This window comes from Notamacropus eugenii, chromosome 1, assembly GCF_028372415.1.
Source record: "Notamacropus eugenii isolate mMacEug1 chromosome 1, mMacEug1.pri_v2, whole genome shotgun sequence".
Lineage (NCBI taxonomy): Eukaryota > Metazoa > Chordata > Mammalia > Diprotodontia > Macropodidae > Notamacropus > Notamacropus eugenii.
The window spans coordinates 727,229,393-727,517,750 of NC_092872.1; the positions used below are offsets into that span (position 1 = coordinate 727,229,393).

Sequence of the window (288,358 nt, forward strand, 5' to 3'; positions counted from 1 at the left end):
TCTGTAGACCTTTAGTGTTGCAGGCAGCCTAATATCTCTTCTCTCCACATTTTCTTTCAGAACATGCTATAACTACAATGTAAATGGAATGTAATCTCAGAGGGTGGGCCAGAATGGGTTGGGGAGAGAACACGAAAATCCTCTTGAAGAAGGTAAGTTTTGATTTGAGTCTTGAAGAAAATCCAGGAAACTAAGGCAGCAGTAAAGGGGGGAGGAATTCCAGGCATGAGGGATAACCAATGCAAAGGCATGGAGGGAATAGATAGAGGCTCATATTCCAAGACATGCAAGGAGTTCCAGTGGAGACTCAGCGGTCAAGGTCTTTCCTAAATCATAATTCTAGTCATGTTATTGCCCCACTCGATAAACTTGAATGGGTCCTTATTACCTCTTTTATCAAATATAAAGCGTTCTGGAATTGAAAGTTCTTCACAGTCCGGTCCCTTCTGAACTTTCTAGCATTGCTACACTTTTACAATCTCCCACACACTCTACAATTCAGCTTCACTGGCATTCCTTGCAAATCTCAGGCATGAGAATGAAATACCTTAATATGAAGCACAAAGAGAAAAGACTGTGAGCTCAGTTAGTTGTTTGAGAGTAAAATCTATCCTTATCCAATTTGGTTAGACCACAGAGTACATTGTTAGGTACATTGTATTTAAGCTGGTGGTAGTTTGGTTACCCAAAAGGACAGAAAATGAACTGTGGCATACATAACAAGGTTTAAGGGGACAGCTTGGCGGGACAGTGGATAGGGCACTGGGCCAGGAGTAAGGAAGACCTGAGTTTGAACCCCATCTCAGATTACTTACTAGTTATGTGATTCTGAGCAAGTGACTTAATCTGCCTCAGTTTCCTCATCTATAAAATAGGAGTGATAATAGCACCTACCTCCCAAGGAGATTATGACGATCAAGCGAGATAATATTTGTAAATCACTTGGCATAGAGCCTGTCACACAGGTGCTATATAAATGTAAGCTATTATCGTTATTATCAAATCACTTTGTAAAGGATGTAAGGGATTCCTCTTTTTATGTAGACAGTTTGGTGGTTGAAAAGGGTAGAGAAATAACTTTCATGTACTAAAAACTTATAAAATATAAGTAGGGAGAAATATACTTTTCACGGACAGGTGAAGAAGAAACATACTTTTTAGAGACATGGATAGATGAGGAGGACCATCTGGAGGAATTTAGAATCACTAGAGCTCCATGGGATTGGGCTTTTCTAGCTTTTTTGCATGCAACTTTTGTTAAGGATTAAGAGGTTAAAACTCAGGAGATGATCACTCAAATACAGTTTGAGGTGATAAAATAGGGAACGTACGTTTCTAAAGGGGAACTTGGAGAGTTTTTCCAACATAGTAAAAGATGAATTGTTGAGTGTCAGGAGACTGATCTGAGCAAGAGAAAACAGGAAAGAATCTGGCTAAAGTAAAAAGGGAAGATTCTGGCAATGGAAGAATCTACAGGAGAGTGAAGAACTCAGCAGAGACTTGGTACCTTTCCTCTGAGACTATTTTCGCCTTATCTTTTACATATCTTGTTGGTACATACTTATTTGCATGCGGTCTCTCCATTAGATGTGGGCTCCTTAATAGGAGGAACTTTTTTTCTGGTAATGAACTGTCTGGCACATGGTAGGTGCTTAATAAAGGACTGTTAAATTGACTTGACTATTGAAGCTGTGTGAAGAAACTGGAAGCAGAAACTTCCAGTTGACAATAAATCAGTTGGCAAAAAGCCTTCAATTTCTGAAGACTAAAAGCTCATTAGAAAAGAACTGAATTGGAGCAGCCATGCCTGGAGTCAGAAAGATTCATCTTCCTGAGTTCAAATCTGTCTTCAGACACTTAGTAGCTGCATGACTCCAGGTATGTCACTCAATCTTGTTTGCCTTAGTTTCCTCATCTATAAAACAAGCTGGAGAAGGAAAGGCAAAAGTGACTGAGTAACAACACAGAGATGACCTCCAAACTAGCCTGTCTATATCTTGTTTGTATATAGCTGTTCATTTTTCTCCCTCTGCATTAAAAAGTGAGCTCTTTGAAAGCAGGGACTGTCTTTTATTCCTCTTTGTATCCTGAGGGCTTAGCACAGTGCCTGGCACATAGTAGGTACTTAATAAATGTTTGACTGACTCCATATTTCCCATGGTTTGGCTGCCCAGAATTGGCCCAGGGCTGGTGCTGCTGGTAAGATGCAAGTGAGAAGTTGTCTACATCCAGAGGGTGGCTACTACAAGTGGGGGCTGCTCAGTCACATCATAGGATTATAAATGTAGGTGTAGAATGGACCTGAGAGTTCATCTGCTCCAAACCTCTCACTTTACAAATGAGAAAACTCAGGTTGAGACATGTTTAGCGACTTACTTGTCTCCAGTCACACAGTCAGGGTTTGAGGTAGGCCTTGGACTCTAGTCTTCCTGATGAAGGTCTAGTATTCCATGGATGCTTCTATGCTGCCACCTCCTTTCAGAGACCTGATGAAAAAGTTAGGTAACAGAGAGCTGAAGACTATGCATAAGCAAGAGAAGAGTCTGAATCCATTTTGGGGAGGGTGGGTTGCACCAGATGTGTGTGGGGATGCCACTTCAGGCTAAAGATGAGGTTGGACTGTGGCTATGGTCTGCAGAGACTCCTGGGGTCAGGGAATGGGTGGGGGGTTCACCCTGCCTGGCTAATTTGTAATTTAGGGAACTTGGCTAGTGGTCAGCCTTCTAACTAATAGAAGTGCATTTGTCCTTAAGCAAAGATAACTTAGGGATCCCATCCTGCCCCACAAGCCCTAGTTTTTTCCCCACCCTTGAAGCTACCCTATAGCCAGGACCAGTTCAGGGGGAAGGGAAGGCATTCGACTGGCATTATAGATCCCATCTAGCTAATGCTCTTTTTCTAAAAGAGTAGTTAGGTGTCATTTAGGCGAATGTGTTACCAGTTTCCTCAATGGAGACTCCTAGTATGGGAACTTGTTTTATCAGCAGCAAGTTTATTATTTACAATTGATTTCCCTCTCTCCCTCTATCTCTCTCTCTATCCCTGCCCCCCTCATATACACATATAGATGAAGAGCTAAAGTGGTCAGCCCCCACTCACTCAAGTACCAAAGAGCCAGGATTCAAACCCAGGTCTTTGACTGACTCTGATGAACTCTTTCCAATGCCCCACATGACCCAGCTCCCTGGATACAGGGATTCTGAATTTTCACATTGCTGTCCACAGAATTTAGAACGCCATCAGGCCCATGCTAGGTACTTAAAGCTGCCTGATTGGTCTGAGCAAGCTTGGTAGATATTCAGTGGTGTGTCCTGACTCATACAACTGGTACCAGAGGCCTGACTTGAACCCAGCCTCCTTGCTTCACCTAGCAGTATATCCATTGGACGTTTTTCTCCACTTTTCACTCATCTTAAACCTTTCAGGTATTGGACAGATTCCAGGCCAAACCGCCTGGGGGAGCCGTTGCCTCACTGGATCAGATCCTAAGGGCCAGAAGAAAGCAAACAGTGGCCCCAAGGATATGTACAGATAATAAAATCATTCCAATTGACTTGAAAAGTAGACTTCTTTTAGTCCAGAGCCCTGTAGCTTCTGGGGCTCTTGCCTGCACTTTGGACACAGCCTGGCTGCCAGGCTCTGGGTGGGTCAGCCTCTGGAACCTTCTCCCCTCATCTCTGCCACTCTCCCCAACAGGAGGGGACGTGTTTTTGGTTATAACTCAGAGAACACAGCGCACAGTAGACTCTCGGGGTATATTAATTGGCCCATTAAATTAATGATTGAATGGAAGACACGCATACCGAGGAGGCATCTTGCAATTGCAATTTTATTTTCTTTTGTGAAAATAATGTGACAATGGGGAGTTCAAATTGCTCCAAAGACATAACAACAAAACAGAAATACACACAAAAAAAGAAGCATGGTAGGGGATAGGAAGGTGAGGGGGGGGGGTGTCTCAAAACTTTGGCAGACTGTTAACCTGGCCCTCGCCAAGGGGTCAGGCCCTGGGGTCCAATCCTCTCCCTGGGACTATGAGAATGAGGTTTGGACTGGTCATGGAGACAAAGAAAATACAGACATCTTTGTGGAAAAGGTGGCTCACATCTGATACACCCCCAAATGTTGAGGGGTAGGGCCAAACTGCTCCAAAGGAGCCCTTCTGTCATCAGAGAAGAGATTCATGTCATAGGCATTGAGTCTGGGGATAGAGGAAGAAAGGAGGTGGCAGGGTAGGGGTAGGAGCAGGTAGGTAATCCCACTGGGGACAGGGGGAGGCTAGTGGAGTCATCAGAAGACAGCTTCTTGGTGGACGGCTTAGCACCAGGCAGAGGACCAAGGTTGAGGTGGGGAGGCATGTTGGATACTGAGAGCTGAGGCTGGGGAGGGATGAATACTTAAGGGAAGAGGTACCAAGTAGGGAATCACAGGGATTCCAGACATGCAGACCAGAGAGAAGAGGCAGGGATAGAGGTTGAGGAGGGGTGGGATTAAGGAGAAGAGAAGTGTCTCTTCTGCACAGGTCAGTCCACCATAGCACAGAGAGGATAACAAACTACTTTTCAGGGGTTTTTTCCTTGTCTTCTTTTTTTTTTAATTTTTAAATGTTTTTTATTTAAAAAAAAAAAGCTCTTGAAATCAGCTACCGTTTACATCTACAAAGTGTAAAGTGCTGCTGTTACCAGACACTTTACCAAACAGTCCAGAGTGGTCAAATATTGACCAATAAAGTTTCCTTTTTATTTTTTCTGAATCACTACTTCTGGAGGAGCCCCTTGGCAGCAAGGAGAAGATGGGGCAGGGTTGGCTTTAGTGAGCAGATTTAGTAACCAAGGAAAGAGGCTGGGCCTGCAGCCCAGGCAGGGCGTGATGGGCATGGAGGGGAGCCTGGAAAGAAGGGGGTGAAGTCAATAGAGCTGTGGGTACGGAGCTGAGGGGGAGGGGCCGGGAGAGGAGAGGAGGTTGGCTGCCCAGGGGGCTAGAGGAGGCGGCTGCAGCCGCCTTGGCAGAGAGGAAGGCAGCTGAGTGGAGGGCCAGCTGGGCCCGGGCCTCTGGCTTGGTGGTGAGGGAGAGGGGCTGGGCTTGTTCCGAGTGAGTGGCTGCCGGGGCAGCTGGCGAGGCCAGGGCAGCAGAAGGGGTGGCTGGGGAGTCCAGCATGCTTCCATGGGAGGAGGCAGGGCTGTCACAAGGCTTCTCAGGTGGTGGGTAGTGTAGACACGGCTTCTTGTTCCTGGAGGTCAGGGCACCTGGGAAAAAATCAGAGGGAGTCTTAGAGGGTTAGAAGAGGTGCAGACTTGGGGTGTAAGCTAGAGGATGGAAAGTAGGGATTGGAGTATTCGCAATGCTGAATCTATGCAGCAGTGTAGAATGGTGACATAGCTGGAGGCCCAGGGAGCAGAGTGTTGGGCCTGGAGGCAGAAAGGGCAGAGATCAACTCTGACCTCAGGCCATTATTAGCTATGTGACCCTGGATAAGTCACTTGACCCTTTTCTGCCTCAGTTTCCTCAACTGTGAAATGGAGATAGTAATAGCACCCATCTACTACGGGTGTTGTGGGGACCAAAGGACATAATATTTTAAAGCATTTAGCACAGTGCCTGGCACGTAGGTGCTTAACAGATGTTCAGTATTTTCCCCAAGTAGATAGAAGGTTAGATAGAGCCAGAAGACCAGATATTTATTTTATTTTAGCTGTGTGACTTTGGGCAAGTTTTTTAACCAATGAGTCTCAGTTTCCTCATCTATAAGATGGGCATAATAAGAAACACCTTAGATTCTTAGAATCCAGTGAAGCGAATGCATGTAAAATACTTTGGAATCCTTCAAGCTTGATGAAACTACCAGCTACAATGAAAATGATGATTTTTATCATCATTTTAAAAATTTAAAATTTAAAAATTTAAAATTTGTCATCATCGTCCTCTGAAATGCAGGGATCTCTGGGGAGGGCAACGAGCCTCTAATCTAAGAGGAGAAAGCAGCTCAGTTCAAAAGCACTGTAGATAGCAATGAAGGCAGCTTTAAAGCCCCATGTAAATGTCAGTCTTTAACATGATTATCATCCAGTTGCCTGGAGTCTGAGAAATGAGGCATCCCAAACATCCTTGGATACAGGGAAGGAGAAAAGTCATTGCCATTGACTGATGGGAAGGAGAGAGCCAGCCTCAGAGGTGGGAAGTCGAGAGCTCTGACGCACATTGGCTTTGTGACTCTGGCCATGTTGGTCATGTAACCTCTCAGTGAGCCAGGCTACTCTGCAGAGAAGGGATTGACCTGCAGTGGGGAAGGAGTTTCCTCACTGGGAGTTTTCTATGCCAGTGAAATTGTACAACAATTTCAGAACATAAAATTCCTAACAACCTTGAAAGGAGGTAGAATACTTATCATCACGCCCATTTTACAGAGAAGGAGTCAGTGACCTTCCAAGCATCACACCAGAACTAAATATTGCCAACAAGCCTTCCTTCACAGTAGGGGACAGAGGACCCAGCTCCTCCTTCCGTCTCTTTGACCCAGGCCCCCCGCCCTGCCCATCCCTGAAGCTCTAGAACACCAGGGAATCTTTTCCTTCTCCACATTCCATGTGGCCCCAGTTCTCATCAAGTGGGGGATGAGAGTGTGCTGTGTCTGGAGAAATGGGGAATGGGTCAGCAGTATAAGGAGGGGCTCACTCTCAGCCTCTTGAACTTGGGGCTGTGGCTGTGGTGGAGGCTGTGACAGCTGCTTCTCACGTTTTCTCTTCTTCTTCTTGCCCTGAAAAAGGAAGGCCATGGAAGGATGATGGCATTAGAGACATGGCAGCCACAGGCTAGTCTGGAAAAGCCCACAAAAAGAGAAGGTAGGGAGGAGGGTGTCCCCATGCTAGGGTTTCCATGCTAACAATGGGATCTCTGCTTTTCCTAGCGGACCCCAGACTCTTAATCCTTCCCTCTATAGTGACTTCCCTTCTACTCTGTATCTTGTTGGGCTTAGAATGAGGGAGACCTAGGTTCTAATGGTGCCTTAGACACATATAAGCTGTGTGATTCTGGGCAACTACAAGGTGGCCAGTTTCCTCTTCTCTAAGATGAAAGGGTTGATCAGACCCTGCCTTCAAAGAACTTACATTCTAATGGGTGTGGGGAGGGGAGAACTCATCTGTTCGTACGATCTTTTTCCTATACCTAGGATTACAGGATCACAGATGTAGAGAAGGAAAGTACCTTAGAGAGAATTTAGTTCAATCTTCTTATTTTATAACTGAGGAAACTATGGACCCTGAGAGGTTAAGCATCTTGTCTAATGAAGGTCATATAGGTCAGTTAGGTGGTGCAGTGGATGGTGCTTGGCCTGGACTCAGGAAGACCTGAGTTCAAATTTGGCCTCAGACACTTACTAGCTGTGTGACCCTGCGCAAGTCACTTAACCCTGTTTGCCTCAGTTTCCTCATCTGTAAAATGAACTAGAGAAGGAAATGGCAAACCACTCCAGTATCTTTGCCAAGAAACCCACAAATGGGATCACAAAGAGTCAAACATGGCTGAAAAAAGAGTGAACAACAGATGGGATTAGACTCAAGCTGTCTCCACAGTCTAAAGGGACCACAGGCTTCTAAAGGCAGCACATGGCTCTGACTTCCTCATGGCCACAGCTTCTCTCGGAAACCTCTAAGCCAAGAAGACATGACAGTTGGAGTGGACCATAAGTGCAGTGTGAAGCTGGTTGGTTGGTTTGGTTCTTGTACTTTGTCTTTGAAGAGGACCAAAATGGCATCACTATGATAAAGTGAAATTTCAGTGTGTCTGACTGTGGCTGATCAGACCAATATGAGCTCGGAATGCTTTACCTCAGGTTGGGTACAGATAGTCCATGTGAATATTTGGAGTGGATATCCCAAATTTGCGCATCCTGTGTTTACTCTGTGCTGTCTCAATTCTACTTTGCTCATGGAGCACAGCACCCTTTCTGATATGGGCACACGATGCTGAGCAGTCCTGTGCCAGTGTCTCCCATGGGCACAGTCAAATCCAAAGTTCTTGAGAGAGACCTTGAGAGTGTCCTTGTATCACTTCTGCTGGCCACCACGTGATCGCCTGCCCCATGCGAGTTCTCCATAAAATAGTCTTTTTGGCAAGTGTACATTTTAGATTTGAATGTGGTCAGCCCATCAGAGATGCGCTCTCTAAAGCAGAGTTTTGCTCTCTAAAGCAGAGTTTCGCTCTCTGAAGCAGAGTTTGAATACTTGGCAGTTCAGCTCAAGCAAGGACTTCAGTGTCTGGTACCTTATCCTGCCAGGTGATCCTCAGAATCTTCCTAAGACAGTTCAAATGAAAGTGATTCAGTTTTCTGGCATGGCTCTGGTAGACTGTCCATGTTTCACAGTCATGCAACAAGGAGGTCAGCACAACAGCTCTGTAGACCTTCAGCTTGGTAGTCAGTCTAATACGTCTTCTCTCCCACACTTTCCTTCAGAGTCTCCCAAACACTGAGCTACGTCTGGCAATGCATGAGTCAACCTCATTATCAATGTGTACATCCCTGGAAAGTATACTACCAAGGTAAGTGAACCTATCCATAGCATTCAAAACTTCTCCATTTGCTGCAACTGATGGTTCCACGTATGGATGGTGTGGTGGTGACTGATGGAGCACCTATGTTTTCTTGATGTTGATTATTAGGCTAAAATTAGCACAGAAAGCAGAGAATTGATCTGTACTTTGTTGCATCTCAGTTTCAAAGGCTGCATTGAGTGCACAATCATCTGCAAACAGAAAATCATGCACCAACACTCCCTCCACTTTGGTCTTGGTTTGTAGGCTTTTCAAATTGAAGAGCTTACCATCAGTATGGTAGTTGACCTTGATGCCTCTCATTGAAAGCATTTGTCAACATGACTGAAAACATCATGCTAAAAAGCATGGGAGCAAGCACACAGCCCTGTTTCACTCCAATGGTGACTGGGAAGGCAGAAGAGCTTTGTCCATTATCCAGAACCCAGGCAAACATGCCATCATGAAATTGACATACAATATTGATGAACTTCTCCAGGCAACCAAATTTTGACATAATTTTCCATAAACCCTCACGACTAACAGTGTCAAATGCCTTGGTCAAATCTACAAACGTTGTGTACAGACCTCTGTTCTGCTCCTGGCATTTCTCCTGGAGTTATTGGGCAGCAAACATCATATCAACTGTTCCATGGTCCTTTCTGAAGCCACACTGGCTCTCAGGTATATGATCATTTTCCAGGTGAAGGATCAGCCTATTAAGAAGGACTCTAGCAAGAATTTTGCCAGCAATGACTAAGAGAAAGATCACCCTGTGACTGTCGCAGGGCAATCTATTCCCTTTACCTTTACAGAGATGGACAATGGAGGCAGCCTTGAACTCCTGGGGGATAACCTCCTCTTGCCATATAATCTGGAAAATTTCAGTCACCTTTTGTATGAACAATGGTTCTCCTACCTTGTAAATCTCAGCTGGAATAGAATCAGCACCAGGTGCTTTGCCACATGGAAGGAGCCTAATGGCCCTCAAAACCTCTTCTTCAGTTGGAAGTTTAGCTAAGGAGGGATTGACTTCAGCCTGAGGTAAATGGTCAGTGGCCTCAGGATTGATTGATGATGGTCTGTTGAGAACACTATGGAAGTGTTCAGCCCATCTCTCTAGGATCATGTCCTTATCACTAATCAATGTGGCTCCATCAGCACTGAGTAGTTGTGATGCACCATAAGTTTTTGGTCCATAAATAGCTTTCAGGGAATCATAAAAGTGCTTTGGATTATTACTATCAGCAAAAAACTGAATTTCATTTGCCTTCTTACTGAGCCAGGAATCCTGCATCTCTCTAAGCTTTGCCTGTATTTTGCTTTTGATGGAATTAAATGCTTCCTTCTTAGAGGTGGATGAACTATCCTGCTGGTACATCCTGTGGAGCTCTTATTTTTCATTGAGAAGTTTCTGGATTTCCCCATCATTTTCATCAAACCAGTCCTGGTGTTTGCGAGTGTTCTGACCCAGATGAGCAAATGTAATGCTGTACCCCAAATCTCTGAAAGCTGCCCACTCCTTTTCTGCTCTACTGTTGCCAACTGTGTGTTGGCTCAACTTTCCCTCCAAGTCAGCAGCAAACTGTTCATGCTCAGAGAAGAACTCTAATTTTTTGACATTAATTCTTCTGGTAGTCATTTTGCCTTGGGGGTAGCACTTTTGATGAATGTGAATACTTAGCTTAGAAAGGATAAGTCTATGATCAGTCCAGCACTCTGCACCACACATTGCCTCTGCCACTCTCACATCTTCTCTGTCTCTTCTCCTTACAATGACATAGTCTATTAGATACCAATGTCTGCTGCGAGGGTGCATCCATGAAGTTTTATTGCATTTAGGTAAATGGAAGACAGTGTTGGTGATGAGAAGGTCATGCAATGCATAAGTCTTCAGCAGTAAATGACCATTTCTGTTGCTGTTTCCAACTCCATTCCTCCCTAGGACTTCCTGCCAAGCCTGGTAATCTGAGCCTACTCTAGCATTAAAGTCACCCAGAATTATAAGCTTGTCCTCTTTTGGCTCATTGATGATAAGGGTCTCTAGGTCTTCATAAAATTTTTCTTTGACCTCATCAGGGTTTTTCATGGTGGAAGTATAGGCACTGATGATGGTGGCATGGCATTTTCCTGTGAGTGGCAATCGTGTTGTCATGAGCCTGTCATTCACTCCTTTTGGCAGGCATACCAGCTTGCTGATTAGATTAGTTATGATTGCAAAACCAATGCCAGCCTCATGGTGCTCCCCTTCACTGTGCCCACTCCAGAAAAAGGAGTATCTAGCTCCAACTTCAGTAAGCTGGCCTTCATTTGCCAACCTTGTTTCACTCAGGGCTGCTATTTGGGTGTGATACCTATTGAGTTCTCTTGCAACAAGAGCAGATCTTATTTCAGGTCTACTGGATTTTGTGTTGTTTATTAGTGTGTGCAAGTTCCATGTGCTGATGGTGAGTAGAAACATCTTTGCAGATGTTTTCATACATTTTGTACATTTTTTTGTGTTTTGACTGCATAGTGGGATTCCCCACCTGCCGCGGTACTCAGGCCAGGGTTGGGTAAGCAGGCAATGTTTAGGGCACCTTTTCTAGCCCCCTTCTTCACACCAGGAGGTGAGCAGTGTGATCCTTAAAAGGCTGCTCAGACACCCAGGGTGCTGCTGAGTCCCACTGCTGCTTCCAGTGAGAAATGACCCAATAGCATGGGCTACCTGTGTGTAGGGCTGTGATTATAGCTCCCAGTGTATCTGCACCTGCTGCTTCATCACTTGCCTGTTGCCACAGGACTTTGAGGCATAATAGTGAAATGGTATGGGTGATGTCCAGTATGAATCTACAGTGTAATTCAGCCACCAAGAAATCTACTATAATCTTGGGTTCAGGTCCAGGGAGGAGATGTTCACATTTTATTCTGCTCGGGTCAGACACATTCAAGGAAGAATACTGATGACTTGGGGCTTGTCCTGAGAAGGACGAGTATAGTGAAGTGTCTTGAGTTTAGGTCATGGGACCTAGTAGTATCTGGAGAAGGGAACACTCAGGAAAGAAGCAAGATATCTCTTCCAAGAATCTGAAGCATTGTTACTCATAAGAGGGATTTGTCTTGTGCTGATTGGGCCTTAGCAGGGCAGACCCAGAAGCAATGGTGGAAATCACAGAGAGGCAAATTTAATCTGAGGTTTCATGTCTTGGGATAAGCTGCCTGAGAATGAACAGCCTTGAAAAGTGATCATTGAGGTCACCCACAATGGAGGTCATCCATCAAAGGCTGGTTGGATGAAGCCTTGCCCACTGTTACTACATAGAGCAGATTCTTATTCAGGTGGGTATTGGGCTAATTATTCCCCAGGTCCCTTCTAACTCTGGGATTCTGAGAATGTAAATCCAAGTTCAACGCTGGGATTTAGGACCCCCCAACCTAATTTAGACTTTTTTTCCCCCTCTCTCTAGACCTGTGCTTTCAGGGGCACAGGGAACTCCATCTACCTTTGCAGAGAGGCCCCTTGTCCTACAACTTAAATCTTATTCCGTTATTCAGAGCAATGAGAGGCTAAATCACTTGTCTAGAATCACACAGCAAATATGTGTCAGAGGAAGGACTCTAGTCCAAGTATTTCTGGCTGCAAGCTGACCATCTACCTGTTGAGTAATCCTTGTAATTCTCAGAGACTGCCTAAAGCTTCCCAGTTCCCTCTCTAGTGAGTCTTCCAGAGCTCCTTCTAGCCAGGGTGTACACTTACATAGTTGTCCCGTGCTGACCAGGTGGGATAGAGCTGAGAGTGAAGCTGCCTCTCTTTTCGGGCCAACTCATAGTACTTGGCCTGCTCTTCCCTTGAGAGTGAATGCCACTGTGGGAGGAAAGTAAAAACCGGGAGTGACAAGCTGAAAGAGAAGAGATTTCTTCCCAGCAGTCAGTCAACAATCATTTATTTATCACTTTCTATATGGCAGAAACTGTATCAAATATAGAGGATACAAAGTGTCAGGTACACAATCAATCCCTGCCCTGAGGGAGCTTACCTTCTAATGTGGGAGCTAACGTGTAAGTAACTTGATACATACACAATGCAGAGAGGGGAGATGAAAGCAGAAGGCACTAGGAGCTGGCAGAAGCCAGAAAGGCATTTTACAGCAGGTCATATTTGAGGTGAATCTTAAAGGAAGCCAGGAGGTAGAGGAAGAGGAAAGCATGAGGGGCAGATGATGAACAGTCCTGGAGTCAAGGGATGGACGTAGGTTTGGAATGGCAAGCAGGCCACTGTTGTAGTATGTGAATGGGAGAAAAGTGTATTAGGACTAGGGAAGGAGAAAGAGGCCAGTTTAAGAGGAGTTTTAGATACTAAATAGAAGTTTTGCTATTTGATCTTGGAGGCGATAGGGAGTTCCTGAAACTCCTTAAATGAGGGAAGGGGTTTATATTGTCAGACCCACACTTTAGAAAGACCACCTTGGCAGTTCAGCTGAGTAGAGGAGGGAGTGGACAGGCCAAGAACAAGATTCCACCTTTGTATAAGAACCCTACCAGGGAGAAAGGTCATCTTTGGGAGTGGGAAGCCATAGAGGAGAAGGCTGTCTTTGGTAGAGACCTTTCCTTCCTCTGGGCATAGTGACAATATGAGTCATGTCCATCAACAGAAGTTTATTTAGGATTTACTATGTGTCAATTACGTTTCTAATACAAATATTTAATATTTACTACTAAATAATATAACTAAAACACTAAAATAATGCTACAAATACCAAAACAGATACAAAAAAAGAATCTGCTCTCATTACATTCTAATGGACAAGGACCTCAGTGTTCACCTGGATGATGAGTAGAAAGACCAAGGAAAAAGTGATTCAACTGTTCCCACTCTTTGACCCAGAGATCTCACTGCTAGGTATTGAGACCCCAAGGAGGTCAAAGATAGGAAAGTCATATGTTTGCCAAAATATTCATAACAACATTTTATGTGGTAGCCAAAAAAAAGAAAGTACAGTGGCTGGGGGATGGAAGACCAAATAATGGCAGAGAAATACAACAGCATATTATTGAGCTGTAAGGAATGGTGACTGTGAAAGATTCAGAAAACCTTGAAAAGACTTGGATAAACTGATGCAAAGCAGACAAGCAGAAACAGGAACCTAACACACACATTGACTCTCACGCTGCAAACAAACAAATAAAACAAAGCTACACATAATTACAATGACCAGTCTTGGCACCAGAGAGTGATATAATATGGGCTATGATGGAATATAAAAATAAGATATGACAAAAGAGAATTAAAATGACCAATTGCCACTTGTCATTGGGGAGGTGGGGGGCTATGGATGTGGAAAGCTGCAGATGCTGTTAGGCATATTCAGGTATATTTTGATTAACTTATTTGTTTTTTTTTACCCCACGGGAAGGCTCCTTAGGGTAGAACTGAATGGGGCATATTCATAAATGACTGTGATATCAAAACGAAAGCCTTCAAGAGACTTTAATGATAAGAAATGACAAAATAGCCATTTGGGATTCAAAGTGATAATGATGATAACGATGGTGATAAAAAAAAGATGACAGTGGAACCTTTCATCTGCTTTAAGTGACACTATGATTAGGCCTGCTTAATCGACTTGACAATAGGAGAGGTGGGAGAATCCTACCCTTCTTCCCAGGATCTGGTTGATGGCTGCACTCTCTTTCAGCGTACACTCGGCGACCACCTTGGCCCTCATCTCCTTCATATACAACATGAAGGCATTAAGAGGCTTTTTCACATGGGGCTTCTTTTCTTCTTCTTTTTTCACCGTCACTGGGGATTTCCTGAGAATAGATGGGATTGGACAATATTTGGTAATCATCCCTGACCCATCCTTGCTCCATCACCTGTTTACTCCTCTGCCTTTACGTCTACAGAGACGCTAGGAATGGGGAAGTGAAGAGAAAGCTGGGGGCCCTGCTTCTACCACTTCCCAATGGCTATTGTAACCCCCATCAATGGGATATATAACATTCTACCAAGTATGGCAATGGAAAGAGGAATGAATTTACAATCACTGGGCATGATTGTCTCTATAACTTGCTACCTATGTTACTTTTGGCAAGTCATTTAAATTATCTGGGCCTGTCTGTTGAGTAAAGATGTCAGGTGACATCATCTGGTAGGTTCCTTCTAGCTCCCACACTTTATGGTACCAAAACACTGTTTACTTTACTGAAGTAGAGTCTTCTGATATCTCTGGGAAAAGGTCCAGAATGGAGGGGATGGAACATAAAGAGTTCAAGTAAACTGTTTCCAAGGGAGGAAAAGTTACCTGTATTGTCTTGGCCTCTCAAGCTCCCTTCCTATGTGACATCATAGTTAATGCAATAGGGGTGGGGAAAAAACCAAAACCCCACCACTCCTTTCTGGTACAAGGGTTACTTACGCGCTCACAGATGGGCTCATGCTGGGAGGTGTGGGTTCCTGTTTGACGATGGGTGAAACGATGGCTGGATGGGGGATCCCTGATGTGGGCAGACCATGGTGGGAAGGGGCCACCATGTGTGGGGAAAACCGACTTGAAACCAAGCTGCCAGGAGAGGGAAACAAAGGTAATAAAAGATATAAGGGTTAAACCTCAGAAACTGTTCTGTTCCAAGTCTTCAACCAGAAACCACCCTTAGCCTTAGAGCATGAAAAAATAGCACTGCTAGGACAGAGTAGAGGAATGGGAAGCTGATCCATTTCCATCTACACAACATACTCTAGCTCAGCTCTGGACACAGAAGGGTAAGAGAACATTGGGAAGGAAAACTAGGAAGGTCAGAAAAAGGGAGAAAGGAAGGGTGAAAAGAAGGTAGTCAGTCACTGAAGCAACAAGCATTTATTAAGTACTTACTGCGTACCAGGCACCCAGTGAGGTCAAAGAGATACAAAGAAATGCAACAAAATGATCTCTGCCTTCAAGAAGAAAGGATGATGGGAGGGACACAAGGAGAGGTGTGACCATACATGGAGGGGGAGATCCATGAATTGCTATGAAGAGACTATGGAGACCATCAGGAAGGAAGCAGGAGGGTGAGAAGGGAAAGAAGGAAGGAGATGTGAGAGTGAGAGGTCAGGAAGGAAGCAAAGTCTAAGGGTTAGGGGGGAGTGCTAATCACAGGAGGGAAGCCAGAGAGTTAGAAGGAAGGGGATATAAGGGTCAAGATTCCTGGGGTCACTCAACATGGACTTCCAGCTATATTTCCTTCGCTGTTGAGAGAAACATTGGCAGAGAGAATGATTCCTAAAGCCATGGAAAGAATTCTAGATAGGGAGGCAGAGGATGTGAGTTCTAATTCTGGTACTTTCATGACATTGGGGCAGGTCACTTAATCTTTCAATTGTCCTAGGTGACTTTCAGTGCCTATAAGCTGAGAGAAGGTATTGATGTGCATTGGCATAGGTTGTTCTCTATATCAGTTATACCAGGGTCTGTTCCTATCATCATTTTTCTCACTGGAGCCAGGTATGTTGGCAAAGAGGAGCAGGAGGGAGAAGAGAGCCTCATGTTTCTATTCTGACTGACAAGAGAAAGGCCAATCTGTACTCAAGGAGAGGAGAGTAACTTGGAAGGGGATAATCCTCCTTCTCTGGCTGCCAGCCCAGCCTGAAAACTTACCTGGACATTGAGGCATTCATGGCAAGGGCTGGGTATGGGTGCCGGAAGCCACCAGGAGGGATGGAGTACATTGGCTGTCCTTGCCTAAATGTTAAAAGCAAGAAAATCTTATCAGTGTATTAAGAAAAGGGGAGGCTGGTGGGAGAAGGGAGGGGGAGAGAGAATAAAGAGAACTAGATTCTGGGGAGGTGGGTCTTCAAAGATAGAAGAGAGGAGTGGCATCTCATCAACGCTTACAGATGCAGATTGGCAGAAACGGTCACTGGACTATACTTTGGGGTAGCCCTCCCTGGGCTGTCTGCTCCTGAGGTAGGTTAGAAAATAAAAAGCCCAGTACAGGTGACCATACTATTGAGGGACTGGGGGAAGAGAGAAGGGAGAGGCTGCATTCTTCCTTACTGTGGGACGAGCCAGCCCAATGGATGAGGGATCTGTCCAACGGCTCCAGGAGACAGTGGGTAATAAGGTGAGAGCTCAGCAGGGTGAGGTGGCCTGGGGATTCCTGCTTCAAAAGAAAGACCCATTACACAGTGCCCTGGATCATCTCCTAAATCTGTGAGACCCCACCAGATTTCCTGGCATCCCCTTTCATTTTTATCATAATAAATAACCATAAAAGCTAGCATTCATATGGTTGGTTGTTTTCCTTCATTCTCAAAGAGGACCAAAATGACATTACTACACTAGAGTCAAGTTTCGGTGTGTCCGACTGTGGCTGATCAGACCAACAGGAGCTTGGAATGCTCTACCATAGGTTGGGCACAAACAGTCCGTGTGAACACTTGAGGTGGATACTCTAAATCTGAGCATCTCCTGTTTCTTTTGAGCTACTTTAATTCTGATGAGGGAACACCACGCTGGGTGGGTCCTGTGCCAGTGTCTCCCATGTCCCACAATCAACCCCAAGGCATTTATATAGCGTACAAAGTGCTTTACAGGCTATCTCATTTGATTCCCAAAACAATCTTCTGAGGTAGGTGCTATTATTATTTCAATTTTACAGATGCATCTGAAGTGGGATTTGAACTCAGGTCTTGGGGACTCTAAGCCCAGCACTGGATCCACTGTTGGACCTAAGCACCTCATCCCTTGCCACATTTTCTCACTCCCTAGAATTGCTGCCATGTTGAGGCTGATACCTGAGCATGGGCAAGGCTGGGTACTGGTGTTAAGGCCGATGTTGCTGCAGAGTTGGAATCAATCAACAAGCATTTATTGAATACCTACTGTGTGGTGGACTGTGGGTATACAGTGAAAAATGACACAGTTCTTGCCTTCAAGGGGCTTACATTAACTCTGTCAGCTGCAGTGCTGGAATGGCGGGGGGAGCCTCCCTCCACTGTGACAGGATAAAGGGGACCTAGATTGAGAGAAACACTATACTGCCTCTGTGGGCTGGTTCTAATTACCCTAGAAAGAATGGGGGAGAGAAAGGAGCTAGGCTGTATGAAAGAACATGAATGTTGGAGTTCAAGGACCTGAGTTCAGATCCTGTCTGTGATGCTTACTGCCTTGGGCAAGTTATAGAATTGAGATGTGCCTCAGTTTCCCATCTATAAAATAAGGGGGCTGGACTAGATGACTTCTGAGGTCCCTTTCAGATTCCTCTAGGATCCTATTTATGGCTGTGAGTATAAAATAATGATGATATTAATAATAGTCATTACAGAGCCCTTTAAAGGTAGCAAAGTATTTTATGTAGCATGTTTCTATTGAGGCACACAAGCCAAAGAAATTGTTAGCATGGATTTGTTTATCCTCATTTAGGATTGGAAAGAAAAGTTAAGTGACTGGCCCCGGGTCCTACAACTAGGAAATATCTGAGGTAGGACTGAAATTGCTTTTCCCTGACTCCAAGAACAGTGCTCTATCCACTATACCAATCAGTCAATAACAGATTATAAAGCATTTATTATGTGCTAGGCACTGTGCTAAGTGCTAGGGATACAAAGAAAGGCAAAAGACAACCCTGCACTCAGAGAGTTCATAACCCAATGTGGGAGACAACACGAAAACAATTATGTAGAAATGCCACACGGAGCCAGCATGGGCAGAAGGGTTTCCTCAGTGGGAATTCATGACTAATGAAATCATAGATCCACATTAAACAATGGTGTAATGTCACTGCATGAATCAGAAAATCGATTTGGGGGGCAAAACAATTTCTAAAAACTGCCTGCCTCCTCCCAAGCAGAGGGACTATTTATCCCCTTTTCCTCAAAGCCAAGGGTAATTCTGAATTAAAAGAAAGGGCCATTTTATCATAGGCAGGGTCACTGTTGCCAGAAAGGCAGACCAACCCCAGCTGAATGGAAGGGACAAGTGCTGGAAGGCAAAAGTTTACTGGCCTCCACATCTAGGAGGTCACACAGTGGAAAAGGCATCAGTGCTGGCCTCACTCACCTGTCTTTGGATCCATCTCTGGGGAGAGGTGTGCAGGTGGGGAGCCAGGGGAAAAGTGGTCGTTGCTGTAGGTGATGAGGGGAGTCAGTGGGTGCATATGGTGAGGATGCTGGACCACAGGAACTTTGTTGGACTGAAAGATAAAACAAAGAACAGGTGAACTCCAGGCAAGGGAGAAGGGAAAGTGAGCTATATGAAACCTTCCTTCCTTCCTTCCTCCTTCCTTCTTTCCATCCCTCTCCCCAGCAGCAAGCATTTATTGAGTGCTTGCTAAGTGCCAAGCTTTGAGGTAAGCACCAGTAACACAAAACCAAAAATAAAACAGTCTCTGAGCTCAAAGAGATCACATTGGCTTCATTCTAGTAGGAAAAGGCTTTGGTCCCAGGCTCATCTCCACCATCCAACCAGCCCACCAGCAGCATTTTCAGGATGCCTACTGTGTACTTTATCCTGTATAGGGGTCATGGGGTTGGGTGGAGCAGATCCAGAAGGAAAAGGAAATGAAGCATAAGAGCTTCCAGTCTTGTTGGGTAGACACAATTCACACAAATGGAACAATCAGAGGACACCTAAGACCTTTGCACACAAACTCTCATATAAGTACAGACTTGTGAAATATCCAGTTGGGGTGGGTGCAAGAGATGGAAAGGAGAAGAGTAAGAAACTGTAATGTTAGCTCCTCACAGCACCGAGTACGCTGTGGCCAAGAATCACAGGGCAAGGTTTCACAGAAAAAAAAGTCGAGTTGTCTCAAAGCCCAGTACACTTCAACTTTCTTGGGACAGCATAAAGGGCTTTTAGAATTGGGGGATGACTTTCTGCTGTAGTAGTGGGCAGCTAGGTGGCTCAGTGGATAGTGATTTGGGTCTGGAGTCAGGAAGACTCATCTTCCTGAGGTCAAATCTGGCCTCAGGCACTTCCTCGATGTGTGACCTTGGTCAGGTCACTTAACTCTGCTTAACCCCAGTTTCCTCATTTGTAAAATGAGCTGGAGGAGGAAATGGCAAATCACTCCAGTATCTCTGCCAGAGTTGGACGCAACTGAAAGCCAGCTAAGCAACAACAACAATGTATCCTGTCACCCGCACTCACATTTCCCTTCTCCCCTCTCTGCCCTGCTTCTCTTCAGAGAGAAGGAGATTTCTGCTCTCTGTTCTTCATCCTCTTATTAGTTTTTCAACTGCCCATAAATCAGTTTCCTTTTAGGCATCATCCCTCTTAGGTTATTGTCAGTTCTTTGAAGGCAGGGACTGACTTTTGCCTCTTTTTGTATCCGTAGCACTTAGCACGGTGCCTGGCCCTTAGTAAGTGCTTAAGAAATGTTTATCAATTGATTGTATTATTCTAATGGACCCTGCTTATTTCTGATACCCTGAATCAGTTCATATAAATCTTCAGATGTTTTTTAACTTAAATCACAATAACAATTGTGTTTCTTAAATCACAATAATTTTTCAAGCTAATTCTTTATTATAAACCCCCAAACATTTGAGTAAATGAATAAAATAAAAAGAAAACCATGCATTTAACCACATACTCCAAAGTATTTAGAGTTTGATGGGAAAAAAAAGTATGTGTCTAAGCTTGGTCCCAATAAAGAAATAAGAAAAGGTAGAGACTTCTTTCTTCTTTAAAGAGGTGGAGGGCAATGGGACACTGTATACATTAGAATTTTTCAATATGTAAGTTGGTTAGTTTCACTGAGCTGTTTTTTTCTTTTTTAAAAAATTCTTGGTTATAAGGGAGTGGAAAGGAGAAAGGTTACACTGGAAAATGTAAGTAATGGAAAAGCAAAAGACAACAAAATAATTTTTAAAAATATATGTAAACTTTAGAAAGTAAGACCAACACATCTTCTTTCCTTCGGTTCCCCATTCGTCTCTGCATCACATACCTACCTACGTGATATTGCAAAAACAGGCATCTAACCAAGTTGCTCCCCTACTCCAGAACATCACTAGTGCTAAGATAAAAAACCCAGATCTCTTTGGCTTTGAAAGTCCCTCACCGTTATCTTTCTAAACTGACTCTAGATGACATGGAATGCTTTAAATTTATCGGTCCATTTGTTCTTCCCTATATGAAATTCTACCTTCCATCTTCAGGCTTTTGTATAGGTTTTCTGTCTGTAATGCTTTGGAAGGTTCCCTTTCTTTACCTGTGCTTTGTGGAATCCCTAGATACACCTTTAAGTCTTAGATTAAATGCCACCTGTGACACAGGGCAGTTAGGTGGCTCATTGGATAGATTGCTTGGGCCTGGAGTCAGGAAGACCTGAATTCAAATCCAGCATCAGATACGAAGTAACATATGACCTTAGGCAAATCATTTAATTTCTGCCTTTCTCAGTTTATTCATCTGTAAGATGGAGATAACAATAGTACCTACCTCCCAGGATTGTTGTGAGGACAGAATGAAATTATATTTATAAAGCACTCAGCACAAAACCTGAAACACAGTAGGTGCTTAATGAAGGCTTCTTTCCTTACTTCCTTGTCTGATCTCCACTAAGGCAGCATTATTTTGTATAGACCTTGTATTTACTTGTCAGTATAACTGATCAATCAATCAATCAATTAAAAAGCATGTATTAAGCCCGTACTATGTGCCAGGTGGGCAGCTGGGTGGCACAGTGGTGCTGGGTCTGAAGTCAGAAAGACTCATCTTCCTAAATTCAAATCTGACCTCAGATACTTCCTAGTTGTGTGATCCTGGGCAAGTCACTTAACCCTGTTTGCCTCAGTTTCCTCATCTGTAAAATGAGCAGGAGATGGAAAATGGCAAACGACTTTAGTATCTCTGCCAAGAAACCCCTAAATGGAGTCATAGGGAGTCAGACATGACTGAACAAATGTTCCAGGAACCATACTAAGCCCTTTATAAATATTATTTAATTTGATCCTCACAACAAACCTGTGACGTAGATAACTTGCCTAGGGTCAAGTGGAAGGTAGTGATTACGGCTGGATTCAGTTTCAGACCCAATATTCTAAGGCCTAGCTGCCTGGTGTGAACTGCTTCGTTTTTTTCTTTCTCTATCCTCGGTTTCTAGCACAGCGTCTAGTATGTAACTGGTGCTTAATAAATGCTTGCTGGTGAAATGAACAGGAATTTTTGTTGGTCCAAGGAACTGTCCTAGATGCTGGATCGCAAAGATTAAAATTGAGGGACAGTTTCTGCCCTCAAAGAGGGCATAAACTTAACTTACATTCTTTGTAGATAGATGTTAGATGCCTGTTAGTATAGTTTCAGAGTTAGGATTTTACCTTATATGGCATTAGGTTTTAAGATATTCTTTTCTGGAAAGCCTTGTATGACATAGTGACTAGAGTGAGCGACCTGGAGTCAGTAAGATCTAGGTTTAATTAAATCTGACCTCAGATTCTGGGCACATCACTTAATCTGCATGCCTCACTTTTCCCCATCTGAAAAAAGGGAATCACTGTGATGAAAAAATAATACAGTGCCTGACAAACCATAAAGTGCTCTATAAATGTTAGCTATCATTATTTAAAATACGTTTTTTAAGAAAAAGTTTTCCCAACTTCCCCATTTGCAAAGATACTACGCACTCCACTTTAAAGTGAGCCATCACTTGCTAAAAAAGATAAAAGAAGACAGGAACAACGGAAGGGTTTAGTAGAACTAGCCAGAAACTCCACTGAGTCCCCAGGATCCCTGGAGAGGCTCCACACCCATAATCTGCTCCCCAGGCCAAGAAATCAGGGAGGGAAATGCATTATATTTACAATGAAAAGAATGTCTCAGGGGACGGTTCTAAGGAGCAACCTGAACCTCAGATGTGTTGTCTTTGGGATTGTTTGTACAGCGTAAGCAATGAGAACTGATGAATGATTGACTAAGGGTGTGCTGCCTGGCCTGGGGCCAGAAAAGTGAGTGGAAGGATAGAATGGAAGAAGGAAAGTGGGGTCTTAAGAGATGAAGTGATGGGTGCCTAGAATTACAGAGCCCAAACAGCCAATGTACAAAGCCGCAGCAGAATTCTTGCCCAATTCCATGTTGGCTCTCATCTAAAAGATGAATCAGGGGCTGATTCCTTCACTGTGAAGGTGACTTGGAAGATTTGGTGGAAGAAAAATCCCAATGGGTCCCTTTAGGATGATTTCCAAAAGGCAAAAAATTTGACTTAATGCCACTTCCAGAACTTTAGGAGTTCAGTAGTTCAGAAGTGGTTGATTGTAGGGATTTCAGCCTCCACTAGATGGTGACAACGACCAGTGAATTCAAGGTACTGTAAGGAAATTTGACAAGGGTTTAAGTGCCTGCTAGATATATTTAAGGCACCGAGGCGCAGAGGACAATACCAGGCTGGATAAGCCATGATCCCTGCTGTCAGGGAGCTTATGATCTAGCAGGGTTATAGGGTCATTGGTGTAGAGTTGGAAGAGTTAGACTCATCAGGTAGGAGGTGAAAACAAAGGATCCCCAAGACATCTAAATTCAGATTACTGAACATTAAATAAGTATAAGGAACAAACTTGGCCAAGGAACCAAGAAGAGCCAATTCGTTTTCCTTCCTGCCTTGAAGAGGTTGATGGGTTATTTTCTTAAACTTTATTCCCCTTCATAATTTTATTTTTTATCATATCATCCATCCAATCTTCAATCATTCTCCATTCATTCATTTACGTACTGGTGGCTGAGGAAGCTAGATGATGCAGTGGATGGTGTTGGACTTGCAAGTCAGGAAGTGCCTCAGACACTTACTAGCTGTGTAATCCTAGGCAAGTCACTTACCCTCTGCTTGCCTTAGTTTCCTCAACTGTAAAATGGGGATAATAATAGCACCTGCCTCCTAAGGTTGTCGTGAGGTTCATGTTTCCTTCCCTGTTTAGTATCCTTTCTGCCAGACTAATGGAGAAGCTACATTTTACCTAGTTCCATCCTGTTTCTGCCCTTCAGCCCAAGCTAGAGCTCCGGCTCTAAAATTCCCTGATCCCAGAGTAAGCAAAGTATCTTGTCTCTGGTTCTCCAGGTCTCACCTTTGAGTTCAGGACGGACAATCCTGAAAGACCCCAAGATAACCTGAATAGCAGGAGTCTACAGGTCATTTCTAGGGAAACGGGGAGGAACAAGCATTTGGTAAGCACTTACTACATATCAGGCACTGTGCTTTGCAAATAGGTCATTTGGTCTGCATAATAACCCTGACACATAGGTGCTATCATTCCCAGTTGAAGAAACTGAGGCAGAAGGAGGCTAAGTATGCTCAGGGTCACACAGCTAGTAAGTGTCTGAGGCCAGATTTGAACTCAAATTTCCCTGAGTCCAGGCCCAGCGCCTTAACCACTGTGCTACCCAAGTGTCTTCTGGCAGAAGCTACTACCCTTTTCCAATGAATCCTCTTAACTATTTGTTTAATATCAATCCTCAACATGTCTTTTGACTTTCCTCACTGGTCACCTTCCCAGTCTACTGGCTGATTACTACTAGCAAGTAATTCAATACTTCCAAACATTAATTTATGTGGAAGACTCCGACAGCAACATTCTGTCTACAGAATTTCCTGGAAAGACAAATGCCATGGAGAAGAACTATCTGTCACATGAGGTCACTTGAGTATTTATTACATATGTTGATGCAGGTGACTTTTAAAAAAAGACTTCTATTCATGGCCAACGTATCCTACGCAAGTAGACAGGCCAGTTTATTAAAATCCCTTTTGGCCTGAGCTAGGGCAAAATCTCAAGAATTAGAGAAGCCCCCAGGGGTTATCTAGTCTAACCGATATCTAGAAAAGAACCCCCATTAACCCAAGTCTTCTGCTTTGAAGACCTTAAACGAGGGGGAGTCCACCACTAATGAGAATGGCCTAATCCATTAATGGACAACTCTAAATAGTTAGGCAATGTTGTATGATGTCATGCCTAAATTGAAACTTTTTCCCTGCCCTTGCTTCCACCCTCTGGACAGGACAGTGAAAGTTCTTCAAATACTTGAAGATGCGATTATGACCCACCAAGTCTTTTTTTCTAACTACCTTTATTTCTTTGGTGAATCATCATAGAGCATGGAGGCTGCCCTCCTCAGAATGCTCTTCAGTGTATCAATGTCCTAAAATCCAGGGCTCAGAACTCTCCCTGTTGGGGTTCAGGATGAAGAAGAATCGTAGAATCTTGGATTTTGACCATTCCTTCAGGGTCTTCCAGTGCAACACTCATTCCTTAATGTAGGGATCCTTCCGTAAGAACAACATCTGCAAAAGACATTCTTGTAGCCAGTGCCTGACTGTCTCTAGTGTGCACAGGCTTACAACTTTGAGGGATCAGCCTGTTTTATTGTTAGAATAAAGCTCTGTTGGCTGAGCCAAGATCTGCCTTCCTTGAACTTGTAGCCCCTGGTCCTAGGCAGAATATTTTTGGTCTCTTTTCCAAAGGACAGAACATTAAATATCTGGAGGTAGCTATCATGGCCCTCCAACTCCCAAGTTTTCTCTTGTCTAGGCTAAACAAACACCCCCAATTCAGTACAATTCAATAATGAAGCTAGTACTTATATAGTATATCTAATATAGTATTTCATATAATGTACCCCACTCTCCCCCCAAAATACACCCCAACCCTGTAAGGTAGATATTGTTATTATCCCCATTTTACTGTTAAGGAAACTGAGTTTGAGAGAGATGAAGTGATTTGCCCAGGATCACACAGCTAGTAAGTATCTGAGGTTAGATTTGATCTCAGGTATTCCTGATTCCAAGCCCAGCACTCTAGTCACATACTTAGCCCTATACAAACTCAACACATGATAAATGGAAGGAGAGCATGAGCAGCTGTTGCTGTTTGCCCTTCATAAAGAGGACTGAGGACATCCGCAGGGTGATGTCTTGACTTGTAGGTGAATTGGATTTAAGTGTGGCAGAGCTATGCAAAGTCATCAGCCTCACTGCAGGAAAAAAAACCTGATGTACAAATGGTGTACATCACCATTTGAAGGAATTTCACCATTTCCTTTTGAAGGAAAAAGAGATTCTAAGAATTCTGTGGATGTGAGGAAAGGGTGAATTTCATGAATGGCAGGCAGAAAATACAAAAGCCAGGGAGATTGAAGATCTAGTTTATGTGTGGGACAGCAAAAATGCAACTTTGGGTGGGTCAGAGTATTATAGAAAAGGGAGTGATAAATAATAAGAGTAGAAAGATAGGTTGGAGACAGGTCATAAAAGGCTTAAACAGAGGTACTAACGAAGAAGATCACACCCCAACCCAAGCCAACAAAACACACAAATCCGGTGCACAGATACAAGCCCTGAAAAGACACGCATGAGCGGTCACCATTGCTGCCAAAATAACTCTCAGACTATCCTGGGGAGCAGGGCCTTACTTCTTACACCACACCTGATGAAACTAGATGATCTAGGGCATTTGCCACTTGGAATCCTAGAATTTCAATGCTGGCTGGGAGAGATCATTGGGTTTAATGCCCTCATTACATAGAAGAAACAAACCAGGAGTAAGTGGTGAGCTGACAGGTCTCTGGTCACATATGTAGATCATGGCTGAAGCAGCACCCCCAAGAAACTGATAGGCCTATTGGTTCAACAGGCATTCTGCCAACCTCCAAAGAAGTTAAGGATGGAAAACCTTTCCCAAATACCATTTGGGTAGTGCCAACCAGACTTAACAGGACACCTAATTCCTTAAATGTTACTTACCAATGTGATGGTTTAGCTGAAAGGACAATTTAAAAGTAATTAGGCATTGGAGGAGAGAGTGGGGTACTATGGAAAGAACATTGGATTTGGGTTCATAACCCATCCCCATTACTCATTAGATGGGTGACTTTGAGCAAATCACTTCACTAGTTTCCTTATCTGCAAAATGAGGGTAGTGGGGTTGGACTATATGGCCCCTGCAGTCCCTTTGAGCTCTCAAACTAAGTTTCCATGACCCTCTGTAATCACTACATTATGCACCATTAACATACCCAATTTGCACAAGCAGGTTTCAAGGTGGAGTTGCCAAGGACAACAAATGGAGTACTCCTAGATCCATCGTTCTGGATAGCTGGAGGATGCAACAGCAGGTGTGACCTTGGCAGTCAATTGCTTGTTGCAGAAAGGCATTAGTGACTCTCAGAGGCAGCTCAATGGATGGAGCTTAAATTGTTATATGAATGCTAGTTATATTGTGGTTGACTCATTTTCCCAAACTTGCCCAATTCTTCCTGACTCCATTTGGGGTTTTCTTGGCAAAGATACTAGAATGGTTTACCATTTCTTTCTCCAGCTTATTTTACAGATGAGGAAACTGAGGCAAAAAGAATTAAGTGACTTGCCCAGGGTCACACAGCTAGTAAGTGTCTGATACCAGATTTGAACTCAGGGAGAAGAGTCTTCCTGTTTCCAGTCCCAACACTATCCACTGTGCCACTTAGCTGCCCCATACAATCCCAGCAACCCTGGGAGGTGAATATTATTAACCCAATTTCACAGATTGTCTGTCAGCAAGAGGTTAAGTGACTTGTCCAGGGCCACATTTACAGCACAAATATCTGAGGCAGGACTGGAACCCAGGTTCTCTCGTCAACCAATCTAGCATTTACCACGACACTGCTTAAAACCAGCTCCCATTTCTATGGTACTATTAAGGGTTACAAAATGCGTACAACCACCCTGAGAGGTAGGCGCATCAATTATTGTGGGGGCTGCCCCAGTCACTGAAAACCACCCATCTTCTACTAGGTACTAACCAGTTTTTCTAGGAAGAGACCCAGTCATAGGTCAGGTAAGGAGCTATCCTTTGTCTTAAGGAGAAGATGTCAAGGGGCCACGTATCCCATAGAGGGCAGAGGTTTGGACACACAACATTTCCAAACAAAAGACAACTTTCCAATAAACTAAGCTCATTTAAGGGAGCTGGGCAGGTGGAATGCCACTGAGTAAAGCCATTTAGATTGTCTTGAAAATAAGCAATGGGAAGTCAGGAGTAACCCATGTTCCATGCAGTGGATGTTACAGCTAATAGGCACTGTGTTCTTAAAACAGGTTTTCTATTTTCTTCTTAACTAATCAGATTCTTCACCGAGGACTCTGGAATCCTGGATGCTCATCTAAAAATGGACAATTGTTTGAGAATGTAGGTTCAGTGGTAAATAGAGTGCTGGACTTGAAGTCCGGCATACCTGCAACCCAGCAGTAGAAACTTAATGGCTATATGACCCTGGGAAGTAATTTCTTTTTGCCTCAGTGACCTCATCTATAAAATGGGAATAATAAGAGTACCTGCTTCCCAGGGTAAATTGTTAAGATAAAAATAATAATAAATAGCCAACATTTAGATAGGGCCTGTTACATGCCACGCATTCTGCTGAGTACTTTAGAAATTATCTTATGTGACCCTTGCAACAAAACCTGGGGAAGTAGGTGGTCCTATAATGCCCATTTTACAAATGGGGAAATTGAAGCAAACTGAGGTTAAGTGGATTGCTCAGGGTCACACAGCTAGTATTAAATAACACATATAAAAGTGCTATGCAACCTTAACAGCAATATAAATGCTAGCTCACTTCCTATTTGTCAAAATCAAACACTCAATGAGCAGCTAGGTGGTGCAGTAGAGTGCTACACCTGGAGTTAGGAGGACCTGAGTTCAAATGTGATCTCAGACACTTACCAGCTGTGTGACTCTGGGCAAGTCACTCACTCCTGATTGCCTCCAAAAATGAAAATAAAAAATAACATGAAACGAAAAATAAAACACTCAAGAGACACAAAGAAATTCTAACCATTTCCATGAGATTTGGAAAATTAATCCTGAGGTTATCATTTAATAGTCCCAATTCTGGGGGGTCTCTTGACCCCATCTAGTCAAGGCTTTGAATGTTATCTGGAAGTGTCCACTGGACAAGTGTAGGGAGTACTGACCATGGATCAAGGAATGCCTAGATTGGAGTCTAGCTATGGGACCCTGGGCACATCATCTCACCATTCTCAAGTTCCTCCTCTGTAAAATGCAGATAATAATATTCATAGCAGCCATTCTCAAAGGGCTAGGCTGAGACTCAGAGGAGCTCATGGGACAGCTAGGTGACACCGTGTGTTGTATCATCAAGGTGTACCACTAGGGGAGTAGAATCCTGGGCTTGGAATCAGGAAGACCTGAGTTCAAATCCTGCCCTAGACTCTTACTAGCCGTGTGATCCTTTGCAAACACTTAATTGTCTCACTCTCAGTTCCCACATATATATATGGGGATAATAATAGTATAATAATAGCATCTATTTTCCAGGGTGGGAGTAAGGATAAAAATGAGATATTTATAAAATGCCTCACAAATCTGAAAGTGCTATGTAAATGCTTATTATTAATGTAAACACATAAACAAAATACTGACTGATTAAGTAAAATATATAACGTTCTATATTATAACTCTTCAGTTGCGATTAAGTTTTCTTTCAGCCTTGTCTGACTTTTTATGACTCTTTTTGGGGTTTTCTTGGCAGACGTACTGGAATGAATGGTTTGCCATCTCCTCTCCAGCTCATTTTATAGATGAGAAAACTGAGACAAATAGTGTAAAATGACTTGCCCAGAGTCACATAGCTGGCAAGTGTCTAAAGCTAGATTTGAACTCAAGTCCTCCTGAATCCAGGCCTGGCACTCTATCCATTGTGCCATCTATCTGCCCCAGTGATTATATAAATAGAAATAATCCTATATAAAATATAATATAAGCTCTGCAAGGACAGGGACAATTACATTTCTGTCTTTGGAGTCATAGCTCTAGATCATCCACCAGCCCCAAAACATACACATACACACACACACACACACACACACACACACACACAAACACTTCAGATTTAATTGTTATACAGCTTCTGATGAAGAGATTCCTTCCACCAAGGGCAGATGAAGAATTTAGAATCTTTTAGTGTTCCGGGTTGGGGGGGGGGGGAGGAGGAGGGGCAGGCAATGCAATGAGGAGCTGACATGTCTCGGATTATCTAAGTACCATGTGTTTGAATGGGACTTGGAACAAGGTCTTGAGGAAGTCAGATGGTTATCTAATAAGCTTTGCTGCCCATCACAGAGCAGATAGTTAATAAATATTTCTTGAATTAAGTTTTATGTATGTATATGTGTATGTATATATGTGTGTATGTGTACATATACATATATGCATACATGTATATGTATATATATATATATATATATATATATATATATATATATATATATATATATATATATATATATATATATATATACACACACACATAAAGCATGTTGGGAACTTGGGAGCATTCCACCAATTTCATCTATGATTGTTACCTTTGTTTTCGGCACAGCTAGGTAGCATTTTACAAAATGCAAACACAGATTTACCAACAGCAACCAAAAGCTTTAGCCCCTTATGAGCTGACAACGAAAAGCACCAAGCTGCCCCATGAGCTGAATGCTCCGGGATGCCCTTTACAATGATACTAAAACATAAGGGAGAAGGGGGAGTGGACTGGAAAAATTGTGTGGAAAAGCACGAGTAGCTGACTTTATGGCCTTCCGAATTATTTTGTATGAGCATTCTTGTGTTACAGGGAAGACCTGGGAGACGGCCTTAGCCTGAGACAACGATCTCAAGAGTTATGCCCTCATCTCAGCCGATTCTGCACCCGTGGCAAAGCTGAGCCCCCTTCACTCAGAGCCCAGGGCAGTTTCCTTGTTTCATTCAAGGGGAAAGAAGGCAGTAAAATCCAGCCTTGGCAGAGAGACCCAGTGGACAGGGAGAGAATGACCCCACACTCAGTGCCATGAATTCTCTGGGACTTGGCACAGGATGGGAATGAGGTATCCTGCTCCACTCCAGAGGGAGATTAGGGGAAGGACCCTAAACGTGTTCATTGAGTTTCAAAAACTGAATTTGGCACTAGTGACAACCAGTGTAATTAGGTCCTATCAGGGCAGTTAGGTAGTAGAATAAACTTGACATTACAAAGACAGGAGTTCAGACACTTGCTGGTTCAGTGACTATGGTCAAGTGGCTTAACCTCTTCCAGTCTCAGTTTCCCCATCTGCAAAAAGGCAGTAATAAGAACAGCTCTCTCACAGGGCAATATATGCATCAAATTAAATGACACACATGAAGTGCTTTGTAAATCTTCAGTGCTTTATGAGTGTTAATTGTTATTAGTCCTGGCCAATCATTGGCCTTCTTGGTTCCTTTCATGTTGGGTCCCAGTCCTGCTCCTCAATAATCCTCTCTCCTCAGGCTTTTTATGGACTTTTACAATCTGGTCCTAACCCACTTTTTCAGCCTTATTACTCCCTACTCGCTCACTCTTAGGCAAATTGCCCTTCCTCTTCCTCACACTCACCACTCCATTTCCCACCTATGCACCTTTGTACATGCTGTTTCCCACACCTGGAACTTCCTCCTTACCTCCATCTCTTAGGGTTCTTAATCTTTAGCTTCCTTCGTGCCGTCTTCTACAAGAAGCCTTTCTTCATCCTTCTTCTCTTCTTCAGTAGTACCTTTCTCCCAGAAACTATCTATAACTTTACATCCATACTGATGCTAACCTCCCTAACCACTCAACTCTATGGTCTCCTTAAATTCTATGATGTACTCTGTCATTCCTCCTTAGCCACACAGAGGGATGGTCACACCCAGGATATCTGCCCGTCAGTCTTTTCATTCTCTTTATGACTCCAATTGGGGTTTTCTTGGCAATGATGCTGGAGTAGTTTGTCATTTTCATTTCCAGCTCATTTGACAGACAAGGAAACTGAGGCACACAGGGTTATGTGACCTGCCCAGGGTCACATAGCTAGTAAGTGAGACTGGACTTAAACTCAGGAACATGAGTTTTCCTTGATTCCAAGTCCTGTGCTCTGTGTACTATGGCGTCACCTAGCCGCCCACCTAGGATATCAAATACAAGTGTCATTTCCTTAATCAAAAACTGACATTTCCCATATCTTACCATCATCTCCTGTGACTCTGTCTTTGGATCTTTCACTCCTCCTAAACCCATTGTTCAGGCTCATGGAGACCTCCAATCCAATGTTCTCAGAACATTACTCCTGCTCTCCCTTCCTTTTCCCTCCCTTTCGATCCTAATGAAGTAATTCAACTCTACACTTCCTCTTTTCCCTAGGCATCTTATCTGATCACTACTCTCCTCTTACCAGCTTGAATTATTCCCATTATCTGCCTCCTCTGAACTGGAGGAAGTAACACAATGGGATGATGATTGGATACATGATCAATTCATGCCATCCAACCTTAACTGGTCCCTCACTACGGCAAGGCAATCCTATTATTCCTGTCTAACTGATTCCCTATCTCATTCTCTACAAAAGTTCTTCCAAGACTTCTCTCCTTAAGCCTTCCATGCCTTTCCATCTCCCCTCTCTCCACTGAGGACCTCACCTCTTTACTGAGAAAATTGAGAGCATTCACTCTCTTCTCTTTTCTCTAGTTTTCTGACAAGGAGGAGCATATCTCTTCATCAAGGCCAACCTCTCTCCATAAGCTTTTGATCTCAGCCACTCCTGTCTTGGCCAACAGATTGCAAACTCAATTAGGCCTATCCATCTATTCTAATATTCAACCTCTTATCTACTGCCCTCAAAAATGTCCAACTATTTCCCAATGCTCTAAATATATTTTATAGACCGTGCAATCCCCTTGAGCTACCATACCATATCTTTCCTACCTCTCTCACTCAAACTTGTAGGAAAAATTTTTTTCTACACTTTCTACTTCCTCTCATCTTACTTACTCTTCAACCTTCTGTAAAATGGCTTTCAACATCATCATCCAATTGAAATTACTCTCACCAAAGTTCTCAATGGTCAGATCAGATGGTCTTTCTCAGGCCTCATCCTTCTTGACCTATCTCTGCATTTGAAAATTCACATTTCTCTCCATCTGCTGGAGATTCTCTCTCCTCTGAGTTTTTCTGATACTACTTTCTCTTGGTTTTCCTGCATAATTAAATGTTTCTTTTCAATCTTATTGGAAAGTGCATCCATTCCATGCTCCATAACTGTGGTTATTCCCCAAAGAGACTGTCCTGAGCCTTCTATACTAGGGGTGGGGAACCTGAGGCCTTAAAGTCACATGTGGCCTTCTAAATCCTTAAGTGTGGCCTTTGGATGGAATCCAGATTTTATGGAACAAATTCTTTTTTTGTTTTGTATTTTTTGTTTTGATTTGTTCCATTAAATCTGGATTCTGTCAAAAGGTCAAAAGAGGGTCACATGTGGCTTTAAGGCTGCAGGTTCCCACCCTTGCTCTATACCTTCTCTTGGTGCCCTCCTCAGCTCTCACCTCTGCCCACAGATCAATAACCAGCCCCAGTCTCTCTCTTGCATCATTAATTAAATAGTGGACATTTCAAGGTGAATATTTTGGAGACAGTTTTTTTCAAAAAAACTTTAATTTTTTTCAATTATTTTTTTCTTCCTCCTACCCTTAATTGCAAGAAAATCTCATAGATACCTTAAATTCATTATACAGAAAACTGAACTCATAATCTTTTCTTCTATCCCCACGTCTCTGATAATTTGCCTATTTCTGTTGAAAGAACTGTTCTTCTTTCAGTAATTCTGATTCTTACCCTTAGTATTATCTCAGAATTCTTATTCTCTTTTATCTCAGAGATCTAATCATTTGCCATAGCCTGTTGTTTCTACCTCACCAACATCTCCTGCATCAATTCTCTTTCTTCACATTGCTACCAAGTGAGCTGAGGCCCTTGGCACCTCTAACCTAGATCACAGCAATGACCTCCGTGGGCTCTCTGCCTCAATTCACTTCCCAATCCAAACCATCTTATACACCACTGCCAACAGGTGTATCTCATATGTGATCATGTCACTCCTCATTCAATTTCCCTGTTGCCTTTTGAATAAAACATAACATTCACTGCTTACTTTTAAAGCCCTTATAGCCTGACCCCATCTGATATTTTTAGCCTGACTATATAATTCAGCCTTCTGCACTGTGCAATCCAGTCAACTTGACCTTCTCTTTATTTCTTATAAAAGACTCTTCATCTCCCACCTCTGTGATCTTGCACAGTCCCGAAATGCACTCCATGCTCACTTCTACCTAACACAATCCCTCTTTTACTTCAGGACTCAACATTAAGACCGCTTTCTCTACAAGGCCTTTGCTGATCCCACCTTCTAGTGCCTTCCTTCCCAAAGGAAGGCTGTTGTCATTTAGTTGTGTCCAACTTTTTGTGACACTATGTGGGGTTTTCTTGGCAAAGATACTAAAGTAGTTTGCCATCTCCTCCAGCTCATTTTAAAGATGAGGTAACTGAGGCAAACAAGGTTAAGTGACTCACAGTAAATATCTGAGGTCAGATTTGAACTAGGTCTTTCTGATTCCAGGGAAGCTAGGTGGTAAAGTGGATTGAGTCCTGGGTCTGGAGTCAGAAAGACTTATTTTTATTAGTTCAAATCTGGCCTCAGACACTTACTGGCTGTGTGACCTTGGGCAAGTCACTTAAACCTGTTTGCCTTAGTTTTCTCATCAGGCAAATGTGTTCATCCTTCGTTGCCAAAGAAGACTACTCCATCAGAGAAATAATGACATGACTTGCACTTGACTTTGTTTTTGAGTGAGGGAGGGCTGTGCAGGTCACCAGCCTCACTTCTCCTCCAGAGCCATCTGAATCCAGTGACCAGATATTCATCAGGATGACTAGAGATGGCCCAGGAGGAGGCAATTGGGGTTAAGTGACTTGTCCAAGGTCACACAGCTAGTGAGTATCAAGTGTCTGAGGTGAGATTTGAACTCAGGTCCTCCTGACTCCTGCACTGATGCTCTATCTGCTGCACCACCTAGCTGCTCCTCTCATCGGGAAAATGAGCTGCAGAAGGAAAATGGCAAACCACTCCGAAATCTATGCCAAGAAAATCCCAAATGGGGTCACCAAGAGTCAGACATGACTGAGAAACAACTGAACCACAACATTTATCTGTAGCTTTATTTTCAATGTACTCACACACACACACACACACACACACACACACATATATGTATATGCATATATATACATATTTCTCTTTCTTGATATAATATAAGCTCCTTGAAAACAAGAACTATTTCATCCTTTTGTCTCTAACACTTGGTATGGTCCCTGGGACATGGTTGGTACTTAGTAAAAGCTGGTTGATTGATTACTGACTAAATTAACTTCCAATATTTACTCTTTCACTAAGTTTTGCTGATTTTTCTCCTGAGGGGGTTGGTCTAAGGGTGGGAGAAAGACAGCTGGGGGAGATGAGTACAAGGAAAAGCAAGAACTCTTTCCTCCTGTGTTTTCTACAGGACAGGACAATCTGGAATTTCTCGTGACCTACAGATCATCACTTCCATCAGCGGATCCAGTAGGGAGGACTGGCCACCACACATTCTTCTTTTTGTATACATCCAACCTCATTAGGAAAGGCCCATCAAGTCCTAGCTCTTGCTCCATGAAGCTTTCCCTGTGACTACTTTAGGCCTTAATGATTTCTCATCTCTGAAAACCAATGGCCCTTAAGAATATAAGCCACGAACTTCAAGACTTTCCTCTGTAATACATTCACCACATTTCTGTCCAAGACCACTAGAGGGCACTCATGTGACAGCTGAAGGGGGTGATATCAATGGGAACCCAAGGAGGGGACAAAAACCAGAAATGGTCCTTGACCACTGAATCCCACTTCTGCATTCATTCAGGTTGGACCCAAGCCTAGATTCACGCTGGGAAAACGAGGTCTATTCTCTGAACTAATGCTCACGACATTCTTTCTCTGTTTACCTTGCATGAGCTATTGTACAGAATCATAGACTGAGGCCAGGATGAGACCATCTAGTCCTTCCCCTACATTTTAGCAGTATGGAAACTGGAGTAGAGCTGAATGAAGGGACTTGCCCAGCACATGGCTAGCAAGAAAGAAGCTGGACCTGAATCCAGGCATTGCAGAATTCATGTCCAGTGCTCTCTTTACTACATTATCTCGCTGCCTCAATCTAAATTCTATGTATCTTTCAAGGTGGAGAAAAGATCTTACACTTCCAAGCCCAGCACTTTATCCAGTGTATTATCTAGTTCCCTTGGGGCAGCTAGGTAGCACCATAGTGCACTAGTCAGGAAGACTCATCTTTCTGAGTTCAAATCCAGCCTCAGACTTTTACTGGCTGTGTGACCCTAGACAAGTCACTTATTCCTGTTTACCTCAGTTCCTCATCTGTAAAATGGGCTGGAGAAGGAAATGGCAAACCACTCCAGTATCTTTGCCAAAAAACAAAAAAACCTAAATGAGATCACAAAGAGTCAGACATGACGGCAAAACAAGTTTATGTCCCTTAAGGTCCTTCCTGATGCCACAGCAGTAGACCTCTCTCTTTCCACAATATTTCTCCGTGAGGTAGCTGTATGCTATTTTTTAATACCCGTGCCCAGTCTCTGTTAGCATAGGGATGAGGAAAACACAAGAGAGGCAGAGAAGTGAGGGGAACAGCTGAAGGGTTGTTGTTGTAATTCCAGGCTTTACATTTATTCCGATCAAATTTCATCTTATTAAATTTAGCCCACGGTTCTTGACCATCAAGACTTTTTCTGTTCCTTTTCCTTTCTCCCCAGTAGAAGGGCAGGACAGGAAGAGTCAGACTAGGCTGGGATGGCCTCTACTCATTGATTCTAGATTTTAGCCTTTTCTCCATTCTGAAGAGAGAGAGAAGCAACCTCCTGGGTCCTGCCATGCCAGGTTCTGCCATGCCCACTTCTACCAAGCTGAACATGACACCATTATTTTGTTCTTTGGTTAGGAAGGGAAACTCACTATCAAAACAGATCATAGGATTGTAGATGGGGAGTTGGAAGGGACATCAGAGGTCACATCATCAGAACCATTCACTTTACCCATGAGGAAATAGAAGTCAAGAGATTAAGGGATTTGCCCAAAGTCATACTAATGCTAAGTGTTCAAGGAGGGATTCATTTGAATAGCTTTTCACCTTGAGCTCCTAGTTCCATTTTTGGGGGGTCAAACAGAAAAAGTCTAGTCCTTTCCCCAAATATCATTCCTCCAAATACTTTAACACAGCACCTTACGCCCCAGAATGACAAAATTTTAGATAGGAAGAGATCTCAGTAGACATTTTGTCCAACCCATACACCAAAGGAATCCCCATTATAACGCACTCAAAGAATGGTTGGTCAGACATTCCTTGAAAATTTCCATGCATGGGGAAGTCATTACCTCCCAATGTAGACCATAGTACTTTTGGACAGCTCTAACTAATAGGACTTTTTCCCCCCACCCAACATGGAGCCTCAGATGGTCTCCTTGCAGTTTCTACCCACTGCTCCTGCTTCTTCCCTCAAGGTCCAACAGAACAAGCTCAGTCCTTCCCGACTCTTGGCATTTTCACTAGCTGGCCCCACTTCCTGGCACTCTCTCTCTCTCTCTCTCCCTCCTCCCTTCCCTGGCTTCCCTGAAGCCTCAGCTGAAGGTTCCCCTTCTGTAAGAAGCCTGGTTTAGTCCTCTTTGATCTTAATGCTCTGATGCTTTAATACTTAATACCCTGAGATGATCTCCAGCATATCCAGTATAAATCTTCTTTTTACCCAGGTGTTGGCAGATTGTTTCCCTTCAGCTCCTCGAGAGTGAGGACTGTTTTTGCCCTTGTTGTGTAGTCAACACTCAACACATTGCTGTTGTCATTCAGTCTCATCTCATTCTTCATGACCCCTGAGGACCACCGTACACCAATAGTGTCCATAGGGTTTTCTTGGCAAAGATACTGGAGTGGTTTGCCATTTCCTTCTCCAGTGAATTAAAGCAAATAGAGGTTAAGTGACTTGCCCAAGGTCACACAGCTAGTAAGTGTCTAAAGTCAAATTTGAACTAAGGACATCCTGACTCCAGGAACAATGTTCTATCTACTGAGTCACCAAGCTGCCTCCATGGCACATTAGTAGGCCCTTATTAAAGGCTTAATGACTGACTTCCTCCAAACAACAACCCCTCAGATCCTTAAAGACAACTCTCATGTCTCTGCTGAGCCCTCTTTCCCCAAGGATACCATACTCATTTCCTTGACCTAAACCTCAGACAACATGTACTCAAGACCTTTGCCCATCCAGTTTGGCCTCTTCTTTGATCAGCTCACTGGGTTTACATCTATCTGTCTTCCTCCTTTCTCTGTGGCACATATTTCCACGATTTAACTTTTCAGGTTCAGTAATTTAGGATTTTGAATTCTCCAGTTATAAAATTTTCAAATACTCTTTTTTGCCTCTCATTGGGCCTATAAAGAAGAAATGGAACCATAGAAAGAATGGGTCTAAAGTGCTCTGGGGAGTTGTGGACTTACCAAGTGTGCAGGGGATGGTGATCGTGTGTCCTTCACTGTAGTGCTTGATGGGACATCGATGAGGGGCCATTTCATCTGCAGGTACTGAATAAAAAACAATCAGGTTAGAGGGGAAAGATCATCAAAGAAACAGAAGCCATTGTTCAGGGAGAACACATTTCCTACCTGAGCCACTTGGAAGCTGAGGACACACTGGGCTAAACAGTCCAGATGCCAAATTATGAATGGCCTATAAAAATTAGTGAACACACTGGTCACCATTCTTCTGTCCTTGTTACCACCATTATCATCACGGCCATCGCCTTTGCACACCTTACTTTCATTCCAACTTGAATCACCCCCTATTACTTGATCTGATCTTCTACCTTTAAACATTTATCCAGACCCACAATAACTTCCTCTTATAAAAGACTGAGTGATGGACCTGGAGCCTGGAAGACCTGGGTTCAAATCCTTCTTCCAACGCTACAAGCTCTATGACCAAAGGTTAAATTCTTTAATCCCTCTGAGTCCCACTTTCCTCACCCATAAAATGGGGATATTAAAACTCCTAGTGGTTACTTTACAGGGTTGCTCTGTATAAACCTTTAAGCAAAGCATATATATCAGTAATCATTATTGATCTGCCATCTTATTCCACAAATCACATCTTTCCCATTTAGGGTCCCCTAAAATTCTCACTTTCTCATATACTAAACAGGAAATCAGAAGGCTCAGCTGTCAATTAATGAACTGTGTGTCCGATCATTTAGCCACCCCATGCCCAAGTTTCCTTATTTATGCAAGGGCAGTAGACCAGATGGATATGTAAGGATGTTTAATCTCTAAGATTCTATCATTTCAAAAGCTCTCATGGGAATTAAGGAGACCATGGTAGCCTGCTTACTTAATGTCTAAGTCCGATCAGCTTTAGGAGAAAGGAACACTTTTGGGGGTTGGGATAGTTGGGATGAAAGAGAGAGAGCTTGCTAGATTGGCACAAAGTACCCTGCCTCAAGCTGTGTGACTTTGGGTAAGTGACTTTCTCTCTGAGCCTTAGTTTTCTTACCTGTAAAATGGATCAGCTGGGCCCTCCCTACTACTCTATTTTTATTTTCTCCCCATCTCAATTTCTAGGAAGCTAGATGGCTCAGGGTACTGCGAATAAAGGTAGGAAGATTCATCTTCCTGAGCTCAAATCTGGCCTCAGACACTTACTAGTTGTGTGACCCTGGACAAGTCACTAACTCCTATTTGCCTCAGTTTCCTCATCTGTGAAAGGACCTAGAGAAGGCAATGGCAAAACACTCCAGTGTGTTTGCCCAAAAAAACCCTAAATGGGGTCACAGAGAGTTGGAAACAATTGAAATGACTAAACAACATCTCATTTCCCATTTTTTCTCCTCTCAACTGCTCTCTTTTCTCCCACACTCAGAGCTGATGATTTAGTCTCCTACTTCACCGAGGATAATAAAAATAATGAACAGCTACTATTTACATAACACTTTAAAATTTGATCCTCGCAACAATCCTGTGAGGTAGGAGCAACCGGTGTGTCAGTTTTATAGCTAAGTAAAAACTGAGGTTAAGTGATAGAATAAAAATTGTGGGGAGTTGATATTTAAGACAGGAAGACATTGAGAGTAATTGCACAGTCACTTTTGAGGAATTCAAGTCAATTTCCCTGGGTGGACTGTATTTTTGCATCCTGAAAGAGCTGGCAGAAGTGATTTCTGAGTCACCCTCATGATCTTTGAAAGGACACGGGGAACAGGAGAAATGTCACAAGATCACAGAAGGGCAAAGGACTTGGTTTTCAGAAAAGGGAAGAGAAGAGAGCTTGCAAAAGATAGGTTGGTCTTTGATTCCTGGGAAATGGATCTAGAATGGTCTAGACTGGGTCTAGAATGGGTCATTGAACCAATGGATGGTGAACATGTGGGGGAAAAAAAGCCTGCCCAGATATACTTTATGAATTCGATTCGTCCTGTTGTTACTTATGACTTTGTTATAGCCTCTATTATGAAGCACAATCTCCAGAGGGCAGGGACCATCATGGTAAGGTCAAAGACTGCTCTAAATTTGTGAGTTTGAATGTCAAGGTGTTTGTTAGTCCTGCACCCCACCCTCATCCCATTCTCTACGTGACATGGGTTAGTTGATTCATTCCACTGGCCTTGATTTTTTCATCCAGAAAACAGCCAGAGGGCTGGCTGCGACATGTGGTGTGCTAGAAAGGGCACTTGATTTGGGGTCAGAAGACTTTCCTGCTTAATACCTAAATGATCAAACCATTCCCTTTCTGCAGATCTGTTTGGCCATCTATAACGTGATGACTTGGAAGATTCATTCCAGCCGCAAATCTATGATTTGACTGTCATCTGAGACCCAAGGTCTCCTAAAATGGTAAGTTTCTCTCTTTCACTCATTATACCTACCTGGAATTGATCCAGGAAAATCTCTGAATATACTCAGGGTATATGCAGGTTCATGCCTATGTTTCTCCAAATAGGGGTAACGGGATCCCCAAGTTTTGAAAAAGCAATTTAGTTATCAAATATACAATAGAACAGATATTTCATACTTAGAAAATACGTAAGATAACAAAGAACTCAATATCCCAACTACAGATATAGAAACACCTATAGTAGCCAACAGTGAAAATGAACTTGGAAATGAACTTGGAACTTTTGGCACTTCAGTGAGTTTTCTTTTTCCATAGTACTATATAATCCCCCCAAGAATTTCACTACCAACCTGTGGCTTAGCCAACAAGCAATCTCTTTCCAATATTCCCATATCCTTCAATCAAAGAAGTTTTTTCTTTCCAATCAATAAATCTTTATTAAGAATCTACTACGTGCCAGGCACTGTGTTAAATATTGGGGATATAAAAAGAGGCAAAAGATAGTTACTGCCATCAAGGAACTTACCATCGAATGGAGGTGCTTAGAATCTAATGGAACATGGGAACTTTTCATTTGAGATTCCCTACGAGGCACCCAAATGCCTTTGGCTAGAAGGCTGCTTGTAAATTCAAAATTTCACCTATTCAGTGCAGGAGTTGTATTATATAGCATTGCATATACGAGTTACCCTTGAAGGCCAAGTTGGTACATACAGGTAGTATGCCTTGGTCATTGGTTCTACAGGAAATCAATCAGTGTGGTGGTTGCTATCACTTTCTTGGGGCTGGAAATGTCCACCCTTGGGAGTTTTCCTCTCTGGTTCAACGTCAGCATACGTCTATCTTTGCCATGTGCTTCTGCTAACAAGTCACCATCAGTTATTTCTCTAGGGTAAGGTGTGAGAGGAAACCACATGGAAATATGCTTCCCATCTCTAGAATTCAGGTCTGCTCTGCTGTTCAGTCTTCTGAAGAGTAGAAATCCAAAGAAGAGAGGGAGTGAGATGGTCTGGTTGCTTGACTAGCTGCTTGAACAAGTCGGCCTTCCAGAGTCACAATCAGCCAGCCATCTTGGAGGCTGGCCCAGTGTCTGAAGGTGAGTCTGTAAGGAGCCATTGTACATGCCTACACTTCATGGGGAAGGCAAAGGATCATAGATTTGCAGATGGAACCCAGGAGGCATCTAGTCCTAAAAAAGAATCCTTGTTAAAGTATATCCAAAAAATGGTTATCCACTTGAGGACCTCCAATGAACGGGAGCCCAGCACCTCCCAAAGGGTTCCAGTCCCCTTTGGATAGCTTTATTGTTAAGAAGCTTTTCCTGACACAAAACCTAAACCATCTATCACTCCCAGCTCTGCCTTCTGAGACCAAATAGCAATTTAATTCCTCCTTCTCATAACAGGCACTCGAATACACAAAGATATCATGTCCCCTCTACATCTTCTCTCTTCCAAGCTCAACATCCCCAGTTCCTTCACTGACTTTCACATGACAGCAACTCCAGGATTATTGACCTGTCATCTGGTCACTCTTCAACTTATCTGTATAAATGTGATTTATGTATTTATCACTTAATAATCTTATACAGCCTACCTGAGTGAAGGCTCTGTGAGGACAGGGGTGATAATGATGATGCATCAATATCACAGCTAGCATTTATACAGCATCTACTATATACCAGAGAGGGCAGTGTATACAGAATGCCAGTTTTAGAGTCAGGAAAACTCATCTTCCTGAGTTCAAATTTCGCCTCAGTTACTTAATAGCTGTGGGACCCTGGGCAAGTCACTTAACTTTGTTTGCCTCAGTTTCCTCATCTATAAAATAAGCTGAGAAGGAAATGGAAAACCACTCCACTGTCTCTGCCAAGAAAACCCCAAAGGAGTCACAAAGAGTTGGATCCAACTGAACAGCAAGCACGTTACAAATCTTATCTCATTTGATTCTCCTACAACTGTGGCAAGTAGGTGCTATTATTAACGTTATTTCATAACTGAGGAAACTGAAGCAAACAGAGGTTAAGTGACTTGCCAAGGATCACACAGCTAGTGTCTGAGTCCAGATCTAGTTAGTCTTTACCCTCAGAAATCACAACTTAATGAAACCACCCCTTTCCCACAATGTCCACTCTGTATAAAACAAGGATTTGAGAGTCAGCGTGGCATACTGGAGAGAGTACTGGACCCAAGAGTCAGGAAGATGAGATCAGATCCTACTATAGACACTAGTTATTACGACCATGGTGAAGTCCCTTTATCCCAGTGAGGTTCAATTTGTCACCTTTAAAATGAGAATAATGATCCCTGCAGTATTATCTACCTCACAGGGTTGGTGTGAGAAGCCAATGAGGCAACATAAAATAAAGCTATTTGGGAACTTTAAAAGTGCTATGCAAATACCAGCCATTATTAATATTAACGATCCATTTTTGTATTGTCTCTGTCTCATAGGGCTGTTGCAAGGGGAGAAATCTACAAACTGTAAAGTGCCATTGGGAGCTGAGGAATCCATCTTACCAAGCTCTCTACAGTGAGCTCTTCCTGCCAACTGTGAGAACTGCTTGGAAAACAATACCACCAGGGTGTTGGAGGGCTGGGGGAGGGGCGGTTAATTTGCTTCCAAGTGATTTAGATTAACCCTGGTGTTAAGGCTCACATATGGAGAGGATAGGAGGGGCTCCCCTTTCAAATCAATTTGTGCCTGTGTTTTGCACCCAGACACCATGGTCCCTGTACAATGCAGGCGCCTATCCTGGGAGTTTGGAGAGCAAAACCTCATGACATCACCACTTCTTAGGTTCCCATATCAAGAGCTGAAAAGGAACCTTAGTGGTCACCAAGGGCACCTCATTTCATTTTGCAGATGAGGAAACTGAGGCACAGGGGTTTGAAGTGACTTGAATACTCATGGATAGGATTTGAACCCAGGTCCTCTGACTCTAGACCCAGTGTTCTTTCTGCTATACCACACTGCTGTTCTTTCCTCAGAAAGTCCCTACCCCATTTAAAGCAATGGATTCTTTAAAACCCAATTGCTAGTCCGGGGGTGCCCCCTTGTTTTTGCCCCCCCCCCAGCTCTCTGGGGCTCCCTATCTCCATGTAAATTGCCAGATAGATTGGCTGCCCTTTGGCTCTTGGTCCTTTCACTCAGGCTCTCAGATGAAGGGTGAGATTCTTCTCTGGGACAGCTCAGAACCCCATCCTGTGGGATGGCAGCCCTGTGGGATGGCAGCCGGGGAGAATGTGCAGCCGATTAACTGCAGCTGTGCCCTGGAATTTCCCCAACATACAAATCTTCGTGATGTAAAACAGCTGGGAGGAAATCCCAGCATGCCCTGGATCGAGGCAGAGCTGCCAATAAGCTCAGGAGATTAACCCTCTGACTTCCAGAAGTTAGAAGTTTCCTCTATCCCTCCCAGCAAGGCCTTTCTCCTTCTCACACAAGGCTCCTCTTGCTGTGAGAGAGACGGGGGACCTTGGGTGGGAGGGTCAGCAGATGGGCTAGGCGGGAGAAATTCCCACACTCCCCATGCTCACGTGAGGACCCTTTCAGGAACACAGCTCAAGCCAGAAGCAGGGAAACTAAGTCTCAAGTTACAGAGTCAACAGCAGTTCCTCCAAGAGATACACATTCCAGCCAGAATCAAGGAAAACACTAGTCTGAAGGAAGGTAACGCACCCTGACTAGGTCCCAGGTGAGACAGCTCCATTGAACAGAAGGGCTCCCCACAAGACAATGAGCTCCAGCACAGTAGAGAGAACGCAGACAGGAAGTGGAGGCAAGGGAGCCTTGCCACCATCTGGGTTCTACTCTTTTGTGCCTTACTCTCCTCACCTGTCAAATGCTGGATTTGATCTTGGAGGTACATTTGGGCTATAAATCCTACTTGATACGTTCTTGTCTGGACCCATGATTTTATTGGTGTGGAACCTTTTCCCACCAACACGAGTGGGCAATGCCAATGGAATGGAGAACCCATGAAGTATCTAGATTCATAAGAGTTGAATTTAAAAATGTGCCTATCTTCTCACTACCATGTTACATTGGGCCTCAGTTTCCTTATCTGTAGAATGAGAGGCTTAGATTTAAAGCCCTTTCTAGCTTTAACTCTAAAATCTCTATGATCTCCTACTTAGGGGTACTGAGTGGAGAAGTGATTTGCTGAAGGACACCCAGTTTGTTTGTTACAAATAGGATTTGAACCAGTGGGGTTGCTGAAAGAGTGTTGGATTTGGAGTGCAGGGAGGGACCTGGGTTCAGACCTTAGTTTTGTCACCTACTGCTTGGATGACTAGAAGCAAACCAGTCATTTCATTTCTCTGGGCCTCACTTTCCTCATCTGTAAAATCGGAATAACGACTACTCTGAGGATCAAATGAGATGTTTGTAAAGCATTTTGCAAACTTCCACGTGCTACATAAATGTTAGCTATAATTCTAATTAGATTGTTATTAATTAATAGTAGTCGTAATCATCTCTAGCTACTCTGTCCTTCTATGGGATATACAACATAAGGCAGACCGTGGCTGCTCTGAAGGATGCTACCAGGCCAGGGATCCTGTTACGCTGCTTCTTCCCAAGCCTATCTAATCCGATGCCTCTGGGTCTGTCTGCTCCAGGACCCACAGAACTTTGTGAGCCAGGGCAGGGGAATGGGCACCCCAGCTCTTTTGACCTCTTATGGTAGACTCGGACCGCTGGGGCGCAGAGACAGGGATCCTTTTGAAAGAGGAGCAAGACTTTCTTTTCTTTCAGCAGAGGAACAAAACTACCCTGCTTGTGTCCCCTTCTTTCTCCTCTGGGTATTAAAAAAAAATGTTTTACTGATGTTCCTTTTCGGGGAGATGCTCTCTGGCTTCCCACTCCTCACAACAGATGCCTTGCCTTACAAAATGATGCCACTCAAGAACCTACCAACCCATGGGCAACATCTGGGAATCAGGCACCCGTAGATCCTCCCTGGAGAAGGGCTGTCTGACCAGATCGGCCAGCACCTCCCCACTGAATATCCGAGGGGCCAAGAGACTGCTGAACAACAAAGCCAGCTCCCTGCCATGTACTGCTTATTAACTGTGGAGATAATCAACCAGAGACGGTGACATTGCTGAGAGGAAAACAAAAATGACTATTCTTGTCCCTGGCGAAAAAGGTCATTTTAGAACACTTAGAGCATCTTCTCCAGCGATTGATTACCAAGACCCAGAATGGGGGCAGCAGCACCCAGAGCAGAGATGTACAGCCTGAAGGGAACTCAAAGGCCTTTACCAAAAGGGAAACCAAGGCCCACGGAGGCTAAATGAGGGAAAGTCACCCAAAGAAGCGTTGAGGACAAAACACCCACTGTGGTCAGAGGACCTAAGTTAAAATGGGTGACCAAGGGTGCATCACTTACTAGTTGTTTACCTGATGCATATATTCACACATACCCATGTAAGCTCCTGCTGGGCAGGGGCTACTTATGAGTTTGTATTTCTCTTTCATGTGCTTTGCCTATGCCTTGAATACAACAGGCAATTAATAGTCACTCAGTAAACATCTATTAAGTACCTACTATGTGCCTACTGTGGTTGAACTGGTTTAGATTGGCTCTCACACCTCTGGTTAAGGAATCACCTTTGCTGCTTCATGCTTCCGGTTTGCTCTACACCCTCATGAGGCTCAGTATGGTCAGATTTAAAATGAGGGAGGGGGGCGTTGTACTCCACAGCCTCTGAGATCCCTTCCATTTCTGCCTCTATGATTTTATAAAAACTGCTTGATAGAAAAAAAAAAACAAGACAGATTAGCCAAGAGACCAAGGTGGGCCACATCCCATAGTAGAGAGAGGCTTGTACTTGGAGTCAGAAAGAATGAAATCAGAATACTGCCTCAGATAATGTCTAGCTATGAGACTCTGGATAAGTCACTTCACTAGCCTGAGGGATGGTTTGTTCATCCATAAAATGGGAATAACATTCCTTACAGCATCCACCTTGACATTGTTGCCAGGGTGAATGGAGAGAATATACGTCCAAAACTTTGAAAACCTTCAAATGCTTCATGAAAATAAACTATTACTCTTACCCTGTGTTATTTTTGCCAATGAGGAAGTGATGGCTTTGCCCCAGTTACTCAACAGAGAATAGAAAAGTCATCTTTGTTCATCTTTGTGACTATTTGTCAGGGATGATGGGATATCTCCCATCTGGCTTCTTTTCTCTACTCACCTGGCCATCATCTTGGTCCAGGACCTCCTCACCACTCCCCTGTTCTATCATCTCCTTATAGGTCTCCAGCTAGGTAGACAGCAGGTGACACCACAGTGCACAGAGCACTGAGCCTGGAGTCAGGAAGACTCATCTTCATGAGTTCAAATCTGGCCTCAGATACTTCCTAACTGGATGACCCTGGGCAAGTTACTTCACCTTGTTTGCATCAATTTCCTCATCTGTAAAATGAGCTGGAGAAGGAAATGGCAAACAACTTCAAAATCTCTGCCAAGAAAAACCCCAAATAGGGGCATGAAGAGTTGGACACAAATGAAATATCCGAACAAGAAGAACAAGGCCTCCATGTCTCCAGTCTCTCCTTCCCGTTGCTGCCAAAGTGACTTCCCTCTGAAGTACTCATTGGATTTCGCACCCCTTCTCAAAAGCTTTCAAGGCTCAGGCAGCAGCAGGCTTTTCTGAACCCCTAACTGCTGGTTTCCATCCTAACTGCCCTCAATTTATTTTGTGTAGATTATATACTCTTTGTACTTATTGTCTGTGCTGATAAAATGTAAGCATGGCAACAGAAGGGATAGTTGCAATTTTTGGTCTTTATCCCAAGCAACTAGTTCGGTTCCTGGCATTTACTAGGCACATAGTCAGTGCTTGGAGATTGATAGATTGGTTGCATCTAGGATAAAATACAAACTTCACTGTTTGACTTTTAAAGCCCCTTCTCAATCTGGCTCCAACCTATCTTTTCAGACTTAGTGAACACTAATCTCCTTTACACACTCCAAATTCCAGCCAAATTGGCCCTCCTTCTTTCTCTTTCTCACGGGACATTCCATCTTCCATCTTCAGGTCTGTGCCCAGTATGTCCTCCCATGTCTCTCCCTTCTCATCTCCTCCTGTTCCTGTCACTGGAATCGCCAGTCACTTTGATCTTTGCCCTGCCACTGGACCTCGGTGACTCTGGAGAAGATAGTGAGGCTGGCGGGACTTTGCAGAGCTCTGCCTCACTTAAATCCATTCCATGCGCAAGTCATGACATCACTCATGAACTCAGAACAACAAGGATCCCTAGCTTCCTTCCAGGCTTAGCCCAAGTTCCAGCTCCTACAAGATAGGTCTCTTCCAATCTCCTCAGGTGCTAGGACAGTTTTCAAATCACTTTGCATCTACTTTATATAAATTCTATGTTGAATTATCCGTGAACATATTCCCCCCCCCCCCCAAAATGTGAAAAGAATATTAGCCCTCTGAGGGCAGGATGTTTTTCATTTTTGGTTTTGTTAATATCAGCTTCTGGTTTGGAAGAATGAATGAATAGAGTTGCACTTGGAAGGAACTGCAGCACAGAACTGACTTGCCTGAGATCCTAGGCCATGAGGTAAGTAGCACAAGATGTTTCTTTAGGTCCAGTTGGGCCTCTCTGAGGTTCTAGGGAAGCAGATCTACAGCCCATGACCCCTTTCACCCCAACCAAAGTGGAGAGGATAGGTAAACTTGTATGTAGGAGAAAATTAGCTAGGATCAGATTTCTCTTTAATGATTCAGCCAAAGTTGATTTTTGGTATGGTTTTTGCCTTAAACTACCTAGGTTTCTCCGGTTGTATAGACAGTCAAGAAACATATCACATTCTACCCCATTCATCCTCAGCAGAAGATCTACATGCTCTGTTCCAGCCAAATTGGGACTTACTGTTCCCCAAACTTGGCATTCCATCTCTGACCTTGGTGCCTTGGCATCACCCCCCCCCCCATGCCTGGAATGCATTACATTCTCATGCGTGCCTCTTAGAAATCCAGAGCTCACCTCCTGCGGGAAGTCTTGTCTGAATCCCCCCTAGTTTTACCTCCTCAGCAAGTTCTTACGGAGATATTGATCTCTCTTTGTTTGTTTCATGGGTTGTAAAACTGTTTAAATGATCCCAAGCTTCCCATGAAAAGGAAAGACTCATATTTTTAATAACAACATTCCACTGCTGTGTTGGCATTAGGACAGTGAGACTTTGTATACAACAAGCACAGAATAAATGAGGCTATCACACAGAGGGCAGTTGTGAACTGCAACATTTAACCCATGAGAAACTTTCAAGAAAATTGACATGCTATCCAGAAACTGAATGAGACAAAAAAGAAGATGGGCCGGGCACTCGCTAAGGGGGAGGGGATGATAGGTGGATACTGGTACCCTCAAGGTGGCGTCAGAAATTGAGGAAGGCTACCAGCATGGTGGGGTGGACTCTTTGTGATGATCAGCAGCTGCTGCCCTGCCTAGTTTCAACTCCAAAGAATAGGTTATCCCTCTCAGGTTAAGCTCATCACCTCAAAAACTCAAGCCTTGATTGACACCACCTGCTTCAGCCTCTTCTCCTCTTTGATTGGAGGGTAGACTGCCAAGCTCCTCCCAATGTCCTTCTTTATAAAGAGGAAAAACTGGCATCTCAGCTCTTTCCACTTTGTGACTCCTATCCTGCCTGGTTTCAACTCCATGGAAAAAGATGGCTCTTGTTCTAGGTACTCCCTGGTTTCCTTTCCCCCCTATCCTCATTCCCTTCCCTGAATCCTTTTGTATATTGTCTCTCCCATTAGATTATAAATGCCTTGAGGGCAGGGACTGTCTTTTTAAACAATATTATTATTAACTGTATCCCTATTACTGAGTAGAATGCCTGGCACATAGTATTGGCTTAAGAAGTGTTTATTGGATTGGATTTATTTGATCTGTACAAGACTAGTACAGGATGGGTGGCAATCTACATTATGGGAAGGCAATTCTAAAATATGATCACTATCTATTTACCTGTTATATATTCTCCTCTCCCTCTCCCTCCCTCTCTCTTTCCCTCTCCCTCTCTCCCCCTCCCTCCCTCCCTCCCTCTCTCCCTCTCTCTCTCCCTCCCTCTCTCTCCCCCTTCCTCTCTCTCTCCCCCTTCCTCTCTCTCTCCCCCTCCCTCTCTCCTTCCCCCTTGCTCCCAAAGAATTTAAACTTCTTGTGGGCAGGGGCTATCTATGAGTTTATATTTCTATTCCCTGTGCTTTGCATAGTGCCTTGAATATACTACAAGCACTTAATGGTCATCCAGTCACTAAACATTTATTAAGTACCTACTATGCACCTCCAACAGTCAGGCTGGCTAAGAATGGCTCTCACTTCTCTAGTTAAGGAGTCTCCCTTGCTGTTCATGTTTCAGATTTGTTCTGGGTCCAGATTTTAGCTGCCCATCTGGATACACTGCATTTGGAAAAGAGTCCTGTCCCAGCTCTTGTGTTTCACTTAATGGACTCGTTCAACACCTCCATGAACGTCCAAGGCTCATTAAGCTCAGCCTGCATCTAGAAGAGTGAAGATTCCAGAAAACAATCCAGGGAAAAGTCACTATTCTGACCCAACCCAACCTGCAAATTTGATGTCCTTGAAAATTTGAAAATTCTTGGCTTATGACATTAAAACAAGACCTGAATAGAAGCTCTAAAACATAAGGCACATTGTTATGTAAAGGGTTCTAGGTTTGGATTCAGAAGACATGCCACCTTTCCTACCTATTAGTGTGTGATTCTGGCCAAGACACCAGACCTCTTTGAAACTCCTGTTTCTGCTTCCAGACAATGGACTGACTCATCGTACCTGGCTGGTCCACCTCACGGGCATATGAAAGTACTCTGAACAGCTATGACAGACTCTCAGAATAAGGCATAACTACCTATTATTACTGGGCCTTGACTTTAAATTATTTGTGAAAAAATCATCATGGGAAATTATTATAATTGCTGCACATTAAAGATGTGAGGACATATGACAGATATCATTTGCTGCTTCTATTTGTAAGTTTCCTCTTACTGATTTTTGATGAATGAAAGAATGAATATGGATTTATTAAGTGCTTACTATGTGTAAAACAATGGGGACACATACAAAAGATGGACCCTTTATTCCTTTTACTAACAAGGAGAACAACACATATAGATATAGGACAAGGGAGAGGTAGGCATCCATGGATTGTTTCAAGGGGCCCATGAATCTGGATGGGAATATGATTGGTATCTTCTATAATCCAATATATTTTAATTTTTTGCATTTAAAAATATTATTCTGAGAAGAGACTACTTGCTGGTAGCAGACACTATGCTGGTGTGATGTTGATACAAAGACAAAAATGAAATGTCCCTTCCCTCAAAAAGCTGACATTCAGTTAGTTCTGGTATGATGATAAAGGTCAAACTCATTGGAATCAGGCATATAAGGACTCTACAATCCGGCCTCAAGGAAGGTTAATGGAAAGATCCCTAAATGCCATGTCAAAGACCTGGGCTCAAATCCTTGTTCTGCCACAGTGCATGTATAAACTTCTATATCACTTAACACCTTCATGCCTCAGTTTCCTCCTCTGTAAAATGTGTTGGTCTAGATGGCCTCTATGGTTCTTTTCTGGGGGGGAACTCTGCCAATTATTTACATTTCTGAATCCTCCATCTCAGTTAAATTGGTTTACTCACTGTCTCATAAACATATCTTGCTTCTTTGTAGCTCCATGGTTTGGCTCATACTGTTTTCCTCCACCATGGACTACCCTACCCTTATTCATTGCCTGTCTATCCTTTGAGATTTGAGCTTAATGCTCTATTTCCTGTGAAATCTCCGAGCCAACCAAGGAGCTCCAATAACATTTTTGATATGTATTATACTTCTGCCACATAAACATTTAATGCTTTGTACAATTTCTTGTACCTAATAGAACGGAAGCTTAATGAGGGTAGGGAACGTTTCATTTTTGCCTTCCTATTCTTGATGTCTAGGTCATGTCTTCTTGATTCTTGAGTTCAACACTCTTTCAACAACAACACCTGGTAGCCAGTAAGACTTGCTAGTAAACAGGTACTTTTCAGAGGTTGCACAACACATAGCACAGTCAGGTTCACAGTACAGCCTGAGATTCTCTCTCAAATAGTTCTCCTTCCTGCAAGGCAGTTGTGAGGCCCCTGAATAATACAAAACAACCCCTACTAATTTCTCTTTTTTCAGATGACCATGTTCTGCAAGATGTGAAAAGGTCAGAAAAGTCCACTAGGATACAGGCAATATTTCAGCTGTAAGAAGATTATAAAAATGAGCTATCAGAAGAAGCAGAAATGACTTATAAGGATGGTTCAGAAAATGAGCCCTGTTAGATATGTGGGTAGTAAATTTTTTTCAAGGAGTTTCTTTTTCCTTTCTCCCTTATGCTCCTTTTCTAAAAAGGAGTGCTTTATCTTCTGGATGATATAAAGGACACCAAGACTAGTAAACATAATGATTTTCCCTGTTTTGTTTTTTTTTTTATACATGCAAGATTCACTTGCAGTTAGTTCACTGACTGTCCAGTCAGCAGATCAAAAAAAGTTTCTGTCTCAGGATCAGATATCTAACCTGCTTGATGACTTCTAGGATTGTGGACCCGACTGATGAATTTGAGACTTTCATTCATCCAATGAATATTTATAGGGTCATGGGACTGATAACTAGATGGGGCTTTAGAGATCAAATCTAACACCATCATTTGATGGATGAGAAAAATGAGACCAGAGAAGTGAAGGGAAAATAGGTCAAGATGGCACTGCTAAGTCAGCAGCAGAGGTGATGTTGATGCCTAAGAAGCCTCACTGTAAAGCCAGCCTTCTTTTGACTATTCCACATGAGGTTTCCTGAGTGTCTACTGTACACAAGTTCTATGTTAGGGTCTGTGAAAGATCATAAAGACTTACAAAATATTGGTCCCTCAAGGAATTTACAATCTAACTCTTAAATGCTCAATTCAATGGCCTTTCTCACTCAGTAGTCTCATTTGTAGGTTTTGACACCATTGACCATATTTTCCTTCTGGATACTCTCCCACTCAATTTCAGGGAAATTGCTCTTTGTTGGATCTCCTTCTACCAGTCTTAATATATTTTTTTGAGTCTCTTTTGCTAGCTCATTACTCATTGGTTACTCGTTGGGTGGGTATGTCCCATTGCTCTATCTTAGATACTCGTTCCTATTTTCTCTATTGGGGATATCATTTGCTTCTGTGAGTTCATTTATAATCTTTGGAGATAACAATAAAATTATCTTTTCCAGCTCTAATCTTTCTCGAGAAATCCAAATCTTCAACTGACTGTGATAGCATCAGTTGGACATTCTATTGACATCTTAAATTCAATATCAGTTTAATGGAAATTGTCCATTCTGTCAGACTTCCATGTTTAATGCATTGTCACATCACGTCTTTCTGCTTTTCTTGATTTTTTGTGACCAAAAGTTAATTATAGTTACTTATAATTAATAACCTCTTATTTACTAGTTGAGTCCTATTCTACAATACCTCTCCCATCTGCTTCTTTCTTTCCTCTAAATGCCCATCAACCCAGTTAAAGACTCCACAACCACTTGCTTACCTAGACTATTTTATAGTCACCCAACTGGTCCCTTGACTTCCATAGTCTTTCCTTTCTACAACCTATTCTCTACATGGGAACCAACAACATCTCACTAAAACACAAGTGACATACTTCTGATCTCCAAACTTTCAATGGCTCTGGCTCCCTATGATCTACAATATAAAATATAAATTCTCTAGCACATAATTCAAGGTGCTTTACAATCTAGCTCCAATCCACCAATTCGGCCTCATTTCATGCATTCTACATTCCAGCCAAATTGACTATTAGCTGTTCCATGAACATGATTTGATGCTTCACTTCCTGCCTTCTTGGGCTCACAAAAAACATCTTCCCCTGCTAAGACTGCACCCTTTTCTCATCACTGCCTGTCACCATCCTGATCTTCCTAGAAAGCTCAATTTGGAAATCCCCATTGTAGCCACTTTTGGGATCTCTGTAGTTGTTAGTGCTTTCTGACTTCCTAAATTATCTTGGATTTACTCATCTACATGCATTTTGTATCCCTTTATATAGCACTTTAAGGTTGGCAAAGTGCTATGCAAATATTTCATTTGATCTTCCCAACAATCCTGGGAGGGAGATATTGTTATTTCCCCTCTTACACAAATGAGGAAACTGAGGTTGCCAAAGGATAGGTAACTTGCTCATTATTGTACAACTAGTGAGTGTATTACTCAAGATTTGAATTCAGGTCTTGCTGTCTCCAAGGCCAGATCTACCCACTGTCCTACCTAGGGGCTTCTACCTGAAGAGTAGGATGTAGTTCCTTCTCCTTAAGGTGAGAGACTAATTTGTTTCCCCTCAGAGCTACTGTGCCTTGAATATAATAAGTGCTCAATCAATCAAACCAACCAGCTAAGAAGCAAGAGGAAGGGGCAAGTAGTCCTAGTTCTGACATTTGAGTCGGGAGGCATAGAAATGACTGAGAAGGTCAAGCACCAGACCTTCAGTCAGTCATTTATTAAACAGTTCCAAATGCCAGACACTCTGCTCAGGATGACTGGAGATGGCCCTGGATTCTTAAAGGCATATACAACTCCTGCTCTTCAAGAGGCTCACATTCTACTGTTGGAGGAAAGATGTAAATACTTCGGGGTATATATAATATATAGAGAGCAGAAGGAAGACTGGAGTGGATGAAGAAAAGGGATGAAAGAACTAGAAGCAACCAGGAGCATCAGGAAAAGTCTTCTGCATAAGGGAAATTTGAGCTGAGCCTTGAGATAGAAGTAAGGGGGCAGAACATTCCAGGCATGGTGGCAATCAGGGGCAAAGATATGGAGGGAGGAGATGGTGATTTCTGGGCAAAGAACTGCAAGTAAGTCAGGCCAGCTAGATTACAGGATAGATGGAGGGGAGTAAGGTATAAGAAGGCTGGTGACAGCGATAAAAAACCAAGAGTTCTTGACCTCAAGAAGGTTATACACTATATGTGGGAGAAATAAATATCTCTCTTTCTCTCTCTCTCCCCCACCCCCCAAGAAAGACAAATTGATTTTGTTTTTTAATATAATTAACTTATTTTTAGTTTTCAACTTTCACTTCCAATAGATTTTGAGTTTTAAATTTTCTCCCCTTCTTCTCCCTCCTCCCTAAGACAGTATGCAATCTGATATAGGTTCATTCATATTAAACATATTTTCACATTGGTCATGATGTAAAGAAAAATTAGAACTAATGGGAGGAACCATGAAGAAGAAGAAATAAAAGAAAAGGAGAGCAATAGTGTGCTTCCATCTACATTCAGACTCCAAAGTTCTTTCTCTGAATGTTCATAGCATTTTTGGTAGTGTACTTTCTAGGGATGTACACACAGATAATGAGGCTGATACACCCATTGCCAGAGCTAACTCAGTGTTTGGGAGTCTGAAGGAAAGCATGGGAGGGAAGAGGTATTAGACTGACTACCAAACTGAAGGTCTACAGAGCCATTGCGCTGACCTTGTTGTTATAAGCCCGTGAAACCTGGACAGTCTACCAGTGCCATGCCAGGAAACTGAATTGCTTCCATTTGAATTGTCCTAAGAAGATTCTGAAGATTACCTGAAGTCTTTGCTTGAGCTGAACTGCCAAGTATTCAAACTATGCTTCAGAGAGCGCAACTCTGATGGGCTGGCCAATTTCGAATGCAAAATGTGTGCTTGTCAGCAATACTATTTTATGGAGAACTCACATGGGGCAAGCGTTCACATGTTGGTCATGTGAAGAAGAAGCAATTCAAGGGCACTCTCAAGGTCTCACTTAAGAACTTTGGAATTGATTGTATGACATAGGATACACTGGCACAGGACCGCTCAGCATGGTGTGCCCACATCAGAGAAGGTGCTGTGCTCTGTGAGCAAAGCAGAATTGAAACAGCACAAAGGAAACATAGGATGTGAAAATTTAGAGTATCCACCCCAAATGTTCCCATGGACTATTTGTCCCCGACCTGTGGTAGAGCATTCCAAGCTCATACGGGTCTGATCAGCCATAGTTGGATACGCATGGAAACTTGACTCTAGTATAGAGATGTCATTTTGGTCCTCTTTCAGAAGGAAGGACAACAACCAACCATTTTCCATTGTGAGTCTTTTGGTTGTCTTAGATTCTTGCATTGCTGAGAAGAGCTAAGTCTATCAAAGTCAATCATCGCACATTGTGGCTGTTACTGAGTACAGTGTTCCCCTGGTTCTCCTCATTTCACTGGTTTTTCTGACCCTGCCTGCTCATCCTTTCTTATAGCACAGTAGTATTCCATTACATTCATATATCACTTGTTCAGCTGTTCCAATTGATGGACATCCCCACAATTTCCAATTCTTTGCCAGCACAAAAAGAGCTGCTATAAACACTTTTTATACAGATAGGTTCTCCCCCCCCCCCCCCCCTTTTTTCTGAAAGTCTTTGGGATATAAACCTAGCAGTGGTATTGCTGGCTCAAAGGTATGCACATTTTTATAGCCCTTTGGCCATAGCTCCAAATTGTTCTCCAGACCGTTTGGATGAGTTCACAACCCCACCAACAACAAATTAGTATTCCAGCTTCCCACATCTTCTCCAACATTTATCATTTTTCTGTTTTGTCACGTTAGCCAATCTGATAGGTGTGATGTGGCACTTTAGACTTGTTTTGATTCCCATTTCTCTAATCAACAGTGATTAAGAGCATTTTTTCATATGACTATAGATAGCTTTAATTTCACAAATTGATTTTGTGAGGAAGGCACTAGCAATTGGGGGGGCTCAGGAATGAATTTTGAGCTGAGCTCTTAAGGAAACTAGGGACCACAAGCGACAGATACTCTTAATAAATGTTTGTTGAACTCAATAGTATGTAAGCTTCCGGGGAACGGGAAGATAGTTTCCTTTTTTTTTCTCTCCTGTATCCCAGTACCCAGCACTTAGCCTGGAACATGACTTGTGCTTAATACTTTTCCATTTAATTGCACAGATTATAAGGTTCTAAAGGTTTAGTTTGCTATTTTTTTAAATAAACAAAATTATTAACAAATTGTAAACAATTGTTGAATGGACACAATCTTTTGGCCATTCCAGACCCCCTTCACTGAATCACTTACTGGTCTTGTCTAGGTCTCAACCTGTCCCTCCAGTGAGAAAGTAAACTTCTGTGAGAACACAGACCCTGTGTCAAATATTTCTTACATGCCCCATTGTACCCAACAAAAGAAAGGCAGTAGAAAGTCCTTACTGAACTGAGTTAAAATAGTAATGAAGAAGTTTCTATGGCTAGATACCCCCAAATTCAAGTAATCTATTAGACTTATTGAAGACTAGATGTCTGGCTTCCGCCATTTTGTGTTTAACTCCTGGGGCTGGAATGGTCTATTCTTTGCTGGAATGAATATCCAAATAATGTCAAATAGGGCCCAAGGCATGCCTATGCCTCCAAGAAGACAACCTGGTTTGTGTTGGTGACTCATCCACCTCCTCCTCTTTTCCTGATTTGGGAGCCAAGCTAATTAATGGAGCTGTGGTAAAGGTATCGTGCTGGGCTAACTAACCCTCAATGTAAGGGAATGACAGGAGCTAACAGAGCTTTCCTTCAGGCTCCAGCACATTCTTTAATTAATTAGGAGTGATTATCACACTGCATAATGCTGTCTGATCTTGTATGCAGTGTTCTTGCCTCTAGGTTATCTTTTCATTCAATAACGTCATATTCCATAACATGAGTTCAACCAAGACTATTCAGTGGGGCTGTCCTTGAGAATGGCTCTGGAGATAGAAAGCCAAGTATAGAGAAGGGCCCAGACAAGCCAGGGCTAGAAATGTTATAGTGAAAGTGGGAGTGGTATGCCTCACTTGTGATTCTGTTTGGGGTCCAGAGAAAAAATTAATATTTACGTTTAGTTGAGGGCTCAGCCACTTGGTGAGATGGATTAATCAATTGAATTCACATGCTTTTACGCCAGCTCATACTGGCCTGACAGCTGATTGTTCAAATTTCAGTGGGAGTATTTACACCTTGGAAATTAGCTAACATTACAAATCAGGACTTGACTTATTGTTTTGTTAACTGTCTAGACTTCATAAAATGACAGAAAAAATGTTCATAATAGAGATTAAAGTAAAAAAGTATGTTGTGAATACATTTTCCCCTCTAGAGAGGCAGTGGTTAAACATTTACAATCCTATCCCTGCCAGGTATTGTGATAGATTTTGGTGGCACAAGGACAAAAATAATACAGTCCATGCCCTCAAGGAGCTTATATTCTAACTGGAGAAACAACATATACACATATACTTGGGTAGAGAATAAATAGAAGGTAATGGAGAGTTGAATTAGCTATACTAGCAGCTTTAGTGATTAACAATTTCCTCATTTAGGGGGTGGTGTCTTATTTGAGCTTTGAAGGACACTAGGAATTCCACGAGGCAGATAGAAGAGATCTGCCCTTTATTCCAGGCATGGAGGGGGTCAACCTGTGCACAGGCACAGAGAGATTGCAGATAGACTATCATGAGATCTGTCTGTGTTCGTCCTTTGTTTTTGAAGAAGACCATGACATCAGAGAAATGATGACATGATTTGCATTTGACTTTGTTTTGAGGGAGGGCTGTGCAAGGTCACCAGCCTCACTTTCCCCTCCTGAGCCATCTGGATCCAGTGACCAGATAGTTATCAGGATGACTGGAGAAGGCCTAAGAGGCAATGGGAGACTGGGAATAAACAGTAAGATAACCAATCTGGCTAGACCACATAGTGTCAGAGTGAGGGTAATGTACAATAAAGCTGAACCTGGACTGTGAAGTTCCTTAAATGTCAAGCAGAGTATTTGATGTTATGGATAATGGGAGGAGGTCAGGACTGGGAGTAATACAGTCCAGCTTGAGCTGGAGAAGTGTTACTTCAGCACCTCCGTATCTGGCTGAAGGAAGAAGGGCAAAAAAAACCCCATAATCTGAAGGTAAAAGCTTGAAACTCTCCAGCAAATAGCAAAACTTTGCAGGAGATTTCATTGACAAAAATGGCCCTGGGAATTTCTAAGTATATGGATATTTTTTCCCCAGTGGGAGGAGAAGCTGGAATGCATCCCAGGTATTGAGGAGACAGGAAGCAGGATCTGTGTGTAATCAGAGGGAACAGGAAGGGGGCTTATCTCAGGTCTGTAAAATACAAACACAAAGGAATGGCTTTGAGCTGCTGAGGTCTCAGTCTTCAGCAGAGATTCCAAAGCTTTTGGCTGCTGGGATCTGCAAGACCCGTCCCTGCAGAGCACTTACAGCCTGTCCAAAGTAAACAACTCCTGGGCATGAGGAAATGGGAAGTATTTGGACAGCCTCCCTTTGTAGTTCCGGGGAGAAATATTCTTGCAGGAGGGAAGCTATGTAGGGCAGGCCAAAGGGAAGACGCTGTCCCAGACTCTGCTGAATCTTGTGATCTGCAACTAGGAACCGTGTTCAAATCCTAATTCTCTCTTGTAGGAGCATGAGCAAACCATTGAAGAGTCTCTGGGTGCCAGTTTCCCCAGCTGCAAAAACCCGATGACTTGGTCTTTTCTGATAAGCTTACCTTCTAGGCCTTCTCTCATTCCCCTAGAACTGTTTGTTTGTTTTTTAACATATTTAGATGAGCACACGTTGATTTTGATCATGCAGAAATGGCCTTCATAGCAACCCAGTTTCTCCAACAATGAAAAGCAGCAAGTGATGGTGGATAAAAAACTGTTGGGTTCAGGGAGGACAATAATAGCTACATTTATATAAGGCCTACTATGTGTCAGGCACTGTGTTAAGCACTTTACAGTTATTGTCTCATTTAACCCCCACACCAACCCTGAGAGGTAGGTGCTATTATTTACAAACTTTATATTCCATTTATTATGTCACATTAATTATTAATTCCATTATAGTAATATTACATTTTACAGATGAGGAAACTGAGGCAACAAGATCAAGAGACTTGCCTAGAGTCACACAGCTAAAATAAGGTCAGAGGCTGTATTTGACCCTAGGTTTTTTCGACTCCATACCCCACACTTTACCCTCTGCACCTTTTAGCTGTCTCTAAGATGACTTGGTTTCAAATTCTTTTATCCATAGTGAGCCACAGACCATGCTCTAAGATCAACAGAATCACAGGCTGCCATGCCAATAATGCCTTGAAAGAACTGACAAAAAGAAAGAACCCTTTATTTATAGTGTCAAAAATATTTATAGAAACATTATATGTTTATTCTTAGTCATTTTTCAATTGTTTCCAACTCTTTGTGACCCCACTTGGGATTGTCTTGGCCAAGATAGTGGAGTGGTTTGCCCTTTCCTTCTCCAGCTCATTTTACAGATGAGGAAACTGAGGCAAATGGGGTTAAGTGACTTGCTTTGGGTCACACAGTTAGTAAGTGTCCAAGGTCAAATTTGACCTCAGGAACTTCAGACTCCAGGCCTGGCATTCTATCCACTGCACCACCCAGCTCTCATTTGCCTCCCACCCCCAACCCCCTGCAATCAGTACAAGAACTGGAAATAGTCAAAATTCCCAGCAATGAGGGGATGGCATAATGAATTGTGATATATCCAGAATGACATAGTAGAATGTTATTAAGACTGAAAAGTATGGTGTTATAAGACAAAAAAAAATCACTAGATTTGGGGTGTTCAAACCCGTTCTCTGTCTTTCTAACTGAATGACCTTGGGTAAGTGTTTTAACTTCTAGGCCTCTGTTTTCTTCTCTATAAAATGAATGGGTCAGATTAGATGACCACTAAGATGGACTTCAATCTTCATAAATGATGAAATCTGGGAAGTTTTATGAAATCCTGTAAAGGGAAGAAAAGTGAGCCAAGATGTCTAATCATTATGGAGACAGAACTGACCAAGAAGCTAGTGAAAATGGAACACAAACCTTTGTGGTTGACGAGGGGATGTCAGAGGACAGAGCTGTACCCAAGGTCACACAAGTTAGTAGTAACTACAGAGCTGAGGATTTGAACCCAGGTCTTCTTAACTCCAAATCTCATGGTGTACAAAGATCAGGATGACTTTACTTTCGCTTCACAAATGTCAGATTGATGCCATTGTCTAAACCCAGTGGGGGCTCAGAGTAGTGTCTCATACTCTACAGAAGCCTTCTGCTGGACCATTTATATCTGGACCCGAGGCTACGTCTGGAACACAAGACCCATCCACCTAAAGAGCAACCCATCCTCAAACCTCCTCCGTGTTCTCCTGCTTCTGTCTTGGCTTTCTTTGGTTGGGACACCTTGGAGTGGTCTCAGCTCCTTAAAAATTTAGCTCTTCCCCTACTCACAGATGCCCTAGGATGGGCAGGATCTCACTCACATTATATCTATTAGATTGAAAACTCCTCAAAGGCAGAGACAATGTCTTATTTACCTTTGGGTCTCTCCTAACACCTAGCTGGGGGCCTTGCATGGAAAGCCATAAGAAAACTGACCGATCACTTAGTATGGGGAACTCCAAGACAAGGAAATTACCAAGGCAGGTTGGAACCTTCTCTGAAGAGATGTGGAAGGAGCCCTAGGACTGGGATCAGAAATACCTGAGTTGAAATCTAGCCTCAGTTACTACTTGTATTCTCTGGGTAAGTCACTTAACCATTACTGGCCTTGGTTTCCCTTTCTGTAAAATGGGGATAATAGACTGTCCACTTCCTAGGGTTGTTGTGGAGTGGTTTGCAAACCTTCACATGCTACACAAATATTTGCTCCCTATTATTACTGCTGTTCTTGGCAAAGTACCTGGCATACAGTTGGCACTTAATAAATGTTTATTGATTGACTGAGTTGATTATCCAGAATCACTGAATCCATGACTTCTTGGCTCAACGAGCTGCTGACTCTCCACTATAACACACCAGAAGAGGTGATTCATCAGTTGGCTAAATTGACTTGAATCTACTACAAAGTGCTTGGGGATATTCTCCATTGGTCTAAGCTAAGACGACTTCATAATATCTTATTCAAAACAGTTGGGAAAGCGTCAGCTAAGTGATGAAGTGGATACAGCACTGGCCCTGGGGTCAGGAGGCCCTGAGTTCAAATATGGTGGCAGACACTAGCGGTGTGACCTTGGGCAAATCACTTAACCTTATTTGCCTTAGTTTCTTCATCTGTAAAATGGGCTTGAGAGGAAATGGCAAACCGCTTCAATATCTTGGCCAAGAAAACCCCAAATGAAATCATTGAGTTTGACATGATTGAAATAACAGAAAAACAACAAAATCAACAGAGAAGGCATTAGTATTTGAGGGGGACTGTCTACATGACAGACAATTATACGTAGTGGATAGAGAACTGACTGGTGAAGCTGGAAAGAGTTAGATTCAAGTCCTGTTTCTGACACATGATGGCTCTTGTCAATACTCTAGTCAAATCTAAGATGATAAATTGTAAAGAAGGTGCCAATCTACAATTCCTGACACAAGGAAATCTTTAGTCTAGCATCTGCCCAAAGTTCTTAGGACAGAGACTGTAGGCTTTTAGGATTTATGGGGAATTTTATTATAACATTATTGGGAGAAAGCTAGTGTAAGTGCTATTACTAAAATTTTACAAATGAGGGAAACTGAGGCTTAGAAGGGGCAAAGGGATCTGCAAATGGTTATATAAAGGGAATAAGGATTGAGTCTGAGATTTAAACCCATGTTTATTGGCCCCTTTTCTACTACAGAATAGCAACTCTGAAGTAAAACAGGCTGAGGTGTAGGCAAAGATACCACTTTGAGACTGGAGATGAAGAGGACTGATCTTCTTACACTGGGTACAGGGTAGCTTTTGGTTTTCCTAGGACAGATGTAACAGTTTAGGAATTGTAGAAGCTGGATGGTTTTCATGACAGAATTTTGGGTGATCTTCAGAAGGAAGTAGATGTGAGTAAATAAGAGAATGACAAAGAAAGCAACCTTATAGGGCATCTTATCTGAAATTTATATGACAGACTAACACGGAATAATTTAGGTGTGGCCAAACCTTCCCTGGCTTCATGGGCAATCTCTGAGAGGTGCAGTTTGGAACAAGGATTGTACGGTTCATATTCTCTGCTTGGAAGTTCCACAGATTAAAGGTGATCCTATCTCGGGATCGTAACAGCGATTGGAGAATTGCAAAGTACAATCTCCTCAGAAAAGTTTTAATTCTATTGTTTTCCTGATAGAAAATCTATAGTAGTTGGAGGTGTTTTGTACAATGACCAAGAGAAGTCCCTATGTATGTCTCTCAGAGCTAGTCCAAAGTGGCGTTAATTATTAGGTCAAGGGTAACGAGTGGCATTCTGTTCTATTACAAATGTTTAATCAGTGTGTTGGGTGAAGATACAGAAGACAATAAATTTACTAATAATATGAGACTGAGATGGAGAGAAAACTAATACATTTAGTTGAGTGAAATGAGAAACAGAAGGATTCAGGTAAATTTTTAGGGTTAAATCTTAAAAGAGGAAATTTAAGAGGAATAAATGTGAAATCCTACAACAAGATTAAAAACAATAATATAAGTCCAACATGGACACAACTCCCCAGCTTCAAAGTCCACATGGAAAAAAATGAGAGTTTCTATTAAGTGTAATGATAATATACGCCAATAGTATAATGTTGCTCGCAAAAAATGCAAAGAAATTCCCCTTATGGACGGAGGGCAAGGCTAGATAACTTCTCATGGACTTCCTAACTCTGGCATTCAGTGACTGTAAATCATTATGAGAAAGAAAAATGGTCATAAAAATACACGGTGAAGGGAAAGCCATTCCCTAGACTTTAAACAATCTATATTCCAGTCAAATTAGACTATTCAATTGGACATTCCACCTCTTTTCTCCATATATTGCACACATGCCTCCCAGAATCCTTTGTCTTCTAAGACTTGGTTCAGATGCTACCTTTGCTACAAAGTCCTCCTGGATCCCCTTTCCATACTGTTAAGAGCCCTTTCTCCCCCTACTGAGATTACTTTGTATAGACTTCATACCTCTTCCAGTAGAACAAAAGCTTAAGAGTCAGAACTGAACCTATGCTTAGTGCTGGAGCTAAAAAGATAAAAACTAAACAGTCTCAGCCTTTAAGGAGGTTCCTTTCTGATGGAATGGAAGTGATGGGTACCCAATAATAAAAAAGGAAATCAGAAATTATTCATATGTTTGTAGAGGATCATGGGATTCAAGGCTACATCTGACCTTGGAGGTTACCTTGTACAATCTCCTCATTTTACAGAGAGGAAAACTGAGGCTCAGACCTCTTAGGTGACCAGCCTTAGGTCCAAAAGGTAGTATGTGGTACAGCCCAAACTTGAACTCAGATCATCTGTCAAAAATCCAATGTATCTCCTGAGCAGCTATGGTGAACTGAATCCTGGCTCTGAAGTCGGAGGGTTTGGATTCACATTCCATTTATTACCTGTGGGACTATAGGGAAGCCATTTCACTTTTGTGGGTCTGAGTTTCTTCATTTCTAAAATTAGGAAGTTGGGCTATGGCATCTGTGAGGGTGCATCGACATCTATGATCCTATGATGATCCCAGTATTTATATAAAGCTGTTGATCATCACAACAAATCTACAAGGTAGCTGTCCAATTTACAGATGAGGAAACTGAGACTATGATCTTTGTGTGAGGCCTTTAGTCACAGAAAGGGAAAGGACCCAGGTGAGGTTTACACAGCTAATATTAGTATCAGAAGCAGTCCTGAAATAGAAAAAGGGTTCTATTACACCATGAGGAGAGCTATATAAATTAGATATACTTTGAAACTATGCAAAATATGGGTTTCTAAAAAATAAATAGAGAAGAGTGGATTAGCCAGAGACAAACAGGAAATTTGCCTGAGGAGAACAAATTCAGAGCTTAGATATTCATGCAACCAACCAACATCCTCTCATAGCAACTTTGCTAAGACATTACCACTAGTCTCTGATTCAGCTGTAACACTGTGAGAAAAAGCAGCTGAGATGCGGCCAGCTCAGCGCCAGCTCCTCTCCATGACAGAGTTTTAACTGGGACTTTTTTTTACCACCGAGAAAAGGAACTTAGAGTTAGAGGAAAAGAAGTCAAGGTAGAGCTGGAAGGGAGAACTCTGATTCTCAGGTATGCCAGAAGAGGGGTGGTATGCCATAGTACCAAGGCCCTGGGGTGGGAGGTAGGGAAGGGGTCCCTGAAGATATTTGTTTGTTTTACCGGAAGGTGCTCAGTGATGGAAAAAAATGTGCCCTCATCAGTGCTGGGACCCTATGGCAAGGCCTTATGACCTATGCCAAGTTGCTTCCCTGGAACCTGGTAACATTAGGGGCCAATTATGTGCAAGTCAGGGCTTTTTTTAAAAAAAATTTATTAGAACTATTAATGACATTAATATTGGGCAACTACATGCCAAAGTAGATAGAGTGCTGAGCCTGGAGTCAGGGAGACTCATATTCCTGAGTTCAAATCTGGTCTCCAATAATTACTAGCTGTGTGACCCTGGGCAAGTACTTAACCCTGTTTGTCTCAGTTTCCTCATCTGTAAAATGAGCTAGAGAAGGAAATCTCTGACAAGAAATGGGATCAGGAAGTCAGACATGACTGAAAAACAACTTAAGAACAGCGGTGGCTTTCGTCACGGCATATCTATAATATGCTTCCAAGCCACGTACGGTAAAAGCCTCCGGGAGATGGGTGTGGTGCTGCCAGACTATAAGCCCTGCTCCAAGTGGAGATCTTGGGCATTTTGAGCCGTAGTGGCCTAGTTTGATTGGGCATCCACCGTAATTCTCACACCAATGTGGGGAGCCCCTACGGGTAGGAAGCCAAGAGGTGGCCGATCTAGCCCAGGCTGGAAACAGAGCAGTGGCAGGGCTGGGCTCATGAAAAGTTGTTCTACCTTCTGCCTGAGAGATAGATGGCAACCCAGCCTTGGAACCAAAACAAAACCCCAAAAACTCAAGGAACAAGAAATTCAGAACACTCAGCTGATCAGAATTGTTCTCCACTCTTCTTAAGAATAAATGCCTGCACGGTAAAACTGATTATCAACTGAATTCATCAAGTATTCTTAAGCACTATGTACCAAAGACAACAATGCTGGTTCCCATCATCTACAAGATTACATTCTGCTAAAGATTTAGATTTTAATAAAAAAACAAATCTCCATGATCTCTATATGCAATATTTCTTCCAGTTCATACATATAAAACTGAAGGGACTTCTTCAGAGAAGCTAAGGGACTTAACCAAGGTCACACTTAATAAAAGACAGATGGAGGATTTGAACTGAAGTCCTCTGACTCCAAATGTAGCATTTTTTTCTTTCCATTAGACTATGCTTCCTGCATAGTCAAGGAGAGCATTTTTGGTCTCAAAGCACAGGAAAACCTTTTAAATATGAATAAGGCAGGGCAGGTAGGTGGCACAGTGCATTCCTGGCCCAGCAATCAGGAGGACCTGAATTCAAATTTGGCCTGAGACCGTGGTGTGTGACCCTGGCAAGTCACTTAACCCCAATTGTCTCCAAAAAAGGAAAGCAAGGGGAAAATAAATAAATAATAAGAATGACAGTGGAAAAAGGCATGGACCTGAGTTCAAACCCTGACTCTGGGGTCACACCTCCAATGTTCCTTAGAAAAGTCATTCCTATCTTATCTGTAAAATGAGGGGCCAGGGGAACAAGGTTCTTCCCCAAGGTTCTTCTAGTTAAAAATCTCAGATCATATAAAATACTAGAAGACAGTCACTATATACCTCCCCTAAATCACTTTTCCAGACTAAACATCCACCATTCCTAGAAGTCTGTTGGTTCTTTGATTGAATGAGCTAGGAGCAAAAAGTGAAAGGAGCAATGAGGCTTACCGGGGCCTGGCATAAGGACAACAAAAATTGCCTAAGTCTCCTCAGAAGGTAGTGAGCACCCACTCCCTGGAGGTTCTTGAATCAAAGCTGAATGATCACTTGTAGAGAAGCTTATTGCAACAAAGTTCTACAACACGACCATCTCTGAAGTTCCTTTTGGGAACCTCAAGCAAGGTCCCTTTCCCCAGCTCTCAATCCCATGACAAAGCTCACGATGATGGGGATACCATAGAGTCTTGGCTAGGCAAAAGAACGGCTCCACACTGCCATCTGGTGGCAGCCTTCTCCCCCACAATCTTCCTACACTAATCATTCCTTACAGTCAAGAGGAAACAGCCTCGTTCCCCTATACTGCACAGTTAGAAGTCATTCATCTTAGAGATTCTTTGGATTGGACAGCATAGATTTAGAGCAGGAAGGGACCTCAAAGCTCACTTTTCTAGTTTGAAGTAGGAAAGCGAAACCCAGAGGACGGTTAAGTGACTTGACCAAGGTCACACGGGCAGAATTCAGGTCATCTGCCTCCAAACCCAGTATTCCTTCTGCTATACCCCACTGAAAATAAATCTAGCCACCCAGAAGTTCTCTGTGGATGATGCCAAGCTTATATGTGGGTGGGGGGACAAGCTGACAATCTGCCATAGCCAAGCTCACTGAGATCCCCATGACTATAGTTCTTTCTGCCCTCCTTCAGCCCCTTCTGAATGATCTTGACAACTCCCTTCAGGAGCCTCCTGATCCTCCCTAACACCGCCCCTCCCCCCATGGAAACAGGAAAGGATCCGATAGCAGGTATTCACACTTATCTTAGGCATCCTCATCCTCCCAGAGCTGTGCCTGCCCTGGTTGGGGGAGGACAAGACCTTAGCTGGGTTGGCTGCAGCTGTTAGGTTTCTATTCCTGGGAGATTCTGGAGGAAGCTGGGAGGAGACAGTTCAAGCCAGAGGAGCCAGAGGAGCCTGCCTGCCTGTCCCACATGTAGCCAAGGGGTACTCAGCAGCTTAAACTCGCCAAGCAGAGTCCCTTGAATTCCTACCTGAAGCCAGGTTACACTGCCTCTGTATATGCCTCCCACCCCCACCCCCCAAAAAATCAAAACAAGCTCCTTCGTCTCTGCCCTGAGAATCCCAGATGTATAATTTTCTAGTTTTTCTCATATTGGTTGGCTAGAACTGATCAGAGACTGCAATTTGAAATTAAGAAGTCATGAGTTCAAATCCTACATCAGATATTTACTATTTGATTAACTCTAAGTAAGTCACGTAATTTTTCTCTGCCTCATTTCCTCATCTGTAAAACAGGGATAGTAATAGCAACCACCTCACAGAGGACATTTTGAGGATCAAATGTGATAACATGGAAAGTGCTTCACAGTCATCTGATTCAACAGAGTGAGTTAAGTGTCTGTGACAGACACAGCAAATGTAACTGACAAGGCGTAGTTAGTCCTCTATCCCCACCCCATCCCCATTCTGGAAGGGGGAATTGTGTTTCGTCACCAAACAGCATTTGTTAGAGGATCAGGGATTTGGGGGCTGAAAGACATATTAAAAGTCATTTAGTTAAACTCCATTTTCCACATATAAGGAAACTGAGGCTGAAGATTACTTAGCACCTAAATGGCAGATAAGGATATGACCACAGCTTCTGACTCCCCATCCAAATCCAGAGCTCTTTCCACCACAATAAGCTCCCTTCAAGTTCCATATACAAATATAAGAAGCAGCTGAGAGTTCTCAGCCTGGAGAACACCCTGGATGGGAAATCCCTCCACCAGTACAGATCACAACTAAACCAAGACAATTCTAGGGAGTTCCTTGTAGCTTGTAGTGGTTATCCATGGTCATAGAACTTCTCAAGATCAAAAGCCAAATGTGAACCCAAAACGTCCTGATTCCAAGCCCAGCACGCTACCTGCTATATCATAGTGTTGGCAAACAATGACATATTGTTCTCATATTCTGTCAACTTCAACTCTAGATCACTTCTTTCAAATCTAGTACTACCCAGAATTCTTCAAGCTTACTCATCATTTCTTTCAGCAAGCTAACATTCCACTCTATTCATGTCCAACAGTCTCTTTAGCTATTCCCCAAATTGATGGGCATATTTCCAGTTCATTGGGAAACACTAGGTCAGTGTGAGTCATTTTTACTTTGGATGCACCTTTGTGTTTGGGTTCTGGGGAGTGTCAAGGACTATAAAATCAGCTCCTAGAACACAACCAGGGGGGAGAACTACCCACTGACCCTGACTAGTGTTAAATTGCAGTAAGAGGTGACAAAGCAAAAGGAAATCAAAGGTAGGTGAAAATGGAAATGCCATTTTTTCCCATCAAAGTTCACAGACCCCCCTGAAATCTACCCAAGATCCAGGGTCCATGAAACTCAGGGTTAAGAACCCCTGCTCTAGGTATGGGGAAGGAAGGAAGGAAAAGGCAGGAGGATGGTTGGGGTACAAAGAGTAGCTCAGTGAAATGAGGAATTGGAGGATCTCTCAGGTTCCTTCTGGCTCCAGGCCTTTGATCTCACGATCCAATTTGGTCATGGAAAACATAGAAAGAAGCAGGACGAGTCCAGTATCAATGTAATGCTTTAGTTTGGCTCTTCTAACAACTCTGTATGTTCCGAGTGGTGGTGGTAGAAGTCTCCTTGGCTCACTTTACATCTAAATCTTAAAGTCAACAAATTTTCAGAGCTGAAAGGGGCTTTCAAGGTCATAGGGTCAAAGATTTAGAATTGGAGGGGAGTTCAGACCCCCAAGAAACTGAGGCACAGGAAGGACTGGTGACTCATTCAGGACCATACACTGTCTGAGGTAGCATTTGAACTCAGGTTTTCCTGACTCCACGTCTAGAGTTCTGTTCATTTTATGATCCTGTCTCTTCAGTTTAAATTTGTACTCAGTGAAGGAAACCCTTGTTTCAGTATCTTGAAAAGTTGGTCATGAATGGATGAGTGGATAATAAAGCCCTTACTATGTGCCAGGAAGATACAAGTAGAAGCAAGTAAGACAGACCTTGCCCCAAGGAGGTGACATCCTAATTGGGGGGAGGGGATACATATAAGGAAGCTAGAGAGCAGAGGAGTGTATGAAAACCCAGATTGAGAAATGGCCCAGAAGTGGCATAGAGGTCAAGTATGGGGCAAGCACTAGGGCTCCAGGGGTGCAGTCGGTGACATCTGGAGGGAGGGCACAGAGAATAAGGGCAGAGCAGGGGGACCAGCAGGCCCTGCTCATCTACCTCCTTCTTAGGTACTTCTGAGGTCAACAAGAGGACTTCTTTGCAGAGTAGTCTGTTTCATTGCTATGCTGAGTTACTGGAAAGTTTTTCTTCATACTGCCAACCTGTATTTTTTTTAAAATAAATGTTCATTTTTCTTTTGGGAAGAAGGAAGGAAGCAGGGGAGACAGAGGTGGGAGAAGGGAGAGAGGAGACAGGGAGAAAGAAGAGACAGACAGAAAGAAATGGGGAGACAGATAAAAAGAGAGAGGGAGATGGAGTGAAAGAGACACAAAGAGAATGTGACAGAAAGTGAGTTAAAGACAAACATATACAGACAAAGGAGGGGGGCAAAAGAGAGAGAGAGACAGAGAGAGAGAGAGACAGAGACAGAGAGAGAGGAGACAGAGAGAGACAGAGAGAGAGAGGAGAGAGACAGAGAGAGAGAGACAGAGAGACAGAGAGAGACAGAGAGACAGAGAGACAGAGAGACAGAGAGAGAGAGAGAGAGAGAGAGAGAGAGAGAGAGAGAGAGAGAGAGAGCAAGCGAGATTTCCTTCATCAGTCAATGCTCTAGAGAATTACAACAGACACAAATTCCTATAAAAATGCAACCAAAAGCACATGCCACCAAGAGCCTGTACATATCAGAGTTGGTCCTGGGCGCTCTCAGTTCCATGGAGTTCTGTTACAGGCCCTAAATGAATGGGCAGAGCTGGGCATGGGCCCCTGGCAAATTACAGCTGTAAGAAAATGAACAAAGGCATGAGCTGACCCAGAGCTGGCTGATCTGCCATGACCTGGACCCAAAGCGGCAGGACAAGAATGAAAAATAAAGGGAAGGGATGGCTTTCTCCATATGAAAAACTGACCTCCACTTGTTGTGAATACTGTAGCTCAGTAGCTTCTCTGCATGAGAGTGTGTTGGACAGGAGAGGACCCCCGAGACCCTGGGAGGGTGAAGGGACTTGCCCGAGGTAAGTGTCCATGGTAGGATTCAAAGCCAGATCCCTTCCCTATAAATCCCTAAAAACACCTTCTCCCAAAGTAGAAGTTAGATTCAAAGCTGGTTCTAACCAGGGCTGGACATCTGAAAATCCAATGGCTGTTAACCTTGACCTTCTGTCTGGATCTCAGTTTCCTTATCTGTAAAATGAAGGGATTGACCAAGATGGTTTCTAAAAATTCCTTCCTGGGTTAAATCCTCAGGTCTATGATCTTTTAAATGGGACAAATTTGTAGACTTCCTGACAGCTTTGCTTAGCCTGAGTTAGGGAGTTTCGTAGCATCATTAGCTGGCTGAGACATGAGGGACCTAAGAGAACATCAGGTAGAAAAGTTCCAGTACCATGATGGATAAGGCCACGAGATCTGGGAGGTCTGAGGTCAGGGAGCTAAGCTGGTGGCAGGGCTGAGAACCTAGAACCTAGCATGTCCTGCTTGCTGTTCCCTCCCCCCCCCAGTATCACAGTCACTGGTGAATCAAGGGGACCTCCAAGCAGGCTCTCGAAAGGGCCCCTTTTACTAGATGACTCCGATAGCACAGGTGAGATCTCAGCATCTAAGGGCATCCTCCTCAGAACTGCCCAAAGAGCAAAATGGCTCAGGAGGATCAATCTCCTCCTCCTAGAATGAGGTGGGAGAGCTGAGAGGAGCCTGCAAAATCCCAGGCGAGAGGAAAAGTCATGGGCAGCTGGGGCAAGATGCCAAGGCCGTCCCGGGAGGAATGACTGCTTGGTATGCATTCTGCTGGCCCTATGACCCTTTTCTAGCTGCAGCTTTGCTGGGTGACCTCACTGGGAGCCCAGCGAGGAGGAGTTCCTAGGCGGGCTGTCTTTGATGCTTGCTCCAGCTCCATTATCAAAGTGGCTGGGCTAGAGAGGGGAAGTCCCAGGATCTGGCTTCAGGACAACTCACTCCATTCTGAACATGGTGGGGCAGGGCTGGGGGCACTAGGACACCCACAATGCACAAAGATACTAGGAACACAGGAGCAAGGAGTGAGAGCTGGGGAGGATCTCCAACCTCATCATTTTAAAGAGGATAAAATCTGAGCTCAGAAAAGGTCAGTGATGACTCCAGGGTCACACAACTGGTAGAGCGAGGAAGGGGCACAATCAGGATTCAAAATTAGGACTTTGGACTACAAATCAATGGCATCAATGAATTCTCCACATTTTAGAGTCACATGTTTTTACACCTTTTGTTCCTTCTAACCTTACAAATTCTACTCGAATTAGCCGATCAGGCTGGTGGATAAATAAACAGTTTATGGTGGACAACCATGACTCAGGAACACCTGAGTTCAAATCCAGCATCAGACACTTATTAGCTGTGTAACCCTGGGCAAGCTTTTTTTTTTTTTTAAATCTCTTTGCCTTAGTTTCTTCATCTATAAAAAGCAGTTTACAATAGCACATACTTCTCAGAGCTGTGGTGAGGATCAGACGTGACAAGTGCTTCATTTCAAAGACCTTAAAGTACTATACAAAAATGTTTGTTCAGTTGTATTTGACTCTTAGTGACTCTATTTGGGGTTTTCCTGGCAGAGATACTGGAGTGGTTTGCATTTCCTTCTCCATCACATTTTACAGATGAGGAAAATGAGGCAAACAGAGTTAGGTGACTTGCCCAGGGTCACACAGGTAGTAATAAGTGTCTGAAGCTAGATTTGAACTCAGGCCATCCTGACTCCAGGCCTAGCACTCTTAGCTGTCCCTTGGCACATAGTAGGCACATAAATGTTAATCCACTTTCCTACCTTAGATACTGGTCAAGGGTCCCCCAAGTCCTATTCCTTGATCCCACCCAATTCCTTTTACCTTCAAACAGTGGCTAATATGATTAGAGTTAATTTTTCCCACTGGGCAAAGGGACAAAGAGGAAGTAACTATCTTCCAAACTTGCTCTAAGATTTTGATCTGGGAAAGGCTTGGGCATTTATTTGGTGAAACTTCTTCATGTTACATACAGAACAGGAAACTGAGTCCTGGAGAGGTGGACAGACTTGCCCAAAGTCACATAAATAATACATTTGAACGCAGAACCCCTAGGTGGCAGCCTAGTACAAAGGAACAAACACTGGCTCTGGGTTCAGATTCCTCCTTTTACACTGGCCATGGGCAATCATAATAACCTTATATTGTACTTTTCAAGATTCAGAGCATTTACAAATATTTTATCATTTGATCCTCTAAACATCCCTGGGAGGTAGGTGCTTTATTATTCCCCTTTTACAGATGAGAAAACTGAGCCTGGAGAGACTGACTTGTCAAGGGTCACGATCTTCTGGGCTCCAAGTCCAGTCCCCTACGTACTATGGTATCAGCTCCATATCACTTAAGCTCAGTGGGCCTCAGTTTCCTCATGTGTAAAATGGGGAGGGTGGATCTGATGACTTCTAAGATCCCTTTCACTCCTAGAACTAGATTCTTCAATGGAGCCCCCTCCCCCTCAGATGAGAGTTTAGCTCACAGACCATCTCCTAAATAAGGCTCTTCCTGAGTCTTCCAATTCCTAGGGCTTTGTCTTGCCTCCCCTGCCTGAAATCACTTTGTATTTACTTTTCTGTATGCATGTATTTTGCAGAAGGAAATGGCAAACCACTCCAGGGTCTTTGCCAAAGAAACTCCAAATGGGTTTCTGATTGCCCGACTGTAGCACGGCAGACAATGTAGTCATACGTGTGTAGAGTCGGTCATGGCTCTACAACATTCATGTTTTCTCCTTTTGGTAGAATATAGGCTTCCTGAGGACAGGGACTCTTCCCCACCCCAAGCACAGGGTCTGGCACACAGCTGGTGTTTAATAAATGCTTGTGGCATTGAGTGGAGTTTTTGTAGGGCCCACAACTAAAGCAACGGCAGTGTCGATGCTACACAATTTAGGAGCAAGGAAAGAAAAGCTTAGAAAAGGAGTTTCTGAAAAGTGAGGGGAGACTGGTGCCAGGGACCAGAAAGGTGAGTCGAAAATGAAAAAAAAAAACTAGAAAGCCTTCTGAAACATGGCTCCCACTGCCACCCAGGCCATGGGTACACACTCCTCACCCACATATTGAGGCCATAAAGTTTTCCAACTGGGCACATTCCAGGGAGATTAGCACAAGCCCTGGGCTGGCTACTGCCTCCTCTCTCTCTCCCTAGCTCCTTCCCTTCCTCCCTTCCTCCCATCCTCCCGCCTTCCTTTCCACCCAGAGCAGGCAGGCAGGCAGGCTAGGCCATGAATGGGACTTTTAACTCTCTCTCTCCTCCCCACTGAAGCGCCTCACACACAGTACAATGCTCCCTTGCTGTTTACCCATTAACCTCTCATTTGCCAGACAGCTTCTCCCCAGCTAGGGATTAGCGCCCCTCATCTCCCCCGCCCCAACTCAAACAATAATCCCCGGGCTCCTCCAGAGGAATTCCAAAAGGCTTAGGGACAATAGGCCGGGGACAACTGGCCCGAGGCTGCCCTCCCCTGTATTAATCACTATACAGGGGCCATTTCTGGAGAAGCCAACAGAGTCGTAGACATTCTATCAGGAATCATAGTAACGCCTTGTTTCTGGCCCCTTTCCTTCCAAGGGGAAGAATGATGGATAAAGGCTTTCCCTCTAAACAATGAGGTGACAGAAACACCCAACTCCTCCCCCCACTGCTGACATTCATGCTGACTCTACTTTGCAACTGAACTTGGGACCTGAACCCCTCCCTACCAGCCCTTAAAAAGCAAAAATGGCAGACATGGAGAAATGAGAGATGGGGGTGGAGGGGTAGGGAGTGCGGGCTCTGAGATATGTCAACCTGAGAGAGACAGGGGACAAAAAACCACCCCGACTACTGTGATCTTCTCTTTTTACAAAGAAGTAAACTGAGTTCCCAGAAGAACCTAGGATCACAGATATATAGCTCTTAAATTTGGAGGTAGAAAGTGCCTTAGAAAACATCCAGTCCAATCCCTAATACCCTCAAGTGGCATCTCTTATGTAAAATGAACTAACATTTCCTAACTCTACACAGTTTACAAAATATATTACATCTATGATCTCAATTGATCTCATTCTACATGAAACCCTCCCTGATAACTCCCCCCCCAACTGCTACCACTTCCCCTCACTTCATTTCTGTTCATTTACTTACATTTGTGTACTTTCCTGGATGCCCCAGCTGTTAAACATGCCCTCTCCATTTTATTATATACTTATCTTGTGTGTATTTATCTGAGAACATGTACCCTTCTAGGGGAGTCTAAAATTCTTCAAAACAGGGGCTGCGTCTGTCTTTTTATCTCCAGCACACAGCACAATTCAGTGCAACTGAGACTCATGAGAACGAGCGACTGCCCCAGTCACCTACCTAAGGAAATGGCCAAGCAGGACCCAAAGCCAGGTCCCCTGCGTCTAGGCCACTTGCCCACTAGGTCATAATGTTTAATATCTCACACCTCTGGGATGGGAGAGAAGGCAGGCAAAGGTCGTACTTGGAACCACTGGTTCTCCCCATATGCTCAAAAACTTACCATTAGACTCTGCACAAAAACATGTATATAACCAATACTGGAGCAGCTACTCATGCTTCTTGAATTCAGACATTGACTCCCTTGTCATTCGCTCAACAAACAGTACAGAACACTGTGTTAGGCCAAAGGAAATAAGAAGCTTGGATAAGACACATTCCCTGCTTGTGTGGAATTTATAATCAAGTAGTAAGACAAGACACAAACACAGATAGTTATGCTTTCCAGTAATAGATCATCAATGTGTTCAGTTACCAAACAATGAATAGACAAATACTGATTATGGACCGACTAGATACCACCACACTAGGTGCTACAGATGGACAAATACAAAAGTGAAGCCATCATCCTCCAGGACTCCCAGGATACAGCATGACAAGTGTTGGGGACACAGTAGGTGCTTAATTTATAAGTGCCATAATACACCCACACATTATATATACATACGTAAAGTATACATAAGAATTATCTAACTACTGAGGGAATGAAGAAAATGCCCTTGAAAGAGGGGACAGGAAATGGGACTTCAAGGGAGCAGAGGGTTCTAGAAATTAGTCATTCATTCAACAAACACTCTAAGAAAGAACTGAAGTGGTACGTGAGGTCCAAGAAAGAAGGTTGCTACTGACTGGGCAAGGCATGATGAGAATTTCTGTTGACTTTAATGGGTAGGTAGGAAATCAGAAAGCAAAGGTGGGAGAGAGTGGATGATATTCCAGAAATAGCCTGAGCAAAGACACCTAGACAGGTCACTGTCCTTCACAACCTGCTCTCCTCCTCCCCAATAGAAGCATTTCTCCATTGTCCACGTGGCCACCTATTGTGACTTATCCTGGTGAAGAGGTTAGAGGAAAGGCAAACTTACAAACTCTAACTTATTACCTGGGGAAGTGTTTCCCTAGATCCAAATGGTACTTCCATATGATTCCTGCTCATCTGATCAGGAGCAAGGGATGGGGAATGGGAGGGTATGTCTTAGGAAACTATCTTTTAATTTTATTTATTCCTTTAAACATGAAGTGATCTTCTAAAGACACTGTTCCTTCCTTGCCTTACCATTCACTGCCTCGTCAAGAGACATGTACTGGGTGTGTAGAACAGGGAAAGGTGGTAGGATCTCTTGTGGCATCTGGACAGAAACGCTATTCTCTTCATATTCACTCCCATTGGTAGGCTGAGTCACCAGAGTTCTGTTGCTCTGTTTTCCTACTTCACATCTAGGGTTATAGTCTTGGTGATCTGGGATCTTGGTGCTATAGATCTTAAGTCCCCACTAATATGCTTCCCACAATGATTGGTAGTTGATACCAATTAGTAATCCAAACATAATTAACCTTAAGAAAGAGACTTTTACTAAGGTGATGTGGGAAGCATAGTTAGCATAGAACATCTCCGCACCCCCAAAAGAAAGCTATAGCCCCTGGAAGACACGGGTTCTAGCCATGCTGCTGATATCATGAAACATGGAACCTCACTTTACTGGTGGGAATGGTACATAAGGATTAGATATGCTCTGTGGTGATGCCAATGGCAGAACCAAGGCCAAAGTAACTTGAGGGCAAGGACTCCTTTCCTTCTATTTAAATTCTCAGAGCTTAGCATAGTGTCTAGCATAGAGTAAGCCCTTAAGAAACAATCCATCTATTTCATCCCATCCCATCCTATCCTTTCTTATCACAAGAATCTATCTACCTTCCCATCTACCCTCTTAACTACTCACTATTACAGGGAAGCAGATTTGGAATTGAAACAATAAGAAATCTGACATTTAAAGAACCCTTTAAAGCTGGTATACACTACCTGATTTGATCCTCAAAACCACTCTGTGAGGTAGATATGTTGGGGATAATAAATCCCAATTCAAAGAAAAGCAAACAGGCTCAGAGGTGAACCAACTTGTCCATGGTCACATAGTCAGTGACTATGGAAGGTGAACTTTGAACCCTGTTCTTTTTTTACTTCAGATCCAGTCCTCTCCATACTACGGTCTGTTACCCCCTGGAAGTTTAAAAACACTCCACTTAATGAGGAGCCTTAATATAGATTATTAAAAAGGAGCAGCTCCTAATTACACAGTATACACAGCAAAATCTCATTAATACTGGCTGAAGTTGACACAGGAGAGGTTAGCTCTTCCCTCATTGATGGTACAAGTTCATAGCAGACAGGTCTTGAGAAGTATGTTTAAAGTTGGAGGGTCTACACCCCCTTCAAAACAAAGGCTAGAGAACCTGTTTGTTTACAACTGCCCCACAAGTTAGGTCACTACCCATCCACCTTCATTATCTTACACATTGTCAAATCCCACTCAACTCAACAAGTGTTGTATAAGCACCTACAATGGGCCAGGTACTATACTAGGGGTGTGGGTGCCAAAGACAAAAATGCCACAGTCCGTGCTCTTTACTCTCTATTGGACAGAGAATAAGCACCTCTGGTCCATTAGATTTTTTTCTTGTCTTTTTGCTTTCCTCTGTCCTTTCCTTGACTGAACAGTCCAAGGGCTCCCTGAAAGTTTCTGGGACAGGCTGTGGGAGCCATGATGACACAGATGAGAAGGGAAAGAGTCTCACATGAGATATATGTCAAGAATTATACTAATTGGATGACATGAGCTACCATACATATGGAAAAGCATTAAGGAATTGGCTGAGTCATGGGCTGGCTATCTATCTATCTATCTATCTATCTATCTATCTATCTATCTATCTATCTATCTATCCATCCATCCATCCATCCATCCATCCATCCATCCACCCATTTATCCGTCTGTCTGCCTGTTTCTCTACATCCCCAGCACTTAGAACATACCTACATAGCATATGCTTAATAAATGCTTCTTGGCTTACCTGTCTGCCATTCAGGTCAGAGATTTTTGATGGGAGCACTTGAAAACTATGACAGGACTTATCGTAAGAAGATCTACGTATGGGCCAGTTGGGCATTTCCTGTTCCAACTGTGGATAGTCAGGGGCAGCTCGGTGACATAGTAGAGTGAAGAAGACTGAAGTTTGAATCACACCTCAGGTGCTGAACAGTCAATTTCCTTAGGTGTCAGTTTCTTTATCTCTAAAATGGGGATATTAATAGCACTTCTCTCCCAGGGCTATTGTGCCGATAAAATGAGATAATCACATAATCAATGTGCTTTGAAAACAAAGTGCTCCATAAATGCTGGCTATTGTCACAGAAGTCCAGGACCCCTTTAAATTCTTAAGAATTGTTGAGGATCCTCCAAAGAGTTATGGGTTATATAAAAATAAGACCTTGGTATTATTACAAAAAAATTCTTGACTTCATAAACCTCCTGAAAGGGCCTCAGGGACTTCCAAGGGTGTCTGAATCAAACTAGGGAGAATCTCAATTTTAGTCCAGCCTTCTTATTTCACAGGCGAGAATGAAGGCTCAGAAAGGTCTGGTAATTTGCCCAAAGGCACACACAGTCATGCCTAGAACTTGGTCTGAGTGCAGGGCTCTTTTCACAGGCCTGTTTCCCCCTCAACATGAGAAGGGAAATTTCTGGGAATCAATCAAGCTTATCAGGGAGATTGCTTCAGCTTTGGCACTCAACACCTCCTTGGTACCCTGAGGTGCCTGCCCCCTGTGGAGTGCGCCAGGGTCAGATATCCTTTGGCAACCCTCTCCTCCTTTGTCTTCACTGATTAGATTGTAAGCTCTTTGTGATCAGAGACTTTGTTTTTCTAATTTGTATCCTCAGCACTGAGGCCAATGCCTGGGACACTGTGAGTGTTTCATAAATGCTATTGACTACTGATGGACTAAGGAATCAACCACCAAGTACTTATAAGTGCTTACTGTGTGCCAGGCACCATGCCAGGTGCTAGCGATACCAGTTCAAAGTAAGACACAATCCCTGTTTAGAAGGCTCTTATCATTAAGAATAGATACAACATAAAGTTAGAGTGAGGACACTAGAAATTGAGGGAATCAGTCAATATAGAAGATGCTGGATGACTTTATGCCTTATGGAAAGCAGAAATCTCTTAAAGAAATCTATGAAGGTGCAGTGAAAATCCCACAGACGTCATTTAGTGGAGGAGGGCACCCCATATAAGTATCTGATACCAGGTGGTGTCTGATTAGTGAAATTTAGGCAGAGGGGATGGAGAGTCATCCAGTAGGATTACAGATTTAGAGGTTCAAGGGACTTCCAAAGCCAGCCAGTCCAGGCACCCTCAACTCTAAGATAATGAAACTCAGACCCAGAGAAGGCAGATGGCTTCCTCATGGTCACCCAGGTAAAAAGCCATAATCCTGTGATTTCAATTCAGGTCCTCTGACTGAAAATCTCCCACTCCTTTCACATACCATGTTGCTTCTCCTTGTAGACAGCAAGAGAAATACTCACCCATGAATTAAAAATAATTTATCCTCATAATAATTTATTATAATATAATATTAAAATATTTGCTCACAATGTTATATAACTATATGTTATGATATACTATCATATAATTACCTTATTATTAAAAATTATTATAATTATTGCAAATAAAAAAGGAGGTAGAGGACGAACCCTGGTCCTCCTACATATCACTAAGTTTTAAAACAACAACTTGATTTTTAAAGGCCTCTTAACTGAAATGTTGGTTCCTTTTAACTTTCCCTCTGTCACCCAATACTTATTTCAGACCATTTTCAAACTTCCAAGGATCTGTCATCTTTGATCTGGGTGACCACTCCCTCCAATGGTGCAGGTAGCAAATCAATCTCCACTTTCTCTTTCTATGTGACTCTTCTTCATGTCCTCCAATAAAGCTTCTGTTGGGGGTCAACTCAAAGAATGAGGAGGCTTCCTCTTTCCCAATTGGGTACCAATGAAACACATGGACATTCTATTGTGCTTCATTTTCTAGACACACATACACACACACACAGACACACACACACCCCTGAGGATATCCTTGAGAATCTACTGAATTATTCTTTCATGGTCTATCAAAGACTTCACAACGAACATGGATCTCTCCACTGTCCTTTGGGTAAGCCAAAAAAAATCAGTCCTTTTGAGACCATGATATTCTATGATTTGTCACGTATATCACCACAGGAAAAGTGGGGATGTTAAAAAACTTCAGCAAGAAGCTTGTCAGGAAAAGTTCTGTAGGATCCTCCCTATATCCCCAAAGAAACAATCTAGCCCACTTCTCTCTTCCTTTGTCAATTGTGAGTCCAGCTGATTGGTCATCTTCTGTAACTGCTCAAGTTATATGGACTATTGGACCGGTCCTATGAGCTATCCTTTCAACTAAATATAATGGTCTGAACAATAGGCAAGCCTCATCCACTTGGTTTTTCCTGACTGGATAGTTGTGCTGAATTCTTCTGAGGAAGAATGGACCTCATTTAGGAGGCTCAAAAACATTTTGGGGCTCGATGGAATTAACATGAACTTATCAAAAATCAAGAGAATGAGGAGGATTTCACCCTCTATAAGAAACCTGTCTTTCCTGTTGGCTAACGCTGGATGGCCTCCAAGATATGAGGAGCTTTCCCTTTGGCAAGCTCACACATCTCCACCTCACTGGAAGTTAATAATCAGAAAGTCTCCAAGCAAAGCTGACTTTATTGTTTCATTGTTCTGATACATGGGATAATCTTGTTGGAAAATACACTTTAAGGCTGAATTTCAGGATACCGCTACTAAATATTTTTTTCATATTTATCTGCTATTTGTATAGAAAATGCCTCTAGTTTCTCCTTTTCCTTTCCTAGGTGGCTCCAAATAGTTTTTTAAAGGGTCTGTCCATAATTATCTCGCATCCAGCTGTTCCTAATTTATTCATTCAAGGCTACTCCCTCTGTGTGAAAGATATATACCAGATTCTTAAAGGGGTCAGACACATTGAACCCTTCCAACAAAACAAAATGTGGTTTAAACAAAATTAAACAGGTTTCTTCACAACCTCACTTAAGGAATTGTGACATGTTTAATATTTCATAATTGATTTCAATACAAGTATAAATACAGGAGAATTCAATTCTTGTGTATGTGCAGATGTAGAACTGGGGGAGGGAAGGCTGGTTTCTGTGTCATAAAAACTTTCTGAGTCACCTGTCATTATGAAGGAGTCTCTAAATAGCTGCAAGTGTGTGAGTTATTCAAGAGTTCCTCCCCCTAAGTTGCTTCCAAAAGATCCCTAGAGTTCAGGGGTTTATTCCATAGGTAGGGAGGGTAGTTTTAAAAATTTTTTATTGATGACTTCTGTTTTTACATCAAAGTCATTTCTGGATATACCTCACCCAGTGAACAAAGAAAAACAATTAAACAAAAATAAAGATACAGTAATCCTGTCTGATTATAATATGTAGTATTCCTCACCCATAATCCTCCATCCCTCTAAGGAAAATGTAGGGTCTTATAACCAATGTACTTTTGAAAGATAATTACATTCCTAAATACTGCCCTTTATGGAAAGCAAGCATATAGAAACTAAACAATGAAAAACCGTTAACAGAAGAATTACTCTGTAAAGCATACAGGGCAAGAGAGTGATTCTGAAAACAAAGCTTTCTGTTGATCCTTCTATGACTCAGTTTCCCTTTCTGTATTTAAAAGAATCCTACTTGTAATGGTTCTTGAAGAGAGAAGAACCAGTGGAAATCAAGAATTCCTTTAGATTTTCAGAAGAAAGTCAATATGGAGTGTGATAACTAAACCACAGTAAGAGAGATGGTGTTTGGAGGCCCCCAGAGGGGCTGGGCTGGGGAAGGGAAGTGAAGGTATGATTCTTTGATTCTCCTGCTTGTCTCTCTAACCATGTCCCACCCCACCCTTTACTCATTCCTACAGTTTTCTAAGAAGTAACTCAAAGGTAGCATCATGGCCTGCCCCTGCTCCACCCCTCCCTCCAAATTGATGCCAACCCCTCCCCCCTCACCAGCTTGGGTACTAGGCAAGCAATGTGGAAGGAAGGCATGACCTGGCTATAGGCCAACACGTAAAAACTAGGAGAGAAGATGTGCTCCGCCCTGGGCTGGGCTATGAGAGGAAATGACTTTTGCTAGGGCTTCGTGCCCAGGAGCCCTGGAGGTGACACAGATCTCTCAGGCTCCAGAAAAGATTGCAGAGCCCCTGAGGAAATAGAGTTCACCTGGTTGCTTTGCCAAGAGGAGAAGACACGCTTGGCATGCACATGGGGCCTTGGAGCAAACTCGCCTTTTTCTGGCACATGTCAACAGTATGGAGAAGAAGCCCTGGGGACAAGAGAAGAGGGGAAAGAAGGGGGGAGAAAGAGGGGTGGAGAGAGGAGGGAATGGGGAGAGAAAGAGAAACAGGAAAAGAGAGAGGGAAACAGAGGAGAGAGATATGGAGAGAGTGAGAAAAGGAGAGAGAGAAAGAGACGGGGAAAAACAGGAAAAGAGAGAGACAGAGAGGTATTAGAGAGAGAGACAGAAAGAGAGAGAGAGAGAGAGAGAGAGAGAGAAAGGAAAAAGGGAGAGGGGAAGGAATGAGAAGAAGCCCTATGATGCTGATGTCTAGAGGTATGAGGGAGGTGGAGGACAGAGATCTTTCAAAGATTCTGATTGTCTGGAGAAGTCCCTACTTGAGGCCCTTTACTCTGCTTTCAAAGGTATCACAGAATAAATCAATTTTAAACCATGGGTCATTATCAAGATGGATTCCATCCTTCAGCAGCTGCCCTTCCTGATGGGCATCCCAAAGAGAACTCACAATGAGTGAACAACCAAAATCTAATTTTCCAACTGAGCTAAAAACGCCTTGCCTTGCAAATGATTCGAAGCCAGGCTGGGCGCTGCTTCCCTCTGCTTAGGGAGAGAAACAAAAGGGAAGCAAACCAAAGCCTGGGGTTCCCTTTTCCCTACTCAGTTATCTCTGGATTTCTCAGCAGGAAAGGAGGCAAATCAGTCAACAAGCATTCATGAAGCGCCCACAGGATCATAGATTGGAGAGGATACACATGGCTGCTGGACCAGCCCCAGAGCAGCTCTCATTCTTGGCAGTTAGAGGAAAATGAATCCTGCAGCCAGATCTGTTAAGAAAGAGGAGGGAATTCACATGGTGCAGGCCAAAGATCACTGGATTTGGGGTTCAGATCATACCCCTGAAAGAAAGCTGTACTGGGACTGCAGGAAGATCTATGTTAAAAATTCTTTCTTAGATGCTTGGTCCTGGACAAATCATTTCACCTCTGTGTGCCTCAGTTTCCTTTTCTATTAAATGGAGATAAATAACAGGGTCTATCTGAGAGGGCTGTTGTGAGGATCCAATGAGATAACAAATTTATCTGTCGGGGTACATAGAGGGCTGGAACTGGAATCAGGAAAAGCTGGGTTTGGAATCTTCCTGAGATGCTTATAAACTTGTAAACCCTGGTGAGGGAGTTACTGAATCTCCCTTAGCCTCAGTTTTCTGATCTGGCAAATGGAAATAATCATAGCACTGATCTTTCACAAGGTTGTTATGAGGATGAAATGAGTTAATACATATAAGCCATTCTGTAAACCTTAAAGTACCACGTGAATGCTAGCTACAACGAGGATTATTGCCAAAGTGTTTAGCAAATCTTAAAGTGCCGTATAAATATTAACTATTATCACCACTAGCACTAGCGGGGTTACTTTGGGGAGGTCACTTCAACTCTCTGACCCTGTACCCTAACATGTGAAGCCCAAGGGTTAGATCTGATGTCCTCGCAGGGCCCTTGCAAACCCTGCTTTTCAGCTCTGGGGTTTGATGATATCACTTATGTTGGGGTCTACACTGGAGCCAAGAATTCCCTTGGCTTTGTGCCCCAGGCTGACTTGCTCAGCTCTGCTGTGTTAGCCATTTGTGGGCAGTTCGAGGGTACCTAGGAGTACTGGGGTAATCAAAACAAAGAGTGTTAAACCACCCTGATACAGGAATCTCAAGTGGTAGGTGAGGGGTAATGACACTTCCGGAAAACACTATTAACAGTCTCTATGATTAGAGAAAATATACACAAGGCATACTTTCTTTTCTGGGGATAAAGCTCTTGCCCACTTACTATATTTCCATTGACTTATGTTTGTGACGTTTTGATTAAGGGAATGGATTCATGCTGAAATTCAAAAAGGAACTTAATGCATCCACTCCATGAGAACTGGATAAAGCCTTGTCATACTTGTAATACATACGAGTGTAGAGTCTAAAAATGGCTGGCAAAGGCTTTTCTCTTCTTTCAGGTTCATCCTTTTTGAGCTATCAGATATCACTCTTCATGGAGTCCAAAAGCTGCTTTATAAAAATTTTTGGTCCATACTAGAGAACAATAAAGCAGTTTCTTTTTGTGCAATCTTGAGAGGTGGGGCAGCTAGGTGGTGCAGTGGATACAGCACCAGTGCAGGAGTCAGGAGGACCTGAGTTCAAATCTCACCTCAGACACTTGCCACTCACTAGCTGTGTGACCTTGGGCAAGTCACTTAACCCCAATTGCCTCATCCTGGGTCATCTCCAGTCACCCTGATGAATATCTGATCACTGGATTGGATGGCTCAGATGGCTCTGGAAAAGAAGTGAGGCTGGTGACCTGCACAGCCCTTCCTCACTCAAAAAAACAAAAGTCAAGTGCAAGTCATGCCATTATTTCTCTGATGGCATGGTGTTCTTCAGCAATGAAGGATGAACACACATTAACAATCTAGATGTCTGCCCCCTCCCAAAACTAATATGCATGGTAATGAAGCGGGGTGGGGGGGGTGGGGGGGTGTATGCGCAGTGACCTGGGGAAAAGAACTCTGGGTTTTGATGAAGTCAAAGGACCTTTATGACTCATTAGCTATGTGACCAATGGCATGGCAAGGAACATCTCTGTGTCCCGCCTTCTATTTCTGTATACGTGAGTGATTGAACTAGTCAGGCCTCTGAGATTTCCTTCAGCTCTAAGTTAATGATGACCCCTAGTGGGATCCTAACCCAACTCACCCACTCCAACACAGTCTGGGTGACGGCAGAGCAATTTAGGAATACGGTCGATCCATCTAAGGATTGGAAACCCAGACCCTCTGAACTTCTGGGCTGCGTCCACTCCATGCCTACTCTGGACCACCACCTTCCCCAAGATAAGATGGATTCAACCACTGGCTCCCTAGGCTTTGACAGGTGAGCTTTTGTGGCATTTGGCCAGGCCCAGACCTGTAAGTCTCTTGAATATTTCCCTCAGCCCTTTACAGCTTCCCCTTATGTGTTGCTGTTTCCCCTCATGAGAATGTAAGCTGCATCAGGCAGGAACTGTCTAGTTTTTTTTCTCTGTGCATCCTTAGTCTGGGGCCTAACACATAGTCAATGCTATTTCTCTTCATCATCCTTCCTCTCTCTCTCTCTCCTTCCTCCCTCTCTCCTTCCCCCAATTAATGAAAGAAAGAGTAAAAGAAGGAAGGAAGGAAGGAAGGAAGGAAGGAAGGAAGGAAGGAAGGAAGGAAGGAAGGAAGGAAGGGAGGGAGGGAGGGAGGGAGGGAGGAAGAAGGAAGGAAGGAAGGAAGGAAGGAAGGAAGGAAGGAAGGAAGGAAGGAAGGAAGGAGAAGAAAGAAAGAAAGAAAGAAAGAAAGAAAGAAAGAAAGAAAGAAAGAAAGAAAGAAAGAAAGAAAGAAAGAAAGAAGAGCTGGGCTCTCGTCCTGCCTATGCCACATCCTGCTGGAGTGGCCATGGTGACTCTCACCTTGTAGGACCACCAGCCTAGATGGATACATGGGGTTAAGTAACAACAGAGATACTGAGCTAGAACTGGGGGAGGGGGCCTCTGCACTGGCAGTTAATTCCCTGTACTTGCAATCCATCACAGTTCTGCACCAAAACAAAGAAACAAATCCTAAACTCCAAGAACAGCCATCTTTTAGAACATGCTCACACTGGCCAAGAGCTCTGTATTCCTCATGTCACTGGAGTCTTTCAACAACTTGCTGACTCCCTCATTAGCCTGTGAGCTCTTTGACAGAAGGCACTTTTTTCCCCCTTTTTTTGTATCTGTAGTGCTGACATACAGTAGGTGCTTAATAAATGCTGGCTGACTATAGGATTATGATCCTCAATGAACAGATCAGGGATTTGAGGCTCAAGTCAAGTAACTTGCTGTGTTCACACAAGAAGCAAAGAATCTAAAGAGCTAGTCCACATAAAGGGATCTGTCAACTTTAAGAGGAAGCAGCGTTTATAGAGTGCCCACAAAGTGCCAGGCACTGCGCTGAGTGTTATTTACAAATATTTTCTCCTTGAATCTTCTCAACAACCATAGGAGGCCTCTTGGCCACGACACTAGAATGGTTTGCTATTTCCTTCTCCAGCTCATTTTACAGATGAAGAAACAGAGGCAGACCAGGGCTAATTAACTTGCCCAGGGTCAAATAGCTAGAAGTATCTGATGCCACATTTGAACTCAGGTCTTCCTAACTTCAGGCCTAGCAATCTATCCATAGCACCACCTAGCTGTGTAATAACCTGAAAGTGCTAGAAAATGTGAGACAGGATTATGGAACTGGAGCACTATAGGACCTCAGAAGCCATCAAATGTGGCCCCCTATTTTACATATTGGAAAACTGAGGCCTTACAGGCAATAAGCAAGATGTACAGGAATAGAACCCAGGTGTTTCAGAATTTAGTCTAAAACTCTACCCACTAAATCCATGCTATGCCCCATTGAGGAAAGGAAAGGATCATAAGACCATTCTAATTTGAAAATATTGAGAAATATGTTTGGAGTTCATTAACAATCAGCGTTTTGGAAGTCCTATTTTTGTCTAGCTCCAATTTTTAAAGCAATGTATTTTAGGTAATGTCATTGAGGGGACAGATCCCCTTTTGTACCCCTTTAAATACATTGATATCTCAATATTAGAGCAGACCAGAGAATAATAGGTTCCGTGGCCAGTGTTTAGAGATAGATTCTAATCTCATTATATTTACTGAGGAACAACTGACCTCAGAGCCTTTTCTGCATTTAAAATGTCTGTGCCTGGCTAGAATGACCTGTATGGTTGCAATTAGGGTCAATGCATCTGGGGAATTCATAACACCACCCCATCCCACCCTGGCCCCCCACAATATGGCAGCTTTTGTAACAAATAACACATTTGGGAAATGCCATCCAAGCATGCCACATGAGGGATCAACCAATGTGGATTTGCATGTTCACAAAGGAATGCTATTCAGCAGCAGCTCAAATGCCTGATTCCACAGAACTCTAGGAAAGAGAGACAAGAGACAGTCATGCTATAGCGAGGCCCCATTTTCAAATTCTCATAACTTCAGCAGGAGGTTAAATTTGGCCATTTGGAGGATGATGACAATATTTGTCTGGACCCCCTCAAAAATGCACAAAGACAGGGAAGGGGGAGGGCACAAACATTTAAGTGCCTGCTGTGTTTCAAAGACAATGTGCTAAGCACTTTATAAATATGATCTGATTTAACTGAAGAGGGTTGGCCCACTGTCTAGGTTTTTCTAACCTTCCTAATATTAGGGACTTTATTACTCCTTATGTCAAGTGCCACATGTAGAAAATGGGAGAGGGATAAAATGACCTTGAGCTGTTTTGGTTTTTTTTTAAACCATGGATAGATTTCAGCGGTATGGGGGAGGGGGTGAAGGAGGGTGTCTGTATACTTAGATAGGAAAAAAAATTACATTTTTGTTTTTGTTAACCTTTAATGGAAATTTAGCATTTCCTTCAATTGCAAATGTAAGTAGCAAAATATTATTCTGAGGTGTCTATAATCTTCTGTTGGTTCTTTGATGTCAAAGAGGACCATGACATTAGGAAGGTAATGCCATGACATGCCAGTGAATTGGATTGAAGTGAGGCAGGGCTGTGCAAAGTCACCAGCTTCGCTTTCTCCTCTGGAGCCATCTGAGTCCAGTGGCCAGATATGGATGACTAGAGATGGCCCAGAATGCAGTGGGGGACCTTGGCCTTTTCAAGCTAAGGTCTTTAACAGGTCTCAGTTTGACTGAGGCAATGCCTCTCTAGGTGTTACCAGGCCACTATAGAGGTTCATGACCCATGGTCTCTTCACAATCAGTGATCGACTCTGATGGCCAAATAGTCAGAGAACCTGGGTTCAAATCATGTCTTTGATACCTTACCTGAGTAACCAGGCACAAGATACTTTACCTTTCTCGGTCTGAATTTCCTGTTTGTAAAATGAGTATTGGACTAGATCAGCTCTAGAATTTCACCTAGATCTGAATATACTGGGGAAAAGAATGGAAGACAGGGAAAAATCCTAGCTTTAACAATCATTTCTTCTAATAGGACATGGGAAATTTACTTTTGGGTTCTAGTTCAGAATAATTATACTGGTTTTATCATGGGAAGAAGGCCATAAAACATTCTTCTACTTATGTGTCATCCTTTAAGAAGATAACCAGTAATATCAAGGGAAAGAAATGGAACAAGAAGAACAGTTACTATAAAAAATTGAAAACATTTGGGTGCGTCCTCATAAGGAAACTTTATTCTTCACAGACAGTATTTTTCCATGAATTTGGAGTCTATTAAATAGCTCATAAAATGACACTACATTTAAAAAGATTCAGTCATACTGGGGAGAAAATGGAAGGGACAAATAAAGGGTCATTGCCATCTTTTGGTCATGACACCACCAATGAATGAATTGCTTTGGTAACAAAAGAAACTTTTAGAATCACGTCCTTAAAAAATTTTTTAAAGAATTTTTAAAAATCATATCCTTAAAAGGTAGTCATTAATTCTGTCTAAAGATACTACCATGAATTGGGCAAGAATGGTAGTGTTTCTATTTGGGAACCAGCCATGATTTGGTTCCATATAATGGCAGCCTGGCCATTCCATTAGAAAAGCAAAGGAAAAGCAATTCTCTTGCTGAGTTTTTTTTATCTCCCACCCATCAAATTGCCAAGATGTTTCTTTTTAAAAATGGAAACAGTTAATGCTGGAGTTCCAGTGGGAAGACAGATACATTTTTGGTACAGCTGTCAATTGGTCCAACCACTCTGGAAATCAATTTGGAATTATGCAATTAAATTCACCAAAACTATTCCCACTATTTGATTCAGAGACCCTCACTACTTGCCACATACAACAAAGCAATCAGGAAAACAAGAATGGTCCTGTGTATAGCAATGTTAAGAGCAGTGTTTTTGGAAAGTGCTGGGTTCCCCTTCATCAAAGATTTTCCAGTCAAACATATTACCATGTGAATTTCTTTTGTGCATGGGTTGGGCTAGATGGCTACTAAGGCATCTTCTAATCTGAAAATTCAGTAATTCTGTAATGTGTTACATAAACAAATTAAGTCATCAAAGTGAAGGATCAAATCATGGAACAGATGATTAAAATTATTAGCATGGTACCTGGCACACAGTCATTGCCTAATAAATGCTTGTTTATTTACCTAAGTTGGTAACAGCCAAAAAAAGTGGAAGTAAAATGAGAAAATCATTGATCAGAAAAGGATGAACAAAATGTGGCATGTGAAAGTCACAGAAGGCTATTACATGATAAGAATAAATGAATGTAGGGAATTCAGAGAAAAATGGGAAGACATAACAGCTGGCACTTTAAAGGTTGCTAAGCACTTCACGTGGCACACCTCATTTGACTTGTATGAAGTGATGGAAAAAGCAAGAACAGAATAGACAACAAACAATTGCAATAACCGAAATAACAACACTAAAAAGCAGAAAATCAATGAATTGTGATGGAGAACTGATAAAGAACTTTACATTCTTCCACTCAGAAAGCTGTGTGTATGTATGGGAGATTATAGATTTGTATCTGTCTAAGGGAAGCCCAAGATGGATTTGCTTTTTTAGTTATCAAATCATACCATTGACTTGCAATCCATTAAAAAGCAAGCAAGCAAATATAAACCAGTCAGATAAGAACTGTTCATTGACAGGATTTGATCAATTTTTAAAAATTTTTCTTTGCTGGGTAGAGGCAGTACAGTGGAGAGAACATCTAATCTGAAATCAAGAAGAGCTGGGTTTGAATCCTGCCTCAAACACCTAGTAGTCATGTGTCCCTGCACAACTCACCTAAGGAAGGGGATAGATGCAAGAGATGGCAGCTGATTGGACATGGGGAGGGAGATAAGAAAAGTCTTAACAGATTGGGTATGGGTAAGGAGAGAAGAAGGTCTTGATAATTGATTGGACATGGGGAAGGAGATAAGAAAAGTCTTAACAGATTGGTTACGGGAAGAGAGGCAGGCAGGTACTTGACAATTGATTGGGCATGGGGAAGGAGATAAAAGTCTTAACAACAGATTGCTTATGGGTAGAAAGGAAGAAGGGTCTTGAAAACTGATTGGATATGGGGAGGGAGGTAAGAAAGGTCTTGACAATTGATTGGACACAGCAAGGAAGAATGACTAGGAGATTGTGAAGCTTGGTGATTGGGAGAATAGTTGTAATCTCAACTCTTCATCTACCTAGAACCAATATTAAAAAGGATAGTTCCTGAACCTTTGATTTTACTGGCATAGGGATGTCCCAAATGAGGGAACCTTTCTTTGCAGATCAGTACCTTCCCTGAAACTTACAAACTAAGGTAACTGCTTTTAATTAATTTTTAAAAAATCATTGCTTTCAAATCTGGCTCATCCTGAAAGACAGCTTAGGGTACCACTTAACTTTGAAAAGCCCAGGAGCAGCTAGTGGCTGAAATTTCACTCTGCCCACATGTGTGAAAACATCTGTCATCTCCCTATCCCATAGGCAGACCCAAAGCTTCCTCCATGGACCAAACAACTGGCTGCTCCATTCCATGTCAAAGTGACCTCACCTCAGGATTAAGGTAAAAGCTCATACCATCAATACCCTCATGCAGCCAACTCAGCACGTACGACAGGATTTTCCTCTTGCACTTACATTCCATCAGTAATAGTCGACTAGAATTTACACTGGAGTCTTCCTACCCGGCTCCTGGACTTGGGAGAGCATTACCTCCAACAAAGGCTGCAGCTGTCCAGGAGAACAGTTGTGGTGTAACAACTGGAGGAAGCAACTGATTTAGCACAGGCTTACCAACGGATGGACCAGCTAAATTGAGAGGAGTGAAATGATCAATGTCCATCAGGCAAAGACTTGAGTCCTCACTTGCTAAAGAAACTGGAGACAGGAGGGTAAAGTAGCCTAGGCACTGTATTTAGGGTCCAGAAAGATCTGGGTGTAAATTCTACCTTAAACACTACAGCCCCAGCACTTAATACAGTGCTCAACACATACCAGGCACTTAATAAGTAGATATTGCTTGAATGACTGCCTAGCTCTGTGACCCTGGACAATCACTGAACTCAATTCTGCCTCAGTTTCCTCAACTGCCAAATGGGAATAATAATAGCACCTCACTCATAGCGTTGTTGAGGGGTTCAAATGAGACAAGATATGCAAAGTACCTTGAAAGTTCTAAAGCAGAGTATAAGTACAAGTTATTCCTATTAATCAGCAGCACGTTGAATTGAACTGTTAGAGTTTAGAGCTAACTCAACATCCATGACTAAAAATTTAGGATCATAGGTTGGGAAGGATATTAGAGATCATTCATTCCAATCTTATCATTTTACAGAGGAGGAGTATGAGGCCCCCAGAATGGCAGTGACTTGCCCAAGGCTATACAGGTAAAGAAGGAGTCTGAACCTGGAAACTCTGACTTCCAAAGTAATGAGGTCTTTCAACTTCAAAGGATGTTTAGTTTGTCTTGCCATAAAAGGCTCCTAGCTTTGGTTTAGAAAAATTAATTCTTATAATAATAATCATAAATATAATGCAGTTATTAATAACACCATAATATAACATAAATTTTCTAATACATTTCTTATAATATAATATGTTATAATAATATTAATTATAATAACCATATAACTTCAGGATAATGAATAGCAATTTCTTTATAAGAAAATACAAAAATACATGGATACTGACAGAGGCGGACTTGTGAATTCACCGGTAAGCCAGCTCTCAGGGCCCTATGCCACGCTGCTATTCTAAGGTATATTCTCTAATGGTGATAATAATCATCACAAACTGAATTATTGCTTACAATTGCCTGTACATAACATTGATCCATAAAAATTAAAGAATGCTGTCATCAATGGATGTCAGTAAGTCAAATTCTCATAGTTTCCAACCTGCATGGAACGAAAAACTTTAGTGATCTACCAGGAAAAATCCAAACCAGGTGGGGACAGTTGAGATACTCATTACCTCTGTTGTCTGATCCCTCATTGTGGCAGAGGGTGGCACTCTCTCAGTGAGCCTTCAGAGGGGAGGACTATACCTTAATGCTTTTATTAAACACCTATGCAAGAGCCCATAGATCACTAAATAGGAAAGAATAAAAGTAGGATAATACTTTGTCCCAGGACAGCTTCTATATGAATATTATGAAACAAGATGAGAATATTCTTCAACAGTAATAATACAATTATTATCACTATAATTTCCTTGTGGGACTCTGAGTACTGAGAAAGCCAAGTTCATTGTGCCAAAGTACTTGGCTCTATGCATCCTCCTCCACTCCCTTCCTTTCGAACCATTGAATCGGGGTTATGGAGGGCAGTAGTCTCCTCTAAGCCAAAAAGGAAGGAAAGACCAACCTTCCAAAACTAGGAATCGTGTCTGGGCAGAGCCATGACTAGGGCAGGGTGACTGTAGCTTTGCCTGAGGGCACCAACATTCAGTGGGTGCTTGACAGAACCTGTACTTTTTCAGCCAGAAGAAACAACAGTTTCCCACCTAATTAGCAAGAATATGAAGTTAAAAGAGGAAGCTGCCAGATGTTCCCCAGACCTACCCTCTCTCCCCTTCCCCCGCCGAATGTGTGCTTAAAAGTTGATTTGAAGGCCCCCTGCATGTGGGGCTTGTCTGGGGGCACCAGAATTTCTGTTTACTGTTAGAGACAAGGAGAGGAAGTCCAATCAGACAGTGGAAATGTGATGGCTGGAATAAATAGCTAAAAAAGAAGCAGGACTGGATTATTTTAAAGAATAGCCAATTGTGAAAACTAACTCAGCAAGTACTTGTCAAGGCCTTCAGTCATACAGCAGTCTATTAAGGCTTACGATGGAGCAGACCCTTGGTTATGCCCAGAGAAGACAAAGGAGGGCAAAAACAACCCCTGTCCTCATGAGGTTTCTATTTGTAGTGGGGAAGACAATACGGCAACAACTGTGTACATATAAGACGTGCTGAGTAAGTAGAAGGGAAGGGACAGGGAGAGATCTTCAGCAAAAGCCTTAAAGCTGAGTCATGAATGAAGCCAGGGAAACCAGGAGGCAGAGCATTCCAGGTAAGGGGAGTGATGGCCAACATGAAAGCAATGATTCTATCTGAAAATGGAGCATGGGGTTGGACCAATAGCAAAAAGCCAGATTTTATTGGAACTTAGAGTGACTAAGCACCTATTCTGTGCCTAGAACTGTGCTCATTGCAACACAGATAAGCAAAATGAGGGAACAGCTGACTCTGAAGGAACTATCAGTTGGTCTCAATGGGGAGACAAGACACAGACTCTTGGAATAATTATAGAATGGTACTTGAGGTCAGGACTTGGAAGTGGTGATTTTACCACCTCATTAGAACTCATGGCAAACTACAGGCATTTTTGTGCCCATTTTACAGATGAAATAATCAAGTTTAAGAGAGATTGGACAACTTGTTCATACCAACATAGATAGTCACTATGGAGAATTGGAAATAAGGTCTCCCCAAAACTAGGTCTGCCAGGCCCTGCACAGTTATCTTGATGGACCATTGTGCCTAGGGTGGTAGGGGCACAAGTCATTTGTTTGTCTCAGTCTCCCCCAATCCATGGGCAAGTTGATTGAGTGGTTGATTGTTTGCTTAGCCTGACCTCACCCTTGATATGGCTCTTCAAAAGGGTAAATAGAGGAGTGGAAGGTTCTAAGAGGTGCAGAAGGCAGGGTTTGAGGGGTGACAGTGAGTAAGGAGTCCTACTCAGTGAAATCAATCAATGAAAAAAATTCTAATTCTCATAACATCTGCATCAAAAAATGCACAAGGATTGCTAGATGTTGTAGTCAGTCAGAAAAATTTCCTGAGACTCTGGTTTAGAAACAAAAGCTGAAGCCTCCTTTTTCCGCAAGTTTATTAGAAGTGACAATGTTTTTTGACTCTACTAGACCCCTGGTTATTTATTCAATTTGATTCAATTTAACAAACATTTATTAAGCACCTACCATGTACCAGGCACTGTGCTAGCGATCTGCGTGATCCTGGCTAAGTCCCTTAAATTTTTTGTGCCTCAAGCTACTCTTTAGGACTAATATACTTGGATTATTGTGATACAGTTGGAAAAGACTTCAGAGACCATTTAGGTAAACCCTCTCCCTTCACAGATGATGAAGATAAGATGTAGAGCGGTGTCAAAGGTAAGGTCCTCTGATTCAGGGGCAGTGAGGTGGTGCAGTGGATAGAGTGCTGATCCTATAGTCAGGAAGACTTGAGTTCAAATTCGACCTTACATGTTTACTAGCTCTGTGACCCTAGGCATATAACTTAATCCTGATTGACTCAGTTTCCTCATCTGTAAAATGAGCTGGAGAAGGAAATGGCAAACCCTCTATTATCTTTGCCAAGAAAACCCTAAATGGCATCCCAAAGAGTCAGACACAACTAATTAACTGAACAACAAACTTGGACTCTAGACCCACACTCTGTCCTCTGCCTATACCAAATGCAGAAGACAGAGTATACAGCTATCCCTTCCATATCAGTGGGATTAGAGGAGCAGCACACCCAAGATCTGGAAAATCTGCCTTCCCACCAAAGAAGAGGTCAAAATTTTTTTTTCTTTTATGGGGTGTTTATAGTACCTTATTATAAAATTTGGGTTAAGTATTTGGACACAGGCTATATGTAGATCACTGTAAAGAAAAAAATTCCTTTTCTGTATCATCTACTGTCCTTCGTATATTGTCTCCCGCTTCCACAAAACTCCCCCCAAATTCCCATTTAATTTCTTATGCCAACCCTTGATATATCAGAAGCACAATGGGGAAAGTAGTGATGTGGAAGGGATAACTGTACTTGACTCCAACGATGAAGGAAACTTAATCCTTCCTTATGTCCCAATGGGGCACAGGGTGAGGCACTGGGATGATGCAGGGGATACAGTGCTGGAACAAAGTCAGAGAGGCTGGACTTCAAATCCAGCCTCAGACACTAGCTTGTGTGACCCTGGGCAAGTCATTTAACATCTAAGTGACTTGATTTCCTTAACTGAAAAATGAGTATACTAATAATAGTACCTTCTTCCCAGGGTTGTTGTGATGATAAAAAGAGACAACATTCATAAAGCATTTTGTAAACCTTAAATCATATTATTATTACCACCACTATCATAGACAAGTCACAACCTCTCTGAGCCTCAGTTTCCTTATCTGTAAAGTTAGAAATGAGGAAACATATCCCACCAATCTCACAGAGCTGGCACAAGTGAGATAGTGCATATGAAAGTTCATTCATTTTTGATGTTAAGAGGCAAAATCAGCATGAGTCATCCTGAGTAAGACCATGAAAAGAGGTGAAAATTCTCAGTGTGTTTAGCTTTGCAAAGGTGCCTCTTGTGATCCAGTGATGTGCAGAATTTTGCAGGGGGATCTCCATGTTCTAGGTGATAGGCCTCTGGGCATAAGAAAAGTGACCAGTGGGACTAGGAGTGAGAAGAATCGAGAGGATTCTTGGGACCCAAGTATCATCTACAATGCTGCGATGCAACATGGTGCCTTTTTATTTTGGAATTTCCAGCTTAGCATTTGAGGTTTTCATAAGGCATTCACGTCTCCTGGAAATAATACCCTTCAAGACATCAAAAGGAAGGGAACAGGCATTTGATCATGAGCACTGACTCATCCCTCACAAATCTCAAAGAAAAGGGAAGATCTCAAAGTCTAATTAGTACCTGACATTGCTAAAGCACTTGGTTACACTTGATCTCAGCTGGTCCACATCACAATTTGATGAGGAAGAGCTACTGCTGATTAATATTCTCCATTTTACAAATGAGGAAACTGAGTCTGAGAGAAGTGAAATGATTTGCCTAGGGTGAGACAGCCAGGAAGTGTTAGGGGCAATATTCAAAACTAGGTATTCTTGGGGCCAGCTAAATGACACATTGTACAGTGCTGGGCCTGGAGTCAGGAAGAGCTGAGTTTAAACATAGTCTCAGATAATTACTAGCTGTGTAACCCTGGGAAAGGCACTTAACCTGTTTGCCTCAATTTCCTCAAATGAAAATGGGAAAATAATACCGTGTACTTTGCAAGATTGTATTGAGAATCAAATGAGATAATTTTTTTAAGTGCTTAGCATAACCTCTGATATAAAGCAAGCTCTATGTAAATAAAAACGATTATTATTAAATATAATTATTAATATTATTAATAAAAGTCCAGCACTCTTGTCATCGTGAATTTAATAATGAACAACAAATACAAACATTTGTGCAGACAATGAAAATAAGGAAAATTGCTTTAAAAGCTGCAAATTTCTGTTATGCAAAAAATTTTTTAAGGGACTAAATACATGTAGTTAACATAGTAGCATTAAAGTTGCTTTATCCTCCTTTGCACATCTTTTACCTTTAGTGCATTTAAAAAAATTTACTAATTTTTTTTCACATCTACTTCTAGCCACTAAATTTAATTGCAGAGATTGTTCATGGTTGGGCTGTGCCAACATATAATAATGATAACTATATCAAAGATTTAATGCCATCTCAAACCAACTAGCAAGGCATTATTTTAGAGATTTAGACAAAACGGTACCAAAATCCATCCTGAGAAACAAAAGCTTTCCTAAAAATGTGGAAAGAAATAAGAATCTGCAGTGATAATAGCTAGTATGTATGCAGTGTTTGATGAATATTAACTCATTTTGTCCAATACCAGATCTCTGACTATATTATAAAGAAGTAATCGTAAAAGCAATTTGGTACTGAATGAAAAACATAAAAGTTGATCAAATCAGGTAAACAACTGCAGAAGCAAAACATAAAAGAAACATGTTGGATAAAATCAAGAATACCAGCTACTGGGGAGGGAAGGAATCTCTCTGACAAAAATTGTTGGAAAAATTGGAAAGTAGCCTGAGGGGAATGAGGTTTAGACCAGCATTTAGTGTCACATATCACCATAAACTCCAAATGGATACCATGGATAACCTAAATATGAGAAGTCATGTGAAGAAATTAGAAGAAAAAGAAAATATATTCTTTGAAATGTTGATGTTGATAATTTCAAAAAGGACCAATGACATCACAGGGCGGTATACTGACTAGCTTGTGAAATGTATTTAAGTGACCACACCCCTCCCTTCCAGTGTTAGCTTATCAAAGGTAGGGGCACAGACTATTTAATTGTTTTTGCCTTTATTTTCCCAGTGAACTAGAATAGTACCTGCACACAGTAGGTGCTTAGTAAATGCTTACGGAATTGAACTGATGAAAAAAGTAGTCACTGAATCTCAAAAATCTCAGCAAAGACGAGGTGGTTCCTGAGGTCTACCTAGTGCAAAACAGACTCAAAAATGAATGAATGAAAAGATGTATACTTATTGTATGTTAAATTCAGTTTTAAGCCTTGGGGAAAGACAGAAAAAGGGGGACACTCTGTGATCTGAAGGAATTCATCCATACGAACAAGATTAGCTGTAGCGTAGATGGAAAAGCCTAAAAGTCCCAAGGGTGCCCAAGTGTGGTTGGGCAGATATTTACTATGTGCCAAGCACTGGGATGACAAAGAAAGGTAAAAGCTGGGTTCCTGTCCACAAGGAGTTCCCATATGAATGGGGGAGACAAATATGCCAATATCTATGTATACACAGCATAAGGTTGGACGAGAGGCTAAACTGTGAAAGGCCTTTTACAGAAGAAAGAGGGATTTGTGCTGAATCTTGAATCAAAGCATGGAAAGGAATTGGCAGAAAGAAAAGGGAGTATTTGGGGAATGGGGGGCAGTTAGTGCAATCGCTTTTAGCGGGGAGACATTGTGTGGTGTTTGAAGGACAGCGAATAGGCCAGTGATTCAGTAGAACTGGGCTGTTGAGTATATTGTCACTTCAGGCATGTCCAACTCTCTGTGACCTGATTTGGGATTTTCTTGGCAATGATACTGAAGTAGTTTGCCATTTGCTTCTCCAGTTCATTTGACAGATGAGGAAACTGAGGCAAACTGACTTGCCCAAAGTCACACAATTAGAAAATGTTTGAGGCCAGATTTGAACACAGGAAGAATAAATCTTCCTGGTTCCCAGCCCAGTCCTATAGACAGGTATAAAGTATAAGAAAATGAGAAGGGGAAGGGGCCAGGATTTGAACTCATCTTCCTTACTCCATGACAAGCACACTATTTTATTTTTATTAATATTTTATTTTCATTTCAAAGAATGATCTGGTTGGGCTGCCTGCAACACCAAAGCCTCCTGATGAGAGTCAGTCATTTTGTAGGAATGACCCATGGAAAATGAGGAAGTAAGGCTTTGAGGGCCAGGGGTTCCCCAGCAGATCTGTTGAATTGGATCTTAAGCTCCTGGCGAGGTTGGGTGAGCGTTTTAGTCACGATGGGGGTTGATGGCCCCAATTTAATTTCCAGTCCCACTGAAAGCAGGAAACTTCCCAAGGAAGCCTGCAGCCATAAGGTTTCTAGCTGCATTTTACAGACTGAAGAATTATGGGATCATAAATGTCAAAGATGGAAAAAAAGACCTGCTGGGTCACATCTAGTCTATCCCCTGGGGCCCGTGTTGGGGAATGCTCGGTTTAATTTGAAGTGACCCAAGGATGAAGGAATGGCCCCATAGCATCTATAGGTTGATCACGTAGACTAACAGATGTTATTGGCCTAGGACATTGGATGTATGAGAAACCTTTTTCCCTGAAAAATAAAAGTGCTTTAAAAAAAACCACTTAAATAACACAAGTGTTCTTTATAGTGCTTGGCACATAGTAAATATCTGCCCAAGCACACTTGGACACCCTGAGGATTTTTAGGCCTTTCCATCTGTATTACAGGCTGAGAAGTGAATTCCCCAATCAGAGGACCCAAATTCACGTGACCAGGCTGAGCTGGAACCAGCTTGGACCAAACCAAGCCAATTGCTAAATTTTCTTTATCAGTATTTATGTCTTGAGATGGAAGAGCTGCAAATCAAGGCTTGGTTTGATATTTTGCTAATTGTTTAGACTCAAAAAAGTGTAATCTGTAATAAAAGATTAAACTTTAAAATGTGCAAGTTCACACCGCTCCCCCCCCAAGACCTGGTTGTTAAATATTTGTTAAGCATTTTCCAGCATCCTGCTGCATGTGACAAGCCTCGGTAAACCATTCCATCTCTCTGGGCCTCAGTTTCTCAACATAACTTAATAAGGTGGCTGGCTCCTCCGTGCAAAGAGATGGGTGGGAGACCATCAGTGAGGATCTTACATACATTTTTTCAGATGAGGTTACTCTTCTGAAGGTTCTATATTAACCTTTTTTTTTAAAACTACACAGGCATGTTTAGTTAAGAGGGAGAGGGCAAAGTACTTCTAGAAATGTTGATGAAATAAAAACAAAAGCACCAGTGATTTTTTTTTTTAAATGATGGGTTTAGACTTCCTGAGAGAGAAATGATGGATAGAAGGTAAAGAATGAGATATATAGTTTTTGGACATGGCCAATGTAGGGATTTACTTTTTGGACATTCGTTATAAGGTTTTTGTTTCATTTTGTTCTGTTTTTCATGGTTCAGGGCAGAGGTTGAAGGGAGAGAAAATATATTTTTGTTTGTTGAAAAAAATTAAATTGCATTTTTTAAAATGAGGGGGTTGGGCCAGTCAACCTTGAAGATTCCTTAGAGCTCTAACTACAAAGGCCCTTGTTTCTATGAAGTCATGAGAGTCAAATTCTGGCTTTCCCACTTATTTCCAAAATAATCAATGCGATTTTAGGGAACTCATCCCCTGCCTCTGATCATCACTTCCTTCAACTATAAATGAAGGGGTTGGACCAGAAGATCTCTAGATTATTAGTTGTGTGACCCTGGACAAGTCACTTGACCTCTGTTTTCCTCAACTGCAACATGGAAATAACGATAACACTTAATTGCAGGGATGTCATCATGATCAAATGAGACAATATTTGTAAAGTGCCCAGCACATAGTAGGCACCAAATAAATACTTACTGCTTCTGGCCCCCATCTACAGGAAAACCTCCATTAGGATGAGTGGGCCTCAGATAGAGGATCTACATGGACACAAACCAAAGTCATATGGAGAACTCCTGGGCACAACTCTCCTATAAGTGGGGTCTCCTCTTCTAAGAATTGAGGGCAGGGGCTGTTTCACTTTTGCATTCATATTTTATATTATGTACATCATAAGCACTTAACAAATTATATCTCATTCATTCCGAATGAGCAACCTAAGACCAAACTTTAGAGCTGGAAGTGATTTCAGGCTGTCTGGTCAAACTCCTTCACTTTACAAATGGGTAAACTGAGGCACAGAGAGGCTAACTGGCCAAGGCAGTATGTTACAGAGTCGGTTTTTGAATTCAAATCCTCTGATATGAAAGATCCTCATCTCCTTTCCACCTCAATGATCTGCAAGATTGGGTTGCACTCTGCATGTTTGGAGGTAGTGCCACACTGATGAGATTATAGATACCTCAACGTTTCAGGTAACATTATCAAGCTACTTTGGTCAATATTTCCCCAGTGAAGGACAAACAAATAAGGCATTTGGATTAAAAGTCTAAAAACAAATGATATATTCTCTCCAGTTCCCAAGGTCATCTCTCTGTTCTTTGTCTCTCACTGTCTCTGTCTGTCTGACTGTCTTCCCCCTCATTTTTTTTTCTTTAAAAAAAAAGTCACTATACATGTATTAAGTTCCTGCTATTTACCAGGTAATATGAAACCACACAAGGAGAAAAAAACACAAATGTAACATTGCCTGCCCTCAGGGAGTTTAAATATTTTAAAGTTTTTTTTTATTGCTATCTTGTGTTTTATAGGTCTACCAAACTTCTCCCACTACGCTTCCCCTCCCCTTTCCCACTCCCAAAGAGCCATGTCTTTGATGAATAATGTTTTAAAAGGGAGGAACTAAAAAAAAAAATTAGCAAAACTAATCTCTTCTCAAATATATTGTCTTTATATCACAATCATTTCTCAAAAAGGACCCCCACCCTTTCTTACAACAAAGACAATTAAGCCAAAATATTTACCCATAACAATGACTGATTCTGATAATGACTGAAATTTCTATCCTAGTGGTTGCCCACCTCTCTGCCTACCCACCTTCCATCCCTAGCCACCAAAGTCATTTCTTTTTGGGTTTGTGAGGCTAGAAATGATTTGGGGAAACTTAAGTTTTGGTATCTACTTCAGCATGGGGCAATAACTTGGAGTGATCTCACACTGAAAGAAAGGTGGTCAACTCAGAGACCCTGCTAGTCTCCTAGCTTGTGGCAAAGGATTGTTGGAGTTTGGGCACCATCACCCATTATGGATAAGATACCAGGTGAGGTTCGATGGAAAGGTTCAGACATGTTGAAGAAATCCCATGATTGTCCACCCAAGGTAGGATGGGGCAGAGCTGACTTTTGAACTCAGGTCCTCTGACACAATAGGCCCTCCCCTTTCTACTGCAATTATCTGTAAGGCTAGGTTGCAATCTAGTGTTGGGGGTGGGGAGGGTGTGGGTGGTTACAACTCTTTCTTCCAGTTTGAAAGAGGGAGCCAAAAGCTAAACCTCCAAAATGATCCGGGTATAACGGGTCAAAAATTTTGTGAGAGGCTAAGGAGTACAGAAAGATGTTCTTTCACAAGGCTAACCCCTGGGTGTGTCACTTCTCTTGAAGTGAGTAAAACTGCTATGAGAACCTGTGCTTTCTCATTTCCTGATTTTGTAGAATCCAAAACTAACACAACAAACCCTCCGTTTCCTTCCCTTCTCCATTTCCTTGAAAACAAAAACAAGAGCTACAGCCTTTAAATTTCCATTCAATTAGAAGCAAACACAGGAGAGCCCTACTTCTGTCACTGTCCCTCTCTGGTGACAGATACATTATGTTATTTTGTTATCACTCATGATGAGGCTTTCCGATTTTTGACTGCTACCTCCATAGAGCCTTATCTTCTCCATAACAGGCCCTTAGTTTCCTCATCTGCACAATGGGTTTGATAATAGCCCCTAGTACTGCAGGGCTGTTGCAAACATCAAATGGGCTAAGGTAACAGAAAGTGTTATGTGACCCAGAAAATGCCATATAAGTGAGCTATAATATATGTATTTATACATAATACAGTCAGTATTTTAAAATGACAGTTCATTAAGCAGTTTGGTAATCCTATCTGACACTGACATAGTGCTTGATGGTTTCCAATGCTTCATTTGATCATCACAGCAACCCTGGGAGGTAGGTGCTATGAGCATTTATATTTTACAGATGAGAAAATCAAGGACAAGAAAGGTGCTTGTTCAGAATCACATCGCTATGAAGTGTCTAAGGCAAGATTTGAACTCATGTCTTTTTCATTCCAAATCCAGCATTGTATATATAGCAACCACCTAGCTGCCTCTGGTATAGAGGATAAGGCATCGTAAGAAAGACCTGGGCTGAAATATTCTCCCAGGTACTTTGGGGCAGCGAGGTGATGCAGTGGATAGAGCACCAGCCCTGGAGTCAGGAGGACCTGAGTTCAAATCCAGCCTCAGACACTTACTAGCTGTGCAACCCTGGGCAAGTCACCTCCAAAAGAAACCCAAACTTATTAGCTGTGTTGTATAGCCCTGGGCATGTAACAGTATCTCCATCTGTATTTTCTGACCTGTAAAAAAATGGGGCTGAACTAGATGGATCTCAAGTCCCTTCCAGCTATGGTCCTAAATAAATAATAAATATTTACTGTTGCTTAAAGAATCCACAACATTGATTTTCCAGCTCTCCCATTCTTTCAATTGGAACCTCCCTTAGACCAAAATCACAATGAGCCAACACAACAACTATATGTCACAGCTTTTGTTACATTCTGCTAATACCGTCAGCACAACTAAACCAGGAAGATGGAAATCAAAGAATTGTTTTTCAGTTGCATCTAATACTTTATGACCCCATTTAGGCACCCCATTCTTGGCAGAGATACTGGTTTGCCATTTCCTTGTTCAGTTCGTTTGACAGATGAGGAAACTGAGGCAAAGAGAGTGAAATGACTTGCTCAGCTAGGAAGTGTCTGAAGCTGGATTTGAACTTGGGAAGATGAATCTTCCTGACTCTAGGTCTGGCGCTCTACCCCCTGTACCACCCAGATGTCCTCACAGGAGAACAGGTTCCCATAATTTGTGCTGGAAGGGACGTTCTGGGCCACTGAATCCAACCTTGTCATTTCACAGATATGACTGATTTAGTGTTTTAAAGGTCTGAAAAACACTTTTCATGGCGTACCTTATTGGATCCTCACAGCAAGGTCTTTGAGAGCAGAGACAGTCTCATTTGTTGTATTTGTATCACCAGTCTGCACACAGCAGGTGTGTACTAATGTTTGCTAATGTTCTCCCAGCTCAAAAATACTCATTTCAATGAACCTTATATTTAGCACATATATTTTCTAATTTTCACTGGAGATATGGCTCACTGCCCTTTCTCCTTTATTTACCACTCACTTGCTGGCCTCTAGGACTGAGTAGCTGATGCCCAAACCAGTTCTCTGACCCTGACATTTCTAAAAGCTTAACTGTCTTGTTCACACCCATCCCAGAATGACCTGATATCATCTTCTACTGAAGATATAACAGTTCCAGACACAAACCCTGATTTTCCTACCAGGAGCCAGATCCACAATACCAACGATCCCATGGACACCATCACCTAAAGGTCTGGGGTGCCCTAAGTTCAAAATATCTACCATCAAACTCAGCTCATCTGTCACTCATATTTTGTTCCTTTTTCTGGCTTCCCTATTTCTGTTAATGGTGCCAGCCACCAACCTCACTGTCTCTTGGGCTTGTTCCCTCCCTTTTATGTGCCATATGGCTAAGATGTCACCAAGGTGCATCAATTCTACCTCAGCAATATTCATTGCACCTTTCCCCTTCATCCCACTCCCATGGGTGCCATTCTTGGTCACAGCCTTATTTCCACTCTCTCTCCTCCTCCAGTTTCCTCCTCCCTATCTGTTGTCAACAGATTAAACTTCCTGACATATAGATTGGATTGTACCATGCCACTGTCTGTAAATTTCCAATAGCTTCAGCCTCAACAGCTTCTGGCATTCAAGGACCTATGTGATCCATTGCCACTCATTTCAAACTGATCTCATAATATTTCCTATCACACAGTCAATTCTTCAGTTGAACTGGTGTAACCAGGCCAGTGTCCAGGCATGGGCAAAACTTTAGGTGACACAATGTTGAGGGGGCTTGATGCTGGATGAGGGAATTTCTTATTGGCTACTGAGCAAGAAAAACTTAGTGGATAATTAAAAGAGAGTGAGAGACCACGTGCTCAGCGTTTTTTCCCTTTTCATTGCAGATGATATCAGGACTGCCCTGGACATATGGAGAATATAGCACATGTACTTCTGAGATGAATCTGAGATTGTGGTGGCCTGTGTAGTTTCTATTTGTCCTTTCTTGATCTTAGGTTGAATGAATGTGGACACATCCAGGTTTAGGGGTTGTCTTGCGAACTCAAGAAGTTTGAAGACTCAGTGTTCTTTGGGTTGGAGCTGACCGGTGGCAAGAGAAAGCATTCCCAACAATGAGTTCATCACTCTTGGGCAGGGCACCAAGACGAAATGACATTAGAAAGAAGTCAGACCCTTTTTGCCGGAAGGCATGGAGCTGTTTGGACAGCACAGAGCTGAGATGAAATGTGGAAGGGTTACTCAGTGGCCCTATGAAGTTCTTGATGTACTCCATGGGATTTAAGGATCAGAATCCAAGCAGATTGTTACAATAGCAATAAATTACTGATTGTTTGAGTCTTGTCAAGGTTCACTGTGAGTCTTTTGTGACTTTTCTCATTCCTTTTGTGTGGAGGAAAGAAATACCTGTTCCATATCTGATTAATACTGTACACTGAGTACCTTTTTTTGTTCCCTGCTTTTGGGGAGACATAGACATAAGCCAAAATGAGACAGTTTCCCTCCAGGATGCTTGGGTAGGAGTGTAAGGATCTGAAGAGACTGAGAAAAGGGAGGTTAACCCCTCGCATAACAGCTGAGTCTCCCCTGAAGACTGAAGCCAATCCAGGACACATGCATGGATATAGAACAGAAGGACCCCTCAGAGAAGTGCCCCAAAGTAGCATTTTATTATTACACTGGCCTGGTTATTTGCTGAACATATCCTCTTACTTCCCTGCCCTCTTGTCTTTGCTCAGGCTGTGCAAACTCAGTTGACAAGCATTTATTGAGTTTCTACAATGTAATCTCTCTCTATCTCTGCCTGTTCAAATCCTACGGTATTTTCAAGGCCCAGCTCAAACAACCCCTTCATGATCTCCCTCCTTTCTCTCCATCCTGGAGAGAAATGATCTCTCCCTTTTGGAAACACTCAAAGTACTGTTCTTACTTCCTGGAGTCACTTGTCAGAGGTCTAGTTATTTGTATTGATACTTTCTCATCTGCACTATACTATGTGAGCACAGGTACCATGCCTCTTTTTCCTTGGATTCCCTACATCTGGTTGGCCTGAGATGCCTCACCATGCTTTATCCTAGCCATCTTTCTGCCATGCGCTCCAGGTGTTGCTGTTTTTGTTCTCAACCTTGCAGCAGCCACACCCTAGAAGAGCTGATCTACTTGTCTTTCCACCTCTGGCTCTGGAGTTTTGATATCCTGATTGGTAAAACCCAATTATCTCTAGTCAGCCTTAAGGACAGAACACCCTCCCCTGGTCACCTCTCCCCTATGTGCGTTGTCTCCCCCTATAAGATTTAAGCTCCTTGAGAACAGAGACACTGTTTTTTTTTTACATTTATGTCTCCAGGACCTAGCAAAGTTCTTGACACACAGTGAGTGCTCAATGAGTACCTCAATAAGTGCTTTTCCATTCACTTCATTCATTCATTCACTGTCTATCAACCCACCCACCCACTAATCCATCCATCCATCCATCCATCCATCCATCCACCCACCCAACCATCCATCCATTCATCCATCCATCCATCCACCCACCCAACCATCCATCCATTCATCCATCCATCCATCCACTCACCCAACTATCAATCCATTCATCCATCTATCCATCCATCCATCCACCTATCCATCCATTCACCCACCCGCCCATTCATCTATCCATTCATTCATTCCCTTAGCACCTGCCAAAGAGTTTTTCACAGAGCAGGCATCTAATTAATGTTGGTTTGAATACAAAATCAGTCTAAGCAATACATACTTTTTCCCTCCCATTGTGAAGCAAACCTATAGGAATTCTAACATAGCTGGCAAGTGCATGGAGAAGGGGAGAGAGTGGAGGGGTGGGGGCAGAGATGAAAGGGAGGCAGGATGTTGTACCAGGAAGACATAAAGGACCCAGGGCTCAAATCCTACTCTGTTGCTGACATGCCATGTACCCTCTGGTGAATCACACAACCTTTTTGGGTCTTGGTTTCTTCATCTGTAAAATGAATTGGTTGGACCAGATAATCTCTGAGGTCTTCTTTGACCTCCATCACAGTGTGATTCCACAGTTGGCTTGTTTGTTTTTAAGGGACATCCTGAACTATAATGACAAAGGGGCACTAAGAGTGGCTGATGTTAAGAAAATACATTTAGGTTTGCAAAGCACATTTTAGACATGACCTCATTTGATGCCTACCACAACTGTTGTTCTCATCCCTCTTTTATAGATGAGAAAGCTGAGTCTCAGAGAAGTTAAGTGACTTGCCCAGGATCACACACTTAGAGAAAAGTAAAGGCAGGGATTGTCACCCAGGTCCTCCTGATTTTGAGTACACCAATGGGCGCAGACCTTTGGGGTAACAGTAAGGTAATAGGATAATTTTATCACAGACTCTACTTCTCATCATTTCCCCCCACTAAGTTTTTGTTCATACTTTTCCCTCTATCTAGAACACCATCTCTTTCTTGTCTTATCATGTTCATTCTCAGCTTCCAAGTATGGACATGTTATTCAGCCCTCATGGCACTATGACATGTGTGCCATGAAACCTTCTCTGATTACTTCTGATTGAAGTAATCCATTCTAGGGGTGGAAATCCCACATCCTTCTGTTTTGACTCACCTTAAAATCTGACCCATCTAAAAACATTAATTACCGTCTGCTTTGATGATAAGTTATTAATATTTTGAGCTGATTTAGAACTAGTTCAATCCCTTCATTTGACACATGAGGAAACTGAGGCCCAGAGTGGGTCTCAGTTTGCTCATCACTAAAATGAGGGGATTGGATTCAATGAATCAGAAAGGCCTAGGTTTGAAGCCTGTCTTTGAAACCAGTAATGTGACCTTGGTCAAGTTCTATCACTGATCTGAGCCTCGGTTTCTTTTCCTGTGGCATGTATCTCACAGGGTTGCTTTGCAGCTCACATGAGATAACATGGATGTAAGTTGCTTTAAAAATGTTTTCTCTCTGCCCTAGACCCAGAAGGGACCTCTGAGACCATGCAGTCTAACCTGCTCTATTTAAAAAGTTTTATTTTTTAACATAAAAATGAATTTCCTTTCTCTCTGCCCCACCCCACCCGCATTGGTAAAAGGGAGGGGGAAAACAAAACCCTTGTTACAAATCTTCCCAGTCTCATTCGCACTGCCCCCCCCCATCCCCACTCCCCCAGTGTATCGGGAGGAGGGTATCATGTTTTTCATTGGTTCCCTGGAATCATGGTTGGTCATTGTGCTGCTCAGAGTTCTCAAATCTTTTAAAGTTGATGACCTTTACGATGTGGTGGTTATTATATAAATGGTTCTGATTCTGCTTCCATCCCTCTGCATCAGCTTATACAAGTCTAAGTTTCTATGAAACCACATCATTTCTTATGGCACAGTAGTGTTCCACTGCATTCATATGCCATAAATTGGATAACCATTCCAAGTTGGGGGACACTCGCAGTTCTTTCCCACCACAAAAAGAGCCGATTACATACATACACACACACATATACACATACTCACACAGAGACACAGATACATATATGTTTATAAGTATATATAAATTAATATATGAATATATTTCATACAAATGAATCATTTTCCACTTTATTTGATCTCTGTAGGGGGGACAAACCTACTAGTAGTATTTTAGAGGAAAAGGGGTTACACAGCTCAGTGGCTCTGGGGGCACAGTTCCAAGTTACGTTCTAGAACAAGTGGACTAATTTGCACCTCTTCCAACAGTATATTTGTGTACCTGGTTTCCTTCTAGCCTTTCTAATATCCTTGATTTTCATTTCTTCCAACTTTGCTATTCTGATGGGTGTGAGTTAGAACATCAGACCAACTTCCTCATTCTACAGTTAGGGAAAATGAGAGCTAAGCAAAGGAAATGACTTATCCAAGGTCACACAAATAGCAAGGATCAGAGGCAAAATTTGAACCAAGGCCTTTTGGCTGCATCATGTGGCGCTTGCTATGTAGATGGTTATCATCCTGGTTTTTCTTGTTTTATTACTGCTATGATTCTTGGTTTTCTTTCTTTTTTAAGTGTGGTTCAAGTCAAAATGGTTTGGGGGCAAGTTGCTCCTATACCCTGTGTCTTTATGGTCAATATTTGGCAGACAATCACACAGGTAGATAAAGTACCTATTGTGTGCTTTCTCTAGCTGGGTAAAAGTATTAGGATGTCAGCTTATCTTCTGTGGGCACATGAGCAAGGCATTGTCAAGACAGGACTAGTAGTAGAAAGGACGATGGGGAAGACAGGGGCCTTGTGCCATCTCCACTTGGTTTTAATGATAACGGTGATATGGTAAGAATTCACAACGGACCTAGGACAACATCTAGTTCAAACCCTTCATCTTATACATATGGAAACCAAGGCCCAGGGAGGCTGAGTAATTTGCCCAGGGTCACACAAGTAGTAGGCATTGAACCTGGGTCCTCTAACTCCAACATGCTTTCTACTATTTCATTATGCTAGCCTGTCATATAAATCAATCAACAAGAATTATTAAGCCCCAACTCTATGCCAGGCACAATTCTAGGCACAACAGATTAAAAATACAAAGAATGAAACAATCCCTAATAAATACTGTCCTGGATTGTAATTCTTTTTCCACAAAATATCAGGACTACAAAGCAATTTTGAAATCATTAAAAAAAAAAGTCCTCTTCATTTTATAAATGAGGAAACCAAAACCCAGATGGCTTCAGTTGCATAGCCAGGGCCAAATGGTAGGGCTGGGATTTGAACCCAAGTCTGAAGACAATAAACCCAGGGCTATTTCTGCTCCCCATTGCTGTCTACACGTATTCTCTTGGGACTTGGGTAGCTTTAGAACATTACCTTGCTCCTTGGAACTGCTAGACTGATTGAATTTTGAACAAATCAGAGAACCATCCCCAAAGTGAGTGAGTGAGTAAGCTCCTCACTCATCCCTGGCATGGTACATTCTCCCATTTAGTCCCTCTGCCATTTTCCTTCTTCTGTCTATTCAGAGGGGCATTTGGAGCTCAACACTGCCCCTCCCTTCCATCACTTTATTCTGTGTTCTAAGCAAAAGTCCAATGCTCCTCTTGTGCAGAGGAAAAAGGGTTTCTGAACACCCTGGGAGACTATTCACTTCAACCTCCTCTTCGAAATCCCATCCAGTAGCCCTCCTGTCCCTTCCCCCCACCTCCTTCTGCAGGGTTGGAGAAATAGGCTTCTCCCTCTCCCTCCCACCCCCTTTACCCAAGCCACCATTATCCAGTGCTCCAGGGCCTCAGCAGTCACTGGAGGCCCTTCTCTCCCTGGACTGTTTACACAGCTGTGGTACTAAGGACCACTCATTTCTTCCTCCCTCTGCACCCGGGGAGTTAATATATGTACACTTCCGGCTCCACCCCCACTCCCCCCACCTCCCCTCTCTTCCCCCCAACCCTTAGCCCCAGTGGTAAAGCTGAATCCAATCAGGGCTTATCTACATAGTCTGGGCAACGATTAGGGTATTTTCTTCAGCAAAGCATGTGGAAAAGTGCATGGCTGTTTGTGGCAGGGTGTCAGAAGTGAGTAGGGAAGAGGGGCCTCTTCGGAAAATTCTAGTTCACAGCTGTTTCCCACCCTGGGAGCCACAAAAGTTTCATGGTCATCCAGTTCCAAACCTTTGTTTCTTCAAATCGCTATGCAAGATTTGAAAAAAAATAAGGGTCTCGTACTTGCATGTCTGAGCCTCAGCAACCTTGCTCAACTCTGAATCCAAGTGGATATGTGTAGGAATCTCACGGATTCTTCAGGGATCATCATTTGAGAGCTGGAACGGGACTTGGAGGCCATGGGATCCAACCTTCCCATTTTACAGATGAGAAAAATGGGGCCGAAGGGGTTGAGCAAATTATCGAGGGTCACATGGCTAGTAAGCGTCTGACAGTGGAATTGGAACTCCGATTTTCCTGACTCCAAATTCAGTGCCTTTGCCACTAAACCATGTTGCCTTTCATGCAGAATCACAGAACTGGGATGTCAGAGACCATCTAATTCAACTTGTCCAATTTAACAATAATAGCTAACATTTATATCATATTTTAAGGCTTTAAAAAATGCTTTTATTTTATCTCAGACGTTATCTCATTTGGTTCTCCCAACAATCCCGGTGAGGTAAGTGCTAGTGTTATCTGTTTTACAGATGAGGGAACTGAGGCACAGAGAAGCTAAATGATTTGCCCAGAGCCACACAAATAGTAAGTCAAGGTTTGAATGTAGGATATTTCCTGACTCTAATTACAATACTTTTAAATGCTGTGCTACCCTATTTACATCCCACTTTGCAGATGAGAAAACTGAGGCTCAGGGAAGTGATTTCCCCAAGGTTACACAGCACTAGTAATAAGTGAGTGAGGAGGAATTTGAATCCAGGTTATACAGTCATAGACTGAGGGCTGGAAATGCAATTTGTTCTTTCTAAAAGTGAGGAAACTGAGGGCCAAGGAGATGAACTGACTTGTCTAAGGTTAAAAAGATCGGGCTTTAGAATGCAGGTCTCCTGAACGCAAAGCCAGGGATCTTTTACAAATTCGTTTTCTGGTCTTTTCTCTGCCTAACACAATAATGCCTCTTCCCTCCCCTTCTCCTAAATCAAAAGTTTCCTTCCAAAGTACTTTACAAATGCTGCCAAAGGAAAAGTAGCTGAAGCTTGGACGCCCAATTCACAGCATCCATCTGAAAGGCTTCCTGGTACCCAAGGTTTGCCAGTGCAAGGGCATCACTCGGATAATGCAATTCAGATGGAGGATGGAGGGCCAGAAAATCATCTGGAAGACCTCAATGGAATAAGAATTGGCCAAAATAAATAATCTGACGCAAAGACCCAGGGTGTATTGCAGGCGCAGAGGGCATGATGAACAGACTCTATAAAAGGAAAAACATCCAAGTGGATGGCTACATATGTTCGACAAAAAGGAACAGGAAAGCAGCCATGGAGGGAAGACGCCCGAAATGTCATAAACTAAGCAGAGGTGGTATTCCTTGACTCAGACACAAGCAAATGTAAGGAAAATGTGTTATGGGCCCTGGGGAGGTCTTAAGCAAACAGAAAGCATTTGACACTGTCTTTGTGTGCCCAGTCTTAGTACAGTGTCTGGCACCTAGCTGGCATTTAATAAATGGCTGTTTGCTGGCTTTTTTTCCCCAAAATGTCACAAAAAACAAATTAGAGGCAGATACCAAGATAACCCAACCTACTTGCCTTGCTAAGATGCTGGATATGGATAGAGATGGAAGGAATCTTAGGGATCAGACACAGTCTAATCTCCTAATTTTACAGAGGAGGAAACTGAGGTGCTGAGAAGGGATGGGATTGTGGTCAAGACTGAATGAGCTAACAGAAGGAAGTACTACAAGGCAGTAAGAGTATTAATAATTAGTGGTTAGGATCTGTGATATCACCAGCATAGGAAACCCCCTCAATCAAGGCAGAGAGCAATCCTTCAAAGACCCAGTCACTACCTGCCTGGGAGGAAGGGGTGGAGCTATGACCCGAAGTCCAGAGCGGTTAAGTGACTTCCCTTGGGCCACAAAGCTAATAAGTGTCAGAGGAGCTGTAACAACCGTCTTCGGGGCTCCAAGCCCAGGCCTCTGGGCAATACCCCTAGGCTTCCTCTCTTTGGTTGGACTGCTGGTTTTATTAGGCTATAATGTGGAAGCAGTGTGGCTTAGTGCATCCAGATCTTGCCTGAAAGCAGAAAGTCCTAGATTCAAATCCTACTTTTTAGTGACCCAGTCAAGAGACAGACAGAGAGAAGGAAGGAAGGAGAAAGACAGACAGACAGACATAGACATACATGAAATCCCAGGTGAGTATCTAAAAAAGGCAAGGAGAAAAAGGGAGGAAGAAACAAATAATAAAACAAATCATATATTATACATGATTGGAAATAATTAAAATACATAATTAGTAACAAAATGATATTTGCTATAGCTATACACAGGGTTAGAAACGGGGTTAGAACATTAACGACAGATTCTGCAGGCTGGGAAATCAGTCGATTGAAATGGGAAAGTAAAACGGATATAAGCCCCTTTTTTTGAGGCAATAGGGGTTAAATGACTTGCCCAAGGTCACACAGCTATTAAAAATCTGAGTCTGAATTTGAACTCAGGTCCAGATAAAAGAACTATTGAGCTGTCTGATGAAGTGAGTTTTCCAACATTGTGAGGAGAATGGGGGTGCCTTAATAGTAGGCTGGATGACTATATGTGTGTGGGGGGGGGCAGGGTGTTGGGTGTTAAAGATGATTACAGAGCTCAAGGAGGGGAGGTTGGAAGGGAGGTAGGTGGATATAATTCTGGGCTTGAAGTCAGGAACAACTGAGGGTGAATCCTGCACCACAGACACTTATTAGCTATGTGACCCTACCTCTCTGAGCCTCAGTTTCGTCAGCTGTAAAATGTAGATACCTCCCAGGGTTGTTGTGAGGATCAAGACAGTACTTGTAGAACTATTTGGCATAGCATACACACACACACAATGTAATATATATACAATATGATATATATATGTACACACACACACACCACATAATGCTAATGGCAACAGTTTAATTATAATACTACCATTAACAGTAGCCACAGCTAACATTTATGTGGTGCCTTACTTAAATTATTCTCATTTGATCCTCAGTTTCTTATTTGAGAGGGGTCACACAGCAAGAGACAGAATTGACCTCACTTCCTATGGCTGAGTTCCAGGGCTCATCCTGGTGGGCTTCAGCAGCTCAGCCTCCAGTCCCATCCAGAAGAAAGTGTCCTCTTCCTCCTCTAATATTCCTGGGGCAAGTTGTCTGGATCTCCCCTTTCCCCCAACATACCCTATGTCTTATAGTTTATACAACCTCAGAGTTAATCTAGTAGACTATGACCTTCATGAGGGCAGACAAGAAATCATTTTTTAGTTTTATGATTCTAGTGCCTTACGTATATATTTTGAGGTCCTATCATGGGACTTAACAGATATAGGGAATATTCTCAAGAGGTACCATGACACATGGGACATAAGGCACTGAAGTTGTTGTCAGGGTTCAAATCCTGACTCAGACACTCACAGGTCATGTAACCCTGGGCAAATTAGCAGAAAAACTACTCTCCCAAAGCCAAAAAGTAACTGCTTTTCCAGTAACGGCAGTAAAAGTGTTAGAGGTTAAGTGACTTGCCCAGGGTCACACATGGATGTGCCAAAGTTGGGGACTGAATGGAGGTTGTCTCCAATCCAAAGCTGGTCTGTTATCCATCACACCACACAGCCTTGTGTCTAGTAAGTACTGACTGGGTGGTTTCCCCCAAACCCTCCTATTTAAGGAGACAAAGGCCAATCACCATCTCAGAGTCTAAAGCTTGGACTCCTTTCTTCTAGACTTTCCCAGCTATCCCCTCCCCCTTTTCAGTATCCTTTTGAGTGTGGTCTTATCTCATCCTACAGTAAACTCCTTGAGGGCAGGAAATTGTCTCTTCCATTAGAATTTGTACTCCCAGAGTTTTGCAAAATAAAGATTGTTAACTCCCAGACTACTTGTTTGAAGTTGATTTTTCAGGTAAGGCAGTGTGGCAGAAACTGGACATAGACTAATGCCTCACAGCGTAAACAAGAATAAAGTTCAAATGGATACATGATCTAGGTATAAAGACTGATACTATAAACAAATTAGGGGAGATTTTATAGGTAAGGAAACTGAGACTAGAGAAGGAGTAGTGATGTAACTTGGAACTAGGATTCCAAGCCCATCATCCCTTGGACCACAATCTCATGAGGATTCAGCAGGGTCATCTATACAGGAGATTTGCTTTAGAAACAAAGTATTAAAGAGAGTAAAGGCTGGAGCTGTGAATTCTTTCTTATAGGGAATTCCCAGGTAAGAAAGCTGACCTACCAAGGGGGATTGGACTTTCACTGCCCTGTATCCTCTGAATGAGTTGCCAGGGACATTGAGAGGTTAAATGATGGGGCAGCTAGGTGGCACAGTGGATAGAGCACCAGCCCTAAAGTCAGGAGGACCTGAGTTCAGATCTGGCCTCACACACTTGACTTACTAGCTGTGTGACCTTGAGTAAGTCACTTAACTCCAATTACCTTGTCTTCCCCCCTCAAAACAAAACAAAAAATATTATCAAGGATCCAAAAGATCTTTCGCTTATTTATCATGTTAAAGATGAAGACTGATAAATTTTAAGATATTAATTTATTTTAAATAACAATACTAAACCCATCATATTAACATGAACAACATATTTTGTGACATATCCATATTTTCCAATAAAAAAATCAGTGAGAAGGGGCACTGTTTTTTGCAAATCTCTTTAGTATCTCGCAACAGATATTCAACGGAGAAGATGACTGGATTCTCCCCTGTTTCTTCATTCAATCTTTTGTGATATCTTTTGGTTAAAGGATATACAGAAAATCTAGCCTCACACAGATATGTAGTTGGAAGAGGGAGGTGTATTTAAATGGGCAATGATGTCCTTATACAATCATGAAAATAGATTTGACCTCACAGACCCTTCCTAAAAGGGTCTTAGGGAACCCCGGGGTCCACTGACCACACTTTGGAGAATCACCGTCCTGCCTCTCAAACAACTCAAAGTGAATACATAGGGAAACAAAATCACAAATACAGGTCATAATGCCACCAAGGGAAACTAAATACTTGTTGTCTAGAAGTTCCCCTGTGGGAATATACATTTTCCTTTCAGGACAATCCTTTTCTCTAAACCCAATCCGAAACCTGACAAGCCCAGGAGCCTGTCAGATCTGTCTTGATATACTCCATGTGCTTCTCCTTGGCCCCAGGGGACAAATGAGCAAAGCCTATATTAGTGTGTGCACAATTATGTCAGAGACCAGTTATACACCTGGGATGAAGATTCCTGAGGTTTGGACCAAGGCAGGGCAGGAGGTCAAGATCTGCCTTCCCTGAAAACCTTGGAACATTGATGGGGAAGGCAGGGAGGAAAGCTAGCTAGGTCTGGACTACTGCAATGACCTGAAAGCAGCTCAAAACAAGAAGAGGTCAGCTGCCCTGAAGGCACCGAGCCTGGAAAAATCAGCTCATGGGCAGAAAAAGAGATAGGGGCTAAAAAGCCCCCTCACACAGATCTGTGCCAAGACGTCTTGGAAAAAACCAGGGAAGTGCATCTTGGGGATTCTGGACTAAACCCTTAGAGATCGGCCAGTCTAGTAACACTACCCTGTCATAGAAGGGGAAAATGAGGTTCATAGGGTAATATCATAGATTTAGAAGGCACTGTAGAGGTCATTGTGTCTTCCCCCACCCCAACTGTGTAGATGAAAAAACTAAAATGGCTTGAACAGGGTCACACAACTACTATTTGGACCCAGGTCACCTTGACTACTAGTCCAATGCTTGCTTTATCTACTTGGGCAATTGATGGGGGAATAGAAACCAGAACGAAGGCCTGGGGTCCCTTGTTGATGACATCTGTTCAAAGTTTGCCACTGCTATACCAACTGGACAATGGACAAAGTTTTTCTTTTGGCCATTATCAAAAATATTTATTAAATGCCCTCCATCCCTTTAAGGGAGCTGTAACCAACAGCCACCAATGGGCAATAGTAATGCCAAAGAATGAAAACTTATGGGGCTGGGGAGGTGACCAGGATGAAATGGAATTCCCTTCCAAGGACCTTAGATTAATGTTGGCTGTGTTGTTTCCACTACAGTGGACCAAGGCCCGAAAGGAAATGAAAGGCAAAAAAAACAACAAAAAAATAACAAAAAACCACCCCAACTCAATCTGGACAGCCATTTCCTTAGCTCTATTTTTCTACCCAAGAGGCACCAGTGGTTAGCAGTATGGTGGCAACAAGTGGGTCAAAGGTCAGCCAGTCCCGCCAGCTCTGGTTACCATGGAGACAAGGTCTATTCATCCAGCACACAGAGGACTCTTCACATCCACTTAGGCACAATTGAGCTATTACCGCGAGCCCAGGAGAGCTGTTTCTGGAGCACAGTGGACTCGCTAGACAGGGCAGAGTTTAATGGAGCTGATTAAGATGGTCGTTGGGGGAATTATCCTGGAGCTGAATTAGGGAATGCCCCCTGCCCGGAAGCCGGTTAAATCCCCCAACGTCATCCCTCCATTGACACTCTCCCTTTTCTTGGAGAGATGCTCTGAGACCCGGGATCCTACAGTATCACTTTGAACAAAAACTAAGTCCACACACACTCCCACTCCCTTGGCTGTTCCTCAGCCCCATCCGCATTTCAGAAGACTGACCCTGGGGGCCGAAGATCTCTGACCTCTGCCACCTCTGCCACCGTCCTGCTTGTTCAGCATGCTGACAACAAAATGATTTAGGGACCAAAGTGCTTCAGATAGAAGATAAATACCATGAGGGGGAGATGAGGATTCCAAATCCTTTCCAGGAGAAAAAGAAAAGAAGGGGATTCCACCATAAGGTGAGAAATTCTTCAGGAGGAATTCATAACATTTTAGGAACTTTTTGGGGGGAGGGGAGCATGGCGTGAGGCGTGTTTAATGCTATAAAGAACAAAAATTCCTAACTCACAAGTCCATATGAAGACAAAGGGAAAGTACCATGGCCACATGGTGGGAAAGCTAGCTATGTGGCCAGGAATAATAGTTATACATAGTGCTTTAAGGCTTGCAAAGTACATATATTTTATCTCATACACTACATATATTATTATCTAATAATGGCCAATATTTATTATCTCACTTAGCACAACAGCCCTATGAGATAGATCCTATTATTACCCCTGTTTTACAGATGTGGAAATTGAGATCAAGAAAGGTTAAGTGATTTGCCCTGGGTCACACAGCTAGTAAGTGTCTATGGCTAGATTGGAACTCAGAGCTTTCTGGCTCCAAGTCCATCACTATCAGTCTCTGACACATACTAGCGGTGAGAACATGGCCAACTTGCATAACCTCTCATTCTTCCAAGTAATTCTCTAAGACTTTCAGAGGAGTTGCTGATCTGCATTTGTGAAAGGAGTTCTCAACATCTGGGAAATCACAAGGTCAGACCAGAAAAAAAAAACCACAAGGACCTATTGTGACGTCACTAATCTCATTGCCCATTTACAACATATAAAACACTGTTCCTATGGAAATAACTGCCCCCACGGTTATATTGTTTCATTTAACTTTGTATTTTCCCCAGAACCAATTATGGACATTGGGAGGGGGTATATTCCTGGAGCATTAACTTGGTCCTCCAGGGGGTCTCCAAAGGAAATAGTATGGCAGTTTATGCAGACCTGAAGTAGAGACGATTTAAATTTTCTCTGATGACCACTGAACCTGTCAAATTAAATAAAGTTTTCTTCTCTGGCACTGGGTGCCATATTTTAAGAAGCTGACTGAAAACCTGCTTCCAAGGGAGGATAAGTAGGATGGTGGGGGCAGTGTGAGCCATTGGAGACATAAGGAGGATGGTTGGGGGCCACTGGAGACTGCACTGGATTGGGAGTCAGGAGCCCTGGTTACATTCCTAGCAAATTACCACCTTCAGTCTCTGGGATTATGACCAGGGGCTTGTCCAAGCCTTAGCAGCCTTCTCTGTAAAATGATAATAGCCAGCATTTATAAAGTGCTTTACATACATTATCTGTATTTGAGATTTTCATTTAAAGGAAAGAGGGTTTGAATGAAATGGTCTCTAAGTCCCTTCCAGATGTAAAATTCCGTGGCTCCTCTTCCTGCTCCAACTTGTGCCTGCCCCAAGCTGGCTTAAAATCATCATGAACCGAACTGCGGAACAGATTCTGAAAATCTAGTTAACCTGCCCCACAGAGAAAGACAGCTTTGATGACTTCCAGAAACGTTTCTACACCTGAAGTAAATCCATTAGTGGACAGCCCAGAAACACCGACAAAAACCTCTTCTGTTTTCTAAGGCATTAAAGCTTAAATAATCCTCAGCCTGGCTTTTAGAGTGGAGGGGGTAGCCCGTGTCTGGAAGGGACACAATCATTAGCTTCCTGTAGAGCTCAGCTCAGGTGCGGCCTGCTGAATGAGGCCTCTTCAGTCTCAGCTGTTGAGACTCTCTCCCTCTTGAGTTTGCTGCCAAAAGAGGCAGCTTGCATAGCGGATAGGTCTGCCGGACCTGGAGACAGACGGATCGGAATTCAAATCTCCCTTCAGATATTAACTATGTGGGTGACTCGGCAAATTACTTAATAGCTCCAAACCCCAGTTTTCTCATCTGTAGAAGGGGAAGAATGATACCACCTGCCTTACATGGTGGTTTTGAAGATCAAAGAAGAAAGTTTGGCTATTATTATTAATTAAAATACAATATATTCTCCTATATCTCAGGTCTTTGGTGTGATGGTGCTATCAGAAAGACACAGCATGGTCCGGCATATAAAGCCCTGCACTTGGAGTCAGGGAGGCCTGGATTCGTATTTTATCATGGACATTTGCTAGCTGTGTATGCCTGAGAAAGCAGCTCAACCTCTCAAGTAAAGTGTGACTCATTGTATTAACATAATGCACAGGCTTTTTATGAAGCTGAAAAGAGACTATCCGAGTAAAACGTTTCATAGGCCTTAAAGTACTTTACAAATGACAGCTATGATTAGATCACAGTAGAGTATAAACTCCCTGAGGACAGAGATTAGCTCTCATTTTTAAATTTCCATCTACTGCTGCTAGCCCATAATGCCTGGTAGTATTTGGTGTATAATAAATGCTTGATGATTACTATTAGGATGACTTCCCCATAATTAGGAATCTAATCAGTCTAAGAAAAGCATTCAATTTCTCTCAATTTTTTTTAAAGTCTTGCTAATGTTTCCTTGATCATCTTTCACACCTACTACAGTCCTCTTGGGATACCCCATCACAGGAGCTTGGGTCCTCAAAAGCTGGGCCAGCAGACTCTGGCACGTGCAACCAAGTTGGACAAGATTCAGTGCTGGGCCCAGCAACAGATGGTGTGCGTCTGTTATCTGAGGACTAGCCTGGCTAAGCTGGGAAGGCTGGCTGCGGGGCGAGGCATTCTCACAGAGGTACAGGCTCTTGCCAGCTCTAAGGTGCATGTGGGAGAGCTGGTCTTTGTGCCAGCATAAGGAGCCTCTGTGCCTCAATGACAGGGTCTCTGGAAGGATGTGATCAGGGGTTTTTAACCTGGTGCTCGTGAATTTGGATTTTATATCTTTTATGTATTTAAACACTGCAAAAGGGGATCGAAGGGATGACTTAAAAAAAAACTATTACAATGGACTGACCTCCAAAGAAAGCAACATTCTATTAAAGGTTTTCATGATTTACTTTGACCAATGCTTCCCAAGGAGATAGCATCAGATTCACAATTACAGATGACCTTAGAGTACATATTGTATGACTCCATTGTTTTACAGATGAAGAAAACAACAATAGAAATGAATGAACTGACCCCACATTGCACAGAGAACAAGTAAGGAACTTGGTCCTTGGACCAGAGATTTAGATATGGATGGGACCCGAAGGACAAAGAGTCCAACTCAACTCATTTGACAAGTAAGAAAATGAAGGCTGAGAGAGGTACTGTGATTGGTCTGAGATCAAACAGGCTAAATAAGTGGAAGAGGTGAGATTAGAAACCTGGTCTTCTGACTCCAAAGTCTTTCTAAGCACCTACTGTATGCATGGCACCAGGTCGTATCTGAAGGATGATAATACCCCAAAAACTCAAGTATGACTTGCTATCCACAAGAGACTCACAGTCAGGAAAGGGAGAAGATGGAATCCGTGGGGAAAAAAGAATCAAAAAAGGTTCATGGGATTGGCACACTGCATTCTACCCAGCTTGGATGATGGCTGTCCCTAAAGGAAAATGACTACTTCTATTTTTGCCTCCGCATCTCTTGTGCCCTGAATGTAGCAGGCCCTTAATAAATGGTTGAATTGATTAGCATTAACCGTATCATAGGCAAGATAGCTTTAGGTTAGTGGAAGGACTCAGAGGAAGAGTATATTCAGCTGGGCCTTGACTTCCAATTGAAAGTGGGAGAACTTGAGAGTCACTCTAGTCCATGGGAAGGCAACTGAAGCTACTTTCAGGTCCCTCACCCATTCAAATGTGTGCCCCACACAGCAAGAGACAGGATGTGACCCCCAACGATCAACTAGATGAGCAGGAAGAAGTTACAGCCAAACTATAAACGGCAGACAAAGATCTGGAAAACCATCATCAGGCTGGGGCCTTAGCGTAGGGGCAAGTGGTATTACTTAATTCAATTTAAATATTGTATGAAAGGATCTGGGCAGGCAACAGGAGTGTAGAAATGTTTATGACATGGAAATAGAAACAAAAAATGAAAGCACCCTCCCTCAAGAAGAATAGATTTTACTGGGGGAAAAGAACAGGGAATTCTTAATGGGGGAGAGATGTACACAAATCAGTTTGATGGGAGTCAGCCTAGTGTAAAAAACCAAAATAGTGCATGGACTTAGTGGACCCAAGTTCAAATCCAGACGTTGCTAATAAAAAGCATTGTGACACAAAATATAACTCTCAGGGCCTCAGATTTCTGCCTTCAAAGAATAAAGGTGATGGACTAGATTTCTAAAATCCCTTTCAGATTTAAGCCTCATGATACTAATAGGAGCAGACAAAAGGAGAGTGTTGTAGAGGATGGATCACTTTCCATTGGGAGGATGGAGACTAAAAGTAGAACGTCTGTTGAGCTTAAAAGGAAAGAAAAAAGGAGAGGGGAACTTGGAACAGAAGGAGCTGGGGAAGGAGAGTTCATTTTAGCCATAGCAGGTAATATTGTATGATTAGATATGGAGGGGTGGAAACGGTGGTTGGTTTCTAGGTGCAAGGGCAGCTTGAAGGAGGGAATGTTTTTGCTTTCCTTTGTATACCCTGGCACTTAGCACAAATCCTAGTATACAACAAGCCTCTAATAAGTATTTGTTTATTTGTCTGACAGTTTAGCAAAACCAGAGTAATGGAGAGGAGGCCTTTATGGGATAAGGTTGGCAAAGTAGATTGGACACACCCCTAGAAAGCCTCAAATGCCAGGATAATATAATCTCCGCACTGGAAATCAGCCTTGAAGATTATTTAGTCTAAACCAAATCTGAATAATTATTTTCTAGAATATATTCAGGTATATTATCAGGTATATAGAAAATACATCAGCCTTCAATCGGAGACCATTCCCATCCCCCGTCGTCCCCCCCCCCCCCCCACTTCTGTAGGGTTCAACATTGTGGAATCACAGACTAATTAGGAAACTTTTCTTCCATTAAGCTCAGAATCACTCCTCTGGAACTTTCAACTCAATGCATTTACTATACCAGGCATTGGGCGAGGTGCCCAGGGTTACAAAGACAAAAATGAGAAAAAGGAGCTCCAGTTGCCTTCCCATGGACTAGACTAGACATGGACTCACTTCGTGGAACTCACAAAGATTCCTAAATGGCATAGTGAGAAGTGTTGGACTTGGGAGTCAGGAAGACCTGGGTTCAAATCCTGCCTAAGCTGTTTACTACCTGTGTGACCTGGGGTAAGTCATGTAAACTTAAAGCATCATATAAGTGAAAACTGCCATTATTATAATCTTTATCATCATGGAAACAATATGAACATAGATAGGCAGATACAAGACAGAAAAGACTTAAGGACACAGTAATGTTGTAGGGGAGGGGAGTAGATAATATCAACTATGGAGGAGGATCAGGAAAAGCCTGCTATAGAAGGCATTCCTTGAGTAGAACCTGGAGAGGAGCCAAGGATTCCATGAGGTGAGCTAGGAACTCCCCTTATCTTCAGCTTCTGCCTCTAGGGCTGAGCAGTCCATGTCTCTACACCTTCTTCAATGTGTGAGCCCTTTCACACTTGGAGAGAGCAATCATGGATCTCAGCGCAACAAGTATGATTCCTAAGCACCTAGAAGGGGACTACTATTTCAATTCCTCTTGGGCACAGAAGAAAAGGACTAGATTTGGAGCCTAAAGATCCAGGGTTTGAGACCTATTCTTGCCTCTTGGAATCTGATTGCCTTCAAGGGCCAGCTTAAGCAATATCCTCTGCCTGAGGCTTCTCCAGTGCCTTCCACTACCTACGCAGCCTTGTATCTGCTTTGTCTGTTTTCATGTAAATGTACATGGGAGAAAAGTTGCTGAAGGGAAAGGAGTCTCACACACAATAGACCTTTAATGAATACTTGTCAAAATGAACAGAGGTCTCTAGTGATTGGAAGGATGAACAAGGGACTCAGGGAACAAGAACAGATAAAGAAACAGACTTCTCACTTCTTGATAGAGAGCTGGGGGACTGTGAGGGTAGAATGGTTTATACATTGTTAGATGTGGCCATTCTTTTTTCTTTGTTTAACTATGTTTCTTAACATGGGAATTTTAATTCTGCTCTGGTTATAGAGCAAGGGGAAGAGCTTACAACTGAAAATGACAGTGATGTACAAACAAAAGACATTGATTAAAGGTCTTTCACAATATGATTCTTACTTAAGGAGCTAATGCTGGGACTTCTCCAAGCTGGAGCATCATGTCATTCAACAACCCTAGAGAAGGCAGAGTTAGAGGCAAAACTCCATCATCTTTGGGAAAGTATCTGAACTCAGAGAACCTTGCTTTAAGCTTACATTCCCTGTAAGATTCTGGCCCAGTAACTCCACAATTCTAGACTTCAATGCCTTTTGGTAATCCACCTAACCTACCAGTGAAAAATCAGTATATGGTATTCTCCGGGGCATGGTGGTCAGGGGAGATATTCAACTGGATCCTGGGGAATGGCCAAGAGTAGGCAATTTTCCACCCCCAGTTCCTGCCATTCTTATACTTGTAGCCACCACATTTAGTGTGGTATCAGTGCCAGAACCAAAGTATCTAATGCCTCGTCTAGATATTAGCATTACCAAGTGGACAGCACCTTGGGAGTGAGTGCAAAGGCTATCAGCAAATCCCCTGGGAGCAAAGGTGCCCACCTGAGTTACAACAAAAGATCCTTGGAGCAAGTGAGATGGTGAGTCATGGTACAGAGGGCTGGCTTTTACTGACTTCACAAGATACATGCATTCTGGGAGTAAAATAGTAACCATGAAAAATGTGATGTGGGCTGGTAATTTTGTATACTTTCCTCCAAGGCAAAACTAAGCAGTAGAATGCCTTAATTTTAACATTGCCGACCGCTTTTCAGAATTTGTTTGGAATACCTTTCCTCTGACAATTACAAGTAAAGAAGGGTGGTAGTCTCCTGGGTGGCATGAGAGGATACTATAGGGAACATCCCAGACAAGTGAAACTTACAAACTAGGAAACCTACAAACTTCTCAACAGCTGGTCTGTTTCAGGACCAAGGGAGGGGAACCAGGAAGGATGGAGACAGGGCTATGGGATACCCTGGGCAGAAAGGGCCCCAGCTAGTCTGTACTTTGTTAGCTGCTAATCGCCTCTTTTGAATCAGATCTGCATTCTCTCTCTTTGGGCAGGACAGCCCCACTCCCTTACCTAACACAGTTCACTGTGGACTCACCGCCCCAGAGGCCAAGTGCCCAAGGAACCTGAAACCCGGCCAACATTAGCACAAGAAGAGAAAAGGGAGATTGTCCGACTCGAACAACTCAAACATTTCATTCTCTTTCGAGGCCTCAAAACCCTAATTTGACCACAAAAACCTGGCCTCTGGTGTTTCTGTTATGAGTATCAGATTCCTTCAGCTGAACTTGGCTGTTCGCTGCCTGAACAAATTACATTAACAATACAGAGAAATGTATACAGGGCCTTAAAAACACTGCCGAGCTGGGACCAAAACAAAGGCAGGGGTGTCCTAGCAACAAACCTTACCCCCACCCCCAGCCCCCCCAACACACACACACACACACACACACACACACACACACACACACACACACACACACACACACACACACACACACACACACACACACACACACAGCTTTAGGCCCTGCCAGGAATTGTGAACCATTGAGTTCTCCTCTTTTCTGCAAACAATTAGGGACGGAGAAGTCACAATTACAGATGGGATTTACAGCCAAAGGAACAATCTATAAATCACAGGGCTCCCACCCCCCACCTCCAAACCCCCCAACCATTCCTAACCAAATAATCAGATCCAGATGTTTAGCCACAGCTGCCTAAATGTGTGGTACATTGTTGTCCAAGTAGACTAAGATCTGACTCTGTGAACCGTCAGAGGCCAAAGCAGGAGGACTTTGCCAAGCCAGAAGGGGCCCTTTTTCCATCTCAACTGTGAGGGAGCAAGCCCAAATATGAGAAGCAACTTGGTTGGAGCTATGGATGGTGTGATGGCAAGTTGTGTCCATAACTGTTCAACTACTAAAAGACAGGCATGGCTTCATTGCCCCGATCCCCAAAGGTTCCCTAGTCTAGCATAATTTAATGAGATGATTAGTATGGCCATGATGTAGTGGAGAGAGAAGACAGGCTTGAAGGAAGCTAAGAAGCCATGGGGTTCAAGTCCACCTCTGTGACCACGGGCAAGTTCCTTAATCTCTCAGTGCTCTACAGCTAGGCAACATTCTAAATCTTTAGGTTAAAGAGAAGGTGCTTGCTTGCACTGGTAGAAGGTGTTCCCCTACCTTAAGGTTCCCCATACCAGCAGTTCTTAATCTGGGACCCATGAATCATCAAGGGATATAGGGATAGATTTCCAGGAGTCTGTGCATTTGGATGGGGAAAAAATTACAGCTTTATTTTTATTAATCTTTTATTTACTGTATTCCTGTATATTTGTATTCATTTAGAAGCATTATTCTGACAAAGGATTCATGGGTTTCACCAGACTAACAGAGTATCTGACACAAAAAAGGTTAAGGTGCCTTGACCTATATGAATGAAATCACAAGTCCGGTCCCAACCCCCATCCCTTATAATATGATTCTGATTCTTTTTTGTTTTTTAATTGCTTAACTGACTCCAAGGACAGAAACACAATTTTTCCTCAGAAAATGTCAAAAGTTGAGAGACCTCAAAGACCACTAAACTTAGACTATAATGTCTTAAATTATCTTCTACAAAATGCCTGGCAAGTGGTACTTAAGTTGTTGCTTGCCCCCATCTCTAAGGAGTCTCCACTATCATCTCCCATGGTAGCTCACTCCACTTTTGGACAGCTCTAACCAATGGACCTAAATTTGACTCTCTGCAAGTCACTGCTACTAGTTTTGCTCTCTGGAGCCAAGGAGAAAAAGTTCAAGCCATTTTTCCACATGAAGACCCTTCAAATACCTGAAGGCAACCCTTAGACCCTACCTTGAGTCTTTTCTTGTTATTCAAATAATCCTCATATAACATAAAGTCAAGGCCTTTCACTATCCAGCTTCTCTGAGTGCCTTCTAGCTAACCAAGGTCCTTCCTAAAAAGTGGCACCCCAGACTGAACATCACAGGCCAAATATAGTTTGACCAGGGTAAAAGGGAGTGGGACTATTCAACACTAGTTGTGGTCAAATGTTTTTATCATCTGCATCCAAAGATACCATAGACTTCTGGGTAGGACAGTCACAATCAAAGCTCTAAATCTGGCTAGCTATACTGCAAAAAAAAAAAATGTCGCTTTTCTCTATAGACAGAACTCTATAAAATGGTATTGCAAATTGATAATCATTAATGAGGCTTCTAGTATGGGTCAGGCATTGTGATGCGGATGGAACAGAATGAGTATTAGAGTCAAGATGACCTGGGTTGTCCAAGTCTCATCTCTATCACATCACTGGCTGTGTGACTTTACATAAGTCACTGAGTGCTAGAGTGTTGTTTTACAGGGGCAAGAGTTTCTCTCCCAAGAGTTCCTTATGCAGAAGAAATCACATCTGATCTGAAAAATAAAACGGCATGCACAGAAAGGTGCTAGGGATATAAAAACAAAAATGAAAATAGCCTTGTCTTCAAGAAGTTGACATTTTATTGGGGTGATTATAATTGCAGATTCTGACAAGCTGAGAATTTACTATTCTTTGGGTTATCCAAAAGTGGAATGAGCCACCATGGGAGACAGTAGAGACTCCTCACTAGATGGGGGCAGGCAAAGACATTTCATAGAGGATAATTCAGGTCACTGTGGTCATTGTAAATAAAAATGACCTCTTGGGAAAGCCTGAGCTCCTCAGTTTCCCTCACCCTGGTGCTGATCCTGTCTCTGGAACTCAGCATTTTAAGAGGGCTCCATTCTATACCTATAGCCATCTGAAGCACTTTGGCTGCTACCAAATGTTTCTCTACAGTAGTAAATACTTAAGAGTCAAGATTATCTTGTGTTGCCTACAAGATTGTCTGGTAACTAAACACCTCAGTAACAAGTGACATTTAGCTTCATCCTCCTTCATCATCTTTGCCAGACAGGTCTTCTCTAAGATTTCGTATGGAACTAGATGAAGCATAGCATAGCCTGGGATGACCCAGCTGTTGTTTTTAACAGGAGAAGGAAGGAAGGAAGAAAGGAAAGAAGGAAGGAGGAAGGAAGGAATTCAATGGAGTGAAATGTCTGCCTCAAGGCAGTGGGTTTGAGCATGTTGTTAGCTGGATGAAGGCTTCCTTTTCCAATAGGCAACATGGATTATGCTCTTGGCTGTTACTCTGTGATAGGATCTCTAAGGGAATCTGGAGGTTCATAATGGTCAGGGGAATTTGGTCTCCAGGTCAGAGAATGTTGACAGGATGGTCACGTTATATCTCACTGACAACTTTCTTATGAACAAAATGTGCACCGTACAACAAAAAAGAAGATGAAACCAACTCGAAACTCCTTAGGTGACCCCTCCTTCTAGGTTACCTGACCAAGTTCAAAACTTGAGCAGAAAGCTTACCTGAAATAGGAGAGGGAGAAATCAAGAAAGTTTAGCTATACAGAGAGGCATCAGGAAGTCATGGGTTTGCATCCCATCATAGACTAGCTATAGAACCTGGGGTTATAGAACCTCTGTGGCCTCCATCTCCTCATCTACAAAATGAGGGTGAAAGGGAGAGGGGGGGCTAGATGCAATGGTCTCTTTGATCTCTTCCCAGATCTAAACTTATGGTCCTTTGAACAATGGGAGGGTGAAAATAATAATGACTAATACATATAGTTCTTTGCAATTTGGAAAAAACAAACAAAAAATAAAACTACTGTCAACATTAGCTCATCTGATCATCATAAGATTTGTGCCCTTGAAAGACTTTTCAGAGAAAGTAGTTCTTGAGGAGAGTCTAGTATAATAATACCAAGTTTGGTTTTTTTATAGTTTAATGACGTTTACATACCTTAATTTGGCCCTTCCAATTACTCTGTGAGATACCTTCTCTTTTACTGTGAACCTTAATTGTCTCATCCATATATGGGGATAAATGACTCACTCAGGATCACACAGCTAGTCAGGGTCGAAGGTAGGATGTGAATCCCGGGTGATCAATATTCCATGAATTCCTCAAAGACTCAACATTTCTTCCACAGCATCACTACTGCTCAACCTTGGTCTCTGGATATTCTTATTTGCACCAAGAAATGAGTTTCTTTCATTGTAGGAAAAGGAAAGGGCATCAATGACTCCCTATTAACCTCTAGGATCAAATAAAAGGTCATTTGTTTGGCATTTAAAATGGCCCCTTCTACCTTGGTAGACTTCTCACAACTCAATGCATATTGTCTTCCAGTCATAGTGGCCCATTTGCTCTTAACTCTTTAAGACAACACAATGCATCTCCCATTTAAATGCCCTTCACAGATGATCCCCCAAGCCTGGATTCTCTCCTTCCTCACCTCCACCCTCCTATTCCTTTCACAACTCAGCTCAAATGCCCCTTTGTGCAAGGTCTTTCAAAGATTCTCCACTGTTAGAGCCTTCCCCTCTATGGCTACCTTCTCTGTATTCTGCATGTGTCTCATATAGATCGATAGACATATATGTTGTGCCTCCCATTAAAATTGGGTCCTCAAAGAAAGGGGTAGTTGTTCCCTAAGTTTTCCTCCACCACTTTATCCCAGTGGTACACAGCAAGCACTTAATAAATACTTGATGACTGATTATACTCAGATATGGTGAATTTTACTTAGGTTCTATGATTTTAAAGTCACAGAACATTTTCAAAGAGAAAAATCTGAGCACCTGGAGAGGGGGTATCATTAGCTCCACAGCCTTTGGAAAACCATTGTTCTTTTCTGGACCTCAGTTTCTTCAACAAGATAATGGTATCACACAACCTGTGGCATCTTTTGATGCCATGCTCCACACTTCTAGCCAAGTCTGTGACCACCATGGGCAAACACTGGGCTGGCACTCCCAGAACCATCCAAGTGAACTAGGAATTGAGGCTGCTTCTGGTTCTCCCTTCTCAGGTCTGCCTCGTCTCCTCATGCTTTCTTCAGGACTCAGCTCAAATCCTACTTTAGGGAAGAGGTGCTTCTCAGTGCCACCCATCATTTGGGCCTTCCCTCTGAAATTGCCTCTCGTTTATACTGTGTCTTGTGTGGACATAGTAGTTTGCATATTGTATCACCCCACTGAAATCTGAACTCCATAAGGGCAATGACCAGATTTTTGAATTTCATTGCATCCCCAGCACTTAGCACCACTAAGAAGTGCTTACAAGCTTGCTGACTGACTGACTATGGCCCTGATTGGCTGGGCTCAGGGTCAGTGACTCAACTCAAGAAAGCAACTCAAGGATGTGGTTAGCTCATCAACTTTCTATTCTCAATCAGGCAGAGTAGCAGAGCCATCCTTCTCTACTTTGGGCCTCTATCCCCTGCTACGTCATGTCAATTTTAACCTAATTTCTTTGAAGAAAGAAATCGTGATTGATCGCTGTGATTGATCCCAGCCTCCAACTCACTAGAACACACTGGCGACAACAGTTGCTCAGAGGGGATGCAATCACTGTTGGTAGAACCTGGAATCTTCACCACCCATTCTGGGGCTGCCAGTTACTATAGAGTTATATAATTAGTTGGTTATACTCCATTTCTAGAAGAGGACTAATTTTGGTGGGGCTGGGATAACTGGAGTTCAATTTAATCATACAAAACTTTCTACTTCCCAGGTGTGGAACAAAGAAAATAGAATCCTACTCATTTTCTTCTCCTCTATATTAATCCCCTAAGAGGCCCCAAGCCATAGAGGAGGGCTATACATGCCTAACCTTTGAGCTATAATAGATTTTCTGATGCTAAACCCATGAGGTCCCTCCCACTGAAAGAAAAGCACCAGAGTGCCTGAATTAATAGGATTTTGCAATGATGTCATATTTTTCTATTGGTGCTGGAAGATGGGGCGGGTATCTTGCCCTATAAGTTCACATGTGTACAGAACTCCTGGTTAGGAAACTCCTGATACTATATCTCCTTTGGAGACTGACACCTCTAACTTACAGTATTAGATGTTTGGGAGCTGGGGGAATACGGGGAGAGGAGCCTGAAAGGTCAAAGTGAACCAGTCTTTGGCATATACTAGCTGACTTGAAACAGGGCCTTTCTAACTCCCAGGTCAGCCCCCTATCCATGAGCCATCACGATGTTCTTTAATATTAGCAACGTATTAGAACCAAGTGTCAGCACATGTTAGAATGTAAGCAGGGGCTTTGCATTACATCACATTACAGAATGTAAGACGGTAAGGGCTTTATTCATTTGTTTGATACCTAGCCTAGTACCTGATAATTGTTTGAGACTTGATAAATGTGGACAAGAATTAGATCCAAATGTAAGTCATAATTCCTTGGATTTCCTCTTCCCTTTTCTTTAAAATGTTGTTCTGAAGTGCCTGTAAAATTATTTTGCCTTAAGTATTTCTGGAATCAATTTATAAGTTAAGATGGGGCAAACTTATTTAAGAAAATCCAGGCAATAATTATCCATGTGATGATAGCCAAGTCATTTGCTTTTTCCAGGCCTCAGTTTTTTCACCTGTAAAATGAGTAGACTGAATTAAATGATCTCTAAGCACTATACCACCTACATGATTCTCTTATTCTGGGAATACCGCATACTTGGGAATATTAGTGTTCACCCATTTTCCAAGAGATCTCTTCTGCCTCCTCTTCACTTAAACCACATATGCTCCAACTCTAGCACTAGCTTCTCAGAAGATTTTCCTTTATCACCACATCCTCTACCTCTATGATCTCCTGTGATTATCTTGAACTGTTCCTTCCATCCCTTTTTTGGTATTCCATTTCTTCTGGATTTCTTTCTCATCTCGCCAAAGAAAATATAAGGACCAGTGGAGAAATAGATGAGAGTCCTGAAGGTTCATGGCCTAGAGAATGAGTGGACTTGTCTTCCATTTTTTTGTATTCTGAGTGAAGGAAATGGGGCAGGCAGTGAGCTTCCTTAGGATCTAGCAGGCACTCAAATATTTGCTGACTGATATGCTCCAGCTGTTCTCCACAGAAAACAACAAAGAGCAAATTCATCCACTAGAATCCCCCTGACACATTTTTAAGGAGGTTATTGTCTGTCTGAAGTAGATTCTCCTTCCATTAACATCACTCATAGCCACAATCCCCATATATTTGAATTCAAGACAATTGATGCAGTTCAATAGGAGGATGAGCCAGCATGGTGAAGTCTTAAAAATGCTAGTCTAATATTGGGAAAGAATTTTGTCTTCACTGGGCCTCAATTTCCTCATCTGCACTAGGACTAGATTACTTCTAAGATCCTTTCCAGCTCTGAAACTATGATCCCATGAACACTCGCATGAAGTGACATTTACATAATCAGGACGTAATGAGCTAACAAATGACTTCTTGACTGAAATACGTGATCCCTAGACTTGCTTAGGACTTTTGCTGTGTGCAGCCTGGGCCCATAAGTATCGCACTTAATCCCCAGACTTAATGATTAGGACATCAGGATCTCCAGACAATGATGGAAAACTATACATTGTAATAATGTAGAGGTAATTAAAAGCATAAGAATGAGCCCAGTTTAGTGACCAACTACATCTCAGCACTGAAGGTGAAGCCAAATTTTGGCTTCTTAAGGGAAACCTGGTGGACAACAGGTTTTTAGTAAAGAAAATGTTATATCATGCTTATTTCGCTTGATTTGACCTCTCTATTATCAGGGATGGACATTATACTGGGGAGATAATGGTGTGGGGGGAAAGAAGAGTCACTGAGGAAAGAAAACGATTCCTAAGAAACAAGCAGCTACAAAACACTTTTTACACATTTTAAGAAGTTTTGGAGGCTACCCTAAGAACAGGAGGCAACATCTCTTTGTGCAGAGGCCATGGGATGATGGTAGACAGAGGCAGTAGAATATTACCTCCTTGAGGGCAGGGACTGGCTAGTTTTTGTCTTTTCATCACTAGTGTCTGGCATAATGTCTTGTACCATGTAGGCACTTAGTAAGTGCTTACTGTATATGGATCACATAGCCAAGGGACAGAGGTCAGTTTTTGGGGGGAGAACTTGGGGACAGAAAAGGACTGTTATCAGGTATACAGGATTGCTCTAACAGTGTCTCAGAAGGGCAGCCCAAGTTAGAATGGTCATAATACAGAGAAGCCAAAGATGGGTGATATACTATAGTGACTTGAGGTTCTTCATGGGTACTGTCTCTAGGTCCCTCTAGCAACCCCAGGCCTGTGGTTCTAGGCTTATACTTAGAAAAATCTCAGTCTTATGGTCAATTTCTCTCATTCTTCACAGGGAAAATGAATAGGCAACCAAGTGGAACATCAGAGGAGATGACACTCAGTGGGCAATGTCCAATGGCATCAAGCCTGTGCTTGATCTTTTCATCACCAAGAGTCCCATCTGCTGTGAACCAGCCATCCATGGGATGGTTACAGAGTAAAGGACCTGCGGGACTGACAAATGAGTAAACCACAGAAAACTACATGAAGACTGGGTTGATTCAAAGATGAACTGGACAGGGAAATGTCCACTCTAGAGTAAGTATGGAAAAAGAAGTATACACAGAAAAAATTATGACTGCCCGTTTGGGTGGAGCTGTAGTGAAAATAATCAGAGGATGACCAGTTGAAGTAAAAGTAAGCCCATCTCCACATCCTTGGGTGTTTCTTAGTGATCAGGTACTCAAGGGTGGGAGAGGTGCTGGGAGAGAGATGGATGGGAAAGGGAACTGGGATCCTCAGAAGACCCAGACCTCTCTCTCCTACTGCTACCACCAACAGCATTATTATGAGTTACATTTACAGAGCACTTTACATAATTGTCACATTTGATTTTAACAACAAGCCACCAAAATACCTTATACTGTTATCTCCATTTTACAGAAGAGGAAACTGAGGTTCACAGATTTAAAGCTAAAAAGGAATGCAGAGTCCATGAGGTCCAACCTTCTCACTTCACAAATGAGGGAATGTGTAGAGAGTCAGCCATCCAGATGAAGGGACGTGAGGGACTGACAAATGAATAAACCATGGAGAACTCCATGAAGATTGGATTAATGCTAGAGACTGGATTGATTTTAGAATTTTAGGATTGATATTGAGAGAGATCAAATGACTTGGGATCACAGGAGCATACATTTAGAGCTGTTGTCAGGTTTAGCTCTACATACTTCCAGCAAAAAGTAAAATGTGTTCAGTGATCACTCTCAGAAAACAGGTAGATGAAATGAGTGAACCAAACAAAGCACATGCAGGGGAAATCAATTAGGACTAATGGGTGGAGTGATGTAAGAGCCAAGTGCCAGGAAACCATCCCCAGGTGGGTAGGAAGCTAAGAAGCTGGTCTGACAGTGGCCAGGTGGCCAGGGACCTGATTCTTAATGCACAAGAGTCCAGGAAGATGTCATTCAGAGTGAGTATCAGCAGCCAAGAATCTGTCTGGTAGTGGATGTGAGGGTATCCAGATGGATTTGCCCCTTTGTGGACAGGAGACTAAAGAGTAAATAGAGCACTAGGAATCTATCCGAAAATAGACAAAGAAAAAGCTGTTCGCAGAGGACAAGAGAGCTAAATGGGGTGGAGGGGGAAGGATACTTCAGGGTAGATGCCCACACTCCCACTTAAGCTTTAAAAGCTACCTTCTTGCCCAGGAAGTCCAATAAATGATCTATGATATGCATGCAGTGATCAGGCAAATGAAGGTGTCAGTCAACAAGCATTTATTAAGCACCTACAATGGTTCAGGCATCAGGTGAAGTGCTGAGGATATAAAGAAAGGAAAAAACTCCCACCTTTAAGGAGATTACAATCTAAGGGGGAAATAACAGGGAAACAACTATGTTCAAATAAGACATATTCAGGATAAAATAAAGAGAATCTCAGAAGGAAGACACTAACATTAAGAAGGAGGAGGGATGCACATTTCAGAGGGGCACTTTGTGAGTAAGCCTCGACATCACTGCATATCAAAGTCATACCATGTGAAGCAGAAAGATCCCAGATGGTGACAAGAGTGTGTACTCCCCTCTGGCCAGACCCATCTCTACAGCAGAAGCTCTTGAAGGTGGTGAGGGTGGAGCATTCAGGTGGGTGGAAAGAAATTCCCATTGACTAAGAAATGACAAAATAAACTAAGGTATGTGAATGTATTGGAACATTGGTGGTGATGAGGGATGCACAGGAAGAATTCTAAGAAGCATGGAAAGACATATGAACAGAAGCACAGGGAAGTAAGGAAGCAAGAAAACCATCCATACAGGGAACATAACCATCTTTGTGAAAGTATCAGATGGCTCGATACACAAGAGCCCGATTTTACTGGATCATCCTACCAGGAGCTCACGGCTTCCATTTTCTTTCCATTTCATATTTGTATCAACTACATATTATGCATAAAATGCTTCCTCACCTAGGGACAGAGAGAACAAAGATGAACAATGATAGATACTGCTCTGAAGGCATGATCCATCCAAAAGTATTCATTAAGCACCTTCTATGTATTAGTCATGGGTGAGACAAGTGAAAAGAATGAAATCAACCCTGCTCAGCAGGAGCTAACATTCTAATGGAGGGCGGGACAACATATACACATTAAGTGTGCACAATATGAATATAAAGTTAATAAGTAGAAACCTACGCAAAGCAAGTCAATGCAAGGTAGCTTGGGAGGGAGGATGCCAGCAGTTGGAGGAATTGGGAAAAGCTTCATGCCAAAAATAATGCTCAAACTTCATCTTAAAGGAAGAAAGAATCAATCGTGGAAATATTAAAGTATGGAAAATTAAGGTATGGAATTGTATATGACCAGGTGCTAGACATGCAGGCACACTACCTCATCTCTAGGAGTGCAGAATTTAAGCTGGAGACCACAAGATAGGTACATAAAGGAAAACACTAAGTATCTACTGTATGCCAGATGCTGGGCAAAATACTGGAGATACAAAGAGACGCAAAAGACAGTCCCATGGTCGAATGGGGGTGGGGGAACAACATGTAAACAATGATGTACAAACAAGATACACCCTGAGTAAATTGGAGATAATCAAGGGAGGATAGGTGCTAGAATTAGGGGGAATTGGGAAAGGGTTCCTCTAGAAGGTGGGAATTGAGCTGAAACCTGAAAGAAACCATGAGGCAGAGATGAGAAGGGAAAGCATTCCAGGCTTGGGGGACAGCCAGAGAAAACATATGGAGTCGGGAGATAGAGTGTGATGTCTGAGGAACAACAAGGAGACTGTTGTCATTGTATCACAGAATATAGGGGGGAGGAGGAATATGTGTGAAACTCATTACACAAATATTCATCAAATATACAACTGCGCAGGGCAATATACTTTAGAGGAGAAAAGAGGGATGTCTGGCTTACTTAGTAAAGAAAAATAGGAGGAACAGGCAGGAAGGTTATTAGTACAGGCAACGCAGAGCCAGCTGGGAAAGCTCAGGGTAACCAAAGAGAGAATCACAGTGATCCAAAATGATTAAACCATGGCAAACTATATAACTTCCCAGGAGAAAACTGTCTGACTCTTATGCACTGGACCAAAACCTGAGCCCAAAGGTGGCTTTGTATGTTGCAACAGATAGCCAATTCCTAGGTGGTAGTGAGGTCAGGAAATGAATATTAAGGCAGGAAGGGGTAGGGAAGGGGGGGTAGGGAAGGAAAAGTGAAGAAGCAAAGGAAGATGGTGGTGGCAGCTCCATCAGGCTCCAGTTTCATCCTAGAGCAGGGATTCTTGTATCAAGGACCCAACGGCAAGCTGGGAAATCTATATAACATTTTTAAATGCATAAAAATAAAGGAAGCCAATTTTTCTGAAATACGGTTATCAAAATAATTTTGAAAGACTGATTTCATGGAGACCAGGCTAAGAACCCCTGCTCTAGACTCTAGATATGTCTCAGGCTTGACTGGGTTTAATATACCCAATCAAACCTTGGGCACAGCTATGAGCAAGTGATTAGTGAAACACGGGAGGAAAAGAGAAGACAAATGCTATCAGATACTGGACAGATCCCTGATCCAAAGAGGGAATGATGACATTGTCATTTGGAAGTTTCTCCCAGACCTCCCCCTGGACCATCATCATTTCCCTTACCCTAAGCTGTGGAGGATGATAAGATGTCCCTGACTATCGTGGTCACCAAAACTTCACAGTTTTAGACTAAAGGTGTCCAATACAATGTTGGTCAAATCCCATCAAAAAACACTCCATGATAAATCTAACCAGTTGTAGTTTAATGAGAGAAGCCATGATAACCTGGCAGTTTATAAATGTGTCCTTTTATGTTCTACATATTTAAACAATTCAGGAGGAAAGAGCCGGTCCTCTCATCTTCTATCTCTTCTCCCTTGGACAAGTTATCTTCCATGTCTAGATTGTACTCTCATTATCTTGGCCTCCCAAAATTCTGAGTTTTTTCGAAATACTAGCTCAAATGCCACTTCTTTTCTTTTGGGAGGCAATCGGGGTTAAGTGACATGCTGACGGGTCACACAGCTCCTAAGTTGTCTGAGGCTAGATTTAAACTTAGATCCTTCTAACTCCAAGGCCAGTGCTCTATCCATTGGCCGACCTAGTTGCCACCTCAAGTATCATAGGATACTTTTCTGATCCCCTCCCAGAAGTTAGCAACAACTGCCCTATTATACTGCATTTACCTTTTACATAATGTGTAAGAATTCATCTGTGTCCATGCCATTCCCTTGCCATACCTCCCCTATAACAGAAGAGGACAGGAATTGTTTTCTTTTTGCCTTTTTGCCTTTTTGCCTTTCTGTCCCTAGCATTTTGCACAGTATCTAACACAAAGTGTGTTGAATAAAGGAATGGGGAGGGGTTCAAGAAATCTCTTAATCACTGCATTTCAGTCTTAGATTTAGTATTATTTGCAAAATCGCTTTGAAACAACCTGTAATTTGCCAGAGAAGAGAAAGACACAATGAAGATTTTTTCCCTTCTATTTTCTGTTTCTCATCTGGGAATGAAAAGATCAAAAAACTGCTTAAGAATCAAGAGGCAACTTAATACCTTCCTAACTATCTCTCAAACTGTAAATGGACAGAATGATGTGCCTGGATCAGACCGAGGGAGGGGACAGAAACCAAAGTGGCCGAAGCCAGAGTCTGGATGCCAAATTATCTGGAGCCAGGTCTTATCTGCCAAAGGAGTATTTGAAAAACTAAGTGGAGCTGTAAATAGACTCAACCTACTGCAAATGGGAAAGGCAGAAAGTAAATCGACAATTGAGCTACACAGTTATTATAAACAGTCCAGATTGGTGAGAGGCAGCATCAATCTGCATCAGTGCTGTAATACTTTAAATTTTGTTTCCTAATGTCACTATGTAAATACAACTGAAACATTATTAATATTTCCATGCTAATAGATGTATTTAATAGAAAAGGCATAACTGAGATGCTGAAGTATTTAATAAATATTTGTTGTTGGACCGATCGCCGGATTACTTACGCTAACTTCTTATCCCAATCACTTATCCATGCCCAGGGAGAACAGAGCACTTTGGTCAGGATTTGCTCACTAGAAGCCACTGCTAACATATTGCCCTAATATTCAGCTCCTCAGTCAGGTATGTTAGGCATTTGTTTCCACTTGTAAGACCTGGAAGAGCTTCACTGGCACTGCCTTCTGTCCTGCAGGAAGAGATCCGTCAAGAAGCAGGGGCCAGACACTTCATTGATATTGAACGTATTCAAGGTTTCTTTCTGATGCTGATCCTATGTTGTCTTTCTTCCTCCATTTTTGGTTGTTACGTTTTCCCATTTCTCTGATGTCTGCTTGTCTACTTGGTTGCTGATTCCTGTTGTCTGTGCTTTCCTCTCCTGGCCTCTTATCTACTTCCCTTAATGACCTTGGGCAGATGCCACACTCCACTCGATGCGGCTCCTTGCCTTGACTTCACCCATGTTGCCCAGCAGGCATTGCTGTCCCCTTGTTGGTGGCTACACAAATGCAGACATGAGGTCTAGGTGCCCAGGTATTCCGTTCCAGCCAGCAATCAGATTCCAGGAAGGAAACAATCCCTTCAAGAACCGAAGGTGGTGGGAGAGTTGGAACACTAATTCGTTGTTGGTGGAGCTGTGAGCTGATTTAACCATTCTGGAGAACAATTTGGAACTATGCCCAAAGGGCTACAAAAATGTGCATACCCTTTGACCCAGCAATATCGCTTCTAGGACTGTATCTCCAAGAGATCATAAAAATGGGAAAGGATCCCACATGTACAAAAGTATTTATAGCAGCACTCTTCGTGGTGGCCAAAACTGGAAATCAAGGAGATGCCCATCAATTGGGGAATGGCTGAATAAATTATGGTATATGAATGTAATGGAATACTATTGTGCTATAAGAAATTATGACTTCAGAGAGGCCTGGCAAGACTTATATGATCTGATGCTGAGAGAAAGGAGCAGAACCAGGAGAACTTTATACACAGCAACAACCACAGTGTGTGACGATTTTTTCTGGTAGACTTAGAACTTCATTGCAATGCAAGGACCTAAAAAATTCCCAATGATCTTTTAAGGCAAAATGCCTTCCACATTCAGTGAAAGAACTGTGGAAGTCAATTTTAGAATGTAGCAGATCATCTTCTTTTGTATTACGGTTTGGTTTGTTATATGATCTCTCCCATTCATTTTAATTCTTCTATAGCAACATGACTATGGTGAAAATGTATTTAATAGGATTATATGTGTAGAACCTATATAAAATCATATGCCATGTAGGAGGAGGTGGGGGAGGGAGGGAAAAAAAATCTAAGTTACATGGTAGTGACTGTGGAACATTGAAAAAAAAAGAAACAAAAGTGGGAGGGCTGTAAAAGGCTGTCTATACCTATTTGTCATTTTGAAATCATATCAGATCATTTAATTTGTCCCTATACAGGTTTGCCTGCCTTAAATAGAATCAACAGTTCATGGGCCTCAATGTGTATCTGCTCCCATTGGTTTAACTGAACCAGACACCACGTGCTTTCCTTTGGAACTAGATGCCGCTGTGCCCCATTTGTAGCAACCTCTTGTCCCTCAGGGCCATGGGTGAGATCCCTCTGCTTCCTCCTTCTGACATGAGGACATCAAAGGGCCATTGCCTCTTCTTAACTCTTGGCACACCAGCTTCAAATTTCCCCGCCGGGACAGGAGAAAATGACCAAGCATATGAAGAAATGGCTGCTCCCAACCTCTTCTTGTCACATTCTTGGACTCCGGCCTCCACCTCCACCTAATACTCCAACTCACATTCTGCCCTGGTGCCCTGGACTTCAGGCTGGTGATCGGACCACTGTCCTTTCCAAGAAGCCTTTCCTAGTCTTCCTTAATCTTCCTTTCATGTGAGATTCTCTCCCATTTGCCTTCTAGCTGTCTAGTTGCTTGCACAGTGTCTCCCTCATTAGATGTGAGCTCCTCTCTATATGAACAGTGACTAGAACATCATGGGGGCTTCATAAATGCTTTTTGACTTGGCGTGTCTGACCCATATCCAGGTATTCCTAAAGATCATGCTCCAGTGACCAAGCCTATGGCTCCAGTCTATCATGTGCTTCAGACTGGTACAGTTGCCCCATAGGTAGGACAGCTAAAGCCCAGCATGCTGCTACCTAATGGTCACATTCATGTCATACAGGCTTCCACCCCTCTCCCCAACTTTCTACCTCATGCTCCAAGGACACAATAATCAAACCAATACTACCATTCTTGGAAGGGACTGGTAAAGCATTTTATATAGATTGTCTCAAATTGATAAAACCTTCCTCACAAAATAACATGATTAAAATTCATATCATTTTATGGATAAGGTGAAGTGAAGGTAGAAGAGTAGTTGGAAAAGTAATGAGTCTCATAGGATGAATGTAATTTTGGTTCTTCTCTCCTAGAAGCAGTTAGTTAGGTGGTCCAGTAGATAAGAGTGCTGGGACTGAAGTCAGAAAGACCTGAGTTCAAATCCAACCATAGATATTTGCTAACCCTGTTTACCTCAGTTTCCCCATCTGTCAAATAAGCTGGAGAAGAAAATGGCAAACCAATCCAGTATCTTTGCCAAGAAAACCCCAAATGGGGACATGATACTGAAACGACTGAACAACAACTTTTCTCCTAACCCCAAATCCAGTACTCTCCACAATGATGCACTGCCCCTCTAAAACATAACCGTGCATTGCCTTTTTTTTCCTTTTCATAAATACACATTTGGCAATCATCCAAACTGCTGGGAAGCTTTGGCTTAAATCTGAAACTTCAAGGCTACTCCAGGGAAACCTATGGGTCTGGTCTGACATAGACCAGACTGAAATATATCCATTAGCCTTCAAAAAAAAACCCACAAAAGTCCCAATATCATATTTGGATTGAATTCAACTACACTAGATGGCTAGAGGATTGCAGTGACATCACTTCCAAGTGTTTTGGAAAAGATAGATGTTAATCCCTAAAATAGACTCAGGAAGATACAACTATACCCTAAGTGTATGGCTCTTTTTCCTTTTCTCAGAGTAGGTCAAATGAAGACCATAGACCCAAATAAAGTGACTTTCTATAGCTCTTCACAGTTACAAAGAGATTTCCAAGATATTTTTTTCATTTGTTCCTCCCAACAAGACTTCCAAGTAGGTAGAGTGAGTAGCATCATTGACCCCAGTTTACAGAAGTGGAAAGTGAAGCACTAAGGTTCAGTGACTCAATGAAGGTCATATTGATAATGAAGGATGGGACAAAGACTTGAACCTAGACCCTTCAACCTCCAGGTTCAGTAGACTTTGCACAGAGTCCCATCATGCTCTTCTTGGATTTCCAAGATACCCAATCCAAATCCCACCACATACCATAAAAGCCTGTCCAAGGTCCAGGATGGGTGGTGTGGGGACGATACATTATATTAATATAATCTCTATAGGAAAGAACTAAGCCATCCCAGTGAAATCAATTGATTAATGAACAAGCTTTTTTTAAATGCATATTTTATGCACCAAGGTTCTTGACCTCAAGAAACTCACATTCTATGGAGAGAAAGACAAAATAACAACATATATCTCTGTAGTAACCCCCAGGGACCATTCTTCCCAACAGGCACTCACTCCTAGGTTGGGTCTCCTGAGAGCAGCTACTTACTGCTCTCCTTAGGACTCTAGGGATAAATCTGAGGGAATGGGGTTTCTAAAAACATTCATCACAAGCCCCCAGTGGTGTATGTCTCATTGACAATCTGTCAGCAGTACTTAACTTTGAGAAAGGTATTTTTAGCTAAAATAGTTTAATAAGAAATTGTCGTATAAAACATTCTCCCCAAACCAGGGGTGTATTTTCCCTTGCACTCATAAAGTCTCTGGGGAGAATGAGGTCACACTTAAAGTATAGAGGAAGTAAGGCACACATATGTGGAAGAGACCTGTAGCAAAAGAGTACTTAAGTTCCTCATTATGATAAGTCCTTTTGTCCCTTTCTTGAGTCCTTATGAAGTCTCTCCTTAGGCAGAATGTTCTAACAGATGCTGAGGATCACTGTACTGTCTCTTTAGAGTTCACAGCCAGGGCTTTGCAGGTCCAAGAGATCTCGAAAGTGCTGCCTGCTCAGGCAGTAAGTGAGTCTGTGCCCTTGGCTAGATATGCCAACAGTCCATAATTAATGGAGGAGGGCAAGTAACACCCCTTGTGAGCATGCCCTTCCCTTGCTCTCTTGCTGCCCCGTGGTAAAAATACAAATGTTTGCCTTCTGAATGTATTCTAGACTTTGGAGTCCTCAACCAACTGGCTTATGGTCCAGGGGTGGGCAACCTGTATCCTTGAGGCCGTATGTGGCTCTCCAGTTCCTCAAGTGGACTAACCCAATACTGAGTCTTGCAACTACAAACTATAGTTATTTCATATCTAGATCCACAAGTACATCTGAGTCTTTCAGCCGATAATCACAAGATATTTCCACGGTGGTATTATTTAATGATCAAAATATTTTTATTTCTCAAAAACTGATTAAGGTATTATTCATACCTGGTCTATATTTCTGATTGATTGATTCAATAGAATTATCAGGACCTTCTGTGATTAATTGGGATAACCTGATATATAAGTATATGCAAAATAAATAGGCACAAATTAAGAAATGGTCAAATTCTCAACTTCAAAACCAACAGAAAAAGAGAAGAGAGGGCTAGAAGCAGGTTAAAATATATAGAGAAATAAATGACTTCCCAATAGGGATCAGGCTTCTCAGCACCATCACAAGAATATACAAATCTCACTGTTCTGGATGAGAAATAGCTCCCTCTAGCCTATAACAGCTCATATGTACCTACTGCACCTTTGTTTCATTTAAATCATATCTACTTTTGGTTTGTTGTAGAGGATTCCCCACTATGGAGACTACATCTCAATGCAAGTCAGCACCTAGTCTGCAATTTAGAGTCTTACAGCAAGGGTGGTGCATTTGAAAGAGCGCTGGGTCTACTGTCAGAAAGACTTGAGTACAAATTCAGCCCCAGACAATTATTAACTTTGTGACCCTGGGCAAATCCATTGTTTTATCCCTGCCTTGGTTTCCTCATCTATAAAATGGAGAAATAATATCTTGCCAGGCTCCCGGGACTATTGAGAAGATAAAAACAGATAATATTTATAAACTGATTTGAGAAACTTAAGGCACTACATATATATCTATATATAAATGTTAGCTATGATTATTACTGTTGTTTTTAATTGCTTTTGTATCAGGGGCCCTTTGGTAGTCTAGTAAAGTCTATGGACCTCTTCTCAGAATTGTTTTAAATGGATAAAATTAATTATAAAGGATTATGAAAGACACCAGTTATAATGAAAGTTAATGCATATATATGCATGAGGGCAGTTAGGTGGTGCAGTGGATAGAGTACCAGGCCTGAAGCCAAGAAGATTCATCTTCCTGAGTTCAAATCTGACCTCAGACACTTCCTAGCTATGTGACCCTGGGCAAGTCATGTAACACCGTTTGCCTTAGTTTCCTCGTCTATCAAATAAGTCAAAAAAGAAAATGGCAAAACACTTCAGCATCTTTGCTAAGAAGACCCCAAAATGGGGATACAAAGTCAGACATGACTAAAAATGACAGAACAGCAAATAGACATATACATACACACACACACATATACAAAGTTCACAGATCCCAGATCCCATGTAAAGAATTCCTGACTTAAGGATCTAAGATAACTCCAAAAGACTCATGATGAAAAATGCTATCTACATCCAGAGAAAGAACTTAGGAGTCTGAATGCAGATGGAGACATACTATTTGCTCTCTTTTTTGGTTTGGTTTGGTTTTTTTCTTTCTCATGTTTCCTCCCATTGGTTCTAATTCTTTACAACATGACTAATGTGAAAATATGTTTAAGATGAATGTATATATAGAGCCTATATCAGATTGCACTGTCTTGGGGAGGGAGGAGGGAATAAGGGTGGAGAAAATTTAAAATTCAAAAACTTAAGGAAATGAATGTTGAAAACTAAAAATCAATTAATTCATTGAACAAACAAAAGAATTCTTGACCTAGAGAGTTGCTTGGCAAACTCTGAGTTTCATCAATTTGCCCAGGTAAGTTTGTAAAGTGGGATGTGAACATAGGTCTTTCTGAATCCAAGAACAGCCTCACTTTTCTTCATGCCAAGTTGACTTTACAACTATTATACTATTACTACTATATGCTAGTATTCTCATTTTAAGATAAGATTCCTGAGGTGCAAAGAGTTTAACTGACTTATAAGATCCTAGATTTAGAGTTGGAGAAGATCTCCACTGTCATACAGTTCAATTACCCTCATTTTACAGAGGGGGAAAGAGAGTGCTGGGAAGAAGGGGTAAGAGCCATGTAAAAGTCTAATAAGTAGTAGAATGGCAGAGGTAGATGGAACCCAAGTCTTCTCACTGCAGGCAGAGCTATTTCCCATCCACCCCAATTCTGGCTGGAGCCAGAGTCTCTGAGAGTGTCAGTAGTATGGCTGGAAACCCTTCTACATCATCAAGGCAAGGACAATATTCTACCAATAAAACCTCAGGAATCAAGGCAAACACAACTTCCATAAAAACAGACCATGGACAGCAAACTCATCTTTAGTTTGGGGCACTGCAAGAGCCATCCATCGTCAGCAGATAATCACCATCTTACATACTAGGGGGAACAAACCCTAAGGGAGTCCTCCCAAATCAATACAGCTATTATCATTATCCCCATTTTGCAGATGAGAAAACTGAGGCAGAAAAGAAGATGAGTGACTTGCCTGTGGTCATACTGCTGCTAAGTGTCTGGGGCCAGATTTGAACTTAGGAAACTCAAGTCTTCTGTCCAGGCTAAGTACTTTTAATATTTAAAATACTTTGAGTACTTAAAATAAAGTCTATTTTATAGACTCTATATGTAGATAGTGATATAGAGACATGGACTGAGATAGAGATACACACCTATGTTTCTAGCTAGACACAGACATCTCTATATCTCTACAGGGCAACTAGGTGACACCACAGTGCAGGAAACACTGGGTTTGGAATCAGGAAGACTAGTCTTGAGTTCAAATCTGACCTCAGACACTTACTGGCTGTGTGACCCTGCACAACTCACTTAACCTTGTTGGACTCAGTTTTCTCATATGGAAAACGAGCTGGAGAAGGAAAGGGCAAACTACTCTAATATCTTTGCCAAGAAAATCCCAAATGGGGTCACAAAGAGTCAGATGTGACTGAAAAGCCCAACCCTGTCCTTTTACATGAAGGGAAATTTCAGATCCAAAGAACTGGGAAGTGACTCACCTAAGGTCACATACCTTCTAAGTGGCAAGGCCAGAATTTGAACTCTTTCCACTGCAGGAAACCTGAGAAAGGATCCATGTGCTGGGAAAGTCATTTTCCCACACTTCTACACTCACACAAACAGCCATTTTGATCACAAACCCTGAAAAGAAAGGCTTATTTCACCTCATCACCATGAGGAAACCACTCAGAGGCCTTGCTTTGTTCCAGAATACCTCCTCTGATTTACATCATCTTCACATAAAGTCCATGAAACCAGAGTACAGTCAGCATTCAGCTCTGCACTCCCTCCTGGGCCTTAAAGCTGTTTCCAATTGCCATCTCCAGGGCCAGAGTTATTCGTTAGCTGTTATGTGGGTGGCTGCCAGGGCCCCAACCCAGATCCTTCCCTATGGGCTTTTCTTCCTAAGACTAGGAGATCCTTCTTGGTTCCTTGAGATATAGGGAAAGCAGCAGGCCTGAGCCTCCTTCTGCCTTCATTCCATCCTGTCTTTCCCCCTTTTCACCAAGGAACCCACACTGACAAATGCTGTTTGGGTGACCATTGGATTGAATCAATTTTTCTTTCTTTCCTTTTCAGTTCCTTGGCTCCTCCATTCCCTTCCCTCTCTCTGAATTCAGCTGTTTTTCATGTTGAATTCCAATTGGGTTCAAAACATTTCACAATGTAGCCTTTGATTAAAAGCTAATAAAACCTACAACCAGAGGAAATTTGAGAGTCCTGGAGAAGCCAAATGACCTAAGGTAACGGTTGGTCCACTTGATTTGGGTTGCAAGTCTATAAACACGTTTGGGGGCTTCTGTCTAACGGCTCCTCCTACCTCAACTCTGGAATCCCCCTGCAATAAAGAAATATGTGCATTAATTTTCTTCTCAATGAATCTGGGACTGAGAAGCCCCCCTATCTGGGAAGGCATTGGGCATTTAGTCCTTGCTCAACCTCACTTGTCTGGGCCATGGGGCATCAGGCCTACTTATGGCTTCCAGCCTTGCTCAGAAAGTGATCTCACCTCCCACTCCGGAAAAAGGAATAGTGCCTGCTATGGATTCAGGCTCCAGCCTCCCCAGGATGGAAGATGGAACAGAGTCCCAGAAGATCAGAGATGCAGCTAGCTCTAGGCCAAATCTGCAGACAAAAAAGTCACCATCACACTTTGGCTCAGAAGAAATATAAATTCCTGCTATTGACTCATAGGTAGACACCAGAAGAACAGAGAAATGGCCCCTGGAGCTCCTGACAAGCTCTCCCAGTGGGACTGGTAGTTAGGATCACAGAACCAGAGGTAGACCAGCCCCCTGCAAGGAAGCCCCCAAGCTGCTCCCTGGAGACTTGCCTGGCTATGGGCTCCCACACTCCACACCGGATGAACAAAGACTGACCAGTCTGTGTGGACACTAGAACTAGTCTGTAGGGCTGACTCCATGAGGATCTGATCTCTTGAACCCAGCTTGGAGCAGATCAGTAGGAGGTTCTTTCTCATTTTTGCATCCCAGCTGTGCTCTATGGTCCCATAGGGGTTGCTAACACATAGCACAGTACAGCAATTGCCATACACATACACACACACATACACACACACACACACATATATTCTTACATCCTCAGATATATATATCTGAAAAAGCTATCATGAAGAGTTCCAAAAAACTGACTACTAAAAGAAAGAACACAAAGACTTTGCTGTCAAAGGACAGTCATGAGTCAGGAAGAGGGGAATTAAAATCGAGCCTCTGACATTTCATACCTGTGTGACCTTGGACAAGTCACTTACCCTGACTGCCTCAGTTTTATCAGCTTTAAAATGGGGGTAACAATAGTACCTACCCTCCCAAGCACTGTTGTGAGGATCAAATATGATAATATTTATAAAGCCCTTAGCAGATGCCTGGCACATAGTAGGTGCTATATAAATAATAACTTAATTATCATCATAATTTTGCAAGCTCCTATACATGCCATACATAAATATTAATGCTTCCTGTTAGTATCATTAGTAATCATTCTTACTAATATTATTAATAATTTTCATTATTAATGATAATAACAACTGCTTGTATTTATACAGCCCTTGAAAGTTTGCAAAGTGATTTCCAAATACCCCCGCAACCTTATTATTACCCTATCCAGGTAATTACATACAGGTAATATTATTACCCTGATTTTACAATTGAGGAAACTGGGGTAGAGAGCAGTTAAGTGACTTCCCAGGGCCACACCGCTAGTAGGTGTCAGAGGCTAGATTTTAATTCAGGTCTTTCTACCCCAGGTTTAGGGCCCTGACTCCAGAACCCAGTTGCCTCATTCTACACAGAGAAGAAGGAAAAGGTGAATGAAAGATTAAGGAAAGGAGAAATGGGAAAGGACTGAGGTAAAGTCCTAAAACTGGAGGCAGAGTAGAGAGAAGAGCTATGGGAGGAGAGACAAGCAGGGGAGACTGGGTTACAAGGACCATTCCTTCTGGAAGAGGAGAGGAGGAAGAAAAGGAGAAAAGAGGGAGATATGAGAGGGAAGAGGAGGGGAGGGAGAGGAAGAAAGTGAAAGAAGAGAGGAAGATGGAAGAGGAGAAAGAAGAAATGTAGGAGGAGAGGAAGACATTGAAAAAAGAGGAGAGAAAACTGGAGAAGTAAGAGAGGGAAGAGGGAAGGAACGAAGGTGGTAAATGAAGAAAGAGAAGACAGAGAAAACGAGAGGAGGAAAAAAAGAAAAGAGAGGAAAGGAGAAGCACAGGATGAAGCCAAAGACAGTAGGAGGACCGTGAGGATCAGGATGAGGACAGAAAGAAGAGGAAGAAGGGAAGGAAACAAAGAACCAGGAGAAGATCCTTAAAGGAAACTTTATCTGAAAATGGTCCAGCTGACACCAAAGGTAAACATTACCATTTGGAACAAGGTAAGACAGGCTGAGATTCCATCAGCAGGGCCTTTGCTTGTGGTCAGTGTGCCCCAAGACCCTGGAAAGAAGTATGTCAGAATGTAAACACTGCTCCACTCCCTAAAATGAGATCTCTTTGAAAGAAAATGAATATAGAGACACACGCTGAAAAGATAATATATATTCCCAGACCACATTCAGTTTTTATACAAGAGATTTATAGGAAAAGATGACAATGATTTTTGAAATCCAATAGATTCTATTTGGTCCGTCACAGGACCATTTAAGTAAATCCTCATGGCAGAGAGCAGTTAGCAGCAACTGTTGTGTAGGTGTCAGTGGGGAAGTACATGACAATAGTACTTGAGCACCCTTTGAGCACCCACACTGGATCACTGGGCTCAAGGTCAGTGATCTCCAGGCATCTTAGAATGATAGAATGTGAAACTCTTCTTCTTAATGGCCAATAAGGTGCCTTTTAGCAGCAATGCTATGTCTTTTAAGTGTTAAAGCCCAATGATATACTTTGCATAGGTGTTAGGAGATCCTTCAGATCCCTGGGGACTGGAACAGTGGAGATACGGGGCAATAAGCCAATAAAGACAGGTTTGTAGAGGTCCCCCCATGATCTTGACATCTTACTCTACCAATGTAACCATGCTTCCCAAGTACTCCTCAACTTAAAACCTCTGCTCCTGTCAAATGGATGTCCTCTCCATCTCTGTACCATAATGCCCTCCACCTTACCTCTGTCCATTGGCTCATGTTGTTCCAATTACGACTCCTGTCTAATCCAAAGCCCCTACTTAGCAGGGGAAGAAATGGAAAGCCCAGACAGGAAAAGAGACCTATATATGGTCATATACTAGATAAATGATAAAACCCAGGTCATCTGAGTTCTCACCCAGTACTATTGTTACCACACCATGATTATTTGCATGGGGTGGTAGTGCTGGACATGGAACCAAGAAACACAGGATTCAAATCCTGCTCTGACATGAGCTATGTGACCAAAACAAATCATTTCCTCTTCCTGAGTCTCAGCTCCCCCACTCAGAGAAATGGTGGAAATTGAGTATATTATCTCTTTTTCTTTGCCAACTTCTTGAGGAGGAACAGGATAGTGATGAAACTTTTTACATCCTGGGAAATAGAGAGAAGTAGTATAAAATGAGGGGGTTGAATTCAATAGCCTCTAAGGTTACCTCCAACTTTAAATCTAGGATCTCTATTATCTCAGGAAAATGCTCAGACCAGGGCTTAGAAGGCAGGGAGGAGGAGAATGAGGCCAGGGAGAATGACATTTGTAGAGGGGACACTGTCAAACAGAAACATCACTACATTCTTTGTGTTAGAATCTGATTGTATCCTTTCCTGAGTAGTTCAAGGTCAGAACTTCCACCATCCAGAAGTCTCCCTTGAAAATCAAATTTCAGCAGAATGATGGAGAAGGAAGCCAGATCATAAGAAGTTAAAGAAGGACTAAGACAGTAATGAGGACCAACTAATCACTTGAGAAGTACAAGAAAGATTTTTTTTTTAAAGGATAGTGGCTAGAAGTTAACAGTGGATTTAAGAAAAGAGTTGAGTCCTCAACTCTTCCTTCTCTGCTTTCCTCCATATCCAATCAACTGCCATCCAATAACTCTCCAATCCATCTACTCTCTACTCCCATGGCCACCATCTTAGTTTAAGTCCTCATTACGTCAACAACCTCCTAATTAGACTTGCAGCTTTTAAGCTCTACCTTGTCAAGTCTACCCTCCACACAGTGGTCAAAATCAATTTTCTAAAACACAAGTGTAACCACCATCATTCCTCTGGTCCATCAATCAAGTGTCTTTGAAGTGCCTCTACTGGGCAAGAAACTACTTATGGCTTGCCTTATAGGAAACTCAGGAAGACCCAAGTTCAAATTCTACCTTGGACCTTATGACCCTGGGCAAATCATTCAACCTTATCCTTAGTTTCTCCATCTGTCAAGTGGGGAAATTGGATTTGATGATCTCTAAGGTGTGTTCCAGCTCTCCAGGATCTCACGATAATAACGCAACTAACACTCAATTAGAGTGGGAAATACACATACACAGAAAAGTATAATAACAAGAACATTATGATGACGGGAATGGGAGCACCAGTCAAACGTTGCGGAATGATGACGACTAGGGAGCAATGCCATGTTGGCATGGCCAAGGAGATGAAGGAAGAAGGCTTCACAGAGGTGCCACTTAAGCTAATCTCAGAATGAAGGACGGATCTCCACAGGCAGAGAATATACTTTCCAGATGCCAGGGATGCCTAAACACCAGGAAGGTAGAGGAAGGCTGGTTAAGTCTGGGCAACAGTTAGTCATCCCAATTGACCGAAATTTTGAGAATATGAAGTAGGAATAGTATAAATTATGGCTGGAAGGGCAGGTTGGGGCCATTTAGCTGGGTTTTGAATGCCAGGGCAAGTCACTGGTTTTTTATTTCTATTTTATTCTAGAGGTAATAGGGAAGTGGGGGCAGCTAGGTGGTGCAGTGAATACAGCACCAAGGCCTGGAATCAGAAAAAGTTCAAATCTGGCCTCACACACTTACTAGCTGTGTGATCCTGGGTAAGTCACTTCACCCTGTTTTCCTCAGTTTCCTCATCTGTCAAATGAACTGGAGAAAGAAATGGCAGACCATTCCACTATCTCTGCCAAGAAAACCCCAGATGGGATTGGACACTGAGATAACTGAACAACAGGGAAGTATTTGTGGTTTTTTTGAGTCTAGAAATGACACGGGCAGTTCAATGCATTAATAAAATTATTTTAATTGCTGTGTAAAGGATGAATTTCAGAGGGGAGAGAGTAGACACAGGAATGTCATCTAAGAAACTATTACAAAAGCCCCAAGTGAGAGATAATATTAGGGAGAGGGACTGGAGCAGACACTTCATTGATACAGGGAACTCCCAAGTAAGGGAACTCCATAAACCAGTGCAGTTCTCCGTATTTTCATTTGAGAGATTAAGTGACTTGCCTAGGGTGACAAAACGAGTATGTGGGACTTAAATTCAGGTGTTCTTGGTTTCTGAGGATATTCTATCTCTTGATGAGAGCCTAGAATAAGGTGGGGTCACATAAAGAGAAACAAGAGCACGCTGAATGGGAGGCAGTTTACAGAGGGTTTACAAGAGGGTTTACAGAGTTGAGTAATTCACTGGATGGGGTCCACGTTTTTCAGGACGTGGTCTATGTTTTTCAGGACATGATCTACATTTTTCAGGAGGTGATTGATGTTTTTCAGGACATGATCCATATTTTTCAGGCCATGGCTCACGTTTTTCAGGACTTGGTCCATGTTTTTCAGGACATGATCCACATTTTTCAGGACATGATCCATGTTTTTTAGGGGCTGGTCCACGTTTTCTCAGGACCCAGTTCCAGCAAATTTCAGCAGCTCACAAGGAAGCAAGGAGAAAGGCAGAAGATGGGAGTGACCCTGAATTGGGGCTTGGCAGGGTATGAACCATGGTAGGACAGTGAGAACTGCAGGGAGGGGGAAGGAGTCATGCCTCAGAGGTCCAAGGAACCCAGTGTCCAAGCGGAGGACAATTCTCCACCTTCAGATTCAGAGGATGCTTCAGCACTGAAGCCCAGGTGGGGCCAGATGTCCCATTAACTCCTCTTCCTGCCCAGAACAACCAGCTCACAGTGTGAAGTTCAGTTCCCAGGCCTGGCACAGAGCTCCTCCCTAGTCTGCTGCTGGCACATGGCCCTGGTCAGCTTGAACCTTGGCCCCCACCCTTTCTCCTCCCCAGCCCTTTTTTTGGTATAATGATTCATTCTACTGATTCAGACCAACTCAGCTCTCTCATCCCACTCTTGCAGCTTGGACCACGGCCTTCCACAGGACCCTGTTGCCTTAAGATACCAGTAATCCTTGACCCAAAGCCTTGGGTCTTATTTTGGGGTACCTGATAGCTTCTCTGCTCTAACTGCCTTCCCACCTGTGCCCTATGTTTCTTCTAACTCTGAACACCAGCTGTGAGGCAAATCTGTCTGGTTCAACCCACCCAGCCCCAGGACAGCCTCCACCTAATATGTGACAGTTGGGGTTTGTCTATTTGATACTGTTTTAAGAAAACTGCTCAAACTATATCCCCATAAACACAGCAGGTAAACTATGGATGGCAAATTTAGAGCTTACGGCAGCTTGATTTTGCTTAAAATTCTTTCTGTCCCCTCTAGAATCCGACTATAGCCCAATACCTGGGCCAGCCTCATCTTCTTTACTTTTCTCTTACTTCCACCCTCTAGACCAGAGGTTCTTAAACTGGTATTTAAACACCCCAAAAGTCTCTGGATTAATATTAGGGGAAGATGTCTGTGAATCTTTTAAAAGTATTTTGATTACTATTTGAATATAATTGGTTTTCTTTGTAATAGAATATATTTGATGTTATGGATTGAAAAACATTCTGAAAAGGGGTTGATAGGCCTCCCCATGCCGTCAAAGGGGGCCACAATTCCAAGAATTGCTGCTCTAGATTCAGGATTAGATTCTGAGGACAGGAGGAATCTATTCTAGGTCCTCTTTTCTTTCTTATTGCAGAGGATTATGGGACCAAGAGTCAGTGCTGGAAGAGAACTCAGAATCTATTACTCAACCCCCAATCTAAAGAGGGGGAAACTGAGGCACAGAAAGCTTGAGAGACTTTCCCAAGGCCAAAAAACTGGCAAATGTCTGGGAAAGGGATTTAGTGCCAGATACTCCTGACAACCAAGCTCAGTGCCTTGTCCAGGGCACCATTCTCAAGCTTAGCAAGTTTCATTAAGAAACTTTTGGAATACAAGAGTTTCTTCTTGGTCCCTCACAAGACCATTAAACTCTTCAGTTCACAATCATGGTCCCTCCCATCTTTTCCAGACTGATTCTGCCTTACTTCTCCCACTTCCTCCATAACATTACTAAACAAGAAGACTTGCCTTTCTGTGGGCACAACATTCCATCCCCACCCCCTACCCCAGGTCCCTTAACCTTGATACTTGGCTATGCCTGGAATGCCCCAACATCCCATCCTTGGTTCTTGGAATTCCTGGGGTTCCTTCCAAGGTTAACTCAGCTGTGACCTCCTACTAAAGGACCTTTCCTGTCCCCTTCCCTCTCCCCAACCCCATTAGTGTCCATCTCTCCTGAAATTACTTTGTGCATTATGTGTATGTGTGTGTGTGTCTATTTCCTGGTCCTATTTCAGGACCCAGTTCTCTCACATACTGGCTGTGTGACTCTGGGCAAGTCACCTAACCTTTTAGCATGCTAGACAACTCACTAGTTACAGAAAAACTGCTGACCTCACCTGAACTGATAGAGTTTTTTATGCGAATGCCCCCATGTCTGGTAATTACGAAGACAGGGTACACTGGGTATAAAAAAGATGGGGTATTTTGTGTCTTATTTTACAAGTCTCTATTTTTAAAGATTAGTTGTTTAATTTTTAAAATACCATTGTTTTAATTTAATTTTCTAGAATAAAAATGGGCTTTATGTTTATTAAATATTTACCTTTTAAAAATGATACAAAATTCCCTGGGCACATATCCTAATGAAATGCTTACAGAAAGTAAGACCCTTGAGAACAGGATCTGTTTTGTGGTTGTCTTTATTGTACGTGTCCAGTGGGTTTGTGGGCAGCTAGGTGGCACGGTAGATAGAGAACCAGATCTAGAGTCAGGAAAACCTGAGTTCAAATCCAGACTCAGATGCTTAGTATTTGGGTGACGGTGGTCAAGTCACTTAACCTTGTTGGCCTCAGTTTCCTCATCTGTAAAATGAGCTGGAAAAGGAAATGGCAAACCACTCCAGTATCTCTGCCAAGAAACCCTAGTAGGGTCACAAAAAGTTAGACATGACTATGCTTTGCACATAAGCACGCAGCATTTCACAAACATTTGTAGAACGGAATCATTAAATATAATGAGAGATCTTTCAGGTCCCTTGAGCCCTTGGGAAAGTACTATCCTTCCTTACTTCAAACCCAGTTCTCTCCTTGGTTTCAAGTTGATTCAACTCTAGCTCCCAGGAATGTTCCCACAACATTCTGGGAATAGATTTCACATTTAGCATCCCCTGGCAGCCCTCACTTTGCTCTGCAGCATCTTCATCCTGAATTTTCCCTCCCCCTCCAGCTCCTCTGAAAGTAGCACATTTTTCCACAGCTCTACCCCACCCCCACCCCCAGACCCCCTGGGCCTTCCAAACCTCCCAGCCTGGGTCACCCCCCTCCCCTCCCTCTCCACAGGGATTCCCTTATCCTGTGCCTCATCTCCTGGCCAGTGGGTCTTTTCAGATAACCACTGACATCTCTACAACTTAATTACTCTGAGCTTACTCTGGCCCCAGTCAGGCTAGAGTTACTTCCAGACCCAGATAGGATTTGGGGAAAGAGTTTTTCTTTATAAAAAGCAAGCCCAGTGTAGCTGAACTGACTTGAAATAGTGTTTTTGAGGCCTTCTCGTTCAGTGAACACCAACAGGCATGCCCTGCCATGGACTATGTGGCTTTGGACAAGTATTATTGTTACCCAGGCATGTCCAACTCTTTGTGACCCCATCTGGGGTTTTCTTGGCAGAGATACTGGAGTGGTTTGCCATTTCCTTCTCTAGTTCATTTTACAGCTGAGAAAACTGAGGCAAATAGGGTAAAGTGACTTGCACAGAGTCACATAGTTAGTGCATGTCTGAGGTTGGATTTGAACTCAGGTTCTCCTAACTCCAGGGCCAGTGATCTATCCACTGTGCCAACTAGTTGCCCTTGGATAAATCACTTGATTTCTTCTATTCTATGTGCCTTGATTTCCCCATTTGTAGAATTTTACCAGGTGGTAGCCTGGTAAAATGGATAGGACACTTTTTTTGGAGTCAGTAAGACAGGCTTCTAAGGTCCCTTCTCACTCAAGAACTATCAGTTTGAGCCTACTTCCAGCTGTGTGATCTTGGACAGATGAAATGAATTCAAAGTCTCTTACATCGGCAAATCTAGGACTTTACCTTCTTTCTTACCATTTTCTACTTGACAGGAGGAAAAAAAAGGTTTTGTCAAATATATGAAAAGATAGATTTGGAGACAAGGGCCTGGGTTCAAATCCTGGGCTCTGCCACTTATTCCCTGTCCTTTCTGGGCCTCAGTTTCCATCCTTGCAAGATCAAAGACTTAGAGCTCCCTAGTTCAATCATCTCATTTCTCATAAGGTAACTGAATCACCTAGAGGTTAAGTGATTTGCCCAAGATCCCACAGGTAGCGTCAGGCAGAATGAGAGGGCACATCCTCTGATACTGAACCAGTGCTTTGTCAAAAGAAGCAAAAAATCTGGGCAAATTCACCCTGAAGTCCTTTTCAGCTACGGCCTGAAGAATTCCATGATTCTTCGTGAACTTAGATGGGAACCTGGTAAGTCGCAGGTGGTATAACCTCCCTAGGCTTTCCCCAAATAGCTTCTGCCTTCAGGTGGAGAGGAGAGCCAAGCAACCAAGGGAGATTTGAGTCCTATAGCTTTGCCACAGGACTGAAAAACATGAGAAAAAAAGTTCTGGACAGTCTATTCTAAAAATATGCCCAGAATTTCTTTCTTCAGTGACTTTCATCAATTTCCTTCCCATTCTTCAAGGTTCATCCCAAATGTTACTTCCTTCAGGAAACTCCCCAAGAACTGAAAGGGAAGGCCTTTCCCTTGCCTTAACCAAGGCACCCCACCAAATCTTGTATTGCTTCTGCCACATTTTTCCTTTGGAGTAGGGTTGTGCCTCATCTTTACATACAAGATCATAGGCTTTGGAGCCAGAGGACCTAGGTTCTAATACCAACTCTTCCTCTTACTACCTACATGACTTTGGGCAAGTCATTTAACCTCTGTTTGCCTTGGTTTCCCCGACTGTGAAATGATTATAATAATAGCACCTACCTCTCAGTTACTCTGTGGAGAAAGAGATATTATTCGTAAAGTACTTAGTCCAGAGTCTGGCACATAGTAGGTACCATATAAATGCTAGCTATCATAGCTATTATAATATGATATAATAATAATAATATTATAATTTCACTTCAGCTCTCTGGGCCTTAAGCATCCTTATTTATAAAGTAAGGAATGTGGATGAGGTGGCATCTGAGATCCTTTCTAGCTTTAGATCTAGGATCCTGTGTTCCCTAGTGTGGAAGCTACCTGAGGGTAGGAAGTATACCCACCCTTCCTCCCTTCCTCCCTTCCTTCCTTCCTTCCTTCCCTCCCTCCTTCCCCCCCTTCCTTCCATCCATCCATCCATCCATCTCACCTAGCCCTGTATATCACCCGGGCTCGATGGAAAGGTAGCTTGTTGTAGAATCTTTGCAGCCCCAGTGCTTAGCACACAGAGCCTGGCATGTAGTAGGTGCTTCACCAATGATTGCTAATCAACCTTGAAATCAGGAAAGAACTAGACTGAAATCCAGCCTACAGCACTTACTAGCTGCCTGACAATGGGCAAATTGCTGAACCTCTCTGAGTTTTCAGCTGCCCTGTCTTTAAAACAGGGATAAAAATAGCCTGTGCTTCTCAGAGTTTGCAGGAGGGACAAATAAGAAAGTGTTTTGGAAAATCTGAAGAACCATTTAAATGTCAACTGGGGTGGCATTTTTGATCACATTCACCAGCCTCATTTGGAGTGGCTTAGTTCTCTGAACCCTGTTTGTAAACCTCCAAAGGGTCTGCCCCCACCTCACTGCCCTGGTCATCGATGGCAAGACTGTATGAAAGTCACTTTACAGGAGGAGCAGGATGTGCCAGATTTTTCAAGCCCAGCGACCTGTGAAATAGAACCAAGGCCTTCCTGCCTGGGACACTGTGGACAGGCTTAACACCTCCTCCTTGGAAGGGGAGGATCCCAGTAAGGTTTGTCCTGCTGAATGGGTGATTGACTGCTGAAGTCCAGGTGACAAGGACAGAGGCCTTTCCCCTCTTGGGAAAGGCTGAAACTCCCCAAGATGGAATTGTTTTATAGAAAAGGGACCAGAGACCCCAGTGAAACTTTAAAAAAAAAAAATCCCAAAACAGATACCATGCTTTCTGAAATTTTGCTATGAATGAAGACACAGGCACTTTTAGAACACAAACAGTAAAGTACCTTCAAGAGGAAATATTCTGATCCATTATCAGAGCACCTTCCTTCTAGTCACAGCCCTCTTTTCCAAATGTCTAAATTGGCTAGAAACCTCTAAGTGTCTGCATTCTGCTGGGCTTTCCTGAGAAGGGTATAGCCACTTAGGATGGCAGTATCATCATAAAACTGGATAGGACATTAGAGGTCAAAGAGTCCAGGTCTCAAATGAGTGGCCTGGCCCAGATTAAAATGTAATCAGGAATGATTTAAGAGAATAAATTGTAAAATGCAACAGAACATTTATACAATCATTTGACCCTCTGTGACCCCATTTGGCATTTTCTTGGCAGATAATAGAGTTGTTTGCAATTTCCTTCTCTGGTTCATTTTACAGATGAGGGAACTGACAAGAATATGGCTAAGTAACTTGCCTAAGCTAGTACATATCTGAGGCTGGATTTGAATTCAGCTCTTCCTGACTCCAGGCCCGACACTCTCTACTGTGGCACCTAGCTGTCTATAATAGAATATAGATAATGTTAATATGTAGTTTTCTAAGAAAATATGCGGCTGCAGTAGGAATCCTTATATAAGGATTAGGATTTCTCCCCACTCCCTTCCACCTTTCTATTTGAATCTAAAACCATGGATCACTGAACCAACCCCCTCATTTCATGGATGAGGAAACTCAGGCTAAGGAGAGTGAGTGACCTACCCAAGTTGAACAGGTAGTAAGCATCAGAGGCAAGATCTGAACCTCGAGTCAGTAGTTTGTTTTCTATAACACACGGATGTGATGATCCATTGTACCACATTACTTCTTGCCAGGAGGTACCATCAGAAAAGTGTTTTACTGGAGAACTTTATGTCCTACCATCCTTCCTTTTAATAGTACCCAACTCCCCATGGGTGCCCAATCCTCACCGCCAATTGAATATAAGATTCATTGAGTAGAGGTTGCAGCTTAACTACCAAATAGTATAAGAAGTAACACTCCAGCTCTCATCTGCAAGCCTTTGTACTGATGGACCCCATGCCTGGAATGCTCTTCCATCTTTGAGAATCCCTAGCTTCCTTTAACTCCTGCTGCATTCTTTATAGAGCCTATCCTGATTTCACCTATATTACTTTATATATGTCTTGTGGTACAAAAACTAAAGACTCCAATAAAGGCATTTTGGATGATCCATTCAAAACAGTTGTTTTTAAAATACTTATCAGCAAAGGGGAAAGAACCTAGATGTACAAAAATCTTTATAGCAGCCCTTTTCATGGAGGCACAAGGAACTGGACATTGAGGGGATGCCCATCAATTGGGGAATGGCCGAACAAATTGTGGTATATTGACGTGATGGAATACTATTGTGCTAAAAGAAATGATAAGCTTCAGAAAAACTTGAGAAGACTTACACGAACTGATGCAAAGTGAAGTGAGTAGAACCAAGAAAACATTGTATATATTAACAGCAATGTTGTAATGATGATCAACTGTGAAAGACTTAGCTACTCTGATCAAGACAATTCCAAAGGACCTATGAGGAAAAGTGCTATCTCCTTTCAGAGTGGGAAGTGATGAACTCTGAGTGGAGAGCAAAGCATACTTTTTTCACTTCCTTTATTTTTCCTGCTTTTGTTTGTTTTTTGCAATATGGTTCATATGAAAATGTTTTGCATAACTTTAGATGTATAATTGCTATCCTATTGTTTGTGCTCTAAATGGGTTGGGAAAGGGCAGGAGGGAAAGAGAATTTGAAACTCAAAAATGTTAAAAAAAAGAATGTTAAAAATCAGTAAATAATTAAAGGGGGGTAGGTTATTTGCAAACCAAGCATAGATATAGATTTAATTAGCATGGCATATTGTTTGTAAATGATGGGCAAACAGACATTGCAAAAAAGCATGGATTTGGAAAGACAGAACCCAAGTTCAAGTGCTTCCTCTAGCATATCTGTGTGACCCTGGGCAAGTTCAGGTAAACCCTCTCAGACTCAGTTTTCTCATCTATAAATCAAAGGAAGATGTTGCACTAGGTAGTCTCCAAGGTCCCTTTCTCCTGTAACTATATGACCTATAAGAAAAATGATAAATCACTGGATCACTAACTACCATTGTTAGTAGAATGGGAATGACAATCTACTGGCCAATTCCTTTTCTCCCATCTCTGAGATGACTCAGACCACAATGGCTTTCTCTAGCCACCACTCCCATAGGTTTTCATCCCCCTTGGAAAAGGGATCGTGATTTTATTTGCATTCTAAACCCCTTTGGTAGTCTGGTGAAACCTACAGACACCTTCTAAGAATAATGTTTGTTGCCCACATTTGTAATTGAAAAAAAATGCTGAATTTCAATTAGAGGTTAGGGGGAAAAAAAGAAGTAATTTTTTTGTCCCGATTCATGTTCATGGACCCATGGAGTTTATCCTCAGACTCCTTGGAAGTTCACTGACTCCAAGTTAAGAATCTCTTTATTTGTAACCCCTCCTGCCTGGCCATAACTAGAAAACATATGGCATGGAAAAACACTGTATGTATTATATATATGTAATTATCTCTAAGTGGAATGAGCTGCCGTAGGAGATCTTCAGGTGTAGGAATGAATGCCCACTTCTCTGTCTATTACTGAAGGGAAGATTCCTCATTCAAGCTTGGGTCGCCTACGTGGTCGGCAAAGTCCTTGCCATCTCTGACATTCTGTGGTTCCATGTTTTGTTTTTTTTTCCCTTGCCTCCCTTGCCAGTTGTGGAGATAAGTCTGACATTAGTTCAATGCCCCTCCAGCCTCACAATGAATTAGAAAAACCATGGGGTCCACCAAGGCTGGAGAAGGCAAAGTGCTGGGACTGCCAACACCAACCCTCAAAGACTCCTGTTTTCATGCCAGCTGCAATTCAGAGACTTGGTACTGGAAGTTGGGAACTGGCCTAAGTCTGCTCCAAGCTCTTGGCCAGGGATACATTCCCCATTGGCTCCTTCTTCCCCTAACTGCAAAGTCTCTCTTGCTCCCTTCTCCCAAAGATCCTAAAGTCTGCAGAATGAATGATCCTTCCCCACCCCACCCCCCATGACTGTCTCATGTCACCCCTCCTCTAGGCTCTCTTAGCTGGACTCTAGAAGCCTGGGGGGGGAGGGGGGAGGAGTTGTGATGGGTGGAACAATCGAGGGCTTCTGAAGCCCAACAGAGCGGGTGGGATTCTCATCGGTTGGGGGAGAGCCGCTCTCAGCTGATTGTATCCAGTCGGCTGGGATATCGGCAGCGCATGAGTGGCTATGAATGGGGCCATTCATGCTGATGGACGGGAGCTGAAAGCTGTATACACACACACAAAAGCCACTGGGCAGTCAGTGGAAACTTGCTGCTTGCTCGGGGACTTGCCCACGGTGGAGGGGAGGCCAGCAGACGACAAGAGAGCAGTGGGAAGACTCCCTTCCAGTCTTTCAAGCACATCACTTCTCCTGTCAACTGCTCTGAAGGGCTGCCTGGCAGAAGCGGTGAGGGAATGGCACTGAACTTTGTGAAGGTGTAAGAGGGCAAGAGTACATTTTATTTCCTCATTCATTGTTTAACAGTTTGGCGAGGAAGATACGGGGCAGAAGAAGGGGATGGGGGCATCCCAGCCTGGATCTTGTCCATTTGTCAGATCTGAATTCCTAACCAAGGCACTGAGTAACCTCTGAGTAGGATGTCTGCTGACCTGAGATTGTTTAACCTGTCACCAAGAAAAATGATCCCTACTTGGAATAAGTCCTATGTAAATGGCAATGAGGGAAAAGTGAAACACTTTCTGGGTTACTTTCTTGGTACTTTCCAAAAAAAAATTCTTGCTATTTTCATATTTTTACAATGGGACTAAGGAAGAGAGAAAACCCCCCTTTCCTTGCCTTGTTTTTTTTAATTACTTAAAGAGGAAGGCAAGATTGACCAAGTTGAGAGAAAGCTAGTGATATGTACACGGTCTCTAAAACACATTTAAAGTTTATAGTCCCAAAGAGGCCCTGGAAGTAATGGCTCCCAGCTACATAGATCATGTTGCTTTCAAAACACAAGAGACAATCAATGAGTCCTACCTCTTCACAATGAAATCATAATGAGTAATTAAAATTAAAGTGGCTAGTCATAGTAAGAGATTGTCTTTTAAGGCTCTTGCTAATTCCCACAAAGACAACTGTGCCCACATTAGAGAAATTCTGAATCTACAATTGCTTTAAAGGAACTTGAATGTCCCCAATTTGGAAGTTCCACCAAAGACGCGTATCGCTAGCTCTAGCAAACCCCTTCATCTTGTGCAATTCCTGTCCATGGCAATCCATAAATCTGCCAGGTAAGGGCTGCCCAATGACTGGAGTTCTTTCTAATGGACTTGAAAACATTTTAGGGTTATCAATGCAATACCCAGGTTGTCTATTCTCTGTCATTCGACAAGTGACTGCTCTTTTCTACTCCCATGGGGTGGAATGACGTTGTTTTTTAAACTTCTTGTCATCCACACCAGAGATAGTGTGGTATAGTAGTAAGAGCACTGGATTTGGAGGCAGGAAATCCTAAGTTTGAGGCTTGTCTCAGACACTTAAGTAACTAGATAGCCTGACCACTAAGTCACTTACCACTTCTGAGTTTAGTTTTTCTCAACTGTAAATGTGGATGTGACTCAACTCACAGGGCTGTTGTGAGGAGCAAATGAAATCTTGTATATAAATTGATTTTTAAAAACAAAGTACTACATTAAAAAGCTATTATTATTCTCATTGGAAATTTGCTGTAGCCTGAATGTGCAGGTCAAATCTTGTCTCAGACAATTAGTAGTTGTGTGACTCTAAGCAAGTCACTTAACCTGTTTGCCTCAGTTTCCTCATTTGCCAAATGAGCTGGAGAAAGAAATGGCAAACTACTCCAGTGTCTTTGCCAAGAAAACCCCCCAAAAGGGGCCATGAAGTGTCAGACATGATTAAAATGACTGAACAACAAGTGTGAGCAATAATAGGCCCACAGGGATTAAGAGTCAAAAAACACTATCTACTTCAACCATTAGAGACTTAGAGATTTAAGACTTAGAGACCATCTACTTCAACCATTTCATTTTGCAGATGGGAAAACTGAGGTACAATGAGGTCAAGGGATTCAAACCAAAGTCAAAGAATCATAGATTTAGAGCTGGAAGCAACATCAGAGGTCATCACCTAACCCAGCTTCTTCATTTTATAGAAGAAACCAAGGTCCCAAAGGTAGTGTTCATCAGAGGAAGGACTGTAACCCATGTGCCAATTCAGGTGCCACTATCAGCCAAGCAATCTCAACTTCAACCAAGTCTGGTCCTCTCTTCTACCATACCACAGCACTTCGAATGCAATTCATTGTTTACCTTGTACAGGTGAAAACTTTTATTTTCTTTATATCTTCACACATACATATTGCCACTCCTATCAGAACATAAGCACTTTAGGGCAGGATGTGTTTCATTTTTGTCTTTGTTTCTACAGCATCTAGGATGTTGTTCCTGCTGACAGCACTTATCTTTCTTATCCTGCCTCTGACACGTAGTCACTGTATGACTGGTCACTTCTGAACAGGTGCCAATCTGCATTGGTACAGAGTTTTCTCATGGGAGTTTCCTATTCCACTGATATCACAGATCTAGTCCCAATCCCTATCTCACATGCCATACCAGGCAGCTACGGTTAAATCGAAAGTCAGCTTTGAGGTCAGGCCTGACAAACAGCAGGTGATTAATAAATGTCTGCTGATGCATTAACAGTACATAATTAAGTGCCATGTGTTTTGTAAGTGGCCTGAGTCACCTGAATTCTTCTGAGATAGTGGTTATGTCCCACAGTCTTTGGCCAACATTGTATTACCAGTGGGTTCCCTGGTGCTTCTCCCATGGCCTCAGAGTTCCAAGGCCCCAATCTAAGCATCACTATTGATTCCACCCCTGTGAGACCCAATTCCGTTCATCCTTCCTGCTCTGGGAAGCCTTCTCTGACTACTTCAGAACACAATGGGCTCTAATGCATTTCAAAGGAGTTACACAGATAATTATAAATGATAAAAATAATAGGCACAATAGTGACTCACATTTTGATAGAGCTTCAAACTTTTCAGAGTGCTAGCCTTTCCTTCCTCCCTAGCAGCCCAAGGACAGAGGACGTGCAGTTGTATCATCGTCACTTCACAGACAACAGGCATTTACCAGCCACCACTATGTACCAGGTCCTGCACCCAGCCCTGAAGACACAAAGGTTAAAGAAAAAAGCACCTGCCCTCAAGGAACTCCCAGTCTAGTGGGGAAGACAATGTTTAAGTAACTATGTACAAATAAATTATAGAGAGGATAAATCAGAAATTTCATTAAGAAGGATCAGGAAAAGTTTCCTCGGAAGGTAGGATTTTGGCTGGGATGGAGATGAGCCTGGCTAGATTAAGAAAATGAGATTCTGAGAAGTTAAATAATTCAGGGCTAGCATTTAGCACAGTGCCTGACAAACAGGCATTTTATAAGTGTTTATTGCTGGAAGGAAGCTTAGAGATTATCTCATATAAACTTCTTCTTTAATAGATAAGGAAATTGAGTCCAAATAGGATAAAGTGACTTGCCCAACAAAGTCATGTAGAGAGTAAACAGTAGAGACAAGATCTGAACACCAATCCTCTGCCTCTGGACAACGCATCTCTCCACTTATCACCCTGGTCTTTTGACTCTAAACTAAATCCATCCCTCTTTCCCCACCCCAACCCCACTGTGTCACCCCCCACCCCCACCCCGACCGTCTTCTGCTTCCAAATCACCAAATAACGTTACAGTGGAATTTCATTAAAATGTATTAATGCCGAAAGAACTTGGGACAACATTAAGCCAGGTGTGTCTGTTCTTTCTCTACACCCTTATAATGAGATGGGTGGAGCTGAGCACACAGCAGGCACCTCCTGATGAGAGATGGATGTTCCAGATTGCTGAGAGATAACAGATTAACTGATTACCAAAGTGATCTTCCTCAAGTGCAGGTCACCCTCTTATTCCTTAAGCTTCTATGGTTCCCTATTACCTCCTGGAAACATACACACACATATATACATACACACACACATATATACATACACACACAGATATATGTTTATGTATGTATACATGTATATATACACATATACATATACACACTCTCCTATTTCTGCCATTTAAAGCTCTCTACAATCTAATGCTTTCTATCTTTTCCAGTAGTTTTACACTTTACTCACACCTTGACATACCCTATGATCCAATCACATGGATCTATTTGCTATCCCTCATACAAGACAATCTTCATGCCTTGGGAATGACTGTCCTCATGCCTGGAATGTCCACTCTTCCTATTTCTGCGTCCTCCTTTGCCTGGCTTCCTTCAGGACTCCACTCAAATCCCCCGTTCTACCAGAAGTCTTCCCTTTTTCCCAACCCCCTGCAGCTGTCGGCAGCCCCCCTTGTGATACTGCCCCCCACTGCCCTGTGTGCATCTTGCATGTACCTAATTATCAACATATGTCTCCTTCATTAGAAAGTGAGCTCCTTGAGGGCAGGCCTCAGCAGTCAAGTGACTCACATGATTCATTCATTCTCTTCATCCATCAGAGCTTGGGCACCTGACTAGGGGGAGAAGAAAAGTGTCACATTCAAAGAAGAAGAGGAGCCAGAAAATTCAATTTGGATTACAACCTACATCACACAAATTCACACAGAGCAGCAGCTGGGAGGGACCGCAAAGGTCAAAGCCCTTGATTTTACAGGTGGCTAATAGCAATCAGGACTCAAACTTGGGAACTGTGAATCCAAATCTAGCTCCTAACATTCTCCCACTCCTCAGCTCCCTTTCTACCAAATAACATTGGAAGTCCTGTGTATTACATGCTAGTGAGAGTGTAGGAAACAAACTACCAACTCACTACTAATTTTAAGAACTTAGACTACAAATGAAATGTTTCATCAAAGCTAACCATTTAAGGAATGTTACAGGGAAGATCCTTTGTGAGTTCATTAGGGCACTATACTATCTTACTCAGAATCATAAAGTCTCACAGCTGGAAGAGACCTCAGACCTACAGACAGATAGATAGATAGATAGACAGACATACAGACAGACAGACAGATAGATAGATGATAGATAGACACAGACAGACAGACAGGTAGACAATAAGTAGATAGAGAGATAGATAAGTAGGTAGATAGAGAGACAGACAGATAGATAGACAGACAGATGATAAATAGATAATATTCATTGTTAAGTCTGGTTTTTTTCCCCACTTTTATTAAGGTTATTGTCACCATCAATAAATGAAGATATATTTGCAGTTAAGCCCAGATTATCCAGGACTAGAAAGGAGATAAAACCCTTGTACTCTGTCCTAGTTAGACACATCTGGTATACACATTCCTATCTGAACATTCCACTTTGCAAAAGGCATGATTAAGTTGCAGAGCTTTTAAGAGGAGAACTAATATGGGGAAGGGTCTCCAAGCCATGCTTTTTGAGGATGGGATAAAGGACCTAGATTTGTTTAAGTCTAGAAGTGAAAGCTCTGGGGGACATGATAGCTGTCTTCTAGAATCTGAAGGACTGTCTACAGGAGAAATCAGACGTGGCTGGCCTGACTCCAGAGGTACAATGGGGTTGACACTGCAAAGAAGCAAATTTCACCTTGCTGTTTATTTTCACCTTGCTGTTTAACAGTGAGAACCCTCCCCAAGTGGGATGGAGAAGAGGGAGAAGAGAGCTGTGTAGACCAGATGAGCACCCACAAGGTGCTGATGACAGAGGCAGTCTTTTTCAGGCATAGGTTAGAATCAATGGCTACTGAAGACACTTCAGTTTATGAAATTCTGTGATCCCATAAACTAAATATTTGAATACTGCACTTGAAGTATAGGCCAAGTACAAGTAATCAAACAATGATACCTTTCGCTACTGACTTTTATAAACAAAAAAAAGCACAGGATGCTGCAGAAATTAACAAGAGATATTCACTCACAATCAAAATCCAATAAGAAACTGTTTTACTGGGTTCAGTTCTTTCCTCTTCATCCCTTACCCCCACTGTAATTGGATTTTATTTGTTTTTTAAACAATGCTACGTATTAATTTGGAAGAATAAGTGAATGAAAAATAACCTATGATTAATATTGTTTTTACTTACCTAATTTTTTTTCCTTCAGTTTTTCTCACCTGTCAGTTCCCTGGTATGTATAACATCGGCTTTCCCTTGATTTCTCACACATGACGCTCCATCTCCCATCTTGGTGCCTCTGCACTGGACACCTCACATATCTGGAATGAATTCCCCCTCCTTCCCTCTGCTTCACAGACTTCTTTTCAGGAAGTACCTTTGCATGAAGACTTTCCTGAATCCCGCTGTGGCTAGTGCTCTTCCTGACAGACTGCATTTAACGTTGTATGCTTCTGTACATATTTATATATACTTTGTGTATAATTGCGTTTATTCACCTTATGTTCATGCCCCATTAGAATAATAATAAGCGTTAACATTTATAGAGTGCTTAGGATGTAACAGGCACTGTCCTAAGTACGTTTTACAAATATTATCTCATTAGATTCTCATGAAAACCCCGAGAGATACGTGCCATTATTATCCCCATTTTACAGATGAGGAAATTATTTTATTTTTATAAATGCTTGCTGACACCCATTGGGATACAGGTTCTTTCCAAGTAGGGATTGTTTCCTTCTTTGTAATTGTATCCCCAGCACTAAGCCCATGATACAGTAGGTACTTAAATACTTATAATCAACAGGGACACTATAATCAGCATCCGTGATTACGGTTTTCCCAGGGACGAGGTTAATCATTCATTCACCCACCAAATATTTATTCAACATGAACTCTGTGCACAGAATTGTGTCACTTGTTCTCAAAGGGTGTGCCCTGCCTAGCGTCCCTTGCCTGATTCTGGCTAAGTGTTCTGGGAATCGTTTGGATTTTATACTTGCAACAATATGCGTACTGTGTAGGGATGATAATTCTTCATAATGAAGAATAATAAATACTGCTTTGTGAGTAAACCATGTTTGAAGGGGGAAGAAATAAACATTTCTAAAGCATGTACATAGCACCTACTATGTTCCGGACTGTATTAAGTGCTTTACAAATATTATCTCATTTTGAGAACCACAGATTTACCCTCACATGTTGTAAGACAGTTCCTGGATCTAATATCTCTCCTAGACTGTAAACCCTAATAGGATAGGGACAATACCTAAAACTCGCACCTAAAATTCCCCTAGTCTTTAGCCCCGTGCTCTGCAGAGAGCAGCTGACCACTCACTCTCTGTTCTTTAACCAATTCTGCATTTAGACATAAAATCTTCACTGCCTATTATGGCAGAGATGCAGTCTTAGTACCTTGAAATCTGATTAGAACATGAAGAACATTCCAAAATAAAAGTGTATGATCTCTCTGAGCATCCACCAACTTGGGCCAAGGCTCTTTCATGACTTTAAAAAGAGTGTCTGAGAGTTAACAGTAGCTAAAAAAATTCATCATTCAAGCCTCATTGAACTTAGCTAGAATGAGCCTCAAACAACAGATGGACAGACCACCATAACCATGCCCATACTCATTGGTAGATGTCTTGTCAAAGTTCTGTAGTAATAACAGTCATCATTTAGACAGGACTTTTAAAGACTTCACAAAACACCTTACAATGATCATTTGATCCTCAGGACCCTGTGAGGCAGATGCTGTTAACTATCCTCATTTATGAGGTGGGAGGGGTCTGGAGTAAGAAAATCCTAAATTGGAATCTTGTCTCAGATTAGTTAGATAACCTAACCAAGTCACTCACCACTTCTAAGCTTAGTGACTTGTTGGGGGTCACATCACCCAGCTAGTAAGGGTCTGAGGCTAGAGTTGAACTCAGCTCTTCCAGACTCCACACTTAGCATTCTATCCACTATACAACCAGCTGCCTAGAGAAAACAAGAAGCCTAATTAGTGTGCTTAGGGTAGGGCTTATTTCTTACAATGTCTTCAAGAAAAGTGATAGTAATTTCCCCCTTAATGATTCTCTATGGCCTCCAACTCAGGAAATGCCAAAATCTCCAAAGAATCAAGATTATGAGTCACCCAAAGGGTATGAATGGAATGCAGCATAGTAGTGAAGAGACATTACCAAGAAGTAGAATGAAGGAAATTTGCTGAGATGGACTTCAAAGGCCTCTTCCAACTTCAAATCCTTAATCCAAGGACTGTGGATGGACGGACATAAGGTTTATATATGACAGTTGGTAAGAGATCAGGTTCAGGCTATGCTGATGTGAACGGTGTCCCTACTGGTTTAATTTTCCAGAATCGTAGGGAAGCATAGACTATTGCCTAAATAAATTCCACTGGCTCCCTATCTCCTTAAATATAAATTTATAACCTGGCTTCTTCCTACTTTTCTAATATTCGTACACTTTAATTTCTCCATGCCCTGTATGATCCATCTATACTGGCCTACTCTCCAGTCCCCACACCTTTGCATTGGCTGTTCTCAATGTCTGGAATGCTCCCTCTTTATTCTTTCTCTAAATTCTCCTGTTTTTCTTCAATTCTAGCCAGCTGGGTGGTTCAGTGATTAGAGCTCAGGAAGACTGGGCTTCCAATTCAGCTTCAGATATTTAATAGTTATGTCACCTATGACAACTCATTTAACTTGTCTGCCCCAGTTTCCTCATCTGTAAAATGGGGATAATAATAGCACCTATCTCCCAAGATTTCTGTGAAGTTTAAATAAAATAATGAAAGCTAAATGCCTGGAAAACCTTAAAACCTCAAATAAATATAGGCTATCATGATAAGGGAATTAACCTAAACCGTCTGAGTGTTCCTTGAAGCTATCATATCCTATAATTTTTCAAAATGACCCTTAGGTTTCACCTCACATCCGGAATATGAAAGTTGACAAAAGATGGGAATAATCATTCTTAGAGGGGTCTTGGTAAGACAGAAATATTAACACTGTTGGTAAAGCTGTCAACCACTCTGGAAAGCAATCTGGAATTATGCAAATAAAGTGTCTAAAACATTCAGACCCCTTGACCCCGAGATCCCACTGCTCAGCATGCATCCCAAAGAGGTCATGACAAAAAGAAAGGTTCCAAATACACCTGTGCATTCATAGCAGCACTTTTGTTGTGGTAGCAGAGACTTAGACACAAAGTAGATGGTCATCAATAGCCGAACAAACTATGATAATGAATGCAATAGAATTTTATTATACTATAAGTAACTATGAATATGATGAATATGGAGAAGCAAGGAAAGATTTCCAGAAACTGATGCAAAATGAAGGAAGGAGCCAAGAAAGTTATACACACTCACTACAGTGTAATTAGGAAGAACATCCCACACCAAAACAATCAAACATGAATGTTGCAAAATTACAAAGAATAATCTTAGTCCCAAAGAGATCTGAGAAAATATCTCCTCTAACTTTTTTTGTGAGGTGAAGGGGAAGAGGTCAATGGGTATGGAGCACTGGACAGTAAATAAGATTCGTTTAAAATGTTTTGATCAACTTTACTGATTTTTTAAAAATTCTTCACGAAAAGGGAAGGTTCCCCGGGAAGGGGAAAGGATATGGAAGGAATCCAAGTGAGGTGAAAACAAAACCTATCAAAACAAATCTATTTGGAAAATCATTCTCTGATTTATATTTTCCCACCAGCTCATTTCAAAACCCAGTAAGATTCCAGTTTAGATTCCAGTAAAGGAGATATCAGGCCTGCACTTTTCTGCCCCTCTGATGAAGGAAGAAGCATAGGGAGTGTGCTTGAAATGTAAGAAAGGCCAGCTTATTTTATTTATTTATGGGACAAAAACAACAGTCCAGGTGTTCCGATGATACCTCCCTCTTGGTTTTCAGAACAAATGAAGGTACTTGGAGAACTCAGCACACTGAGCAGAAGAGACCTGCTGGATTGGGGTATTTTCCAGAGGCTGGTGTTTCTATCAACCTTTGACAGGATCGTATTTTGCTAATCAGTTAATGGAACCTCATTTTAATCACAGCAAGCACCTGTTTAAATCAAGTAAACTTTTAACAAGGCTCTGCAAAAGGGAAATCTTTGCCAAATAATACAGCTTAATTTGGAGTCATTATCATTAATGACATTGGATGTGGTTCAGTCATGTCCTATTCTTTGTGACCCCACTTGGGGTTTGTTTGCCATTTCCTTCTTCAGCTCATTTTACAGATGAAGAAACTGAGGCAAATAGGGTGAAGTGACATGCCCAGGGTCACAAATCTGAGGGTGGATTTGAACTCAGGTCTTCCTGCCTCCAGGCCCAGTATTGTATCCACTGCTCCACTTAGCTGCCCTAATGATGTATAATTATCAACACTCATATAGTAATATCCTATTCATATTTACCTTGTATATAAACGAATGTTTACTGACATATGTACATATTGAATCCTTGGGGCCAGAAATTCTTTCATTTTCTGTCTTTCTCTCCCCAAGGACTGAAAGGCGGTATAGTTTAATGGTTGAGAACTAGCCTTGGTATCAGGAAGACCTGGGCTCCAGTCTCATCTCTGATACATACTATCTTTGGGAGTCTGGATAAATCACTTAATTCTGAGAGCAGACTGATTGTACAGTTGGAAGTTTTCTGTACGCTAATTAAATCACATGTCTAGACGGTTAAAAAAAAGCCTCACTACCTAAGCAGTAGCTCACTAGGTAAAGTTCTTAGAGTTCTTATCCCGCCCTGGACAAGTCACTTAACCTTTGTCAGCCTCAGTTCCCTTATTGGCAAAATGGGGGTAATAACAGCATGTAGCTCACAGGGTTGTGGCGAGGATCAAATGAGATCACATTTTACAGCTCTTTGCAAATGTTAAGTATAACACGAATGCTAACTATTGTTATTAACTAGCACGGTACCTGGCATATATCATTGAATAGTAATGAATTAATTTGAAACTGAATCTGGTGCTTTAAGGCTTTCCAAAGAGCTTTTTTTTTTTTTTCAAATAAGAGCCTAAGACACAGGTAGTACAATTATTATTTATACCCACCTAACAGATGAGGAAATTAAACCAAGAATCAGAGAGGTGATGTGACTTTCCCAGGGTCACACAGTCAGGATATGACTTATGATTAACAACCTAGAAAGAATACAGCCTTCAGCTTGAAAAAATGTGGGTTCGAATTCCTGTAAGTAGTTGGAAAGAGTTGTTTTCCCTTGCTAGCCACAGATTCCTAAAGAGAGCTGGATTAGACAAGGTTCTTAACCACTTTGTGTGCCTTGAGCCCCTTCTCAGAATCGTGTTTTAAAATATATAATGTTCAGTATTACAAAGAATATCAATCATATTTAAATATAAGCATCAAAATATTTTTTTTTAAGTTCATAAAACCCCAGGTTAAAAACACCTAGAGCTGACCACTGAGCCTCCATCAGGTTCCAAGTGTCAAAACCCTTTTAAAAAGCTGAGACAAGTCAGTCCTTGAGATGATAAAGTCTAGCAGCAGGGTTCTGTCATGGTAGTGAAGTCTCCTAAAACATTTAAGATAGGATTCCACAGGGCCACAGTTTTTCAGCCAAGCCAAAGCATGTAGAGCGTAAGTCACGGTATATAGGCTGGTGAGGTCACTGCAGGCCCACACTGTCGGGCCCACATGGCCAGGCCCACAGTCATGGCCTCCGCAGTACATGTACCAGCAATAATATCTCCCACCCCAGCCCCCACCCTCAAACCACCCACATCCCAGCTCCCCACCCTGCCTGGGGCCCACATGCCCATTAGGCTGGCCTGGCCACCAGGTCAAACAACACATTCCCACTCTTCTCCCCAGCAACAGACCCTCTTCTCTAGCCTTTTACCCCAGCCTGAAAAATAACCACCACCCCACCCCCAGGCCAGGCAGGGCAAAATGCCCAGGCCCCAGGCACTCCCCCTGCTCTAGCTCCCCTTCCCCTCCCACTAAACCAGAGACTCCCAGAGAAAAACAATAGTTTACTAACCTAATCAAAAGCAGCTGTTTGGAATACCATGAGGATGATGAATGTGGGGTAAGCCCCCCCACCCCCCTAACTAGACCAAGGACTATTGGAGCTGCATCTGGGAATACTGGCTTCTCTACTTTCCATTTGGAGTCAATGTGTTGGAAAAGGGGGGGAGGGGTTGGATGGCTTCCCAGTGGGTCTCATTTGGGGGGGAAAAAGAGGTGAGCAATTAGCTGGAGAGCATAATTAGCCAGATAGCAAGAGATAAGAGAAGCCCCAAGCACACATCAGGCTCACAGCAGAGAACACCTCTGGGCAAGATTAGCAGCATTCCAAGCCTAGACCTGAGGAGGGAGGAACCCAGCCAGAGGGGGATAACAGCTCAAATGTTTGGGAAAGAAAAAGAGAGAAAGAGAGAAGGAAGGAAAGGAAGGAAAGGAAGGAAAGGAAGGAAAGGAAGGAAGGAAGGGAAAAGGAAGAGAAAAGAAAGAAAAGAGAGAAGGAAGAAACAAAGAGGTCACAGGACTTTGGTGGAAAAATATCCTATTAGGAGAAACTTTGTCTACCAATGAAGACTGGCACCTGCTCTGAGACATTATTTGAGGTAAATAATGCAAGTATAAGTCCCTGAGCCCATTTTACTCAACAGGAAATTGAGGCACAAAAAAGTGAAGTGTCCTGGAGTCACTCAGCTGGTGAGGGGTGGGGGAGGGAGAGCCAGGAATCTAACAAACTAGATAATGGCTGAAATTTATATAGGCTTTAAAGCTGACATGTACTTTCCATGCAAATCACCTCCATTCTATTGTGTATCTATTTTGCTAAAGTTAATAATAATAATCCATCATCATCATCATCATCATCATCCATGTCCCAGAGGACCTGAATTCAAATCCCAACACCAAATTAAATACCTAAGTCATCACAGAATGTTCCCCCAGCCTCAGTTTCCCCATCTGTATAAACAAGGACTCTTCTAACTCTGGATCCAGGTGTCTATGACTGTTTCCAGGGTGACACAGAAAGACTGGAATCTAACTAGGTCTTCCTAACTCCAGGTCAAGCATTCACTCTACTCCATTCCCTAGCCCTCTCACTGAGAATCTCCCCACTGCCTGCTTTCCTTTCCTGTCACTCTGTGAGGAGCGGGTGCAGGGCATAGCAGACTAGGAATCACAGTTGAAATCCCATCTTTGCCATTTGTGACCTCTATGACTTTGGGAGCATCATTTAATTCTCCAAGTCCCAGTTTCCCCAATTCCTGTAAAATCAGGGGACTGGACTTGATGACTCCCAAGGCTTCTCCTAGATCTAACTCTGTGATTTTATAATCTGGAAGGTTCATCCTGAAAAGACCCTTTTCAAATCCTAATCTAAACTCTCTCCCATAAAGCATGCCCAAGAACTCACTTTCTAAGGGTAGCTTAACCACCAGGACTGAGACATCCTGAGTTATTAAACTAAGATCCAAATCAATTAACAAACATTTAGCAAACTCCTCATTATTCTCCATCTTACCTGCCTCATCCCAATTCCCTAATGCCAGGGACTTGGTTAAAAAAAAAAACAAACCACACATATCCTTCTGTAACTTAATGTTCTAGAACCTCTCCTTTTTATTTCTCCTCCTAAAAAAAGAAGAAAAATAATAAAGATCACAGGAACATACTTTCCTCCTCTTGACAGAAAGGTGAGAGGCTACAGGGGCAGAAAGTTGTAGACATTTTCAGATGGGAGGGGTCCACTACATAAGGTGATTTGCTTAACTGCTTTTCTTTGTTAAAAAGGGATTACTCAATTCTGAGAATGAAAGAGGTGGGTAAAATTAAAATGACTGCGATGTGAAAAACCAAAAGGCACCCATTAAACATTTTTAAAAATGAAAAGTAGGAAAATTTTAACTGAAGCTGGAAGGATTAACAGGAAGGAACAATGTTCCTAAAAGCTCACCTCGGAGAGGTATTAAATGCCCTAAGAAATTAAACTCATTTTGGACAGTAATTAAAATTTCTCTTTCTGGAATCACAAAATTTGAAAGTTGGGATTTCTGAGGCCATCTAGTCAATTTCCTCCCTGATCCTCTAAGCAGTTGCTTAGCCTTTGCTTAGGCAAACACCTAGGGAAGGAAGTCTCCCAAGCTTCTGAGGGCTGCTACTTCTTCCACTTTTGGATAGCTCTTATTCAAGAAGATTTTACGTATATACACATCCATCCATCCATCCATCCATCCATCCATCCATCCAAACATCCATCCACTCACTCATCCATCTATCCATCTATCCATCTACCCACCCATCCCTCCACCTATCCATCCATCCACTCACCCACCCATCCACCTATCCATCCATCCAAAAGTTGACCCCACATCTTCTGGACCCTTCATGCTGTTCTGTCCTCCAAGGCCTAACAAAACAAGCCTAATCTCTCTTCCACATGACAGATCTTTGGATACTTGAAGATACCCTACCATGTCCCCCTGGAGTCTTCTCTTTTCCAGGCTACACATTCTCAGTTCCTACAGTCCATCCGGCTATGGAATGAATTCAAAGTCATTTACCATCCTGGCTGCTCAAGCAAGTCAACAATCAGCCAGCATTTATTAGGGACCTATTATGTCCATCAGTCAGTCAACAAGCATTCATTTGGCCCTTACTGTGTCCCAGGCTCTGTGTCAAGGAGAGGATAAAAGACAAATGAATAAATAGATAAATAAAGTCTCTGCCCTCAGGGAACTTATGTTCTATTGAGGGCAGGAAACAAATATAAATAGGCATATAGGGAAAATATGCAAAATAAATACAAGGTCATTTTGGAAAAGAGGACACTGGAAGCTTTGGGTTGGGATATGATACCTTCAAAAGGACACGGTTGCTCCAGAAGATGGCTCTATTTCTCGGTAAGGTACGAGTTAAGACCACATTTTTAGGTGACATTTATATGGTGTGTTAAAATTACAAAGCACTTGATGCATATTAGCTCATGTGAACCTCAAAAAAATCCCCAAACGCTCCAACCCTTAACTTTGAGAAGTAGGTGTGACACAGCTATTATTGCCTCCATTTTCTAGATGCAGAAATTAAGGCTCTTGGTGACAAAGCTAGCAAAGATCCTGAGTAGAATTTGAACACAGATCTGGTGGCCCTTAAATCCAGTTCCCAATCAACAACACAACACACTCCCTCCTTTCAACTAGGTGGTCTCAGAGGCCCCGTTGGGCTGGGTGAGGATTCTTGGATAATCCCCCATTTGAATGGCTCTGGCTAGTTTCCCAGAATTCAAAGTAACAAAGGCTATCTCTAGAGCTGTCCTGGATGGGCTTTCTCCTAATCTTTCCAGTGTTCACAGCCAGCTAAAGCTCGGACATGCCCATAGACCAACCAGAGAAGCAAACAGCCCCCCAGGCCAACTGGAGAGGAGTAAATAAAAGTCCTGTGGGAGGGAAGAAAAGGTTTCTGATCTAAGGTGTGATAAGAATTGGAGCTGGGTGGGTGGGGATTATGGATTTACCCAAGGAGGAAAGTAAATTAGAAAAACACATTAGGATGTTGTAAAGATTAAGGGGGTAGAAGGTGGGGGTGGTTCAGGGCTATGCAGAAACAAGACATAGATATAATTTTTTGAAGAGGCAGTGTGACTTCATGAATAGAGATTGGCTTGGAGCCAGGAAAACCTGTGTGTGTTCAAGTCTTCTGATACAAAAAGGCAGTAATTCTGGAGAAGAGAGCAAAGAAGAAGCATTTATATGGTGCATTTGATCTTCACAACAACCCTGAGAGGTAGAAGCTAGTATGATTCTTACCATTTTACAGCTGAAGGAACTGAGGCAGGCAGACAAAGGTTTAGGGACTTGCTCAGGGTTACATCTAGTAAGTGTCTGAGACTGGATTTGAACTCAGTTCTATTCAAGGCCCAGTGCACTAACCATTTCATCATCAGCTGCCTCTTGGTCGAGGGACAACCTTTCCAGAATCTAAACAGCTCTCCAAGACTGGAAACTGGAGCAGAAGGTGAGACCTGAGGCATTAATATAAGAAGTTTCCTCATTTTGGGCAGAGTTCCCCTAAATCATTTAAACCACAGGTTAATCCTTATTCCCTTTCTCACCTCCATAACATCTCTCCCATCTGTCCTCCTCTTTCCCCTCCATTCATGAGTTACTGTCTGTATCACTACAACAGTCTTCAATTTGCTCTACTTTGGGGATATCCTCTCTCCAATCCATCCTCCATATCATTTGCCAAAATAGCCTTCTTCTTGAGGCATAGGTCTGATCACAGCACTGTCCTGCTCAAATATCTTTACATGGTTTTTGTTCATTCATTCAATAAACATTTACTAATCATCCATTTCTGCCAGGCCCAGTGCCAAGCACTGGGGAGACAAGAGGCAAAAGACAATATCTACCCCCAAGGAGCTAACAATCTAATGGGACAGCCAATAAATATATAGAAAGCAAGCTATATACAGGATAAATGGGAAGTAATTAACAGAGGGAAGGTTCCCAGTCATATTTAAACATTAACTCCCTAGACTGGCATTCAAGGCCCTCCACAATCTGTCTCCATCCACTCTCCTCTCCTCTTTCCAGACTTATTTCAGCTCACTCCATTATGTAAGCATGACTTTGCAGTCAAATGGTCTTGCTAGCTGAGAAGCCAAATTCCATGCAACATCCATTCTCCTGCCTCTTTGCAATACAGGCTGCGTCCACCCTTCCTTTAAAGCCTAAGCTCAGGTACTACCACCTTCATAAAACTCTCCTTTGCTCCCCATTATTAATGTTCTCTCAAATGACCTTGCATTAATAACTTCTCTGTGTACATTTTGAATGCATAATTGAATATGTTCCATCAGGACGGGGATGGTTGTGATTTGGTACTTCTACTCTCAGAGCAGAGAATAAACACAGGGCTTTGTCCATAGCAGGTGGTTAATTGGCTGGTTGAACTTACTTTTTTGTCTATTAAAGACCCCAGGAAATAAAATAGATTCCCAACAACTGGAGACAGCGAAACAAATTGTGGTCTGTGAAAGTAATGGGCTATGACTGTTCTATAAGAAATGAAAACAGTGAATACAGAGAAGCAAGGGAAGATTCATAAGAAGTAATACAGAGTAAAGGAAGCAGAACCAGGAAATTAACACACAAAATGCCACAACAATGGAAATGGAACGAATCATCACAACCCATCAATCAGCATTGGATTGCTACACCATTATAAGTTTGGGCCCTAAGAAAAGATGGGAGAAGACATCTCTTCCCACTTCTTGGGTATGGAACACTGCATCTAATAATGTCAGACTTTTTCAATGACCCTCCTTTTTAAATTCTTTGTTCTCTCTAGGAAGAAATGATGGAAGGGATGCAGGGAGATGTTGGCAATGTACAAACAAAAGTTAGCCATAAACATTTATTTTTCAAATGAAATTAATGAGGCATAAAGGAGGAATAAAGACTGGGAGCTGTTAATTCAAGAATCCCATCCTCTAACTTCCCCCACAAACTCTAAAAACCCAATACTTACAAGATAATGACACACAGAGCTTAAATAACTTCACTAAATTGCAAAAATTGCTACCCTGTTCCTTTGGCCGCTCCCTCTATCTTCTGATAATCCACCAGGGTTATAAATCAAGAGAAGTTACACAAAGTCTGGGCTAGACTGTCACTGCTCTCCAAACATTTTTACAAATATGAATGAAACAATTAAGGTTGGTTATTAACCAGAGTAATTCCTGTCTGTCACCTACTCCTCAAACATTAGGAGAAGATACCACTTTCCTGATCTCTAATTACCCTCTAATCTGAATTTCTAGGCTCTAAGCAGCAAACAATAGGTAGTGTACTTATGCACTTTGCCATATGTACCTTAACTGGGCTACAACCCCACCAGTGAGGTCATTGATTAAGGGGGGATGGGAAGAACAGTCTTCCCAAGTCATTTTCTTGCCAAGGAGTCAGTGGCTCCCAGTTACTGGTTAAACAGCACGTGAAGCCCTACACATCATTCTCCAGTCTGCTACTCCCAAGCTTACTTACTACAGTACATTGCTTACTTTCATACACTTTAAGGACTCTCCCATGAAGCAAGCCATTTCCCACCACCATATCTTTGCACAGGTTACATGGTCCAGGTTCTATTCACTTGCATTTTTTAGAATTCTTGCTTTCCTTTGAATTTCAGATTCTATGCCATCCCCAACAAGAAACTTCTGATCTCCTTAGCTGTTGATGTTCTCCCCACTCCACACCTCCTCAATTTATCTCTTATCAGCACTCTCATTTGTATACAAGCTGTGTCTCCCCTAGAGGATATAAGCTTCATGAGGGCAGGGATAATTGAGCATTTTTTTTTGTATGCTAAGTGCTCTGCACACAGAAGGTGCCTAATAAATGCATTTTGGATTGGATTGACTGACAGAAGTCAGATAAAACAGAAAGTAATGTGCCCACCTTCTTTGACCTGTATGTCTTTGAGCAAGTCACTTCCTCCTTGGTCTAAGTTTCCTCTTCTGTAACAGCTCAGTGGGACAGTGGATAGAATGCAGGAACAACAGAGCTCAGATCTAGCCTCAGATACTTACTAGCTGTGTGACTCTGGGAAAGTCACTTAATCTCTGTCTGCCTCATTTCCCTCAAATGTAAAATGGGGATCATAATAGCACCTACCATAGAGGGTTGTCACGAAGGTAAAATGAGATAGTATTTGTAAAGTGCTTAGCACAGAGAAGCTTAAAAATGTTTATTTCTTCTTTCTTTCCTTCCTTCCTTCTTTCTCTTCTTCCTTCTTACCCTTTCCTCACTTCCTCCTTCCCACCCTTTTCCTTGTCCCTCTCCTTGCTTCCTTCCATCCTTCATCTATATGAGGTGTTAAAATAAAATGATAGAATATTTGTAAAGCACTTTTCTAATTTTAAGGTATTAAATAAATGCCAGCTATTAAATACAAGGGGGTGGACTAGGTAATCTCAAAGATCCTTTCTGACTCTATATCTGGGATCCTAGGCTCCTAAGGGGCTCCAGGACAGCGTTTGGTGGTAAAAGCCTTGGGTGGAGGTTATATTTCTTTCTTTCTTTAAAAAAAATAAAGAAAGGACAAGAGTTGCTTTTGATGTACTTGCCTGGAAAATGCTGAGCTTGTGAAATTCCACAGGCTAAATGCAACTCGACCAACACAGACACAAGCTTCTGCTTTTCCCTGGCTCCCTCAGGTCTTGTTGAAACCTCCAGTGGGTGGGATGGTGAGAGAGAGGAAAGAGAGGCTGCCAAGATGCCCAAGGATCCTTTATTATGGGGCACGGGGCTTTACACTCGCAATACAGGAAGTTGGGGGGGGAGCTTTCCCCCAGTAAATATCGATGCCATAAGCAAATGTTATTACTAGGGAGTAAGAGATGGGGCAGGGAGGGAAGGGGCAAAGGCCTGGGCCTCAGGATGGGGGTTGCTTATCTCCACCAAAGAAGGATCCCAGGGGCTGGGCTTCATACCGAGGGGAACAAGAAAACCTTCCCCTGGTCCGAAGTGGAAACAAAGTGCAGGTGCTCCTCATTTCATTCCCTAAAGTAAACAAGCTGGGAGTTCAAGGTGAGCAGCTCTATTGATGTTGCCATGGCAATAAAGACCCACTAATCTAGTCTGCCTGTTCAGGAGCAGGGGAGAAAATGCCTTCACAATAGGAGTGGATTTGGGGAGGATGTAACTGGCCTAAGCCTGAGAACAGCAGGAGATGTCAGCCTCCCAGAGGCCTGGGGCTTCCCCCCCTTGGCCCCTTCCAAAGGGTGAGAGGCTCACTTCAACAACTGACCTTTATGGAATCCTGGGAAGTTTGCAAAGTGCTGTACATCAATTCAGTATAATGCAATTTGACAACCATTTATTTCAACCAGTGCCTTATCTTGCACAGAATTTCCCAATCATTTCTAAATTATGTCTCCTGCAGTTTCACCCATTATACTCACTCCTGTCCCACAGGAACACTGGATTCTGCTGCTGGAACTGAACCCGAGTTCATAACCCCCCAACCCTCCTCCCCCTTTCCAGCTCCCCTTTATGTGCTGGACTCCCCCATTAGAGGGGCAAAGACTCCTCTACCTGAGTTCAAAGCTGGTCCTAGACACTTACTAGCTGTGTGACCCGCATCTGTCAAATGAGCTGCAGGAGGAAATGGTGAACCACTCCAGTATCTTTGCCAAGAAAATCCCAAATGGAATCACAAAGAATCAGACACAATTAAAAAACGACTGAACAACAAGAATCCCCATTAAAACATAAGTTCCTTGAGGGTAGGCACAGAGTAAGCCCTTAATAAATGGTTTGTCATTCATTCATTCATTCAACTGAGTGGAGTCAACACAATTGGAGAAGGGAAAGGGGAGGTATGCCACAGGTGGTCTTGGGCAGGGCATAGGGAGGTGGGAGGGGGCAGGGTTGACAGAAACAAAAACTGAAAACCAGTCAAGACTTTACCTAGAGCAGAGAGGTACAAATCTGGCATTGGCCTCTGCCAGACTGCTGTTTAAGCAGGGCTCTAGCGTCAAAAGGGAACTCAGATGTCATCAAGTTCAACCTGCTGGTGGAGGAGGAATAAGGAAACTTTAAAAGGCTCAAAGAATGGACTGGCGTTAACTTTACTCCATCTGGTTCCTCTTGTTCCTGTTAAGGGGTAACAGTAAAAACTTCTAACGTGATGGGCAATTGTCGTCATGTTCAACACTCTATGGCTATTTTGGGGATTTTCTTGGAAAAGATACTGGAGTGGTTGGCCATTTCCTTCTCCAGCTCATTTGACAGATGAGGAAACTGAGGCAAACAGGGTTAAGTGATTTGCCCAGGATCACACAGCTAGTAAGTGTCTAAGGCTGGAGTTGAAGTCAAGTCTTTCGGACTCCAGGCTTGACACTATCCTCTATGCCCATGATGGGTAATAGCAGATGGCAAAGGGCCAAACAGAATACCAACAGCTCAGAGACTTGATTTGGTCAAGACCCCCAATAATATGCAATTTAGTCTCATTCCTGTACTTGAAGTCATCTTTTCACCCTTTCAACCATCTACACATTAGGATTATTCTCCTCTTTCAAGATGGAGAAAAATCCTTCCCCTTTATCTCTTAGTCATAGCTAGAAAGTAGAATCAACAAAGAGGAGGTAAAGAACTCTTGGCTGGATTGTGCTTTCTGGGTTATCTGAGAATTCCAGTGACTGCTGCTTTCTGTGTGCCAAAAAATCAGGAATAAATGGCACTGATCAGTTAAGAAAAAAAGTCCTAATGCATAGAAACAACCTGGTGGGGATAGAATCTGGTTCATGCCTAGTTATAGCCCTTGGGGGACACTCCATATAGAAGAAACTTGACTCAACACAATCCTCCCGTAAGGTCAGGTGTTAGTTCTGAAATCCCACACCAGAGGTATAACTGATTTCAATGTCTTTTTGCCTAGATTAATAATAAGAGATGACACTTATATAATGCTTTAGAGTTTTCAAAGGGCATTGCAAATATTATCTCCTTTTAAGACTCATAAATAAGCCTGTGGAAATCGAGGTTAACTGCAGTTCATGGATAAGTGCCCTTGGACTACCACAGAAGTAGTTGGTCAACAAACATTTATGAAGCACCAACAATGTCAAAGCAAAAGACGGGCCCTGCCCTCAGGTTGCTCACACACTAATGGCAGCAGATAATACAGGAAAGGAAGCTGAAAAGCAAAGAGTGGCTTACCTCCATCCACCTTTTAAAGTTCAAGATTATTTTTACAACAGGCTCTATCAGAAAGTCGGGAAACACAATAAAGAACCTCGAAGTTGACAATACCGATGCAATTCAACCTTGTTCCCGCTTCAAGGGAACACTGCATCATTGGGAAGATACCGGGGATGAACCCTTGATCTGCAATTTATCTTCTCCATCACTTACCACTCCAGCTTAGCAGGCCCCCAGTGGAGGGAGTCTGTATAGAAGTTCTCTATTATATCAAAGAAATCACAGCTCGGGACTCTTCTGGGACAAATCATCTTCTAAGATAACAGATATTCTCTTCTAGGACTATATCCCAAAGAGATCATCAAAATGGGAAAGGGTCCCACCTGTACAAAAATATTTATAGCAGCTTTCTTTGTGGTGGCCAAGAACTGGAAATCAAGGGGATGCCCGTCAATTGGAGAATGGCTAAACAAGTTGTGGTATATGATTGTAATAGAATACTATTGTGCTATAAGAAATGATGAACAGGAGGACTTCAGAGAGACCTGGAAGGACTTATATGAACTGATGCTGAGTGAAAGGAGCAGAACCAGGAGAACGTTGTATACAGTGACAACTCCAATGTGAGAGGAATTTTTCTGGTAGGCTTAGCCCTTCACAGCAATGCAAGGACCTAAAACATGCCAAAAGGACTCTTAAGGCAAAATGTCATCCACGTCAGAGAAAGAACTATGGAATTGGAACACAGAATGAAGCAGAATATTTTCTCTTGGGTTATGTTTTGGTTTGGTTTGTTTTTTCTCATGGTTTCCCCCATTCATTTTAATTCCTCTATGCAATATGACTAATGTGAAAATGTACTTAATAAGAAAGTATGTATAGAAACCATATAAGATTGCATGCCGTCTCAGGGAGGGAGGGAGAGAAAAATCTAAGGCTTATGGAAGTGATTGTAGAAAACTAAAAACAAATAAATTTTTCAAAAAGTTATTACAAAAAAAGATAACAGACATTATAATACTGAATATCCTTTTACTATAGGCTTATCATGGCTTAGAACTGCACTAAGACTTCTGGGACACTCTGAACATTTCAATACCAGTTACAAAATGGATTATATAAATGGAGAGAGCTAGGAATATTCAAAGGAGACACAGATTCACTTTAGGTTGGGCAGGTCATTGGTGACTTTGTGAAGGAGGTTGAATGTGAGTTGGGATTTGAAGGCTAGGTGACATACAGGAGGGAAGGTGGAAAGGTCATTGTGGGTAAAATGATCTGAGAACAGTCAAGGAGGCAGGGAAGAGTAAGGTGCTTTTTAGGATGATAGTGAATTTGACTAGAGTGCAATAATAATAGTAGTAATAAATAATAACATGTGCCAGACACTCTACTAAGCACTTTAAAATTACTATCTCATTTGATCTTCCCAACAAGTCTAGGAGGGAGGTGCTATTATTATCCCCATTTTACAGTTGAGAAAACTGAGGTAAATAGAGGTTCAGTGACTTACTCAGGGTCACAATGTTATTAAGTATCTGAAGCTAGATTTGCACTCAGGTCTTCCTGACTCCCAGAGGGAAGTCTAGGGACTTTATTCACTGCTCCACCTAGCTTCCCCTAGGCATTCTTAAACAGAAATAAAAATAGAAATATAATTTAGAGGCAGATTACAGAGGATCTTAGAAAACAGACCAAGGAGTTTGGACTCCATCATCTAAGTAATGACAAACCATTGAACGTCTGTGATAGGCAAGTGGTAATTGTGGAATATTAATCTGGCTGCACCCCAGAGATTGGATTAGAGTGAAGAGTCACGTCAATTCAATAAACCATTTATTAAGCATTACGATGTGAGGAATCGGTATGGTGTCATGGAGAGAGAGCGAAAGTCTTGGTGAGAGGAAGACCTGAGTTCAAATCCAGATCTTCTTGTTGGTACAGAGGGACAAATGCTATATTTTAATCTCATAGGTCCTATGTTCAAATCCTGCCTTTGATGGATGTTTCCTGTGTGATGGGGTAAGTCATTTACCCAGAGCCCCAAACCAGGCCTCAGCTTCCTCATCTGTTAAAATATGATCCAATGAAAAATGCAGTCAAATAAGGGAAGAACATGAAAGTACATTGTGACTGACTGAAGGAGGAGGAAAAAAGAACAGGATCAGATAAAGGTCACAGTCTCAGAGGTCATTTAGTACCAATTCCATCATTTTACAGATGAGGGAAGTGAAGCCCAGAGAAGTTAATTACTTGTCCAAGGTCCCACAGACAATTTAAGAGCTGTTATTTAAGACAAAGATCCATGAACTCATGAACAATACCCCCAGCAGCTATCAGGGAAATAGATGCCCCACGTGTGCATTTCTGCATAACTGAAGCTTAACCCCTTCTAGTCCTGGTACTTTTTTTTAATATACAAAAACTGATGGAAATAATTTTTTAATGTACATCATACTTCCCTTCTTAAACAGGGCATACTGATCACTTTTCAATCAACAAACATTAGTAAATACCAGTCACAGACACTCTGCTGGGCACTGGAGATACAAAGACAAAAATGAAATAAATGGTACTTTTCCTCAAAGAGCAGCAGCAGTAGTTTAAGTAGTAGTAGCAGTAGTAGCAGCAGCAGTACTAGTAGTAGAATCCCTGTAGGAGCCTCTATTAAAATATTTACAAGATTCTTGCCCCTACTACCATACTTTCATAATTTGTTTTGCTAGCTTTTTAAGTTTTATATCTACACCCTAGCTACCAGGTTATTGACGGTCACTTCCTGCTCTTGGCAGAATGTCTACTAATCAGTGTAACTGCCTCTGTCACAGTAGGGAGCAAGGGAGTAAAAAACCACTGATATGGGAGAAAAGAAGACCTGAGTTCAAATCTTGCTGAGGTCAAGATGACTAGGTGTGTTAGCCTCAGCATGTCACTTAATTGGGATCAGTGTCATTTCCTTATCAATAGAATTGGGACAAGAGTGACACCTACCTCATAGGGTTACTGTGAGGGTGAAATGAGATAAATTATTGCAAACCTTTTGTTGTTCACTTGCCTACTTGATCTTATTTGGGGATTTCTTGGCAGAGATGCTGCAGTGGTTTGCCATTTCTCTCCAGCTCATTTTACAAATGAGGAAGTGAGACAAACATTGTTAAGTGACTTGCCCAGGGTCACACAGCTAGGAAGTGACTGAGGCCAGATTTGAACTCAGGAAGATGAGTTTTCCTGATGCCACCTTGCTGCCCTCTGCAAACCTTAGAGGCTATATAAGTACTATTAATTACTGTTACTGTTATTATTTCTTCCTCTCCCCTAATTTGCTTCTTCTAATCTGCACTGGGTGGGAAATCTGATAAAACAAACTTGTTGGAATTGTGCTTAGAAGTCTGACGAGTGAGCATCTGAACAGTTTTCCTAGAGTCCATGGGCTTGGTGATTTGCAGCTTTGGCCCAGTTGGTTGAGACTGCCAAAAAATTGACCTCTGAGTAAATGGGGCATTACTGTGCTAAATAGATGTGAGTACAACAGCTTGCTTACTGATACAGAAAGTACATGAAGACTCAGAGACCAAAAATCACACTGTAAAAACAACAGTAAAACCAGAGAACAGGGGGAAGTATACCTTTCCCAACTACAGTTAGGGTGAAAATTTGTAATTAAATAGAGGAGATCAGAAAAGATAAAGGGAATAATGTTAATTGCATGGAATTCAAAAATTTTCCCATGGAAAAAAACGATGCAGATTGAATTTCTGAAGCTGTCAAGGAAGGGAAAAAAAAGTTTGTATCAAATATATCCAAGATATGTAGGGAAATTGCAACTATATAATAAATACCAAGAGCCATTCCCTGAAAGATACATAGTCAAAGAATAGGTCAAGTTTTCTGAAGATTGTAAACTATAAATTAAAAACATGCTTCAAATCACTAATAGTAAGATCATTCAAATTTAAAAATTCATTTTATAATTCAAATTAAAACAACTCTGAAGTTTTACTCCACATACAACAAACTGGCAAAAATGACGAAAAGGGGTGATGGTCACTGCTGGAAAGACTGTGGAAAGACAGGCACACCAATATCCGCTGATGATAAAGCTGTGTTCCAACTGTCACAGATATCCTTTTTAATTATGGGACGAAACAAACTGTCATTACCTTCCAACCCAACAATCCCACTTCTGGTCATATGTCCCCCAAATGGCCAAAGATAGAAAAAAGAACATGGGTTAGATTAGATTAGATTACATAGATAGATAGATAGATAGATAGATAGATAGATAGATAGATAGATAGATGGATAGATAGATAGATAGAAAATCTCAGGCACTCTGTGGCTGCAAAGAACTGGAAACAAGGAAGATTGGTGCCTACGAACTGTATAATGATTGAAAAAACTTTACTTTCTAAAGATAACAGAACAGTCTTGGACAGGAAGAAATGATGAATGAGAGGAATTGAGAGAAATATGGAAAGATTTGTATGAATGGATGCTGAGTAAAATAAACAAAACCAAAAGACCATTATACATAAGGACAATGATGGTTGAAATAAAAAGACCATTAAAAGAAATCAGAACTTTGTGTACCGTCAAAACCAACGATGATGGCCCTGAACAATGTTATGAAACATGGCTCCCTCTTCATAACAGGAAGATAGGGGACCGCTATGGCAGAATCTTATACGCAATGTCAGATAAGGTTATTGTAGTGAGTATTTTTGCTTAATTATTTTTCTTTGTTACAAGGGAAAATTGATAACAAAGGACATCAATATAATTGTAAAAAAATAAAGAAAACTTATGTTAAAAAAAAAAGAATTAGGCCAGCAGATTGATACCTAAATCTGCTTGCTTTGATGCAAGTTATGATAATAACAATGACAATAATGATGGAATAATACTAATAACTAGGTTTAATGTCAGGCTTTAAGGTTTGCAAAGCATTTTACATATGCTATCATATTTGCAAGGAACAAATGAGATCGAGCATGACGAACACATCATTTTAAATGAGTCTAGAGAACATTGGGAAGGTATGAATAACATCTTTGTGAACTAGAAAATGAAATTGAACAAATTAAAAAAAAACAGAGATAGAATAATGGGCCTGGAGTTAGGAAAGTTCATCTTCCTGAGTTCAAATCTGGCCTCTGATGCTTCTTAGCTGTGTGACCCTAGGCAAGTTACTTAACCCTGTTCGCCTCAGTTTCCTCATCTGGAAAATGAACTAGAAAAGGAAACGGCAAACCACTCCACTGTCTCTGCCAAGAAAACCCAAATAGGTCATAAAGAGTCAGACACAACTAAAAGAACTGGAAAATATGATGTCTACACCTAAAATTATTTGTATGAGTCTATGATGTCACAATATTATACAACTATAAAATGGTGAGTGTCCATGTTGGAACTGTTAATAGAGAACCAGTCTTAGAGTCAGGAAGACCTAGTCTTCCTTACATCAGTCTCTTACTAGCTGTTTGATCCTGGGCAGTAATTAATCTTTCTGGTCCTCAGAAGCTTCATTTTTAAAATAAGGAAGTTGGATTATCAATGGTGTAAAATGTTTGGAAGGTAACCAGGTTAAAATGTAATAAGGAAATGTTTAGCAAAATAAATAAAAATATAATACAACATAGATAATGTTAACTTGTGGTTTTCTAAGGTCTATTAGAGTCAGTTTCTATTGAGTTAGACAGCACTGGTATAGATGACTTCTAAGGTCACTTCCACCTTTGAGGACCCCAGGAGCCTTTGTGGTACAGGGGAAAGAACAGTGTTGTTAGAAAATAAGAGAATTGGGGTTCAAATTCCCAGCCTTGCTACCAGGTTGGCAGGGAGCTCAGCCAATATCTTCAATCTTGAATTCCTGAATGCCATTTGCATTTCCTAGATACTTCAATGGTAGAATCTACTTGAGATGGCTTAATCTGCGCCACCTTGGACAAATAAATTAATGAGCTTGGGCCTTAGTATCCTCTACTAAGGTGGTTGCACTATAATGGCTCTGAGGGACCTTCCAGCACTAGGTCTGTGATCCTACAGTTATAACTGAGTTGCTGATCTGCACTGGAGAAAGTTTCCCTGCACCAAAGAAATCACAAGTTTCACATACACCAAAAAAAAAAAAAAAAAAAAAGTTGTCAAGACCTTTACAGAAGGAACAGCCTAGGATTCTCCTGCGCTGTTCACCTGTGGATGCTAGAAAAAAAAACCTGAACTAAGGTCAGATTACAAAATGGTAACACTAAGAACCTACTCTCTTCAGGAAAATTGTGCAGAAGTAAAGAGAATCACCTCAAGTTAACTCTCTTCAGTCTAAATGAAGGTCTCTTATATGGAGCTGGTAATTCTGTGATGAAATGAACCAGCAACCAGACTAGCAGGGCAGCTATATCTCTCAGATAGCTATACCAAAGGCTTCCTGGATTGATTGGGAGCTCAGAAAATGTTCACACCCTGAACAGAGGGGTTCATGAATCCCATTTTCTTAATAATAAGCTTTATCTAGGGTAGTAGATGTATTATGAGAATAAGGAGGAGAATTTTCTGCTCTAGGATGAACTGAAATTCCTCTGGAAGGGAAGGGGGAAAAGGTGCTGAGGGTGGGGCAGGGGACCAACCCAAAACAAGAAACAATAGACAAGAACTCATACAATTATGCCAAGTTAACTTAAAATTACGGCTTGTATTGCTTCAAAGATTGGCTGAAACCAAGAACTGCTCTGCGTATCCGGGTAGCCACAGGTTTGAAAATGGCTATTTCTGGCCACCTCTTTCCTTCAGAAACCCTCATCCCACTGGCCAGAATCCCAGTCCCCACCTTTCTGAAAATGATAAGCAGTTAACCACCAAGGGGAGTATGGCAGTTGCCACGTTTGGGAGAGAAATCATAAGACAACAGTAGAATCATACTTCCCCAGGGACCTTGGAATTAAACAGGTCTGGTTTGCTTGTTCTCTCCCACATTAGATTGGAAGCTCCTTGAGGGCAAAGACTCTTTCTGTATCTCCAGTGCCTACACATAGTAGGGACTTAATAAAGATTGATTATTGACTAAGTTTTCTTATTTCACTACTGTCATTTAAAGATAAACCATTCCACCTTCTACCTCCCTCTTAATGAATCTTTGTCAAGAAAATGTTAAGCTAAATAAATCTAACTGCACATGCAACCCATCCCACATCGAGTCCCCAACCTCTCTGAAGAAAGGAGGGAGGTCCTTTTCCTCAATTTTTCTCCAGGGCCAATACTCTGTGATTATAAATTACAATATTCACTGGTGTGGCTAATGAGCTGGCCCCGAAGCCATGAATACCTAGGTTCAAGTCCCATAGCTCACATATACTGACTATATGATTTAATGACAAATGATCTAGCTTCTCAGGGTTCTAGGCAATTCTCCAACATTATCACTGCAGCAAATGTTCTGATCTTCATGGAGAAAGGGAATTTCCTCATCTAAGAGTTCACTATGCCAATGAAATTACTGATCCACTTCCAATTCCTAATTATGAAGTAATGCACTTTTGTTTGTAAATTTTCATTTCATTTGTATTACTGAAGTCATTGTGTATATTATTTCTTCATTCTGAATCAGTTCATACAAGTCTTCTCATGATTCCCTGAGCTTCCCATATGCATAATCTCTTATAGTACAAGAATATTCTATTACATTCACATGCAACAATTTGCTCACCCATTCTCTAATCAACAGGCACTCATTTTCCAGATCTTTGCCTCCTTACAAACCTACTTTGACACATTTACATAATCCTGCTTCCTGACCAGGTTCAGAGCCAAGTAGGTTAAATTCTGTAACATTTGAATTAAGCAATAAGAAAATTAAAAGTGATTTTTCTTTTAAAATTCTAATTCTCTAACAGTTGGTACTTCAAGTGTGTTCCCTTATCCATCTCTTACCAAAATAAAAGCTAACCATTAGTTAAAATATCTCTAACAAGGTCCATAAGCATTCCATGCTAATCATTACTACATGAGGAACCTGTGATTATAAATTACATAGTTTGCTTAAAGAAACCTAGAGTCACGAACAGAAATAAGCTCACTGATGATTGCTGGTTGGCAAGTCAAGACAAATGAAGAATGGATAATTAAACCAACCATTCTATAAATATTCATTGAGTGCCCATGATGTGCCCAGGGCCACTGGACAAAAGGAGCCAACTTTTATGCAAAGATTTAAGTTTTAAGAAGAGTTCATGATAAGGTGGATGGAGTGCTGACAATGGAGTCAGAGGACCCAAGTTTAAATCTCTGCTCAACCACTTACTACCAGTGTATTGTTTTTCAGTTATTTTTTTTTCCAGTCATGTCCACCTCTTCATGACCCTATTTGAGGTTTTCTTGGCAAAGATACTGGAGTGGTTTGACATTTCCTTTTCCAGCTGACAAATTAGAAAACTGAGGCAAACAGGGTGACTTGCTCAGGGTCACACAGCTAGGAAGTATCTGAGGTTGGATTTGAACTCAAGTCTTTCTGACTCTAGGCCCAGTGTTTTATGCACTATGGCACCACCTAGCTGCCTATGTAACCCTGGGTAAATCGCTTAACTCCTCTGGGACTCAGCTCTTCATTTGAAAAATGAGAGGATTGGACTAGCTAATCTCTGAAGCTCCTTCTTTGAAATATAAGCTCCCATGAACACATCAACATTATTATTATCATAATTGATAATGTAATAATATACAATGATTTAAAGTTTGGAAACTGAGGCATTATCTCATTTCATTCTCATAACCACCCTGTGAAGGAGGTGCTACTTATGAGTTTCATTTTATAGATGAAGAAATTGAGACTCAGAGAAGGTCACAGGGTTAAGTAGGGAAGTTTTGAGCTCAAGTATTTCATCTGATCATGTCTGCCTGGGATGTGATTAGGAAGCACTGTTATCGATATTTTACAGGTAAGTTGAGGATCAGAGATGGGACTGGTTCAGAGATAGATACAGCTATTATATATTGGAGGGAAAATGTGAACAATCAAAAATTGATAGAGCACAGTAACGACTGGGGAGAGAGGGGGACTCAGGAAAGGCATTTAAGGTCCTTGAGCCTTCAGCCAGTCAGTAAACTATAGGGTGGATGGATTTAGTAATGATATAGGAACAGCATTTCACGCTCCCCTTGTACAACGCTGGCTGATCTGCCCATGAGCATTATCTAAACGTCCTCACTAGCTAATGGAAGAAAACTGATTACGAGGTTCACCTAATTAGAGGAGATTGCCATCTCTGATAAGGTCTTTAGCATCAAGGCAGATGGAGTTGGGATCATGATGTGGAGGAATGGGAACGGCAAGGACCAAGACAAGACCAGCCAGACTATAAAGCAGAAAGTACATTAGGAGACAAGACTGGAGGGTGTGGTCAAGTGATGGGAGGCTTTGAAAGAAGAGCAACTGAGGTTTAATGTGAGAGAAGACAAAGAAAACTGTTTATGATAGAGCAGTAAATTAACATCTATATCTATGAATCTATGAAACCTAAGGTAAGATGAATTGAGGTGGGGGAGAGAAAAAGAAAGGGAGGGGAGAAATGAGGAAGAAAGAGAGAGAGAGAGAGGGGAGAGAGAGAGAGAGAGAGAGAAGAGAGAGAGAGAGAGAGAGAGAGAGAGAGAGAGAGAAGAAGGAGGAGGAGGAGGAGGAGGAAAGAGGAGGAAGAAGAGAGAAAGGGGGAAGGGAGAGGGAGAGAAACAGAGAGAGAAAGGGAAAAGAGAAAGAAAGAGGGAGGGAGAGAAGGAGAAGAAGGAGGTAGAGAAAGAAAAAACTAGCTTCTCCCCAACTTGTTTTGGGGCAAGATTGGCCCAAGAATTGATTCCTGCTCTGTGTAAGTCCCATCTTTAGTTGGGGTCCCCTGGGCCACAAAAGGAGTTTGCTTTGTATTTGTTTGTAGTAATTTACAAGTGTATATTTTCTCATCTTTATTAGAATATAAATTCCTTTGTCTTTATATCCCCAACATCTAACACCTTGCCTAAATGTTTGTTGACTTGAATGGGACTTGTGTGCCAGAAGAGGGCGGAAATGCCCCTGAGAGGAAGATCCAAAAGGAATCTTAGAGATCATTAAATCCAACCTTTTCATTTTACACACGTGGAAACTAATCCCAGAGAAGTTAGGTGACTCGACTTTCCCCTCCAAGGTTACTCTGTATCTGCTCTGTGTTTACTTTGTAAATAACTGTGTGTGTGCATGTCGTTACATTCTGCTACAATGTAAGCCCACGAGGGATAGAGACTTTTACTTTTGTTTTTCTGATTCCAGTGTCTGGCATGTAAGTCATTTAAATGCTCTCTGGGCCAGTTAAGTAAACAGCAGGTGCAAGATACAAACTGGGGGTGTTCTGAAAAGGATAAGGGGGAAAAACCCAAGAGAAAGATCCCAAGGGCTTGTTGACTTGATGTGTTGACCGAAGGAGAGGAAAGTCAAAACTGACTTCCAGAAATGGAAAAATGAAATGCCTTAAAGAATCCAGAGCTAGCCTAGGAACCAGTAAGAGCTTGGTTTCACATCCCATCGCTGACTCATACTGGTTGTGTGACCCCGAGGTAAGTCACAGCCTCTCAGTGCTCTGGGCGACAGACTACAGAGAAGGCATTGAGTGCCATTAGTTAATGGAGTTGCCTCACCTGGTAGTTCTGATGAACTCATGAATCCGATGTCAATTCCTAATGCACAAATTCCCCCTCCTATGAGGACACAGCAAGATTATGACATACATTGGAGGATAGAGAGCACCCAGAATCTCAGAGGGTGAGTTTCAAACATCACGACCCCTCCTTAAGACACATAGTTATTTAAAGGTGGGCTCCTTCTAGACCCAGCCATGCCTCATGCACTAACAGCAAAACATTTTCCCAGACTCTTTCAAGGGGGTAACCCTAAGGGTTGAAGGACCTGGATGAAAGAGGACACCATCCAAGCTCTGCATAAGAAACTGCTTCCATGAAGTAAACAGTAATTAGCCCTGCTGTTCTGGGCAGGGGCATTTCCCCCCATTTCCAAAAGTAAGCACTTTCCAAGGAAGGGAGAGGAGGAAAAAAGTGAGTACATATTCCTTGCTGTGTCCTGGCAGACACTGAGGCATGGATCCCAAGGGACAAACCCAGCCCGAGGGCCAAAAGCCCCTCTTTTCCTACTTTGGCTCTGTCTCCCCCACCCACAGCTGCTTGGCAAGAGTTCAGCTCTGGCTTTCCCAGCAGAATGCAAACAAATTTCCAGGGGCAGGTTGCAAACTTGACTTTTGGCTAAGAATCCCAGCAATCTCAAGGAAATACAATCTAGGTCAGGGGTCCTAACTTGGGGGATCCTTGAACTAGGATGGAGAAAAAAGTGGCATCTTTCTTTCAATGTCATTGATTTCCTTCATAATCCTCTGTATTTGATTTAAAAAGTGTCTGGTTCCACCAGACTGCCATGGAACAGGTTAGGAACTCCCTGATATAACCCTAAATCCTCAAGTAGCATAGTAGATAACACCCTGGACTTGTCATTGGAAAGACCTGGGTTTGAATCCTGCCTCAGTTGCTTAGTAGCTATGGGATGCTGGCCAGGCTGCTGAACCTCTCTGTGCCTTAGTCACTCAGCAAACGTTTGTTTGTTTATTCATTTTTCCACTTAAGAGTATTACATTTTTTCCAATTACATGTAAAGATAGTTTTCAACATTCACTTTTATAAGATTTTGAGTTCCACATTTTTTTCTCCTTCTCTCCCTCCTCTCCCCCTTCCCCAAGACAGCAAACAATCTGACATAGGCTATACACATACAATCACATTAAACTTATTTCCACATTAGTCATGTGAAAAAAGAACGGGAACAAAAGGGAAAAAACACAAGAGAAAATCGAATGCTTCCATTTGCATTCAGACTCCACAGTTCTTTCTTTGGATGGGGATAGCATTTTCCATCATGAATCTTTTGGAATTGTCTTAGATCGCTGTATGTTAGCAGGCATTTACTAAGCACTTACTGTGTGCCAGGGGGCACACGGTAAGAATATTAAAAAAGGCAAAAACAGTCCCTGCCTTCAGGGAGTTCACAGTGTAATGGGGGAAGACTACGTGAGAATTCCTATTACCACCTACAAGATAGCGATAGCTATGTAGATACAGACAGAGACGGGGTAAAGTGGAGGGAAATTCAGAGGGAAGGCCCTAATAGTGGTGGTGGGAATGGGCAGAGAACAGCAAAGGCCTTTTTATTATAGAAAGTGGGATTTGAACTGAGTTTTGATGGAATCCAGGAGAGAGGTAAAGGTGAGTCAAGAAGGTTCCCAGGCCTGGTTGGAAACTGCCTCAGGTTCCTTCTCTGTAAAATGGGGGAAATAAGAGCACTTAACCCCACAGGGTAGTTATGAGGATCGAAGGAAATCATCTACTCACTTTTGCTGCTAAAACCTATTGCAGTGGAGGAGTTCACTGGGGAAATGTTCTGTACTACCTGCTCATAATAAAGGCATATTGAGGTGTTGGTGTCTTCTCAAGAAATACCCACATCTAGCCCCTTTTGGCCCACACACGCTGAATCATGAGAGTTCCAGGGACTCTCATAGATAAGGAAACATGAGGCTCAGAGAGGGACAGCAGCTCAGCCAGAGACATAGTTGGTCCAAAGACAAGAACCAGGTCTTCTGACTTTCTGTACTTAATCCTACCGACAACTTTACCTCAAGTTCAGATCCATATACCATAATTACTGTCTCCTTTCAACTGCTGCTACCCACAACGTACCCAGGGCACTAACAATGAGATGCTGAAATACCTTCTCCCCAGACATAAGGGCATCATTTCAACCCAACATCCCTATATGGAGAATCAGTCCTGACCCGTCCTCATCCCAACTGGCTACCCAAGAGAGGGACCAAAAAGAGATGCTTGTCCCAAAATCTGTGCAGGTTTCAATGTTTACTCATGTCTTCAGAAACCACCAAAACCAGAAAAGGTCAGGGTGGGATGGAAAGGGATTCATCATAGATGCAAGAAGCATTCTATAACACCTAAATTGATTTAAATTGATTGCAAGAATGAAGGTATAAAAAGTCATCTGTACATTAAAGAAGGGGAACCACAGTAGGACCCATTGATTGGGAAAGCGCTGCATCAATTTTGAATTATAAATGTAATGGGATATTGCTGTTTTATACAGACAAATATGGGGAATTGTGAGTAACAAGGGAAAACTGTGCTGAACTGATGCAAAGTGAAATGAGGAGAACCAGGGAAACTTTATACACAAACACATTTGTGTGCTAATCTGTATGTACATACATGTGTGTAAATATATATAGATTACTATATATGAGAGAGAGAGAAAGAGAGAAAGAGAGAGTAATATAAATTGAGAACTAAAAAAAGTGAAGCTTAATATGATGCTTTCTGTCCCCTAGGCCAAGAATGTTCACCCTTATAACCTCTACTTTCTTAGAATCCTTAATTTCCTTCAAGATGGCTCAAGCACCACTTTCTATAGAAGGCCTTTCTTGAGCCCCCCAGTTATTAGCACCTCTCCTCTCCCACAACTATGTATAATCATATATATAATATGTACATATGTGTATATATATACATATATATATAGGTAGATCTATGTCAATCAATATTCCCCTGGCATCACTCATTATTCCTTTGACTCCCCAGATTAAAACAGTCTTTCCTTAAAACTGCACTAAGACTTTTGGGACATAGTTTTCCTATTCATTTATTCATTCATTCATCTCTCCCCGATCAAATGAAAACTCCTCAAGAGCAGGGACTATTTCACTCCTGCTTTTGTATCATTGGTGGCTAGCACATAGTAGGTGCTTAATAAATGCTTGTCCATTGATTAATTATAATAACTAATCTTGCCCCCAGAAGAGATGAGAAATTGCACCTGCCTCCCTTCATTGGCTACTTGGATGTGGAATCTCATTGGAGACTATGGGCGTGCGATGTGGCATCCATTCTCAGACCTCATCACTATATGTCAGCTGGTTTTGCTCACTCCCTCTAGCTGTCTCAAGGGAAAGCTCATCGCCTCCTCCGTTCCATGGATGTGTACTATCAGCAAGGTTTCTGTAGTGGGGATGTTTGCTTAATTCCTTTTCTTTGTCACAAGGGAGAGTTCAGTGGAGAATACAGGGTGGTGAAATACCTCTTAATAAAAGGGCACTCATAAAAATATTTTTTATTTCCAGTATTTTTTTAAAGAGAAGGCTGATTAGGAATATCCAGAAATTATTATACCATAATAATTTTAAAAAGAGAAATAGTAAAACTTAAAAAAAAATCCCACAGGGCTTTCACAAGTGAGACACTGAATCCAGGGGCTCTGAGTAGATGTCCTTTTTCCCACTCCGCAACCAGCTCAGACAGAGAGCTTCCACCCACCATTCACACTTCCCGCCAAGTCCTGACACAGTGGTCAGCAGCAGCAAGAATCTCTGTCTTATGGAACACCCCCAAATATGTCTCTTCCTTTTCCTTTTCACCTCCAGCCAGAGGGGAATCATTTTCATGGCATCCACATGCTCATACCCAGGCCCTGGTTCCAAGGGTCTTTAGTTTCCCTGAGAAAAAGCCTTCCCCAACCCATTCACTCCTCCCAACCCAGAAACAATTGCTGAGAATCTCCTGGGGGATTCGGCAGCTGGAACCCATCCTGCTGCGCTCCTGAGTCACTGCTTCCTTGATGCCAAGATCTCTGGGGCCTGAAGCGGCAGCTAGAGTAAAGATCAGGACCTAGGACTAGAAAGGCTCAAAGGAAAAGATGAGATTTTTCTGCTCTGGAAGAGAAGGTCAATTCTTGGAGAAAGAGAGGGGGATGTGAAAGCCTGACACTTGGGGTAGCTGGCAAACGTTCAAAAAAACAAAAGGAGCTGAATCAGTTCGAAAAGGTCGGGGAAAGGTGCCCCACCCCCACTCACAGGCCCCAGAAGGCCAGCTAGGCCCAGAGACTCAACTTGTTACTTCATTCCAATTAAGCAGGAATTATTTGTGCAGCTGAAAATTAAGCAGCTTAAGGATTTTTTCTTTTTTTTTCTTTTTTTAGAATTACCTTGAATTCCACAATTAAAGATGGGAAAAGCTCTGATTTTTTCTAACAGAATTCCCTCATATTCCCTCATGCAGATTCCTGGCATCCACCTCACCTGGTACTGAGTCTGGCTGGGGATTATCCCAATCCCAGGACAGAAGACAGTCTGTAAAGCTCATCCTTTGTTTCTGAAGGCACCCAGGTCTTTGGGTTATCAATCAGGCAGGAAATAGAGACAGTGCAGTTAAGGAAATGCCTGAGGAGACTTAGCCAAGTTAATGGAGGGAAGCAAGCCCACACTCCCCACTACCCATCACCCTCCCCATAATCCTAGAGGCCAAGTCCCAGAGAGCAAGAGAGAGCAAGAATTGGACATCTCTTAATACAATCCGTGGGTTAAAAAGAATACTGACCACGAATGGGCCTCTGTGGGCCTCCCTTTCCATTCTGAAGCCTGTACTGGTAGCCAGCAGTGAGGTTTCTAAAGAGAGATAATTTACTTTATTGTATCTTCTTTGTAGCCTTGAGTAACCCACTTTTCCTTGAGTCTCAATTTACTTATCTCTAAAATGGGTATGCTAATGCCCATGTATGTATATTCATATCTACCTATGCTTCACTTAAAAATGTACATCTATCTATTGCTATACCTATATAGAAAGATGTCTACAGAAATAACTAGATATGGCTAGAGATGGAGACAGGCAGTGAAGCCTAGTGGATAGACCCAATCTTAGAGCCAAGAAGAAGAGAATTCAACTCTTGCTGATGTATAGCTGGTGTGAAAATTTAGGCAAGTCACTTAACCTTTCAATATGCTTAGGAGCTCTTATTTAAGGCTATAAACTGCAAAGAAGGTCCCAATTTACACTGGTTGAGTGTTTTCCAATCTGGGAATTCCAGTGGAGAGTATACTGAACCTGCAGTCAGGAAGACCTGAGTTCAAATCCAGACTCAGATCCTTATTAGCTGTGTGATCCTTGGCAAGTCACTTAACCTTGTTTGCCTCAGTTTCCTCATTTGTCAAATAAGCTGGAGAAGGAAATAGCAAACCATTCCAGTATCTTTGCCAGGAAAACCCCCAGCGGGGTCACAAAGTATAGAACGTGACCAAAAACAAACAACAAAAATACTAAATAAATCCCATGTCCAGAGCCTATCCAAATTTTATATATGTCTACATACATGTATATCATCTTCCATTATAGACTCAGTTCCCCACACTACCAAATACGTAAGAGATGCTTAATAATGCTAGGTGATTAATGAACAAAAAAAATCATTTAGGACTGAAAAGGGCCTGCCGGGAGACACTATTGTTTTCTTTCCCAGGGTTCTCTATGCTGATAGTGCAAACACTCAGCAGTTAGCTGAGCTTGTTGTCAAATAGTCAATTATTTAATCATTCAATCAACAAGCATTTATTAGGCACCTACTAGGAGCCGGGCATTATGCTAAGCACTGGGGATACAAATCATCATCACAGCAGCTTTCAGGAAGGTCCTTTTCTAATGGAGGGGCCAACATATAAATAATGAGATATCTATACAAGATGCACACAGAGTAGATGAATCATAATAATAATGGAAGGTAACTTTAAAGGGCATGGAATTAGCAGCAGAGAAGACTGGGAAAGCCCAAGGATTCAGACATATCCCTCCATAGCCATCGGGATTTTAATATAGAAGGGATTAGCTCATTGCTCCTGTCTCTTCCTGAGCTTTTCACCCCCATAGCTGGCCAGGGACAGACTCACACTGGGACAATAGGGTTCTGAGAGGAAGCTCAGGATGTGCTAGATAACAGAATGCCTGTCTTCCAAGGAGAAAACAAGCTTTGATAGAGGCCAGAAGGAAATCGAGGTATGAGGCAGGAAAGGCCTCCCAGGATAGTAGAGTGTTTGAGAAAATAGAGTCACAGGACAAGAAAGCAGCCCTCCTGGAAGGGCACAAGTTGTAATCATTATTTCACTCCCACTTTATAAATAAGGAAGCCTTTAGGTCTGGGTTGCTTTAAAAGCTGGTCTCTGGAAATTATTTTTTAACATGAGAGACAGAGACTAGAGGAAATTTCAGGGTGAGGAAACTCCCTCCTTCTATAGGGGTTACTGCCTTCTCACAACTTAAGAGTCTTAGAGACTCAGAGCCCTGAGAAGTTAAGGTTACTTGCCATGGGTCCCACAGACAGTATGTGCTAGGGACAGAACTTGAACCCATATCTTTCTGGTCACTTATGCCAGATGCAGATTCACCATGCCAGAAGCAGCTGGTAGCACAGTGGTTAAGAGCACTGGACCTGGAATCAGGAAGACCCAAGTTCAAATCTGGCCTCAGATACTTAGCAGCTTTAGGGCGATCCTTGACAAGTCACTGAAATCTTGGTTTGCCTCGCTTGTAAAATGGGGATACTAACAGCACCTACCTCCCAGGGTTGCTGTGAGGACCAAATGACATTTTATTTGTAAAAAGCACTTAGCACAATGCCCAATATAGTAGGTTACAGAAATGCTTCTTCCTTTCCCTTTCTTCCCCCTACATGCCTCTCACCAAATACATTCCGTCACAGGGCAAAAGAAGAAAAAATAGAAGTGAGAGACCCCACAAATACTATTTTCTTTTATATCATGTCTTTCTTTGACTCCAACAAATATAGTTCTGTGTCCCTAGACCAGTCCCTAAGTCCAACACATCGGGCATGGCATCACACTCCCATGCTACCATCTCACAACAGACCCAAACACCACCATCCTGCTGTATGAGATTCAGGCCTATCCGGGTCTTTCAAGGTCAGCTAGTCCAAATCCCAACTTGGGAACAGAAAAGGCCCAGAAACGTCAGTCACTTGTCTAAGGTCACACGGGCCGGATTCCTCTGACCCCAAATCCAGCACAATTTCTACAGTACCCTGCCTGCATCATTTCTCCAGCACTAATGACCTCCTAGAAACATCAAATATTCACAGAACCACATGACCCAAGGTGGGATACCCCCACACCCAAATGGCTGAGCCCACCACAGCCCAGTCCCATGTGCCGAGATCGCCTATCAGCCCTAGCTCCAAGCACCAGTTGGACGCAGCAGTTCAGTTTTCCCTCCTGGGATTACAAAAGGAGAAAGTAAGCCTCAAGCTGAAGGGGCCTGCCCAGGATTCTATGGCAAAGCAGAGGCTGGGCTGACAGGAGAACACAAGGGCTTCTGTCTCCCACCAGATCGACTAGTGCTCATAAACCATACCCTGAGACAAGAGGCCTCAAAGAGAAGGCCTGTGCAGGCGCTCTGAGAGCCCACGGTCCAGTTTCCTGTTTCAAGCTCCCTTCTATCTCTCGTTCCAAGATTCCCATTTCCCTGGAGCTGGAAGTCAGCGGCAATTTATTTATGAAAGGCGGCCCCCACCTTGGCCAGCTCCAGAGAGCACTCAGGCCTCATTTTGTTCCTCCAACCACAAAGCTGGGATTGTGCTCAAATGTCTTTGTGGCGGGTCCAAAGAGACAATAACCTGACCAAGTGAGCACAAGCTGGACCAGATGGAAACGCGGCCACTTCCAAAGGTTCTTTCTTTCAAGTTTAAGAACTGAAAAACTTAAAACTCAGCAAAGGCAAAAAGACAAGAAAGCTGAAAACAGAAGCACATCCAAAATTCCCCAATGAGTGAAGCCACATTGGCACCTTTTAGGCTTAAGCTAGCAAGGCCATTATGTTCTTTTTTACCTCCTGGGAACTATGCTAACGAAGGCCCAGTGGGGAAAGGGCTTTAAATTTGGACTTAGAAGTCAGAGGACCTGAGTTCAAATTTAGCCACTGATATTTTAAAATCATCTTTCTTTTCAAATTATGAACCTGACAAATAAGAATAGTTCCATTTACAAAGAATGGGGGGGGGGGGAGGATGTTTGTGTATGAAATTATAATATTACATGAAGTTTGGTGAGTTTTTATAAAAAGCCCATCCTACATAGAAATACAACACTATCCTACTGTGCTTTGGATACCCATTGACTCTATCACCCCCCAAGCACTTCTCTAAGGCTGCGAGTTTAAGCCTGAGATCTGCCCCAGAGCCAGGAGGTGCCCCATCACCAAGTCACTTATGGGGTCCCTGACCCACTGACTTGACCTATGAAAGTTATACAAATCATCATTACCTACCAGGATGATGACTGTATTTTTGGGGACCAATCCCATGATTCTGTTGGTATAAGAAGCATCTTCTACCGATGCTGGTTCACACCTGCTCTGTCTTGGAGTTAGTTACATAGGCAATGAGAAGTTAAGGGGCTCACGCAGGACTCATAGCCAGGATGGATCCTAAGGCAAATCGTGAACCTAAGTCTTCATGACCTTTGTAGTCTTTGTAAACGTTGGATCAGCTCCATGATGTTCCACTATCTCTCAGCTATGGTAATTTTGATTATTATACTACACTGTAGTATTATACTGCTCTAATTATTATATAATTTTGATTATTATAATTATAACATTGTTTTAATTGATATTCATAAAGCACTTTAAGTCTGCAAAACTTAAACACAAAGAATTTTCTTTGGGCCTTACAGCAAGGAGATTGTGGGAGTACATTAACCCCATTTTACAAGGAAGAAATTGGGACACAGAGAGGTTAATTGTCTGGTCTAGGGACATATAACTAATAAGAGGCAGGATCTGAACCCAGATCTTCTTGATTCCAACTCTAACACTCTATCCACTGTACCAACTTGTCTTTCTAATAATAAAAGCTACTATTTCTCTAGAACTTTAAAGTTGACAAGAGAGGTGGCAGTATGAAGATAGTGGATAGATGTTAACCCTGAGATCAAGATAACCAGGGTCCAGGCTTCCCCGCTGGCACATATTGCCCGTATGACTCTTGGTGAGTCAGTAGCCCAGGTAATTCTCAAGACTATAAGAAGCTGCTCATCTGCACTGGTAGAGAGAGTTTCATCACCTTGGAGTTCCCTACACTGAGAAAATCACAGGTCTGGTAAAAATTTTTTAACATATATTTTTACATATATGTATACACATATACACACATAAATGTATGTGCACATATAACATATATTAAATGTTAACATAAAAATAATATAATATAATATAAAATAATATAATATGTGTAATATATACACAAACTCCTTCCAGAACAGATTAGTAGCTTCTTATAGTCATCCAATATCTATTATAGATATGATAGGTAATATAAATACATACAATTATATATACATGCATGTGTGTATAACATTATAGGTGTATGTATTTTTTTTACCAGACCACTGATTTTCTCAGTGTAGGGGACTCCGAAGTAAAGAAACTCCCTCTACCAGTGCAAATGAGCAGCTTTTAATATGTATGTGTATATATGTGTATACATATACATATTTGTATAGACCCATAGACATACATGCATATGTACACATATAGACACAATATGTTATATTAAAATATATTCATATATATGTACACAAATCTCATTTGAGCCTTACAAATAGCTTATACCATAGGTATTAGAGAGTGGGAAACTGAGGCACAGAGAAGGCTTGGCCGAAGGTCATAGTGCCAAGAAGCCTCTGAGGCAGGCTCAGTGTGCGTTTAGTGCCTGGCTCCAAGTCCTCAGCTCTTGCTACATTCCCTCACCTCTGCCTCTTGACATTTGGGGTAAGTAGCTGTCTGCTGGGCCTTGGAGCTGGGTATCCAAACATCACAGTTTCAGCAAGAGGCTAAGATGGTATGTTTTGGCTGAGAGCAAGCCTAACGTGCTTTTCCACTTCAAGAAGGCAAAAAAAAAATCAAACCTGTGACTCTTTATTAAGGAAGCTACATGTAGCAGCCAAACGGAAAGTAGATACGTGAGCAGCAAGTGTTTTCTTCTATGTTAGAATGTCATCATTTTTAGTTATCAAAGGAGAGAGGGACCTTGCCCTTCCAAGCAGGAGTCTCAGTGCTGCTTGGCAGGATGTTTTGGGTCTATGGGCACAACTGTCTTTAGATGTAAGGGTAGCTCCCATCCCCCAGGCTGCCTCTCCCTTTTCCACACGCCTCCCCCAAACTTCTCTAGATGGAGTCTATAATAGATCTAATCCATGAGAGTCTATCTTCCACAGATGTAATATGTTAGAAATGACAAGGGTTTTTTTAGATTATTTAGAAAAAAAAAGACATTTTTGAGATCCACTCAAAGAGAAAAATTCAGTAGGTTTATAGAGCCCCAAAGTGGCTTTATCATGTTGCAACAGACCCAGAATCATTCCCACTCTGTACCTGGTCCCTGAGGGTCCTGCCCAGTCAGAATTCTTTCGAGGAAAAGAACAGTTATATTCCCAGATTATCAACTCCTAAAAGTGAGGGATGTGCCCAATAGTCAACAAGCATTTATTAAGCACTTGTATTCATGCCGGGCATTGTGCCAAGCTCTTAAGATACAAAAAAAGAAAAGAAAAGGTTAAAAACACAGTCCCTGCCCTCAAGGAGCTCACCTTCTATCACAGGAGACAAAATGTCAATAATTAGATATATGCAGGGTAGATAGGAGGTAGGCAACCTGAAAGGCGAAGGCATTAGTAGATAGGGGAGAGGGGAAAAGTTCTATAGAAGGAAGGATTTGTGCTAAATCTTAAAGAAAGCCAAGGACATTCCAAAATGAATGTGAGCGTTCCAGGTATGGGGTCAGTGTAAAAACAAAGAAATAGCAGGTGGAATGTTGTCTTTGAGGAGCTGTAAGTAGGTCAGAATAGCTAGAGAACAGAGAATGTACAAGGGAATATGGGATAAGAAAGCAGGAAGGTTATAAAGAGCTTACAACAGAGGACTTTCTATTTGGTCCTTGAGGTAGTAAGGAACTACTGGAGTTTACTGAGTAGAGAGGATATTATGGTCAAAATTATGTTTTAGAGAAGTCACTCTGCCAAGTGGAGGATGGATTGGATGGAATTAAGGAATTAAGGTAAATCAGAAGACTCTCACAGTAACCCATGCAAGAGATGATGGGGTCCTGAACCAGGATTGCGATTCTATAAGCCCAGAAGGCTCCATTTTCCTTAGGAATCTTTGATATTAAAATTCCATGATCAAACATGACTAAGTCCACTTGACAATTTCTGATTTTAAAAACAGTATGTTCTGAAGGTTGGGTGTGGATGAAGAAAGTTCCAGCCACATTTGTCTACTCAAGAAGCTTGTGGTACTGGTTTTCTTTTCATTTCATTTTTTCACTTAAGACTTTCCTTTTCCTGACACAGATGTCCAACAAGTCTTACTCATAGGCTTGTCAGCAGGATTAGAGACCTTTCTAACTCACAAATGGAATGGACAGCAGGAGAACTGCTTGGCAATAACCAAGCAGAGTTGGCAGAGATTGGAGAAAAGGAATGTGGTCAGACAGGATGTGTACAAAATGTAAGTTCCTTGAGGGTATGGATGGTTTCATCTTTTAATCTCCGGGGCCTTATCCTGACTTGAAGCTTATTATACATTAGTTGAATTGAAATGAATGTGTAAAGTGTTTATGCAAAGTCCTGAGCTATGATGAGGGAAAGAGAAAGCTGGGGCAGGGGGGGTAAGTAAAAGAAGGAACAAAGTCAGGCACGTGCAGGAAGGTTCTGGAGATAAAGGGAAAGAAAGGAAGGTCTCACGGGCTGCCTGGGCCAATACCTGAACAGTGGCCACAAGGAGGCACCATTGTTTTGGTACAGCTGAGTTGCTGTCCATGGTGGTGATGGGGGAGCAGGCAGTAATGGACTGAGATAAATGGCAACCAGCCCAGTTCCAAGTACATTTGTACAGTTTAAAATTCAGAAGACCCTTGGATCTCTCTCAAGAAGAGTTACACTTATGATTGGAAGGGTAGGCATCAACCAATCAGGTTGCATATTTTTGGTGCCTAAATAGCATTCTTTGCTTTCCACAACTAAAAACAGTAACTCTTTTAAAATTTTTATATCATCTTTTTTTAGATTATATTATTTTTAAAAACTCAAATGTTATAAAGTTATTTTTAATCTCCCTAAATAGCTTCAAAGAAGCTGTTTAATAGGCAATTCTATAAAAACTATATTGGGAACAAACTAACAAAATAAGTATAATCTACCAATTTGTGGAAACAATGAGATCAAGTCTCCACACTAGACTATCCTGGACTAGAAGTACTGGACATTTCAAATGGACTATGAACCAGGATCCCTAAGTTCTTGTCTGACCTACACCACTAACTACCTTTGTGACTCTGGGCAAATCCATAACTTCTCTGAGCTTCTCTGTAAAGCTCAAACTCCACAGCAAATCATCTCTCCTGCAGTCTTGTTGTAAAGATCAACATGACATAATGTTTGTAAAAAGTACCTAGCACAGAGTCCAGGCTATACAAATCCTTATTCCCTTCCTCTTCTCAGCTAAGCCTCACAGTGGATAGAGCTCTGGGCCTGGAGTCACAAAGATCTGTTCAAATCCAGCCTCAGACACTTTCGCTGGCTGTGTGTCCTTGGGCAAGTCACTTTAGCTCTTTGTCTCAGTTTCTTAGTCTGTAAAATGAGGATACTAATAGTACCTACCTCCCAGGATTATTGTGAAGATCAATTGAGATAATATGTATGAAGTGCTTGGCATATATTAGATGCCATAAAAATGTTAGCTAGTGTTATTTTGCCCACTGTGAACTGGTAATATTTCTAAATTTTAATTAGACTTGCTGTACCAGAAGCAGGAACTAGGAGCCGGTGAGAAAGCAGTGTTGGGGGACTAAGTAAACCACAAAGGACCAGGGTTCAAGTCACAGCTGTTATTTGTTAACTGGAATCTGTTGTTCAGTCATTTTTCAAGTGTGCCCAGCTTTTCATGACCCTATTTGGGGTTTTCTTGGTAAAGATATTGGAGTGGTTTGCATTTTCCTTTTCCATCTCATTTTACAGATGAGAAAACTGAGGCAAATGGAGTTAAGTGACTTGCCCAGGGTCACACAACTAGTTGTGTCTGAGGCCAGATTTGAATTCAGGTCTTCTTGACTCCAGGCCCAGTGCTCTATTCACTGCACCACCCAGCCACTTTTATCCACTGACTGATGAATACTTTCAAATCCCTATATTCCTGGGCCTCAGTTTCTTCCTGTGTAAGACAGGGGTACTGGGCCAGATAATATGTCAGATCACTCCAGTTCTTTATCATATAACATGAAGTAAGACAGAAATAGAATTGGGAAAAAACAGAATGCTGGGAGAAGGGGAAAAACTGGTAGTTGGGCTACTCCCAAAGATATGAACACGAACCCTCAATAGCAAAGGTTTGGTGGACTAGCAAAGATGGGCAACAGTCAGTTTGAAGATGAGACAAACCAAATCAGACTTGGGAATCTATAAGGTAAGATCAGTAAGAAACTTATTTGGGAGTTGCTGCAGGGTACCAGGTCATAGGACTTTGGGGGAGGAGGGGAAAGAGAGAATGAAGGAGAGAGACAAATACAGAAAAAGAGAGAGAGAGAGAGAGACTACTAAGTGACAGAAGTTGCCATACCCTTATGGTATCAAAGTGAGAAAGGATTAGAATCCAGGTCTCAAGGCTCCCAGACTTCGCCCTATGCTTGCTAGACCATGCAGTCCCTTAGGATTTTGCTCTGATTTTTAACCTTTTGCTATCATCACAATAGAAACAAGCAACCTGTGTACATGACCACAGAGAGCCATAAGCAGTGCTGGTGTATTCATCTAGGAAATGAAATACTTGGGGTTTGGGCAATGGAACGTTACAGATGAGATTTGTTGTATAACAAGGTCCTATCAAGAACTGAAATTGTCTTGGAACAAGGCCCAAGTAAGGCACACATTACAGTCAGCCAACACCATTGCAAACAGGTCATGTTCTAACAAGGTTCTGGTATTATGGAATATTCTGTTTGTTAATACAGCAAGAAGAGTAACACTGGTGAGACAGCAAAGAAAAGAAATTCTTCTTTAGATTAAATGCAATGCATTTGGAAGCTAGTGTTTCCAATATGATAAAGTATCAGTGATGGGCAAAGATGCCTATTTTTAAAGGGATTGATATTGACCAAAGATGAGGGTGGGGGAAGAGAAAGAAATGTCTTGATGTCAGATTACATGGTACACAGTGCTCTGAAACTTACAACAGCACTAAGACTTTTGGGACACCCTGTGTTTCCTCAGAAATATCCAATTCTACAAGTTTATTTGGAAAACCTTAAATTACATTAGTGAGTTCAAAGAAGTGTTTAATTCAAATCAACTGGCTACTCTCTCATATCCCTTTGAACCAGATGACTTCTTTTTTTTTAATGGTACATAATCAAAAAACAAAAAAAAAGATTAAACACAATGACTGATCTTGGTCCTGGGAGAACAGTTGACAAAGCATGTTTCCTTCCTTTCAGGAGAGGTGAGGGGCTCTGGGTGCATTTAGTCACTGGGGAATTTCTGTTCCCATAAGGATCTTGTTAAATAGCAACTCTCATCTGTAACACTCCATTGCATGAACCCCAAGTACTTCATTTCCAAGATAAATATCCCATTACTTTCTGTGTCTCTCTATGTAGACCCAGCTTTCGTGTTTCTATTGTAGTGATGGTGGCCAACCCCAAGAACCTCCATGGCCTAGTGCTAGCCTGCAAGGCATGTCATAGATTTAGGGCTAGGAGGGATGTTACAGTTTGCCTATCCAGATTCTTATATGACAGATGAAGAAACGGGAGCCTAGAGTGATTATGAGCAGAGTTTATTGGAAAATTCTGCCTAAGTATTCTTCTTTGCTGTACAAGAGGGTTCTATAGGATCTAGTGGTTACATTGGGAAATGACTAGAGAGTAAGGAACAAAAGATACCAAATGAGTATAAAAGGAGGGAAATAAACCCCAGCATTCCTGACTCCAAACTCAGTCCTCAAACTTTTCCCCATGCTGCTTTGGTAGTGAGGATCAAGACAGTCCATTTATGCAAAGAGCTCAGCAAGCCTTAAAGCACTATTCAGTTCAATTCAGTTCAATTCCATGTGCATCTATTACTTCATACTACCAGGAAAAAATATCAGCAATTCTTATTATTAATACTACTTCCTAGGTGATGGAATCTCTTCTTTACTCTCCCACATCTTTGTCTTTTTTTAATGATATCCTAAGATTCATGACCCTTCATCCTTTTCACTCCAAAGCAGGAGTAGACTCTTAGGCCTGTTTATTATCTCCTAAGATCAGGGCTACCTATATGTGCTCCCTCCACACTCACAGGCTCAGAGAATTAGTGCTAAAAGAGACTTCAGAGGTCATCTTGTCGAGTCCCTTAAAAAGATAGATGGGGAAACTGAGGCCCAAAGAAGTTAAGGGACTCAAGGTCACACAGATAGCAAGTGATAGCAAGGCTTTATTCTGGGTCTTCTTCACCTTCTATGTTATCTCACTGGGTAACCTCATCAGCTCTTATGGGTTTATCCTTTCTAGGCAGATGATTCCCAGAACTGTTATCTCTGGTACTCACTCTCTCTAGACCCCCAGCCACACATCTTCAGCCACCTAGTGGGCATTACCAGTTGGACATTCTTTATTGTATTCAACCAAGCCATAATATAACTCATCTTTCCCCTCAAACCTGCCCTTCTTCTAATGTCCCTATTTCTGTTGAGGGTACTACCATCTTTTCAATTACCCAAGTTCAAATTCTTGGCATTAAAATCAACACTTCAATCACTTCAGATTAGTAGCCAAATCTTGTCATCCCTATTTCCACATCTCTTGAATCAACCCGCTTTGCTCTACTCACTCGGATACCACTCTTGTTCAGGTCCTTATCACCTCTTACTTAGAAGACATGTCAATCTCCTAACCAGTCTCCCTGACTCAAGTCTCACTCCCACTAGAAATCATCATGGCTACTAAAAAAACCTTAAAATTAATTAATTAATTAATTTAAAAAAACCAAAAACAACATTTTAATTCTTCTATGTTCCAGGCACTGTGCTAAGCACTAGAGATACAAAGAAGAGCAAAAGTCAATCTCTGCCACAATCTAATGGGGGAAACTAAGCTAGGTCAATACAATCATCTGAGTTCTGACTGAACACAGTTTTGGGTTTTTTGGTTTTTATTTCTTATTTCTCCATTTAGGGGATTGGAGGAGGGTAAGTACTAAATTAACTTCTTTAACTTTGCTGTAAAGGACAAATGAGATAACTCATACAATGAAAATGCAAACTCTTATTATTAAAGATCATTGACCTTATGTGTGAAGACCTCCTTCTTGTCCCTACCCAGACACTAACCAGCTATGTGTGAACTTAGGACAAGTAATTTCTGTTTTCTGAGCATCTGTAAAAATAGAGGTGGTTGACAAGCTCAAGTGCTTATAGCCTGGTGTCTGTGAACTTGATTTTAAAAAATATTTTGATAACTGTATTTCAATGTAATTGGTTTCCTTTGTAATAGTATGTTTTATTTTATGCATCTGAAAACTTTATTCTGAGGAAGGGTGCATGGGCTTCTTTACATCATATGGCCAAAGGGAGGTCTAGGACACAAAAAAGGACAGAACATCTGGATGCAATCATCTCATTTTCCCCTAATGCTCTATGGCTTAAATGAGTTTTAATTCTTCATTCATTCAACAAATAGCCCCTACCTACTTAGGCAAGCACTGAAAGACATACAAATGGTTAAATGAAACAATCCCTGCTTTCACAGAGCTTATGAACTGGTATGAGGGACAGAGGCAAATGGAGAGAAACATAATACAAGATATTACATGATAAGTGAATTGGAGTTACAAAACAAAATGCTATTTAGTTAACTATTTTGTTGTCACATGGAAGGGCTTAATGTATGTAGGAGAGAGAACATCTGGTAATGACTGAAATCAAAAGATATCAATAATTTTTCTTAAAAAACAAGTCAAATAAAATTGGAGAAACACAAAGAGAAAAAAGATTTAATTCCTATAGATCTGGCAACACTCATTTAACCGTCCGTATGGGAAAAACAAAGTAGATGAATGAGATATCCCTGCTTCTAATATGAGGCAGGACAAGTAGACAGCCAACTAAATCCCAAGAGGGAAGTATCCCCCAGCAGGTGCTGCAAATAGGCAGAGACCTGGACGCTAAGGATGAGAAACAAAGGAGATGATCCCCTTAGATCCCATTTGGGAAACTTAAGCGCTTTTGATCATTTCAAATGTATGACTCTGGGTAAGTCCATCTGGTGAGCCCATCCCTTGCATCATGATGTTCTGGCCACAACTATTGCAAAAACATGATCTGAGAATGATCTGAATTAAGGATGACCCAAAGAGAAATGGAAAGACAAGAATGAGATGTGAGAAGAGGGCAAAACATATCAAAGCATCATCAAGTGTATGTGTGCCCAGAAAGAAATTGGGCCATCCACATGTCAAAAATGTGAGACAACAGATGGCTCAACCAAGTGCTACCCTGGAACTCCCAGACTGGTGTGCTGGGTGGGTGCTCTATGGAGGATTTCAGAAAAGGCAGATTGACACACAAAGATTCAAAGGTGTAGAGGGATGCACTGGTGGAGGGAGACCTCACCTAAAGTAGAATCTGACAGGGATATCAATGAACTTCTAAGAATTGTTTTTTAATAGACACTTTGAGGGTGAATTTCTCTATATCCCAATATCCCTCCCCCCAGTGGAACCCTTCCTTGGAGAAATGAGGTACAGTTTAAACAATCTGACATATTGACCATTTCTGTCAGTATATGCCTTATAGCAAACCTGTAGTCCACTATCTCCCCTATTAAGATGAGATAGGGCTCATCAATCTTCTACTAGTTAGATAGTTCCTAGGCATTCATTAAGCACCTACTATGTGCTGGCTGGGAAGCAAGGTGGCATAGTGGATAGAACACCGGGTCTAGAGTTAGGAAGACCTGAGTTCAAATCCTGCCTCAGATACTTACTAGCTGGGTGTCTCTGAGCAAGTCACTTATCCCTATTTGCCTCAGTTTCCTCATCTGGAAAATGAGAAGGAATTTGCAAACTACTCCAGTATCTTTGCCAAGAAAAGCCCAGATGGGGTCATGAAGAATCACACATGGCTGAAACAACCAAAAACTATCAAGCTGGTAAGGAGGCTTACCAATACACAATACACACACACACGCACACAGACACACACACACGCATGCACACACACACACACACACACACACACACACACACACAGTTTAAGACCCAGAATCTCAATTCTGAAAAACAGAAGGGATTCTACAGTGAAGCACTGCTTGCACAATGCTTAGAAAGGAAGACTCCATTCCAACAGTTATCATGTCCATTTTACTGATCAGAGGGGTGGTAACCTGTCCTAACCCTAAATGCGCTGAGTGTCACAACCTGGACTCAAACCCAGGTGGGTTTGACTCCACAACCAGATTCTTCCCATAAAAGCAGCCACAGATGGCCAATACTATAGCGCTCAAAGACAGCGTTAACGATACATTTGCATGATTGGTTTTCAAGAACTTTTCTTTTTTTTCCAACAGCCAAACCAACTCTTTTCCAATCCAAAGGAATAAGAATTCTAAGTGGGCGAACTCTCATGTCAAAAGAGGGATGAGATTTATTTCACTTAATCCCAGAAGTGCAGACCAAGGAGCACTGGGTAGAAGTTAGACGAAGAGAAAACGGCAGAAAAAGCAATACAGTAGAGGAGTAAGGACCTGAAAAGAAAGTCAAAGAGAAGGAGAAAGTAGTTGCCAAGGCCAGAAAGAAGAGGTGAGCAAAAGAAATTAGTTGGTCAAACAAATTGGTGAAGCAAATAAAAGGATATCTGTAACGGGAAAGAAAATAAATGTCAATAGGAAGTTGTTGGGCAAAGGAAAAGAAAATTCAAGGTGGCTGTGAAATTGTTAAGAAACAACCAAAGTGGTCTGAGGAAGTAGTAGGTTTCCCTTGGATGGAGGCTGTCAATTCCAGGTTGGATGGTGCCCAGTTGTCAGCGATGGTGGAGAGAAAATACTTGTTCAAGGCATGAGAACTTCTGAAGTTCATTCCAATTCTGAAAATTATATGATTCTGACTTTCCTCTTATTAAAAAAAAAACTGCACAGGATATAATATTTACCTATGGTATTGACAACAGAGCATAGAGGAAATAATACTGCATTATAAGTTAGAAAAACCAACTCCAACACTCAGCTGTGTGCCTCAATTCCTCATTAGTATGAACTGAGAAGGTGGAACACTGGTAACCTCGAAGGCCCAGCACAGTCCTCTATCTGGGATCCCAGGGTAAGCAGCATTCATTTACAGATGAGACAGCTGCCTAGAGTAGTTAAGTGATTCCCTCAGGACCACATAGAAGAGACCAGTATGTTAAAGGTAAAGTCACGAAGCATGTTCTCTACCACCTAAGTTATGAGGAAGAAATAGAGGAGGCCCACAATCCATGAAAGGGCTGAGTTCCAAAGGACTATTTGTAAATCAATTAGTTGGAGCTCTGAGGTATTTTCCCACAGAAACAATGCTATAAATGGCAGTGAGGTTTCCAGGCCTGCCCACACAAAGTCTAGCTTAACCCATAATATCCCCACTAGGACCATTTCAATTCCACCTCACTCCTAGTCACATGACTCCAACAGGCCTGGGTTCCAATTGAGGCTGCCTGGAAGCCACTAGCATGATGGAAAGAACAGTTAAATTTGGAGCCAAAAGAACAGGGGTTCGAAAGTCAGCTCTGATGATGCTTTAAATTATTCCTCTACAACCAAAAAAATGGATTTTCTACTCTGACCTTGCTTTTTCATCCAGAAAACAGAGGAGTTGGGCTACTAGACCTAGGACCCTAGGAGCTCCTTAAAGGAAGTGAAGAAAGTAGATACTTCCCAGTGGGGTTATTTGTTGAAATGAGAGGGAAATTGCTTTATGCATCTACATCTACATAAAAGAAGGTAGTTTCTTAGATCACGGCTTCTCCACTTTCTGAATTTTGGAACAAAAGGTAAATTCCTCTTTCCACCCCGCCCTAGTTAGTCAAGAAGATTTATGAAGCACTTACTAGGTGCCAGGCACTTTGCTAGGCATAGGAAGTAGAAAGAAATTAGGTACAAAGAAGTAGAGTCAGGAAGACTCATCTTTTTGAGTTCAAATCTAACCTCAGACTTTCATTAGCTGTGTGACCCTGGGCAAGTTCACTTAACCCTGTTTGTCTCCATTTCCTCCTCTGTAACAAGTGCTGGAGAAGGAAATGACCAACTACTCCCGTATCTTTGCCAAGAAAACCCCCAAATGGGGTCATGAAGAGTCAGAAACTGAAATCACTGGACAAAGAAAGACAAAACATTGTCTTTGCTCCCAAGAAGCTAACATTGAAGTAGCAAAGACAGGATGTAAATAACTAGGTATTTAGATATGGGGGATGGTGATGGGAAAGAGAGGAGAAGGGAAGGGAGAGACAGAAAAGGAAGAGGGAAAGAGAGGGAAAGAGAGAGAGAGAATAATCTAGGCAGGTGGTAGGAAGGCACCAGAAAATCTCAAATTGTAAATGGGAATTTAAATGGACATAGCCTACATTTTCTCCACATCTTTTTTAACACAGCAAAAATGAGAAATAACACCTCACAAAACAGTTTACAACAATGGAGAAGGCTTGGCATGATACCCACTGAAGACTGTTCACTATTCATCCAAAGAACATTCCTGTAGGTCAAAGTGGGAGGCCGCCAAATAGAGGGAAACTGGAACAGATTTACCATTGTTTAGGTAAAGATCTGTTCACATCACCAGCTGCAGTAGGACCGTGACATTTGGTCCCCTAACACCTTCATGCCTGATTTGCCATAGAAGGACATGGAACTGGAACTTAAAAAGATAAAGCCCAAAAGAACAAATAGATCAGACCCCAACAGAAAAAAAAAGAAATCTTTGTTGAAGCAAGCACAATTGAGAATATGAAGAGATCCATTTCTTTTTTCAAGGTATCTCAGAGAAATAACTATTACTTGTGGTCTCCCCCATCAGATTGAAAACCTTGGGCTGTTAGCACGTTTGGCACATAGTGCACCCTTAATAAACATTTGCTATTTGGAAGATCAATGAGCCGCCTTCCAGTAGATGTTTCCAGTCTTTCAGAAGGGTTTTCACCGACTAGTCCAGGAAAACGTCTATCCTGCTCATATATTCAAACTTCAAAGCTTTTCTAAAAAAATTTAAATTTCTAATGACTTACAGTTTTAAAAATCTACTTTGCAACCTTTAAAACTATTTACATAAAAGACAGTTCCTTTGATATTGCAAAATGGTCAACTGGCCTCCACAATTCTCAAAGCAAAAAGAGTTGATCTCTCCATAAAATGCCTGGGGGTTACATTTGGAACCATTATAGACTTTAATGTGGCAAATTCCATAAGAATGTCTTCTTGTAAGTCTATATCCAAGTCAATGATAAAAGAAGGTAAACACTATGAAGGCAGGAACCTGAACACTCAGTAAAAGCTTAACACATGCTGGTGGAACTGAATCTACTAGAAACCACCTTCTAAGTAGAAATCATGTTCATGTGGTTGTTTGGTTGTGTCTGACTCTATGTCCCCATTTAGGGTTTTCTTGGTAGAGATTTTGTAGTGGTTTGCAATTTCTCTCTCCAGTTCGTGTTACAGATGAGGAAAATGAGGCAAATAGGGTTAAGCGTCTTGCCCAGGGTGACCCAGATTGTAAGTGTCTGAGGTTGGATTTGCGCTCAAGTCTTCCTGACTCCAGGCCTAAGGGCTCTATCCACTGTCCCACTTTATGTAAAGATGAGTCTCATCAATGGACACCAGCCATTCTCAGTTTCCAAGTTCCCTATGAGGGGTGGGGAACCTGTGGCCTTGAGGCCACATGTGGCCTTCTAGGTCCTTGGGTATGGCCTTTTGACTGAGTGCAAGTTTTATAGAACAAATCCTTTTATTATGGGGATTTGTTCTGTGAAGTTTGGGTTCAGTCAAAGGGCCATGTGACCATATGTACCATCATCCATCACCAGATCGTCTTTTCCACACTCATAAACATGGCAGACTTTGTTGAATGTTTCACTGAAATACATGAAAGCTCTATCTTCAGCACTGTTCCCATTTATCTATCTAGGAACAGTAATTCTTTGAAAATAGAAAAGAAAGGTGGTCTGGCATGAAGCCATCTTGGTTTCTTCATAAACAACATCACTCCTATTTCTAAATATTCATTAACCATAATAACTGGCCAGGAATCCAAGTAAAGCTTATTCACTGGTCTTTGGTACTCAGGCTCCTCTTCCCTTTCTGAAAAATGAGATTTTTTTCTTCTCCAGGCCTGTAGGATTACAGCAAGGCAGTAGTCCAGTGGTTAGAGCACTGGACCCACAATCAGGAAAATCTGAGTTCATATCTGGCCTCAGATACTTACTAGCTAGCTGTGTGATCCTGGGCAAGTCATTGAAGTTCTGTCTGCCTCAGTTTCCTCAAATGTAAAATGGGGATAATAAAAGCACCTCCATCATGCATACACAGCACAGGCCTGGCACATAGTAGGTGCTTTTATAAACTCTTGTTCTCTTCCCCTCCCCCTCCTTTCTCCATGATCAATCACTGATGGTTTGCTCAAGGCTTATTTCAGAATCCCAGGTTGAAGTTCATCTGGTGACTTGAAGTCACAGAGGGCAGGCCAAGGTGAGACCTCTCACAATCTCTCCCTGCTTATCTTGGGTATCAATGGTTTTCTCTTAGCCAATTTTGTTCTGTCCTTTCCAGTCCAAGGATCCTGCTGCTCCTGGGCAGTAATTGCCTTCTGGTTAAATTGTGTGTATGGATCTCTTAACGTCGCTGCTTATTTACATACTGCCCCCCCCACCCCCATTAGAATGGGAGCGCCTTGAGGGAAGGGACAGAATTTTCATCTCTCTTTGTACCCCCAGTTCTTAACCTAATGCCAGGCACACAATGCTGGTGGACTGAAGAATTAGGCAAAATTCCTTCCTAAAATTTCACTAGGATCTGGCAAGCCAATGGTAAGATGTACAGGCAGCCACATCCCAGTGGCTGCATCTTTCCCTAAGGGCTTCCTCTCTACTTCCTCATCAGGCTTTAGGAAGACACCCTCCCCAACTCTAGCCTCAGGCAGTCTTCTCTTACTTTCCCTGGATTCACCACTGAGGGAAGAGGCACAATTTTAGGCTCCTAACCCTGGAGCTAAAGGGACTTCAAGGCCATGCAGTCAAACTGTCATTTTATAGAAAAGTAAACTCAGCCTAGGGAGGTGACTTCTCCAAGGTGACTCAAGTTGGGTCAACCTGGTCCTGGATTTCCCCATTCCCATCCCACCCTTCTCTTCTGAAATTCACCCTATCCTTTATTAACATCTTTTATCATTAACATCTTCATCACCAACACCCACCATCATTCAAGACATATTCCCTCTTTCCTTCCTGATAGGGAACAATGGGATGTAAGATTGTTGGAACTGGAATTGGAGCTGGATGAGGTCTCAAATTCTGCTTCCCAATGTATTACATGTACTGAATGCAGTCTTTGGTGAGTCATTTAAACTCTGAGCCTCAGTTTCCCTATCTGTAAAATGAAAGGTCTATCAATAGACGACCTGTTGGGTCCTTTGCAATCCTAAAAATATGAAAACAATGAATGAAAAGCACTTACCAGTGCTTGGTCCATGCAAAGCCCTAAATCTAAGACTGACCTCAACACCAAGCTAGGAGAAATACCAAGCACCTCATTTTTTGCTACCAGGCATAGTGATTTCAATAGCTGTGTTGATTACCCAGCTAATACTTCTTCTTAACCTTAACTATGTGCCCCTTGCAATTCATTTCCGTTCCCATTCAGCCATCCATTGGACAAGATCGCTTTATTCTTTAATACCTGGCACATGCCACTTCCAAAATCTCCAATTCTGAGCTCCCATCTTGGTTTACAACCCCATTAATACCTTTTCACTTGTTCACTTCTCCCAGATACCTGCTTTTCTCCTTAAACATGACCTCTGCCCCTCTACCTCTTTGATATACTGCCCATTGTTCTGACCTCTTTCTGGCTTTACTGACCTCCCCACTTGGCCAGGATCCCCTGGTTAACCATCTCAACAATGTCTTTACTTGTAGCCTAGAATCCCTCACTTTTTGACCCTTTGCTGCCACTGATGTGTCAATTCCAAAAATCAACAAATTATCTCCATCTGCTTTGACCATCTGTGACACCTTCAGTGGCTCTTCCCACCCCCACACTTCTTCAGTCCCCTTTGGAGGGGACCTCCGAAGTCTCCCAAAATCAAATAGACTCCTTAGTTTGGCATTCAAAGCCCTCTACAATCTTGATACAACCTACCTTATCCCACAATGCATTCTCTCTCTCAAGACCCCCTCCAAGCCCTCTGAGCTTTGAGTAAATACGATATTGTCCCTTGAGATCTTCTGGCTTTTTTCACATTTCATTTTCTACCTTGATCACTATTTTTATTTAATTAATCTAAAGGCCCCATTATCAATATCCTCACTGTAGCTATTTTTTTTAAATTAGGCTAGGGTAGATGGCTTGGAGTGCACTTTTTCTAATAAATTAATCATATGGAACAATTTTCATCTTTCATGGCACAGGAGAAATAGCACTGATTTTGGAGTCCAATCCCAGTCCACTCCCTAATTCCTGCTGCTTAGCATCTGAAAGACCTTGGACAAGTCATTTTGCTTCCTTCAAATTAAGGGCCTTCAGGTTCCTCATCTGTAAAAGGAAGGGATTAGATAAGATGACAGAAAGTCTAGTGCAGCTCTATAGCCATGATCCTTTGTTCCTAAATTCATCACCTGCCTCAGCTTTAGAAAGGATGGAATATTTCATTTTTATGTTCAAATTTCTCCTTTCCAGGCTATCTTCTCCTTCAACTCTCCCCTACTGGACTTATCTCCTCCCTAAACTATGAGTTCTTAACCTGGAATCCATTGCCTTGTTTTAAAAAAAAAAAGATTTTGATGATTAAATTAAATTTAAAATAAAATACTTTATTATTAAATTTAAAATAAGATTTTTGTTATTAAATTTAAAACACAATAAAATGTTTTGATAACTGTGTTTCAATATAACTATTTTTCTTTGTAATTTATGTATTTTTATTTTATGCATCTAAGAACATGATTTTGAGAAGGCATCAAGCAGTCCAAGACAAAAAAAAAAATGGTGAGGAACCCTTGCCTCATACAAAGGTCTTTGGATAGGTGGAAGGAAGGTGATGCCCTTGACAAGAATGGGAAGGTACAAGCCACCTACTGGGGTACACACCATCAGAGGTATTGTCAGTTTCCATCTCCATCATCCTACTCCAGCCCTATCACCAATCAACTGCCAAGTCTTAAGGATTTCACCTTTTCCCATCCATTTCACATCTGGGCCTTCTCTCCACGCTGGTTGCTAGCCACCCTAGTTCCAGGCCCCTATAACATGGACTAACCCAGGAGCAGCCTTGTCGCTTCCAGTCTCCAGCCTTTTCCAACCCTAAATCATCCTTATCACTATGGCCAAACAGAATTGATGCCCTGAGAGCACAGGTTTGACCTTGCGACTCTCCCAGCTTAAGAAACTTCTCTTGCTCTCTTGATCAGTCATTTAACTTACCAATTAATTTATCAATCAATAAATTTAACTTGTTTAAAAATTCAATCAATTTCTAAATGCCTCCTATGTGTCTGCCACAACACAATTTGTCTCCAACCTATCTTTCTGAACTTACCGTTTAATTAGCCCTTCTCACCCATTGTACAGTTCAGTCAAAATGATTGACTTGCTATTTCCTGAGCCTGTATTCCCACACAGGCTGCTGGTTCCTAGGCCTGGAATCTCTGACTCAATTCAAGGCTCAAGTGTCACCTACTGGAAGCTTTTCCTAATCTCCCACCTACCTTTCACCTCCCACCTTTTCGGGCCAATTACTTGGTATTTTCTGCAATATGGGGGTTCCTTTCTACAAGAGTGTGGCATTAAGGGTAAGGATTGGCTGCATTTGGAGTTTTGTATCCCCAGGATGTTGCACAGGGCCTGGTATATAGTAGGTGCTTAATACATGTTTGCTATCAACCTAAACTGAGTTAAATACTGAAGAATGAAACCACACTACCACATCCATCTCTCTCTCTCTCTGAATCAGACCACAGCTCCATACCAACCCAAAAGAAGGAAAAGGGATTTAAAGCATAAGTAACAATCCCTCCCCCCTAAATACACCTTCACCTAAAAGATGACTGAGGTATAGGAATCCTAACTTCTCCAGCAGTTTGGGCAGGGATTCTTCCTGTAGGCCACTCCATATAAAGGTCCCACATTAAACCCAGAGTTATATTTGGAGTAAAGTGGAAGCAATGATATATTTAGACTTTCAAAAAACAGAGTAAGAGAATTTTCCCCAAAGTAGTTTGTTTATACAAGGCTGAGAGAAAAGGCTTCCCTTGGCTCCAGAGCACATCTGCACACGCGACCTCAAAGGTGGGGCCTCCTGAGCCACAGAAATCCTCAATAAACAGCAGCTTTGGAAGAATTTCTACTTGGGTTCTTTCTGTCAAACGACAGAAGAGTGTGCTTCAAGGGCTGGCCCAGAATTCTTTAAATTGGGACTATCCTACAAAAATTACAATACAACAATCCGTCTTTGATCTCAGTGACTCACAAAGTCCCTCCACCAATGCGAATCATAGCCTATCCAACCCTACCCATCCTTTGCCACTTTTGTCAGATCCTTCTGCAATAGGTCCCATCCACACTGGGGCCTTCCTCAAGTTCTCTTGACATCCCATGGGTATCAGCAAATCACTGTCACCATGTGACAAACCCACCTTCTTTTTGGTCACCCATTTCCTTCAGAATGTTCCTTAATCTAGTTTATCTTTTTAATACCGATATTCTCTCAGACAAGCAGGAGTGCTTTGAAAGTTTCAAGCTGCATTTATTATCTATTTAAAAGGCAAAGTAGGCCATATGTTATAGATTCTCAGTTACATGTACAATGTTCTTTTGTTTTCTACTGTATTTGGAAACATTTATTTGGTAAGCTCAGAATAAAAACTTCTTTAAATAAATAACTCATATCCTACTGATGCTACAGAACCTCAGACTACTCAGAGGATGATAGAAAATGCACCTCTGTCATTGGAATGGTGGGTATGGAAGTGCTCAGGAATACAAAAAGGCAAGAGATAACAGCTGCCCCTGACTTTGAAAAACTGATTAGGTTTGTTCTAGAAAAATACCCTGGCATTTACAAAGTGCTCTGTGTACTTGTCCACATCACCAAGGATTTTTAGGTAGCCACTTTGTGCTAGGCAGTGTGTGCCAGGTACTGTGCTAGGCACCAGCAAGGAATTTAAAAATGAAAGGGTCCTTGCCACAATTTAGACTCATTCTAGGGTGATGCATCTAGAGCTCAAAAGAACTTCAGAGGTCAGATAGTTCAGCCCCTTCATATTACAGAGGAGGAAACTGAGGTCTACGAAAGGTCAACAATTTGCCCAAGGCATAGACCAATGTTGACACCGTAAACAAGAATAAGGTCCAAATGGATACATGATCTAGGTATAAAAACTGATACTATAAACAAATTAGAAGAGCAAAGAATAGTGTATTTGTCAGATTTATGGAGAATGGAGAAATTTATGATCTAACAAGAGATAGAGGACATTATGAAGTACAAGATGGATAATTTTGATTACATTAAAATGAAAAGTTTTTGCACAAACCAACCCAATGCAACCAAGATTAGGAGGGAAGCAGGAAACTGGGAAAGAATTTCTGCAACTAGTATCTGTGATAAAGGCCTCATTCATTTCTAAAATATATAGAGAACTGAGTCAAATGTACAAGAATACAAGTCATTCCCCAATTGATAAATGTTCAAAGGATATGAACAGTTAGTTTTCAGAAGAAGAAATTAAAGTTATCTATAGTCATATGAAAAAATGCTCTAAATCACTATTGATTAGAGAGATGCAAATCAAAACAACTCTGAGGTATCACATCACGCATATCAGATTGACTAACATGACAAAACAGGAAGATGATAACTGCTGGAGATGTGGAAGAGTTGGAACACTAATTCATTGTTGGTGGAGCTATGAGCTGATCCAACCATTGTGGAGAGCAATTTGGAACCATGCCCAAAGGGCTACAAAAATGTGCATACCCTTTGACCTAGCAATATCATTTCTAGGACTGTATCCTAAAGAAATCATAAAAATGGGAAAGGGTCTCACATGTACAAAAATATTTATAGCAGCTCTCTTTGTGGTGGCCAAGAACTGGAAATCAAGGGAATGCCCATCAATTGGCAAATGGCTGAACAAGTTGTGGTATATGAATGTAATGGAATACTGTTGTGGTGTAAGAAATGATGAACAGGAGGACTTTAGAGAGGCCTGGAAAGACTTATATGAACTGATGCTGAGTGAAAGGAGCAGAACCAGGAGATCATTGTACACAGTTAACAACCCCAATGTGCAAGGAATTTTTCTGGTAGACTGAGTCCTTCACAGCAATGCAAGGACCTAAAACGTTCCCAAAGGACTCTTGAGGCAAAATATCATCCACATCCAGAGAACTATGGAATTAGAAAGTAGAATGAAGCAGAATATTTTCTCTTTTGTTATGTTTTGTTTTGTTTGGGTTTTTCTCATGGTTTCTCCTATTCATTTTAATTCTTCCATGCAACATGACTAATGTGAAAATGTGTTTAACAAGAATGTATGTGTAGAATCCTTACAAAATTACATGCCATCTCCGGGAGAGAACTAGGGAGAGAGGAGGCAGGGGGAGAAAATCTAAGACTTATGGAAGTGATTGTACAAAACTGAAAACAAATAAAAAAAAAAAAACCAATTTGCCCAAGGACACAATTACTTAATACTTATTAAGTAACAGTGTACTGAAAACGCCAGAAGCATCTAAAAAAATATAGTGATGGGGGGGGAAAGGGGCCAGGAAAGGTCTCCTTTGATCTTCAAAACCCTGTGAAGTAGGCATGACATGTATTATACCCATTTTTCTAGATGAGGAAACAGATTCTGAGAGCTAATGACTGGTACATGGTCAAATGGTTCCTAAAGTCTCAAGAGAATAAATCCAAACCCAGGTCTTGGCCAGCTCCAAGGCCAACAGTCTGCTCTCTCTTAATCTGAGTAATATTAAGAAGAGAATGGTTAATGTCAACACAGTAGCTACTATAGATTGATCGATCCAAGGATGCAACTAACCCTGAGGTTCTCAGGAAACTAAATAAAAAGTTTTCCTTTCAAAAGCCATAAGCATTTATAAGCTATAAAGCTATAGTAATATTTAAACCACTAGTTTCAGTCTTAAACTATTTGTACTAAGAATCAAACCATTCCAAGTCCACTTAACTGAAGCAGAAAGTCTAATAGTTCACATTTTGCAAAGTTGAAAAGCACAGAAGACGGTGTGATGGACAATGGGAAAGCAAAAATAAAAGAAAACTTAGAGCCTGCCCTCAAGATGGTTACAACCTAATAATAGCTTATAAATACAGAGGACTTTAAGGCCAGTAAAGCACTTTATACATCATCAGATTCCCACAACCCAGGAAGGTAAGAGCTACTATTATCCCTTTAACAATGAGAAATCCTAGAGCTCTAGAGTTTAAGTGACTTGCCCACAACTAGTACACAACTGGGGAAAGAGTCAAACTCAGATCTATCCAAATTCAGCATTCTTATCACTCTCTCACCTAAACCTAATTCTGAGGCTCAGCTAATTAGCTTTGACTTCGATCAGGCAGTAGATCATCAACTATTACTAATTTTAAAGGATTTTTAGGGGCAGCTAGATGGCACAGTGGATGGAGCACCAGTCCTGGAGTCAGGAAGACCTCAGTTCAAAACTGGCCTCTGATACTTCCTAGCTGGGTCACCCTGGGCAAGTCACTTAATGTTGGTTGCCTCAATTTTCCTCATCTGGAAAATAAGCTGGAGAAGGAAATGGCAAACCATTCCTGTATCTCTGCCAAGAATCCCCTCCCAAAAAAGGGGTCACAAAGAGTCAGACGTAACTGAAAAACTAATTTATTTCATGTCTATCCTAGTTTCCAGCAACAAATCCTGAATTTACTATACAGTGTTCTATACAGAATTCTAAAGTGTCTAAACCAATCCTGACAGAGTGGGTTTTTAAATAGTTGAATTGTTGTAAGTCATTTGTACGATGTGGGATGGGAGAACCAGAAGGGACCTTGGACATCATCATATCCATTTTCTTCAGTTTACAGATGAGGAAACTGAGTCAGGGCTAGATTAAAGATGTTCTCACTCCAAATTCAGCTGTCTCTTCTATCTGATGAAGGGAGTCCCGATGTGCAATGTGAAAACAATGTTAAGAATATTTAATCGGGTTCCAAAATGACATGTGGACAGTAAGTGCTGTATGAGGTCAGAGAAAAGACAGATCAGCCTTGAGTGATGAAGGAGGAGGCAGCTTCATGGGCCAACCTGGGTCTTTTTGGAACCTGACTCTGCCCCAGTGAATTAGCTAGGCACACTAATTCTGTGTAGTTTGTGAATTTCACCTTGCATCTATTTCATATATACCCATATTGGCTACCGTGTTAGATCATAAGCTCATTGAGGGCAGAAACTTTTTTTCATTTTTGTTTTTTGCTTTTTCTTTGTATACCCTGAAGTACACATTAACATCGTGCCAAACACAGTTAGTATTTAATAAATGCTTGTTGATAGATTCTTCTATATACCTAGACAGATTCATGTCTGTGTGGTTGATCTCTGCCTCCTCTTCCCATGACAGTCTTTGCTCTAAGCTGCCAAGTTAATCTTCTTAATCTGCTTTTCATCTCTGAGAGTTTTCACTGGCCATCCTCCATGACTGGAGGCTACCCCCATACCTGGAATTCTCTCCCTCCTCACCTCTGCCTCCTGGTTCTTCTGAGGACCAGATACAATCCCACTTTGTAGAAGAATTTCCCAATTCCCCTTAATGCCAGCTAATGATCTAAGTTCCTCTAGGGCAGGGACTCTTTTCTTTTTTTGTCACAGTATCCCCAGCACCTAACACAGTAGGTGCTTAATGAGTGTTTGATGATTGATTGATCTATGCCATCCTTCAAACCACTGACAGAAATGTTCCCTTTGCTAAGGAAGGATACTGACAGTGAATGTAATAGGGTAGGGGGCTCTCCCTAACCCCCCTGGAAATCCTTACAAATCTCAGAGAAGGGAAATCATTTCAGATGGAGTTGGAGATTGACCAGATTAAGCTCTCAAATATCTAGGCAAGGAAATCCCAACCTACTAGCTGGTGACCTTGGCCATGGACAAGGAACCATTTTGGGGCCTAAGGGACAGCATCATGGACAATGAATTGGGAAAATTCTACCTCTGTTACTTAACAGCCAGACCAAGTTGCAATCTCTCTCAACCCCAGTTTCCTGATCTGTAAAATAAGTATCTATCTCAAAGGGCTGTTGTGAGAAAGAAGCTTTAATGTGTTTATTCAAATATTAGTTCCAACCGTATACTTTTTAAAGCAGATGAATGCTAACAGTGATATACGTTTTTGAAGGACTATTCCAAAGGCTGGAAAGGGGCTGACCAGAAATAAGTTAATTAAGGCAGGCAGCCTGATATAATGGATAAATGTCTACCAGTGAGTCAGGAGGTGTTGGGTTCAAATCCTGCCTTTTCTCCTTCACTCATTAGCTGCATGGCCCTGGGCAAGTCTCCTCTCTGACCTTCAGTTTCCACATCTACAAAATGGGAATCTTACTTGTACCTAATTCATAGGTTTATTGGGAGGCTCAAATGAGATAATATATGAGAAATGTTTTGCAAATTTACAAGGGCTACTTAATCTCTGGATAGGACAGAAGCCTATTGGGAACCTGGGTCATTTTTGTATTATTCCCCCTGTAACTAATACAGCCCCTGACATATACTGTAATTAATTGGGCTCTGTTGAACTGAAGACAGTAATGACACAGACCTATGATGGTAGCAGAGAGAAGTCAGAAATGTGGCAGATCCAAGAAAGAATTGAAAGACTCTCCAAAAAAGAAATAAAAATAAAAACAACCCCCCAACACACATTTATAATTGCATTTCAATGGATACAGGGCAGAAAAGGGGGTGGGAGGGTGGGAAGTCAAGATAATAGGTAAAGTTGCAAAAAGGGATTCTTCCAGGGACCTCAGGTGCCATTCCCAAAAAATAAGGAAGTTAGGAGGAGAGCTAATTTGGGAGGGGAAGATAGGCTCTGATTTGTATCCATCCCAGTTTAAAGTTATGGGATCGTGGTACTAGAAATTTAGCAGTGAGAGATCCCTCAGAAACCACTGAGTTTAAATCTCCTGTTTTACAGACAAGTACACTGCAGCAGAGAGAGGTTAAGTAATTTGACCAGGTCACACAAGTAGGCAAGAGATGAACATCTCCTATTCCAATGCTCTCAGTGCAAAAAAAAATGAGAATGGTCCACTAAGATCCCCCACCCCAAGAATACTACTTCAGGTCACAAACTGATAAAAGCTCTTTGGAGTATGAATCCATCAAGGCTCTTGTGTGCTGCCCCAATGGGGTGCAAGAGAGACTCGAGGAAGACGGAGGGCCTGGGTTGAAATCCTAATTACTAATTTTGCTAATTACTACCTGTGATAAGTCACAACCTCCCTGAGTCAGTTTCCTCAAGGGTCAGTGGGGGATGGGAGGGAGACAAGGTCCTTTTCAGCTCTAAATTTATGAAGTGGCATCCATTTCTGGTGTCTTATTGTATCATCCTTCTTTCACCAACTTTTTATTTTTTTAAGAAAAGGCATCAACCAGGAGTTATATACCTGGCTTTTCTTTCAGAAGTACAAGACACAGAGCTCTGTCCAGAAACAAAGTGAGAATCTGGACCCAGCACTGATTAACCAATGCTATCAGGCTATATAACTCGAAGGTGGACGTTAAGTATTTACTACTAGCCCCCAACCCATCCCCATCTGTCCCCTCAACCACCCTATAGAGGCTAAAGTCAATAGTTAGAAGTGAGAATGGAGTCTTAGAGGCAACAAGAGTTCAACTCCCTGGTTTTACCGATGAGGAAATTGAGGCACAGAGAAGTTAGGGACTTTTCAGGATCACACAGCTAGTGTCTGAGACAGGATCTGAACTCGGGTATTGCTAATGGAGCCCGGCACTCTCTCCACTGCCTTACACACCTACTCATCCTTACTCTTCACATAGTTCAAGAGCCAGTCTCACGGGACACGGGTTTGAAACTACAATGACAGAGAGCAAAGATAGCCTCTTCAGCACAGAGAACACCTAGCTCGGAGCAAGGCACAAAGTAGGTGCTTTGTAATAGCTTGTTCAGTTGAATTCAATGAGCAGCATTCCAAGTTTCCATTAACTCAAGACCTCCCTCCCCCACCTTAAAAATCCCAGTGAAAGTGAGCAAGCCGGCATCGCCGCCGAGCAGAGAAAGAGGCTGGAGCCCGCCAAGGTGTGAGCTCCAGCAGCCAGGGGCCCCTAACTGGAAGCCAGGAATTCAGGGCCAGCTCAGGAACACAAAGAATCCTCCTCCTGGGGTCTGACTCATTTGCAGAGAGGTGGATTTGGACCCTGGGACCGGAGGAGTCCGGGGGTAAGTAAGCCACTGGCTCCTCTCCCCAGCTTGTACCCAGGCCACAGCTTGGGCAATTTGCTTAATCACCTCTTTAAATGCCAATGATGAGGAGCCAGACAATGTAAGCCCATTAAGGGCTTGAAAGCGTCCGGACCTTTCACTTTAAATGAGAAAAGACCTGCAAACAAAAGGGGCCCCCAGAAACGCCAAGTTCCTCGACTCCCAGACCCACGCAGAGGGAGAGCCGGGTCCGCAGCTATTGTTTTGGCCCTGGGAGTAGGGCTAAGGTTTTTTAAGTCTCCAGAAGGACCACAAGTGTTTGCTTTTTTAGTATGGGTGTGTTTAATAACCCTCCACAAGTAAGAAATAAAAAATACGTTCTTGGTGACCGGAAGGTGAGGGAAGGCCAACTTGCAGGCCAGCCGCAAGTTAGGGGGGTGACGAGCCCGACTCTGCAGCGGCGCCGCAGAATGCAGCAGGGCTCCTCTGACCGCAGCCCGGCTCCCTCAAATAGAAATTGCCGGAGCACAAAGTTGGTCTTCCCAGAAAGGGGGGAGTGGGGCGAGAAACCAACCATCGCCAGCCTACACTCGTGCCCGGTTCTCAATCACACTTTTGTACCAACTGCCAGGGAGCAAAAAGACAGGCAGCCCCCACCACCCTCCGCTGGCACAGGACCGCTTGGTGCATCTGGCCCCCAAACTGCAGCCAGAGTCGAAAAGTGGGGGGCTGTAGTAGGGAGATGCGCCTCTCTAAGCTCCAAGCATCGGCAGCCTAAGCCTGCTGAACCACCAACATCACGGCGGGCACAGAGGGGAGAACCTGGAGCCCAGAGCCGGAATTCCAGCTTTGCCAAGTGCAGAGCGGAGCAACTCTGCAAACTAGTTGTACTGAGGACCCCAGCCAGGATCCGGCCCACCCCACCCCCTCCGACCCTCGGTTCCTCTCACTCTCCCCCTCTCCCGCAGGAAAGGCGAGCTAGCACAAACCGCCCTCAGTCCAGCACACATTCCCTCCCCTCTCCCCCACCGCTGGGCCCCACTGCAGCCGCTTACCGTGCGGGCGCCGCTGGGAGACAGGGGTCCATTGGGGAGGTAGGGGCTGCTCAGATCTGGGATCATCAGGAAGGGGTAGCCGGGGTAAGGAGGTCCCTTAAAGAAAGCTCCATCCTGGGGCCTCCTCACTGGAGGGGGGCAAGAAGGGAGAGCCGGAGTGAGGCAGGGGAAACTTGGAGGGAATGGGGAGGAAAACGGGTACGGAGCTGCGAGGGCACAGAGACCAAGTACTCCCGAGGAAGGGTGCCCACCCCTACCCTACCCAAAGGGAGAAGGGAGCGGGGGCGAGGGTAAAGGATAGGGACAGGGGATGGTCCAGAACAGGCAGGTAAAGGGGGGAGAGGAGAGGAAGAGGAGAGGAGAGCGAGCAGCCAGGAGTGTGGGGCGGGGAGGGGGCTGGTCAGGGTCAAGGGGCCGAGTGGGCAGCGGGGCAGGGGAGAGGGAAGGTGCCGAGAGGGGAGCCCCAGGAAGGAGCTGGTGTAGGCGCCCGGTAGTTGGTGAGGCGGGGGCCGGACAAGGGGCCACATACCTTCAGCGAAGTATTCCCGCGGCTTCTGGAAAGGGTCCCGGGGGGGCTGCGGGCGCCGCTCCGCCTGTGGAGGAGACACAAAGGCAGGCGCGGGGTGAGAGAGTGCGCGGGCTGGGGTCAGGGTCCGAGAGAGATCGGGTGGGATGGAGAGACAAGGGGGTGACGGGCAGGGGACCGGGGAAGGCAGGCTGGGGACCCGGGACTAGCAGCGGGGACCGGGGAGGAGGGCCTGCTCTACCTCGGAGTCCGAGCTACTGCTCTGGTTCTCCGACTCGTTGACCAGCGAGGACTTGACCTCGTCCAGGTCCCGTTGGGCCGAGGCGCTGTCGCTGCTCGGCTCCTGCTCCTCGCTGCCCTCATCCTGAAAGGTGATGAGCTCGTCGTTGGCCCCGAGGTCGTCGCCGCCGCCGGCCCCCCCGCCGCCGCTGCTGCCGCCTCCTCCTCCGGCTCCGGCTCCGGCTCCGCCGCCGCTGCCCCCGCCGCCGCCGCCGCCGCCGCCGCCGAGCTGGGGCATGGTGGGGCTGGCCGGGTGGCCGGGGCTGCGCTGCCCCTCACCGCGCTCCGCTCCGGGCCCCGGTGCGCCTGCCCTGGCCCCGGGCCCCGGGCCCCCGCCGCCGCCCCTGAGCGCTGAGCTGCCCCGCGCCGCGGCGCTCCCCCGCCCGCTGGGTTCGGCGCCCCCTCTGCGCTCCTCCGCGCTCGGCTCCGCTCCGCTCAGCTCCCAACAAAGTTTGACAGGGCGTGGCGCCCGGCGGGAAGTGGGGCCGGCCCGCGGGGGAAGGGGCGGGGGGGGGGGGCCGGGGCCGGGAGGGGAGCCGAGCTGGCCCGGGGGGCTGGGGAGCGGGCTCCGAACCGTGGCTGCGGGGCAGCGTCGCGCCGCGCGGAGGGCTCCCCAACTCGCAGCCGCGGCCCGCGGCCCCACCGGGGTGTCCCAGCTCCTGGCCGGCCGGGGAGGGGCCAGAAGGGAGGAAAGGAGGGAAGAGGGGGGACGGCAGAGGAGGGGCGGCGGGGCTGGGGGGAGGAGCCCCAGCTGCAAACTGACACCGGCTCCGCAGGGACGCTGGGACGGGGCGCCTTCAGGGACCGGCTCCCGGGCCTCCCCCTCCCCTCCAGGCCGGCGGCAGGGGCGCACACCCCCTCCTCGGGTCAGCCCCAGCCTGCGAACACGCGCCGACCGGCTCTGGGGTACCTTTCTGGCCCCAGTCCTCGGACCCCCGCCCGGCTCCTGGCAGCCCCCAGCCTAGTCGCCAGCTCGCTCCTCCCCTCCACCGAGTTTCCCAAACTTCAGCCTCCCAGAGTCCCTCGCACCCCCAGCTCCCACGACTTCCTTCCCAGCTCTAAGGAACTCTCCTCTAGTGCCCTGGCCCTGGGCCGGGCCGGCCCCGTCCGCTCCAGCTCCATCCTAATGGGCAGCACTGCCCCCTGCGGGAAGGCTTCTCACTGGCTACGCAGCCTCGGACCCTTGCTACGGTGTGACTAGAGCCAGGGTAGCAGGACTCTCACCCAAATCCCCCAGCTGCCCACCCTTCCGGAGGTGCTCTAATGTAGGTATCTGCTCCCTCTTTAGAATCTAGAAGTCCATGCAGCCTCCTTCCCCCACCGCAAGGCACAGGTTCCCTTTCAGTACCCATCTACCCACATCTTTGGACTGGGTCAGTTTACTGACAGAAAGTTAACTGGATAACGGAAAGTTCTAGATTGTATCGTTCTAGATCAGGAAGGGCAAGGTCCGAAAGACACCCAGAGAGCACATTCCACCCAGATTCCACAGCATGCATACCCCTCCCCTCCTTCCCCCCAAGGATGATCCTTGGAGACCTGGTTCCCTCCAGAACTAATCCCAACCCATTCTACACCAACAATCAAAGGGACCTAAGCAGCCTAAGAACCTGTGGGGTCCAGAGAAGTAATTTAGGACACTGGGAATGAAGATACCTGGTTATTTCTATGAGAAGGGCTCTTAACCTTTTGGTAGTCATCGACCCTTTTGGCAATTAGATGAAGCTATGAACCCATTCTCAAAATAATGGCTTGTTGCCTACATTCATAATTGAAGGAAATGTTCGATTCCAATTAGAAGTTAGTAAAAATAAGAATATAATTTTATTTATTTTTAGGGCAGCTAGGTGGCACAATGGATAGAGCTTTGGCCCCGAAGTCAGGAAGATTCATCTTCCTGGGTACAAATCTCAGCCACTTACTAGAGGTGTGACCCTGGACAAGTCACCTAACCCTGTTTGCCTCAGTTTCCTCATCTGAGCTGGAAGGAAATGGCAAACCACTCCACAAACTTTGCTAAGAAAATCCCAAATGAGGTCGTAAAGAATTGGATAAATCTGAAACAACAACAAAAAATTTTCCCATCCAAGTTCCTAGACCTTCTGAAATTTATCTACAGATCCCTTGAAAATCTGTGTTCTCCTTGTCAAGAATCCCTGCCCTACACAGATATGTTAGAAATAGAGACCAAAGTCTTGGACTGGAGACAGGTCTCCACTGTTTCTTTGCTCTTTGAGCTTTTTAAAATACCTCTGAGTCTCAGTTTCACAAGTTGTACAATGGGAGATAATACTACTTGGTCTATCAACTTCACAAAGTTTAATCAAAGGTCAGATAAGATGAAATGTAAACAGCTCAATCTGATACAGAGAGAAGGATGAACCTGGAATCATGGGGCTTAGGTTTAATTCTGAGCACAGAAGTGTGATATAGCAGAGAGATCCTGGACCTGGAGTCAGGAAAATCTGGGTTTGAATCCTGCCTCTAACAGGATTTACTGTGTGATACTAGGCAAGTCTCTTAGCCTCTGTGCCTTAGTTTCCTTATCTGTAAAGTGAATAGTTTGGACATGGTGACCTCTAAGGGTCCTTCCAATTCTGAATCTGTGATACTACGACCTATAATGGGATATGTAGATGTAAGCTAATATTATTGTTGTAATACTTTGGCATAATAAGGTCAATGAGTCACATAATCAGTTTCCACATTTAAGTGGCTACAAATTATTTTACAGAGTAGATAAACAGGGCTGAATTTTGGATGAATTTTCCACTGTCAAAAGGGAGTCTCAGATACCTTGAAATCTCCGACGCCATATCTAAAAATATGGGTGGAGAATTTTTATCAACATGTTTTATAGTGGTGTATGCACCACTAGTTTCCATAAAACCCAAAGCAGAGACTCACAGACTTGACAACTGTGTGTCTCTGGGTGGGTCGGGGCACATTATAGAAATGACATTGATAAGCAGGGAAGCATCAGAAAGAGTCCAGACAGCAAGCTAACATCACTTAAGATGATGCCTTCTGAGAATCAATTAAAAGGGCTTGAAATGTTAGACCTAAAGAAGGGAAGACTCATGAGGGATATAATCACTGTGATCAAGTGTCTGAAGAGCTGTGGTGGGGAAGAAAGATTAGGCTTGTTTTGTTTTGCCCTAGAATCAGGAGAAATTGCAGAGAGGCAAGTATCTACTTGATATAAGGAATATTTTGCCTACCAATCAGAGATATTCAAAATTGGAATGGGCTGCCTCCATTGGTAGTGGGCTCCCTCTTCCTAATCTTGAATCAAAGATTGGATGGGACCATTTGTTGGGCTCAAAGATCATTGCATGCTGCAGCTACAAAATAAAAACACGATTGCTCCTTGGAAGGACAGCTATGGCAAATCTGAACAGCATACTAAAAAGCAGAGACATCACCTTGCCAACAAAGGTCCATACAGTCCAAGCTATGATTTTTCCAGTAGCAACATATGTTTGTGAGAGGTAGATGATAAGGAACAGAGTGCTGAAGACTTGATATTTTCCAACTGAGGTGTTGGAGAAGACTTCCTGAGAATTTCTTGGACAGCAAAGAGATCAAATCAGCCAATTCTTAAGGAAATTAATTCAGGCATTGGAAGGTCAAATACCAAAACTGAAGCTTAGTATTTTGACCACATAATGAGAAGACTCATTGGAAAAGACCCTGATATTGGGAAGGATTGAAGGCAAAAGGAAAGGGGGATGGCAGAGAATGAGAGGGATAGATAATATCATGGAAACAACAGGTATGAACTTGAACAGACTTCAAGAGACTCTATAGGACAGAAGGGCCTGGCTTTCAATGGTCCATGGGGTCAAGAAGAGTCAGGCATGACTGGACAACTAAACAATGAACATTGGTTAGGCATCTTATGGGTGGAGGGCAATTCTTGTCCCGTGTAAGTTTGTTTCTGAAATCCCTTCCAATTCTGATATTCTGTGATTGTACTCTATGTCTCCCAGAGCATCCAAGAACTATATTGGATGCTCAGTAAATCACACAGTTTGAATGTCTGGAAGGAATCTCGGCAGCCATTTAGTTCAACCTGGACTTGAGATGAATGGCCACTATAATATACCTGACTCCTTGCCATCCAGTCTGCTTGAAGACCATCAGTGAAGAGGAACTACTCATCAGAACAGCGTGTCTCCCTTTTGGATGACTCTGATGGGTAGATTAGGTTAGGCTAGGTTCTCCTGACATCAGGCCTAGATTTGTCTCTTTGTAATTTCCCATTGCTTCCAGTTCTGCCTCCTGGAGCCATATGTATGGAAGAAAGGTGGTCCCTGTGCCACATGAGAGCCTTCCAAATACTTCATGCTAGCTCTCATGTTCCCAATGAATCTTTTCTTCAAGGGTAGCATGATACCTTGAAATACTCAGTGTTGAGTCTTCCTCACATTTCTATAGAGAGAAAACTGAAGATGAAAAGGGATAAGTATCTTACCCAGAGTGACTCAAGTAGTTAATATGCAGTATAATCAGAATTCAAACTCAGACTCCTCCAGTCCAAGGCTCCTTCCGTCATACCTTGTTGCCTCCAGCAATGGATCTGTACCATTAGTAGTAGCACAGCTATTGGAGGAGGGGAGGGAGGAACTGGAGCAGGTAGAAAGGACTTAGTAGTATTAAAATTATATCATATCTTCCATGTCACCAACAACAACAACTGCCACTGACCAGCACGTAAGCCCAAGAGCCCCAGGAGCCCTCAGACCAATAGCCTTGTTTCCAGCCCAGTCCAGACAGCAACTGTCCCAGGAAGCAACCCCTTTGGACACGTGACCTCTTTCTGTGATTGCCTCAGTCCCACCTCCTCAGAAGCTTCAATGATCAAAGACCCAGTCTTGCCACCAAAGTCCTTGGCATTGTCAAATGATTCAACATCAAAAATACATGTGATTGTATCAGTAAAAGGAATGACATTAGGGAAGATGCAATACCATCTGGTTTGCAACAATGTCCTTAAAGACCCATGGCATGCTCTATGTGACTTAGAACTAACCCTTCTTACATGTATTTTCTCTCTCTATTAAAATATAAACTCATTGAAAGCAGGAACTGTCTCTACTTTTCTATTTGATCCCCAGTGCTTAGCACAAGGCTTGGTACATAGTATCGTTTAGCAAATGTTTATTTCATTTGTTCATTCATCATAGAATTTTTTTCAGCTAGAAGGGACTCTAGAGGTCTTTGGGTCTAAACCCATTATTTTACAGATGAGAAAATGGAGATGCAGATAGTGGAAGAGCCAGGGATAAAATCCAGATATTCTCATAATTCAGTGTTCTTTCCACTTTCTCATGCTGTTGGAGGTGAGCCTTGTATAGTCAAAAGACATGGGTTCCAGTTTTGGCTTTTTTACTTACTGTGATGAGCAAATCATTTGTCTCAGGAGGCAGCAAGATGACCTAGCAGCTAAAAAAAGCTAATACAATGAGCATGGGCTATGTTAACAGGGACATAGCTTCCAGGAACAGAGAGGTAATGGTCCCACTGCATTAGGTCTGCCCTCATCAGACATCATTTGTGTTCAGTTCTGGGGACCACAGTTTAAGAAGGACATAGAGAGTGTCAGAGGAAGACAGCCAAGATGGTGAAGGACCTTGGGTCCATGTCATATGAAGACCAGTAGAAGGAACTGGGGATCTTTAGTCTGGAGAAGAGAAGACTGGGGAATGTTACAGTGGTGAGCAAGCATTTGAAGTGTTATCATGGGAAGGAGGAGCCAGTAAGAATCAGGGGCAAGGGTGGTGGGTGGGGTGGGTTACAGAGAGGTACACTCTGGCTTGATATCATGCTATTAGAGTTATTCAAAAAAGGCAATGGACTGCCTGGAGAGGTGCTGGGTTACACTTCACTAGAGCTTTTCAAACAAAGGCTGAATGACCATTTGTCAGGTATATTCCTGGGGATGGGGAGAAATATTCCTCCCTGGATTCTCCTCTTACCTCTCTAACTACTTCTTCATAGATCTCCTTTATAGGATCATCATGTGAACCCTCTGAGTAGGTGTACCCTAAGGTACCCTGGGTCCTTTTCTTTTTTCTCTCAACACCCTCACTTGATGACCTCCTAAAATCCTGTGAATTCTCTCATCACCTCCAGGCATATGGCTCCCAGATCTACATATCCTGCCCTCATATATCTCCGGAATTCCAGTTCCATGTCAGCAACTATCTACTAGACATCTCCAACGGTGTGTCCTGTAGTCAGTCACTTGAGGTATGTACGTAGGTGGGTGAAAAGTGAATCTCCAACGTAGCAGGAGACTGAGAGAGTTTTGAAGTCTAGGCTCCAAGGAATCTGTTGTTGATGAGGAAGGAGTTAAAAAAAGTGAGTGACAGAAGGATATAAGAAAAAAAGAATGAAATTATCAAAGGTCTCAGGAGGAAAACAATTTGTTTAAAAACCCACAACACAACTAGATAAATCAATAGAGAAGATATTAAAATGGAATGGAAGATGACCACCAAGACACACCTGGACTATTATAGTAGCCTTCTGGTTGGCTTCTGTAATGTTAAAGTAATTTGAAGATCTTCCCTGCCCCTTAAGAGATCCATGTGACCTGTTTTGAGCTTTGGCCCAGTCCATAGCTTAAATCACATGAAGCCCATGGTGGGAGGTGCTTGTCAAATAGGTGGAGCAGGAAGAGAGAGTGAGGCAGAGCTGAGAGAGGCAGCAGGCAGAACTGAGCAGAGCCAGTGAGATAGGAGCATTTTGCCTAAGGGAGTTTGTTTGTGGGGAGGACTGATGGAGGGAAGGCTTGGGGATGGCAGTCCTGCCTCTATTGGTAATGTGTACAAACTTGTATGTTACCATGGTAGAATTGGTTTTCTGGTATCTGAATAAATATTTTGGTTTCATCTTTGAGGAAGAGAGTTTATATTTTGTGAATTTACCCTGGAAATACACCTGCATATCCATAGCAGCTACTATGGGTATCGCTTTGGCCAGGTAGCTTCTCAATTGTCTTCTCACTCCAGACCAGGGGTGGGGAGCCTGTATCCTCAAGGCCATATGTGGCCCTCTAGGTCCTTAAGTACAGTCTTTTGACTAAATGTAAACTTCATAGAACAAATCCCTTTAGTAAAAGGATTTGTTCTGTAAAACTTGAACTAAGTCAAAAGACTGCACCCAAGGACCTAGAAGGTCAGTTACAACCTCTAGACTGCAGGCTCCCCACCCCTGCTCCAAATCATCCTTCACTGGGCTATCAAAGTAATCATTCTAAAGTGCATCTGATCATATCACCCTTCTCCATCTTCCATTCAGTAAACTCCAGTGGCTCCCCATTACCTTCAGGATCAAATGTAAAATCCTCCGTCTTTTAAAACCTTCATAACCTAGATCCTTCCAATCCTTATATCCTACTCCCCTCTGTAATTCATCACCTTCTTTCTGTTCCTCACACAAGACGCTGTCTTCCAATTTTAGGCATTTTCACTGACTGTCCCTCATGCCTGGATTTCTCTCCCTCTTCGTCTTAGCCTACTATCTCCCCTGGCTTCCTTCAAGTCCCAATAAAATCACATTAATTGACATTTCTAGGAGTGAATCACAACAGATAAAAAGGAGAAAGGGGCAAGATGTACAAGGCAATAACAAAAATTGTTTTGAAGGGTGAACTCAAGAAAGGTACTTTCTAAGCTTTAATCCTATGATGAATGGAGAGATTAATGAAGCTGTAAGTATGAGGACCCTAAATCAAAGGATAAAAGTTTAGAACAGAGAGAAAGGGAAGAGAATTAATGAAGAGAACAAGGAAAAGAAACTCTTATTAGAAACGCGTGTGAAAATGGGGAAACGAAGGAGTTGATCAGGAGGAGAGGAAGGGGGAATTTTAATTGAGTAAGCGAAGAAAAGAATTGATCTCTTTTTAGGGCTGGTCTTCCAGACCCAACGCTATAAAGTAATACAGTGATAAATAGTGAGAATTAAGATTGGATACCTGGAATTAGTGTTAAATTTGTGCATAGTATATAGACACAAAAAGAAGATATCCCAGTTAATAAATCAACAAGTATGTATTAAGCATTTACCCTGTGCCAGGTCTTGTACTAAGTGCTGAAAATACAGAGAAAAAAATTAAAACACTCGTTGACTTCAAGAAGCTTATATTCTAATAGAATATAGAAATCATCGAATAGAGGATAAATACAGAATAGATAGAAGGAAACATCAGAGCAGAATGGGTATCTGGGAAGACCACAAAAGGGCTTCTCGAGTATGTGGCATTTCATTTGAGTCTTAAAGGAAGCCAGAGATTATAAGAAATGGAGGTGGGGAGGGATAGCATTCCAGGTGTGACCAGTAACTGGTGGAATGGCACAGAGATGGGAGATGGATTCTTTTGTTTGAATAGCAAATGTTGCAGAGTTTGTAGAAAGAAATATAATGTAATTAGATAGAAAGGTAGGAAGGGACCAGGTATTGAAAAGCTTTGAATGTCAAATGGAGCCATTGGAGATCATTGAGCAGGAGGATTACATAGTTAGATGTATGCTTTAGGAAAATCACTTGACAGCTGGGTCAAGTGACACAAGACAAGAGTAGTCAGACAAGTAGGAGGAGACTGCAAAAAGAAATTAGAGAAGAAAGAGCGTCTAGAAGGAGAAGGTGATCAGCAGTGTTTCAGAGGGGTCAAGAAAGATGAACATTGAGAAGAGGCCATTAGCTTTGGTTTTCTAAATTCAATTTTATTTTATTTTCAATTCTAAAGTGTTTCCCCACCCCCCTCCTCATCCTCTACCCATTGAGAAAGCAAGAAAAACAAAATCTATTACAAATTAGATAATCATGTTAAACAAAGTTCCTCCCTAGCCATGTTCCAAATAAAGAAAATAAGCTTAAATCTACACTCTGAGACCATTAGTTGTCTATCCAGAGGTGGGCAGAATATTTCATCATAAGTCATTTGGAATTGTGGCTGGTCATCGTATTGATCATACTTACCAAGATGTCTTTCACGGTTGTCTATTTTTACAATATTGCTGTTATTGTATAAATTGTTCTCCTGTCTCTACTCACTTCACTTTATATCAGTCCATACAAGTTTTCCCAGTTTTTTCTGAAACCAGCCCCTTCATCATTTCTTACAGCACAATAGCATTCCGTAACATTCATAAAAGTGCTTTGGATTGTCACTATCACCATAAAACTGAATTTCATCTACCTTCTTACTGAGCCAGGAATCCTGCATCTCTCTAAGCTTTGCCTGTATTTTGCTTTTGATGGAATTAAATGCTGCCTTCTTAGAGGTGGATGAACTATCTTCCTGGTAAAATCCTGTGGAGTTCTCGTTTTTCATTTAGCAGCTTCTGAATTTCCCCATCGTTTTCATCAAACCACTCTTGGTGTTTGTGAGTGTTCTGACCCAGATGAGCAGATGTAGTGCTGTACATCATATCTCTGAACACTGCCCATTCCTTTTCTGCTCCACTGTTGCCAAATGTGTGTGGGCTCAACTTTCCCTCCAAGTGAGCAGCAAACTGTTCATGCTCAGAGAAGAGCTCTAATTTGTTGACATTAATTCTTCTGGTAGTCATTTTGCCTTGGCGGCAGCACTTTTGATGAACATTTAGCTTGATAAATGATGAATATTTAGCTTGTAAAAGATAAGTCCAGCACTCTGCACCACACATTGCTTTTGTCATTCCCACATCTTGTCTGTCTTTTCTCCTTACAATCACATAATCTATTAGATGCCAGTGTTTGCTGCAAGGGTGCATCCATGAGGTTTTATTGCATTTAGGTAAACAGAAGACAGAGTTGGTGATGAGAAGGTCATGCGATGCACAAGTCTTCAGCAGTAAATGACCTTTGCTGTTGCTGTTTCCAACTCCATTCTTCCCTAGGACTCCCTGCCAAGTCTGGTAGTCTGAGCCTACTCTAGCATTAAAGTCGTCCAGAATTATAAGCTTGTCCTCTTTTGGCCCATTGATGATAAGAATCTCTAGGTCTTCATAACATTTTTCTTTGACTTCATCAAGGTTTGTCATGGTGGGAGCCCAGGCACTGATGATGGTGGCATGGCATTTTCCTGCGAGTGGCAATCGCATTGTCATGAGCCTGTCATTCACTCCTTTTGGCAGGCATGCCAGCTTGCTGATTAGATTGGTTTTGATTGCAAAACCTATGCCAGCTTCACAATGCTCCTCTTCACTGTGCCCACTCCAGAAAAAGGTGTATCCAGCTCCAAACTCAGTAAGCTGGCCTTCATTTACCAACCTTGTTTCACTCAGGGCTGCTATTTGGATGTGATACCTGTTGAGTTCTCGTGCAACAAGAGCAGTTCTTTCAGGTCTACTAGATTTTGTGTTGTCTATTAGTGTGTGCACATTCCATGTGCCAATGGTGAGTGGAATCATCTTTGCAGATGTTTTTGTACATTTTTTTGTATTTTGCCTGCATAGTGGGATTCCCCGCCTGCCACAGTAATCAGGACAGGGTTGGATAAGCAGGCAATGTTTAGGGCACCTTTTCTAGCCCCCTTCCTCACACCAGGAGGTGAGCAGTGTGATCCTTAAAAGGCTGCTCAGACACCCAGGGTGCTGCTGAGTCTCACTGCTGCTTCCAGTGAGAAACGACTCAATGGCCTGGGCCACCTGTGTGCAAGGTTGTGGCTACAGCTCCCAGTGTATCTGCACCTGCTGCTTCATCACTTGACTATTGCCACAGGACTTTGAGGCACAATAGTGAAATGGTATGGGTGATTTAGTGAGGATGAACACAGCATCAAGGTCAACCACCATACTGATGGTGAGTTCTTCAATTTGAAAAGGCTACAAGCTACGACCAAAGTGGAGGGAGTGTTGGTGAATGATTTTATGTTTGCAGATGATTGTGCACTCAATGCAGCCTCTGAAGCTAAGATGCAACAAAGTATGGATCAATTCTCTGCTGCCTGTGCTAATTTTGGCCTAATAATTAACACCAAAAAAACACAGGTGCTCCATGAGCCACCACCATACCATCCATATGTGGAACCATCAGTTACAGCAAAAGGAGAAGTTTTGAATGCTGTGGATAAGTTCACTTACCTTGGTAGTATACTTTCCAGGGATGTACACATTGACAACGAGATTGATGCATGCATTGCCAGAGCTAGCTCAGCATTTGAGAAGCTCCGAAGGAAAGTGTGGGAGAGAAGAGGTATTAGACTGACTACCAAACTGAAGGTCTACAGAGCCATTGTACTGACCTCATTGTTGTATGCCTGTGAAACAGAGACAATCTACCAGTGCCATACCAGGAAATTGAATCACTTCCATTTGAACTGTCTTAGGAAGGTTCTGAGGATCACCTGGCAGGATAAGGTACCAGACACTGAAGTCCTTGCTTAAGCTGAACTGCCAAGCATTCAAACTCTGCTTCAGAGAGTACAACTCTGACTGACCATGTTCAAATGCAAAATGTATGCTTGGTAAAAAGACTCTTTTATGGAGAACTCACATGAGGCAGGTGATCATATGGTGGCCAGCAAAAGTGATACAAGGACACTCTCGAGGTCTCTCTCAAGAACTTTGGATTTGATTGTGCAACATGAGAGACATTGGCACAGGACTGCCCAGCTGGCATGCCCACATCAGAAAAGGCACTGTGCTATATGAGCAAAGCAGATTTGAGACAGCACAAAGTAAATGCAGGATGTGCAAATTTGGGATATTCACCCCAAATATTTACACAGACTATCTGTGCCCAACCTGTGGTAGAGCATTCCGAGCTCATACTGGTCTGATCAGCCACAGTTGGACACACTGAAATTTCACTTTACAATGGTGATGTCATTTTGGTCCTCTTTGAAGATGAAGGACAACAACCAATCAACCAACCAATCAACCATTCTGTAACATTCATGTACTGCTACTTGTTCCAACATTCCTCAATTCCTCTCAGTTTCTAATTCTTTGCAACCACAAAAGGAGCTACTACTATTTTTTTTCCTTATGAGCCCCTTTTCTCTTTCTGTGATCTCTTTGGGGTGTAGACCTGGTAGTAGTATGACTAGGTCAAAGGGAATGACCAGTTTAATAGATTTTTGGGTTTTGTTCCAAATTGCTCTCCATAATAGTTGGACTAATTCACAGTTCCACCAACAGTGCATTAGTGTATCTGATTTCCCATATGCCCTCCACCATTTGTCATTTTCCTTGTTTATCATCTTAACCAATCTAATAGGTGTAATATGGTGCCTCAGAATTGTTTTAATTTATATTTCTCCAATTTTTCATGATTTACAACATTTTTTTTTAACATAGCAATTGATAGCTTGGATTACTTCCTTTAAAAACTACTCTTTCATATCTTCTGATCATTTATCAATTGGGGAATGGCTCTTTTTCTTGTAAATTTTACTGAGTTCCCTATATATCTTAGAAATGGAAACTTTTTTAGAGAAACTTGCTGCAAATATTTCCCCCCCCTCCGGTTTACTGCTTTTCTTCTCATTTTAGAAGCATTGGTTTTGTTTTTCCCCCCCAAAATTAATTTTATGTCATTTAAAGATATCTGTTTTATCTCTTATGAATCTTTCTACCTTTTCACCTACTCACAGATCTCATTTCTCCCATATTCTATTAATTTGCTTATGATATTATCCTTTATGTCTAAATCATGTACCCAGTTCGATCTTGGTATACAGTGTGAGATGCTGGTCTATGCCCAGTTTCTGACACTATTCCATTTAACAATTTAAATGATCATTGGTAACTTTAGAGAGAACAATATCATTTGAATGATGAGGTCAGAAGCCAGATTGGAGAAAGATTAGAAGAGAGTGAGAAGAAAGGAGGAAGAGACACTGATAATAGTTGGGTTTTTTAAAGAGTCTAGTTGGGAAAAAAAAAAAAGAGAAATATAGAACAATCATTGACAAGCATTTTAAGGATGGGAAGACTTGGACACATTTGTAGGCAACAGGGAAGGAATCCCTAGCTGTGGAGAGACTGAAAATTAAAGAAAGAGTGAAAATTAAAGAAAGTGATCCAATTAAAGAAAGGCACTCTGTTGAAGACAGGAGAGGACAGGATCAAGGATAGCTGGGATAGAGTTGACCTTGGCAAGGAGGAGAGCCACCTCATCATTAGAGACTGGAATGAAGAAGGTGAATGGGAGAGTGTGAGGTTAGAAGGATGTAAGATGAGAAAGGAAAGAAAAAGAACATTCTTGGGAATGGCCTCAATTTTTTTAGTGAAGTTTGAGGTGAGTCCTCAACACAGGAGGGAGGTATTGGAGGTAATGGCAACTTAAGGAGAGAGGTGGAGGTCTGGAACAGCTGCTATGGTAAGTGGACTAAGGAATCCATTTGAGAGGAATAGTAGGATTGCCTTGCTGAGATAAAAGCCCAGTTGAAATTAGTTAAGATAAATTTGTAGTGGACCTAGTTAGCTTGGTTTTATGATATCCACCAGTTCTTTTCAGCAGCACATGAGAAAGATAGAAAGAAGCAGATGGTGAGGGTAATCCAGGGATGGAGTTTAGTAAGGTGTAACTGGAGAAAGGACAAAGGGGACAAGGGATTCAAGAGAAGAGTATGGTGTTGAGTTTAACTGATTTTCCAAGGCATCTAGATTGGGGAGGAAGGAGAGGGTAAGGGAGGAGAATGTAACCAGAGCAGGGGTGATGGCCTGGGAGAGTACTGAGGAATAGAGGGATTGAGGGTCAAGATGAACACAAGGAGTTAGTTTAGGAGAAGTAGAGAATAGGGAGAGATGGAAAGAAAAAAGATTATGCTCAGATCTGGTGGGTGATGCAAAGGTCAAAGGTATGACCATTCTCATGGTCATACTTTTCCTTCCTTTCACCCTGCCCTTGATAGAAGCCCATGTCTGCTCTTTGCTCCTCGTGTTCTGCCGGTCAGGCCTGGTAATTAGTTTTAAATCACTCTTCGAAACCCAACATTTGGCAAGCACTTTGGAAGAATGCAAATATAACACCACCGCCTCCCAACCTTACTAACGGGTGAACACGCTCCAGGGTCAGGTTTCACGTAAGCAACTTTAAAAGGAACTTCATGGGGGGAAACCACCTGTTCAGGAAGTCACTATAAAAAGGATTTGTTGGTTGATTGTAGACTCAGCTGGAGAGGCCGAGCATCCCTGACCTCATGGAATAAGACATGCAGAGACAGGGCACAGTTTAAGAGCAGCCTTGGGGGTGGGGAGGGAGAAGAGAGGACAGTCCCAAGGTCATGGTAAGAAAAGCCCACAGATTCTCCTAAGATGATAGGCAAGAGGAGTTTAGATTTAGAAGGGACCTTGGAGGTCATCCAGTTAAAAACTTAACCCCCTCACTTTGATATATAGAGAAACTGAGACCCAGGAAAGTGAACCAATTAGCTCAGGGTCACATAGCTAGTAAGTATCAGAAGCAGGATTTCTTGACTCCAATAAGACTTCTAGGAATGTTTCTTAGTCTTGCACCCTGGTGTAGGGAGGATGGGGCCAGAAAGGTTGGGGTTTCTTAATCCTGCCCTTGAGGGCTATTCAGACCACATCCTGAGTATCAGATTCACTTCTCAGTGTCAAACTCCAGAAGGCTCCATTTGGAGTCAGAAAGACCTGGGTTCAAATTCTGCCTCTGGTCTTTCATCTCTCAGAGTCTCAGTTTCCTCCTCTTTAAAATGGGGGTAGTAATACCTGTTATACTTACATCACCAAATAGTTTCGAGGTTCAAATAAGATGGTGTATAGAAAGCATTTTGCAAACTGGAAAACACTACGTACACCGCAGCTATTATTGTTGCTGCTGATGTAATTAGGGACACTGATGAATGTAATTCAGGGGAAGTGACATACTGTGGCATTGTTTTAGGGCTGGAAAGGTCCTTGAAGACCAGTGGTCTTCAAATAGAAGCAGAGTCACTAAACTGTACAGAAGGATTCCTGAGGGTGCATATTGATTTAGAAAACCACATATTAATGTTAACTGTGTTCTAGTGTACTCTTATTTTAGTAAGTATTTCCCAATTACATTTTAATCTGCTCCAGGCTGTATTCTGGGAGTGTTGGGACCAGGTCTTTGGCACCTCTGTCAAGATCTAGTCTAACTCTCTCCTTATATAACTTAGGAATTGAGACCCAGAGAGCTAATGACTTCATTGCATTTTTGATTCAGAGCTGGAAGGGATCATAGAGGTCAACTGCATCCTTCCCACTGATTTTGCAGGTGAAGAAACTGAGGCTGAGAGAAGTGAAGGATCAGAGGCAGGATTTGAACCTAGTCCTTCCTGACTCCCAGTGGAGCCCTCTGCACTGTGATACTCCAAGGTGAACTTAATACTCATGATGTAGTCTGAGCAACAGGAAGGGTGAAATTAAAGACCCCCAAAGCCGCATAAAGTGAGTTTATGTGGCTTTCCCAAGATTGCAGATAGAAAGAGACAGAGGCAGCAGAGACCTTTGAAGTCATTTATTCCAGCCTTCTTCATTTTATAGGCAATGAAACAGAATCTGAGAGAGATCCAGTGACTTTCCCAAGGTCCCACACAGGCAGAACCAGAATCCAGAGAGAGCTGTCCCATTAATGAACAGTGTTCCTTCCATTACACTATACCAGTCGACTCCTGTATGTTTTGATAATTAAGTATCCCCAAACACCTGAACACGGTTTCATAGTTGATTTATTAAAAGCCTGTGAAGAGATCTGAGAAGCAAGGGACATGGTGCTTGGTAGATTACTTCAGGTATGGCATGTGGCATAGACTAAAGAATACTTTGGAAAATCAGTATTTTAGTTGAGTTCATCCTGGTCTAATTAAGGTCATTGACGTGACCAGAAAGGTGGGAGTAGATCTAAGATGTGCTACTGAGAAAGTAGTAGGAGGATTTGACCTGAAATGTATGAAGTGAAAGATGAAAAATTCTTACAGATTACAGACTTAGAAGAAGCTAATGGCACCTCCGATGACAGCTAGAAAGGTGGGAGAGGTTCAAAGTGAAAGGATGCTGTCTTTGCCACTTACGTTATGCTAAAGTATGGTGTCGCACCTCTCTTTAGTAGAGATGGGGAGGGAGGATGAAGAATCTAAGACAAGCCGTCATGTGAGGTCAGGAATCTGTTGGTTTGAAATTGCAATGTGTGCAATTTTTTTGTTTTGTTTTGTTTAAGCTCCTTGTCTTTTAGCTTTCTTTGTTCGCTCCTAGTTCTTAGCCCAGTGACTGACACATTATTGCTGTTGTTGAGTCATTTCAGTCATGTCTGATTCTTGTGGCCCTGTTTGGGGTTTTCTTGGCAAAGAGGTTGGAGTAGTTTGCCATTCCTTCTCCAGGTCATTTTGCAGATGGGTAAACCGAGGCAAACAGGGTTAGGTGACTTGGCCAGGGTCACACAGCTAGTAAGTCTAAGACCAGATTTGTACTAAGGTCTTCCTGATTCTGGGTCCAGTGCTCTATCCACTGCATCACACATAGTAGGTGATTATTAAATCGATAGGTGACTGACCAACTAATGCATGGAATCACCAGCTACAATGCAACATCTTATACGTTTCACTTGGATGTATAGTTCAGTCATGCCTACCTTCTCCCACCACATCAGGCCTAGGTTTCCAAGGAAGGTTCATAGCTATTCATTTACACTCAAATTCTAACATGGCAATTCTGGTGGGACATACACTTTCCCTATTTATGTCTTTAACTCTAGAGCCCCAATCAATGTGTGCCAATTTACACAACCCAGCCACTCAAAACAATAAAACTTTTAGATATTAAATATAACCATTTACTTAGCAATAAATGAGAGGAAAAAATAACAACATTATCGGTAGTCATATGCTAAAGCAAGTGAATGAATAATAAAATACATCACAACCTATACATAAGCATGGGTTACACTCTCTCACCAAATGCACTCAGTATCAGTGGGGGAGAATGGGTACACATCTAAAGCAACCAGACAGGGAAACACATAAGGGAGGAAAACCTATCTGCTTGGGGTCACAACTCTGAACTTCATGCAGAGTCATTGGGTCACTGAGAAACAGTGACACGACATGAATGTGCTTCTCTCTTAACTGTTTGTCTGTTGGTCTTCTGTTTTTACACTGATGAAGCATTTACAGTTAACTTTTTAATATATAATTGCCCTTAAAAGGCTTAGGAAAAATATTCCCTCTTTAAGTAGCAATTCCCTGTAAGTCAGAATCTGCAAAGCCCTTCAAGCTGGCTATCTCTGGACTAAACAGACCATCCTAGCCATCACCAAGATGTTCTCTAATGCAGTCAAAACAGAGTTCAGAACAAACAGTTCAGGTTGACTGTCTGGGCAAAGCAAACCAGCCTAACTATCTCTCTCCTGATAATAGAGGATTCTATATTATTAAATTAGATCTCAGCTTCACTTCCTATATAGCTGCTGCATCATCTGTCTTTCCCTTTTCAGACTGGAGAGGGACCAGTAAAGAGCAACAGGTGCTTTTGAATATTATAGTACCAATGTGTGGAAATCGCATCATATAAACTAAAGATATTGATTGAACCAGGAGAAGAACCTTGGAGGAGATAATGCAGTTTCTTTCAGATATACAAAACACTGTCTCATGGACACAGGACTAAATGCAGTGTAATGGAACCCTCCAACTTTTAAGATATATCTTCTAAATCTGTTTCCTTATCTCTAAAATTTTAGAGTTAGATTAGATGACCTCTTAGGTCCTTTCAGATTCTAAATCTATGATCCTATGCCTTATTCTGCTTGGGTCCAGAAAAATAAACCAGGAGTGACGGGTAGAAATTACAGCAAGCCAGATTTGGCTCAATAAAAGGAAGAGCTTTCTTTAAAAAAAATTTTTTTGTTTGTTATTTTAAAATAAACTTTTATGATACCTTCTGTTTTTACCTCACAGTCATTTCCATATACTTCTCTCCTCCTCCACCACCAAAGAAGCCCTCCCTTTATTGAAAAACAGTAAAGCAAAAACCTATGGGCACAGTAAGTTAAGCAAGTTAGGCAAAAACCAGTGGATGTAGAGGGAGTGTCAGTCTATGTAGCATTCCATACCTGTTGTCTCCCACCTCTCTACCAAAATCAATGAGATGTTTCCTCATGACTTCTCTGATCTCAGAATTGTCATTACAGTTATTAGTGTTTTCATCTGTAAAATGAGGAAGTTGAAGTAGGTGGCTCCAGAAGATGTCCTTTGCATCTGTAGCTCTATGATGGCATTTCTTATTGTACTATATGTAGCCCTTGTGTGTATGGTTTTCCTGGTTCTGCAAGGAGAACTTTGGAAAAAGTAAGATTGTCCAGTGACCAAATATGAGTCTTGTAAAATAGTGAGTTCTTTGTCATTATAAATGTGTATATAGAGAAGTTCATGTCTTCTACATCTTTTCCCCCAAATTTGGCTCACTTTCCATCCAGCCTTATAGGGATTGGGGATCAACGAAAGGAAAGGAACTCATAAGTCATAGGAAAGTTGTCCCCTTGTTCAGGAGCCTGTCTATCAGTCAGTCAACAATCATGTATTAAGCACTTATCATGTGCTAGGGACTAAACCCTGGGAATGAAAATTCAAGCACAAAGACAGTCCCTACCCTCAAGGAGCTTTTATTCTAATGGGGAAGGCCGCACATAAAAGGAAGCTGACAAAGGGATGGGGTAGGATTCAAAGGTACCCAGACTGTGGGTTAGTAAGTTCCATAGAGGAACTCCAGAGTATATTCAGGAGAAAAATGAGATGTGGCTGGCCTAGGTGCCCTCTTTTGAACAGAGGCCCTAAAGAGTAGCATCCAATCACATGGAGTGATTGCAGTAGCAAAAGACAGTAGTGTGGCTTCAGGCTGAAGAGCTAATCATGGTGTAGAGAGTCTGGAGGGCAACCATGAAGAGGAATGGCCAGAAAGTTTATTCAAGGGAAGGAATTTTATATTGTCATTCTTGTTTATTCGGGAATTTCTCATAAACAAATTACAAGAAACCTCAATCTGCTAATAGAATAATCAATAAGAGCCATCTAGATGTGTTCCCCTGGAAATTAATCTAAAGTTTATTTCAAATGCAACCAGGTTATGCATTTGTCACCAGATTTATTGATCTATTTCTTCTTTTCTCAAATCTCATTTTCACCTTATCAGAGGATCAAAGATTTAGAGTTTGCAGGGATCTTAGAGGTTATATAGTTAGCCTCCCTAATTTTATAGGTGAAGAAACTTAATTACCATAATACCTGACATTTGCAGGCTATAGTACTTACAGAAGCACTTTACACATATTTCATTTGATTCTCCCAACAACCTGGAAAAGCTAGTACTAGATGTATTGTTAAAAGCCCATTACAGGTCAGGAAACTACGGCTGAGCGGGTTTAAGTGCCTTGCCCAAGGTCACCTAGCTGATAATTGTAAGGATATGAATCCAGTTCTTTCCTGCCTATGTTGAAAGTCTAGCATCTTTTCCACCATATTCCTTGGTTCAGTTGTCCAGATCTTCTATACGGTCAAGACAACTGATAATAGGGTCAATGCTTTAGAGCTAGGAGGAACTTTAGAGCTCATCCTGTCCAGTCTCTTAATTTTATAGATGAGAAAGTTGAGACCTTCAGAGGTGAGGTGATTGGCTATAGAGTGTTAGAGTTAAGATTTGAACCTTGCTCTTGTGATCCCAAATGTAGCACATTCCTCCATTCTGCTCCATACATCAAAATGGTTTTTTCTGTCCTCAGGAATAGTCCTCAGGTACTATTCCATATCATACTCATTAATTCATTGACCCGTTCTATAAATATTTGAACCTCTACATGAAAACACATACACAGTAGTTGGAAACTGACAAGGTAACCAAAAATTAATTAAAACTGAGACATAAGAACTATTTGAGGGGGCAGAGCCAAGATGGTGTATTTGGGGTAGCCATCCAGATGAACTTTCCCAACATTCCCCTCCAAACAACTTTAAAACAATACCTTAAATCAAATTTTGGAGTGGCAGAGCCAACAAAAAAGATGGACTGAGGTATTTTTACAGCCTAAGAAAACTTAAGAGGTAGGTAGGAGAAATTTATAAATATCAGGGTATTTGTTCAGAGCCCACACATGTGGTAGCAGCAATAGTAACTGCAGCAGCAACAGTCTCAGGAGTTGTCAGTCCAGAGACAGTGAGGGGGCAGGTAACTCCACAGAAAGCGAGTACAAGGGACCTGTTGCTGGCATTGGGTACAACTGGTGCTGATTGGCATTCTATTGCCCATATATAGTTTTGGGTGGAACTTTCAGGACAGAGAGGAGTTCTGGTGGTCAGTCACAAGGGAATGGCCCTGGTCACAGTACCAAAGCAGAGGAGCACTAGCACATGGAGATGCAGGGGACCAGGGGTCCTTTCTTGGTAAAGACCAGAGTGGAGACCATGAGAGCAGTGACCATACCTCTCCCAGGATCACACACCTTAGAAGCACAAAAATCTTACACACCCCCACAAACTAGCTCTGGAAACAGCAGCACAGAAAAGCATGAAGCTTAGGACAGTGCCTTCCCACCTCCAGGTGATCAGAACCCAACTTTAACATAAAGTTCAAGGCAGGAAATAGGCTGGAAAAATGAGCAAACAGCAAAAAACAACAACAACAACAAACCATGTATCTGAACATAAAAAGTTACTACAGTATCAGAAGAAGACAACAGTGTCTCAAAGAAAAATGCTAACTGGACCCAATCCCAACAAGAATTCCTGGAAAAGTTAAAGAAAGAGATAAGAATGGTGGAGGAAAAATTGGGTAAAGAAATGAGAGTGATGCAAGAAAATTATGAAGAGCCTGGTAAATGAGGCACAAAAACAATACTGAAGAAAATACACCTTTAAAAGCAGAATGGGTAAAATAGAAAAGGAGGTAGGAAAATTCACCGAACAAAAGAACTTCTTAAAAAATAGAATTGGCCAAATGTAAAAGGAGGTACAAAATCTTTTTGAAGAAAATAATTCCTTAAAAATTAGAATTGGACATGTAGAAACTAATGACTCCCTGAGACATCGAGAGACAATAAAAGTCTAAGGAATGAAAAAAATAGGAGAAAGTGTGAAATATCTCTTTGGAAAAACCATTGACCTGAAAAATCGACCAAGGAAAGATAATTTAAGAATTATTGGACTACCTGAAAGCCATGATCAAAGTAAGAGCCTAGACATCACATTTTAGGAAATTATCGAGAAAAACTTTCGTAATATCTTAGATCCAGAGGGTAAAATAGTCATTTGAAAGAATCCACCAATAATCTCCTGAAAGAGATCCCAAAATGAAAACTCCCAGGAATATTATAACCAGTTTTGAGAGCTCCCAGGTTGAAGAGAAAATACTTCAAGCAGTCAAAAAGAAATAATTCAAAATATCATGGAGCCACAGGCAGGATCTGTGAAGACTTAGCAGCTTCCACATTAAAGGAGCAAGGGGTTTAGTGTAATATATTCTGGAAGGCAAAACAGCTAGGAATACAACCAAGAATCACTTACCCAGCAAAACTGAATGTATTGGAAATGGATATTTAATGAAATAGAGGACTTCCAAGCATTTCTGATGAAAGCATCAGAGCTCAATAGAAAATGTGACATTCAAACAGAAGACTCAAGAAAAACATAAAAAGGTAAATATGAAAGAATTTCATATGAAATTTCATATGAAAGAAAGGTAAATATGAAATAATTATAAGGCACTCAATAAAGTTAAATTGTTTACATTCCTATATGGGAAAATGATACAAGTAACTGCTAAGAACTTTATCATTATTAGGGCAGTTAAAAAGAGTTAACATAGAGGGTGTGGGTATGAGTCAGATATGTTGGAATGATCTCCAAAAGAAGTGAGAGAAGGGAGAAGGGGGGAAGGGAAAAGTAGAATGGGGAAATTTTTCTCATATAAAAGAGGTGTGAAAGGAAGAACTTTTACAAAGGAGGGAAAATGGGGGTGGAGGGTGGTAGGCAAGACTTAAACCTCACTCATCAGAATTGGTTCAAAGAAGGAAGACTACATATGTGTATTCAGTTTATATAGACATGGAACTTACCCAACAGAGAAATAGGAGGGGAAGGAAATAACAGGATAGGGATAAAGAGGAAGGTGAATTAAGGGAGACAGGGGTTAGAAGTAAAAGAAACTAAAAGAAAAGGATAAAAAAGAGAGAGAAAAAGAAACCAAAGATAACGGAATAAAGGGAAATATACAGTAATCATAACTTTGAATGCAAATGGCATGAGCTCACCCATAAAATAGAAGCAGATAGAAAAATGGTTTAGAAACCAAAATCCAACAATATGTTGTTTACAAGAGACACATTTAAAAGACAAAGACATACATATGTTAAGATAAAGGGCTGGAGCAGAATCGAATATGCTTCAGCTGAAGAAAAAAACCAAAAGAGCAGGTGTAGCAATTATGATCTCAGAAAAAGCAAAAACAAAAATAGACCTAATTAAAAGAGATAATCAGGAAAATGGCATTTTGCTAAAAGTACCATAGACAATGAAGTAATGTCTATGTCTATTTTTTATATCAAGCTTCTCTGATACAGATCTAATTTCTCAAATATATTGAAAATAGAATTGAGTCAAATATTTAAAAATAAGAGCCATTCCTCCAGTCTAAAAAGTCCAAGGTCTCCCATTGCATCCGGGGTCATCTCCAGTTATCCTGAGGAATATCTGTTCACTGGACCCAAATGGCTCAGGAGGAGAAAGCAAGGTTGGTGACCTTGCACAGTCATCCCTCACTCAAAACAAAGTCAAGTGCCAGTCATGTCATCATTTGTCTAATGTCATGGTCTTCTTCGAAAATGAAGGACTAACATAAAAAATGGTCAAAGGTTATGAACAGGCAGTTTTCAGAAGAAAAAAATCAAAGCTACCTATTATCATATAAAAAATTATCTAAACCACTATATATTACAGAAATGCAAATTAAAACAACTCTGAGGTCCCACCTTACCCCTATCTATCAGAAGTGACAAATGCTAGAGGAGATGAGGGAAAAATTGATGCCCTAATGAACTGTTGGTGGAGTTGTGAATTGGCAAGCATTCTGGAAAACAGTTTGGAACTATGCCCAAATGGCAATAAAACTGTACATGTCCTTTGACTCAGTAGTACCACTAGTAGATCTGTGTCCCAAACAAATCAAAGGAAAAGGACCTACATGTACAAAAATATTTATGGCAGCTCATTTTTGATGGCAAAGAACTGGAAATTGAGAGGATGCCCATCAATTAGGGAATGGCTGAAAACGTGGTATGTGATTGTGATGGAATACTGTTGTGATGTAAGAAATGATGGGGGCGGAGGGGTGGTTTCAGAAAAATCATGGCAAGACCTATATGTACTGATGCAAAGGGAAGTGAGAAAAACTGGGAGATCATTGTGTACAGGAACAACAATGTTGAAATGATGATCAACTGTGAAAGACTTGGCTACTCTGATCCATGCAATGATCCAAGACAATTCCAAAGAATTCATGATGAAAAAATGCTATCCACCTCCAGAGAGAACTCTGAGAGTAAATTGAAATATAATTTTCTCTCTTTATTTTTTCTTACTTTAAAAAAAATGTGGCTAATATGGAAATGTTTTGCATGATTTCACATGTATAATTAATATCATATTGCTTTCCTTCTCAGTGGGTGGGGCAGGGGGTGCGAGGGAGGGAGGGAATTTGGAACTCAAAACTTAAAAAGAAAAGAATGTTTTAAATAAATGATATATTTTATTTTTAAAAAACAGACTAAGAATTAGTAGCAAAAGCAGTAAAACTCAGTTTTAACAAAATCTGTGCTAAGATTCATGCTAAGAATCTCAGAAAGAACTTTCTAAACAAATCTGTGTTTGAAGATGAGGAAAATCAAGGAAGGGCTGAGACCCTCATTGCTTTGGATGGGAAAAAGAGAATAAAGGATAGAGAGAGTCATTTTTTTTTTTGCTGTTGTAATAGAGAACTGGCCAATGAGAGTTCAGGTCTGGGAGCATGTTTTTAATTCTAATGCAATACCTCACATGGCCTTCAGAAGAATATATGTGTATATACACATGTGTATGTATATATGGGTATGTATACACACATACATATGTGCACACATATGCACATATACATATATAGTATATATAGTGTGTATGTATGTCATATTTCCTGTCCAATTATTGCATGATGAAAAAAGGGCCCTGGACAGCTGAAATTAATTGGGAAAAATAATTGCTCACATAATAGAACAGGGTCAAAATTCCCATGAGGACCACTCAGTCTCTTTCCTATCCTGGTGGTGTGTGAGGAGAATTACCTGGCACAAACCTCTGGAAAGGCTTTGTTCCTCTCTCACCCACCTGTTATGAAGCCTCTAGCACATGGCCCTGCCATTGATGGGAGAGATAGTGCTGGAACCAGAGACCTGATTCTTTCAGGACTATGGGAAGCCATGAACATGGCTTGCTGCTTCTGTCCCTGTTGTGGCTACAGCCTTAGGCAAAAGAGTATTTGAGATGGAATGGATGAAGCTACAACCTTGTGAGCTTCCAAAAGTCAACAGAATAAGCCATTAGAGGTCTACAAACAAAAATCTATGCCAGAGTTGCTGGCAACTGAATCCTGGGAGGATGGACTTGATTGACCCAACAAAGCAGCATATCAATGACAGTAAAGAAGGAGCTGCTCATTCATCAGCTCTGCTGGATTCAGAAGTGAACTTGGAAGATAGAATGAATGCTTTCTAGCAACCACCTAAGTTTGAAGGACCTAAGTAAGATAGGAGCGAGTATGAGCCCAGTTTCAAAGGATGGTTTGTACTTCTTTCTTGCTATATCTTCTTAGTAAATATGCCTCTGTGAAAGCTAATTGGTTTTATTGGCTAAATTGAAATTAGGACATTAGGCAATAGTATCAATGATATTGAGGCAATATTAACTGGCATTGGTCATTGATAGAGAGAATTGTGTTTGTCCTTTGTTTTCGAAGAGAACTGTGACTTCAGGGAAATGATGACATGTTGACTTTGATTTGAGTGAGGGAGAACTGTGCAAGGTCACCAGCTTCACTTTCTCCTCCAGAGCCATCTGGATCCAGTGACCAGATATTCATCAGGATGACTGGAGATGGCCCACGATTAGGGAGAAGACATTGGAATGGAGGCTCAAATTGATACAATAGACAGATATCCCACTGGTCTTAATGGGAACCCTTAGAACCCTGTGAGGGAGTGAGTCTTGCCTCAGAGGATCTGACTCATCAGTAAAAGTAAGAATTAGAATAAGGCCTCCCAGAGTCTTTAACTAGCTACCCTGAGGAGATCTGACCCTTGTGGGAGAGTTGTTATCAGAAAGGTTGATTGCTAAAAACCTGTAAAGGCTCCACTGTTTTCTCTTGCAAGAAGAATGGTCTTTAGCCAGAAGAGGATAGAGCAAAGTAGCAAGAAATGAAAACCCAAGAAAAGCTATGGAAGGAGAAGAAAGGATAGGGCTCAGGAAAATACATTTTATTTGCTGAGAGACCTTGCTTGTAGATATGATTACTGTCAGGTGACTTTGGCAGATACAAGAGACATCTCTGCTTTGAAGAGGGGCAAGTGTTATCTCATTTTTCATAAAGAAGAAGGCAAATATTTTAACCTACAGTCCAATAACATTGATATCGGTTGCTGATAAAATGCTGGAACATATTATTAAAGGCAAGCATTTAAAAATACCACAAATAACCTGCATAGTGGTTCATTAAGGATAAGTCATACATTTCACGTGTATAAACAACATCAAATGGCTCACCTTCTCAAGGAGAAGGGAGAGATAAGAGGGAGCTCAAAACCGTTAAAGATAATGTGAAAAAAATCGTTGTGTAATTGGAAAATATTTAATGAAACAAAAAATATTTTTTAAAAGAAAGAAAATAAGTAGGCTAAGAAGAGAAATTTGGGAAAAACTAACAATAAAGGCTGAAAAATGAGGGGGGGGGCAGAGAATGTCATAAAAAGACATTCTCCTCCGCACAGATGGAGGAGTCACTGTAAACAGAACATTATATATACTGATGGATTTTTTTCAACATATTAGCTGGTTTTTCTGATTTTTTTCTCTTTCTCCTCTAAAAAACTTCTTTGTTACAAGTAATAGCTCCCTGAGAGGAGGTGGGGTGAAAAATACAATGGGGAATATAGGCAGTGTAAACAGAAAAAGTATCCATTAAAAGTCATTCAAATAAAACAAATAGTGTAGAAATATATTATAATATACATACTATGCTATACATTACTATAACATATATTACAATATATAATATGGCATGTCTATTATACTATAATAAATAGTGTAGCAAGCATCATTCTTCTTGACCTCACTGCTGTCTTTGACACTTGATCACAAAGGTTACCTAGTACAGTGGATGGCTACATGGATGGCTACAGTGGATGAATATGTAACTTGAAAATATAGAAGAATGCATAGATGGAGCACTGTGTGAACACCTTGGTGAAGTTTTAATAAGTTGCAATAATGTCCTTTGCATCAGAGGTGATGAAGATGGGGAAGAGGATGGGGAAATGAGAGAACAGCATTTTTTCTAGGGTGGCGTGGGGTGGGGATTTCTTTTGTATATTTCTAGAATATGCCCCTCACTCTCTGCCTCCTACTCTTTGGTTTAGTGCCACTGATCTCCTGGCTGTTCCACAAACAAGACATTCCATTTCTCCACTTTGGACATTTCCTCTAGATGCCCTCCCACGTCTGGAATGCTTCCCCTTTCCAGGGTACAATAGGTGTGATGGGTTTTCATCATATGTTTATGTGTGACTGGTTTTTGAAAAGGACCCCTGTGGGCAAAGAAAAATGTTCAGAGTCAGCACTGGAGGTTTCTGGTTGATGTAGTCCAGGTCAGACTGCCTTTTTCTTTTCCTTCTAGGTAGTTCTGAGACTCTCATGAGCTCTGAGTCAGACTAAGCTGGGCTTTGATTGAGAACTGTTGAAGCAGTCAAGGCGCAGCAATGGTATATCTGACTGAATGAAGAGTTTACCAGTCAGGTGGTGGGAGAGAAGAATCTGGGCAGCCTCACCAGCCCTGTGGGGTCACTGCTGGCCATGGGACCGGAATGGGACTGCTGGGTTTTGACTTTCTGCATGAGAATACACACCAGGCTGTCAAATAGAGTCTCCTTTTCTCTTGGTCTCCTCTCTGCTTAGGTAGGGTAGAAGTTTTTATGTAAATTTACTTTTTAATTGTTTAAGTAACTTTCTTTTATTCTTTTTTATTTAAGTGATTTTCTTTTGCTGCTTAGATAAAGGTAACTGATGTTGTTATGGGTGTTGCCCATAGGTGGTACAGTGGGTAGAGTGCTAGACTTGGAGTCAGGAAGAGCTGAGTTCAAACCCAGCCTCAGATATTTATTAGCTGTGTGACCTTGGGTAAGTCACTTGACCTTATTTGCCTCAGTTTCCTTATCTATGACATGAGCTGGAGAAGAAAAGGACAAATCACTCCAGTATCTTGGCCGGGAAAACCCCAAATGGGATCACAAGAGGTACCAAAAATATTAGTGTTGAAGCTCTGGTCCCAAAGTGTAAAGTTTTCTCCTAACTCGGGCCACATTGAGAGTGAGAATCTTCTGGTTTGATTTATTAGTCATTTTTTTTCATTCAGGACATTTATTTTAACAAACAGTTGAATTCTCAAGATGAACTTGATGCTCCAACAGCTGCTCTCTTGGGTTTAGGTGTTGTTCCTTCATGGAATCCATTCCTGACTCAGCAATAGACAATTTCTGGGTGCCTCATTCGACAGTACCAGTGGTGTTGCATCATTTAACCTTTGCATTCCAATTATACTTTCTCTTGCATTTAGCAGGTTATCCACATTTGCCACATGTTGACTTCTGAAGGTGGTATGCCTTAGAACCACAATGAAGGCACAAAATGTGTGTCTTATTCCAGTGCTTACCAAACGAAGACGTCTCCTTTGTCATCTTCCTTCTGCCTCCCGGACTAAAGAGAATGGATTTTATTAGTCATTTTAAAAAAAATAAACCTTCCAAAAGGAAGAATTAATTTGGATCTGTGTTTCTTTTCTTCCCTTGGCCTGGACTAAAAAGGAGTCAGAACACCAATTTTTGCTGGCTGCACAAGGCTGGGTGTTGGGACACGTACCCTTACTTCTCCTCTTTCTCCTCCACAAATATGGACAGAAAGCTCTGGTCAAGGGTAGTCCAGGGCAGTGAGTAGGGACTAAGAGCTGCCTACTGGGAGGAGAAAAGGTGCAACCTGGTCAGCAAAGCTCATATTCCAAAGACAGGGCCCAGAAAAGGCAATTTCCCCTTTTGTCCTATCTCAAGGCTATGCCTAGGCAGACGTGGAAGGCTACATATCTCTGTAATAGGGGTCTAACACATGTGCAAAAACTGTGTTTACTGAGATGGCATCCATGTAGGAGATGACAGAGATCTTCAGGAGAGTCCAGTGAGGATTGGAATATTTGGGAACATCCTGTGTTGGCCTAATTTGTGTCTGGGAGCAGCTTTTTCCATTGGTTCCACAGCTGGAATTGCTGGCATCTCGGAAACAGCCTGACTTGGCACCTTCTATGTCTTTTGTTTCATTTGTCTCTGAGGGAAGGGGTGACCCCTTCATTTACACTGTGTGGTTCCATCTCCAGTCATCCTGACCTATGTCTTTCCACTGGATCCAGATGACTCTGGAGGAGAGAGTGAGGCTGATGACCTTGCACATCCCTGCCTCACTTAAATACAACTCACCTGCAAATCAAGACATCACCCTCTTGATGTCCTTGGTCCTCTTCAAGAGCAAAAGACAAGCAACAACAGAGAGCAGTATACAAGGAAGGACCTTGAGGTCTATCATGGATGCTCCTAATGTCATGTGGCCCCCAAGAAATGGGTCTGATTCTGTGGAGTGGAGTTTTCAAATCAGTCTGGGATCTCAAGCTGCAAAGATTCAGGAATTCTGGAGTTCAGACCAGATGCTGCAGCCAGTCCAGTACCAAAGCCCTAAAGAGCAATGATTCTAGAGTCCAATCAGGGGAAACCAGCTGCATTACTATCTTTGGATTTGTCGATGGGACAAATGCTGTGTAAGAGCTAAGCTAAGCAGTGAGTCTAATCTTTCCTTCCTATCAGCCTAAGGTATTATAGGGGGGATTGTTCCTCTGAGGAGCTGGGGAAAATGTTCGTATGTTTGTCCTTGATATATCTGTGAAGTAAATATTCCTTTGTAAAATCTACCTGATAGTAAGTGATTAAAAGAAAATGGGGGTACTAGGACCCTAAAACAGGTGAAACAGCCAGAAGGAGCTCTAGCCAATGGATGAAAAAACTTTGCCACCACTTCAGGGAGGGGGAAGGGGGGGGGTATAAGATGCAAGTCCTGGGAGTAGGGACCAGAGTCAACCATGTTTTGAATACTTCTGAGTCTTTTATGTTTTAAAACTTTCTTTTGTGGTAGGAGAAATAAAAGACTTGTCCTATTTCTAATATCTACTTTCTGTACAAAAGGGGATCCTGCTAGTTCCTTTAGGGTCACTAGACATGGGTCACACTTAATGTTTGTTTTAAGGATTAGGCCCAGAGGGGGCACAGTGAGCCAGAGAAGGTGAAAAAAAATCTTCATTCCAATTCTTTGAAGTTAGATTGTCTCCAAAATTGAACCTGGTCTGTCTGAATACAAAATGGAAACCACTCATGGGAGGAGCCCCCTCTGGGCTCCACAGTCTTTCTCACATACATTGTCTTCTTACCATTCATCTGACTACCACTCTAATTCAGGCGATCATCACCTCTTGCCTTTACTTTTTTCAATAGCCTCCAGAATGGTCTTCCTCTATCCAGTCTCTCCTCTTCCCAGTCCCTCTTTACACATCTACCAAAGTGAAATTCTTATAACAAAGTTCTGATCATGTCACTCTAGTACTCAAGAAGCTTCATTGATTTCCTCTTGCTTTCAATATTAATAATAAGTAAATAATAACAATTCAGGGGAGAAATAGTTAAAAGAAAAACAAACTCTAAGTTTTGTGGGGGTAACATGAGCGGGATTTAAAAGGAAAGAAGGGATAAGAACTTGTGTTAAAGAGTGTCAGAGAGCAAAGAGAAGGAAAAAGTATAAAAGATAGAAGATGGTGGGAAGTACATAATTAACAATCATAACTAGGTATGTGAATGAGATGAACTCACCGATAAAATGGAAGAGGACAGCAGAATGTATTCAAAAGCAGACTACAACAGTATGTTATTCACAAGAAATACATTTGAAACAGAAAGATACACAATTAAGAGGGGTTAGAGCAAAATATATTATGCTTCAGCTGAACACAAAAAAGTAATCATGATCTTAGACAAAGCAATAGCAAAGATAATAAATTAAATCAGACAAACAAGGAAATTACACTTTCTTGAAAGATACCATAAATAGGAAAACAGTTTTAATACTTAATATATATGCACTGAATCATATAGCATATAAATACTTAAAGAAAAAGCTAAATGAGTTATGGGGAAAAATAATAAAATTATAATCGTGAGTGACCTCAATCTCCCCTTTCAGGGTTAAATAAATTTAACCAAAAATAAACAAGAAAGAAATTAAGGACCTGGACAGAACTTTAGAAAAGTTATATGTGATATCTGTTTCATGAATGCTGAATGAAATAAAAAGAAGTATACATATTTCTCAGCTGTGCTTGTCACTATTACAAAAATTCACCACATATTGAAAACTGAAAACTCTAAAAAAGGGAAAAAAAACCTCACAAAAATGCAGAAATTAGTATACTATACATATCCTTTGCTGCACACAATGCAATAAAAATATATTTGATAAAGGGAGATGGAAGAAAGGATTAAAAATTAACTGAAGACTATGCGAGAAACGACAAATCAAAGAAATTAGAATTCCATTAAAGGTAAGGACAATAAAAGGACAACATGCCAAAATTTGGGGGATGCAGCCAAAGCAGTTCTTAGGGAAAAAATGTATATCTCTAAATGCTTTAATCAACCAAAGAGATGAAGAATCAATCAACAAGTTGAGAATCAAGCAAACAAACAAAACCTAGAAAACCAACAAAAAAATTTTAACTATTAAAATATCAAAAAAGAAATCAAAAATCAAAGAAGAAATTAAAAATCTTTAAATAAAAAGTTGAATTAATAGATAAACCTAGCTGTTAGGTTTTAAAAAATAGAAAATCTGATTTTAAAAAAAGGAAAACCATGTTATTAGTATCAAAATTTTTAAAAAAGAATTCACAACAAATGCAAAGATAAAGGATATCATTAGAAACTATTTTATCCACAATAAACCAATAAGGCCATTGACTTAAATTAAATGGATACTTACAATCATTTAATAACTCAGAATAATAGAACAACAAATAGAGAATTCATACAGTCAAGTTTATACAGCTAAATCTCAGGGAAAAAAAGAAATTGAAACCAAAAATTAACTCCCTAAGTTTAAAAAAAATCCTAGAGTAGATGGGTTTAATGAATTTTAATATTGCATAAGCTGTTGGAAAAACAACAAAATAAGGAAATTTACAAAGTTCCTTCGTGTGTGTGTGTGTGTGTGTGTGTGTGTGTTCTTGATACATAAACTAGGTAAGGACAAAGTAGAGAAAGAAAATTGGAGACCAATATCCTTAATACACATTGATACAAAAGAGTATCAAATATTCTCAGAGGATATAGTAACATTTCACAAGAGTATACACTATAAATAGATTAGATTTCTACTAGAAATGAAATTGACTTAATATTAGGAAAACTATAAATATAATTGACCATAACATCAAGAACACCAAAAAAATATGATTATATCAATAGTTGTAGAAAAGACTCTTAAAAATACAATATTCGTTTCAGTTTTTAAAAAAGATTAAACAACTCTAGTCACACAATTTATATGAGGCCAAAACTGGTATGCAAATCCAGGCCTCTTGACTCAAGGAGTCATGCTTTCTTGTTACTTTATTGAGTTGGCCTCTCCCATTGTCCTTGACATATATAAATAAATACTTCCCAAATAGATTTCAAACATTTAGATATGTAATAGACCTTTTAAAAAAGCAATTATTATATTAGAACCTTTTCCTTTGGAGGCTTCCTGTAGCAATAAGTTGGTTTTGAAACCATTTATAATTTAATGAAGACTGAGCTGTTCTTAAATATAACCCTCAAGTCAGAAATATACTATTGGTAAGCACCTATTCAAAACTAAAGTTCATGAACCCTGACTGATATTTTTTTCATCACACCAACCAGAAGGTACATTAGTTCAAGGCAAGGGGCATTTAATTAAATAACGTAGCATGATAAATAACAACGAACATTCCCAACATTCACATGACTTCTGATACCGAAGGAACCTGTACGGCCACAGCAATTCACAGTCCTAGGTCAGAGTCCCAGCTAGAAGCCCTTTCTCCTTCCTGTACTCCAACCTGATGCTTTCTTTGCTACTTGGCAAACTCCTGATACCCTCTGATGATCTATTTTCTTTGCTGTGCTACTCTCTGTGGGTATTCTATTGCATTATCACTTGCTGGTGCTACACTACATTGAAATTATTGAGTGACTTCTTCCCCCACAGAAGAAGGGATTCTCAGCTTTTTTAGCCCATAGTCTTAGGCAATATTTTAGCTCGTTTGTGAGTCAGGCCCACACCTTTGCCCCACCAGTCAGGAAAAGCCCTAGACTTGGGGATAAGTCTGACTTTTAAATCAATTTCCTTTCTCCCAGCTGTTACTTCCTGATTTCAATCTGCTATTTGAGTTGGCATGAGTATATTCCATTCAGTTCCCATCAGGCCCTTGCTACTATTGTGGATCGATTGAAATCATCCTCAGAGTTAGGCTTAGAGAGTCCCTAGGGTGGAATGGTGAATTGTGTTTTACTTTCCTTTATGCACCAAAATTGCTATTTTTCTTATATTGGTGTTAGCTGAAAGACTAAATGGTTCAATGGATCTAGCATTAGGTTTGGGACAAAAAGACCCTGCTATAGAATCTCTGTGTTACTTTGGGTAAATTCCCTCTCTTCTTGTAGTCTCAGTTTTCTCCTTTGTAAAGTGTATTAGATGATAACTTGGTCGTTCTACACATGAGAAAACTGAGACTCATTAGCTGTCCTTGGAATGAAATCTTGTGTCAGAACCAAAGTACTGGAAATGGGCACTTTCCAATGGAGTGACAGGGAAGAATAAATTCCTCTTTTTATAACGTCTTCTTCCTATCTAAATTGGGGCAGTAAGCCTGGAGGATGTACCAAGTGTTTGTTGAAGCCTATGACTGAACTCTTCATATCAAGGAGAGCATGAAGCCTCTGAAACCCTTCCTTGGCTGAGGGCACCATTTTAATAGCCTGGAGCCAGCAACCCCAACAAATAAAGTGCTCTGGACTAGGTGTTAAGAAATCTGGATTCTATTTCTGGTTCTTCCACTAAATCACCATGTGATCTTAGGCAAATCCTTTTACCTCTATGAGTCTTGGTTTCCATATCTGTAAAATTGACATAATAATGCTTACATTCCCTCTCTTACAGGGTTGTGTGAAGCTCATTGACCCGGTGATGTAGTAGAATGAGTCTTTCCTCTAAGGTTGAAGAACTAAGGTTCAAATCCTGGCTCATCACCTTACTAGCTACATGAGCCTACAGCAGTGATATCCTCTCAGCCTCAATTTCTTTTTCTTTCTTTTTATTTATTTTTTAAAAATTATTTTATTTGTTTTCAGTGTTCTACAATCACTTTACTTCCATATGTCTTAGATTTTTTACCCTCCCTCCCCTTCCTTTCCCTGCATGCAATCCTACATAAGTTCCACACATACATTCCTATTAAATACATTTTCATCTTAGTCATGTTGTGTAGAAGAATTAAAATGAATGGGAGAAACCATAAAGCAAAACAAATACAATACAAGAAAAAATGCTCTGCTTCATTCTGCTTTCCAATTCCATAGTTCTTTCTCTGGATATGGAAGGCATTTTGCATTAAGAGACCACTGGGAATTTTTTAAGTCCTTGCATTGCAATGAAGTTCTAAGTCTACCAGAAAAAATCTTCACACACTGTAGTTGTTTCTGTGTACAAAGTTCTCCAGGTTCTGCTCCTTTCACTCAGCATCAGTTCATATAAATCCTTCTAGGCCTCTCTGAAGTCTTCCTGTTCATCATTTCTTATAGCACAATAGTATTCCATTGCATTCATATATCACAACTTGTTCAGCCATTCCCCAGTTGATGGCTATCCCCTTGATTTCCATTTTTTGGCCACCACAAAGAGAACTTCTATAAATATTTTTGCATATGTGGGGCCCTTTCCCATTTTTATGATCTCTTGGGGATACAGTCCTAGAAATGATATTTGCTGGGTCAAAGTTGTAAGCACATTTTTGTAGTCCTTTGGGCATAGTTCCAAACTGCTCTCCAGAATGGCTGGATCAGCTTACAGTTCCACCAGCAACGAATTAGTGTTCCAACTCTCCCACATCTTCTCCAGCATTTATTATCTTCCTGTTTTGTCATGTTAGCCAATTTGATAGCTGGGATGTAGTATATCAGAGTTATTTTGATTTGCATCTTTCTAATCAATAGTGATTTAGAGCATTTTTTCATATGACTATAGACATCTTTAATTTCTTCCTCTGAAAACTGCCTGTTCATATCCTTTGATCATTTATCAATTGGGGATGACTTGTATTCTTGTACATTTGACTCAGTTCTCTATATATTTTAGAAATGAGGTCTTTTTATCACAGACACTAGTTTCAGCCTCAATTTCTTCATATATATATATAATATATATATATATGGGATGTGGGCCTAAGCTCTAAAATCCATTTCTGCTCTTATATATATATTAAGAATTTTTCCATTTATTATATTTGTATCCCCACAATGTCTGGCACCTACTAGGCACTTAATAAGTTTTTGTTGATTGATTCCAGGTACAACAAGATATGAATATGAGGGTAAATGCCTACTTGTTTGTTTTTTACTTTTTCCAGGCAATGTTTTTTTCTCCTTTTCTCCTCCTCTCTTTCTTGTTCCCTGAAGCAGCATTTTGTGTGTCTTTGTGAGATTTTTTGCTGATTAAATTTCTCCATTGTATAGAGAGCACAGTCAGAAAGGGAAGCCCCAATGGTGCTGGAAGGGAACATCCCAATTGTTTAAGTAATTTGTTATTACCACCAGGAGTTCTACTGCTCCTTTCATCAGCAGACTCCTACCTCTGGAAATCTCTTGGAATACTGTGATATGCTTTTTTTTCTGGACCTTGGTTTCTTTTAATATTTTACCTATTGTTTTCAAGTCTAGGAGCATTTGGGGAATATCCCTTGGAGGTAGGGGTGAGTTTTGACAAACTGATCACTCTGCTGGGCATATTTGCCATTTCCAAGACTCTCATATTTGCTTCTTTGCAGTATCTGAGCTCACCAGTTAAAATTAATCTATATTGTGGATTTCTGCTCTTTTCTGAGAAAATCCAGAGCAGTTCTACCCTTGTTTATCATAATAGTGTTCCAAAGTTAAGATTAGATCTATTTTTTTAAATGTTTAAGCCCCTCCCCTTTCCTTTTATTAAGAAAAAAAGATGAAGCCCTAAGGCCATAATTTCATCTGCTACAGCCAAAAGAAACACAGATATACTGATTATAAGAGCTAGGAGGGACCTTAGGCAACATTTACTTCAACTCACTAGGATTATTGTTTTAATAATCTATTGACCTCTTTTGTTTTGGGTATGACATTTAAAACACACCCTCTGCACCAAAGTCTCTCTTGTAGCACAGAAAAATAGCTAACAAATTGAAGGACAAAATGACCACATATGACAGTACAGAAGTTCTGCTCTCATGATTCTCCGTCTCTATCAAGAGAGGGAAAGTGTGTGTCCTGCTGGGCCATGATTGGTTATTTTCATTCATCTGATTTTGGAGCCCATTAAGTGCTGTTTTCACTTACATTAAGATAGTTATTACATATTGTTTTCTTGGTTCTGATTTCTTCACTGTGAATCAGTTCATACAAGTTGTCCCATGTTTTCTGAATTATTGACAGTTGTCATCTCTTACTACACAATAGCATACCATGACATTCATATGCTACAATTGGCTTATCCATTCCCAGTCAATGGATACCAACTTTATTTCCAGCTTTCTGCTCCCCCTCAAATGTGCTACCATAGATACTTTGATAAGTATAGAATCTTTCTTTCTATCTTTGACCTCTTTAGAATGTATGCCCATTATTGGGATTGCTGGTCCAAAGGACAACCTTCTTATTTTACAGATGAGGAAATTGAGAGCCAGCAAGGAAAATTATCTTTCTCAAGACCACATAGTTAAGCCGTAACAATTTACTCTTAGTCTATGCCAGTTTTTTAGCCACCGCTTTGAGGGGTGCTAAAATCTTATAACAGCAACAGATTATAAACAAAAAAATCTAAAACCATATATTATTAGATAACAAAAAAAGCCTCTGACAAAGTACAACACGCATTTATGCTAAAAATAAGTACATAAGTAACTCTAAGGAATAAGCATAAGAGGGCCATTTTAATGTGATTTTTCTAAAAAAAAAAAAAACTAAAACCAAAATGTATGATGGTTCATGCAACACAGAAACACTAGAAGTTTTCCCAATAAATATAGGAGCGAAGCAAGGATATCCTATTTCCTCACTTTTTTTCAGCTTTTACAAATAAGTCTTGATTTCAAAGGTGTAGTCACAAAAATACAAATTTACTATCCTAGCACGTGGGAGGCATAATCCTCCTCTCTCACTTGCACCTTCAGTCTGTGTTTAAAAAAATGCGTCCCTCCCCATTTTCCATGATGTCAAGTTTCAAACAGGGGGAAATGTGTAATGGTACTGGTCTGGGCATATCCAGACCACTTAACACAGAGGGTCCCTACATCCCCTCCCATGGGGGTACGGGTGGCCTCCTTTAATTGGCTATGGCTTGGAACATGCTGCATCTTTAAAACTGACCATATAGAAAGTAGATCTTTTTCTGGTTCACTTTTTCCTAAATGTTCATTCCTGTTGTTTCTGGAGAGTAGAGGTCACAGTTCACCCACAGCATGGATGTTATGAACTGAAACAGTGAGAGGGGAAGGACCTGCTTACTGTTTTCTGACATAATTCTACAAATTTTTCAATATCAATAACCGAAAGAAAGAAAGGCAAACACAGCCAAAAGGGAAATAAAATTATCCCTATTTACAAATAATATAATGTTCCTAGAGAATAAACAAATAAGTCAATTTGAATATTAACACCTTCAGAGTAGTAAAATAAACAAAAAATCAATATCATCTCTATATAGTAATAATGAAGTGTAAGAAGGAAATAATAAAAGGGAAATTCCATTCAGAATAACTACAAAGTACATAAAATATCTGGAATTCAAGAACATTGAAGACTTGAGTAGATATAATTTCAAAATGCTTCTCAAAGAAATAAAGGATGACTTAAATAACTGGAGTGATAGTTCCTCCAGTGCTCATGGCTGGGCTGCTCCAATTTGATAAAAATCATGATACTGCCAAAATTCACTTCCAGCTTTAGTTCTATGCCAAAATACCAAGGGGATACTTTGAAGTTTAAAGCCAACATAATAATAAACTTCATTAGGAAGAAGTCTAGAATCTCAAGGGGAATAGTGAGGGAAAAACAGAAATGAAGGGGAAATAACACTTTTGGCTTCAAATTTTGTTATAAAGCAGTAGCCATCAAACCAACTGGTACTGAGTTTAAAGACAGAAAAGTAGATTAGGGGAACAGAGGAAAAGAGAGTCATTTCCACTTTGGATGCCTACAGCATATCCAAGGTGGTGATGTTCCATAGGTAGCTGTAAAGCTCAGGAGACTTGTTAGTTAGGTTAGGGAGTCTTTTGAATAGAAATGACAGTTGGATCCATGGCAGCTGATGAGATAACCTAGATAGAAGATATATAGGGAGAATTAAATAGTGGTCAGGATAGAGCTCTGGTCAATATCCTTGCAAAGAGAATGGGTCATAGGTGATGGGCTGGTCTGCTGTATAGGAAGGGAACTGTTAGAGAACTGGGGTAGTAGCAAGGATCCATGAGGAAGCTGGGAACAAGACATCATTGGTCATGTCAGAGACAGACACATCACTGCAATGGTGGGATCTGATTCCAGATCACAAGGGTTTGAGAAGTGAGTGGGAAATGAGGAAGTGGAGAGAAAGTTAATATGTAGCCTACCTCTTGCTTTGTTTCTAGGTGACTGGACAAATGATCACAATAGCTGGGACTTCACTGGCCCTACACATTCCAGGTCTCTGGGTTCTGGAGGAATCCTGTCTCTGCCGCTTGTTATGTTTTGTGACCTTAGATAAGTAGCTGCACTTCTCTGGGTCTCAGTTTCCCCCTCTGCAAAATGAAGGGATTGGACTCATTGACTTCTAAAAATACTTCTAGCTCTAAATCTGTGAGCCTGTGAGTGTTAGGAGAGGGAAGGAAGGGGAAATCCTCAAGGTCACAGGATCACAGAGGTCATAGAGCCCTCGGTACTTTAACCCTGCCTTATTTTGCCATGTTATACAGAAAGGGCACAGATTTGGAGCTGAAGGGTCAGATTTTATTTTACAAAGGAGGAAATGAGGGTCAGGGTTACGAAGGGAAGTGACTTGTTTAAGCTCACACAGGTCACAAGTAGTAGCAGGTCTAGGATTCAGACATTTATTTGGTGCTCTAGAAAACACTTTCCAAATGGTATCTTGATTGACCCATGCATCAATACTATAAAGAAGCTGTTGTAATTCAAACCTTTAATACATGTCAGAGGCAGGATTGGAATCCAGAACTCTTGCCTCCAGGGATAGCACTTTGTTCATATGATATGGCACTTCCCACATCCAGCACATTAGTGACAAACCTCAGACCCCTTCCTTAGTATCAGTCTCCTTCCAGCCCCAAGACAAGCCTATTCCCCGATGCCATAACAAATTCACGGTTTTATCATTCTGCCAGTTTTGGAGGAAATATGGTGCCTTTACTGAAAAGAATAATGGCTTGGAGTCAAAAGACCTAGATCTGGGTTCTAGCTCCCTTATGCCATGGCAGATGTCGGCATGATGTCAGAAAAAACTTCTTAACAACGAGAATTATCCAAAAGCAGAACGTTATTGCCTCTTGGTTGAGAGTAGCAGGGGGTAGGGAGGAGGGGGTATGGAAAATCACCCTTACTGTAGGCAGTATTTGGATGAACCACTTAAGAGGCAGCTAGATGGTATACGGATAGAGCACCGTGCCTAGAGTCAGGAAGATGGCTCTTAGTTCAAATCTAGCCTCAGATATTTCTTAGCTGGGCATTTAACCTTGTTTGCCTCAGTTTCTTTGGCTATAAAATTAGCTGGAAGAGGAAATAGCAAACCACTCTAGTACCTTTGCCAAGAAACCCCAAATGGGGTCACACAGACACCACTGAAAAATGACTCAACAACATAGGGATAGAGATTATTGGGTCTCTTGTTGAGGTGGGACTGAAACTGGGGGAATCGTAGACTATCTCATCTGCTTATAGAGCTGGACTGGTGCATAAAGACACAATGTTTATTTATTTAGTGCAACCTGTTCATTTTAAAGATGAGGAGACTGAGACCCCGACTAGTTAAATGATTTACCCATTGTCACCTGGATTCTAGTAGGTGGCTGAGTTGAGATTTCATTTTCTTTTTATGTGCTCACTTCCTATTCTCTTTCCTAATTCAACTATTTCCATTTTCCATCCAAAACCACAATTCTCTTTTGTCCTTCCATTTTAGACCCTGAGTCTACATACCCTCAGAATCATAGAATCTCAGAGTCAGAAGGTACTCTGAAGCCATGTAACCAATTTTTACCTGGATAAGAATTCCCTCTAAAAAAAGTCTGAAAAGTGGTCATCAAGCTTTTGCTTAAAGCCATCAGAGAGAAGGAACTCAGTACCTCCCTAGGCAGCTGGTTCATTCTACCTTTGGACAGTTCTCAGGGCTGGGATGTTCCCCCTAAACCCGCTCAACATCGTAACTGCCCTCCTTCTGTTCTGCCCAGGAAATTTCCCTGAACTGGTTTTTGCCTTTTTTGGCTATCCATAATCTTGGTCAATTCTCCTGAGTTACTTGTCTTAAATTTAATTTTGGGGGGGTTGCATTTGAGTTCCAAGCTGCTTCCTTCCCTCCCTCCCAATCTCGCACTAGCCAACGTGTGATGCAGATATATATGAGAAACTATACAATCCATAGTTCTATATACCAGTTCTTTCTCCAGAGGTGGATAGGATAGAATTTCCCTCACAGGTTCCTTGTAGTTGATTTGAATTGAGTTACTTTTCATTTGAAAGTCACAGTTTTTCTAAGAAGCCCCAAATTCCTCCCCAGCTCTGCCTTCCTCTTCCCCCTAAGCCCCCTCCCCACTCAGGGCTAGCAGGAGCCCAGCACTAGCATCCACCTTTCTCTGTGTTTCTTTGTCTCCCCAATCACATGCCAGCACCTGCCATTAGCACATGTATAACCCAATTATATTTTGAATACTCCAGTCCCAGCCAGCCTGGGATTTACTCTTACTCCCTGGTAGTTTCTCGCTTCCCTTCCTCCCAAAGGGCACCACATTGGAGAGAGGTGGGGGACCTTCCAAAATAAGCAGTGTCCCTGATGTGAACGGAAGAGAACTGTGAGAAGCAAAGGGGAAAAAGACTGGGGGATTGGGGAAGAGCCTTGAGCTTTCATCTCAGTCCTGCTTATCGTGTGTCCTTGAGAAAGTCACTTAATGCCTATGAGTCTCAGTTTCCTTATTTCTAAAGTAGGGAGGCTCTTTCTTTCCAGACAGATAACCAAGGCACCTTGGAAATCAACAAGCTACCACTCAGAGCTTGATTTATTATTTTGCCAATTGTCTATTGAAAGTGACAAACTTGATTACATAAATTAAATTTAAAAGTGTGTTCTGAGTCCTTGTATATTTCTTTTGAGAGCTGATAGTTAAACATTTACCAGTACACTACTGGATGAAGCATTTTATTAAGCGGCCACAACATGCCAAGCACTGTGCTGAGTGCTCTGTGTACAAAGACAAGCCAAGACAGTCCCTACCCTGATGAGGTTTATGTTTTCATGAAAGAAGAGGCTGATGGACGGGGACCTGGAACAAGCACCCTGGGAGGCAGCCTGGCATGGAGGTGGCCAGAAAATGGTGTAGAGACCTGGTTCTAGGCCAGATCAAGTAAAAGCATATCTTGTTTGTCCTTTGTTCTCAAAGAGGAACATAACATCAAGATGATGACATGACTTGAAGTTGACTTGGATTTGAGTGAGGGAGGGCTGTGCAAGGTCATCATCCTCACTTTCTTCTCCTGAGCGATCCAGGTCCAGTGGCCTGCTATTCATCAGGACAACTGGATGTAGCCCAGATTGCAGTGTGAGACCCTGGCCCTTTCAGGATAAGGTCTTATCACAGTCTCACTTTGAGTGAGATACACTCATTCAGTGAATAGACTTCCTTAATTAGTTACTCAAGGAATGGCCCCTTTAATAAAAAAAAAAATCAGACTGGGAGGGGGAGACCTTTAGGGTTCTTGGGTAAAAGAGAAACAATGACTACTTAGTTGTTATATAACATATGATAACTAAATAGTAAAAGCATATCTATCAGAGCAAGAAAGAACTCTTCTTTTTCCTGTGGGGTACTCCTGTATTATAGGGGCGGATGCTGGGGAATGGGGAGGGGGTGGAAATCAGCTGAGATTCCAGGGCAGAAATCAAATCACAGACCCTGATCCATTCCCCCTAGCTCCTCTGCATTGTCAGTCTTCCTGTACAGCTAATGAGAAGCAGTGGAGTATGTGTGTGTGTGTGTGTGTGTGTGTGTGTATGTGTGTGTGATAGATTTAAGGTTCCTAGGGGCCTTAGATCATGTTGCCCAGTGCCCTCCTACTAAAGAGGAGACTGAGGACCAGAGAAGGGATCTGACTGAGGATCCCAGATCACATATGTGAAGCTGGGTCCTCTGCTTTCAAAGGCACCATCCTTGGCATTGCATCACCAGGTGAGAGACCTGAGTTCAAATTCTCCTGTGCCGTGTCACACACCACCTGTGTGGTCTTGGTTGAGTTACATATCTTCCCCGGCCTCTGTATCTTCATCTATAGAATAAGGAGGTTGGACTTTCAACGTACCTTACAGTAATAATAAAGATTTTCTTCTAATTTCTTGTGTGTCTGAGGTGAGAGCTGCAGATGGTGCCCTAGTCACTCTGGACTGACTTGCGGGGTTCCTGGGGCTCCCCTGCTCCCTTCCCTGGGCTCCAACTGGAGCATCAGTGTTTCCCAGGCCCCCTGGAGTTTCTCCTTGGGGTGGGATTTCGACGTGACCCTTTCAGAAGGGCACATCTGTACTCCTGCTTCACAGAGGGAGGCTGATGGAGCCAAAATCCTCAGAGGAGTGAAAAGGCAGCTGCCAAGAGTGCGTTGGGTATGAGCAGCCAACCTGAGCCTCCATTCACGTGGGTCTTCTGCATCTAATGTGCTTGCAAAACTCGAGGATGCTCTGGAATACTTAATGTCTTCCTCAGGCAGGAGGTGTGTGGTTTTTCACTTTTCTCCTCAATGCTCAGCACTGAAGCCTTGCTCACCTGAGGCCTGGCATCCACCCTGGCCTAGCCCAGGCTAAGTCTTTGTTTCTAATTATTACTGTCTTGAATCAGGGCTGGGAATCCTAAGGGTAGTTGTGGGGTTGTGGATGCCTGGTGCCCAGGCTATGGTGCGTCTCTATACAGGTAAACAGAAGAATTCCAGAATCTTAGAACTAAAAGGGAATATGAATAGTCAAACTCCCTTTTCTTATGGAAAAGGAATTGGGGCCAAGAGAGTTTGAACAACTTGTATAAGATTAAGCATGTAGTAAAAAGCAGACCTGGGATTTGAACTGGAATCCCCTGGTTCTAGATCTAGGGCTTTTATCACTATCCCTCCTCAGGGGCCATTCAGTTCAGACTCTATGACCCTCCCAACAAGTGGTCATCCTGTGTGTGTTCAGTCATATCCAACCTCATGACCCCATTTGGGGTTTTCTTGGCAAAGATTCTGGAGTGGTTTGTCACTTCTGGGAGTCAAGAAGACATCTTCCTGTATGACCCTGGGTAAATCACTTCACCCTATTTGCCTCAGTTTCCTCATCTGTAAAATGAACTGGAGAAGGAAATGGCGAACCACTCCAGCATCTCTGCCAAGAAAACTGCAAATGGGATCCCAAAGAGTCGGACATGACTGAACAGTAGAATGATACTATCAATGGTCTTATATCATGCTCTTCTGTAATGTTGAACAAATGAGTTTTTACTCTAAAGGTATGTTGCTATGGGCTGCAATTTTTTTTTTTGTCATTTGGCAATGATCATAGAATCATAGATTTAGACCTGAAAGGGACATTAAAAGTGACTTAGTTAAACCTCTTCATTTTACGCATCAGGGAAACTGAGGCACAAAGTGGTTGAGTGACTTGCTCAAGGACACATGGTAGTGACAGAGCAGGATAGATCAAGTATGTCCTAACTTAGGCAGTTTTTGATCCCTTTTATTCTCCTCAACGTGAAAAAATGTTTTCCTTTGATTAAATTACATCTAAGTAATGATGATAGCTAGTATTTTTTATTTTCCTCCATAGATTCCTCAGAGAAGCTGTACTGGAGCTTCTGTAAGGATAACAGTGTCTTCTCATGTGACAACCTTTCCCACTTGGCATTCACAATCTGACTCCAACCCGTATTTCCAAATTTATTTCTCATTAATCACACACACACACACACACACACACACACACACACACTCAACCATCTAGACAAACTGTCCTGCTTGCCATTCTCCATCAAATCTCCCACCTCCAGGCCTTTGTCCAGTGGATTCCCCAAGCCTAGAATGTTTTCTGCCCTCATCTCTGCCTCTTGGAATTAATTCCTAACTCCATTCAAATTTCAGCTGAGAAGCAACATCCTATCTGAGGCCTTTCTGAATCCCTCTAATTGTTAGCACACCTTCCATACCCAGAGCCCAGCTACCCCACCCCCTCGCCGATGATTTGACCTTTCCTCTGTCTGTGTTACGTATTGGTTTGTCTGTGTTATTTCCCTCCAATAATGGTTAACTCGTTTTCCTTTTTGTCTCTGTCTCCAGCACACCTAGCACATAGTAGGTACTTAATAATTAATAACTATAAACAATATACATATAATTAATAAATGAATGCTCATTGCTGTTTTTCTGTTAACCACCTGAAAAGCTGACTGCGCAAGGACACTTGCTTTACAAATGACTGAATGGGAAATGGAAAGTCACGCATGTGGAGCACCCAGAAGTCTGGTCAGGCCAGGCTGACTTTCAGAGCACAAGAAGGTCGTAAAAGGCTGCTGGATCCAGGTGGGTTAAGGTGTGGGTCTGAAAGCCAACCTAATCTTTGTCAGGTTCTTCATAGGACTCCTAAACTTGTTGATCTTCTGTGACAGACAAGTAGCATGGGATTAGTTTATTTATTTAAAAGGCATTTTTAATTCTTGAATGTCTATTTTAACATGTAAAGGTGGTATCTCACGGAGAGGGAGAAAGGGGCCTATCACTGATTATCATTCTTGGCCCTGGTCTTTCAAGCCTTCTGTTTTATGCTAGTGATACAGAGTCTTTGTTTGCATCCTAACTTTGCCCAGTGGTCCAAGATGATGAGATGCTGCTGCTAATTGAGGATAGCGCAGTGTGAGAAACATCATCAGGTCAGACAGTATTTTTTATGTACCTGCTAGGTGCCAGGCAATGTGCTAAGCCCTAGGGATACAAAGAAAGGCCAAAGACACTTCCTGTCCTCTGAGAGCTCCCAGTCTGACTGGGAGATAGCACACAAACCACTAGGCACCAACAAAATATAGGCAGGGTGAGTGGAAGGTGATATCAGAAAAAGAACATTAACAAAACAGTTCCTAGAAATTTCGATTGAGTCAGCCAGTCAAGGTCAGTGTGAGACTCCAGTGATTGAATACACAGAAAAGCAGTTTGCAAACTTGAGAGCAATTGGCCAGTGTCCCTTGTTCTTGCGGCTGGACTGCTTCAGGAGGCCTCTGGTCCGATCCCGGAGCTGCTCACCTACCATCAATTTCTTGTCCTCACAATAGGCCAACAGGTGTCCCATCCTTGGCTCTTGGGGTCTGCCTGTGCCTGTCTGTTCATTTGCCATAGGTGATTTTAGCTGCTAGCTTTGGAGCCTGTGGATGATTTGCTGGCATTGCCAGTGGGAAGGGGTGGGGAGAACTGTCTTTGATGGACACATTGGGACAGTCCCGGTAGAGCTCATTAAAGGGAACTTTGGGGCCTCCTGGGTCACCCTAGACTCCACTGTGAAGAACTTAGACCCCAAGACTTGGCTCGGATAATATCTTGGCACAGATGCTGAGAAATAGGCTGTGCCATGCTCCTCCCTGGATATGGGCAGTCAGGGATCACAGATGCTTTTGTAGCTAATGATAAGTCTCAGCTGGAGGCAGGAGGCTGCCAGGCAGCTCAGGGGTCCCTGGATTGTTCAGGATTATTCATGAACTCCTGCTTCTTCCAACCACTGGGCTTTGCCTTGCTCTCCCCCAACCTCCCCACCCCCCAATTCAGGAGAAAGATGATAGAAGAGCAGAAAATGTGGCGAGCTTTGACTGCTATTCTTCTGCTCCCGTTGTAGGAATGGCGGCTCCATGGGATGGGAGCAGTTCAAGGCCAGGAGTGGGTCCAAGATGGTTCCCTTTCCTTTCCGTCTTGTCATCTGCCTCTCCCTCCACTGCTTCCTTTCATAGGATTCTAAATTTTAAGCTGAAAGAGACTTTAGAGTCCATCTCTCACTTTGCAGATAAGGGAAGTGAGGCCCAGGGAGATTGTCACCTGCTCAAGGTCATACAGCTACTAAGGAGCAGAGGTGGGATCAGAACCTAGGACCCCCTCGTTCCAAATCCAGGGCTGTTTCCCCTATTTTATGCTGTCTCCCATTTCTCCTTCTATCCATGACATTACTGACTTCAACGATTCAATTTAAAAAAACATTTTTTAAAGAACCTACTATATGCTACGGACTGTGCTAGATACTGGGGCTAATGACGATGATGATAGCTAGCATTTAAATACCATTTTAAGGTCTGAAAAGTACTTGAAAAGTGTTTTCTAATTTGATTCTTATAACCTTGTGAAGTAGTGGTTATTATTATCCCCATTTTATACATGACCTGAGGCTGAACATTCAGGAGATTGGATCAGACCATGTTTAATTTCTCAGTCCTAAAATCCTAGGACACTATAAAATTGGGATCCTAGGAGCATAGATTCAGAGCTGAAATTGACTGCAAAGATCCTAGGAGCATAGACTTAGAAAGTGACCTTGAAAGTCATTTAAGTCCTTCATTTTACAGATGAGGAAACTGAGGCAGAAAATGGTCAAGGGATTTGTCTGAGGTCACAAAGGTAAAAAGTGGTAAAGTTAAGAGGTGAACAGAGGTCCTCTGACTCCTCATTCACATAACCATCTTATAAAGGTGGTGCTTGTTCAGTCTTTTTTCAGTTGTGTCTGACTCTTTATGACCTCACTTGGGGATTTCTTGGAAAAGATACTGAAAGAGTTTACCATTTCCTTCTCCACATAAAGGTTATAAGGAATATCAAATATAGCTTTGCAGAGAAAAGAGGTCCCACAACAGTAGCCAGTGGGGAGTGGGTGCCAATGGGGGCTGTGAAGGTTAGGTGTCTCAATCACCCCAATACTATGATGGTAGTTTTAGAGTAATTTCAATGTCATGTTGATCTACTGCCCCCACGCGGCTATCATCTGTGACTGCTTGCTTATTTACAACTGCATCTTTGAGATCCTCTCAAGTAGACAGAGACGCTGGCCAGTCGATGGAATAAATGAAAGAATCAGGGAAGGATGAAGAATAAAATTGCATTAGACAAGAAACTGAGGCACTTTGGCTTCTTGAACTGGGAAACTAAAACCCAGAGAGATGGCCTCCACGTGAGGAGGTAGATGTGGTGTGGGTTCTTGGAGGCAGGACAACCTTGGTTTCAAATCTTTCCAGCACTCACTCACTGTGGGACCCGGGACTAAAACCCTTTTTAAAAGCCTCTGTGTGTGTGTGTGTGTGTGTGTGTGTGTGTGTGTGTGTGTATGTATGTTTTTTTCAAAAGCCTTAGTGACCTAAAAGGATCTGCCTGGAAGTCAGGAAGACCCAGTTTGGATATAGTTGATTGGTCTATCAATATTTATTAAACATCTACTGTATGCTAAGAAGTAGAGCTACAATAAGGGGCAAAAGATAGTCCCTGGTCTCAAGGAGCTTGTAGTGTAGTAGGGGAGACAATGAGCAAATGCACGTGTGCACAAACTATAGCCTTGATGAATGGGAAATAACCAGCAGAGGGAAATCACTGGAATGAAAAGGGGCTGGGCAAGTTTCCTTTGGGAAGTGGGATTTTAGTTGGGACTTAAAGAAAGCCAGGGAGCTCAGTAGTTAGAGAAGAGGAGGGAGAGAATCATGGGCTTGGAGTCAGCCAGATAGAATGCCCAGAGCAGAGGGTTGGAGGGCCTTGTTCATGCAATAGCCAGGAGGCCAGGGGTCACTGGATCAAAGAGTATGTCTAAGGTATAACAAGTCTGGAAAGGTGGGAAGGGGCTGGGTTAGGAAGGGCTTTGAACACCAAACAGAACGTTTTGTACTTGATCCTGGAGGTGACAGAAAACCACTGGGGTTTATTGAGTTGGGGGAGGGTGTGGTGACAGTTAAATCTGTACTTAAAGAAAATTACTTGAGTCATTTAGTAATTAGAATAAAGGATGGATTGGAGTAGGAAGAGACTTGAGGCAGGCAGACCCACCAGTAGCTATGGTAATAGTCCAGGAGGGAGGTGATGAGGGCATGGACCAGAGTGGGAGTAGTGGCAGAAGAGGGATGTTGCAAAGATGAAATCAATAGGCTTTGGGGACAGATGGGACATGGAGAGGGGACTTGAGAGATAGTGAAGAGTGGAGGATGACTCCTAGATTTCAAGCCTGGGGGATTGGGAGAATAATGTTCTTCTTGACAGTAATGGGAAGTTAGGAGGGCTGGGGAGGGTTTGGGGGGGATAATAAGAGGTTCTGTTTTGGACAAGTAGAGGTAAGGATATCTACTGGACATCCAGTGTGACATGTCTGAAGGGTAGTTGGAGATGTGAGGTTGGAGGTCAGCAGAGAGGTTGGGACAGGAAAATTTGAGAAGCAACATAAAGATGATCAATAAATCCGTGGGAGCTGATTAGATCACCAAGTGAAGTGATATAGGGGGAGAAGAGAAGAGGACCCAGGATAGATGCTTGTGGGATACCTAGGATTAGAGGGCGTGATCTGGAGGAGGATCCAGCCAAGGAGAGTTGAGAAGGAGCAGTCCGAGAGGGAGGCAGCTAATGGGGTGAGGGGGAGAGAGAGAAAGAGAGAGACAGAAAGAGAGAGAGAGAGAGAGACAGAGAGACAGAGAGAGAGACAGAGAGAGAGAGACAGAGAGACAGAGAAAGAGAGACAGAGACAGAGAGAGACAGAGACAGATAGAGACAGAGACAGAGACAGACAGACAAATGTTTCAAAAGCCTAGAGAAGAGAATATCAAGAAGAGGGTGATCAATAGAGTCAAGGACTGCAGAAGGAGGATTGAGAAAAAGAAAACGATATCAGGCATAATAATTCAATATTATTGGCAACTTTGGAGAGAGCAGTTTCATTAGAATGACCAAGTCAGAAGGTGGACCTCTCCATGGTATCAGGAAAACCTGAGTTTATCATCCAGCCTCAGACACTTCCCAGCTGCGTGACCCTGGGCAAGTCACTTAACCCTGTTTGTCTCAGTTTCTTTATCTGTAAAAGGATCTAGAGAAGGAAATGGCAAACCACTCCAGTATCTCTGCCAAGAAAACTCCAAATGGGGTCACAAAGAATTGGACACGACTGAACAACAATAACAAAAGAAGAGAAAAAGTAGAGACACTGATTATAGATGATGTTTTCAAGTTTAGCCACAATAGGCAAAAGAGATAGAGGGAAACAGATTATGGAGATGGGAGGATCAAGTGAGGGTTATCTGAGATGGAGGAAATATGGGTACATTTCTAGGCAGGAGGGAAAGAGGTAATAGAGAAGGAGAGATTGAAAATAAGTGCTAGAGTAGGGATGACAGAAGGGGCACTCTTTTGGAGGAGATGGGATGGAAGGGGATCATTTGAGCAGGTAATGTTGCTTTGGTAAGGAGTAAGGCCACTTTTTGGTGTGAGACAAGGGTAGAAGGAGATAGTGAAAGAAGGTGCCTGAGTGATTTGAGATAAGAGTTCATGGGGAATGTTCCTGGTTTAAAATTGATTCCTATAAAATGAGGCAAAGTTCTCAGCTGACAGGGTAGAGGTATGGGGAGGGATCAGAAGGTTTGGAAGAGCTGCTGCAAAGAGGGGTAAAAGGATTGCCTGGCAACAATGAGGGGCCAGCTGAAGTTGAGTAATATAAACTTGTAGTGGACCTAGTCAGAAAGGTTGTGTTGCTTAGCATTAGCACACATAAAGGAGAAAAGGTGATAGATGGTGGGAGGGATACAAGGCTGAAGCCTGGCAGGGACTCAAGAAGACAGTGTAGAGTTGAATTGGTTCATCAAAGGGTCAAGATGGGGAAAAGAGAAGAGGTGGCTAGTACAAAGGGATGGTTTGGGAGAGAATTGAGGGATTGGAGGTCACAGAACAGAGGAAGAAAAGAATTTGGTAAGGGACAGCAAAAGGAGAGGTAAAAAGCCAAGATTAAAGGAAGGTAAGGAGGTTTCAGAATTCTTGAATATGGAGGTGATGGATTTGTAGTTTATGACAAGATCAAAGATATCTTTGTGTGTGGCTGAGGTAAGGTGGAAGCGTATGTCATGAGAAGTGAATAGGTTGAGGACCTGAGTGGTTGGGAGTATTTGAGGAAGCATCAATATGGATGCTGAAATGTACTAGTATGAGGGAAAGAGGAGTTGGGGAGGAGAGAGACAGAAGGTGAGGCAGGTACTGAACTCTCTGGGGAAGGAAGGGAGAAGGACCTGGAGATTTGTAGACAATAACTAGGATTTTGATAGGGTGGTAGATATGAACTTCACGAACCTCAAAGGAAGAGAGGTTACTGAGTGATGGAGGCAAGGGGAGAGCTTGCAAGTGGCAATGGAGAATAATGAGTATTCCAACTCCCCCTTCTCCATGCATATTTCCTCCTTCCTCCAGCTTCTAGGGCCCTCCTCTACTTTACCTGTCCGGATTGTGTGTGTGTGTGTGTGTATGTGTGTGTGTTTATGGACACATCTCTATCACTTAGCACAATGCCTGGTATATAGGAACCGCTCACCATATGCCTGTTGGTTGCCTGTTACTTGTGTCCAAGTTGGTGATTTGGGTAGCTCCTGTTTCATCAGGTTATCAAGATCAATAAGATAACCTCCACTTGGGTTCCCAGGGCATCTGCATGCCAAAGGAGATAAAATGCTGGACCAGGAGTCAGGAGGTTGAATCTGAATCCTTCCTCAGCTCCTCACTTCTCAAACTTCTCCTTCTGCCTTCTGGGGTCAAACAAAATGAGACAAATCCTCCCTCCACATTAAAGTGATCATGATAGTAGGAATGATGTCTCCCATGAGTCTTCTCTTGGGGTAAATCACTTAAATGCTTCCAACTTCGGTTTCCGCATCTGCAAAATATCACCTACCCCACAGGTTGTTGTGAGGATCATGTGAGACAACATAGCTCTCTTTCTTAAGTTTCCAGAAAGGATGAAGGTCCTGTTCACTCACTTCATGGGCACAATGAACTAACTGTGTGAGTAGAAGGATAACTTCCCCTCTTTTCCTCCCTCCCCATTTCAGGCCTCAAGAAATGGACTTTTAGGTCCTGGTCTATTTTGTTTATACTTTTTGGTTGTAGGCTTGCAGGTAGCAGCTTGACCAGAAGTTTGAGCTAAAGTGACCCTGGTGGTAGGAGTCTAGGCTGCAGTCATCCCCAGAAGGGAAACTGAAAAGCTAGGGTGCCTGGAACTAGAATTTCAAAAGGGACTGGGGAACTGAAAACTTAAGCTGAAAACTTAATTTCTGTCCTCCCAGATTCAGGATCCAAAATAATCTGGATGGGTGGGAATAACAGATCACATCCAAGAAGAAGTTCATAAAATGAGTTGCAGAACATACAATGCCAGAGACAGCAGTTCTCATGAAGGGAAAAACAAACCCAGATTTTGGTTGATCGTAGATGAATATGAAACGAAGGGGCAATGTGGCTGCTTGGAAAAATGAAAAATGATTCCTTGAATCCTTCAAGATATCATATCGAGGTGGGCTCTACCAGAGTCATGAGATCTCTGACGTAGGAGGGACCTCTGTGGCCATTAATTCCAACTCACAAGTGCATGAGAACACCAATCATAACATACCCCACAAGAGGTCATTTGACCTTTACTTGAATCTCTCAGGTGCTTTGGAGTCTACCATCTCTTAAGGAAGCCCTTTCTCTTGTTGGATAACTTTCTTTTCCTTATGTCAACGTGACTTCCTTCTTCTCCTTCAAACTTTCCTGATATTCCTAGTTTGGCTCTCCTGACCCCAAAAGAACAAATCAAATTTTCTTTCTGCAGGGTCAGTATGCTTGAAAACAGCTAACATGAATGGAATTATAGAACCTGAAGCTTGGAGGGAACCTCGTCCAATCCTTAGGTTGTCCAGCCTCTGCTTGGAGACCTCCAAGGAGGAGAAGCCCACCACCCCTCTAGGCAGCCCATTCCACTTCCAGATGGCTTGAATTGTTGGGAAGCTTTTCCTGATATTGAGTCTAAATTGACTTCCTTGCATCTAACGTCCATTGCTCCTGATTCTGTCCACTGGGGACAAAGAGAATCTGTTAATCTCTCTTCCACATAACAGTTCTTCAGCTATCTAAATAGCGTTTATCATGTCCTCTCTGAATCTTCTTCCTCTAGGCTAACCATCCCTCTTCTCTCAACCACTCTTCATATATTTTAGACTCAAGGCCCTCCACCATACTGGTTACCTTCCTATGGCCACTCTTTTTTTTTGGAGGCAATTGGGATTAAGTGACTTGCCCAGGTGCCACAGCTAGTAAGTGTCTGAAGTCAGGTTTGAACTCAGGTCCTCCTAACTCCAGGGTCAGTGTACTATCCACTACACTGCCTTCCTACTCCTCCTGAGTTTAATGCCCTTCTTAAACTGTGGCTCCCAGAACCAAACACTATATTCCAGAATGAGGTCTGATGAGGGCAGAACACAGGGGTCCATAGTACCCCAAGCCAGTGGCCCAGTGACATCCATTCCTTTGAACAACATTCTCTCCCAAACCTCAAATACAGAGTTCTTGGTTCAAAAATCCCCTTCCCTCCGGATCAAATGAGATAATTTTGGCTCATCTACATCTTCATTGTTTGCCCATTCTTTCAAGCTCTTTTTGATTTTACCAACCTTCTCATCTAGTCTGGATGCCATGATCAGCCATCTCAAAGCTGTCCAAGCTTACACTCTAAAACCTCTAATCCCTCTCTCTATCCCCCATTCCTCAACTATCAAAAGAGCACTAGTTCTGGAGTCAGAGGACCCAGGTTCAAATACAGTCTTCCCAACTCAATTTCCTCATCTGTAAAATGAAGGGCTCTGAGTATCCTTCTAGCTCTAGATCTGTGAGTCTATGAACCTGAAATAACCATGAATCTGTTGTCGCCACTCATTCCACTCCCTTGTACCTTCAGTGGCTCAGCATTGCTTCCCATCGTCAGGATATGAACTCCTTGGCTTAATGCTCTCCCTTTCAATCCAATCTGACAAGCATTTAGTAAGCACTTCTTGTATTCTAACCACTGGAGATACAAAGCCTGCCTTGAAGGAGGTTGTATTCTACCAGAGGAAAAAGCCCAGGTACACAGAGAAGCAAAATTTATATACATACATATGCACATATATATACACAGACACACATATAACACACATATACATACATGCATTTTATATGTGTGCATGTATATATGTATATTATAGGTATACATATATATGTGTATATGTATATATATATGCAGTAATTTGGGAATGAGTGAGATATCAGAAGAGGCCTCATGCAGAGGGTAGCAGATTGGGAGTCCACTCCAGCACAATAGATAGTCTTTGTGAATTTCTGTAGCCAAAAAACCTTATCCTGACCAAGTTGATGAGCAATACCTGCAAATTTGGTGAGAGGTTCCTTAGAAAACAGGCTAGTTCTCCATCAGTTCTTCCAGTTTGGGAGGTCACGCCACTATAGATGCCTTTGAGAGCCTCTGGCTACCCCCAGAAAGAAACTGTCCAGTGCAGTTTGGTTGAAGAAGAGTATCTTGGGCTTGGCCAATAAGAGCCAAGCTGTGCTCTTGACCTTTACTCTGACCACATCTGGAGTGCTGGGTTTAAGTCTGGGCACCACAGACGGGACATCGACAAAGTAGGACAGGTGGGAGTCAGTCATGGTGGTAAGAGATGGAGAAACTCTTCCCTGGTGGAGTGGATTGAGCACTGGAATTTTGGGGAATAAGACTCAGACTTGAATCTTGAGTCAGGGAATTGCAAAATGTGTGGATATGGGCAGGTCACTTAAGTTCTCTGAGTCTCAGTTTCCACATCCATAGGATGGGGGTAATAATAGTTCCAACTTCTCAGGGTTGCTATGAGAACTGAGTGAATAGATTCAATTTAACACTTATAATACCTAAGAGGCATCTTGGAATATTGGATAGAAAGCTGGCTGCAAAGCCAAGGAGACTTGGGTTCAAGTCGAACTTCTGACACCTACTAGCTGTGTGACCTTTGGCAAGTCACTTTACTCCTCAGAACTTTAGGCAACTATCTAAGTGAGGGTGCTGAACTGCATAGGAAGAGGGAATTTCCTCCCCCATGACTTCCCTATATTAACAAAATTCCAACTCTCTTACCTACTCTGATCTCTAATATCAATCTCAAATTTATTAAATAACACAATCTCAAGAAAGATAATGTATGTAAAGGGCTTACAAACTTTAGAGTACTATGTAAATATGTTACTGATTTTTGTTTTTTGTTTTAATGAAAAATGGCTGAAGAAACTGGGGGTTTTCATACCAGAAAAAATTTGGGAAGGACATGATAGATAGCTTTAAACATCAGGAAGGCCACTGAGTTGGCTGCAGAGGTTAAAGCTAGGATGAACTGGGAGAAGTTACAGAGAGGCAAAGTTTTACTCAAAACTAAATTTTTTTTTGAAAAGAACATTCAGAACTGCACCCAAATGGTAACACTTTGTGAAATACTGAGCTCTCTGTTACTACAAGTATTTAAGGTGGATGATCAGTCACCTGCTATGAGATATCATAGAAGGTATTTTCTCATTGAAGGCAGTCTTGCATAGACTGTTAAGTGGCACAATGGATAGAGTGGTGGGCCTATAGTCAGGATAGACCATGAGTTCAAATTCAGCCTCAGACACTAAGTTTGTGACCCTGGGCAAGTTGCTTAACCTGTTTGCCTCAGTTTCTTTTTCTGTAAAATAAAGATAATGATGTCACCTACCTCCCAGGGTCACTGTGAAGAGAAAAAAATGAGATATTTGTGAAGTTCTTTGAAAACCCAATATAATAATATGTTATATATATGATATATAATATAATAATGATATAAACATAATATAAATAGTAGCTATCATTTTTGTTGCTTTTGTTAAGTCATCTCTCTCTTCATGACCCCATTTAGGGTTTTCTTTTTTTTTTATTAATTAATTTTATTTATTTTGAGTGTTCTACAATAACTACCATATAACTTAGATTATTGTTTTTCCCTCCCTCCTCCCTACTTCCTCCTTCCCTCCCTGAGACAGCATATAATTTTGTATAGGTTCTACACATACATTCCTATTAAATACATTTTCACTATAGTCATGCTGTGTTGAAGAATTAAAATGAGTGGGAGAAATCATCTAACAAACCAAAATGCAATACACACAGACACAGACACACACACAGACACACACACACACACAAATGATCTGCTACGATCTGCAATTGAATTCTATAGTTCTTTCTCTGGGTGTGGAAGGCATTTTGCCTTAGAAGAGCATTGGGAATTTTTTTTTTTAAGTCTTTGCATTGCAGTGAAGTTCCAAGTCTACCAGAAAAAACTCTCACACACTATGGTCGTTGCTGTGCACAAAGTTCTCCTGGTTCTGCTCCTTTCACTCAGCATCAGATCATATAAGTTTTGCCAGGCCTCTCTGAAGTCTTCCTGTTCATCATTTCTTATAGCACAATAGTATTCCATTACATTCATATACCGTAATTTATTCAGCCATTCCCCAATTGATGGGCATCCCCTTGATTTCCAGTTTTTGGCCACTTTTTATGATCTCTTGGGGATACAGTCCTAGAAGCGATATTGCTGGGTCAAAGAGTACGCATATTTTTGTAGCCCTTTGGGCATAGTTCCAAATTGCTCTCCAGAATGGCTGGATCAGCTCACAGTTCCACCAACATTGTATTAGTGTTCCAACTCTCCCACATCCTCTCCAACATTTATCATCTTCCTGTTCTGTCATGTTTGCCAATCTGATAGGTGTGATGTGGTACCTCAGAGTTGTTTTGATTTGCATCTCTCTAATCAAAAGTGATTTAGAGCATTGTTTTCATATGACTATAGATATCTTTAATTTCTTCCTCTGAAAATTGCCTGTTCATATCCTTTGACAACTTATCATTTGGGGAATGACTTGTATTTTTGTACATTTGACTCAGTTCTCTATATATTCTAGAAATGAGGCTTTTATCCCTGAGACTAACTGTAAAAATTCTTTCCCAGTTTTCTACATTCCTCCGAATTTTGGTTGCATTGGGTTTGGTTGTGCAAAAACTTTTCAGTTCAATGTAATCAAAATTATTGATCCCACACTTCGTAATGCTTTCTATCTCTTCTTTAGTCAAAAATTCTTCCCTTCTCCATAAATCTGATAAATACATTATTCCTTGCTCCACCAATTTGTTCTTAGTATGCATCTTTATACCTAGATTGTTTACTCATTTGGATTTTATTCTTGTGTACGGTGTCAGGCATTGGTCTATGCCTAGTTTCCGCCACACTTTTATCTAGTTTTCCCAGCAATTTTTGTCGAACAGTGAGTTCTTATCCCAGAAGCAGGGGTACTTTGGTTTATCAAACTGTAGATTTTTATATTCATTGTATAGTGTGTCTTGACTACCTAGCATATTCCACTTGTCTACCCTTCTGTTTCTTAGCCAGTACCAAGTGGTTTTGATAATTGCTGCTTTATAATACAATTTGAGATCTGGTAGAGCTAGGCCACCTTCCCTAGCATTTATTTATTTAACTTTTAACATTCATTTTCACAAAATTTTGGGTTCCAAATTTTCTCCCCTTTTGTCCCCTCCCCCCACCCCAAAACACTTAGCATTCTAATTGCCCCTATCACCCATCTGCTCTCTCTTCTATCATCCCTCTCTGCCCTTGTCTCCATTTTCTCTTTTGTCTTGTAGGGACAAATAACTTTCTATACCCCTTTACCTGTATTTCTTATTTCCTAGTGGCAAGAACAGTACTTGACAGTTGTTCCTAAAACTTTGAGTTCCAACTTCTTTTCCTCCCTCCCTCCCTACCCCTTCCCTTTAGAAGGCAAACAATTCAACTTAGGCCAAATCTGTGTAGTTTTGCAAATGACTTCCATAATAGTCGTGTTGTATAAGACTAACTATATTTCTCTCCATCCTATCCTGCCCCCCATTACTTCTATTCTCTCTTTTGATCCTGTCCCTCCCCATGAGTGTCAACCTCAAATTGCTCCCTCCTCCCCATGCCCTCCCTTCCATCATCCCCCCCACCCTGCTTATCCCGTTATCCCCCACTTTCCTGTATTGTAAGATAGGTTTTCATACCAAAATGAGTGTGCATTTTATTCCTTCCTTTAGTGGAATATGATGAAAGTAAACTTCATGTTTTTCTCTCACCTCCCCTCCACTAAAAAATCTTTTGCTTGCCTCTTTTGTGAGAGATAATTTGCCCCATTCCATTTCTCCCTTTCTCCTCCCAATATATTTCTCTCTCACTGCTTGATTTCATTTTTTAAAGATATGATCCCATCCTCTTCAATTCACTCTGTGCACTCTGTCTCTATGTGTGTGCATGTGCATGTGCATGTGTGTGTGTGTGTGTGTGTGTGTGTGTGTGTGTGTGTGTGTAATCCCACCCAGTACCCAGATACTGAATAGTTTCAAGAGTTACAAATATTGTCTTTCCATGTAGGAATGTAAACAGTTCAACTTTAGTAAGTCCCTTATGACTTTTCTTTGCTGTTTACCTTTTCATACTTCTCTTCATTCTTGTGTTTGAAAGTCAAATTTTCTTTTCAGCTCTGGTCTTTTCATCAAGAATGCTTGAAAGTCCTCTATTTCATTGAAAGACCAATTTTTCCCCGGAAGTATTATACTCAGTTTTGCTGGGTAGGTGATTCTTGGTTTTAGTCCTAGTTCCTTTGACTTCTGGAATATCCTATTCCATGCCCTTCAATCCCTTAATGTAGAAGCTGCTAGATCTTGTGTTATCCTGATTGTATTTCCACAATACTTGAATTGTTTCTTTCTAGCTGCTTGCAATATTTTCTCCTTGACCTGGGAACTCTGGAATTTGGCCACAATGTTCCTAGGAGTTTCTCTTTTTGGATCTCTTTCAGGCGGTGATCTGTGGATTCCCTGAATACTTATTTTGCCCTCTGGTTCTAGAATCTCAGGGCAGTTTTCCTTGATAATTTCATGAAAGATGATGTCTAGGCTCTTTTTTTGATCATGGCTTTCAGGTAGTCCCATAATTTTTAAATTCTCTCTCCTGGATCTATTTTCCAGGTCAGTTGTTTTTCCAATGAGATATTTCACATTATCTTCCATTTTTTCATTCTTTTGGTTTTGTTTTGTGATTTCTTGGTTTCTCATGAAGTCATTAGCCTCCATCTGTGCCATTCTAATTTTTAAAGAACTATTTTCTTCAGTGAGCTTTGGAACCTCCTTTTCCATTTGGCTAATTCTGCTTTTGAAAGCATTCTTCTCCTCATTGGCTTTTTGAACCTCTTTTGCCAATTGAGTTAGCCTATTTTTCAAGGTGTTATTTTCTTCAGCATTTTTTTGGGTCTCCTTTAGCAGGGTGTTTACTTGTTTTTCATGCTTTGCTTGCATGTCTCTCATTTCTCTTCCCAGTTTTTCCTCCACCTCTCTAACTTGATTTTCAAAATCCTATTTGAGCTCTTCCATGCCCTGAGCCCATTGAGTGGGCTGGGATACAGAAGCCTTGACTTCTGTGTCTTTCCCTGATGGTAAGCATTGTTCTTTCTCATCAGAAAGGAAGGGAGGAAATACCTGTTCACCAAGAAAGTAACCTTCTATAATCTTATTTTTTTTCCCTTTTCTGGGCATTTTCCCAGCCAGTGACTTGACTTGTGAATATTCTCTTCACACCCACTTTGCCTCCAGATCCACCCAGCCAGCGCTTGGGGTCTGAGATTCAAATGCTGCTTCCCAGCCTCAGGGCTTTTGGTGGGGGTGGGGCTGCTATTCAGTGTGAGATTAAGTTCAGCTGCTCAGGTGGGGGCAGGGCCACCTCAAGGGCTCAGTTCCCTCAGGGGGTTTATGCAGAGACCTTCAACAATGGATTGGGGCTCCTGCCTGCTTGGGGAGCCCTGGTCTGCTCCCACCTCTGCTGCTGCCTCCCGAGGGGGCCTGAGTTATGGGGACACCCCACTCCCCTCTTGGCAAGCCGAAAAGACCCTCTCACCAACCTTTGGGGCCCGTGGGTGGAGGGACCCGTGCGGCCGCTGGAGATCCCGTCCCTGAAGCCTGCTCGAATCTGCTCCTCTCGGCGCTGCGCAGCCAAGGCAGGGCTGGGCTCAGCTCCGGGTCCGCAGCGTGAAGGACCTTTTGCCAGAGGTTTTCAGGGCTCTCTGGAACAGAAATCTACTCCGCTCCATTGTTCTGTGTCTTCTGCTGCTCCAGAATTTGTTGGGAGTTCTTTTTACAGATATTTTATGGGCTGTGGGTTCGGAGCTAGCGTATGTGTGTCTTTCTACTCCACCATCTTGGCTCCGCCCCCCCTCCCTCACATTTTTTTTTATTAGTCCCCTTGACATTCTGGACCTTTTGTTCATCCAGATGAATTCTGATACTATTTTTTCCAGCTCTAGAAAATAATTATCTTATAGTTTAATTGGTATGGCACTAAATAAGTAAATTAATTTAGGTAGAACTGTCATTTTTATTATATTGGCTCAGCCTACCCACGAGCAACTGATGTTTTCCCACTTACTTAGATCTGACTTTATTTGTGCAAAAAGTGTCTTGTAGTTGTGTTCATATAGTCCCTGGGTTTGTTTTGGTGGGGTAAACTCCTAGATATTTTATAGTGTCTACCCTAGCTTTAAATGGGATTTCTTTTTCTATCTCTTGCTGTTGGGCTTTGTTACTAATATATAGAAATGCAGAAGATTTGTGTGGGTTTATTTTATAACCTGCAACTTTGCCAAAGTTGTTTATTGTTCCAAGTAGTTTTTCACTTGAATTTCTGGGATTTTCTAAGTATATCATCATAGTATTTGCAAAGAGTGATAACTTAGTTTCTTCTTTGCTTATTCTAATTCCTTCAATTTCTTTATCTTATCTAATTGCTATAGCTAACATTTCTAGCACCATATTGAATAATTGTGGTGATAATGGACATCCCTGTTTCACCCCTGATCTTATTGGAAATGCATCTAGCTTATCTCCATTGCATATAATGCTTGCAGAAGGTTTTAGGTAAATACTGCTTATTATTTTGTGGAAAGCTCCATTTATTCCTATGCTCTCTAGTGTTTTTAATAGGAATGGGTGTTGTATTTTGTCAAAAACTTTTTCTGCGTCTATTGAGATAATCATGTGATTTCTGTTAATTTTGTTGTTGATATGGTCGATAATGCTAATAGTTTTCCTAATATTGAACCAGCCCTGCATTCCTGGTATGAATCCTACCTGATCATAATGTATTATTCTCGTGATAAGTTGCTGTATTCGTTTCGACAGCTCCTCCTTGTGGTTGCCTCCGTGATACACTTTCAGCCACATTTCTCTAGTAACATACTATACAAAGGATCCCTGAAAGTATAGTCTTCATTTGGGGTTTTCTTGACAGAGATACTGGAGTGGTTTGCTGTTTCCTTTCTCCAGCTCATTTTACAGATGAGCAAAGTGAGGCAAACAAGCTTAAAAATGCCTTACTCAGGGTCACACAGCTAGGAAGTGTCGCAGGCCAGATTTGAACTCAGGAAGGTAAATCTTCTTGATGCCAAGGCCTCTCGTCTATCCACTGCACCACCTAGCTGCCCTTTGTTCCCTAGCACCAATCAATCATCCCCATCACCATAGACTGAGGATTGGCTAAAGAGTAGTCTAGGGAATTCTACAAACCTCAAAGTTCCCAGCCCCTTCCCCTGTACTCCCAACCCACACACAAGTGGAAAAAAAAGTAAGGATGATTATTGTTTAATTCCCAC

The 288,358-nt window shown here is 42.1% G+C and overlaps 1 protein-coding gene, 3 long non-coding RNA genes and 2 pseudogenes across 6 annotated transcripts; 3 read left to right on the forward strand and 3 right to left on the reverse strand.

Annotated features, from left to right (window-relative positions):
* Positions 1–3,811: 3,811 nt before the first annotated feature.
* Positions 3,812–228,644, reverse strand: TCF7L1 (transcription factor 7 like 1). Of its 2 annotated transcripts, none has more exons than XM_072637485.1 (12): positions 227,715–228,644; positions 227,477–227,540; positions 226,948–227,075; positions 37,895–37,978; positions 18,549–18,681; positions 16,545–16,650; positions 16,146–16,229; positions 14,928–15,071; positions 14,163–14,322; positions 12,266–12,373; positions 6,673–6,754; positions 3,812–5,246 (listed from the first exon to the last, which is right to left on the reverse strand). In XM_072637485.1, exons 1-12 carry the CDS (start codon positions 227,988–227,990, stop codon positions 4,810–4,812), a joined length of 1,806 nt encoding a protein of 601 aa, XP_072493586.1. In that variant the 5' UTR covers positions 227,991–228,644; the 3' UTR covers positions 3,812–4,809. The 2 variants fall into 2 exon arrangements, with proteins under 2 accessions (XP_072493586.1, XP_072493593.1); XM_072637492.1 differs by having other exon boundaries at positions 16,545–16,647; positions 227,715–228,640.
* On the forward strand, positions 43,594–50,281 carry LOC140522311 (uncharacterized). The gene is made up of 4 exons (XR_011973277.1): positions 43,594–43,977; positions 47,777–47,864; positions 48,870–48,994; positions 49,672–50,281. It is a non-coding gene; the product is annotated as an uncharacterized lncRNA (long non-coding RNA).
* On the forward strand, positions 84,704–104,873 carry LOC140522318 (uncharacterized). The gene is made up of 4 exons (XR_011973283.1): positions 84,704–84,997; positions 90,591–90,669; positions 91,441–91,492; positions 104,409–104,873. It is a non-coding gene; the product is annotated as an uncharacterized lncRNA (long non-coding RNA).
* Positions 116,069–143,257, forward strand: LOC140522321 (uncharacterized). 2 transcript variants are annotated; one of them, XR_011973284.1, is made up of 4 exons: positions 116,069–116,949; positions 121,760–122,015; positions 132,144–132,388; positions 138,757–143,257. It is a non-coding gene; the product is annotated as an uncharacterized lncRNA (long non-coding RNA). The 2 variants fall into 2 exon arrangements; XR_011973285.1 differs by lacking the exon at positions 138,757–143,257 and adding an exon at positions 132,734–138,698.
* Positions 228,645–255,362: 26,718 nt separating the features above from the next.
* LOC140528600 (large ribosomal subunit protein eL37 pseudogene) lies at positions 255,363–255,691 on the reverse strand (annotated as a pseudogene).
* Positions 255,692–287,881: 32,190 nt separating this feature from the next.
* On the reverse strand, positions 287,882–287,976 carry LOC140521927 (small nucleolar RNA U3; annotated as a pseudogene).
* Between the last annotated feature and the right edge of the window lie 382 nt (positions 287,977–288,358).

Bases quoted from the DNA above. Each gene is read 5' to 3' on its own strand.
- TCF7L1 (XM_072637485.1), bottom strand. From the start codon at position 227,990: ATGCCCCAGCTCGGCGGCGGCGGCGGCGGCGGCGGCGGGGGCAGCGGC. The intron at 227,541-227,714 runs GTAGAGCAGGCC...TCTCCTCCACAG, and splicing joins GCAGTAGCTCGGACTCCGAG to GCGGAGCGGCGCCCGCAGCC. The intron at 18,682-37,894 runs GTAAGTCCACAA...TTTATCTTTCAG, and splicing joins CACCATCCCCTGCACACTTG to TCCAACAAAGTTCCTGTGGT.